We start from the raw sequence: 282,829 nt of genomic DNA, 5'->3' as shown, positions 1-282,829 counted from the left end.
TTCCCATCCTAACTTCCCTCAGGGATGAGCGCAAAATAAACCCTTTCTTCCTCAGCTGACTTCAGTCATAGTCTTTCATCAGAGCAATAGTTACCCTAATTAATACATAAATATAATAAACTACTGGATTATAAAAAACAACAAATACCTGTTAAGCAGACTTTTCTCTTTCATATCCTTGCTTCTCCCCTTTATGCCTGAAAATGGCAGCTTACTAAATCTCTCTTACCACCAGCTGCCCTCCCCAGCTAGAAAAATGGAAAAAGTGACAGACAAAAAAAAAAAAAGTTTAAAAAAAAAAAAAAGAGGAAATCCCTGGGATTTCTCAATCTCAAAAAGCGGTGTCTTATTTCAAAGAACCCCTCATTCAATATGTTTGGTTTAATCTTAAGAAAAGCTGCCCCACCGATGCAAATAACTCCAATTAGACCAGATTAGACCAAATTAAAATGCCTGTGTTTAATAAATGCAGCACTCTCTGGTGGGCTGTGACAGCCAGGCGACGAGAGGAGCCCCCTCAAACCCCGGAGACCACCTGTTCATTTTCCCAGCACACAGTCACAATTTAAAAATAATAATAATAACGGGAAAGTGCCAGATCACAGCAGGCCTGAGCACCCACGCTCAATGATTGAGTACCTAACTTCACTTAGGTTTAAAAGCCTACCAAGGACACTAAGGGGTTAAGGGAAGCTCTGCTTCTAGCCCCCTTCTTCTCAGCAGCTGGCTATGTGACCTTGTACTTGGACAAGGTTCTTCTTTTTCCAGGGCTCCATTCTCTCTATAGGGCACAGGCATCACTGCTGACCCTCAGTGAGGATTAAGTAACTCAGGTTAAAGCACCTACTTAGCCCCAGCAAGCTAATCATGCAGGTTTCCCAGGCCCTTATGAGAATTGGTGCAACTTTTAATTTTGTCTAGGAAATTTAGGGGACTGGAAAGATGGTTCAGTCCATAAAGAGCCTGGTGTGCAAGCGTGAGGACCTGAATTCAGGTACCCAGCACCCATGCTAAAACCTGAGTGTGATAGCATACCTGTAACCCCAGCCATGAGGAGATGGGGACACAGGACCCCCAGAGCTTGCTGACCAGTTGACCTAGCCAATCAGTGGACTTCACGTTCAGTGACAGACTCAGCCTCAAAAAGATAAGGTGGGAGATGGAGAGATGGCTCAGAAGTAAGAGCATTTGTTATTCTTGCCAAGGGTCACTCACACACACACACACACACACGTTTAACTTCCAACACCTGCATAGTAGTTCACATGCATGTACAATTCTAATTCCAAGATGAACAAGATACACAGTCATACATGGAACAAAACATTCATACACATAAAATAAGTATATCTAAAGAAAATAAGGTAGAAGTCTTGTGTGGTAGCACTCAGGAGGCAGAGGCAGATGGATCACTGTGAGTGTGGGTCTACATCGCCAGTTCCAGGCCAGCCAGGGCTAACTAGTGAGATTATATGTTTTGTTTTGTTTTTGAAGTGGAAAAGCAATTGCAGAAGATGAGGACATCTGAAGTCAACTCTGGCCTCCACGCACATGCTTACCCATACACGTATACACACAGACACACACCAAGACACAGAAAGGCAGAAAGGGGTGGGTGGGCTCTGCAGCAGGTGGCACTTCCCTTCACTCTGGAAATGCCAAACAGAGACAAAAGGAGAAGGGAGGCGGGAACGTGCTTGCCTTTCATGGCAGAGGAAGGTCTCGGCAAGAGCAGGCAAGCTTGGAGAACACACGGCATCGGCATTGGATCCCAACTGGGACGGTAAGCTCTGACAGTGGGACCCTGTTCCCCAACAGCAAGGAAGCCAAGAAGTTGTTCCCATCTGCTCCAAGATTCAATATCCTGGGACATCTCCGTCAGCAGGGAACAGCTGGCCAATAACCTCTGGGGGTCAGAGCCACAGCCAGGCACAGCAGGAACCAACCTCGGCCTGGGCTCCAGACGCCTCTGTGCCGTGGACTGATTCATCGTCTGTATGATGGGGTTGAACCAGAACAGGACCCTACTGGCTCAACAACAGTCATTTCCAGGCTGACAGGGAGTGGCACCCATGAACAGGGGCCAATAGAGAGCAGACAGGAGGGAGGAAACCTCTGCAGTTCCCTTTCACACTGACAAAAAACAGAGTGTCCCTCTCTGGAGCTTGCCCTCGGGGGGGGGGGGGGGGGGGGCCCTACTAACCACAATGGAAACCTGTGAGCTCATTTTCCCTTCCCCTTAGAAGGCCAGGGTGGGTTGCTAGGGGAACCCAGCTGAAAGTTACCACAGAGGACTAGGATATAAGATGCAGACACAAGATCAGACAAACCAAACTTTATTCCAGAAAGCATCCTGGGGTAACCACGACTACACTACTGCATAAGGCACATGGCCCCTCCCCCCAGCCACCCTCCCTATACCAAAATCCACCCCTTCTTGGCCTTTGCGCATACTATTGAAGTTGTTCTCTGGGCCCACAAGAGGCCCCAGACTTGTAGTTGGGAGCTGTCTGGGTGGTCTTGGCCTGGCCTGGGTCCTGGTGTCAGAGAGGTATGCCCATGAGACTACTGCCAGTATCCAAATGCTCTGGGCCACGTCAGCTAGTCATTCTGTGGCATTTGAGGAAAGGCAGGTGGCCCAGCAGTCCCATCCATCCTTCTCACGTGTGGCAGACTGAGGGGACACCAAGCTGCTGGAGGCCAAGCTGGAAGGCACATCAAGAAGAGCTAGTGAGCTCTGGAATGCTCCAGGCACATCTGGGTAGATGAGGCACTGGCGGCAAGGCCAAGATGCGTGCCCCTGAGTAAGGTCACCTGCCACAGACCCGGCACCGGGGCTGAGCTCCTCGGGGAACTGGACCTGAGCTTAGTGATCTACAAAAGACAAACAGGTAAAGGATGCAGCTGGGATTGAGACCCATCGTTTCGGGAATGGACAGAGATCAGTCCCAAGTGTCTAGAATCTTGTGCCCAAAATTATAATGTAGGAGAATCGGGAGTCCTCTCGCATCAAGGAAGAAATCAGCCTTCCCCACCATGGCTCTTCCACCACACAGTGTAAAGGAGAGACTTCTTGTTTTAAACCTGCCCCACGGCAGTGGAGACTCCCAAACCTTTTGATGGCCCGGAGTAGACCAGTGTAGCCAAGTAGGCAGGGCTGTGGCAGCTTGACCACAGTGGAGTCTTTGAGGCCTCAGCAACACGAAAACCTGCAACATAAGAACAAAAGTCACTGGCTAGCAAGGTGTCCCAGATGACCCAACAAAGCCCACCTCGGGCACAGACTGCTACTGTCTCTGGTTGGAGTGAAAGTCACCCTCTGTGGAACGTGGCAGTTGAGCTAGCCCAAGACAATGAAGAGCGTCGAAGGTTGTGTTCTGGGATTTCCCAGACAGGAAAAAAAAAACCAGCAAAATCCCCCCCATATTTCTTTTGTTGTTTTGTTTCTTTAGAGGATGGGGTCTTACTATGTACTGGGGATGGCCTGGAAATCATTATGTAGCCCAGGCTGCCCTTAAATTCATAATTCACCCTCCAAAACCTCCAACATGCTAGAATTACATGCCTGTGTGAGCATACCCAACCAAACTCCCATAATCCTAGTGGATACAGACTTTTAAAGATGAAACTGTTCTGGAGAGATACAGTGGTGATGGCTATATAGTTGTGTGACTGTCTTTACTGCCACCAACCTGCCCTTAAAGCTGGTTACAAGGGTAAATTTCAGGTCATGCATATTTTACCAATTTAGGAAAAAATATTTCTTATACTCGGTCATGAACCAAGGGCCTCATACATGCTGTTCATTGTTCTACCATCACGCCACAGCCTTAGCCCCAGAAAAAAAAATATTAACCACATCAAATATGTGTTGAGCCTTACTATTCATAGTATAAAAGAAGCTGGGCTGTCAGCTTCAAAGCCACCCTTGTTTATTCATTATACCAAGGACTTTGGCTTTGGTCTCATGGTACTACACAGAGAACACATGCATGCAAGCAGCATATCCACTCAGTAGGGCTCCAGAAAGTGCAACATAAAACTCGAACTCCACTCCACCCACTGCCCTCATGCCCACAGCAGACAAACCCAACACCTCCACACGGAGCTTGAAATGCAATGGCGAGGGCCGAGTGCGGCTCCCTGATACATGCGCCCTCCACATGACAGGAACACCGGGCTGTCTCTAGCAGGCAGTGCCCTAGCTCCTTGTGCTTGTAACTAGACCTTTGTAGAGTTAGTAAAGCCAATGAATTCTCACAACATCTATGGTCACCACTGTGCTTGTCGACGCCACTCTTCCTACCTGCTTTGAGTAAAACCGCTTTCATTTTTGGAAACGGAGTTGGCACCATGCTTTCTGTTCACAGGCTGATGACACTTCCCAGTTATCCAAAAATGTCTTACCTTAGAGGTGGAACCAGCTGTCCACCCCAGGTCCAGAGAGTTCTCAATGTGGTGGCAGAGCTCACCCCACCAGCTGCTCAGAGTCAGTGCTGGAATCTCTTACGAGAGTGATGGCCATTTTGACCGGGAAACCACCTGGACAACCTTCGCGTCATTCTTCTCCGCGATGTGAAAGAATATTCAACAGTCCTCAGGTCTCTGGCTGGTGAAGGACATTCAGCTCTTTTGTCATTGGGTGGACCCCCAGTTAGAGAAAGTCCCAGTGAAAGAGGAGTTTCCTAATCTTCAGTGGGTCAAATTGTGGCAATCTTGAGGTGGGAATGGCTCAGGCCCAGTCGTAGTAACTTAGCAAACTAAATGACCATGTGTGGGCTGTACCTTCGGGATTTCTGAGACCTCCTGCTGGCATTGTGAATCTTCACGGGAAGACAGCACCATTGACAGACCAATTTGCCTTCTAAGCCTTCTGTTGGAGGTAGTACCTGACTGGCTCCCTAGAGAACACACTGCTTTAGAGGAAAGGGTGTGGTTCTTATCTTAAAATAGCTGTTCCTAAGCGCGGGATCTGGGTCCCCAAAGGGATGGGCATCACCTTAACAATCGTTGTTGGTCATATAGGATCCCTAATACAAACATATTTAAGGGCGGGGTGCAGCAGAAGCTGGTGAGTGACATCTGAGAGACCAGAGAAGTTAGTACTTTTGGCCTGATCTGAATGAACCCCAAGGAAAAATGCGGGGAGACTCGCAATGTTTACTAAGGTACAGCCAGCTGGCTTTCGCTATCCACCACTCCTGTAGCTCGCCCCACCCAAAGACTTCGATGATGCAGGGCTGCGCAGGGAGAGATCCAAACTGTAACTAAAGACGTCGTTCATTCCAGCACCAGCTAAGGCCTGTCCCCAGCTCCGCTTGCAGCTGCCTGACTGTATTCTACAGCACCCTAGGCTGGAAGAGGGGGCAGGGAAGGGATGCTCTTCCGACTGCAGGACAGGAGGGAGGGGGCAGTGGCGCAGCCCAAAGACTGGTTCCAATTTGGGAGCCTCCCCCGGATCTACGCAGCGGCGCCTGTCCACGTCTAGCTCTAGACAAGGAATGGGGAGAGGGACTTCAAGGCTTCGCCTGAGGCAGCCCATCTGAGTGTGTGCGTCAGGGCCTCGGATAGCTGCACTGGTCCCTGGAAGCTGATAGCCGGGTTGAGCTGCAGTGCAGCAGTCAGATTGGAACTGAACGTCGGGGATCCAGGGCGCGGGTAGTGGAAACACAGACAGGGAGAGGGTGCAGGGGCGCACCGGCACGGGGCGGCGGCAGGAAGGGCTCGGGAGGGATCCCCGCACCGATCTGGGCCGCAGTGGGGAGCAGACGGCCTCACACCACCTCCTCCTTGCCCTGGTAGCGACGGCAACAGCCATAGAGCGCCGAGAGCAGGTAGAGGCCAAGGCAGAGGCCGCCGCAGACGGAGGCCGCCAGGAAGGCATGGTAGGCGCAAGGCAACCGGTAGCTCTTGAGGTTGCAGTAGCTGTGGCGCTGCGTCTGGTCGATCATGATGCCCGTCGCGGCCCCATAGAGAGCCGCGGCCAGCAGGTCGTGTGCCACGTTGACCACGAGCCAGCGCGAGCCCAGCACGGGCACCAGCTCCTGCTTGCCCAGCAGAGTGATGAAGTAGAGCCCCAGGGTGAGCAACCAGAAGAGCACGGACACGAAGAGCGCGAAGTGCACGGGGCCCTGGTACTTGCTGGTGGCGATGGTGATCCAGAAGGCGGCTCCCGCCAGCAGCTGCAGCAGACGCAGCACGCCCCACGGGCCGCGCAGGAAGGCCCGCTGCAGGCGCAGGGATCCGCGGGCCGAGCGCGCCTGGGGCGGTGGCTGGCGCGGGGGTGGCGGGAGCATGGTCCCCGGGCGCGGTGGCGGCGGTGGCGGTGCCCCGAGCAGCGGAATGGCTGCGCCTAGCTCGCTGGGGCGGCCCGGCCCCGAGCCCGCTGTCCCCGCTGCTCCCGCTGCGGCCTGCGCGCCTCCCTCCGCTCCGGGTCCTTAGCGCTGCTTCTCCTCGCCACCCTTCTTCCTTCCCTCTCTCCTCCTCTTTCTTCTCGCTCTCTCCAGCCCTCCTACCCGCTCTTTGGCCGTCCCCTCGTCGGTCTCCACCCCTGCTCGCGCCTCTCGGCTTCCTGCCGTCGCCCTTCACCCTGGCTCCCCCCCTTTCTCCTCCGCTCTCATTCCTTCAGCCTCCAGCCAGGACCTAAGGCCCGCACCCCCTAGCCCTTGGCAGGCCTTACCCCCTTCCCCTCCCCGGCTGCCCGCGCTGCTGGGCCAAGTTTGCCACATCTGGAGCCACCCCAGCTCGCCCTGCCTCGCAGGCCTTGGCTAGTCTTCGAGAAGGAAACTGTCTACAAACAGCGTCCTCATAGCCTGTGTCCGAACCCCCTTGATTAACACATCTCATAGGAGATGGAAGACATAAGTCTCTCCCATGGAGGCCTCCTGGCACGCCTGGGTGCCACAAGTGAGCAGGAGGCCTGGACTGACAGCTGCTCCCTCTCTGGGACACCCTCAATACCCTCACTTGCCCACCACAAACTCGTCCTGTCCAAAGCCGAGCTCAGACTGTCAGCTATGAAATTCTCTTGTTCAGAGTAAGGAACCGTCACTTACTGGAGGCCCGGCTGCCTCACCCACAGCTCACAGAACATAGCAATGCCAAGCACTTTCAGCTTTTCCTTCCTAGCCATCTTTGTCTCTTGCTTAGATTAAAAATATGCCACCTAACATGGCCAGGACATGGGCCCAGGTCTAAGAGACAGCATATCCTGTGTGTTTAACTATTCACCCAGATGGCAGAAAGCCCACTGATGCCAAAGTGTATTGACATTACATAGCCCGTGTTCTACATGTATTCTCGTGTAAGCCGCCAACAACACAAGCAATGAGAACAGTCGTTTTCTTCATTTTCCTGAAGTCTAGAGGGGTTCAGACCAGGAAAGCAGTTGAGGGCTTCTTCTCACTCCCCTCTCCCCACAGGTGCCAACCTTAGTGCTGAAACAAGACCTGTTCTTAAGCAGCGCTTTTCCTCACTGAGCACAGGATGGCGCTGTGCCATGTCAATGTGGCATGGATTGTGTAATCTGTCCCCAACCAAGTTCCAATTTCTTGTTTTTTCCACTTCCTTCCCCCACCCTTGCCCAAACTCTGTCTCTTCTTGCAAGTTTCCCACGTGAATTCAGAAGGTCCTTTATTTTCCAAACCTTAGCTGGCGGACAGATAATTATTTACTTGTCTAGGCCTCCATTTGAACCATTCCCCTGCAGTGGTTCTTGAGTCAGCTACGTCAAAAACCATGGTCTAGCCGATCTAATCCATCTTTGCCTGAGCCTGGCATACAGGAGCCCCTTAGTACATATAAATGGAGCTGACTGTCGAGTGGCTATAGGAACAGTACTAGAACTAAGCAAGCCACATTCCTACGGGACAATGCCTGCATCACACCTCCTGCTGATTCTACACTGTAAAGCTCCCCCTTCATATCCTGTTTCTTAACTCAGTGTCCCCTGGCCTGGCAGAGCAGATCCCTTTCCAGCAGCCTGGCTCTACTTTGAAGAAAAAAGGTTTGGCCTGTCGGCCACCCCAGCCTGCATACACTACCAGGAACGCTCCAAATGCAAATGCTTAAACCGTGGTGTGTAGCAACCACACCAACCATATGAGAGCAGAGCCCTGGAGTCGTCAGCCTGCCACTGCTCCGCTACCCCCGTAGCTGCGCATGGAGGAGGGGATGCCTAGCCCGCTGCATCTGATCACCTGTTCAGTGCAGCAGGCAGACAATGAGTGCTTAGTAAATACTGAGTGCCATTTTAGAGGCCAGGAACACAGAATATATGTGGCCCTGGCAACAGAATGTTTACTGTGTTAGGCCCTGTGGCAAGAAGTTGTATTTACTGATCCAGTTGTTGGTTACCAACACTGTGAGATACTTGTTCTTAGCCCTGATCCACTGACAGGGACAGGCGGGCTCAGAAGGTTAAAGCAGCAGACCTTGTCCTAGGAGCTGCTGAACACTCAGGAAGACCCGGGTGAAGCTGACTCCTCCTCTACAATCCAAGCATTTTTACATATTACCCATGTTTTGTTTCCTACTCTTGCAGGGACCCAGAAAAGGGATTCACCCAAAGAAGCAGAGTCTGTGTCATACTGGAATCCAAACCTGCACGTCTAACTCAGCAGCACCTGGAGGGATGCACTCAGTGCATCAGTCTAGCAGCTGGATCAGTCTTGCAGCTGGATCTGGCTGCTGGACTGCAGAGGGCATTTCTGTGAGCAGAGAGCCTATAAGACAATAGGAGGAAGAGAAGAGAATTCTTTCATCTTTTTTAAAATTTATGTATTATGTATACAGTATTCTGTCTGTGTGTATGCCTGCAGGCCAGAAGAGGGCACCAGACCCCATTACAGATGGTTGTGAGGCACCATGTGGTTGCTGGGAATTGAACTCAGGACCTTTAAAAGAGCAGGCAATGCTCTTAACCTCTGAGCCATGTCTCTTTCATCTTCTTAAAATGGCATCTGGAGATGTGTGTGTTAGGGCGCCACCTGGTGGGCATAAACTTTCAACTTCGGGAGTCTCAACTCGGCTCCTTACATGGTAGAGTCCAATAGCTTTGGGACGATATTTTTAGCCTCAGGAATCTTGAGAATATTCCAAGAGGCAGTGGAGCAGACTTTCTGGAGAAGTGCAACCATGCACTAAAGAAAAGCTTTGATTCTGTCCAATTCAATGCATCTAGTCTAAGCACCTGGCAGATGCAAACATGGTTGTGAAAGCAGGAACAAAGAGGACCTGCTCCTATTCTCAAGTGTTGGCACTCTGCTGGTTGCTAGGGGACAGCTGTGAACACAAAAGACAAGGAAAAGGGTCATAAGTAAACTACAGGAGAGACAGGGAGAAGTCGTTGGGGGAAGTCTGGGAATTTTCAGTCACAGGTGTCATGGAGGGTGAGTAGTGTTCATCCCAGAAGGAAGGAAAGACAGACCTTGGGAGTGGCTATCTCCAGGGGCTCTGAGCTTGCTGGATGCCCCACCACACACACACTGGGTATACCTAGAATACAAGACCACGACTGCTCTTTCCCCAGTAATCTCTCACGGTGTGTGTTCAGTCTGCAGCTTCAAGGGATAAGGCAATATGTTTCTCCAAAGTGGAGAGTCTGTAGTTAGGCAAGTCCTGAGTTTGTTCATTTAGGCACTCAAGAGGTCCCCAGGCCCTTTCTGAAGCCAAGCAGTCTGAGGGAGGCAGGGGCTAGGGACAACATTCAGGCTTAGACAGTGCTGAAGATATTTGAATGGCAATCTCAACCTAGCCCCTGCTCACCCCGTGGGATATCAGCTAGTCAGACTAGGAACCACAAGGTCCCCAGAGACTCACTGTTGCCCCTTAGATCATGCCTTAAAAAGAGGCCCGCAGGTGTTAATAGAGTCTCCCCCTGGGTCTCTGATGGGAACATGGAAGGCCCCAGCTGACTGCAGCTGGGAATTGCCTGGCCAAGGGGCTCAGGGAGGAGTGGGAATAGCCCCAGAGGAAGATCTGACACCACAGGGCACCAGGCAGTGCAGACTGCTTTCCACCCTTGCCTGGTTCACCTCCCACAACAGTTCTGTGAGACAGGCACTTTAAAAAACTGCCCTCAGTTCCAAATGGGGAAACTGAAGCATAGGAGGGTTTCACGGATTATCCAATCACCTAGTGTGCTACGGTGCACGAGAAAGAAACCTAACTCGCACATCTGGTCCCCAGATGTAGACTTTCATCACCGTGTGTATCTGGTACTTCAGCGTTAGTCTGGGAGAAGATGAAACTCTTTCCCTGTGTGGTGGGAAAGAGAAAGGTCCAAATGCCTGGAGAAGGGTCAATGGAGCCAGGCAGAACTCTGAGAGGAGGGGTGGGTATACAGGCCACACTTGGGGGGCCTGATTCTGCCTGCTATGTGTTTCTCCTGCTGTGGGACCTCAGGATGGGGATGTCCCTGGATCCCACCTCACCCTTTAATGCAGGAAGATGGACTGGGAGGGCAACACTGAAGTTCAACAGTGCATCCCCTAAAACACGTGCGGACTGACAATTTCATTGTCTCCGTGTGGCAGGAGGACAGGGAGATTCAGAGAGGTTGAGCAAGTCGTAGCAGAACAAGGAACTCAATCTCCATCTATGGACACTAGGAACCACTACAGCCACCATCAGTCTCCAGATCCACTTTAACCAGAAATTTCCCAGGAAGGCCAGCCCCACAGGAAACGTCACAAGACACACACACTCTGAACACTCAGCAAAAACCAAATGTGGCCTCCTTTCTATGACCAGTTGGCTCTCCAGCCTCAGGTCACCACTGGACTCTCTAAAAAAGGTGGAAAAGTGCCAGGCGGTGGTGGTACACACCTTTAACCCAGCACTCCGGGGGCAGAGGCAGGCAGATCTCTATGAGTTTGAAGCCAGCCTGGTCTACAAAGCAAGTTCCAGGACTGACTCCATAGTTACTTGGAAACCCTGTCTAAAGACACCACCCTGGCTCTACTCTGTCCCCAAGAAACCTTCCTAGCCTACTCAAGTGGAATAAAACTGCTGCCATGCCCCAAAGACATCAAAGTCATGCAAGCTACCAGAGAGACATAGCCTGACTCACGCAGCTGACTGGGTCATGGATCAAGTAAGGCTAAGGATTTTGGGAGTTGAGTCCTCCACCCTTACCTGCCTCAGCCCTTGCTGATATCGAGCTCCTGATGTGGGAGGCTCTATAAGACTCCATGCTGACTTCTCCTGCCCCATTTCTGACCTACGGTGGTGCCCCTCAGACTCATTTTCCTGTGATTTGGGTTAGTAGCTGCTCCCATTGGAACTCATGCTCAGGTAGCCAAGGAACATGTGACACAAGTATGTAGGGAGCAGAAATTCCAGAAAATCAGAGGAAGCTGGAGTAGAGAGAGGAACCTTGTGCCAGGCGGGGTTCTCCAGAGAAACACTCAAGATAATGGGGAGAAAGGAGAGAGAGGGGCGGGGAGGAGAGAGAAGAGAGAGTGGGGAGGAGAAAGGACGGGGGGGGGGGGAAGAGAGAGGGAGAGGAGGGAAGGGAGGGAGGGAGAAGGAGATCACAAGAAATCAGCTCACAGGATTCCAGAGGCTGACAAGCATTGACTGGAGGGAGGCCAGAGGCTGACAAGCAGTTGGCTGGCTGGAGGCAGACTGAAAGGGCACCAGCATCCCTTTACTCCAGGAGGATAAGGCTTTTTGTGCTGGTCAGACTTGCGCCTGATTGGGAGGTCCACCCACACTGGGTGGGGAGGGGGATGGGGGTGGGCGGAGCATCTGCTTCAGTCAGCCTACCAGTTCGCATCCTCACCCCACCCGCATCTTCACAGACACATCCTCTGTCTTAGTGCATCTCGTACTGGACCAGAACACTTCGAAGTGGACAGCTGATAAGGAAAAGCTTATCCTGGCTCCTGGTTCTGAAAGCTAGGAAGTCCCTGTTTGAACACCCACATCTGGTGAGGGCGACAGCTGCCTCAACCCATAGTGGAAAACCAGAAAGGTGAATGGATGCATGCAAAGGGCAGTCTTACTTTATAACCTGTTTATAACTCTCACAGGGACGAATTCAGTTCTGTGGGAGACCCCCAACTGAATGAGAATGGCAATATGTCCATTTCATAACCTGGTCACATGGTAGGATCCCACCTCTCAACATAGCCCCCATAGGATAGATGTCCTCATGACAGAGGCTCCTGAGAGCTGCTTCATGTGAGGAGGGCATATGGTGATATTTTGTTTGTGTCTTAACAAATAAAGCTTTGCCTGAAGATCAGAGTGCAGAGCTAAGCCACTAGAGGCCAGGCAGTGGTGGCACACATCTTTAATCCCAGGACTCGGGAGGCAAAAGGATGTCTGTGAGTTCAAGGTCACCCTGGACAACACTAAATTGATCAGTCTCAAAGAGAAAGAGAGCCAGGGGGTGGCTCACACCTTTAATCCCAGGACCAGGGAGGTGGAGACAGGAGTGATATGGCTGGGCAGAGAGAGGGGTATAAGGTGGGAGGAGACAAGAGCCCAGATGCAATCTGAGACAGCAGCCTGAAGCAGTCAGTCTGAAGACGCAGTCAGTCTGAGGACAGGATCGCCACTTTGGTCTGAGCATGCCTAGAGGTAAAAAGTCTCTCTAGTGTCTGGCTGCTCTGCTTTTCTGATCCTTCGGCTTTCACCTCCTAATAGCTGACCCAGGGTTTTTATTATTAAGAACCATTAGAATTCATACTACAAGACACAGCAAGATTTGGTGCCATCTATGAAGCAGGAAACAAGTCCTCCCAGATGAGAAACTGGCTGACACCATGTTACTTAGATGCTACCGTCTGTGATGTCTTATTGTAACAACCCAGGTAGACCAAGCCACTCAGCATGTATAAGACACCACACATATACAACAGAAAACCCTCTGAACTGCTACAGCCTGGTGCCAGCTGTGGGTCCCAGGCTATAATGGGCACCTGGGGCTTCCCTCTTTGAATGCCTATCCATGCTTTACCTAACCTTGACTAGAACCTTGGCTTCCTGGAATTCTTCCTTTGCTGGCATAGCCCAGGGCTTCATTTCTGGGAGGACTCACTCATCCCGTCTCCTTTGAGCTGCTGTAGTTTCTGATCAACACTCCCTATGCGGCCTGGCAGTACTGCTGGGCACCTCAGGGTATGCCCTGGTTTTGAAAAATAATTCTGTTTGCTTGAATGTGACAGACAGACAGGAATGTGGCTCCCTATGACATTAGTCTCCAAAAACTCATGCTTTTGTGGCACCTCTTCTCTTGGAGTAGGGATGGGACCTATAATTGGCAACGGTAAGTGGCACACATGGTGACAGTTTGTCCTGCAGGACTCTGGCTTGTGAGTAGACACGCTCTAGGGACACTCCTTATCAACAGTTTGGGGAAGCTGGGGTGGCCAGGAATCATGGAACTTTCCAGAAGCCTCCAGTAGCTGGGAGTAGCCATCAGCTGGCAAGAAATCAGTTAGGGCTTAGTCTGTCCCACAGTTACAGGAAGTGGAATCAGCCAACACCTCAAATGGGATTGGAAGAGCCGGCATTGTCAAGTCTGCAGTCTCCAAGAAACAATGCCACCTCCCCACCAGGGACAGATGTGTCAGTTCCTGAGCAACGACCTCCTGGCCCAAAGAAACAGAACCATAACTTTGCTTCCCCCCCCAGTTATTATTATTGTGCATGTACATCGGGCGTGGGCACATGTACCACAGCGTGCAGCAGTCAGAGGACAACTGTATGACTGGGCTGTCTCTCCTCCTTTAGACAGATAGGTACCAGGGGCCAAATTCAGGTTGTACAGCAAACCTTTTACCCACTGAACCACTTCACCAGTGGCCTAGAGTTTGTTTTTTGAAATTGCCACATAGTATAGATGCCTATATTATGTGATACAATTACACTTCTTTGTTTGTTTGTTTGTTTGTTTGTTTTTGAGACAGGGTTTCCACATAGCCCTGGCTGTTTTAGAACTCACTGTGTACACCAGGCTGGCATCCAACACACAGAGATCTGCCTAACTCCACCTCCCAAATGCTTGAATTAAAGGCATGTGCTACCACAGCCCAGATAATTACACATTTTTATTTACTTATTTAATGGGTATGGGTGTTTTGCCTGCATGTATGTCTGTGCAGAATGTGCATGCAGTGCCTGCAGAATCCAGAAGAGGGCATCAGATTCCCTGGAACTGAAATTACAGATAGTTGTGAGCTGTGATATAGGTACTAGGAATCAAACCAGGGTCCCACGGAAGAACAACCAGTGCTCCTAGCCACTAAATATCTCTTCAGGCCCATAACTGCACATTTTAAAAAAGGCAGCCAGAGCTAATCTAGGTAAAACCTAACTCCAAATTGTCTTATGTCTAGAGTCCATGGCTGCATATGCAAGAGACTGCTGGCCTCTCTGACAGTTACAAAAGGAACTGAGACCTACCTATGGTCGCCTCATGTTCCTACATCCCCAGTACTTAGCAGATGGAGACAGGAGGAACGAGAGTTCAAGGTCATTCTAGATAACATATCAAGTTATAGGATAGCCTGGGCTACATGAGACTTCCTCAAAACCACACGCGCGCGCACGCGCGCGCGCACACACACACACACACACACACACACACACACACACGGTAACTGAGAAAACAGCAAGCCTGTTTTTGTGTGTGTACACATTTAGATGTGTATGAAAGCCATAGATTGACTCTGGGTATCTTCCTCTATCTCTCTACCTTATATTTAAAATCATGCTTGTGGTGATTTGAATAACGACCCCCACAGGTTCATATATTTGAATGCTTGGTCACCAGAAAGTGGTACTATTTGAAAAGTAGGAGGGGTGGCCTTTTGGAGTAGGTGTGATCTTGTTGGAGGAAGTGTGTCACTGAGGGTGGGCTTTGAGGTATCTTTCTCTCCTCCTGTTGCCTACAGATCCAGGTGTGGAACTCCCAGCTACCTCTCCAGCAACATGTCTGCCTGCATGCCACCATGCTCCCCCTTCATGGTATTGAACTAAAACTCTGAAATTGTAAGCAAGCACAATTAAATGTTTTCCTTTATAAGAGTTGTTGTGTTCATGGTGTCTCTTCACAGCAGTAGAACAGTGACTAAGACAGGATCTTTTAAAAATCATGTATTTATATGCATGTATATTTGTGGGTCTGTGCACACGTGCATGTTTGCAAGTTTGAACCTATGTGTGCATACAGAGGCCATCAGGTATTCTGTGGTACTCTCAACTGTTTTGAGGCAGGCAGGGTCTTTCCCTGAACTGCCCTGGAACTCACTCACTATGTAGACCAGGCTAGTTTTTAACTTACGGATATCCTCCTGCCTCAGCTCCTGCTGGGGTTGAAGGCACGTGCCACCGTGCCTGGCAGGGTTCTGGGATCTGAACTCTGGTCATCATGATTTTGTAGTGAGTATTCTTTGTTTTGTTTTGTTTTGTTTTGTTTTTTGTTTTTGTTTTTCGAGACAGAGTTTCTCTGTGGCTTTGGAGCCTGTCCTGGAACTAGCTCTTGTAGACCAGGCTGGCCTCGAACTCACAGAGATCCGTCTGCCTCTGCCTCTGCCTCCCGAGTGCTGGGATTAAAGGCGTGCGCCACCACCGCCCGGCTGTAGTGAGTATTCTTAACCACGAGCCCTTCTCTCAACTTTGTTATTATTATTATTATTATTATTATTATTATTATTATTATTATTATACTTTTTTGACAGCAAGTAGGTCTATGTATCCATGCAAGCTTGGCACCCTCAGAGATCAGAAGAGGGTGTTAGATCCCTGTGGAGATGGAGTTAAAGATGGTTGTGAGCCATATGTGGGTGCTAAGAATTGAACCCAGGTCCTCTTGAAGAGAATCTAGTACTCTTAACCACTCAGCAAATCTCTCTAGCCCTCACTTATTGTTGAGACAAGGTCTCTCACTGAACCTGGAGCTCACCGGTTTGACTAGCCCGGCTGGCTGTTCAGCAACCCCAGGGATCCTCCTTCCTCTGCCTCTCAGCACCGAGACTGCAGGTGCACACTACCACGTTTTGCTGTTTTCACATGAACTCTGAAGATTCAAACTCAGGTCCTTATGCCTATGTGGAAGCCAGTTTCCTTGTCCCTAAAGTGAAAATGAAACCATAATGTATCAAATTTATGCATGTTGTCTTATATCATATAGAATAAAATCATCACTTTTCATTAGAGTATTAAGTATTGCTAAGGGAAGTCTCCTTGAGGCAGTGTGAGTGATAAAGAGTCTCAAGCATTTGAACATTTGGTCACCAGTTAGTGGGGTGTTTTGGTAGGTGAAGGAGATGTGTCCTTGTAGGAAGAAGTGTGTTACTGGAGACCGACTTTGAGAGAGGTCTTTACTTCTTGCCTTTGGCAAGAAGTTCTCAGCTCCAGCCCACCAGGCCTGCTGCCTGCTGCCACCAATATGGACTATTTTTCCCTCTAGAACCATAAGCCCAAACAAACCCTTGCTTCTGTAAGTTGCCTTGGTCATGGTGTTTCAACAGAAAATGACTAACACACCCATGATGGTGGGAAAGGCCCCCTCTGAGTCTGTGGATGACAGTCCTAGCCGGAAACACGGCGGGCAAGGAAGGCATTCTCAGATCTGGAGCTGGGATGACTTCACTGTCTATGTGGCTAGACTTGGAACCACCTCCCAGGTACATGTTGTTATTTTAGGGTGTGCTACTTTTGTTTATGCTCTGGAACATTTGTTTAATGATGCAAAGATGTGTTTGATTAAATAAAATTCACCTGTGGTCAGGAGGTTGCGTCAGCAGCTAGCTAACAGGAAGTGGCAGGGAGGAGCCAGGTGGAGAAGGGATTTTAAGGAGGAGCTAAGAGAAGCACAGGGGCGGGGCTTCTGGAGAGAAGCGGAAAGGAGAGGAGGTGAGCTACTTGCTGTTCAACCTCTCTGAGGAGCAGAATTCCACCTCAAACCTTGCATCTTGAGTTCTTTAGAGGAACAGAGATTTAGTTAAGTTCCCTTCGTCGCTTTGAAAGAGTCGGTGCCTGAGGAAACAGAATTCCTTCAGGCTGCAGCCGGGGATTGAAAGGCAGCAACAGTTTAAAAAAAAGGACGACAGGTACACCTACACCACGTCTGCAAGGGTGTTTCCAGAGAAGGTATGCTGAAGAAGGAAGATCTTCCTGAATGTAGGGAAGACCACCCCATGGGCTGTGTCCCACACTGAATAGAAAAGGGAATGAGAGTTAAGCACTGTCCTATAGTCAAGGTTACTCTTGCTGTGCTAAATCACCATGACCAAAGCAACCTGGGGAGGAAAGCTTATTTAACTTACCCTTCCCAACACTGTTCACCGTGGAGGAAGCCAGGACAGGAACTCAGAGCAGGAACCTGCAGGCAGGAACTGACGCAGAGATCACACAGGGCTGCTACTTACTGACGTGCTCCCTATGGCTTGCTCAGTCTTCTTTCTTATAGAACCTAGTTCTTTAATAACCCAGTTCTCCCTGGGCAGTGGTGGTGCATGCCTTTAATCCAGCATTCTGGAAGTAGAGACAAGTGGATCTTTGTGAGTTCGAGGCCAACCTGGTCTACAGAGTGAGTTCCAGGACAGGCTCCAAAGCTACAAAGAAACCCTGTCTCAAAAAAACAAAACAAAACAAAACAAAACAGAACACAGTTCTTATAGAACCACCAGCTCAGGGATGACCCCACCTACAATGGACTAGGCCCTCCCCCATCGATTACTAATTTTAAATAAATGCTCTACAGACTTGGATATAGCTCGATCTTATAGAGGCATTTTTTTAATTGAGGTTCCCTCCTCTCTGATGACTTTAGCTTATGTCAAGACAACATAAAACCACCCAGCACAAGCCCCTATAGTCATCTCTGTTTCCCAATTGCTGATGCAATGGGACCATCTGCCTTATGCTCCTCCCACTGTCTTTCCTGCCATGGTGGGCTGTATCCTCAAGCTGGTAGGCGAAATAAGCCCTTACTCCTAGTTTAAGCTGCTTTTTGCTAATATGTGGTCATCGATACAAATCTACCCTTTCATGATCCAACAGTTACAACAAATTTGCCCTATGTGGCCTGCTGGTCCCATTGGAGAATGGTGATTTGGGGGAGTACAGTAGAGGTATTTAGTCCGCTTTGGTGGGAGGAGTCCATACAGCCTCATCTCTGGCACCACAGTTCATGACTTCAGAGCTGGAGAAAGGCTGTCTGTCATGCTGCCTGTTCTTCTGTCCTCCGTCATGAATGGATGCTGATGGCCTCAACCATCCATCATGCTGATGGCCTTGACAGTGCACCAACCATCACAGCTGCCTATCTGATGACAATATTACATGGAGGTGATCTGATTACCAGGAAGCCACAAGTGCTTTTGATACATTAGTAAACTTGCATGATTTGAAGGGTGGGAGATGAATTCCACCAGCATTCAGGGACTGGATGCTTCTGAGGGGACTTCAGTGCCCCACACCACGTCACACATCGGGCTTTCTTTGGTGAAAGACTTTTACACTTCACATCACCTATCTCAACGAAAGAGGCACAGTGATTGGCAAGTTTGCTCTTTAATGTTAAAAACAATATTTACCATATTAAAGCATGCTTCTCCAAGCCATTTGTGGAGTCTCCACTAAGGCTGCTGGTTTTGAATTTGGACCAGAGAGAAGGCTCTCTAAGAAGTTCAGGCTGTAGAAAGAACGAGCCTCTTTCTCTCACACTAGACCTCATGGGTTCCCAGATCCATCACCCCCAGTATCTGTGGTAAACAGGAATGGCTTGCCTGCCAGCCACTCTCCCTCTTGTTCCTGTTGGCGATGCATTTGTTGAGATATCAGATGGCAATGTGCGCAGAGGTAAACATGGGGATGGATGGGTTTGGGATCATCATGGCAATCTGCATCTCTATTGGGACTGATTTAAGACTAAATATATGATCCAGTTTCAGCTGAGGAAATGTGAGGGTAAATTTGATGGATAGAGTTGAGGAAAAATGGTCCTCATTATTTAAAATCAATGCATGAATTCTATCAAGGGGACAAGAAGACAAGATGTAAACTAAGATGAAAGATTTGCAGAAGACATACAGGACAGCTGAAATAAAGAACTCTCAAAATCCAACGATGAAAAATAAATGCTCTGTTTAAAAAGAGCAAAAAGGCTGAAACTAAACCAAGAAGATTTGGGATGGAAAAAAAAAAGCCTATAAAAAGATGTTCAACATAATGTGTAATTAGGAAATTGTGAATTAAAACAATGCAATGTCACGAGTACCTATTAAAGTGAGCAAGATCCACAACTGGATACAGCGGGGCATTGGGGAGGCAGAGGCAGGAGGATGGCAGCCAGTGTGAGGTCAACAGATCTACAAAGCAAGACCCTATCAAAATGGAAATGATAATAATAGTAATAAATCCAAAACAATGGCAACACCAAATGCTGACAAGAATGCGATGCAGCAGAGGCTCATGGGATGCAAAATGGAGCAGCCTCTTTGAAAGGCAGTCTGACAGTGTCTCACAAAACTCAGCATCACCTTATTATAGTAATTGTGTTCAAATGAGTTCAAACCTGCCCAGCGGTGCATAAAGACATTTGATTCATTATTTCCTGAACTTGCAAGCAACCAAGATGTCCTTCAGTGAGTAAAGGGACAGGTGAGCTGTGGTATACCACACTGGAATGTTATTCAGTGCTGAGACAAAACAGGCTACCATGCCACAGGATATAGGAAGGAATAAATACATAGAAGCAGAAGAAGCCAAACTGGAAGGTAAAGGCTGGGGCTGAAGAGATGGCTCAGCAGCAGTTAAGAGCACTGGCTGTTCTTCCAGAGGTCCCGAGTTCAATTCTCAGCAACCACATGGTGGCTCACAAGCATCTGTAATGAGATCTGGTGCTCTATTCTGGCATGCAGGCATATGTGGAGACAGAATACTGTATACATAAATACATTTTTAAAAAAAAGAAAAAGAAAGGTAAAGGCTATATTCTGGACTGGGGTGTAGCTCAGTGGTATTCTCAAGTACAAGGCTCTATGTACAATCTCAAGTGTGGAAATAAAGTAAGGAACCCCGGAAGCTATGTTTTGTATGATTCTATGTATATGATGCTCTAGAAAAGAAAAATGATGGACAGTTGCCGGAGCGTAAGAAGGGATGAGCAGGCACAACAGAGGATGTTGGGAGAATTAAACTACTCTGTATGGAGTTACCATGATGGATACAGGTCCTTAGACAGGTGCCAAAGCCCACTAGAGCAAACTCTGAAGTAGGTCACCCCCTTTGGATATCAGTGTAGCCTTGGTGATGACAGGAAACGCACCCTACCAATACGGGGCTGAGGGTGGGGGAGGTGATACAGGCATGAGTTGTGAATTAGGAATTCACTAGATTCTGAGCTTAATTTGATTGTGAACTCAATATCAAACTGAGTATGGTGACACACGCCTTTAATCCCAGCACTCGGAAAGCGAATCTGTGAGTTTTAGACCAGCCTTGTCTACAGAGTGAGTTCCAGGACAGCCAGGGCTATGTTTAAAAAAAAAAAAACCCGCCGGGTGGTGGTGGCGCACACCTTTAATCCCAGCACTCGGGAGGCAGAGGCAGGCGGATCTCTGAGTTCGAGGCCAGCCTGGTCTACAAGAGCTAGTTCCAGGACAGGCTCTAGAAACTACAGGGAAACCCTGTCTCGAAAAAACAAAACAAAACAAAAAAATCCAGAGGTAGTACATGAAAAAATGTGTAGGCCAGGCCTGGTAGCATACACCTGTAATTCCAATGCTGGGGAGGTTGAGGCAGGGGAATCTCAAGTTCCAGACAGCTACATAAAAGTATCTTGTCTTGGGGCTGGAGAGATGGCTCAGAGGTTAAGAGCATTGACTACTCTTCCAGAGGTCCTGAGTTCAAATCCCAGCAACCACATGGTGGCTCACAACCATCTGTAATGAGATCTGGTGCCCTCTTCTGGTCTGCAGGCATACACGGAGGCGGAATACTGTGTATATAATAAATAAATCTTTAAAAAAAAAGTATCTTGTCTTAAAATAATAATAATAATAATAATAATAATAATAATAATAATAATAATAATAATAATGAAAACAGTACAACAAAGAAATCAAAATCATGCTGCTTAGGAAGAAATGGAGTCCTGATTGAATCTTTCCCATAAAACTTCTTGGGTTTACGGGAGTCAATATTGCCAGTGTGCAGAGATGGTACAGCAGGACGATGAGCCAAATCCACTGAACCATTGACCAGGCCATTCCTGAAGCCTCCCTGCCTCTGGACCTCTGGCAGTGAGAGAGAACAAGTTTCTATTTGCTTATATCATTCGCTGGTTATTAGTTATTCCCCTAGTTGTGACACAATATCTGGCAAAAGCAACTTAAAGGAGAAAGGGTTTATTCTGGCTCCCAGTCTGATGGCCAAGTCCAGCACCGCAGGGAGTCCTGGTGATCAGAGCCTGAGGCAGGCGGCCATAGGTCTGCAGGCAGGAAGCAGAGAGCAACGAATTCTGGTACTCAGGCCACTTCCTCCTGTTTATGCTGTTCAAGACCCCCAGCCATATTTAGGGTGGGTCTTTCTTTTTTTAATTAATTTATTTATTATGTATACAGTGTCTGTCTGCATGTATGCCTGCCTGCCAGAAGAGGGCAGCAGATCTCATAGATGGTTGTGAGCCACCATGTGGTTGCTGGAAATTGAACTCAGGACCTCTGGAAGAGCAGCCAGTGCTCTTAACCTCTGAGCCATTTCTCCAGCCCCAAGGGTGGGTCTTTTAACCTCAATTAATGCACTGTTGCAGAATATTAGTTTAACATGTGTTACATTTGTTTATGCTGTGGAACATTTGTTTAATGAAGCAAAGATGTGCTGAATTCTTTTATGTTACATTTGTTTAACTCTGTAAAGCTGTGTTACTTTGCCTGTCTAAAACACCTGATTGGTCTAACACAGAGCTGAATGGACCAGTCAGTGGTGGAGCACGCCTTTAATCCCAGCACTCGGGAGGCAAAGGCAGGTGGATTTATGTGAGTTTGAGGCCAGCCTGGTCTACAGAGAGAGTTCCAGTTCCAAAGCTACACAAAGAAACCCTGTCTCAAAAAAAATTAGCTGAACAGTCAATAGCTAGGCAGGAAAGAATAAATACGAGAAATCTTGGCTCATGAGCAAAAGAGGGGCACAAGAAAAGGAAAAGGAGAGGAGGACACCAGGGGCTAGCCACCCATCCACCCATCCACCCATCCACCCAGCCACCCAGTCACCCAGCCGCCCAGCCACCCAGCCACTCAGTCACCCAGCCACCCAGCTACCCAGTCACCCAGCCACTCAGCCAGCCACAGAGTAAGAAAGAAAGATATATAGAATAAAGAAAGGTAAAAACCTAGAGGCAAAACATAGTTAAAGAGAAATGGGATAATTTAAATTAGAAAAACTGGCAAGAAACAAGCCAAGCCCGGGCATTTTATAAGTAAGAATAAGTCTCCATGTATTTGGGAGCTGGGTGGTGAGCCCCCCAAAAATAAAAAAACAAAACAACAAAACAAAAACCAATCTACTATCACTCTAGAAACTTATCTTCTGGACTCTGTCAAGCTGACCATCCTATAGCCACACACCTGGCATGTCATTTCCCTGTACTCGCCTGTCCCTGTCCACCACTTTCTACTCTGCACCTGCCCTCTGGGCCGAGGTGACAACCTGCTTCAACCACACCAGAAGCTCCTTTCCCTCTCTGGCTTCCAATTGGACTTAACTGATAAGGTTTGCCTACAAGAAACAGAGAGAAGTAAGTCCTGAAATGTTTCCTACCAGAGTCTGTCTTACTAGATATTCTCTTTCTTTCTCCCTCCCTCTCTCTCTTTTCCTCTCTTCCTTCCCCTTCCTCTTTCTCTTCCTTCCTTCACCATCTAAACGGCAGAAACTGAGTCCTTACCACTTGTTTTAAACACTTATTTTATTATTTTTAAATTGTGTGTGTCTTAGTTAGGGTTTCTATTGCTGTGAAGAGTCACCATGACCACAGCAGCTCTTACAAAGGAAAACATTTCATTAGAGCAGACTTAACAGTTTCAGAGGTTTAGTCCATTATCATGGTGGGAAGCATGGCGGCACACAGGCAGACATGGCGCAGGAGAGGTGGCTGAGAGGTCTACATCTGGATCTGTAGGCAGCAGGAAGAGACAGTGAACCACCTGGCCTGACTTGAGCTTCTGAAACCTCAAAGCCCATCCCTAGTGACACACTTCCTCCAACAAGGCCACGCCCACTCCAACAAGGCCACACCTCCTAATAATGTCGCTCCCTATGAGCCTGTGGGGCCATTTTCATCCAAATCACCGCAGTGTGTATGTGTACATGTGTGTCTGGATATGTGGCACACATGAATAGCATGTATAAGGCCCTAGGTTTGAGCCCAGGATAACACTAACATACAGACACACACAGACATGCAGAAACACACGTCTATACATGTTTATCCATTTTTGTTTTCATACCTTTTCTCTCTCAAAATAAGAGTATCTTTATTGTATTGAAATCCCAGGACTTACTTGAACAGAGACCTTGCATGTACAAGGTAAGCAAGCACCTACCACTCATCTGTACCCCATTTATTTTTCAAATATTTTCAGTCTAGGGACTAGGGATTTATTTCTAGGCTCAGTTCCCAGTACCATATAAGCTAGTGCTGCAAGCAAATCAGAAGTTCAGGGACACCCAGAATGGTGGCGCACCTCTGTAAACCCAGCACTGGGAAGGCAGAGGCAGGCGGATCTCTGTGAGTTCGAGACCAGCCTGGTCTACAGAGCAAGTTCCAGGACAGCCAAGGCTGTTACACAGGGAAACCCTGTTTTTCAAAAAACAACAAAAACCAAAACAAAACAATAACAACAAAAACTGAACAACAACCAGAAACGTCAGTCTGTGGCTGTTTGACGCTCTCAGCCTGTAGTGCTTCCTTTCATTGGTACAGTCACACCCATAATAAATTTCTTATCAAACATGTTATTACTTTGCAGCACTGGGGACCAAACCCCTCATGTCTTTCCTGCTAAGTCACACTTTACAACCAAGCTGTATCTCCAGCCTCAATCGTTCCCATTTTAAAGACAAGAAAACTGAGGGACAGAAAGGTCCAATCACTGGTCTAGGGAGAATAAGTAGAAACCCTTTCCTAGACTTTCCTCAGCACCAAGTTGAAGCAATTGGAGCAGGAAACAAAAGGGCAAATATGTGCCCGTACTCTCTTATGCAAATACCCCTCCCAGGTCCTGAACTGACTGGAAAAAGTAGATGAAAGCCCCGCAACCAAAAATAATAAAAAGTAGAGTTGCCCAATATGTCTGAATGCTACCATCAGCCCTAATGAAGCCACTGAGGACAGCCTGGCTGGGAACTGAAGGCTGCTGGAAAATGAGAGTCTGGTACACAATAAATCAAAGTCATAAGAACAAACAAAGGGGAGGAGGTGAAAATTTGTAATAATAATAATAAAAATTTAAAAAACAAAAAACAAACAAAGGTCCATCTTTTACTTTAAATTTTCATAGTTTGTTCCTCTCCAATTGTTGGCATCTGTTTTGATGTTATCCCTAAAAAGATGCTATCTATTTTAATTGCTGAGTTTTTTTTTTTCATACTCTACTAAGTTTGCGACCCAAAGTTCTTCATTTATCTCAATTTTTATTATATTCTATTGATTATTTATGCACTGTGCATGTGTGTGTATGTCTCCATGCTAATGTCTAGGATGTGTGTGGAGGTCAGAGGACAACATGCAGGAGTCAGTTTTCTCCTGTCATGTTGGTTCTGGGGGTCAAACTCGGGTTCTCAAGCTTGCTGGCAAGTGTCTGAACCATCTCTCCAGCCCCATTCCTACCACCTTGATCTGGGCCCTGGATGAAACCAAGTCTTTGGCTGAATGACACGAGGGGCACTCCTCAGTGACAACCTCCTCTAAACAGGGACCCATAAAGCTATGGTATGGTGAACTACATATGTAATCCAGCGCCTAGAAGGCTGAAGCCAGAGAACCTGGAATTTGAGGCCTGGCTGAGCCACAGAGACCCTGGCTCAAAACAAAGAAACAAGGTCCTTTTTTGTTGTAGTTACCATTTCCTGCACCGTTCTGGTGAGGTTTCTCATGGCCCACATGACTAGGGAGTGCCCTGTCTTCTCCTCAGAAATACTGAATCATAAAACTGTGGCACTGGAAATGGTTCCATTGTGTCGTGAGCACCCGTCCATGCCTGCGAAACTGTTTGGAGACAGCCGGTGTCCTCCACCCAGCCTTAGCCACACCCGACCCACAAGTCACAAGTTCCTGATTCCTGCCGTGTGTACCCATCTGAGCTGGTGGCAAGAGAATTGCCAGGTCCTTTAACCATGGATGTGCTAAGAGTCTGACTCTCGTGGAGCTTAGAGTGGGTGAGAGGAGTCTGTGTCTGAAGGACGGCTTCTGGTTTAAAAGCCTGCAGTCCCCTCCTCAGTCACAGTTGGATGAGACTTTACAGCAACAGCAACAGTTAGAGTGGAATGAACACTGCCCGCTAATTGCTCTTGCGTGATCTTGCTCTTGAATCTCTCTCTCTATTATCTCTATCTCTATCTCTCTTTATCTCCCCAGGACTTCAAGAAAAGCGGAGAAAACACCCTTAAGAACATGCTTTTGTTGCTTTCATGCAGAGGGACAACAAAGATCTATATAGACTGGGATGTGGAGGGATAGAAACCAAATTCCCCTTCGCCTTGCAAAAAGGATCCCACAATCCCAGCCAGGACAACATTTTTTCAAGGTTGTTTTGTTTGTTTTTAGGGTATGGGTGTTTTGTTTGAGTTTATGTGCACCAGGTGTGTGCTTGGTACCCTCAGGGTCAGAGAAAGGCACCAGATCCTCCTGCAGATGGTTGTGAGCTGCCACGCAGATGCTGGGACTTGAACCCAGGCCTTCAGCAAAAGTGGCCAGAGCTCTTAACCACTGAGTCATCTCTCCAGCCTCCTTTATCTCCTCCCCACCTGGAACTTTGACAGAAGAGAAACTTAACTTAGAATGTCAGCTTTGAAGTGAGAAATGTCAGGAAACCTTGCTGCCACCATTTGCTGCCCCAGCATCCTTCCTGACCTTTCTGGATAAGAGCATAAACAACCCTCCAATGAAGGAAACAAGCATTTCTCCAGAGTAACAGACAGACAAATAAGAGTTGGGCACAAAGGAGCTCAGTAGTAGAGCACTTGCCTAGCAGGCCGAGGACCAGATGTCCAGGGCTGAAGAGGGAGAGAAAGAGCCCCATGGGTCCCCTGAAACTATTTCTGCCCTTCCAACCCAACTTGCAAGATGCAACTGGTGAGACCTTCTAAAAATGCAAATTTAAGACCAGGAGGAAATGAGCTAACACTTGTAGAGTACTGACTGCGTTACTGGCACTCTATAAAACCCGCAGAATGTCAGTTCATCAGTACAAATCACGTTATTTCCCAGCTCACAGACGCTCGAGGGGCAAATGCAGGCTTCATTGCCGGCCCATGCCTTCTGCTTTCCACCATGGCTACCTTGCTACTTATTTATTTATTTTGTTTTTTTTCGAGGCAAGGTGTCTCTGTGTAGCCTTGGAACTCATTCTGTAGATCAAGCTGGCCTCGAACTCACAGTGATCCTCCTGGCTCTGCCTCCGGAGTGCTGGGGTTAAAGGTGTGCGCGACCAACCGGCCTTGCTATTTATAGCGAATCTCCAGGCCTCACTTCATTTCTTTGGAGAAAAGTTCTATCGTGACCGCAGGAACCTTCCTTCCCTCTACCTTTATTCTTCCCAGATCCATTCTTCCTCGTTCTAAAAACTTCAGCGCCTTCCTTTCAACACTTGTGTTTCTTCTCGTGGTTTCCAGGACCTCCTTAACATGCCTCTTTACTCTCTTCCAGCTTCACGTGATCATGATGGCAGCCACAGACTAAGTGGTGTTCAGTGTTAGCCTTCATTGCTAGGCTGTTAACTACTCCAAGGCAATGGTAGTAGTTCTGTTACTGCCTAACAAGGAAACCGAACTGGGAAGGGTCGCGGTGGAAGACGTCAAAGAGAAAGGAACTTTTAAGTACTTCTTCCTTTAGGTAACAGGCCCAAACTTGCTCAGTTGCTACAAGATTTGAAGATCATTCTGAACGCAGGACCAGGTGGCTTCTGGGAGGAGAGGTGAATTTTAGGCGTAGCAGGTTATGAATAACTTAACAGAACAACGCGCCACGTGCGCAGGACACAGCCCAGAAAAAAGTGTGGAGGGGGGGACCATTTGTCACGTGCTCCCTGCAGGGCCTGAAGCCTCCGCCGCACCCCATGGCAGGAATGCGACCCCGCCCCGCCTGCGTGCGTGCGGGCAAAACCAAGCCAGCCCTAGGACTGACGTCAATCAAGGGGGAGCCTCCAGGCGTGGGGAGGGCTGAGGTTTGGAGGGGAAGGGAGGGCCCGAAGGACCCGCCCCTCACCGATACTCTGCCATTGATTGGACTCAAAGAATCTCCGCACTCGATTTGGAGGCGGGCAGGGAGAGGGGAGGAGCTAGACACGCCCTTCCCCCTCCGCAGGGGCTGATTGGCCCACGGAGTCTCTGAGTTCGGTTTGGGAAGGTTGGCTCAGCTGCTCGCTGCAGGGCTGTGGCCGAGGATTGGCTGTTGAGGAGCTCAGAGCACTTTCTCCGGGGAACTGTGGCTGCGATCCAGGTGGCTCCGGCCAGGCTCCGGGCTGCGATCTGCCAGCCTCGGGCAGCCAAGGCAACCAGGTAGGTAGGCCACGGTCCGGCTCAGCTCTGCGCGGGAGCGCACGGGAGGACGGCCGTAGCTAGGAACTCGCCAGGTCGCAAACCCTAGATCCATTTAAGGGCCTCTTGTTCTGCTAGCGGCCACATCTGAGCCCAGGGGCCGTCTGGGCTGGGGATGGCACCCTGTACCTTCTACCAAGATACCTTTTCCCAAGCTCTTGACCAGCTTTTTGGCCCTTGCGATCACCTTCAGGGCAGCCGCGTCTGCCCCTTCGAAAAGCCAGAGAGGTTGGAGTGGGCGTCTTAGCTGCCGGATCCCTATTTGGGGTCTGCTGGAACTGGCTATAGGTTGACATTGATCTAACTCCCCATGGAGCTCGCTCTAACTCCAGCTCTGAGGCTGGCATGGGAATTCTGTCTGTGGCTCGGTGGCGACCTCCAAAACCCTCAGATGGCAGGCTCTCAGAGGTTTCCGAACCTTCTGTCCCTGTTTCTTTTGAACATCTTCTCAGCCATTTGGCAAGAATGAAAATAACACTGGTTGAGATCGTAGGCACTCGGTGTCAGACCGCCTAGTTAATAGCCTAAGATTACCTACCAGCCTAGGGTGTTGAGCAGGTTACTACTTCCAGCTTTTTCATCTGGAAAATGAGTTTAACAATAGTGCCCACTAACAAGGGACCTTAGGATGCCACCTCACATGAGGACCAAAAAGTCCCCTAAAAGTGCTGCTCTGTGCTTGACACAGCAAGAGGCTTTCTTCTGTGAAGTCAGTCATAAAACCATGGTTCTAAAGGGGCACAAATGACCTTGTCTCTCTTTGAAGCCCGGCTGGGTGGTTTGCAAGCCAGCAGTGATGGCCGTGGTTCTACATAGTTGTTAATAGATTTCCCTTGGCATCGGTTTTCATTCAACCAATATGCAGTGTAGAGAATGCGTAGTATGCCAGGATGGACGTTCTCATATTTCATCTCTGTACCCAGTAAGGATTATTTTTCCCCTCACCGTTTTGATTGATGAACAAAATGAAGTAAAGGAAAAATGACACTTGTCCAAGGTCTCTGTGATCAGGGCACTGCCAGGAATTTAGGGGCTTGAATTCTTTCCAGTTCCTCGATCTGCTAGTTTATTTTTCAGGTCATGCCTGAAAATGGGTCTAGAATAAGGGCCTGGTTTTCTTCTTCGCTTCTGGGGCATAGATTTGGAAAGCCAGCAGTGTATGGAACACAGGGCCATTTGAATGTGGTTTTCCACTTGAGGAACAATAGATTTTGGCTGTTGTCCAGAGGTATGTCTGTACAGAGTAGCAGGCCAGGCCCACAGTGTTAACTTGAGCTATAGCCTCTAGTTGTTTTAAAGCGAGTATTGCCATAACCAAGGTTATTCAAAGGTGGCAACCTGACAGGGAGAACTGCCACCCCACCTAAGTGTGCTCTGTCTCCAGGGTTACCTATGCCAGCCTGAGAGGTGACAGGATGGAGAAATTATAGAATAGCAGTGGAACTAATGTCACACGCTACAGAGAATGCCCCCACTGCACAGCATCTGTGCTGCCAGTGCACTGGCCAGGTGAGGCATGAGGCATGCCTTAAATCTTTAAGAGCCGTACAGTTCTCCCTTTAACGTCTGACTCAAAACAAGTTGAACTTTGTCATCGTCAACGTTCAGTATTTACTTTGGGGGGTTCATTCTCAGCCTACTGTGTCCAGCTGAACGTTTTGTAATTAGTCCTCACTCATCAGCTCGCAGATTCACGCTTCTTCCACGGCAGCTCTAGAATGAACTCTTTTAATAGCCCCATGCTTTCGTTTCCCAGTTTTAAAAAGTACCATTGTTCAAGTATACACTTGAGCTTCCTGGAGGTTTTGTCCCGGAAATTCGGGGAGGAATTACTGAACACAGTGAATGAGACAGGAAGTGTCTTATGATGGTATCGTGACCCCACTTTATCAGTTTTCCCCAGCTTCACTCTGCTGTCTGAATTCCAGGGTGAGGCTCCCAGAGTGAAGGGCCTCAAAATCTGGAGGTGCCAAGGCTTCCCAAGGTTCATCGGGGGTGACTGAGGCCGGACCCGGGGCTGTCCAATAGTTTCACTGGAGGCTGACCAGTTAAAGCCCGGTGTCCTGTAGGTGGGTGCTGGAACTAAAGTGGCCGTTTCCTCCTGCTGGCAGCTGCTACTTGGTGATGGGACTGCCAATCTGAAAGAGGGACATCACCCCTTCTCCTACCACCCCAGGCCAGCCTAAGAGTCTTGGCCACTTGGCAGTGTTCTCCGACTTCTGCCGGATTCTGACCCTTCCACCCACTGTAGTAAAACAGTATCTGGCCTTCAGGGAGGCTGGGGGTGGGGAAAAGAGTAACTAGAGTCGAAGTTTTCTGGGACCTAATTAGTGAGACTTGTCCACACAAGCAGTCCCCGGCCAACAAGGAGCAGGCAGTGTCATCTCCCATCCCTGACAAGACATCACTGACAAGAGCAGGCCACCAGCCACAACCTGCCCCCACACGGCAGGGAATCGGCCAGAGGTGATGGGGATTCCTGAGGCCTGTCAACCAGTGAGGGACAGAACCCTGATCCTCTGAGTCACATGCCACACTGCACTGGGCTCGGCTGCAGTCCGAGTTCTTTAATGGAACCTGGAGGTCTTCTTCTGAAGAGCACCACTGGTTCAAGGCTGAGGATGCTGTCATCGACCCTGACACTAGTAACTTGTGGGATAAGGGATGTCCTTCACTCCTCGTGGATGAGTTGTTTGCCATGGACAACAGGAGGCTCAGGGGTTTAAACTATGGGGCCCAGCCCTTGCTTTTCCTGCAGTGGGATAGTGATGACAGGACCCGCCTTCTAGAGTTATTTTGAGAATTGATGATGCTGTGCGCATCGTTCAGTACACAGTAAGCACCCATGCTTGCCCTTTCCCGTTAGCCTCAAAGTGTGCCTTGGTCACTTAGCTTCTGTTCTCGCTGCACAGATCCACCAGTTCCTGGAGTTCATTACTACACGGGTTTGAACTGGGTTCTGTAAGAGTGTCTGAGATACAGGCTTTCTTACTCCTGTTTTCCAGTTAAAATATAGCTTTTGTGATTCTATCTGGATGTCTTCTGTGGATTTACCTTAGGTATTAAGTCTTGAAAAGGAAGTGGGCTAGGATAGAAACTGGGACAGTGCAGCGTGGAAACAACTGGAATAATGTGTTGAGGTGGAGGCCACAGCAAGGGAGGGGCAGTAGTCCTGAAGGTCGAGTGGTGACTCAGACTCTTCCAGAGAACAAAAGAACAGCAGGTAAGGGTGAGGGCTGCTGCTGGAGCAGGTAGAGAGCAAACTGGAAATGCTTGTCTTTATTGTCACTTCTTAAAAAACAAAAACAAAAACCTGCCATCGTGTAGTCCAGGCTGTTCTCAGACTCGAGATACAGCTGAGGATGACTCTCCAGCTTTTCCTTTTTAAGATTTATTTTTATTTCATGTGTACAAGTGCATGTATATCCATAAACATGCCTGGTGCCTACAGAGGCTAGAATTTCCCTGGAACTGGACTTACAGATGGTTCTGAGCAGCCATGTGGGTACCAACAACTGAACGTGGTCCTCTCCAAGAGCAGCCAGTGCTCTTAACTGCTGAGCTGTCTCTCCAGGCCTGACTTTGAACTTTTGATCCTTCTGCCTCCATCTCCCAGATGCTGGGATTACAGACATGCACTGCCATTCCTAGTTTATGTGGTGCTGGGCTCAAACCCAGTGTCTCATGCATGCTATACAAGCACTCTACCAAGTAAATGAGCTACATTCTCAGCCCCTATTCCACTCTTCCTATTTTATGGCAAATGTGTACCTATCTTTCTGTGACTGTGTTTGAATTTTCCCCTATCCAGTTTATGCCCAGCTGCTGGTTGACGTCTCTGTAGGTGGCTACAGGAGTGCTTACATCTCCACCTTTTATCCTCAGAGCACCCACGATGGGGACCCCAGCCTCAGTGGTGAGCGAGCCACCCTTGTGGCAGGTTTCAACTGAGGCCCGGGGCCGCAAGCAGGCCTCTGCTAACATCTTCCAGGATGCTGAGCTGGTGCAGATCCAGGGCTTGTTCCAGCGCAGTGGGGACCAGCTGGCTGAAGAACGGGCCCAGATCATCTGGGAATGTGCAGGGGATCACCGCGTTGCTGAGGCCCTGAGGAGACTGCGCAGGAAAAGGCCCCCAAGGCAGAACCACTGCAGCCGCCTGAGGTAGGGGCCTGGGACTGAAGGACCCAGGGAAGAGGTGGAAGGGATGCCCTCACTGTAAGGTGCCTACTGTCTGTGTTTATACTGCTATTGCCCCTAAGACTATCATTATTGTTGGAGTCACATGGCCCTGTGATCCCCATGAGAAGGAGAAAGCCCAGTCAAAGCAGAACTACCAAATTCTGAGACTCTTGGCCAGCAGAAGGGAGTATTTCTGGAAGGGGAAAAATTACCAGTAGTAGAATGGGTAACGTTCAAAGGCAGGCCTGGTTAAAGCCTGCAGGGGACTACAGAGAGGTCTCAGATAGTACTGAGGAGATCCTAAGGGGAACAAGCAGTAAAGACTTTCTCTGCCCATGTCACTGACAGCCCAAGAGTAGTGGGCCCTGGGGACCTAGGTAAACAACCTGGCCTTAAGCCCATCACAAGTTTCCCTCTAGGATCCTCCCCTCATTATAAACAGCAGAGACTGAGCAGGTTCTCAGGCCTGAGATGGCAAGTTAGTGTTCACTGCTTGCCTTAACTAATGTCATTTATTCCTGCCTTATGCCATGAATCAAGAAGGCAGAGGAGGTAAGGGGAGCTTTGGTGAGTGCCCGTTCCCCGATCCAGCCTACCCTCTTAACATACAGAGTTGGAGCCTGGCGGTGGTGGCACACGCCTTTAATCCCAGCACTCGGGACGCAGAGGCAGGCGGATCTCTGAGTTCGAGACCAGCCTGGTCTACAAGAGCTAGTTCCATGACAGGCACCAAAACTACAGAGAAACCCTGTCTTGAAAAACTAAAAAAAACAAAAAACAAAACAAAACACCATTCAGAGTTGGAAAGCTGCACCTAGTCATACAGTTCTTGGTGTAGTCTCTTTTTATCCTGAGTAGTGTTTTATAGTGATAAAACATCTCCATGTTGACGTTGGCTTATCACACTTGTTCCCAACAGAGCAACAGAGCCTGGTTCTATAGCGGCCGACCCACCGGACAGTGCCACTGGCACAGCATCAAGTGAGCAGTTTGGGAACTCCCGGAGGACAAGTGCCAGAGTCCACCGAAACTGGAATAAGCCAGGTCCCACAGGTTACCTCCACCAGATCAGACACTGACCCAGTGAAGGGGTGGGGACGGCCTCCCCAGATACTGCAGGAACTTTTGCCAAAGGGCTTATGGAGTTGCAAGGTCTGAGCAGGACCCTGTCTAGGTGATGAAAGCAGTAATAAGAATGTCGTCCTCGGTTCAGACCAGAACCAGCATCCACTGGACTCTGCGCCATGTGGAACCTCTCTTCTCAGTGAGGTCACAACAAAGCTGCTCATGCCTCAGACCTAACAGTACAGCTGGGCTGCATGGCACCCCCTGGGATAAAAGTGCGCTCAGATGCAGCACTCACCATTTCTGCCACTAACTGCCAGTTACTGTCACCATGCAGCAGCCAGCCGTCTCACACCCTTGTGCCATAGGCCAGTGCAAAGGGAAAACTTGTTTATGTAGAAAATAAAAACATTTACTTCAAGAATTCTGTGAGTCTGTTACAGAAGGGGAGAATTCCAAAATAGACTTGAGCCAGGCAGGATATCCCCAGGAGCTAAATCTGGGCTGGATGCTTGTATTGTACTTTCTCAACCCTTAGCCCCAGAGATCCCAGTACTACAACCTAATCTTCCAGAGGTGGGAAGTTATAAGGAAAAATGGGGTCTCTGCACTTGGGCACTGGGTCCTTGGTTGTTGGGAGCATCATCTCTCAGAAGGCACCATCAAGGGCCAACCATACTCAGGTTGGATGGCACAGGACCAATCAATCATCTTACACACCAGCACTATGGCCTGCTAACCTAGAGGTGAAGGGCTTTTCCTAGTCTAAACTATGTGCTCATCAGCCTTCCCCCTCCCCGCCAACCCATACCCTCAGGGACCCTATATGGCAAGACTGCCCTCTGCTGGCCAAGCAGAAAAGCCAACCTCTCAAAATTCACCTCTACACTAGTGGCTCTCAACCATCCTAGAGCTGCGACCCTTTAAATAGTTCATGTTGTGGTGACCCCAACCATAAAATTCTTTTCGTTACTACTGTAATTGCTACTTCCATGAATCTGATGGTCTTGGGAGACTCCTGTGAATGGGTCATTTGCGCGCGCGTGCGCGCGCGCGCACACACACACACACACACACACGTCCACACACACACACACACACACACACACACACGTCGCAACCCATGGGTTGAAAACCACTATTGTACACCTAATCCTAGAATCTGACTTTAAGGAAGAGGCCAGAGCAAATATAGAGTCCCTACCAGAGAAAATCTGTAACAAGTGTGCTTACCAAAGACAAGCATGTGTCCCATCAACAAACAGACTCAGGCCAGGTTTTGGAATGTCTAAGGAAAGTACTTGGTTTTCAGGAGTCGAGTCTTTGTAACTTTATAGAAACACATCTCTTTGCCCTTAAAATTGCATTTACCTTGTTTTCCTTTCCCCAAAGAAAATAGGACAAAGAGATCAGAACTGGATTTGTTATTCATACATTTGCATTGATTTAAATACAATACATACAATTCTACATACAGTGCATTAGAAGAACAGGGCAGCAGCTCTCACCAACCAGCTTCCACTCCTAGACATGGGGGACAGGCCTAAGGCTGGCAGAGGGACGGCTGTTCTGGAAGTGCCCGACACTCTGGGCTCTTGGCACTCCCAAAGTCCGCGTTCAAGGCAACCTGAGTACAGGCTTCAAGCGAGAGAGGCAGGGAAGGACGCCTGCACCCTTGCCCATCAGGCCTGGCACTGGCTTCCTCTTACATTGGACCCATTTTCCTCCTGATGGCAGAGCTGATCTGGAGTAAGACAGTGCAAAAGAGCCTGGTGGAACACCAGGTTCTCTCCAGGCACCTCAGGCTCTCCCCAGCACACAAGTGTGGAGTCTCGCCAACAGTCTGGTGCAAAGATGTCTATGAAGAATGTCACATACCTGGACCCCTGCAGGCTCCTGTGATCAGAAGGCAAGAATTCTCCCAAACATAGGTCTGAGGGTAAAGTCCAAGTGGGCTGGATGGGATTGTCAGGATGGGGCAAACAAAGGTGCCTTTGTCCACAGAGCATGCATATCCAGTGCTCAGAGATTCCTGTTGGCTGAGTGGAAGTCGATAGTAAGCTGGCTCCTAGATTGGACTGAACAGGGAGCAGCCTGTTCCAGCTGATGGGAGAGCTGTGTGACTCTGATCTGCCGCCTGGATGGTAGGAGCCAGGCAGGCCGATGAGACACACAGCTGTGGTCCTCATTCCCTTTCTTTGGTTTTTTCAAGCCTTCAAGACAATTTCTTTCCAAGGCTGACTGACCAATTGTAGAGTGTGAGAACCCTCAGGGAACACAGCACGGGGCGTGAACACGGCTGCCTCTCAGCCACAGGTGGCCCTCTTTTTTACTCTCTCCTGAAGCCAGTTCTTTGCTTTGGTGTAGAAAGGGTTCAAACACCTGGCAAGGGAGAAGACACATGGAAGCAGGAGATGCACGTTGAGCTGGGCAGGCACTGGGGGACTGTTTGAAGGCCTCTCTTCAGGAAGCTGAGGAGAAAGCAACCCAGGACACGAAGGCGGGGAGCCGTGGGGCACTGCCAATTAGGAGGCAGGGCACAGGTCCCGTTGCTTTCCAGGCAGCAGTAGTAACAGGAAGAACAAGGACACTGTCCTGCCACTCATGAACTGACTGACAACCTCTATGGAGAGCCTCCTCAGGACCCAAACTGAACTCATTAAAAGTTGGGAAAAATAGTGAAAACAGAAACCAAGTAGAAACAGATGAAGACTGAGGAAGGACCTAGGAGTGAGGCTGTGCCAGGCTCCCCATGGAACACCCCTAGCACCCAGCATGCACTTAGGCTAAATCAATCACCTCCACGTGCTACACATCTGCTCTTAACAACAACTGCCGGGGCTAGCCTTCTCTTCAGCTGAGCGCTAGGCAAGCAGCAACAGGCAGAGAACAGGAAGATTATGTGCAGAGCCTCAACAGGTACAGGGTAAAAGCCTCACTGCCACAAGAAGCCAGTACCACAGTGTGGCAAGGGGGAGGATTGATATGGCAAAAACAGAAAGGGAAGGTGTGGCTTTGACACAGCTCAGTTCATGGGAGTGAACAACTGCTTGGTAGCAGAGCCTGTCTAAGCAAATTTAGGTCTAGATTAGGGGCTTCTGACGTGAGATTATCTAATCTGGGTTTTCCTATAAGCATTTAAGTTTGTTTCTGTTGTGTCTTTCTGATGCAGAATATAAGAGGGAACTGGGATGTAGAGGGGCTGTCAGGGAGATGGGACCTTCCCAACCTGCCATCAGATGCTGGGAGTTGGTCCTCCTCAGCCACCTGGACTCCTTGCCTGGATGCCAGCTCCCCAACACTGAAGGGTCCAGGATTACTCTTGTCCCTGACTGTGCTTCTCCCTGAGGGAGGCGGCAAGCAGAGAGGAAGGACCCTGAAAGGCTCCGCCGTGCACCAGCTTCTCTCCAGGCCTGCTCCCAGCCTGTCACCTGCAGGATTTCTTCTGCCCGCTTCTAGGGCTACCACCAGGAAAAGAAGGGCTTCCGACTCTGAAAGCTCTGTGTGTAGGATTCGCTTGCAGACCGCTGATGAGAACGGGCCGTCTCAACAATCACAGGTGGCATCTGGACCAGGTGCAGGGGACTCTTATTGTCTTTTAGGGCCTGGGTCAAATTTAGGATCTGTATTGAAAAAAGCAAAATGGGTGAGAGAAAGGCCTAGTATTCTAAGCCTGCCTCTGCAGAGAGCACCCTCTTTCAAGTCAAAATAAATACCAATGGAAAGCCATGGAAGTAGGCTATCACAAAAGTAGGACACAGGGCTGGAGCGATAGCTCGGCGGCTAAGAGTATCTTGCAGAGGACCCGAGTTCAGTTCTTAGCACCCTTTGTCACGTGGATCATGATGCCCTGTAACTCCAACCCTCTTCTGGACTATGAAGGCACCACACACTCACAGGTACAGATACAGATACATAATTTTAAATGAAAATTTAAAAATTTGGGGGCTAGAGAGATGGCTCATAGTTAAAAGGCACTAGCTGCTCTTCCATAGGACCTGGGTTCAACTCCCAGCACCCACATGGTAGCTCATAACCATCTGTTATCTCAGTTCCAGGGGATCTGACACCTGCTTCTCAGTCTTTAAGGGCTCCAGTCACACAAGCGGGGTGCAGATATACATACAAGCAAAACACCCATACAATAAAATTAAAATAATTCTAAAAAAATAAGAGAAAATAGGTTTATGAGTGGGCAGTGGATATAACCTCACTAGCAAATTTTTAAAACACTGTGTTTGCCCATAGTTCCAACTTCAGAAGGGAAGGTTGAAAAGCTGCTTGAGGGCCAGAAATCTGAGACCTAACTGAGCAAAGACCCTGCCTTAAAACAAATAAGCAAAGGAAAGAATAAAACCCAAGTGAAAACAATACCTCTTTGCCCTGTAAGGCAAAATAGAAAATATAATCCGAGAGGGCAAGAGTTCAAAGAAACAGGCTGCAAGGTTGTGGGGCTGGAGTGTGGTGCACATGAGTAAGCTGAAAATAAAGCCTCCTTTGACCCTGCAACCCCCTCCCCAACTTTAAATCTGTGGTGCTGGACACCAAACCCAGAACTTCATACACACCAGGCTAAGTCTTTCCTACCTCAGCCTTGAAAAGGTTGAGTGTCAACATGCCTGGCCCTGTCATTTTGAAGGGTAGGTCACTGGCTGAGTGTGTGTGACTCAGCAAACTAATGACCGAGTCAGGAGGCCAGACAGTCCTACCCTATCATTATTTATCCACAGCCCCATCAACTGATCCAAAAAGTTTCAAAACAAGTGACACCGGGTCGGATTACTTCTCTAGGTTCCTTGCAAGTTTCTTCTCCTTTGTCCTTTGTCAGACCACACTGTAGTCTGCCCCTGGGTATGCAGTCAAACTGCAATGCCTATGTTTGAACCAATGCTTCCTTTGCCTGCTGCTTTTTTTCTGACAACAAGTTTTTTTAATTATTTATTTTTATTTTCTATGAATTGGTGTTTTACCTATATGTTTGTCTGTGTGAGGGTGCCAGATGCCCTGGAACTGGAGTAACAGAGCCATGAGATGCCATGTGGGTGCTGGGAACTGAACCTGGGTCCACTGGAAGGGCAGTCAGTGCTCTCAACCACCAACCCTCTTTCTACCCCCCCACCTCTGCTAACAGTTTTTTTTTTAAGATTTATTTATTTATTATGTACACAGTGTTCAGCCTCCATGTATGCCTGCAGGCCAGAAGAGGGCACCAGATATCATTACAGATGGTTGTGAGCCACCATGTGGTTGCTGGGAATTGAACTCAGGACCTCCAGAAGAGCAGTCAGTGCTCTTAACCTCTGAGCCATCTCTCCAGCCCCCTGCTAACAGTTTTAAAATGCAAAGGCTGTTCTAAAAACATTAAGAACACAAGGTAGAAAGATAAATTTTCACCTGCCATTCTCCTCTACCTTTTGCTATCCTACTAGATGATAACCAGACGGGGTGTAATGGGAAGGAAGGCTGTACAGTGTTGGCAAGGGACTGAGATGAGGAAGGGCTGGAGAAGATGGTATGATATGGATGAGGTGCCACCTATATTATCCTAAGAAGCAAGCCAGTTCCATTATGTTGAGGCCTATAATAACAGAGTCTACAATGTAGCTTTCAGGTTTCCAAAAGTTACACCAGTCTAGCTATTGGTATTCAAATAGATTAATAAAATGGCAACTCTTAAAACTTCTTGACTACTCATGTGAGCAGATGAGCCAGCCCTGAAGGCATGAGAGCTGAACATTCCCCCTCCCCATACACAAGCCCCCTACAGCAATAAGGAGAGAGGGCCTGTACCTCTCACCTGGGCCAAACAGCAGTGTGAGTGTGGGTGGCCCAGATCTGAGGACCTGAGAGCAGGAGAACTGGCTCCACTCCTTGCTGCAGGCTGCACTGAGTGAGCTAGATGCTGGAGGGCTCACCCAGGTAGTGACAATGAGGGAGAGTTGGCAGGCTAACCAACCCAGCTACTGTCCAGGCCCAGAACCAAGGCTATGAGTTAGCCCACTCCAACACCTACCTCATCTATGAACTGTTGGAGCATGTGAAGGGTACGAACCTACAGATCCAAAACTGCAGAATCGCCATGACACACTGAACAACAGAATATCCAAGAGGAGCCCTAGTGAAAGCCCATTATCAGTGGCATAGCAGAAGTCAGAGACATTGAGACAGACCAATGACTCATGGCAAGGAACACTTGCAAGTAAAGATGAATGGTGAAGAGTCCAAGAATAAGAATATAGAAATGTAGATTCCAGAAATAAGAATGTATAAAGTTGTAAGCCTAGGAGAATGAGAGCAGGTTATCAGCAGCTTTCTCAGCAGCTTAAGGATTAACTATTAACAGTGGCTTATTTTACTTTACAACCCATAGCTCTGTCTGAAAGGCTAAAGCAGCCCTCTCTCTGCAAATTCAGAGTTCCTCTGCAAACTGAGGGTCAGCTTTTAGATACCCCACCCACCTACCCCTGCCACTCATGACTGGCAATTGATATGAGCTGAATTAACTTTTAAATGATTGTATGCACCTGACTTTTTGGTTGTGCATTTTCCCATACCCTTCCCTGCTACACAAATCTGGCACTATGAGGGGAATATAGAGCTTTGGTAAGCACCATCAGAAAGTGCCAAAAGAAGACAATGGGCTAAATACAAACAATAGTTTAACTTTAAAAAAAAAAAACAAAACAAAAAAACGGTTAATGGAAATTGTAAGAAAGGCAATTTGTATCTGAGTTTTACTTTGAGATTGTAAAAAATTCTTTTGTTCATGCCTAATACTTGCTTCTTGTTATAAAAAGGGGAATTCAAGAAACAGCTTATTGCCACAGCGTTACAAGTCTATCTCTGGCTGTAGTCTCAGCTAGCTGATAAGCTTTTTGTGCCCACATGGAGGCTTATTTTTTAATTTTTTTCCAGGAATAAAGTTTGCTTCTGGTTTAATAGATTTTGGTGGTCTGTCCCCAATCTTTGCATGACCCCTGTGAACCCAACAAATGGACTACAGGGTAAACTGTTTCTTACTCAATGGTCCACACTACAATTTCTATAGGATTTTTCTATTTCTCATTTTGTTGTTTGTTTTTGGTTTTTCTTTCAAATTTTGTTTTGGGGAGGTTGCAACAAGGGCAGAGGGTGAATGCAAGGGGACAGGAAGACAAGTGGGATCAGAATGCATGACGTGAAATCCACAAAGAATCAATAGAAGTTTAAAAAGTCTTGATTATCCCATTTCCAAGGAAAATGTGCTCAGCAAACTCAAAGATGCTTCCTTTGGGAGTCTTAGCTAAACAGCATGAAGAAGTAAATATATACCTATGGTGGGAAGACTGCTATATGCTTGAAAACTAAAATTAGTAAGACAGTTAGACCAAAAGCCTGCAATCCTAGCACGTGGGAAATGGAGGCAGGAGGGTCAATTGTTCATGGTCACTGTTGCCTACATGGTAACTTTAGGACCAGTCTGGGCTATACAACAACCTATCTCAAAGAAGAAAAAGATTCAGAAGCTGACTTTTCTATTTACATAATTAGTTATTATGTGTTGAGTACTTTTACGCATCAGGCATTACTCAAACTATTTCAAATAATGTGTCTAATTTTATATATATAAACCTCATGAAGCAAGTACGTGACACAAAGAAAAATGAAGGGAAGAAGAGGTTTGGGTCTCATAGGTAGTAAATGGGAGCGCCAGGCTTCACTGCTGAGCTCTCTTTAAGCCCTACTTATGACAAATCTCCCAGTTTTGTTTCTGAGATAGGATCTGACTCAAATTCACAGGGATCCTCCTGAGTGCTGGAATTAAGGATGTGCACCACCATGCTCAGGCCTACAGAGTTTTGACAATGCTGAGTTTCTGTAGTTCCCTCTGAAGGTGAAGTAGACGGGAGAATAATACAGCTTGTAACTCAAAGAACAAACTTATAACCATAGCAAGTACCAGCATGTTCACCATGTGCCGAGCAGTGTTTCTTCTTAATGCTTACCATGAATTCTCTCATGCACAAGTCCACAACAGAGGAAGGTACAGTTACTACCCTATTTTATAAACAAGGAAATTCAGATCCTGCTTGCATCACAGAACCTGTAACTGGTGGGGTGACCTGGCTCAGAGTCCAGTTCTCAGCCACTGAGGCTGCATTACATTTATCAATAATGCGCCCAACAACTAGTATAGGGCTAAACCTTCAGCAAGTGTGTCAGCAAACAGTGGTTGGTACCAACACTATGGAAGAGGGAGGGGATGGCAGAGACTACCTTTTCTCTCCTGTAGTTTAGGGCAGAGCCACAAATATTTGATGTCCCAGGCTTACCTGGCCCCTCATGACAGCGATCTGCTTATGGAACTGGCCCCTGTCGAAACCAGGATCTTTCTGTAGGAGAAAGGCAGAGGAGGATGATGGAACCCATGTGAATGCCTCTTAGGAACCCACTTTTCCTCCCACTTAAGTTTCTAACAGTAGTTTATTAAGTACACTGCAAGGAACCAGTGAGTTAGGAAGTAACTAGAATATTTCCTGCCACTTAGAACCCTGAACTGCCCTCCCCACCACCCCCGCCACCCCGTTCAGTGACACACCACACAGAATCTAGGTGGTACTGGGGATGGAACCCAGGGCTTTCTGTATGCTAAGTAAGCGCTCTACAAACAGAGTTACATCATCCTAGCAATGCGGCTACCAGGTCTTTCAATCCTTCCAAACCAGCTCCAGCTGGTTCATAGTAACCCTGCTCTTGTGGCTAACTCAAGTTAGACCAGTGTGAAACAATAGCCTTCACTGCTTGTTCTGCTTGTTCAGAACTAATTATAAACACCACAAGGGGCTGACCTTGAAGAGTTCATAAAGGTCCTCCTCCAAGTCCTTGACGAAGTTAGGGTCTGAAATCTTTGGAAGAATCAAATCTTTTATCTCCTGAGAGAATGGGACCTTCGCCTGGGGCAACCAGGCCCAGTAAAAAGGATCTGAAAAGAGAACAGACTCAAAGCAAAGCAGGTGCCGGAATGTCTGCCCTGGGTCTGTCAAAGAGAAAACTATTCTTCCCTGATACAGAACAGAAAACCAACAAAATCCCTCTCCAAGTGCTGCTGACCCTAAGACTGTACAATTAGTAAACACAGGACTCAAAAGTCACACCCAGAGCAGCCTAATCCCAGAGCTCTTTTCCAGGTGACACGTGACTTCCCACAAACAGGTCTATCTAGATGCAGCTACTTGCTGGACTTTCAGATGACCCTGAAAACAAAGGCTGGTGCTACAAAGAGGGCTGGTGACTCCATACTGGCATTTCTTTTCCTTTTCACAGATTTTCAATTAGAATGGGGTATGGAGTATAACCAAGGAAGACAGGACACTGACAGCAATTTATCTGCAGAGACCCAAATGAAATAACTTATGAAAAGATGAGTTTAAAATTGCAAAATGGCCAGGCAGTGGTGGTGCACACCTTTAGTCCCAGCACTAGGGAGGCAGAAGCAGGTGGACCTCTGTGAGTTTGAGGCAATCCAGAACTGTTACACAGGGAAACCCTGTCTCCAAAAACACCACCACCACTACCAACAACAAAAAGAATGCAAAGCAGAAATGAGAAAACTCATTTATACTGACTTATTTATTATTTACTTTGCAGGAATTGGGATGGAATCCAAGGGTTTTGCACATGCCGCACACCCAGCCCATATTCTTCTACTCTCTCATTACCCATATACCTTCACTGGAAATAAATAGCAAAAAATTCTAATAGTTTATACGATGGAACAGTTACCATATGTTACTGGCCATGTGTAAAAAGGGCTGAGGCTACAGTATTTCATTAATTCTTAGGCCAGTCCTACTACAGCAATGAACCAGAGCACAGTCCATTGCTCTTAAACTTACATGCCCTCCAGGAGTCAGGATGCTTCAGCGGGAAAGCTAGCCCATTGTCTATGGCAGCCACCTTGATAACAGGCTCCTTCACCACCACCCAATCTGTGTCCTGCAGAACAAAGAGAGATTTGCTCAGGCCCTTTAAAATAGCAGCAGAAGACAGGCAGTGGTGGCACACGTCTTTAATAATCCCAGGACTCTGGAGGCAGAAGCAAGAGGATCTCTGTGAATTCAAAGTTAGCTTGGTCTACACAGTTCCAGGACAGCCAGGGCTATACAAAGAAACCCTGCCTCAAAAAAAGAAAAAAAAAATCAAATAAATAAAACAGCTCATCTCAGCCCCTCCTTCAGCTTACTTAGATCTAACCTCTACCAGTTTTCATACTGTTTTCGGACGTGGCATCTGCTTAATTTACAGTCTGCTCAAGGTTCTCAGGAGTTTCTCCCTCTTAGCCTTCCCGACTTCTGGAGGCAGAGGTCTCCTGAGTGCTGGTGTCACGGGTGTGCACCGTATACACTGCTAGAGCCCTCCCTGACTCATCATGGGCCATGCACATTTATTTACCCAGAACTTGTCTTTCAAAAAACAAAGAGAGTTGTAAATCATTCTGAGGTAAACCAGTGAGAAACTGGATAACAGAAGGAAAGAAAAATCTGTACCAGCCAGCCAAGGTCCTTTAAATGTGGACCTTAGTTCAGCTATGACTTCACTGGTAATGATGATAAATACCCATTTTCCAGAGAAAACAGAATCAAGATGACAGGTGGCTAGCTTCTACACAAGGTAGTCATGCCTCAGTGATACATAAAAATGAAAAGGTCAGAATGGGTGATAGTGATGCACGCCTTTAATTCCAGCATTCAGGAGGTAGAAGCCGGCAGATCTCTAGAGTTCGAGGCCAGCCTGGTCTACAGAGCAAGTTCGAAAACAGCCAGGGCTACAGGGAAAAACTCTGCCTCAAATAAATAAACAAACAACAAAAAGAAAACAAAAGGAGAGGAACGGAGTAGAGGCTGAGCAGACTCGCAGGCTGCACCAGGGACACTGTCTACTAGTGCTGTCACAGAGGCAGGAGCTGCTGCTCCAGGACCCTGTGTCACAATTTCCTGGTACTGAGGCTGAAGAGACAGCGCAGGAGTTAAGTGCACTGGCTGCTTTCCTAGAGGACATAGGTCTGATTCCCAGTACCCACTTGTGACACAGAGCCATCTGTAGATCAGATGTACTTTTCTGGCCTCTGTAAGCACCAGGCACAGATTAGATACACGGTCATACATGCAGACAAAACACTCATACACATAAAATGAATCTTAAAAGGGGAAAAAAAACTTAAAGGAAAAAAGGCACTGACACAGTTTTTTCTAGACTTATGTATCCCATGGCTAAAAAGGGTAGGGACCACTGGGCTAGACAATAGACAGACTCGTTTAATGCAGTATTTTTCAGACCTTTACTATGCTCCCGTGCAGTGTGAGGCTCCAAGAATAGAGTATACAGTGTTCTCCAGTTACTCCTCTTCCTGATACCATTCCAATTAATATCACTTAGCAGGATGCTCAGTGTACTTAAAACACACACTAAAGAAACTACACCAAGTATTAACTTAAACCTATGTTTCTCTGACTCTTGTTAATTTTTGTGACCTAAATTTCTATTTTGTGTTTCTATTGTTTAATAATTACTCCTCCCCACCCTCCTCTTTGAGATACAGACCAACCTCTTACCCGACTGCTAGAACTATCCATTGGATAGTCATATTTAATCAGCCAGTTGTCGTTGCCTCGGTCTGTAAACAGAAACATAAAATAAGTATGAATAATGTATCTAATTTGAGAAATGATAGATTTGATTAAGCATTTGGGATACTTGGTTCACCTCCAACTAAGATCAACTACAAGGTGGATAAAATATTTAAAAATTCCTGGAAGGCATTAGTGATTTTAACAAGATTAAAAAATTTGAGCCGGGTGGTGGTGGCGCACGCCTTTTATCCCAGCACTCAGAAGGCAGAGGCAGACGGATCTCTGTGAGTTCGAGACCGGCCTGGTCTACAAGAGCTCGTTCCAGGACAGACTCCAAAGCCACAGAGAAACTCTGTCTCAAAAAACCAAAAAAAAAAAAAAAAAAATTAAAAAATTTGAGTCAAAATCCCAGTACTCAGGAGGCTAAGGCAGGAGGATCTTAAATTCAAGACCAGTCTATCTTATTTACCACAAGACTGCCTTAGAAGGAAGGAAGAAAAGGAAGGAAGGAGGGAAAAAAGAATCTAAGAGCTGGGACAAGGAGAAAGAGACACAGGGAGGACCCAATCCTTGTGGCTTTTTTCTCCTACTGTAGCTGCCTATTTGGGAAGAGGTGGCTAGAAGGCTGGGAAGGGGGACAGTGTGCTCACTCTTAAGAGAGAAAACTTGCAGCCCATCTTGGAAGCAAGCCAGCTCCAACATCTGAGGCTCAAGTGACCCTAGGCTGCTACTGATTTAGGCGCTGGCCCTGAATAACTGTTATACCCCAGACAGATTTTACATCATCACCCAAAACTATAGTTTCTGATAGAAAGTATCTGGCAACCAGACTAACCAAGTACACAGAGAAATAAAAAACGACACAATAAAAACAGAAATGAGAACACTAGAACAACACAGAGCCACCAAACAAGGGTGTTATCTTATATAGACTTTTTAATGTCCAAGTAAAATATTTAATATCTTCAAGAAGATAAAAGGAACAGCCAGGAGTGGTAACACATGCCTACAACACCAGCTCTTAGGAGGTGGAGGCCAGAAGATTAGGAGTTCAAGGTCAGCCTGGGCTAAGTAAGACTCTGTCTCAAAAACACCAGGGGGAAAAATAAAATTAAAGGCAAGACTAAAATATCAGCAGTAAACAAGCAAAATTTGAAAAAGAACCAAGTAGCAATTCAAGAACTGAGAAATCACAATCCTGGGAAATAGAACACAGGCCACGTGGGCTGGTGGAGCACATCTTTAGTCCCAGCACTTGGGTGATCTCTTCTAGTCCCAGCCTTGTCTACATAGCAAGTTCCAGGACAGTGGGGCTAGAAGGTGAGATCTTGTCTCAAAACGTCAACAACAATAGAAAAAAAAAAAAAAGAGGAAGACGAGGAGGGTCACTCAGGAGGCTGAGGCAGAGGCAGAAAGATCACTGGTTCACATCAACCGTAATTCTGGGGTATGCTATGAAAAGGTCACCCACTTATACACACACCCAAATAAACAACAAAAAAATTGGTCAAGATGAAAATAACTGAGTCTGATTAAGCCAGTTTCTTGGGGCCAGACAGGGTTTCTCTGCATAGCACTGGCTGTCCTGGAATTCGCTCTGTAGACCATACTCGCCTTGAACTCTCACAGAGACCTGCCTGCCTCTGCCTTCTGTGTGCTGAGATTAAAGGTGTGTGCCACCAGCTCACAGCGGTAAATGTATTTTTAAAAAATGGACACAATTACAGCCCGGCAGTGGGGGCGCACGCCTTTAACCCCAGCACTAGGGAGGCAGAGGCAGGTGGATCTCTGTGAGTTCAAGGCCAGCCTGGTTTACAAAAGCCAGTTCCAGGACAGGCACCAAAGCTACAGAGAAACATCGTTTCGAAAACAACAACAACAAAATGGACACAATTATGAATAAAACATCCTTGCAGGTGAGCAAAGTATCCTTGTAGCTGGGTAAAGTGTCACAAGCCTAAAATCTTGATATTAATGAGGCTTGAGGCAGGAAGATTGAACATTCATGGTCAGGATGTCTCAAAAAAAAAAGAGAGAAAGAAATGAATGGGGGAGGAAGGTAGAAAAGGAGGCAAAGAAGAAGTGGAGAAGTGGAGAATGAGGAACCAATAATATTGGATAATTTTGCAATCTGAGGAAAAGTTAATGGTTTTACAAAGTTTCATATCTACCTAGTATTTTCCCCCTTTAGCAATTCTGAAACTTTCTGTGTTGTCTAAGATTAAACAAATAAGTAAATTTATTGTAATTTTTCTCAATTTATTGTACTATAAGTAGTTGTAATAGGAGCCTGGTCTGTCTGTATCAGGAAGGGAATTATAAATCAAACAGAAAGAAGGCTAAAATAAGCTTGTGTCTGAATATAAACTCATATTCTTGTAGCTGTAAATATACTTTCTCTTCCAGTAAGAGAACATTGGAGAAATGGCAGATTCCAGCTTGAGACTAGAAGATCTTGTGCCAGAAATTAAGGAAGCGCTTATAACAGATATAAAAATACAGGAACACTGGCCAAATTAGGGACAATTTGAGCACCAAAATAAATATGGACAGGGGGCTGGAGAGATGGCTCAGTGGTTAAGAGCATTGCCTGCTCTTCCAAAGGTCCTGAGTTCAATTCCCGGCAACCACATGGTGGCTCACAACCATCTGTAATGACATCTGGTGCCCTCTTCTGGCCTGCAAACATACACACAGACAGAATATTGTATACATATTAAAAAAATAAATATGGACAGAAAGTGAGTATATAAATAAAAATTATGTGGCTAGGTAGTGTCACCTTTAGTCCCAGCCCTCTGTGAGTTTGGGGTCAGCCTGGTGTACACAGTGCTAGGACAGCCATAGCTACATAAGGAGATTATCTCAACACACAAAAGGGTGTGTTCCAAGACTCCCAGCCTGAAGCCAGGCTGCCAAACTGGGGAGACTGTCTTCCTCTCTTCCTCTCCCCCTCACATACACACTTTCACTTAATGGAAATACCTCACAGCTTTCTTCAGGCTGTCCCAATTGTTAGTGTTGTATTTAGGAACTACTCTTCAGCAAAATGAATGATTCTTATGGCAACAGCTGAGGGACTAGCTAAGATCACTAAAACTGACAGACAGGTCATTCTGCAGTGCAGATATACTGGACAAAGGGATGAGTCACATCCTGGGTGAGACAGCAAGAAACTTGAAGCTACTCAGAGTGGAATTTTTTTAGTTATATAAAACTTATGCATTATTTATTCCTGGACCTTCCCATTTAATATTTTCACATCAGTTAACCACGGATAACAGAAATAACAGAAAGCAAACTATGAATAAAAAAAAACTATAAAATAAAGTTAGTAACCAAGCAACAGCAAATAGAAAACTGGAAAGCTGGGCACAGGAGCTCATCATACATGCATTTCAGAAATGCAGAAATAGTGTAATGAGTTCTAGACTAGCCTGAGCTACACAGTAAGTTCCAGAACAGCCTGGGCTACAAGGTCTTTCCACACACACAAACGCCTGCCCTTGTCTTTCCAACCCCCACTCTCCACATGGCAAAAAAAAGAAAATAGAAAATTTGCAAAATTGCATAACCAATGAATGAAAGAAGAAATCACAATGGCAACTAAGAAAAGCTTAAGAGACAATGGAAACAAATATACACATTACCAAAATGTTCAGGGAAGATTGGAGAGATGGCTCAACAATTAAGAGCACTGTCTGCTTTTCCAGAAGTCCTGAGTTCAATTCCCAGAACCCACATGGTGGCTCACAACCATCTGTAATGAGATCTGGTGCCCTCTTGAGGGAAAGACCTGGTCAGTTATCCTCATCAACTTAGACCATGAAAACCAATATGGACAAGTTCAACAGAACCGCCATATACAGACTGTTCATGCATGCTTCAGCATTGCCAGGGCATAAGTTCCATTCATTTTCATTTCAAAATGTACAGGACATAACAGCAGTGTTTAGTGATAGATAGATTTATAGCTATAAATGTTTACACTGCAAAATGAGAAAACTTACAAATCAACAGCTTCACCTTATATCTTGCAGAAGTAGAAAGAAGAACAAAGTGAACCAAAAGCCACTAGACAGAAGGGTGTAACACTGAAGCAGAAGCACATTGAACAGAGGATCAACAAAAAACAGAGAAAGAATGACACCAAACGCTACTCTTTAAGACCGTCAGTTACCCGTGGTGGCACAGCCTTTAGGCACAGCACTCGGGTGTCAGATGCAGAGGATCTTGGTGAGATTGAGGCCGGCCACATAGAGACTTATAGGACAGCAGAGTCACATGGTAAAACCCTGTCTCAAAAACCCAAAACACACAGCAAACATCAACAAAAGGGACAAACCATTAGCTAGATGAAATAAGACAAAAAAAAGACTCAAAAATGAAAGCACAAATATTATCAACAATTCTATAAAAAAAAGAATTTAATACTAAAAACAATTTTATGACCTAGATGATATGGAAAAAGTCCTAGACACACAAAACCTATCATGATTAAACCACAAAGAATCAGAAAATCTCCTAAGGAGATTGATTAGTAATCAAAAATTCCCTGCTACATATTGATTTGGTTAGGTCTAATGAATTCAAGTTGACCAGTATATTTAAGAGAAAAAAATTCCAGGTGTCAAGGCCCATCTAATCCCACCACTTGAAAACAGAGGCAGGTGGATCTTTGTGAGTTCAAGACCAGCCTATTCTATACAGAGAGTCTGAGGACAGCCAAGGATTCATAGAAAAACCTTGTTAAAAATCCACAAAAGAAAAGCAATGATCCAAGAATCTTTTTCGAAAGGTCATAAAAAGATAATACTGCCTTATTCAATCTCTAAGAATGACTAGGAATCAAGAGTGAATGTACTTTTCAGTGTTTTGGAAAGGCTAGGTAACTACCTCTAATAACCTGTAGTCTCTATATCCAGACAAAATTTAACCCAAAAAACTGGTCTGCCAGATCCTCTTTAAAAAGGCATACCCATTTGAACACAAAAAAATCACCATTCTCACAAGGTTCCTACAGATTCTGGTTCTGACAGACCTCCAAGGCCCCCTTAATCCTCAGGAGTCTGGTGCAAAGCATGGGAGCACCCCTGACTGCTCACCAGTGTTGCGAATGATGTAGTCCAGCACCACCAACCGCTCAAACTGCAACAGTAGTTGTCGGTTGGTGTTCTCAGGGAGAGGCTCTGCTTCAAAACGTCGCAGCCAATAGTCTGCATCTTTGTAGCCTTCAACAAAGAGTTGGAATGACCCGACCTGCAACCCAATGGAAGGAACAAAATCATTTCTGTAGAGGACAAATTAAAGACCCCAGGAGAAAGCCAGAGACCCACAAAGGCCCTGTGGCGTTCACATCAAAGAAAAGGAATGTTTCTATAAGTATCATGCCTTAAATTCCTTGTAAGTACAGGAGAAAGGGAGTGGGAGAGATTCATCCACCCAAGTTGAAGAAGCCTATCCAAATGGTCTAGACTCGAGAAGAGTAAAATGAGGACTGTTAGGTTTACATTCCCTGGAGAGCTATTTCCAACCCTGAGATCTCTGACAGAAGTGAGAAAGACAAGAGCCTCAGGGCAGGTCATTTACATGCCCAATTCAAGCCTGTATATACCTGCTTCTCCCTCTTAAGAGATTATGCCACCACAGACCATCAACTTTGTTAAGTCACACAGGGACAATCTATACCTTTGGTGGTAGCCCGATGCGGTTAAACCTCTGCCCAACTTTTGGCACTTTTTCTAGTGCAAGCCGCTTGCCCCTGGACTTTACTCTGTCAATGGCACTGTAGTTGAAGGTTTCGCTGGCCAGGTATACTACCTACAATGAAAAAAGAAAAGTTATTTAGGTTAGAGTTAAGTTTAAGAAAGAAGACCACCATGGCAGAGAACAGCTAGACGATCAGTAATACAGTTCCTCTTCATGGAAGAGAAAGCATTACTCAGTTATGGTTCAGGGTAGTCAACATGGCTAATTTTGAATAATAGAATGTTGATAAAATGATGTACATATATCACTTCGGAGTCAAACCTCCAGAACCTCCCATAGTTCTTTCAGTTCGCATTTCCTTAATCTGTGAAGCTGTAAATGAAGGGCTCTGAGATGGCAGAGCCACACCATGTAACAATCTCATAATCGTCGTGATATGAATGACTTAGGCATGGGAATACATGTCTGCTGTGATCTCAGCATTTAAGAGGCAAAGGCAGGAAGTTCCACACGAGGTTGAAGCAAGACTAGTCTACATGGTCAGTTCCGGCCAGAATGAGCTAGAGTGAGATCTGGTCTCAAATGGGGAAGGGGAGGAAAGGAAATGAAAGGGAAAAGAGAATGTGAAGGCGGGAGAGGAAGGGAAAGAAGGGGAGGGAGAAAAAGAGGAGAGGGGAAAAAAAAGCAACAAAGGAAAAAAAAAAGGGCTGGTGAGACAGCCCAGTGGGTAAGGGTTCTTGCCGCCAAGGCTCACAACCTGAGTTTAGTCCGCAGACTATATAACTGTAGAGAAAGCATCAACTTCCACAAGCTGTCCCGATTTCCATGCGTGAGTCTTGGCATATGTGCTCCCTACTATATATTTAACAAATAAACAGAAATAAAAGGGAGGAGTGTTTTCTTAAAGCTGTTTTTCTGCCAGACAGTGGTGCACACAATTTTAATCCCAGCACTTGGGAGGCAGAAGCAGGCGGATCTCTGTGAGTTCGAGGCCAGCCTGGTCTATAGAGGAGTTCCAGGACAGATATGGTTATTAAACAGAGAAACCCTGTCTAGAAAAAAAAAAAACAAAAAACAAAAAACAACAACAAAAAACTGCTATTTTTCCAGTTTCCACTTGGAAACCCGCTTGCTTAAGCTGCAAAGCATCTTTCCCTGCTATCAGGTTTATCTGCAACTGCTCTTCCCAGCACAGCACTCTTCCCGGTATGAGTAATGACACTCTCACTACTTGTTCCTCACAGGAACAAGGAGCAAAACAGCCGGTGAACGAGAACCACAACTTTACTATTTGAAGCACCTTCACAATGTAAGTTCTGTTTTCATAGTGACAGATACTCTAATCAACTGGGTAGAATCCTGTCACGAGAATAGGGCAGGCAGCAAAAGGAAGAGATTCCTCTTATATTCTCTAGCAGCTGAATTTAAACTTGAAAAGTTGTCTCGTCTCAGCCTCCTGGAAGAGAAGTGTTGACACTGACTTAGGAGATCTTCAGAACTCACTAACGTTCTCTAGTGAGGGAACTGTGGGGATTGAAACAGTTACAAAAACACTGCAAGACCCCTTATCAAACAAACTTATCTTTGTCACAGACAGACACCATTACAGAAAACTGTAACTGATCAAAATGCCAACATGTGAAACATAGTCTCAACTAATACACCTAGATACATTGCAAGCTTACACCCAAGGCTCACAGGTCATTGTGGACAAGGGAGTGGAAGGACTGAAAGAACCAGAAGAATAGGGAGCTTGCTGTTAGATTGTCTTCTAGAAATGTCAGAAGCTACAGCCGTGAAGTCTCACCAACATGGCTGCCTAAACATGAGCTGAACAAGACCACCACAGACAGTCATGCTAACATGGAAGGGGGGGAAAGCAAATGAGGCCTCCACCATGGACAAAGAGCTACCGGCAACTAGGAAATACTGAAAGCAATAGAAAATAGCCTTTCCCAGGGAAGAGCACAACAATTGGTTATCCAATACTAAATGGATAGCCCTGAAAACATATATTAAAATAACATACATACAGACTGAACATGTTTTATATACTTAGAAACACACACACATATACACACAAATAATTAAAGACAAAAAGATCATGAATTTGAAAAAGAACAGAGGGTGGATAGGAAAGAGAAAAATTATTACATAATTCTCAAAAAACTAAAAATATTTTAAAAACACAATATGCATAGAATATTTACATTATGCTAGGCATTAGGTTATGTGTTTTATATAGATTACCTTGTTTAATCTTGATAATCACTCTACTAAATAATAACTATGCCTAACTCTAGTTTTACAGGGAGGACACTGAAAATACATTAAGGGATTCACTGCTTTGCCCATGGCTCACACAAATAAAACGCTACAGAGGCCAGTGCCTTGATCTCAGCACTCAGGAAGCTGAGGTGGGAAGATAAAAGTTTAAGGCCAGCCTGGGCTACATAACAAGATTATCTCCAATAAGAGAAAAAGTTACTGAGTAGAATTCAAACTCAAGCCTCCAACCCTTAGGCACTGCACTCTTGAAGCACCATAGAGCAAACCAGGAAACAGTTGTGGCTCTGTGCTATTTGCCTAGCAAAGAGAAGAAATTATAGAACACTGAGCAGGGAATATGTAAAAGGTTCCAGAGTCTAGGATGGTCCTGATCTAAGAGGCTTTCAGGTGAGGGACCAGATTCTGAAGCAATAATGATCACACAAGATGTTCTTAAACTAGTATCAGTAAATTCATATGAAATCATATGTATCATATGTATTTCAGTCATATGAAATCAAGTATGTATCAAGCACTGTTTCAAAGAGGAAAGAGTTGGGAAAGGTCTCAACTAACACACCATGAGAATTTGTCTAGAACTGGTTCTTTCCTTCTCCTTCCTCCTCTCCCCTCTTACCCTCCCTATTCCTTCCTTCCCTGTGGTGTTGTGAACTGAACCCTAGGCCTTGCATATGCTGAGTTAAGTGTTCTAGCACTGAGCTAACACACCCAGTCCAGGACCTCTATTCTGATATACTCAGATGAGCCCCAGGATTCCACAGCATGAAGGTGAGGGAGGGAAATTCCATGGTAGTACTCTGCAGGGAATTGAGACAGACATTCCACTCTAATCCTATGCCCAACCAAATTCTCTTTACCAAACCGTGCATAAGGCAGACATAGTGGAACACTCTACAGACTCGGGTACTTGGGAGGTGGATCACAAGAGGATACTGTGTTTAGAACTCATTTGGACAACATGACAAGACCTTGCCCCTTAAAAAGAAAGAGGGACTGCAGACATGGCTCGGTGGTTAAAAGCATTTGCTGCTCTTACAGGAGTAGAGTTCAGTTCCTAGCACCCGTATGAGGAGGAGACTCAGAACCACCTGTAATTCCAGTTCCAGAGAATCTAATGCCTTCTGGCCTTTGTTGGCACCTGCACATAAGAGCACAATACACACATACTGATATACACACAGAGAATTTTCTTACTAAAAAAAAAAAAAAAAAAAGTGAGAGAAGGAAGGAAAGAAAAAACTGAGAAACTGTATACCTAAATCTTGTTCCAGAAGTCTTTGTGAATGAGCAGTAAAAGTACCTAGGTTTATAGCCAGCTTGTGATTGCCTGGATACAAAGACCAAGAAAGCCCATAAATATATATAAGGCACCTGTGAGATTTCTAAGACTGTATATAATATGTGTATGTGTCCTTCAAGAAGATCAAATTGTAAGCCCATTCCTCCCACCCACTCCCAAAAGACTGAGTATTCCAGATTTAAACAAAACCTCCCTAGACCCACTGTTCCATTAATAGAGATCAGGGCTCAGCACACCTTTAGCAAAGCACTAAAGATCTCAGAAACGGGTCACTGACCTTTGTACGGGGTACAATGTTGAGTTCCAGTTTTTGGTCCACCAAGCTAGCCCCTGCCTCTGAGAGATAACCCTGGTTGAGGACAAGGCAGTCACGGCCAAAGCAGCATGGACAACACAACTTCTGTAGCCACTTGGTCCATTTAGGATTAAGTTGCCCGTATGGCTCTTCATTCTTGGGTTTGAAGACAGCAACGATCTTCTACATAGCCAAAAGAAAAAGAAGACAGAGAAGGTGAGTTGGAAGCCTGGAGTACCTTAGTAGTAGATCCCATACTTAGCATTTACGAGGCCTTTGACTCAGTGGAGATAGGCTGCTAGAAAGAGCTATGGCCAAAAACAGCAGACACCCCATTCTTCTTGCTCACTCCTTTGTTTTCCCCATCTCTAACCTCTAATGCAACTGTGCTTCAGGTAAACTGGGTTTGTATGTTCCTAGGAGCAAAACCCAGAAACCAACTTGGAAATACATTTTTTTCCTTTTTTTTTCTTTTTTTGTGACAGGGTTTCTCTGTGCAACAGTCCTGGCTATACTGGAACTTACTTTGTACACCAGGCTGGCCTCAAATTCACAGAGATCAGCTTGCTACCTCTGCCTCCCGAGTACTGGGATTAAAGACGCACACCACCACCTGGCTTGCTAACACATCTTGATAGGCAACAATCCTATGCTAATACAGCATGGCTTTGTCCTCTCTACAAGGATATAACTCACTATATATCAATGGCCCCAAATTAATCCTTTCCCCCAAAATAAAACATTAATTCATAATTATGTATTTTTTGTAAGAACCTCTCCCATTTATCCCATTAACATTTTTCTTTATTATAGTATGTCACAAACTTAGTACCATCGAACTCCAACTTCCAGGATGTGTGTATGTGTATATACTGTCATTGCTATCAATTACATAAAGACTCAGAGATGGAGAGATGGCTCAGCTGTTAAGAAGAGTGCTTGCTTTGCAACTATGAGGATCAAAACTTAGGTCCTGGCAACCAAGTAGCAAGTTGAGCATCCCTGCAAATGCCTCTAACATCAGTTCCAAAATGGGTGGAAGCAGGATATTGCTTGCTGGACTTGCTGGCTTTCAGTCTAGCAAAAAATAAACAAATAAATAAATAAATGGACATGAAGCATTACAGAATGCGGTTAAGAAAATTGTTAGCAGGGACTCATTTCCTCTATCATACTTACGTTAACAAAACTGAAAAAAATTTTAAGAAACACAATCTAATGACAAGGCAACCAAAGAGGAAACAAAAAATATAGCAGGAAAAAGAATGTAGTTATAATTGGGGTTCTCAAATTCTGATAGGCAAAGGTTTAAGAGAAAAGAACCCACAATTCATTTTCTCTATCCTAAAGTAATTGAATCTGTTTTTTTTTTTCCTGTAGAGTCAGGTTCTTACTGTGTATCCCTGGCTGGCTTGGAACTCAGCTGTACAGACCTTCTGACCTCCTCTACCTCTCGAGTGCTGGGATTAAAGGTGTGCTCCACCATATCTAGACTCTGAATGTCTTCTTTCACAGAACCTTAGGCCCTCTGGACTTATTTATCTTATTCCTTCCAGAGCCCAAACTGGTGACTCTAGAAGAAAGCAGATATGCTAACCAAGGGAGTCGTCTCATTACTCTTCCTTCTTTCCTTAACTCACAGCCAATCCAGTTTGTCTGGGTCATAAACTCCTCAGTTAGAGAAGGTGACAGCAGACAACACGTACCCATCTCCTCCATCAGTTGAGTTCCAGTGAACTTACTCATCCCATCTCTAACAAGAACCAGTTAAGTCTTGAAGTCAGACCTTAAAAAATCTCCTTGCAAGGATTTGAAAAGGCAAGAAACCCAGAACTCTCTTTTTCTTCCAAAAAAAAAAAAAATAAGTTTATTCTTAAAGTCAAACTCATTTATTGGTAAAAGTAAAAATACAAGGCATATTATAAGTATTTGTAATTACTTTTTATTTAAAGGCACAGTCTCACTTATTAACTTATTATATAGACCAGACTAGTTGAACTCACAGGAATCTGTCTGCCTCTGTCTCCCCAGCGATGAAACCACACCCCAGCACGGAACTACTTTCTTATCCAGAGTGGCATGCCAGTCTCTGTGCTCATCCTGAACAGTCTCTGGAAAGCAGAGCAGCAGCCACAGGCTCTCAGCTGTGAGCAGGGCTGCCAAGACAGCTGAAACAACTCACCAGTGTAGCTTGCAGCGTGCAGCCTCCAGTGAGAGGGGGTGGAGATATTCCAGATACCGGGGAGGGCTGAGAAGTACCGGGAATAAATTAAATTCTTCCACTTAAAGAAAGCAGAACTTGAAGGCCAAGCTGCAGACCAGTGTCACTTATGTACTGACCTGTCAGGCTCCTCAATCTCCTCCCACTATGAGGCGAGCATGAACTGGCTCTTCAAAAGAATAAAAAGTGTGGCTACCTCATTTACACAGGGGCTTCACCAGAGAACACTGTCTGGATTAAACAATTGAGGGAACAAAACAGGAGGAAGAATGGAAAGCTGGAAGGACATTCAGAGAGAGAGAGAGAGAGAGAGAGAGAGAGAGAGAGACTAGGACTAGGACTAGGACTAGGACTAGGACTAAGAATAGACCTCAGTGCAATTCAGTTCTGCTAGAATTTGATCAGGACCTAGTTTGTGTATGCATGTGGTAATTTCCTCAACAGACACAAAGCAGCCTCTGCCCTAATTTCCAAAGACACGATGACTGCATATAGTGAACTATGTCACTGACAAATCAAGAATACTCTCGCCGGGCGGTGGTGGCGCACGCCTTTAATCCCAGCATTCGGGAGGCAGAGAGGCAGGAGGATCTCTGAGTTTGAGGCCAGCCTGGTCTACAAGAGCTAGTTCCAAGACAGGCTCTAGAAACTACAGGGAACCCTGTCTCGAAAAACCAAACCAAAAAAAAAAAACAAACAAACAAAACAAAAAAAAACCTCTCAAAAGCACTCAAAGTTAAATGCCAGTATTTAGCTAAGAAAGAAAACGACTGGCTTTCCTCATCCTTTTCTCTCCCTAGATAGTCAATCCCTCTGTTACACCCAGAATGTATCAGTTTGGTGCTGATTTTAAAAGCATTTTTTTAAGGGCCACTTACTAATCTCCCTGTTTAATGAAGAATAATGCACAGAAACCTGAAATAGTAGTAGTCTGTGAATAAAAACAGAACTGCACCAAGAACTGTGGTACGTTGGGTGCCAAGCAAGAATAATAAAAACCCAGAGACAGAATTGGGGTTCAACCTGAAAACCAGAAAAGCAGAGCAGCCAAGCAACTAGGGAAGTATTACCTCTACCAAGGCTGAGTGACTACAGACTAAGCAGTAAGAGCCTCTCCCCTTCCCATTTTATATTCCCTCTAGCCCTGGGATTAAAGACACATGACTTCCTAGAACTGGAATTAAAGGTGTAGGCCACCACTACCTGGATTTGTTTCTGTATTGATCTTGTGGAACCCAGGGTGGCCTTGAACTCACAGAGATCCATCTGCCTCTGTCTCCCAAATCCTGGGATTAAAGGTATATGTCACCACTGCCTGACCTCTAGTGGCTTTAGTTTTGCTTTTGGTCTTCAGGTAAGATTTATTTATCAAAATGCAAATAATATACCACTACAAAGAACCAAAAGACTTCTTACTAGTTGGTGTCGGAACTCAAAAATCAATTCCTGGAACCTAAGTTTCAGGTGGCTAACTAAGCAGCAGTGACAAGCGTAAGGATGTGATCACTGAAAAGGCAAAGTGTCACATATTTGCAGCCCCAACTACCTACCAGAAAGACTGAAGATCACTGGAGCCCTGAGGTACAAGGCCAGTCTGGGAAACAATGCTGAGGACACCCCCCATAAACAAAACAATCCAGGTGTGGTGGTGCTACATAATAACCAAAGTTTTATAAAAATAACCATTTTCAAAAGTTTTTGCAAAACTATGTAATATCTGAATTGATATACCACTCAATTCATACTTTCCTTGGTTTTCAGGGTTTCAGTATCTCACATCATGTGATCACATCTCAGCTCTACACACAAAGGGAAATGAGACTAAGAGCAGATAAACAAAGCCTAAAGTTATTATGAACATACTCATCCCTGAGCCCTCAAAAGAAAATTTCAGTGAGCCCTGGGCCATACGCTAAGAATGACTGTGCACTGCAAACTATTTTACTCATAACTTGGGCATGCGATAGATCCTTGTACCAGATGGCAGATAAAGCTTAAAACTCATGACCTACATCCATATGGGAAAGAGAGCATTTATTGTATTATTTAAGTGTTTTGCTCCTTAAGATTTGGTGATGGTTATCGATATGGTTCTTAACCAAGTGGAAGGATGGGAGGATTCTTTCGGATGGATGTCAGCAGAGAACTTGAGGAAACCGGTCCTATCCTACTTCACTGGTTCTGGGAACTGGATTCAGGCCATCAGCTTCGCTGTCAGCACCTTCTACTGAGCCCTCTGACTGTCTCAATTTCACACACATAACATTTTCTCATGAAAATAACATCTTTTGCTGTTTTTCAAATATTCATATGTTGAATGTGTTTCTTCTGCACATACAAATAAGAAAGCCTTTGTAAAAATGCTATTTTTAGAGGCATATGCACGCATACACTAAGTAAACAGACTTAAAAAAATAACACAGGCAGGGTATGGAGGTGTACACTTTCAATCCCAGCATTCAGGAGGCAGGGGTGGTCAATCACTGTTGAGTTCCAGCCCAACCAGGCCTATACAGTAAGACCCTGCCTTAAAAAAAATAGATTAAAAACAAGATGGAGTGATGATGAAGACCTTTAATCCCTGCAAGGCAGAGACAGATGGATCTCTGAGCTTGGGTCAAAAAATTCCAGGTCTGGCAGGGCTACACAGTGGGATCCTGTCTCCAAAAATCAATCAATCAAAGAAATGAAATGCATATGTATGTATAAAAGTATATATAATTTACACACTTTTTTTAAAGTTGAAAATCACTGATATGATATAATGTTCCTAGAATATGTGGATGGATATCCCTGCAGACACTGCAATTGGTAATTTTATGCAAAGACTAAAGAGCATTAGTTAATGAATTGCTATTCTCAGTGGTTATGAGAATATCATATCAAAATTATACTACTTCTGCCTTACACAACACCATGTATCCAAGAAAGCCTACTACAGAGGTCAATGGGCATAAAACTGTGAAAGAGGAGGACAAAACGAAGCCAGTCCTGAAGGAACAACCTGTAACCCTAGGAACTCAGGAGGTGCAGGCAGGAGAATCAAGAATACAAAGTCATTCTCGGCTAAATAGACTGAGGTTAGCCTGGGCTACCTGAGACCATTTAAAAAGAGAAACAAAAACAAAAGAGTAAAATGGAGAAAACTCTTGACAATGTACCTGCTAAGTACTAGGAACTACCTGGGGCTTTCATGTGTGATGTCTCATTTCACCCCATCCCCTGGGGACAGAGTCTTACTTTACTATGTAGCCCTGGCTGGCCTGAAAGACATTCTATAAATCAGGCTGATCTAAGATTCACAGAGCTCTGCCTGCCTCTGCCTCCTAAGGGTTGGGATTATAGGCCTGCACCACCATGCCTGGCTCACTAATCTTCTTTAACTAATTAGCCCATAGAGGAGCAATGCTAAAGATTTCCTCTGCAGCTGAGGGACCATGAGAGCTGAAGCACCAAGGATATAAAGTGAGGAGGGGTAATGTGAGCACACAGCACCATGACAACTTCTAATCTAGCATTTTCCATTTTACTGTTCCAGGTCCTAACTTGATCATCCCGTGACAGAAACGACCATAAACTGGGAAGTGGAATCAAGGCTGTCATAGTGAAGAATCTCTCAGAACAAGCAGGAGTACTTGCTGCTCTTCTGGAATGCCTGAGCACAATTTCCAGCACCCACATCAGGTGGCTCCCACCTGCCTGCAGCCCTGGTTCCAGGGCAACCAACACCCACTTCTGATCTCCCTGGGAACCCACACAAGTGGCATACTAACATGCAGACACACTCATATATAAAATAAATTAAAATAGGCTGGGCATGGTGCTGTACACCTTTAATTCTAGCCATAACGAGGCTGGGTCAACATAGTGAGTTCCAAGTCAGCCAGGGCTACATCGTGAGATCTTGTCTCAAAAACAAACAACAAAAAATTAATTTTAAAATATTAAAAAAGGTATTTCAGATTGTTCCAAAAGTAGTTATTGCACACACTACTGGTCCTCTCTTTCCCCTTCTGCCTAATATAAGACATCTAATTTATCTTGTAGGAAAGATAAAGACTACAACTCCCAGAAACTAACTACTACAACTATGCCCTGGACAATAGGATGTACGTAGAGAAATCTGGTGCAGCTTCTAGGAAGGGCCCAAAAGGGTGGAGACACATTCTTTCTCTCCCTTCTTCCAATGGCTGACAAACAAGTAAACCTGAGTAGCCATTTTAGAAGATGCAGTGTAGGCCACATGCTAAGTACTGCTGCTGCTGAAGTGAAGAGCCATGCTGGTTCTGAGAAGCCTAGAGACTTCCTTTACATTTAAGATAGATAAATACACCTTTTTTGTCATTACTATTTTAAAATATCTATCACACATAGGCAAGTCCAATACTAACCAACAGCAAAGCTAAAAAGAGAAACCATAAATTCAGATGCCTGACTTCCAGGAGTCAGACCTCGGGAGCCAAGAAGCCTGCCTTACTAGGGAAGGGACCTTGTGCAAATCAGTGTCACCTGTGGAGATAAGACAGTACCAACTCTAAAGTGGTTATGGGGAATGAGTGTTAGCATTTATAAAGCACTTAAAAACAGTACTGGCATAAGGTAAGCACTATTTAAGCATTAATTAAATAAATAAATGCCTTTGGTACTGATTCTAAGGTGAAAATACCAACAACAGTGGGTCTGTGGGCCAGTCTATCCTCCCCCACAAGCATTTAGGAAGTGGCCTCCTATCCTAAACCACATTTTCAATGGGAGCAGAGCAATCATACTGATAATTTCTGGGGGACATCTATGTGTAGATTTTTACCTCTAACAGAGAATAGTGGCCAGGAAATTAAGAGACTGGGCTCCTGAACACCACTAAAATCAACACAACAGGAGCAAAAGCCCCGGCCTACAGTCTGGCCTCTGTATGTACTGAGGTGACCGAAGTGACAGATCCCAACTATCAAAGCACTAGATCATTTCCCAGCTGGTCTGACATACTACTACTACTTCTTTTTTTTAATGGTTTTTCAAGACAGGGTTTCTCTGTGTAAGAGTCCTGGCTGTCCTGGAACTCACTCTAAAAACCAGGCTAGCAGAACTCAGAGATCCATCTGCTTCTGCCTCCCAAGTGCTAGGATTAAATGTGTGTGCCACCACCACCCAGCACTGACATAAGTCTAAATGAGAAAAAAAAATCTTACTATGGCTATGGAAAGATCTAGCAACATGCTAACCATTACGCCCCCTGCCTCCAAACACAACTACTACCTTAGAAGCGCATTCTGTGTCGTACTGTCCGTCCCCCTCAAAAAAAGGAAAACCTTGCTGACTTGTTTTGTTGTGCTGGGAGCTGAATCATGGACCTGCATATTCTCAAGGCTTTCTCCAGTCCAGTTTATACAAACACAGTGGACAGAATTGCTCTCACAGTTTGGTAATCTCAGGGACTACTCTGGGTGAATGTATCAGTCACTGCACTCTGTCAAGAGCTGCAATTACAGCCCTTCCTGGCCACTTAGACACACAACAGCATGCTACCCATCTAAAGAGACCACGTGGGGGCTAGAAAGATGGATCAAAAGCTAAGAGCACTGACTGCTCTTCTAGAGGACCCAGGGTTCAATCCTCAGCACCCACAGACAGCTGACAACCATCTACAACTCCAGTTCTAGAGGATCCAATGCCCTCTTCTGGCCTGTCCCAACATCAGGCATGCACATGGTACACAGACACATAAATGCAGGCAAAGTACTAATACACATAAAGTTCTAAATTTTAAAAGAAAAATTTAAAAATTCACACACAAAAAAATACAAGGGACCAGCTTCACAGTGGTACACATGCTTTTAATCCCAGCACTTGGGAGACAGAGGCAGGCAGAACTCTGAGCTCAGGTCCAGCCTGGTCTACAGAGTAAGTTCCAGAACAGCCAAAGCTACACAGAGAAACCTATCTTGGGGGGAGGGGTGTGCAAGGGAATTTTGAGGTAATTTTAACACCCATTATTTTAATACATACAATAGTACATTTTAAAAATAAACCATTTTGGCACATTTGAAAATGTCAACAGGTAAGACCAGACATTTCTTGACCTACTAGTCCTCTAATAGCTCTGGTCTGATCTGTGTCCAAATTTCTAAATTCTTATTAGGTTCTCAAAAGGATAAAGTCACTTCTCAACTGCCCTGGTCATCTCATGCCCCCATGTTATCCTATTTCCATACCCTCAGTACACAAGCAGGGGACACAATTAAGGTCAGCAAAACTCTGCCTTAGCTAAGCAAACTGCTGATGGGTTTGGAAGAAATTAAAGGACAGGAGACAGCTCCGCGTTCTAAACCGAGGAACCATAAGCAACGATGCGAACCTTTTCCCAGAAGTGAGCAATAACCAGGACAGATGGCACTGATGAGTCCACCCACGCTGTCACCAATGACAGTTAATAAGAAACTTGGGATCCCGACACAGACAACCCCACAACATAGAGGCTGAAATTAAATCCTCAGAGCCCGTGATGGGTCAACTGATCCACAGAACAGGGAAGCACTGCTTTGGGCCAAAGTAAGAAAAATGAATAAAATGTGAACGAGAATAAGCCTAAGGCCCCGAATCTGGAGGCAATGGCCGGATGCTTGTCCCAGCAATTTGAATCTAAGGGACCGAATGGAAAGTAGGATCGGTCAGCACTTCTCTGCCCGGTATCTATCTGGTCAGTTTCCTCTTTTCACTTTCCGCTCACGCTTCCCCATCAAAAAGGTTCTGATTGATTTCTTCATCCTGAGGTTTCCCGTATCTAGTCCCCAGAAGCATCCCCCATACGGCCGGAGAGTGCTGACGCTGAAGTTTCTCTTCGGCACCCTTTCGATTTCCCTTCTCCCCGGTCCCGGGGCGCCGTCCCCGCCACGCCCGCGCCCCCACGCTCACCCCCTGAGAGTCCTTGACGAAGTAGCTTCCGCTGGAGCCCTGGTAGATGCGCTCGGGATAGATGCTGCACTCGATGGCCACCTCGGCCTGCCGCACCACCACCTCGAACTCGGGGTCCTCCGGGAAGTCGTTCCGCTCGCGGTGCGTCTGAACAGCGTGCGCCGCCGCGGCCGCCTGAGCAGCCAGGGCCTGGGCCTGCGCCGCCACCGTGTGGTTCTGGCCCTGCGCCGCCGCGCCCCGGGCCCGGTCCAGCAGAGGCTGCCGCTCCCGGTCGTGGCCGGGCGAGCACGGCGGAGACGGGCCGGAGCCGGCCGCTGCCACGCGGACCGCGCCCCCGGGTACCTGCGGAAAGTGAGCTCCCGAGCCCGACGGGAAAGTGTACTCTGGAGGTTGGGCCCGCTCGGGGGACACTAGCGGGCTCGTCTCGTCCATCCCTCAGGCCGCCGGCTCGGGGACCCGGCGCGCTCCACACCAGCGAGCTCGCGGCCGCGACCAATCCGCGGCACTCCCCACCTCCCACCTGGCCAACCAGGGCGCGGTGCCGCCGTAGCCCCGCCCCCAGCCTGCCCTGTTTACTTGGCGACGCGTAGGCACGGCCCCTCGCGCTCAAACAGGGGCCAATCAGAACCTGCGCCTACGCAATCACGACCTCCACAGCTTTTGCGTCACCTTCTTTGAAGACTGCGCATGTTCCACGAGACAAACTCGGGTCAGGCACGCCTTCCACCCTTAGCCCCGCCCCAGCTTCCAATTGGGAGCCAGGTTTTCGGACGCTTTCCTAATAGCTCCTGTCTTAGTCACTTGTTAATTGGGTGCCAACGACGAACTGGCTGAAATTGCAAAATGCCATTTTTGTGTCAGTAAGCACAAAGAATTGAGAAGACAATGATGAAGGTGCCCCACTCACCCCATGCTATCTCAATAATTTAAAAATCCCAACCCTCTTGCAATTTACAAAGCGTCTGAGCCAATGATTCAATGCTTTATCTGATCATTGAGGAAAGTCCCTGAAACTAAAAAGCTCATGACTTTATTCACATCAATGTCTAGACACAGTTGGTGCTCGTTTTCATTAGTAAAAGGAAGAAAATAATTCCTCTGTCCTCACTCTGGATAAACACCGCCGGGAGACAGACACAGATAATTAGTTTATAGGCTTGAAAATAGGCTGGCGAGTGAGCTAAAACTGTATCCAGAGCCTGTACTAACAGCCAGCTCCTAAAGAAGAAACTGGATCACTGACGGGAGAAGAAGAGGAAAGAAACACCGTACACATAAGGCATTGTCAAAGAGGAAGAAGGCTAAAGCTTAATTAGGACAGCTTGCTTGGCTGAGGGGGGAAGCAACAGAGGACATATGAAGGATAGATACCAAGAGCCTTGGAGGAAAGAGCTTGGGAGGAGGGCAGGGGTGTGTGGTGGCACAAACGCCACATCAAACCCCTCTGTTGTAGAAAATTATTTTAAGGTGTGTTACTTTTGTTTATGCTGCATTTGTTTAACCCTGTGAAGCTGTGATTCTTTGCCTATCTAAAACACATGATGGTCTAATAAAAAGCTGAATGGCCGATAGTGAGGCAGGAGCAAGGGAAGGTGGGGCTGGCAGGTAGAGAGTATAAATGGAAGGAGAGACGAGGAAAAAAGAGGAGCAAAGGAACAGCAAGAGAACAGGAGAGAAGAATGCTAGGGGCCAGCCACCCAGCCAGCAAGCCACGGAGTAAGAAGGAAAGTAAGATACACAGAAGTAAGAAAGATAAAAATCCCAGAGGGAAAAGGTAAACAGTTAATTTAAGAAAAAAGCTGGCTAGAAACAAGCAAAGCTAAGGCCACACACTCATAACTAAAAATAAGCCTCCGTGTGTTATTTATTTGAGAGCTAGATAGTGGGCCCTCCAAAAAGCCAAAAGAGTAAAACATCTCACACAACAGTCCACATCAAATCCACTCCAAACCCAGACACTGAGTGGAGAATGGATGCTGCAGGGATGGATCAACAGTTAAGAGCACTTGCCGCTCTTGAAGAGGAATGGAATTCAGCTCCCAGCATTCACATCAGGTGGCTCACAACCACCTATACCTCCAGCTCCAGGGATCTGACGCGTGCACACACACACACACACATGATAATAATAGTAATAATTAATTTAATAAAGTTAAAGTGTAGAATTACTACATAGAAACATGGGCTTGGATATCAGGGACATTTGAGCTTAAACTCTGTTCTCTATACGATTAGAAATTTTTAAGAAGGTAATTTTTAAAACTCCTCATCTATAGAATGGGAATAATCGCCCTTACCTCACTTGATTTAAGAAAAGACTCTGTAAGTGACATGTCTAACGCTGTACTCAGGACCTAAATAGCCCTCCACAGATGTTCCCCTTTCCTTGCTGCTGGGATTATTGTTAGCATTATTTTTGTTTTTCTTCTCAGAGCCACCAGCAGGTAGAACAAAGAGTTTTCACAGGAAATGACCAACCACATAATCCCCAATATTTTATAATCATGCGGTAATATTTTGTTTATTTAATTTTGTGTGTATGTATGTATGTATGTCATGTGTGTGCATGTGTGGAGGTCAGAGGACAGTAACTAGTTCTCACCTTCTATTATGTGAGTTCCAGGGATCAAACTCAGGTTGTCAGGCTTGGTGGCAAGTCTCTACCTGCTGAATCATCTCACCTTGCACCCATAATCCTACTTTCTTGAGTCAAATTATTGCTCCAACTCACCAGAAGTACTGAATTGAAAGAACTATTGTTTGGTTGTATGTATGGGAATATCTTGAACTTATTTTTTCCAAATGAATCCTTCTAGGCCTGAGAGAATAGCTCAGTATTAGATTGTTCGATTACTATATAGAAGACCCCATGTCCAACCCCCAGCACACACACACACAAAAGAACCAGACTGAGCAAAGATCTACATAGAGTTCCATTGGCCCTTCAGTCATAACCAGTGCAGTGCTATCTGCTTCCTGTGTCCTCAGAACCATGGAAATGATGTGTGGTACCCTCCATCTCACTGAGCCTGTGGACTGAAAATTATGGGCAAGAAAAGTTCTCTGTGGTATTCTGAGTTTTCCCTATAGAAGTCTTCTCAGGCTTTATTTCTTATCTCCCTCTTAGATCTTGATTAACCTTTTACTTAAGCATGTCAGAGCCTGTCCTAATACATGTGGAGAGCTAGCACTTCCCCAGTGGTAAGTATGTACTGGGTATTGTTTTAGATGTTTTACATGGATGAACTCATTTAACTACCATTATAACTCCTATGATGTTAGAGGCTGCGTACTAAGGAGACAAAGGTTTGCTTGTACCTAACAAGCCATCTTGCTGATCAAAGAAACTACATTGTTGTAAGCTTCTTGTAATTTACAGGCCCTTCCAGGATTTGGCCTCATACTATGTATGATTTTATCTAATTTCTTCATGTTTTCAAACATGAATCCTAACAAGTTCCCTTTCCTTACACTCCTTTTCTCAATGATTGCAGTTTAATCTACAATTGATGCGCAGGTTAGCTTATATTACCAAGTGAGTTAGTGTCATATTAAATTTATTGATCTAACCTCAGTTTACAGGCTAGAGAACTTAATAAGTGACTCAAAAACATATACTATTAATAAGAGATAGAATTTTATTGCAGAATCCAAATCTTTTGAACACAGAACCCAAATCTTTTTTTAAAATATTCTTTTTAAAAACTATTTATTTTTATGTGCATTTGTGTTTTGCCCGCATGTATGTCTGTATGAGGGTTTAGGATCTCTTAGAACTGGAGTTACAGTTGTGAGCTGTCATGTGGGTGGTGGGAACCCAGGACCTCTGAAAGAGCATCCAGTGCTTTTAATCACTGAGCCATCTCCCCAGTCCAGACTCCAAGTCTTTTAAAAATATCTTCCAACAACCGTCCCTTTTTCACTGTGTTCTCATACGAGTCCTGGCATTATTATTGTCATCATTATCATTTTTCTAACCTGTGGATGAAGAAATTCCAATCCAAAAAGCAATCTGAAGCAATTTGCTTTGTCTTGTAATATGTAATTAGTCCCACTACAGAAGCTTTCCCAAGTTTGGCAGAACTTGACACCATGCTGCACGCACACAGTTCAGTAAACAAACATGACTTCACGGATATTTGGGAGCAGTAGCTGGGAAGACTTGCTCCAATAATGGCAATATATTTAAATACAAAGGATACAGGACGTAAGTCCTTGTGCATGCAAAAGTGCAGCGCCTTGCTAATTACAAAGCTGAGCTTCTGAAGCTGGATGTAGGTTCTCTCTTTATACTTAGCGGTGGAGCTGTTTATGAATATAAAGATCAGAACCTCTTGAGCTGGTGGCCACTTTGGACACACATTCGACCTTATTTGGGATTAAAGCTTCTGCCTGGAAGTCTCTGGAGAGATGAAACTTGGGTCCTCCTTTTCTCTTGGTCTTATCGTGACGGGACAGAAGACTCAGCCCCACCCCTCTTTCAGATTTTTGGCCCAGGCTCCCAAAACACTCGGCCCCTCACAAAGATGGCACGGAAGAAGACTGGACCAATGGGGAATGGCGTTGCTCGCGGTTGCCTTGGTAACAGCCAATGAACAGCGGGAATTGTGCCCAGTGCGGCCGTCAGGGATGGCGGCGTCCAGTGGGACCGAGACGAGTGGTAGTGGCGGAGGGAAAGGTGCCAGTGGCCAGCCGAGAGGAGCAAAGATCCTGACCGTTGGAGCCCCGCGTCGCATCGGATTGTGACGGCGTCCCCAAGAGGCCAAGCTCAGGTTGGCTCGCGGGGCGGGTGGGAGGAGGACGCAGGAGTGTGGGCCACAAAGTGGGGACTGAGGCTTTAAGCATGTGACCCGGGCTGGGGGAGCGCGCCTCTGTCTGGGCTGTACTGACCAGAAGGCTGCGCGTGGGGTCCCAAACCTGGGTTTGGGGTTTCAATCCCGTGATCGTAGCCCCGGAGAACACAGGGCACAGGTTATGGAGAGGGGTGTGCCGGGCTGTTTCTGGAGGGAATGCCCCAGACCTGTGAGAGCTGAAGAGCCTGTGGGGTGGTAGCCGACCCCAAAAAGTATGGAGCCAGACTGAAATGGAAAAAAACGAAAATGCAGCGGGAGACTGGGTTGCCTGGTGAAGGTCTAGGGCTTTGTTTGATCTGGGGCGCGTCTGTGCCACAGGTAGGAAAACGATCCACATACAGAGGCCTGGGGAATGGGTTGTTTCAGTTACTTGCTGGATGTTATCTCTGCAATCCAGCTTGCTGGATGTTATCTCTGCAATCCAGCATCCACGAATCCACGAACTGCTTAGGGACCAAACAGAGTAACTTTGCTGTATTAGAGCCCGACCCAGGCATCCTCCTTTCCCTTGACACAGAATAGTGTTCTGACACTATTAGTCCCGAGAGCCCATCACTCCCCATCATCTTTTTAAAAACCAAAAATGGTACCAGTATACTCTTCTCACCTTCTTGACTCTAACTATCCCACATTTTTTCTGCGTAAGACCTGTTTACATTAACAATGTCATTGCTTACTTCCCAGGTTGAAGGGAAATTAGAATTATAAATTTAAAAATCTAATTATTTCTTTTTCATTTAAATCAGTATTCCTAATTTCCTTATCTTTGCTCGTTACAGCTTCCTTTCGTCTTAAGGCTCTAAAAACCCATGGTTGCTTTCTTTATAATAACTAAAAGAATTGCTGTTAGTTTGTTTTAAAACTTTTTTTTAGACAGGGTTTCTCTGTGTAGCTTTGGAGCCTGTCCTGCCTGACACGAGCTCTGTAGACCAGGCTGGCCTTAAAACTCAGAGATTCACCTGCCTCTGTCTCTCTGAGTGCTGGGACTAGAGGCATGTGCCACCATTGCCCAGCTGTTTTAAAACTTAGCGGGGCAGTGGTGGCGCATACCTTTAATCCCAGCACTTGGGAGGCAGAGGCATGTAGATCTCTGTGAGTTCGAGGCTAGCCTGGTCTACAAGAGCTAATTCCATGACAGGCTCTAAAACTACAGTGAACTGCCTTGAAAAACAAAAAACAAACAAACAAACTTCTTAATTTAAGCTGGATGTGACAGAGCCTGCCAGCACTCAGGAGGCAGAGGCTGGTGGCTATCTCTTGAGTTCAAGGCCAGCCTGGTCTACCTAATGAGTTCCAGGTCAGCCTTGACTACATTGAGAGACCTGCTTTCAAAAAACAAACAAGCAAACAAAACATAAATGTTCTTTAGTAAGCTTGTTTTTTTAAAAAAAAAAAAAAAGAGAGAGAGAGAGAGAGAGAAAAGAATGAGAGGCTGGAGAGATGATTCAGCAGGGAAGAGTGTTTACAGCTCTTGCAGAGAGCCAGGATTCAGTCCCCAGCATCCTCATGGTGGCTCACAGCCACCCTGCTGTTCCAGGGGTTATAAAGCCCTCTTTTGGCCTCCATGGGCTCTTGCATAGTACACATACAGTCATGCAGGTTCACACATAGACACGTATTTAAAGCATTTTGACAAAAAGCAGCTTCTCGTCACCGTCTTAGAGTTCTGTCTGGAAATGTCTGGGGAAGAAAAAAAATAATATAGCAAAGGCTATCCTCTTTTTTTTTTTTTTTTTTTTTTTTTTTTGCAGAGAAATAGGATAGTGGATTCCAGAGACAGAATTGTAATTTTAGGTTATGTTTGGCCTGCTCTTTTGCAGCTCGTCTGTCGTGAGTGCAGAAAGGGTGTGTGTAGGAATGTGAACCGTCTTGGTTTGTGACTGGATTCCCTGTGCATATCTACGCTTAGGGCATCTACTCCTTTCCACAGAGTATGACAAGTAATGTAAACACTGATCTGTGTCCCTTATTTTTTTTTTTTTGTTTTTTTTGTTTTTTTTTTTGTTTTTCGAGACAGGGTTTCTCTGTGGCTTTGGAGCCTGTCCTGGAACTAGTTCTTGTAGACCAGGCTGGTCTCGAACTCACAGAGATCCGCCTGCCTCTGCCTCCCGAGTGCTGGGATTAAAGGCGTGCGCCACCGCCGCCCGGCTTCTGTGTCCCTTATTAAAGTGTCGGGCTTTTCCATCTTCATTGAGTACTGGATACACTTTATTAAACTAGATTTGTCTCAATAACTATGGATAATCATGGTTACTGGTGACATTCCCTCTTGGCCTTGTGGCTGTCCAGCTGACTTTTAACTATCATGGATAGTTACAAAACTCCCAAGTTAAAATTTAAACACTGTCCCAGGGAGTTACAGTAACAACTATTTAGACACATGTAGCCATTTCTAGCCAAATGTATTCAGCTGAAGTCTGAGACCCATGAATTCTACACATGTTCCTTTTAATGAGCACTTCTGATGTGCTTCTTGAGACTGGACATGGTTTTGACGAACAACTTGTGAACTTATGGAAATGGACCAAACATACTCTTGCAAAACAGCACAGGATGGACAGAGGCGTCTGGCAGATGGTGTGCAGTTTGCTACCACTCAACAACAAATTAAACCCACACTTGGCAGTTTAAAACTACCCGGTGCTACTCCCAGATCCTGTGGGCCAGGGATCTGGGCCTGACATCATGGAGATGGCTTCTCTTTATTCCATAGTTTCTCAGATGAGATGGGATTCAGCGTCTGGGAGCTGGAATCATTTGACATCTGCTTCACCGATGCCTGGTGCCTGCCTGAGCTGAGCTGACTGAAAACTGAGGATGCCAACCGGGGCAGCAGCACATGACCTATAACTGGCTTGGCCTCCTCATTGCTTGGAAACCTCCAGATGGCATATATATGTTTTTAAATAACATTTTTATCATGTATTTTCTTATTTATTTCTGTGTATGCGTACATGCCATGGTATGCATATGGAAGTCAGAGGACAACTTGCTGGAGTCAATTCTCTCCTCCCGCCATGTGGGTTCAGGGATCAAGCTCAGGACATGGGTCTAGCAATGAGCAGAAGGAATATTTGTGATAAATATCATGTCCATGATGCTGTATTTAAAGCAGTCCCAGTCTGGTCAAATTTAGGGAGACGTTGCAAACGTCTTTAGAAAATGAAAATGCAGTCTGTAACTCCAGTTCCAAGGGACATAAAGCCCTCTTTTGGCCTCCATGGGCTCCTGTGTGCATGTAGTATACATACACTCATGCTGGTTCATACACATATACATAAATTTAAAGCGCTTTTACAAAGTGCTTTACCACATTTGTCAATAAAGATAAATTTCAAAATAAATAAATAAGCCGGGCGTTGGTGGCGCACGCCTTTAATCCCAGCAATGGGGGGGGCAGAGGCAGGTGGATCTCTGTGAGTTCGAGGCCAGCCTGGTCTACAAGAGCTAGTTCCAGGACAGGCTCCCAAGCTACAGAGAAACCCTGTCTTGAAAAACTGAAATTAATTAATTAATTAATTAATTTCAGGAGCTAGACAGATGGCTTAGCAGTTAAGAACACTGGTTGCTCTTCCAGAGGTCTGGAGTTCAATTTCCACCAACCACGTGGTGACTCACAACCACCATCCATAATGGGATCTAAGGTCTCTTCTGTCCTGCAGGCAAATAGATAGATAGATAGATAGATAGATAGATAGATAGATAGATAGATAGATAGATAAATAGATAGATAGAATCTTTTAAAAATAAAATCTCAAATTTTATCACCTTCCTTAAAATATTTAAGATATTGTCCCAAGAGCTAGCAGCATTACAAAAAAGAGAGATTTGCAATTTAAGATCATGGCTAGTACTTTGTCCATAGATAATCCTTGTTGTGTGAAAAAGCTCCTTGGAGCCGGGCGGTGGTGGCACACACCTTTAATCCCAGCACTCGGGAGGCAGAGGCAGGCGGCTCTCTGTGAGTTCGAGACCAGCCTGGGCTTCAAGAGTGAGTTCCAGGACAGGCTCCAAAGCTACAGAGAAACCCTGTCTCGAAAAACCAAAAAAAAAAAAAAAAAAAGAAAGAAAGAAAGAAAGAAAGAGCTCTTTGGACTCTTTTTTTGGGGGGGGGGTACCACCCAGCTCCTAAATAAATCACACACATAGGCGTATTTTTAGTTATGAATAGCTGGCCTTAGCTTGGCTTGTTTCCTGCCAGTTTTTCTTAAATTATCCACACTACCTTTTTTCTCTATTTCTGTATGTCTTTCTCCATGGCTTGCTGGGTAGCTGGGTGGCTGACCCCTGATGTCCTCCTCTCCTTGTCCTCTTCTCCTTCCCTTGCTCCCAGATTTCTCCTTTTATTTATACTCTCTGCCTGCTAGTCCCTCCTATCCTTGTTACTGCCTCGCTATTAGCCATTCAGCTCCTTATTAGGAGCATCAGGTGTTTTAGACAAGCAAAGAATCACAGCTTCACAGTTAATCAAAAGCGGCATAAACAAGAAGCACACCTGAGCTGGGCAGTGGTGGTGCATCCCTTTAATCCCAGTACTCAGGAGGCAGAGGCGGGTGGATCTCTGTGAGTTCAAGGCCAACCTGGTCTACAAGAGCTAGGTCCATGATGGGCTCCAAAGCTACAGAGAAATCTGTCTCGAAAAACAAAAACAAACAAACAAAAAACACCTGAAAATAAATATTATCCAACAAATCCTCAAATGTCCCCCCCCGCCCTTTCTGGACCCTGTGGAACAAGGTGAGAGGTTACTCTGGAAGTTCCATGTAGCTTTTAGGAAAAGTAAAGTAAGTAGGCACAAAAGTATTGTCCCTCTGCAGCCCTGTGCACCCATCCTTAACCCTCACTGCAGTAAGTCACCAAAGCTCCAGTGATGAAGGGTTGATTAACTACCGCTAAACACCTAAAGACAATGCCCTTATCTTAAGATCTTCTAGGTCTAGTGACAGATTTTATCATTACAGTACAGCTATAAAATCTAGTCAGATACAGTTCTTCAGCCAAGCTTGGTAGTACATGTCCTATACCCAGTATTCAGGGGGCAGAGGCAGAGGCAGAGGATCTCTCTGAATGCAAAGCCAGCCTGGTCTACATAGCAAATTCCAGGCTATCCAAGACTTCATTAAGAGACCCTGTCTCAGAATACCAAATACCCTCTCTTTCCCTCTTTTTCTCACATACACACACACACACACACACACACACACAGCTCCTCAGATTCAGGTGGGTGTGATTTGAAGAGTTATGTTACAATTTGAGGTTTTTGTTTTGTTTGCAACAAGTTCCCATACCTTGCTCTGGCTAGCCTGCTCCCCTAGAAAGCTGGGATGGAAGACGTGACACTTGCCCAGCATGTTTACAGTCAGTGCCATCCTTTGACTGTGACTGCCATTAACTCATTTAGTTCTAGAAAGAGCTACTGATGACCTACAGCTATCAGAATACCTTAGCTCTCCTGTAAAGAGTTTTCTCTTGACATTCTTATGGAACACCTCTTCCTCTCATTAATGTTGTATTTGCTGAGACGCTGCTCTGACCTCTACCCAAGCCTGCTCTGATACTGGACTGAAGATAAGAGTTTCAGTTTCTGTGCGACTTGAAAGGACACTGGTCACTGGCACCAGACCCACAAGCATTTAAGGGTCCTCTCCAGTTCTGTACACTAGATCCAGTCCCTGTGTTCCGAAGAAGAAATGCACTTGTCCTGCTGGCATCAGGCAGGCGCCTGTGAGCGAGACTGTGCGTTCACTGTTCCCATGGAGACCTTGCAGTCGTAGTGTTCAGTGTCTCCCTGTGGTGCAGTCAGAGTCCACAGGCTTTCAGGTGCAAACTCACGATGTACTTACTAAAAGTGGGGGTTCCCGAGCACTAGTCCCAGCGCTATTGGTGTGTCTTCCTTTCTATGATATAGTCACCCTAACATGCTTTCTGCTCTCATCGTATTACATGCCCGCCATCATCCATTCATATGAATATGTCAGTTTTTACTGGGTGATAACACACACTTCTAAAACACAGTGACCTGAAACAGCTATTATTTCTTTGCCCAGTGAAACTGTGAGTCATTGCCATGGGGCCAGGCTCCTAAGGTAGCCATCTCGGTCCTGCTGAGTTCACATTTCTGTGGTCGGCCAGGACAGTGGCTCCACATGGCCTGCCCTCATCTAGACTGTGCGCTAGAAGCAGAGTAGTCTTCTTACAGCACAAGGGCAAGGCTGGGGCTTCTCAAGCCTCTGCATTTATAGGTCTGAGTTACTGTCTTTCGTAACACTCCATTAACCAAGTAATGCACACAGCTAGCCCAGACTAAGGCAAGTCTGTCTCCTGGTAGAGGACATTCATCCCTTCCGGCAGGCTCCTCCTGGCAGGCTCCTCTGCCTGCACTCTGCTGCTCCTACCCCTCCTGTGGTCACAGTAATCCTTGTTTCACAAGTCTGTCCCCACCCCCGCTGCCAGACTATAGTTTCCAGGGAGCACTGTGAACTGGTCTGACCAAAAAGCTCAGCATAAAAAAGGAAGTCAGCGTATGATGGAGGGCGTGTGCTTGTTCCTACTTAGCCAGCAACAACATTTTTATTAAATGTCTTTTAGATTTTTGTGTGTGTGTATAAATATTTGCCTGCGGGTACATATATGCACCGTGTGCTTGCCTGGTACCTACGGAAGTCCAAAGGTGGTTTTGAATCCCCTGGAAATGAAATTTGGATGGTTGTAAAATAGCACGTGAGGCTGGGAATGAAACCTGGGTCCACTGCAAGAGCAACAAGTGCTCTTAGCTACTGGGCCATCTCCCCAGCACCAGAACTTTTTAACCATTCTGTGCTTTTGTTTCTTCATATGTATTATAAAGGAGTTTGTGTTACATCTTTGAGGTTCTTTAAAAACTCAAGATAAGGGCTGGAGAGATGGCTCAGAGGTTAAGAGCATTGCCTGCTCTTCCAAAGGTCCTGAGTTCAATTCCCAGCAACCACATGGTGGCTCACAACCATCTGTAATGGGGTCTGGTGCCCTCTTCTGGCCTGTAGGCATACACACAGACAGAATATTGTATGCATAATGAATAAATAATATTTTTTAAAAAAAAAAAACCTCAAGATAACCAGGCAGTGGTGGCGCTCACCTTTAATTCCAGCACTCAGGAGACAGAGGCAGGTGGATCTCTCTGAGTTTAAGGCCAGCCTGGTCTACAGAGAGAGTTCCAGGACAGTCAGGGCTAAACAGAGAAACCCTATATTGAGGAACAAACAAACAAAAACAAACCTTAAGGTGTCTGTATCTATTGCTCCCTAAATAAGCTGTCTTTTCTAGTCAGACCAGCTCCTTGTTATCTCTGTTTGTTGCTTTTTTCTTTCTTTACTATTTATTTTTGTTTTATCCTTTTTCCTATTTGATGTAGGATTCTCCTCTGTATGCTGTGAATACCATTGGTTATAAAGAAACTGTCTTAGGCCTGTGATAGGGAAGAGTAGAGCTAGACGGGGGAAACTAAACTGAATGCTGGAAGAAAGGAGGTGAGTTAGGGTGAAGCCATGGAGCCGCCGGAGACACACACACTGGAACCTTGCCAGCAGGCCACAAGCCTCATGGTAAAATATAAAATAATGGAAATGGGTTAAATTAAGGTGTAAAGCTAGCCAATAAGAAGTTAGAGCTAATAGGTCAAGCCGTGATTTAATTTAGTTTCTGTGTGGTTATTTCAGGAGTCTGGGTGGCCAGGAAATGAACAAGCAGCCTCCTACTACACCTATGTATTTATTTTGAGATGTTTCATGTAGCTAAGGATGGCTTTGAACACATGATCTCTGCCTCTGCTTCCCAAGCGCTGGGATTACAGCCATGGCTCTGGTGAGGGCTGCTCACCCCTGTACTCGCTGATATGCGCCATCTGAGTTGACAGAATTACATTGTCTCTGGGATAGTTTGGTGTTTCACCAACCATGCTATAACTTCACTGAGGAGAGAGACTCTTTTATACATCTAAGCTCGTGGTAGACATCAAGGAAACATTTGCAGACTGAGCTTCTATTTCCATCCCAGGTCATAGGAAGCAGGAGCTGGCTGAAAACTTAGAGAAGCAGGGTGAGGTGGCGGTGGGTGTCGGGGAGGGCATTTCGTTAAGTACACCTGAGGTAGGATGCCCTCCACAGAGCTCAGCCTCAGGCCCTCCGCCCTGGGTGACACCGGCTTCTCTGTTTCTTACAGGTGTCATCCTTTCCTCCCGCCAGCAACCACCATGACGCTGACGAAAGGTTCCTTTACGTACTCCAGTGGGGAGGAATACCGTGGCGAGTGGAAGGAGGGTGAGCAGGGCCCTGGGGCAGCCTTCTTCACGGATCTTCATCCCTCGCTGCAGGATGCAGCTCCACATCGTACCTGCCCTTTATTTCAGGGCTTAATGAAGGAATGGGAAATGAGTTCCGTCTTCCCACTTCTGGATCGATAGTGCTTTTAACGCAGTCTGTTGTCTTATGTGGGGAGAGCAAATTAATTCATTTGGGTGCAAATTAGAGTTTAGGATTCACTGCAATGACTTCTTTGCCATGAGTCTTCAGAAGTTAAGGAAGATCTGGAAATGAGAGAAGACACTCAAGAGCAAGTGACACTCCTTGCTTTGAGTTTCCTCGGGCAGCTTTTTACACTTGGAAGTGATCCATTCTTAGGGAGAGCAAAATTCTTTGGAGCTGTGAACTATGCTAGAAACTATACCAGAAGCAGTTTAATGGTTCAATTTGGAAATTCAGCCTGGACACTTTAGAGCTCACAGGTTCAGTTCTAGCAAGCCAAGAAACTGCCCAAGGAGATGGGCTTTTCACACTCATAGAGGCCAAGAGCAGTTTACACTGAGGTCAGGCCTATGCCCAAGGAGACCCGGCTTTCCACACTCACAGAGGCGAAGGGCAGTTTTTTGTGAGAAAGGCTATGGAAGGTATAGGTTGCTAAGCCAATGAGAAGGGACCCTGAAGCTTCTCCATTCCAACCTGGTCCCTGTCCTTTTCTTTGCTCAGGCCGGAGACATGGTTTTGGTCAACTGATGTTTGCAGATGGTGGCACCTACCTGGGTCACTTTGAGAATGGGCTCTTTAATGGCTTTGGGGTACTGACCTTCTCAGATGGCTCAAGGTAAGTATTAGCTCATTCCTTTCTCAGTTCTCTGTGAACTAGCGAGACTGATAAAAATGTGGAGCACTGGAGATCGTCTGTTCAGCCTTGAGCTTGCACAGGTAGGCCCTAAAGAAAACAGGCAAGGGGTGGGCAGTTTCCTTATTGATGACTTTGATTTTTTATTTAATTTTTACTTATTTGTAGAGGGTGCACCACACCACATGTGAAGGTCAGAGGAGTCTGTTTGCTGCTTCCACCATGTGGGCCCCCAGGATTTAACTCAGGTCATCGGGCTTGGAGACAGGTTTATTTTGCCTTCTAAGCCATCTTGCCAGCCCTTATTATTTTATTCTTAGGGGTTTTTTTTTTGTTTTTGTTTTTGTTTTTTTTGTTTTTTTTTTTTTTGTTTTGTTTTTTTGGTTTTTCGAGACAGGGTTTCTCTGCAGCTTTAGAGCCTGTCCTGGAGCTAGCTCTTGTAGACCTGGCTGGTCTTGAACTCACAGAGATCCACCTTCCTCTGCCTCCTGAGTGCTGGGATTAAAGGCGTGCGCCACCACCACCCACTTAGATTCTTTCCCTGGAGTTAAGTCTGTCTATCTGTGCCTTCTGAGCCCTCTCTGCTGCTGCGGAATGGTGTAAGTGGCACCGGCAGAGTTCTGGGATGGGCGGAGTGAGCTTTGCTCTGCGCCTTGACTCACGCACACCCGCAACTGCTTGCCTCCATTACGCTGAATGGCTAACCCACCCACTAAAGGCTAACTACCATCTTGGTGTCTCTGCAGGTATGAGGGGGAGTTTGCCCAGGGCAAGTTTAATGGCGTCGGAGTTTTCATTCGCTATGACAACATGACCTTTGAGGGGGAATTTAAAAATGGCAGAGTAGATGGTTTTGGTAAGTTTCACCTCAGTAGGATGGTAATTTAATGTACATGGGTAGAGGCACTCCTCCTTAATCTTAATTCCTCTGTGACTCTCCAGCAATCTGTCGTGCCCGCATCTGTCACTTCCTCTCCTTCAGCCTCTGCATATGGAGCTGACCTGAAACGTTAATGCCGTCTCGTTCTCTCTGTCCTCAAAGGCTTGCTGACTTTCCCTGACGGCTCCCACGGAATACCCCGCAACGAAGGTCTGTTCGAGAACAACACGCTGCTGCGGCGTGAGAAGTGTTCTGCCGTGGTTCAGCGGGCGCAGAGTGCCTCCAAGTCAGCCAGGAACCTCACGGCCTGATGGAGCTTTGGGCACAGCTGGGAACACCCCTTGTGCGTGTGTGGCAGTGGCGAGGCGAACAAATGAACCCGCCATGAGATGGGATTGACTGTGGTGGCTGTGGTGCCACAGCCCGTGAGGTGCTCTGTTGCCTGCCAATCAGGAGTTCAGTCGCAGGAAAGCACAGAGGATTTGGGCTCCAAGACCCTGCAGCAGTTCTGCCTTTCCCTGACCTGTGCTCAAGAATAGGGCTGCCTCTCTTCCTTGCTGTTACTCCGTTTCTAGCACCTTGGTACCCATTGCTGTGGCCTTCTGTGTGCTCAGACCACACAGAATCTCTTCATTCTACCTACCCTTACAGCAGATGATCCTGGCTCCAACTTAGGGCCAGTCCTGTGTGCCACCATGGAGAAATCAGGAAAAAGACAGGGGTAACTAAGACCACAGCAGTTCCGTGAAGCCCAGAACAGAGCTTGCCTGTGTGTTACCCCTCATTCACTGCACTGGAGGCCTGGCTCCAGGCTGGTCTCTGTGTCTTCTATTCCCCTTCAACGTAAGAGCGTGGCTTTCTTCTCCCTCAACTTTACAGTTAACTGTCTTCCCTACCTGACTTACAACAGATAGCCCAGTCCCCACCTGTGCCTCTCTCTCCCTTAGATGTCAGACAGGATCCCCTCATAGAATAGCCAAATAAGAAACCAGTGTAAGAATAGCTATGACCTGCATTCATTATCAATACAGGGCAAGGGGCAGACTATCCAGGCCTCCTATGAATGGCCTGAATCCCAGGAAAGGCTTGCACTGAGAGTTCCTTCCCAGCACATCAGTGGATCAGACTCTCAGCCCCTTGGGTGTCAGAAGTCCTGGATCCATCTTAGTGTGAACTGACTGGCATTGGTGACTCCGTTTCACTCATGACTCTTCAAGCAAGAGTCTTGTGCCTCGGGCCTGGGACAGAGCTTCCTGCCAAAACCATCCCAAGGTCCCCAGTTAGTGTAGGTCCCAGCCCTAGCCCAGCTCCCATCCTCAATCTCCCTCAGCAGCGGACTGTGGTGGGAACCACAGCTGTGTGCCTATATATTCCCTGAACCGTACTGTAGAACAGTGTGTATAGGAATAAACCAGCCACCACAACTGCCTGCACTTTGTGTTCATGACTTTCTGTACTTGGGGCCTCATGGGTTTGCTGTTTGTGGGAACTAAACAGAGAGGTGCTTGGCGCTAACACTGAACACTTTGCTGCATGACATCACCTGTTTCTCAGAACCCCTGTGGTGAGCTGGCAAGAGGCCAGCCATAGTGTTTGCATGCAAGCAGGAGGACCTGAGTTCAATCCTCAGCACCCGTGTGAACACGTGGGCGTGGTCACGCATGCCTCTACTCCCAGGGCTAGGGATTCAAAGAAAGGATCTCTGGGGCTGACTGACCAGCCAGCCTAGCCTACTTAGCAGGCCCAAGTACCAAAATGGACAGCTTCTGAGGAACACAGGAGGTTGACCTATGGCAACACACACACACTTCTATGGCGTAGAAAACACAAGTTTTTTAAACCAGGGTCAAGTTGTCCAGGCTAGTAAATGGCAGGGCTGGGTGGGTTTCTCAGTCCTGCTCCTTCTGGTCTCACCTCCCTTTCACTGGATTGAGCATCAGTATATACAAGCCTCAAAACCAGTTATTGCCAGGCCTGCTGGGTGACCTCAAACAAGTCAACTGCTACCCACATTTCCCTTTTCTGCACCCAGTAGTAAAACACTCCTATCATGCTTACTCGTTTATTCACAGTTCTTACCTCAGTCTCCCCCACAGCTCTGGGAGAAAGGTGTTTTACAGCTGAGATTCGGGGAAATCGGGCTACCTCAAGGCCCCACAGACACCAATGGGTCCCAGAACTTAAACTCGGGCTGTTGAAGCTCAGAGTCTGAGCTCTCAGCTTTCTAGGCTGCCTGTCTCAGGCCTAGATATTCCCCATCAGCCCTAAGCCTATCCTGTAAGCCCCACTGCTCTGGAAAGTGACTGTAAAAGAAGCCCAGGAAGCCGGGTGGTGGTGGCGCACGCCTTTAATCCTAGCACTCGGGAGGCAGAGGCAGACGGATCTCTTTGAGTTCGAGGCCAGCCTGGTCTACAAGAGCTAGTTCCAGGACAGGCTCCAAAGCCACAGAGAAACTCTGTCTCAAAAAAACAAAAACAAAAAACAAAAAAAAAAAAAAAAAGAAGAGCCGGGCGGTGGTGGCGCACGCCTTTAATCCCAGCACTTGGGAGGCAGAGGCAGGCGGATCTCTGTGAGTTCGAGGCCAGCCTGGTCTACAAGAGCTAGTTCCAGGACAGGCTCTAAAGCTACAGAGAAACCCTGTCTCGAAAAACCAAAAAAAAAAAAAAAAAAAAAAAAAAAAAAAAGAAGCCCAGGAGCCAGCTTGTGAAACTGTGAGGACCTGGTTTTGAGTCCCCAGCACTCACATAAGAAGCCAGCTGCGGTGGTTCATGCCTGTAACCCCTGTGCTGGAGAATAAAAGCACACAGACCCCAGATACTTGCTGCCAGCTAGTCTGACCAAAATGGCAAAATCCAGGTTCAGTGACAGACCGTGTCTAAAAAAGTGGAGAGCGACAGAGGCCTCCCTGTCGGGGTCACCACATTGCTTGCATGAGTGATTGCACGTATGCACACACACACACACACACACACACACACAATTAAGCTTTCCTAGGCTACCGCTCTAATAGTGGGCTGTTTGCTTGGAATTACCAAGGCTTCTCTCAGTGGTGAGAAAAGGCTGAAGCTTCAGGCTCCACTGCCTTTAGGAAGGTCCTTGGCATCTGGCCAGGAAGTCTGCATAGGTGTCAAGTGTCACTTGTTATATTTTATTATAGTAACAGAGTGATCTGTTTCGATAATGAAAGTAGAGTGCCTTCAGACAAGAGCACGGTCCTATCTCAGTCCAAGTCCCTAAGATTCATACCTAGGCTGGTCAGAAGTCTTCTAGAGTGTAGGCCAGGTGTCTATCCACCAGGTGTCATTATTTCCTAATGACAAGGCACTGGGCTGTCTTGGTCACTCAATGGTGGGGATTAAATCTAGAGACCAGACTAGTCAACTGCTAAGACATGTGAGTTTCGAAAGGGCATTGTGGCTGGAAAGCCTCTTGGAGGCCTTTCAAAACCAAGGGGCACATTCTGATCAGGGTTTCTATGCAGCTGCTTCCTCTAGAAGAAGTCAGAATGTGAATAGTTAGGGCCAAACCTGACTTTCCAGCCATGCCAGGCACAATTAAGATTTCTAACTTCAGGCAGTGGTGGCACATGCCTTTAATCCCCACACTCAGGAGGGAGAGAGAGGCGATGTTCGTGAGTTCGAGGCCAGCGTAGTCTACAGAGTGAGTTTCAGGACAGCCAGGGCTGTTACACAGAGAAACTCTGTGTGTGTGGAGGGGCGGGGGCGGGATTTCTAACTTCGAGTCAGAAGTAACGTTCCCTTCACTAACCAGTTTCTTTGGTTTCCAACTGCACTCCCTGTTAAGTTTCATCCACCGTGGGGCAAAAGAAAGTACCCACAGAAGAGACAAGAAATTGTCCCTGGTAGAGGGTCCCTAGAGACTCTGTGTAAACGGTGTATGTGAGAAGCCACAGGCTGTGAAAAGAGGAACTGAATACTGCCATGAGCTTATGGGAAAGGAGCCCTTTGGTGGTAGAGCAGCAATGACCCCCATAGGCTCATATAGTTAAATGTTTAGAAAACAGCCCTGTTTGAAAGAATTAGGAGGTGTGTCACTGGAGGTGGGCTTTGAGGGTTTCAAAAGTCCTAGCTGTAATGATCTGTCCTGTTCCTTTAAGAGACAAGCCACACTCCCCCAACTCTACCCCACAAGCCCCCATTCACTAAGGCAAGCTGATTTCAGCTTCTAGCCTTTGTACCTTCCTTTTCCATCTCTCCTCTAAAGAGGCAGCTTCTGGGGGATGGAGAGATGGCTCGGCGGTTAAGAGCATTGCCTGCTCTTCCAAAGGTCCTGAGTTCAATTCCCGGCAACCACATGGTGGCTCACAACCATCTGTAATGAGGTCTGGTGCCCTCTTCTGGCCTGCAGAAGAATATTGTATACATAATAAAAAATAAATAAAAAAAAGAGGCAGCTTCTGTCTCTCCCCACTTCTCCCTTTCCCTCTCTCTGTGTCTCTCTCTCACTCACTCTCTGCTCTTCTCCTCCTTCCCTTTCCCTTCCATAACCCACTAAATAAATACCCAACCTCACTCTGCATGGTGTGCCTATCCATCTGTCTCTTGTCTGCCATGTGACTCCCTGCCCAGGACCAGTTGCCTTGACCCGCAACATGGTCTCATGGCATGCCTTTCTGTCTGTCTCTCCTCGTGAGACTGGCTACCCCATCGAGGTCTCTCACCCACCATGCGGCTCCCTGCCTGGGACTTGTGGCCCACTGCAGCCACTTGGGAAACTGTGCCATTCCTGGCTGGGACTGGCTGCTCTCAGGACCTGTTGCTCACTGGCGCTGCTTGGGGACCTGTAGCATTTCTACCACTGCAGCCACTCAGGGATCCACAGCATTTTTACTTAATCCATTACAGTACCAGGCCCAGTGGCTTTCTCTTCCTGGCCCGTGAATCCAGATATAGAATTCTCAGCTCCTTCTCCAGCACCATGTAACTGAAACTGCAAGCCCCAATTAAATGCTTTTTCTTAAGAGTTGCTGTGGTCATAGGGTCTCTTCACAGCAATAGAAGTCTAAGACAAGTTGGTTCCAGGAGAGGGGTATTGCTGTGGCAGGCCTGCCCACACTTCTTGTTGGCAGAGTGTGGACTTTGGATTAGGAAAGTAGTTGAACACTTGAAGTGGGAATGGGCCATCCTGATAGGAACATGGAAGACAGTGGTGCTGGGAGCAATGTAGACTATGACCTCAAGAGGTTTCAGAGGAGAATAATGTTAGTAAGTGGCCTAGAAACTGTTATTGTGATACTTTGTTGAAAAATGTGGCTGCTTTTGGTCCTTGCCTAAAAAAGTCTGCCTAAGGCTAAATTGAAGAGTTTTCCATTAATGACATTGGCAAAGGAGATTTCAAGACAGCCTAGTATTGACTGTGTCATGTGGTTATTAGTGGCCAGTCTTTTTTTGATTTGTTTGTTTTTCTTTTTCTTCCTTTTTTTTTTGGTTTTTCAAGACACGGTTTTTCTGCAGCTTTGGAGCTTGTCCTGGAGCTAGCTCTTGTAGACCAGGCTGGTCTCGAACTCACAGAGATCCGCCTGCCTCTGCCTCCCGAGTGCTGGGATTAAAGGTTTGCACTACCACTGCTCAGCTAGTGCCCAGTCTTATGCAGTTCTAAAAAAGGGCAAGATGAGCAAGGGAAAATATAAAAAGTACACGTTGAGATTAAAAGTGCATCAGGAAGTGTAATGGAGTTCAGTCCAGGGCTCAAGGAGATAAAAAGTTTAAAGAAAATCCTGATGTTCATTGGAATAAAGGGAGTAGTGACCTCAGGGCAAGACCCCACCCTGCTAAATTTCTAACTCATGAAACAATTAAGGAAAGCTGTGCAGTGAATTCAGGAAACCATCAAAAACCAGAAAGCTAATGAAAATGTATTTGAACAAGGGGGTCAGGCTCTAGCCCCATCAAGCAGTAAAACTTGACAGCTTTAGTCACATGGTTCTGATTTTAGAGTCAAGGATACAAGAAAGTGTTGTGGAATTTCCCTCCACACCTAAGGAAAGCCACTGGGGCCAGATACGTGTCAAGGGTGTCTCTGAATGGAGACCTAGAGAGGCCATTGTGAAGGTGAAGCTTGGATTGCCTTGGAGACTCCAAGATGCTGGAGATACCAGAGTCAGGGGATACCTACCGAGGAAAACTGCTAACAGGGAATGGAACCAGCCCAAGAGAGAGAAGCGTGTTACTGTCAAGAAAGTTGAATGGATGGGGCTGGAGAGATGGCTCAGAGGTTAAGAGCACTGGCTGCTCTTCTAGAGGTCCTGAGTTCAATTCCCAGCAACCACATGGTGGCTCACAACCATCTGTAATGGGGTCTGGTGCCCTCTTCTGGCCTGCAGCCATACATGGAAGGAATGCTGTATACATAATAAATAAATAAATAAGAAAAAAAAAAAAAAAAAAAAAGAAAGTTGAATGGAGTTGGAGATCTGAAGCGTGCTTTGACACCAGACCTGGAGATGCAGTCTGGAGTCTGTCCAGTTGGTTTGGATTTGCTTTGGCCCAGTATTTTCTCACTATGCTCCCCTTCCACCCTTCTGGAATGGTAGTGAATATTCCGTGTCTTTATATGTGATCTGCTTTTTGATTTTGCAGTGGGTTATGGTTAAAAGATTGCATGAATTTCAGAAAAGACTTGAACTTTGGACTTTTAATTAGTCATGAGACTGGGATAGATTACGGGAATTTTGAAGTTAGACTAAATGCATTTGCATTATAATATGGCTATAAGCCCATGGGGGCCAGGGAGTGGAATGTGGTGATTTGAATAAGAATGCCCCCCATACATGTAAATGTTTAGGGAATGGCACCATCAGAAAGGACTAGAAGGTGTGGCCTTATTGGAGGAAGTGTGTCACTGGAGGTGGGCTTTGAGGTTTTCAAAAGCCCAAGCAAGACCTAGTGACTTCCTCTTCCTATTGCCTGCAGATCCAGATGTAGAACTCTCAGCTGCTTCTCCAGCACCGTGTCTGCCTGCATGCTGCCCTGCTTCCCATCACAATAATGGACTAAACCTCTGAAAGCGGTAATCCAGCCCAATTAAATGCTTTCCTTTATAAGCATCACAGGGTTACAGTGTCTCTTCACAGCAATAGAACACTGACTAATACATGTCCTAATTCCTAATGTCCTGTTCCTCTTCAGGCTATGGGAACAGACGTCCCTGACAGCTCAGGCCAGGCGTCTCCTGCTTGTCATCAGAGCCAGCCATTGTTGCTGAAATCCAAGCGCAGCGCCTCCTCCTCAGTGGGACTCAGCTCCTGCAAGGGGGCACGGCAGGGGCCTCCATAGTAGCCAAACCAGTCCATGGTTTTCTTCAGCCCTGGAATTCCGAAGCGCCGAGTCACCTGAGAAGAAGCACTTGTTAGAAGAGACTGCGGAGCCCCCACACCTCTGACACACCTAACTGGAAAAGTTGGGGTTCCCAACCTCCCGTAAGGAACTCCAATCTGTGGCGCAGGTTGCACTGAGAATCCAGATTTAGACACCAGAAGAAGTAGGTCAGTTATGGAGAGTCTCAGCCTGAATAAGAAGGTTCCCTTTAGGGCTTAGGAGAAAAACTACTTCAGCAAAGAGGGGCATCTAGCCCTCATGCTGGGATAGAAGCTGGCGTCGAAGGCAGCAAGGCTGGGCCCCTGCAGCACAGCAGACCTGGTGAGCAAGGAAAGAGATGGCTTTGTGAAAGCCGCAGGCAGAGCCCAGATCCTGAGTCCCCAGCATCAGGGTCCCCCACCCACCCACAGCTCCTCCCAGGCCCTATTTAAATGCTTTCACAGAGGCTGGGCGGTGGTGACACAGGCCTTTAATCCTAGCACTCGGGAGGCAGAGGCAGGTGGGATCTCTGTGAGTTCGAGGCCAGCCTGGTCTACAAGAGCTAGTTCCAGGACAGGTTCCAAAGTAACACACTGAGAAACCTTGTCTCAAAAAAACAAAACAAAACAAAAAACCAAAAAACAAAAAAAATGCTTTCACAGGAAAAGGATATATCACTAGCCACAGGAGGTTTGTTGTATAACTGCACTATTTATTACCTGAGCAAATTTTCTTCCCTAGGAAAATGAAGGGGCTGAGCAACACTACCTCTAAAGGCTTGTGTATCACCGTGGGCACCTATAGCCACATCACAGATCAAGATCATACAAGAAATTTTACAGAATAAATGAAGAACCCAGTTTCTTCCCTTTTTGTTAAAGCGACTGATCAGAAATATTGGAATGCATCTTTGATGATCTAAAAACTTACTTAATAAAGCTCCATGGGGGGGGGGGAATCTTTAGAGGTACGAGTTTCGTGAAGGTTAGAAGCAATGAGGCATTCATTGGAAATTATGGGGTGGATGTTGGATGACTGGCTTACAACTATCCGCCACTAGAGGGCAGCCGTCACCAGCAAACTGATGTTTTCCCCATGTCTTAATGGAAAAAACATGTCTTAACAGCCTGACTTTTAAAACTCGCAAGCTTTGTAGTTGGCCAAATTCTCCAGATGATGGAACCATGTTCCTACCATGGATTTCTGAAGATAGCCAGTGTGCCTTTTCAACCCTGGAGAAAGGGCTAGCTCTTTGGACAACAAAGACCTCAGAAAGTCCTAAATATAGCCTGGGGCAAGATGCTGGGTGGGAAGGCAGAAGGACAGGCCTTGGACAGAACAGGGCAATAATGTGAAAGTGACATCAGGCTGCTGTTGGAGCGTCTGAGCCTACAGCTCAGGCAGCAGTGAAAGGTGTTCCAGGCATTCCTGAGTGTGTGCCCGGGGCTGGCACAAGAAGGGACAGGATGGGGTGAGATGACCTCAGAGAGATTTGATGGCAGCTGAGCAGCCCATCTTCCCAGGGGGGCAGCCAATACCACTTCCTCTGTAAGGTAAGATGACACCTAACCATAGACACGACTCAGATATCAGATGACAAAACACCATTAAAATCACAGCAGTCCCCAAGACCGCTGGAGGCGCTACCTCCCCCTGTCCTGGCATCTGCAGGTGTGGGACCCTTCTCTTGTGTGGGTAGACGGAAATGAGAAATGCAGGCCTCCACCCCAGGGGAATGGCCAGAGTGTTGGGGGCAGCCCCGGCCCTGCTTAACTAGAAGGCTTCATTTCTGCAAGTCCTCAGAACCTACTGACAGAGTGACTCCGAGGGGAGCTCCGCATCCAGGAAGAAGCTACCTTTCCTCAGCTGTCCTTTCTTCTAAAACTGAGACAAGCCAAGCAGGGCAGGAGACCTAGAACACACCTGCCGCCTGCTACAAAGCATCCGCCACTGTGGGGCTGGGATACAGATAGCTTGGACAGCAAAAGCAGAAGGGAAGATGGGCCTAGTGGCATAGGCCCATCGTAGCAGCTACTCAGGGGGCCGAGGCAGGAGGACCATAACTTCATGGCCTGCCTGGGTTGTAGAGAAATTTCAGTGGCAGCCTGGGCAATGTTTTATTTGTTGATTTGATTTTGTTCCTAGAAACAGATTTAAGGGGAAAAAAAGCCTTAATGAATTTGTTCCCATTAAAGCCAGGAAAGTAAAATGATAATAAATTAAGTATATATAAGATATTCAAACCTAAAGCAAGTAATGTTCTCAGTTTTACATACCCACTTCACTAATATTGTTTTCAACGACTTGAATGCTCAGGGTGGGAAGGGTCACAACTTGGGAAATTACTTAAAACTTTCACATTTGAGAAGATAGAGACAGTTGTGCTCTTTCTTCCCATAACTACTGATGAACACTTTGGACATTACAGAAAACAGGTAGTGAATCTGTGCTGTGTGGGATATGTGTCTTTAATCTCAGCACTTGGGAGGCAGAGGCAAGTGGAAAAGTTGTAAGCCAGTCTGGTCTATACAGCAAATTCCAGGCCAGTCAGAGCTACACAGTGAGGAACGGTCTCAGAAAACAGATAAGAAAACTCCAAAAGACAGATTGAAGAGGGAGGATCAAGCAGGGACCTAAAGCACCAAAGATCAACACAATGGTGAGTCCCCTAGTTCAGACTCGGAACTGAATCAACCATAAAATACCAGGGGCCACAAACAATAAAATTTCCAACAGGAGCTGAGGAGATGGTTCAGTGGGAAAAGCACTGGCCAGGCAAGCCCAATGAACTGAGTTTTGATCCCCAGAACCCACATAAAGGTAGAAGAGAGCCAACTCCACAAAGCTGCCTTCTGACTTTCACATGTGCTGCGGGGCATCCATGTGCAATCCCCAATAATAACAAAAAGTTTTAAAATAAAAGTTCCAACAAGGAGGGCTGGAGAGATGGTTCAGCAGTTAAGAGCACTGGCTTCCAGAGGACCTGAGTTCAATTTCCAGCACCCACTTGGAGGCTCACAACCATCTATGACTGTAGCCCAACAAACTCATTAAATAACCATGACCACATGGTTTCAACTGGAGAATTCCACAAAATATTTGAAGAAGATTTAGCATCAATTCTATACCATCTCTATCAAGAAAAAGAAAAACACCTTCTAGTAAATTTGATGACGTTAAACCAGATTCAGTGGGGAATGAAGAACAGTGGGAAAGGAGGAAGAGGAGAAGGGGGGAGGAGAGAGAGAGAGAGAAAGGAAGGAGAAAAAATAGACCTTATGAATAAATATTCCTTATGAATATAAACATAAAAATTCTTATCAAAATATCATTAAATGAAATTTCAGCAACATACCAAAATAAGCACATACTATGATTAAGTGAGGTTTGTTCCAGGGATGCACATCTGTGTCAATATTTGAAAAGTGATGAGCCTGGCACAAGCCTTTAATCCCAGCACTCAGGAAGTAGATGCAGGCAGATCTCTATGAGTTTGAGGCCAGCCTGGTCTGCATAGTAAGTTCCAAACAAACAAACAAAACAACAACAAAAAAAAGTGATTTGAGAGCTGAAGAGATGGATCAGCAGTCAAGAGCATGTGCTATTCTTGCAGAGGGCCCAAGTTCGGTTCCTGGCACCCACCTGGGTAGCACACAACCATTTGTAACTTCAGTTGGCCTCTATGACCACCAGACATGCATATGGTGTACATACATACATGTAGGCAAAATCCTACACACATAAAATAAAAAATAAATATTTTTAACTGATAATAAAGTCCACCATGTTAATAGGCTAAATAACAGGGACATGATCATATGAGTCAATATGAAAAACATTTGACAAAATTCAGCACTTCTTGATGATTTGTGAAAGTTCATAGAAAAGGGACTGGAGAGTTGGCTTAGAGGTTAAGAGCACTGACTACTCTTCCAGAGGATCCGGGTTCCATTCCCAGCAAATACATGGTGGCTCACAACTGTCTGTAACTCCAGTTCCAGAGTATCTGACACATTTACACCAAAGCACATATAAAATAAAAATTGTTTAAAAAATTCATAGAAAACCAGAAATAGAGAGTAGTATCCTCAATTGATAAAAAGCATCTACAACCACCCATAAGAAGCGTTATACTTGTGGTGAAAGACTGAATGCTTTCTCTTTAAGATCAGGAACCAGGAATTTTATTCAGCCTAGTACAGGAAGTCCTAGTCAATGCAGAGATGTAAGAAAGCAAATGAAAAGAAATAGAAATGGACACAATGAAGCCCCGCTGGTGTAGACGATATGATGGTCTATGGAGAGAATCCCAAGGCATCTACAAGCAACACACCCCTCCTAGAACTACTGAATGGGTTCAGTAAAGATACAGGATATAAGAGAAAAATTTAAAAATCAGTTGTCAGGCTGGGCGGTGGTGGTGCACACCTTTAATCCCAGCACTCAGGAGGCAGAGGCAGACGACTCTCTATGAGTTCGAGGCCAGCCTAGGGTAGAGAGTGAATTCCAGAACAGCTCCAAAGCTACACAGAGAGAAATCCACCCGGCAGACAGTGAAGTTAAAATACTATTTTCACTTGCCCAGAAAAGCGTGAAGTAGCTGTATGTTGTGATGCATGCCTTTACCCCAGCATTTGGGAGGCAAAAATAGGCAGATCCTGTGTGTTCTAGACCAACCAGTGCTATGTAGTGCTATTCATACATATCCAGAGATAGAACTATGGACAGAACTTCCTTGAAGAAAACTACAAAATACTGAATAAACAAAGAAGATCCAAATAAGTAGAGAATGTGCCATGTTTAGTGACTGAACAATGGCCGGGAAATGGTGGCACACGCCTTTAATCCCAGCACTTGGGAGGCAGAGACAGGCGGATCTCCGTGAGTTCAAGACCAGCCTGGTCTACATTGTGAGTTCCAGGATAGGCTCCAAAGCTACACAGAAAAATCCTATCTCAAAAAAAAAAAAAAAAAAAAAAGAAAAGAAAAGAAAAGAAAGGAAGGAAAGAAGGAAGGAAGGAAAGAAAGAAAGAAAGAAACAAAGAAACAAAGAAAGAAACAAAGAAAGAAACAAAGAAAGAAACAAAGAAACGAAGAAACGAAGAAAGGAAGAAAGAGAGAAAGGTGACATAGGGAAGATGTTGTCATCCCAGACTGGTCTACAGATTAACAATTCCTAGTAAGATTTTTTTTTGTAACTATAGACAAGATTATTCTAAAATTAATATAGAAAGACAAAGGAATCAATTACCTCAAGCAATTTTAAGGAAGCTAAAAAGAACCAAACAGGAGGAAGCAGCCTTTTACAAGACTTACTTAAACCCTTACGCTGCAACTAACAATCCAGACTGTGGCACAGTGGAGGTGTAGACGCACACATCAATGGAGAGGCTAGAGAGCTCAGAAATAGACTCTCACAAACCTGCCCCACTGACTTTTGACAAAGGCAGAAAGACAGCTCAACAGAGGAAAGAAAGCTTTCTCAACAAATGGTTTTGGATATCCATAGGGGGAAAAAAAAAGGAACCTTGACCAAAGTCTCAGACTTTAAACAAAAATTAACTCAAAATGGGTCACAAACTTTTACAATGTAATTATTAAACTTTCAGGAAACAAAGTAGGAGAATATATATAGCAACTACTGCTGAACAAAGACTTCTTAAACTTGACATTAATAGTATGATTCAAGAAAGAACATATTGACAAATTTGACTTCAACAAAATCTTAATTTTTCCCCCAAAATTTAAAATTTGATTGACCAAAAACATGTAAAGAATATGAAAAAGAGAAGCTACAGACTATGGGAAAATCTTTAAAAGCACACATCTAACAAGGGACTAGTTCTTCTAAACTTAACATATAAGAAAGACATTCACTTAGAAAATGGACAAGATGCCAGGTGGTGGTGGCGCACAACTTTAATCCTAGCACTTGGAAGGCAGAGGCAGGAGGCTCTCTGTGAGCTTGAAACCAGTCTGGTCTACAAAGTGAGTTCTAGGACAGCTAGAGAAACACAGAGAAACTGAGTATCAAAAAAAAAACCAAAACAAACAAACAAAAAAACAGAGAGAGAGAGAGAGAGAGAGAGAGAGAGAGAGAGAGAGAGAGAGGAGAGAGAAAGAAGGGAAGAGAAGAGAAGAGAAGAGAAGAGAAGAGAAGAGAAGAGAAGAGAAGAGAAGAGAAGAGAAGAGAAGGGAAGGGAAGAGAAAAGAAGAGAAGGGAAGAAAAGGAGAAAGAAAACAAACACCCAGTCAGGACTGCAGGCAGATAGCAAGGCACATAGTGTCTGGCTTGTGTGAGGGTGAGGCTTGGGCACAGTTTCCAGCACCAGAAGAAGAAAGAAAATGGACACAGGACATAAGGACATAATTCTCAGATATTTGAGAGTCAAGGCTGTGATAAGCATATGCATCAAAAGATGCTCAGTGTCCTAAACACATTACTTTCCAGCTCTCCAAAGGGTTGAAATAAGACAGCACGCATGCTGAGGATGCAGAGGTACAAACACATTTACATTAGTGCAGATGCAAAACCAGGACAGTCCCCGCTACTCAGGAGGCTGAGGCAGGAGGATTTCAAGAGCGCAAATCCAGCCTTGGCAACACAGTGAGACTCTCTTTCAAAATAAATAAAATAAGGATATACATTTCCTTTAGTTTTCTCCAGATTTCAAATTAGCTTTGATTTTGACCAACATCCCTTGCTAAGTTCTCCTTGACCTGCCCCCAAAAGAACTGGAACACAAAGTCTGACCTGCAGGGCACATTGTTCTGACAAGTCTCCTGGAAACTCAAAATAGCTCCAGTTCTCTGCGGCCATGGTCTCTCTGGTTGTCGCTATCTGTACCCCGTGAGGTTGCTGTAAAGCCACAGCTCACTGTCCCAGGGTCACTGACGCTGCCATCACTCAGGACATTCGTTACCATGCATGTTCAAAGGGTTGGACATTTAACTACCCCACATGGAATTCCAACGAACCCTGAAGCTTGAGAACCTACGGGGCTCATTCTCTGCAATCGGGGTTTCCTGGAGAGTCGGTAGCGGTTCCCACACTGGGACATTCTCTATATGGACAGTTTGAAAGGGAAGGATTGAGCAGGGACCCCATGCCAGTCCAGGGTGGCAGCTCACCGCCGTGTTGGGCTCGATGAGACGGTGCTGCAGCGTCTGGGCAGCTTCCCACTGTCCCGTGAGGCAGAGTCTCTCCAGCTGGCATACCTGGGCCCCTAAGACATTGGCCAGACCACAAATGCCCCCAACAGCTCCTGCCCGAAGGAGACAAAACATTCATCAGAGCCACTTACTACAGAGAAACCCAAACCCTGAGCCCCGAACCTTTTCATAACTGGGAACACGGGATGAAGATTTATATAGTCTTTGGGCCATGCCACAGTCATGGTGTGTTCAGTTATGGACTTTCAGAAAAGGCTGACTGTATGTTCAAAACAAGAAGTCTGCATGCCAGTTGCTGCTCAGAGCCAGTGGTGGAGCAGGGAACACGGCCTTCAGGGCAGCCCCTTCACCTACCATGTTACCAGATCTTGACAACTTAGGGGCTGGGGAAACAGGAACTGAGTTCTGAAATCTTATTCCTTCAGTTAACTATGCCACTATTGGTCGGGAGTGGGAAAGTGGCCTGGATTTGGGGCCAGGAGTCTGGGTATTTCCTCCCCTTGGCTTCAGGATGTGAAATTCAGCCTTTGAGTGTGATTCTAAGATGAGGTAGCAGTGACCCTAAGCATAGTGGTTCAAGACTGGAAGAAAGATACCAACTATGGGGCCAGAGAGATGGCTCAGTGGGTAAGCCCGATGACCCAAGTTCAGTCCCTAGGACTTACATGGCAGGAGAGAACAACTTCCCAAAATTGTCCTTTGACCCCACAAAGGTGCCATTACATACGTGTACCCTACACACACATATGCATACAAAATAAATAAGATATAATTTAAAAATTTAATGAGAACAGATTTATTTAAAAACAAGAGATACTCATAGCCAGGCACGGTGGTACATGCTTTTAATCTCAGCCGCACTTAGGGAGCAGGGGCAGGTAGATCTCTGTGAGTTCAAAGGCCAGCCTGGACTACAAGAACTTATAGGATAATTAGGGCTGCACAGAAAGACCTTGTCTCAGAAAGAAAAAAACAACTCAAAAGCTTACATATTATGTGCTGACTGGGCACTGGCTGATGGGCTGGCCCTCTGACCTTCACAGACCATTGAGCTGTTTAGGGTAAAATGCAGGCCCAGTGAGGACTGGTGTCTTGACTTGGGTTACTGTGTGAAGCCACACCTCAGTTGCCCCTACCTCCAGAGCCTGTGCCTTCTCCACTGTGTCTCAGGAAAGAGCTACAAGGGCCCTTTCCCCAACTTGCACTTTAGAGACTATAGGTTGGTAAAGGGATGTGCTAGGACCCTGACCAAAGCGGAAGTCTGCAGAGCCCAGAGATAACGGAGACCGCTGCTGTCTCCCACAGAGTTGAGAAATTTATCTCAGCTCACTGATGCTTGTTCCTCTGCCCCACCCACCAGGGCTCAATCCCGCCTGAACCCAAAGACCCTCCTCCCAAAGCAAACAAGAGCAGCTGCTCTAAGTGCCATTGCTAGGATGCCGGACCGCAAAGAGAATCTGAGCAGACAGCAGGAGATCCCATCCCAACCACCCAGGCCTGACAGTTCATTCTGTCCCATGGTCAGAGGCAGCAGAAAGCGGACTCCTGGCCTAGAGCAGCGGCCCGAGACCTCTGCTCCCAGAGAATGATTTACAGGGTGAGATTAGACGAGCTAATTTTGTCATCTAAGATGGAATTTGGGACTTAACCAACTGCAGGCATCTCTACAGGCCAGCACCGTACTCATACACCCTCCCCCACCCATAAGGGTCAAGCCCAAGCGCCCAGAATTGAGACAGCTGCTCCCTGCAGACCCAGGCCTGCCCGTCTCCCAACCCAGTCTCTCTTAGTAGTCCCGAGCATCTGGGTGCATTTTGGTTGGTCAGAACAGTTTGAACAGCAGGAGGCTTACCCACAGCATAGCTGGCCAGGAGGAAGCCAACCGACCCAGCCAACACCTGGAAATCCTGCTTGCTGGTTTTGTGAACTATCAGCCCAATCCTGGTCACCTATTACAGTAAACACAGTGTGAAAGCTGAGTCCAGGGTGACCAGCCTGGACAGCCTGGGCATGTGCTGTCAAAACACAGCCCAGTACCCAGAGAGATACCCAGAAGTCCAGGCCATGCCTCGGAGAGCCCACCCAACAAGCATGGGACTGACATGGGTCTCTCAGCACTACTCTGAGGAGGCGGTCCCAGTCTGGGAGCTGCTGTCACTCACATCGCCGCCACTGTCCTTTATGCCAATGATATTCGGGTGCTGAGACAACGTAACCACGGCGTCCACAGGCAGGTCTAGCCCTGTGTTGGCTGGGACACTGTACAGCACCACAGGGATCGGAGAAAGATCTGCGACCTGTGGGGCACAGAGAAAAGGAGGAGGCGGCAACTGCCTGGATCTGAGGAGCTGAGGCTTACCCTCCCAGGTCCTGGACGGTGTCACTGCAGAGCTGTGTGACAGGTCTGCCTCCTGAAGGGTTGCAATGACAGGAAGTCTCTGAGAACTCTCCGTACAGCAGGCACAGCCCGAAGCTATGTATGCAGATCTCATGTAACCCCGAAGAAGCCCACAAGGCAGATGCCTTATTCACCCTGTTTTATTTTCTTAAGATCTATTTTTATTATTTTTAATCAGGTGTTTATGTGTGGGTATATGCACATGAGTACTGGTGCCCTTAGAGGCCAGTGGCTTCCGATCCCCTGGAACTGGAGCTGCAAGCCACCCAGATGGGCGCCGGGAACTGAGCTTAGTCCATCTGTAAGAGCATTGTGAGCTCTTAACCACAGAGCTACCTCTCCAGCCCCTATTCTTCCTGTTTTAAAGGAAAGGAAACTGATACCAAGAGGTTAGGGAAGTGGTCTAATGTCACACAGTTGGTACCTGATGGCTTATACTGGGTCCTAGAGTGACTATTAACGTGACGTAGGCTCTCCGTGCCACTCCTAGCTTCTCCTTAGGCATAGCCTCCATCTCCGCCAACCTCCGCTTGGTCCCAGGCCTCTAACCCACGCCCACCCCTGCCACCTACCTTGGTGTAGTGGTGAATGAGGGCGGCGCTGCTCATGCGGCCACGATAGTAACAAGGAGTCACCACCATGACCGCATCAGCGCCGACCTGAGCCATGCTGACGGTCATCTCTACCGTGGCTTGAGTGGCTGCAGAGGGGAGAGGGGAGAAGGCAAACGAAATAGGCCTCGGTGCACCCCGGCAGGGACAAAAGCACAGACAGAACCCAACCCCAGGGCCCAGGAGCGTGGATCCCCCACAGCCCAGCAATCCCAGGCCTCGGTGCGCCCCAGCAGGGGCAAAACAACAGACAGAACCCAACCCCAGGGCCCAGGAGCCCAGATCCCTCACAGCCCAGCAACCCCAGGTTCCCAGGCATCGTGTTCTCACACTCGCAGCCAGAGCCGGCTATCAGGAGCTTGTCCTTGGGTATGGCCTGGCGCGCTCGGCTCACCACCTCCAGGCGCTCGCTGCTGGTCAGGAATGGAAACTCTCCAGTAGAGCCCTGGATCACGAAGCCTACAACAGAGCCCCATGACTGCAACCCACCCATTCCTACTCTCTCGGGAGCATTGCAGTCCCCAGGGTTACTTTCCCACCAAGGCTTTCTGCCCACCCTTCCCATCCCTGTCCTGACATCAACAGAGGGTTCTCATCAGATGCACAGCAGTGCACCCACTGTTTTGCTTTGAGTGAGATACTTTAACTGTATCAGAAAGAATGGCCTATAACATAGACTGCACCCATGTTCCCTACGTCCACGACCACCCTTCCCATTATCTCCCACTTGGGCTTTCTGCCCCAGCTCAGGTGTTTACTGCTCTCTTTCATATCTTTATACACGTGCAACAGATATAAGGACCCAGAAATAAGATGAATTATACTTCAGAGAAATGGAGCCAGGCTTACATAACCTGCAGTTTGCTGTTTTTGTTTAGCGTTGTTTTGAGTTTGTCTGCAGCGGAATACAAAGCTCTGATTCGTTTGCCCTATTTCTATACAATGTTCAATTGTCCTCGAGGACACTTAGACTTCTTTTCTACTGCTGCAAATGATGCTGAAACAAACATTTACTGGGAAAATCTTTGTTTATGTCTAGGGATTCCTTCTATGTTCCCATAGTTAGGTCCGACAGTCATGTCTGTGTATAGTTTCCTGGGTGCCAGGCTTCCCATTGGTCAGCACACACGCCAGAGCAGGAAAGCTAACTGACTGTTCACCCATGCCAACTCTGGCTACCCTCAGAACTAACATTTGCCATTTTCTGTGTCAAAGATGGTGTCTCACTGCATTTTTTTCTTTTTTCGTCACCTTGCTGTTTTGTTTGAGACAGGGTCTCACTACGTAGCTTTGGCTGACGGAACTCATAAAGATCCATCTGCCTCTGGAATGCTGGTATTAAAGGCGTGTACTACCATGCCTGGCTCACCCTCCTATTTTATCAATCATTTGTTTGAGAGGTTTCTAACCCATATCAGTTAACCGTACCAATATTTTTACTTCTTTGAAAGCCAAGCAGAACTGACACTCTCAGCAGAACCTTGGGGAATGAGTATTAGCAGAGACATTCTTCCTGCGTTTTCCCATTTACTCTCTTTTCCTTCTCTTCTCCGTGCCTGTGCTGGTTAACTTCAATTGTCAATTTGATGAGCTCTAGACTCCACCAGGAGCCAAGCCTCCAGGCATATCTCTGGGGGATTATTTTGATTAGGTCACCTGAAGGGGGCTGCCCAGCCCACTGTGGGCAGAGCCATTCACTAGGTTGGGATTCTGGACGGTATAAAGAGGATAAAATGGACCGAGTGCAGTCGTTGCTTTCTGCTTTTTGACTGTGGATGCAATGTGACCAGCTGCCTCAACTCCTGCTTCTGTAAGGCCCACCCCTCCGGGATGGACTGGAACCTCAAATACTGAGTAAAACCCTTCCTCTCTTAAGCTGCTCTTGTCAGTGTTCAGTTTCAAACCCTGGGACAAATTGTGGAGGTGTTTATTTAACATATCAAAGTGGACCTGGCTGCCAGGTTCTCCCAGCATTCCTCAGTCCCTAGCTGTTATGGAGGATAACTGGCATACCCCACCTTTTACCCCCACCCCAACTCTCCAGCCCAGGGGCTAGCTGCTTTTCCTGCTCTTCCCTATGGAATCCAGCCACTCTGGTTACCTGCCCCTTTCACCTTTGCCTAGGCTGCTGCATCTGGTTCCATCTTCTCCCCTTTCCCTCCCATCCTCCCTCTGCTCCTGTGGCTCAGGATGATCCTGCCTCTGGCTATGCTCTCCCTTTTACCTACAATAAACTTTCTCCTCCATACCTAGGAGCAGTCATGGCCTTTCCTTTCTATTTCTTTTTTTCCCCCCCATTCAGTCAGGGTATTTTATCAGTGTCAGGAAAGGCAATAATGACACTGTCCTTCCATTAAAACAAAACAAAACAAAAACACCACCAACAAAAATAAACCCACATCTTTAATTCCAACATTTGGGAGGTGGAGAGTAGAGAATCAAGAGTTCAAGGCCAGCCTGTAGGATTTGGGAGACCCTGTCTCAAACAATAAAAATCACAAGTTAGTCAGATGGTGGTGGCACACGCCTTTAATCCTAGCATTCGTGAGGCAGAGACAGGTGGATTTCTGCATTCAAGGCCAGCCTGGTCTACAGAGTGAGTTCCAGGAGAGAGAGAGAACAAGAATCATAAGTAGTGTACAAACACAGCACACAACACACTAGGATTAGAAATGAATAGCCAAGTGGGAGAAGAAAAAGGCAAAAAAGCTGGGAGCAGTATTAGCATACAAAATCCGTGCCCTACAGCTGTGTGTAACAAACCATCAATTTAATGGGGAGCTTCCCAGTAGAGACTGCTAAGGAAATGTGGTCCCTAACATACACAGAATCTGAAAGGCAAGAGCAAAGCAGCTGCCCTGGAGAAACACAGAGTTTCCTGGCACTGAGACCAAGAGAAAGTGTTCCTGTGAGTCACTCTTCAGGGGACACAGTGTGATGCCGACTCAACTTCATACCATGTTTTCCACGTTGTTCACAGAAGCGATAGGCTCCGCTGGCAGGAGGGCTGCTCGGAACCTTCTCGCGGGACACTGACTTTCCCTTTGTGATACCCCAAGGAATGTGTTGGAACAGATGGGGTTTGGCTTCAGCGTGATTGTGTCCTAAGGTCGGGTCCTCGGACTGGGGAAGAGTGCAACCTCTTGTTGTTCTGCTTCTTGGGAGTGTCCGACCTCTTTGAAGAAGCTGCTTGCCCTGGTGAAGTCTCCCATTTAACCAACACTGGACCAACCCTTAACCATTTCAAAGCCAAGATCATGCCACTTCTATTTAGTTGCCAAAGTTATCCGCTACCTCGAGTCGTGTCAGGCATGTGCTGTGGTCCCTAACCCAGCCACAGCCCTTCATCTCGTACTCAATCACAGCAGCCCCTGGGCTCCACAGGTGACGCTTAAAGCAGAAAAGCAGGGTCTGATGGCACCAGAGGCAGCAGAAGGCCCTCTGTTCCAGTCTCCTGTGGCCGACAGAGCCTCTCACACTTACTCCTTACCTCCCCAGCCCCCACCCTGCCTCCAGAATCAGGCACTAGGCCTGTACCTGACTCCCAAGCATGCATGATGGGAAGTCGTCATACCTGCAAGTCTCCACTTTCTTTTCTATGACATAAGTAAAAGTCATTCCAGCCCTGTCTTGCAGAGTTGCTTTAATGGCTCAGCTAGGAAAATGTCCCAGAAAGCACTTTGATATCTAGGATCTGGTGCTGCAAACAACCCCCTCCTTACCCTGGCTGCATGTCCAATTGATCTCAGTGTCCAGGGCAGTTCATGACTGCCTGTGACCCCCACCTCTGGGGAATCCAGGGCCCTTTTGTAGTCTACTCACACACACACACACACACACACACACACACACACACACACACACACACGACAGACACAAATTACACAGTGTATAAATTTTTTTAAAAAAAAGATAAAAAGAATGCTGGAGAGATGGCTCAGCGGTTAAGAACATTAGATGTTCTTCCAATAGGACCCGGGTTCAATTCCCAGCACCCACATGGCAGCTCACAACTGTCTGTAACTCCAGTTCCAGGGGATCTGATACCTCCACACCAATGTACATAAAGTTAGATTTAAAAAAGAAAAGAAAAGAAAATTGCTTAACCAAAGTTAAGCTTTCATAACCGAAAAGTGGAGATGCTGTTACTTTTCTCAAAAAGTGAAGTTAAAATGAGATGCTCTTCTTTGTAAAGAACTTAACTGGAGCCTAGTGCTGTGTGGGTGTGAGCTTCAATCCTCCTGGAGTTGGAAGTAAGTTCTCTTTAAAGCCCGAGTGTGGCTGGGCCAGATGGGAGAACCTCTCAACTCCCGATCCCAACTTCACGGAAGTCCCTCTCACTGTGGAAGCTGCTCAGGTGGGCGAGGCCTGAGAAGGCCTGGGCTACAGAGGCGGCCTGGTGATTTACTGTGGCCTAAAGCAAGCAATGTGTCTCACAGAAGGGTATCCCTGGTGACTGTTATGGCCCCTTGATGCCTCATCATCGCTTCCTCCTCCCAAGTGTATCCTGGGACCCTCTGTGGGTCTCTGGCCACTGAGCCTTTCTCCTCTGAGCTCCCGTTCCCTGTTCCTTTTTTTTTTTTTTTTTTTTTTTTTTTTAAATCATGTTCCCTGTGTGTGCTCACATGCAAAAGGTGCTTGGAGTCCTTCAGTCACTCCAAGGGATCAGGCAAGCTTTCTCGCCCTGACGTCATCTTCCAGATGACGTCTGGAGCAGATGGGTTCCAGAGTCCTCCTTCGTTCTGAGTTCCGCAGTGTTTTCTGGCTTTCCCTTAGCCTTCCCCCATCTGTTAATGTTCTTCATCAATCCAGACTGGGGCGTGTCTTGGACACCACTTGCTTGGTTGTGCAAGGCCCTAGTTGGATTCCCAAGCACCACAAAAACAAATGTTGGGGTTCTTCCCCACCCACAACCACTGCCATTCTCCTGCCTCTGTGCAGAAGCTTATGGAATGCCTTTCTGCTTCTAAGCCAGCCAAGACCTCTCACAATCCTAGAGTAAGTGTCTCAAATCCCTGTCCCTCAGGGCCCTGTAGCCCATAGCATCTTGCTGTCCTACTATGTGCTCTTCTTGCTTGACCTGGAATCACCCAGTCAGGAAGAACAGCCTTGGAATGGCGACCAACAAAGACTCACTGAGATGAGTGTTGACAATCTGCTGTATAAAATAACCATCCTGAACGTGCAGGCCTGAGGCAGACCTTTTAAAAAAAAAAAAATTAAAAAAATTAAAAAAAAAAAACATGATCTAATTTATAACCTCCCTCTGGGACGAAATGCCTGACCAAATGCTTAAGCAATTCCCCAAAGAACTTTAATGGAGGGGGCTGGAGAGATGGCTCAGCGGTTAAGAGCACTGGCTGTTCTTCCAGGGGTCCTGAGTTCAATTCCCAGCAACCACGTGGTGGCTCACAACCATCTGTAATGAGAACTGGTGCCCTCTTCTGGCCTACAGGCAGTATACTGCATAAAAAAATTAATTAAAAAAAAAAGAACTTGAATGGAATGCGGTCTGGATCTGGGAAGCCAGCCACCTCCCAGCTCAGGCCAGACTCTGGTGGCTGTTTAGTTGCTCTTTGTGTCAGTCTCAACAGTCATCCGGTGGCCTTTTCTTCCCCCTAATAAAATGTCCACACCAAAATCTATATTTAAGTGGCCTGCCTCTGGGCCATTTTGCCTACAACAGGACAGTAATAAAACTTTGGCATATGCTCATGGACTGTCTGCAAGTGTTTCAGCTTTGAATTTTGGAGATGAAAATGGGATATGAGGAATGCCGATAACATCTTCCTTATAAACACAAGAAACAGAACCGAGGATGAACACAGGTGCTAGTCGAACATAATTTTGCCAACTTGAAATATTTTCTAATTTTTTTTTTTTTTGACACAAGATCTCTTGTTATCTAGGCTGGCCTCAAATTGTAGCTGAGGATGACCTTGAACTCTTGACCTTCTTGCCTCTCCATTTCTGACTTGTTGAAATTACATTTGTACACCACTGTGCCTGGCTGAAACTTTTAAAAATGTATTCCAAAATTGTGAGCTAATTGGAAAATTTATGTAAGTCTTTAAGTACATGGTTTCAGATGCCCCAGGTCTACACTCCTTTGTCTTTTCTGGGCTGAGAAACAAACCCATGGCCTTGAACACGGCAGCCAGGGGCTCTGTCACTGAGCTGTGTCTCAAGTTCTGTGCTTGTATTTTTAGTCTTTTCAGATGCCAAATCCCACCACGCTTTTGCTTTTTGTGAAAGTTTTTAGCCTCCAATACTTTGCTCTGTGATTGACCCTACTTATTTTCAATTAAATTGTCAATTTTAATTTAATTTAATTCAATTCAATTAAAATTTAGTTTTGTCTGTTGAGTGGCTATGTTTGTGCAGGTACGTGCGTGCGTGCGTGCGTGCGTGCGTGCGTGCGTGTGTGTGTGTGTGTGTGTGTGTGTGTGTGTATGCATGGGGCTGGGCTTTTATGTGGCAACCAGGCGACAATCTCAATTGTTTCTGTTCTTTCCCTAGCCTGCAGTGCACTAGGTGAGCTAGGCTGACTGACCAGAAGTACCAGGGATCCACCTCTCTCTGCCTCCTCATTACAATTTTTTTTTTTTGTCTCTGTTTTGTTTTGCTTTTGTTTTTTATTTTTGGAGACAGGGTTTTTCTGTGTAGCCCTGGTTGTCCTGGAACTTGCTCTACAGACCAGGCTGGCCTCGAACTCAAAGGGATCCGCCTGCCTCTGCCTCCCAAGAGCTGGGATTAAAGGCATGTGTAACCACCAACCGGTACAAAATTTTAGAAAATATTTAAAATATGCCAATATAGGACATTCCTCAGATGGAACTCCTCCCGTCGGAAGGAATTGTTTTGTTTCCCTTCAGTTTATATTTATTCTGCTCAAAACTGTGAAGATAAAAATTCATATGCACTTGGGCAGCGAGATGGTCCAGTGGTTCCAAAACCCCTGCCATCTTGATAGTGCAAACCCGAAGACCTGAGTCAAATTCCTGGATCCACGTAAAGGTGGGAAGAAGGAAATGACCCCATAAGACTGCCCTCTCTTCTCGACATGTACATATCATGTAGCAATACAGCAAATTTAAAAAATTTAAATTTCATTCATACAAATTTCCACTAGCAATGTCCAGAAAATAAAAATACTAACTAACTGACCACATTTTTTTTTTTTTTTGGTTTTTCGAGACAGGGTTTCCCTGTAGTTTCTTTTTTTTAAAAAAAAAATTATTTATTTAACTTTATTTTATGTGCATTGGTATAAAGGTATCATATCCCCTGGAACTGGAGTTACAGACAGTTATGAGCTGCCATGTGGGTGCTGGGAATTGAACCCAGGTCTTCTGGAAGAACTGCCATGCTCTTAACCCACTGAGCCATCTCTCCAGCCCCTCCCTGTAGTTTCTAAAGACTGTCCTGGAACAGGACCAGGCTGGCCTCGAACTCAGAGATCCGCCTGCCTCTGCCTCCTGAGTGCTGGGATTAAAGGCGTGCGCCACCACTGCCTGGCCCAACTGACCACATTTAAGGTGTTTATGACCTTAGCTATCCTCAGTGACTTGCCCCAAAGATCTAAGGCCCACAAGGTAAAAACTTAAAAGCCTCAAATCTATGCCAAAGATTTACTTGGAGTCAGACAGTGACTTCTTGACCTGTCTAAAGATTCACAGAAGTGGCTGCTTGATTTGGGGGTAGAGGGTCCTAGGAGGAGGACTCAGAGAGAATGCCAGGCGTGTAGGAGGCTGGAAGAAAGGTAGACTGTGGGCAGGGGTTTCAGGATAAGCAGAGAGGTAGAGCCTTGTGAGGGGAAGAGGACAGGAGGCAGGAGGCAGCTGTAGTCTCTACACTGGAGCGGATGCAGCAGTCACAAGACTCAAGCAATGGTAACATGGCCCAGATGTGTCATATACAGCTCTAAGCTGTGGACACAGGATCCCCATGGACCCAAGAGGATGGGGCCCAAAGTCCCTCCCGTATGACTTACGACTTACTCTTTGCTGAAAGCCTGCTCCTGGTCCCCTCTTGCCCAGCCTGTGCTCCACCCTGGTCCCTCGGCAGCAGTAGGCAGATGGGTGTGAGACCTCCGGCAGGGGAAACTGCCATGGTCTTAAGGCTGGTGCAGTGAGAAGGCCCCCAGCCAAGGCCCACCTACAGAACTGCTGGGGACACACCCTCTCCTCCAACCTTGCCCAGAACTCAGCTGGCCACAGAGTCTCTGGACACAGAATGAGGGCACGCAGGGCTTTATTGGCTCCATTCAGGCATGTGGAGTCAGTGTGGGGCTTGTGGTGGCTGCTCCTGTAATCTGCCTCATGTCTTTTCTCATGGGTCTTCAGGGTCCTCGGGCTGTTGAAGCTGCATCCCTTCCTCCCTTACTCATGGGGGCCAGAAGTAGGGATTTGGGTGGCAGCCTCTCACCCTGGACCAAGTAGGTTTCCCCATAGAAGAGAAAACAGGCCTGTATATGTGAGCCGGCCCTGCTGGGGGAGGGGGCACATGGTTAAGTGGCTTCAAGAGCCATAGATTTGGTGGCTGCGGTTGGGCAGACTATGGCTCTGATGACTTGCGTGACCTGGTTGACCCTGGTGGCTTGAGTGACCCTGGTGACCCTGGTGGTTTGAGTGGCCCAGATGACTCTGGTGGCTCTGGTGGCTTGAGTAACTTGGATGACCCTGGTGGCTCAAGTGATCTGGGTGATGACCCTGGTGGCTGGAGTAAGCAGGATGACTCTGATTACTCTGGTGGTCTGAATGCCTATGCTGGCTCTGGTGCCCATGGTGACTCTGGCTGTAGACGGTGTGCGTTTGGTTGGAACCAGCTACGGAGGTTTCCCGCTGAGTGAGGAAATTCCCTTTCAGCTTTATCTCCACCTCCTCCAGAGCCTTCAGCTCTTCTGGGCTGATGTCCCTGGATTCCACGTGGCCTATATGCTGGTAGGTCGTGGCGCGCTGCAGCATGGAATTAGCCAGGTGATGCCCCTTGGCATCGATCTCCTTGGCACAAGCAGCCACAGCGGCCCATGTTTCGTCCTCCATTGACGAGGGCTTTCTTGATTCCCTCTGGGTCTCTTTGGTCACTGAGGTCCCAGACACCTTCTGTTTGCTGGCAAAGGAATCTCGGTGCAGAGCCATGCTCCCTCCTCCGTGTTTGGAGGTGAGGGTCTCCATGTGGAAGGTGGTGCTGGCTTCCCCGTGCCTATTTTCATACGAGGGGCCATTGTTGCTGCCATAGCGGTGGGTGGGCAACCTCTCTTCGGAGAGGCGGCTAAAGTGAGACTTGATCCAGCTGTCATTTGATCGGCAGGATTCGGAAGACTTGTCTCGAGCACACTCTGTCTCCCTTTTCCTCCTCTGAGCCCACAGCATGAGGCCTCCACCTCCTAGCAAGAGGGCAGTCCCCAGCACCACCTTGCATGATGGTTGCTGGAGGAACTCTAAGAAGTCCTCCAGGGCCCTAGGCCTCACGCAGAGCGCGCTGGGAGTGGCGGAGCCCAGATGGTATGGTTCATGCTTGAATGGGCCAGAGCCCTGCGGGTGTCTGGCAGGCAGGCCCCTGCCTCACCCTCCTTAGTATTCCCTCTGACACCTCAGCAATGAACCCCATTGTGAGGAAGGCAGCCGGGGGATGGGGTGAGGTGAGGCCACCTTAGCACTCAGACATAGTCTGGCCAGCCTCATGTAAGGTTTGGGTTTTGTCCCCTGCCCTCAGTGGGAAAAGCATCATTTAGCTATGAGATGCTTCTGCCTTCTGCTGGCTGTGCAGTCTTCTGCTCTGTCCTGCTTACTTTCTTTGGTTTCCCTCGTCATTCCTTATCTAGTGGCCCCCAGAGTGCAGAGGACAGTGAATCAGTTTGGCCATGACAAACTGGGACCCCCTTAGCTGAACTGGCATCCATTCCTGGTCAATAACTCCCCAGGAAAACCATCCCTGTTGTCAACACAACATATACCGTTTCTTACAGCCCTAGCTCCATTACAGTGAAGAGTCCAGAAACTAAAAGGCCCAGGAAGGAGCTCATTCTGGAACAATATGAGGTCACAATTGAGAGCAGACAAAGCAGTGGGCTGAGAAGGCAGAGTAGATAGGACAAACGTCAGGCCCCAAGGCCTGGGGTCATTCCACAGTAAGCTACATCTTTCCTGAGTGATAGCCTGAAGATCCAAACTGTTTGCTTGTTTGTTTGCTTGTTTGTTTGCTTGTTTGTTTGTTTTTTGAAACAGCCTTGTAACAGCCTTGGCTGTCCTGGAGCTCACTTTGTAAAGTAGGCTGGCCTCAAACTCAAGAGATCCACCTGCTTCTGCCTCCCAAGTGCTGGGATTAAAGGTGTGCACCACTATGCCCAGCTAAGATTCAATTTTTTTTTTCGATTTTTCGAGACAGGGTTTCTCTGTGGCTTTGGAGCCTGTCCTGGAACTAGCTCTTGTAGACTAGGCTGGCCTCGAACTCACAGAGATCCACCTGCCTCTGCCTCCCGAGTGCTGGGATTAAAGGCGTGCGCCACCACCGCCCGGCTAAGATTCAAATTTTTTGACCCTGGTAAATAAGCATCATGAAATTTTGAGCAGGTGGCCTGGCTAGTCAGGCTTGCCACAGATCCCTGTACAATCCTGAGTTATTCCAGTGTATTTGGGGCTAGAAACAGGTCTAGGCTACCTCAAAGCATGCAGCACCCTCAGAAAGGCCCAAATGGTCCTTGTAAAAAGTTGTGCTATTTGGGACTGGAGCAATGGCTCAGTGGTTAAGAGTACTGGTTGCTCTTTCAGAGGTCTTGAATTCAATTCCCAGCACCTACATGGTGGCTCACAGCCATCTATAATGGGATCTGTCACCCTCTTCTGGCATGCAGGCATACATGTAGATAGGGCACTCATATACAGAAAATAAATGTTAAAATAAAAAAGCTGTGATATTTGAGGGGCTGGAGAGATAGGTCAAGAGCACTTGCTACTCTTTAGAGGGCCTGAGTTCAGTCAAGCTCAGCACTTGTCAAGCTCGGTCTCTGTAATGCCAGCTCCGATGGATCTGACATCTCTGTCCTCCTCTGGTACCTGTACTCAATATGCCCATGTCCATGTGCTGTGGGACAATGGTCCTGTACCTTGTAAAGTTTTGTCACTTGTACTGTTTTAATAAAATGCTGATTGGCCAGTAGCCAGGCAGGAAGTAGAGGTGGGGGACCAGAACAGAATTCTGGGAAAAGGAAAGGTTCAGTCTGCAGTTGTCATCCAGACACAGGAAGATGAGACTGACTCGCTGATAAAAGGTGCCAAGCCACGTGGCTGACACAGACAAGAATTATGGGTTAATGTAGGATGTAAGAGTTAATAAGAAGCCTGAGCTAATGGGCCAACCAGTTTATAATTAATGTAGGTCTCTGTGTGTTTCTTTGAGACTGAATGGCCGTGGGACCGGGCAGGACTGAAATCACTGTCAACATTCATGTGCAGGCACACATACCTATATAACGTTACGAAGTAAATCTTTTTTGAAAAGTTGATACCAGGCATAGTGGCACACACCTTTAATCCCAGCATTCAGAAGGTAAAGGTAGGCATATCTCTGCAGATTCAAGACCAGCCTGGTCTGCAAAGTAAGTTCCAGGACAGCCAGGACTATGTAGAAAGAGTCTGTCTCAACCTCTCATCCCCCTCAAAAAATTATTTGAAATATTTTCTTTAATCAAGTAATAATTTTTATAAATACAATTTTTTTTTCAGAAGAAACTATAGTCCACATTACAAGTGGTAGGAATAAGATACAGCTGAAAGCTTTACGGGACCTCAGCTCTCCAGCCTTGTTGAACTATCCTGGGAATTTCTACTACTCATTGGAAATAACAACTCAAAGTTCACCTGTGAGGCTGTTTACAGGTGTGAGTTCAGGGTCACTGGCCCTTCTGAACAACCCCTCCCTCTAGGCTTTGACCTTCCAAAAGTTTTTTTTTTAATTAAAAAATTTAAATTAGTCTGGCTGGGCAGTGGTGGCACAAGCCTTTAATCCCTGCACTTAGAAGGCAGAGGCAGGTGGATCTCTGTGAGTTTGAGGCCAGCCTGGTCTACAGAGTGAGTTCCAGGACAGCTAGAGCTATACAGAGAAACCCTGTTCTGAAAAAAATAATTACATTAACGTATAATTAGATTACTTCCCTCGTTCCTTTCCTATGTCTCCCTGATTCTTTTTTTTTTTTTTTTTTTTTTTTTTTTTTTGGTTTTTCGAGACAGGGTTTCTCTGCAGCTTTTTTAGAGCCTGGCCTGGAACTAGCTCTTGTAGACCAGGCTGGCCTCAAACTCACAGAGATCCGCCTGCCTCTGCCTCCCGAGTGCTGGGATTAAAGGCGTGCGCCACCACCGCCACCACCGCCCGGCTTGTCTCCCTGATTCTTTCTCAAATTGATGGCCTCTTTTTCTTTATTGTTACATATATATACATAAATATAATAAATACAACCTGCTGACTCCACGTTACATAATTTCTGGGCTTACCACTTTACTGGATAACTAATTAGGGGTTCATCCCTGAGTGAAGCTAATTCTCCTTCTCTCAGCAGTCAGTAGTTGGCTGTTGTTCTCTGTCTAGGGATGGAACTTCCTCTTCTAAGTTAGCATGTCTATCGATATTGTCGTTGTTCAGGTCTTATTTAAGCACACCAAATTTGGTTATAACTTTTATTTTACTTAATAAAAATTTGAAGCTTAAGATTACAGAACCCTTACTCAAGGCCCATTTTTATAACCATGAAACACTGTGCACAACACTCAAACCTGAATTTTGCACAAGACAGCAAACCAGAGGAGCAAATCCTGTGCTTGCTGGTACTAACACTGCTTCTGATTTTCTTAGCCTCAAAGAGCTGCTTCTATGCATGATTGACAAGCTTTTGCAGTTTGTAATGTGTTGGGGGAGGGGATGTCATCTTCTAGAATTGCTTTCGGCTTTCATGGGGGTGGTATTCTTTCTATGGGATCCTGTGGAAGTGGAGTGGTGGTTGAGTTTCAAGATTACTGTCTGGTATGGTTGCAGATGGTTTCTGAGTGTTCGGTATGATGTGGGATTTCTGACGTGGGATTCCCCTCTGTATGCTGTGATTACCATTAATGAATAAAAAAACTACCTTGGCCTGTTGATAGGGCAGAACTTAGGTAGGCGGGAAAAACTAAATGACATGCTGAAAGAAAAGAGGCAGAGGCAGAGAGAAGCCATGTAGCCCCGGCCAGAGACAGACACCAGACGGATTTTTACCCAGTAAGCCACAGCCACGTGGTGATACACAAATTAATAGAAATGGGTTAAGATGTAAGAATTAGCTAATAAGAAGCTAGAGCTAATGGGCCAAGCAGTGATTTAATTAATACAGGTTCTGTGTGATTATTTCGGGGTTAAGCGGCCAGAAACCAACAAGCGGCCTCCTCCAACAGTAATTAATTTATCTACCAAAGATATCCCTTATCTACAAATTAAGAGCCACTTTCTCTTTCCAAAATAGCTAATGGTGGTTGGTTTGTTTTGCTGACCACCAAAGGCAGCCACTGCATATCGTCTAATTCTTCCTTATCATTTCTATTTTGTACTTCAATGGAACTATTTTGGTTCAGAACTGACATGTACTTTCTATACTGCAAACAGAAGCTAAAGGTTTGGCATACTCTTTTCATCATTTATTGTGCGTTTTTGTTTGTTTGGTTGTTGGTTTTTTGAGACAGGGTTTCTCTGTGAGACAGGGTTTCTCTGTGTAGCCTTGGCTGTCCTGGAACTCATTCTGTAGGCCAGGCTGGCCTTGAACTGATAGAGATCTGTCTGCTTCTACCTCCCAAATACTATGATTATAGGCATGTGCCACCACTGCTTGTCTATTGTGGGTTTTTATATGATATTTGATAACATTAACTAATTTGTCTTAAAAAATAAAAATTTTACAATTTTGGGAAGGTACATGTCTCTTGGAATGCATGTGGAGGTCAGGAGATGACTTGCAGAAGTTGGTTCTCTTCTTCCACCTTACATAGGTTCTGGAGACTGAATTTAAGTCATCAGGCTTGGCAGCAAGAACCTTTACCCAATGTTTAGTAATCTCGCCAGTCCCTTAACTTTTAGTTTAAAAGAATACTGTTCATTTAAATAATCAGCACAGATCAGAAATACTTAAAAAATAAAGATAAAAACAAACCAGCTGGGCAGTGGTGGTGCACATCTTTAATTCCAGCACTTGGGAGGCAGAGGCAGGCGAATCTCTTTGAGTTCGAGGCCAGCCTGGCTTACAGAGTGAGTTCCAGGACAGCCAGGGCTACCCAGAAAAACTCTGTCTCAAAAAAACAAAACAAAACAAAACAAAAACAAAACAAAAAATCAGAAAACCCCACAGCTTCAGGCACGCCTTCTAGAATACACTGTGCTCGGTCACGGAAGCACCAAGGGCAGGTTCCTTCTCTTTAGAGGACTTGCTGCCCACACTCATGCAAAGTACTACGTGACAGCTGTCTCCATCTGTCCCTGAGCACTGGACTGCATGGGCTATTCCAGAAGGCAAAAGAAGGCATGCTGGAGCCGTGACGGGACCTCCTGACTCTATGCCAGCTGCATGGTTGACTATGTTGGGAGAATTAGGTTGAGCTGCCTCAGAGCCTGAGGGCTTAGTTCCTGATCTCTAAAGCCCTCAACTTCATGGTATGAGGTGAATAGAGAACTCAAATACCATCAGGAACCCATAAACCAAATCCCCCCAAAATTGTCTAGGGTACCCCATGCTGGTTGCAGCACTTAGGGAGGCAAAAGGGAAAATCCAAAGACAATTCTGGAGGTCTCTGTGAATTCCTGGATGGCAGAAACACAATGTATACAAAAGCCAGTCCTCCGGTCCCTGCCCTTGAGTGTCTTGGTCCTTCAGCTGAAGCAGAATGTTCTCTCTGAAGCTAAGGTCTGTCATGCTTTGCTTTAAGGGAATCAAGTCTCAGCCCAACTCCAGGCCACCATAAGCAAGCTCCAGAAACACTGGCCCTGTTCAGTGTGTGCACCCATAGGCCATTTGTCCCTTGACTAACACTCATCATCATCTGAGTATTGAGCTGGGGCGGGGGACTCACTGTCACAAAGCAGCTCTGCCACAAAGTCACTTGCACTTTTAATAATCATCATTCCAGGAATCAATACCTTCAAAAATGTACAGCACTCTAGATTTTATACCATGCTTTCACTCCTATTCTTCCAGATTCTTCTTCTGGCTACCCCACGACCTGGGCATTATCACTCCTATGTGTCATATGGAGAAGCAGGCAAAGAGTATCCCATAGGAAAGGCCATTGGCAAAGCTGTGATTGGAAACCAGAGGCCACTATCCTAGCTGCTAGCCTGTGCCTCCTCAGGCAGAGCCACACCAAACAGCATTTGTTGGAATAGTCTTAGAGGGGATCCAGCAACTTAGGAGGTGTTAGAATAAGTGGACAGAATGGAGTACGTAATCAACCGGATCAAATCTCAGCTGCTATGTGTTAGCTGTGTGGCTTTGGACAGTGATCACATCTCTCGGACCCGTGTGTAAAACAAGAGGTGAACCAGAGGGGCCAGCACACTGAGTAGTTCTGCCAGGCAGGCTTGGGAGGAAGGGAGGCAGATACTGGCCGCTCTGCCATGTGAGGGGGCCAATGGCCTTCCCATCAGCAGAGGGCCTGGTAGACAAGGACGTCCTCATTCACTGACCCACGTGATCCCCACAAAAACCCTGGGAGAAAAGACGGTGCCTCAGCCCTCCACAGCTGGGGAAACAAAGGCAGGTGAGGCTCTGTCCATGGTGCCAGACCTGTGTGCTGTCGTCCCGTCCCCATGTCACACCCCCCCCCCCCCCACTCCCGCTTCTGCCATTCTGGCTTCCCATTCTGCCCTCTTACCTCGGAAGGGGAAGGTGCCTAGTTTATTCAGGTTCTCTTCCAGTTTCCCATAGTCTACCTCTGCGGTGGCGGTGAAGGGGGTGGTCACAGGTGGGTAGATGCCGGCAATGTCTACCTTCTTCCCCTTCATATTCCTAGACAAGCCCCTGCTCAACCCCTGCCTCATAGAGGCCCAGATTTGGCGGCCTAGCATTTCTGCAGGAGGCCTGAGGGCCAGCTGTCTACAGCCACAGGGGAACTGAGTTTGGACTACTTTTTCCCACTGTTAATGATCAACAGACCCAGTTAAAAATTCGTGGCCCCAACCCACAACTTGTGGACATGGGGGGGAGTGTAGCCTGGGGGCGGGCCCAGAGTCTTGACGCTGGTCTTCTTGCCTGCTGGGAAGAAGAAGCTGGAGAAGTGCCACAGCTCTGGCCTGAAAGACAGCTGGCTCCTGGGGTTTACACTAAAAAGTGTCTTGGACGGAGCTTGGGCCCTCTTCCCAGAGCCCCAAAGCCAAGAGCCAGTATCCCTACCCCAACACACACAACACCGTCCAGGCTGGTCTGAGTCTGACGGAACTGATTGGCTGAGCTGGCCTGGCCCCGCCCACTGCAGCGGGGTTGAACCGCGGTTCAAGATGCAGCAGTGGAAAAACCACGCCTCCTGTCTACCAGGCTCCAACCAAGGCCGCCGAGCGTTAACCCTCTCTGCAGGACACACACCTCCAAGGAACAGTCTTGGGGACTGAGGGGCAGAGAATGAGTATACCAGAGGGGAACTATATCACAATCCTGGCCCTAGGGATGAGGGATGAAAAGCAGAATGATGCAGACAAAGCAAGACCACTAGGGAGACTTCCTAGCTCAGGAGTCAAGGGACTCCACATTCCCTAGTTTCCAAATTCACACCCACTTTCCGTTCCTGCGTGTTTGGAGCGCAAAGGGACGCAAAGACCACAAATACCAAAGACAGCATTTTATTGTGTTGAGTCTGTAGGTGTTCCTACCAGGCTGGTTGCAAACAGCTCATAATGGGGGACTATTGCCCAGCTTTTACTGGGCTGGTACTGGCTGGGGGGTCTCACGCCCACTCCCAGGCCTCTCCAGCCCGTTCTGTTCTGATTCTGGCTCAGGATGCTCCAGGGCATGCCGAGTGTCTGCTTGCCATAGCTGGACGAGGTCTGTAGGAGTCTTTCCTGCCTGGAGAGAATAGGAGGAGATTATTCAGGCTTCAGAAATTGCTCTCAGCTACAACAGTGGTTCTCAACTGGAGGCAAATGGCCAGAGGTAAAGACATCTTGCATTTTACAACTAGAAGTTGTGGGTGCTACTGATATTGAGTGGGCAGAGGTCTGGGATGCTGCACAACCATCTTAAAATGCACAGGAAAGTCCCTTCATTATGAATTGTCCAGCACCAAAGCCTGCAGTGCTGAGTGGAGACCAATCACGCCCTCTCCACGTGCTCCTGCCTTCCTCAGTGTCTCTTAGCCTTTTTTGTGCCAAACGAATCTTTCTATGCCCCTCTTTAGCGATTGTTCTGTGGACCAAAAGATGGGCTTGGATCAGAGGACATCTATTCTCCAAAATCCTGAGGCCCACCCCTAACCAACATGATGTGCTAGAATGGTCACAACACCAACCAAGGACTTTGATTCTCTTCCAGCTGGACCTCCATAATTGGGCCTGGACACTGGGCTTCCCTCTGTCCTATAGGGGGACTTTGGGGAAGTTCTCTCACCTCCCCCCCCCCATTGTTTTTCTGAACTTGTGGTCTGAACCTTGACATGGAAAGAGGGATCTGGGAAGGTAGGTGGTTAGGGTGGCATGGCCAAGAGCCAATGGCATGTGTACCTAGGCTGTGACTGCCCCTAGGCTGTGGCTGCCCCAGTGCCTCTGCAGACCATCCAGTATGCATTTGCAGCTTGAAGCACTCACCCTTCCAGCCAGCCAGAGAAACCAACTCACCAGGTTCTTAGCCATCATGTCGGCCCCATGTAGGAGCAGCAGTTTGATGATTCTGTAGCGGTTGAGTCTCACGGCATCATGTAGGGCACTGTCCCCTTCCTAGAGTCAGGGTCACACATGGCAGTGGGTGAGTAGGGTTATAGGAGCTGGGCCTTGCTCAGAGGCTGTAGCCCTAGGGTCCTGTGGGGAAGGACTTCTCGCCCACGGCAGCCACGGGAGCTGCCCTGACACCCACGGTGGCTGAGCAGGGGAGGAGGCAAGCACTCACCCTGTCTTTGGCATTGATATCCAAGCCCAGAGAAAGAAAGTGTTCCACAATCTCCACGTGTCCAGTGCGAACAGCTACGTGCAGGGGAGTGCTCAGGAGCTGTGTGGGGAGGAAGCAGGACTCTTGGCAGTGGGCCTGGAATATGCTGTACTGGGGTGGGGGAGCTATCTTATCTCTAGCCTAATCCTACTCCCAAGTCTAAGTGTCAAGGCCTGAGCCATGGACAGGAGACACTGGTACAACACGCCATTATCCTTCCCAATGAGCTAAATAGACAGCTTTAAGTGCTGTGTACTCTGGGTAGCCTATCATGGTTCCCCTCTTGCCTAGCAGGGAGCTACTACTGTCCAATCCTCTATTCTCTCTCTCTCTCTCTCTCTCTCTCTCTCTCTCTCTCTCTCTCTCTCTCTCTCTCTCTCTTTAAAAATAAGACAGGGTCCCACTATGTAGTCCAGGTGGCTGCAAACTCTCAGTTCCCCTGCCTATGCCTCCTGAGTGCTGGGATTGCAAAGGGACACTACTATGCCTAGGTTCTTCTTTAATTATTTGGCGAGTTTATTCATTGAGATGCTGAGGATTGAGCCCATGGTCCTGCACACGCTAAGCAAGGATGCCACTACTGAGTGACCCTCCCAGTCCGTTCCTTTAAAAGTTTTTTTTTTTAATGAGACAAATTATCACTGCATAGACCAGGCTATCCTTGAACTTAGAAATCCTCCTGCCTCTGCTTCCTGAGTACTGGAATTAAAAGTGTGTGCTACCAAGCCCAGCTTCTTTTTAATAGTTATATCAGATGCCATTAATTGAGGAACAACTGTGATAGAGATGTCAAAGCTTCCTATGTTAAAAAGTAAATTATTTACAAACATTCCCTTCCTAACCTATGTAAGAACTCCACAAGTTTTACAACTGAAGAAGAGTGTCTGAAAGGTCAAGATTGCATGTAAAGGAATAGGTGGATAGAAGGATGACAGGTTAATAAGTAAATGAATAATAATAAACTGATGGATGGGCGGGTGAATGATGAAGGATGGCATGGATGTACAAATCCTGCATCCTCCCGGTGGACCACGCCTCCACAAGAGCGGGTCTTTTGTCTTTCTTGCCTCTCAGCACTTGCTCCCAAGCTCCTTGAAGGGCCTGAAGCTTCTCCGCAGTCACGCTAGAAACCAGGCTAGCCCACTGCTTACCTATCACGTGAGCTTGCTTGCCATTTGCTGTCTCCCCCTTTCCGCCCCCGCCCCCGCAGCATCCCAACGTGTACTTCACTGAGCGCCACAGCTTCACCTTGTCTCTCACATTGGTGTTGGCTCCTCGGCTTTGCAGGAGCCTCACCACCTCCAGGTGGCCCCCACGGCAGGCCCAGTGCATGGCTGTGCAGTCCAGCTGGAAGGGATGGATGGAACTTAATAGCAGAGCTGCTGGGAAGAAAGTTTTCTGGGGAAAGGATTGAAGCCAAGAAGGCAGAGGATGAGAGAAAGAGAGAGAGAGAGAGAGAGAGAGAGAGAGAGAGAGAGAGAGAGAGAGAGAGAGAGAGAGGTACAAGGAGTAGGACAGACAACCCAGGGCCGAACTAGTCCAAGTGAGAGTCACAGAGGCAACCCAGGGGGGAGAGGGGGCTTGCCCAATGTCACAGAACACACAAAGGTAGGGCCTGCCCCTACTGGCAGCCTTCTGGCCCAGATTGGACAGGAAGTAGAATTCTACTGATACTAGATCCACCTCTTACCTCCCACCCAGTACCTGCCCTCTCACCCGATCCTGGAAGTCCACAGTGGCCCCATTCTCCAGAAGTTTCTCCAGTATCTCCATGTGACCCTCCAGGGAGGCTCGATGTAGTGCTGTCCGACGGAACTGCCGCCAGAGAGACCGTCAGGCCGTGAGTCCTAGGCCTGAGCCTACATCCCACCAAACTGAGGCCTAGGCCTTGCCCAAACTTGGTGCCCATGTGTTCTGTATTCAGTCAGATCTTACTCAGATTGGCCTTGGAGTCCCGCCCTGTACTCCAGTCATTCTTCCCCATGCAGCCAGCCATGCCTCTGTATAGCTGGTGCAGCTGGCTCCCCTGCTGGGCATGGGCATGGCTATTCTGTGCTCACACGCTAGGATGTTCAGTGGTGACTTGCAGCTCATGTGCCCGGAGTTCACTGAGACCTCTATGCCAAGTTGCTTCCAGGTGATGCCTGAGTATAAGGGAGCCTTGGCAAGCTCAACTCTTTCCCCTAGTGCTAGGCAGGACCAAGAGGCACAAGTCACACCTGGTTACTGATTCAAGGAAGAAACAAACTTCCCTCCCTTAAGGCTACTTTCTGCTTTGGAGTCAGGAAACCCTTGAGCCATTATGCAAGTCTTTCTATATGCTAATGATCTGGTTATGGGCAGTCTTTCCTGGCCTTCCTTTTGTTTTTTCTTTTTTTTTTCTCATTTTTTTATTAAAAATTTCCATCTCCTCCCCTCCTCCTCCCCCTTCCCTCCCCTCCGTTCCACCCATACCCCCACTCCGCCCTCTTGTTTTTTCTTATTTTGTACTCTTAGCTTGTGGGAGCTTATTTTGTACTCTTAGCAAATGGGAGAAAAAGATTAAGACCCTGGAGGTAAAAGAACAGAAAAGATGTAGACTACTAGAACACAGAGTGGGCCCAAGGGTGGATGGCCACTGGTAGGCTTAGTCCCATGAATGAGAGCAAGGAACATCTTAAGTACCAAGAGGCAATTTCGGAGGAAAAAGCATGACAGTTGACAGAAAAGTTTAAGAAATAGACAGTGGCCATAGTCACACAACACTGTGATAGAATTAATGCCATTCTAAATCAGCATGCTTAAAGCAACATATTTCATGTTATATATTTCCATAGGAGAATATTCAAAATAGTGGCTGGGCTATGACTCAGTGGTAGAGCACTTGCCTAGCACACACAATGTCCCGGCACTGCAAATAACAATATTAATAAACAATTGTAAGCCAGGTTTGGTGGTGCATGGCTTTAATCCCAGAACAGAGGCACAGGCAGGCAGATCTCTGTGAGTTCAAGGACAGCCTGGTAAGGTCTAGGAGAGCCAGAGCTACACAGTGAGACCTTGTCTCAAAATAAATAAATATAAGGGCTGGAGACTTGGCTCAGTGGTTAAGAGCACTGACTGCTCTTCCAGAGGTCCTGAGTTCAATTCCCAGCAACCACATGGTGGCTCACAGCCATCTATAATGAGACCTGGCGCCCCCTTCTGGCATGTGGGCACACATGGAAGGAATGCTGTACACATAACAAGTAAATAAATATTTAAAAATATATATATGTATAATTGTAAAAAGAAGCAGGAGCATATGCCATGAGAAAGAAAGTATCCTATTTCTGCCTGTGTTTTATAATCTTTCCATCCACTAAACACTTGTTGGTTCATTTGACCACAACATATTGGGAAGGCAGTAGGCCATGTTCACTATAGCAGAATCTGAGTGTTGGAGAGGCGACAGCCCAGCCACAGGTCCCACAGCTAAGGAGTGGAGACAGAGGATTTTGGCCCAAATTTTCTGGGCTCTCTTAATTGGATTCCGTTCCTTCATTTCCCATGCAGAAGCATGTGATGTTTGGTATGGAGTCGGTCTGAGCTGGGGAACAGTCTAACGAGGATTCAGTGAAATTGTGGACTGAGGAAGGAAGCATCCACCCTAAGAGCATCCGTGCGTGTTCTCAAACAAGCCCACAGATGGAGCTGACCCGGTTACCGCAGTGGTCCTGAAGGGAGGCAGGTGCAGGGAGGGGGGGAGCGTCACCTCATCACAGGTGTCTGCTGAACCTCCATCAGCCAGGTATTTGTCAATGACTTTCACTTTCCCTTCCACTGCAGCCTTCAGGAACGTCTCCTCGTCCACAGGGCCGGTCTGCGGGAAGAGCATCCACTCATAGAGAATAGTATGGGGACTCTCAGGCTCCCCCTGCCCACATTCGTCCATCCCAGGACCCTTACAATCTCTTCTGGCTCTGGAGGTGGCTCCTGAGCAGCAGCCAGTGCATCTCGCTTCTTCTGCTTGCGTTTTTTCCTCAGTTCTATGAGGTTCTGGATCCCACCCACGTCAATGATCTCACGCCGCAGGTCCAGGGATGTCTTGCGTACACGCTCTTGGCCCTGCACGGGATGGCTCATCACCTCCACACTGGGGCACAGAGTGTGGGGGAAGTTGGATAATACAGGAGCTGAGCTGTCAGCTGATTGAGGCAGGTAGGTGGTTGAGCTGTCCTGTCGTTCGTTCCCCCACTTACCTTAACCTTTTGTAAAGCAGGGCTCTGCACCCCAAGGCGCTTTTCATCCTCTAGAACCAGCATGTCCATGGACAACTTCCCAGGGGTGGCTCTTCGAAGTTTCTGGGAAGCCATTGAAAGAAAGCTACCTAAGATTATTTGGTGACAGCTATATTGGTGTGGTTTTCAGCCAAATGGAAGATTATGAGAATTTTTTGTCAGGGTGTGTTAGTTCACACCTACAATCTCAGCACTCAGGAAACTGAACAGGAGGATTACTGCACTAGAGGGCCAATCTAGTCCACATAGTGAATTTCAGACCAACTGGAGCTACATAGTGAGACCGTTTCAAAACCCAAAACAACAAAACCACCACAAAAAAAGAAATTCTAGCGTACTTAAGTCTTTTGTATAAAATGATGTCAGATTTCTTTACAACCTACACACTTTTTTTTCTTTTCGAGACAGGGTTTCTCTGGGTAGCCCTGACTATCCAGGAACTCATTCTATAGACCAGGCTGTGAGATCTGCCTGCCTCTGCCTCCTAAGTGTTGAGATTAAAGGCATGCACCACCACCAGCCAGCGTTTATACTTTTAATCTCAATATTATGTATACTGACTATATAATCTGAATGTTGCATAGCTGTTTTTATTGTTTAGGGGATAAAGACAAGGGGAAAATCTGTTCATGTTTATTACAAACACAGAATTTGCCGGGCAGTGGTGGTACACGCCTTTAATCCCAGTACTCAGGAGGCAGAGGCCAGCAGATCTTTGTGAGTTTGAGGCCAGCCTGGTCTACAGAGTTAGTTCCAGGACAACTATGGGCTAGGGCTGTTACACAGAGGAAACCTTGTCTTGAAAAAACAAACAAACAAAATACAGAATTAAAATTTTTCCTAAGAACTAGAGAGATGGCTCAGGTGTTAAGAGCACTGGCTGCTCTTCCAGAGGACCAGGGTTTGTTTCCCAGCACCCACATGACAGCTAAACAGCCATCTGTAATCCCAGTTCTAGGGAATCCAATTCCCTCTTCTGTCCTCTACAGGTACCAGACATGTAATGTGTGTGGTGCAAGACATACATGGAGAAAAATAATCACACACATGAAGTTGAAATGTAACAAAGTTCCCACATGTGACTGTTTGAGTCCAGAGAAATAGAACTCAAGGATACAGGAGTTTAATCAGAAAAATTTCCTTTTAGTGAGGTAACTGTGATCAGAGATGGCAGGTTTTGTCCCCTTACCTCCTTCCCGGTATTGAACCTAGGCCTTGCACAGGCTAGGGAAGAGCTCTACCACCCAGCTCCAGCCTCATCATCTCTTCCCTCTTGCAACAGCCCTTTGGCAACATGAAAGCCTGCCGGTCTATGGCCGACACTGCATTTTCTCAGCAATGCTCAGCCCTGGGAAATGTGGAGCTCGGAGGAACAGCAGCGCCTAGCTTTCATGGTCTTGTGGTCAGGGTCTGATGAGCCTCCTCTCTCCACCTGAAGCTCTGGTTTCCCCAGACCGCTTCTCCACTCTTAGTGACCTTCTGGCATCCATTCCCAGGGGCTCCCAAGCAGCTCAGGTAGTTGTGAACCTAGGAATATGTGCCCAGGATGAGGGTAACAAGGCAGGAGGTCAACTGGGGAGAACTTGCCCTCCATGCGGCCCAGGCACCTTGTTAATTCCCCCATGGAGTCCTGGTGCGAACCTCTCTGAGAGTTCGAGGTTTTATTTCAGATTCCTCCCAATTAATATTTTTGTAGTACCAAGTATGAAACTTAGGGCTTCACATGCCAGCTGAGCTACAGCCCCTTCTCTCTTCAGTGTTTGGAAGGAATCCTGGACTGCCTTTCTTGCCAGGATTATGGCTATACAATCTTCCAGATTTATATGATTCTATGATTTGAGGTCTCCCTGTGCAGGTGCCACCCAAAACAATGCACCTTCTGCCAGGAAAAAAAAATTTGACCTCGGGCTAAAACTGTTGCTTGTGGGACCCTGGCTTGATGTCTGAGGAAGCATCCAGAGGGAGGACTTAATCACCTGCTATCTCCAGCCTTCACTGTGACAGGACAGGTAGTGCCTGCTCACCTAGGACTTGTTAAATGAGCGGACAATAAATGAAAGAATGGAATGAATGAATGAATAATGGCATGAAGACCATGGAACTCTGGTGTCCAGTAGTTCTGGGTAAGGATGACCTTACCTGGTAAGTTACATCCCGAGGCCTCTGTGCCTCCAGCTCCTACCAACATAAGGGGCCACAGACTGCTGGAGGCTCCCAGTAAGGCAGGAGGGATTATTTATGGAGTCCATTTCTTATTTGGACTCCCTTTGGATTTGTGTTCATGGGCTGCCAGAGTCTGCACTCAATGTTTGTGACTCACAATGACACTCCCGGCTGACTCCCCAGTCCACACTTCAGATTAGAGAATCTTGCGAAGCGCTCAGCCAAGAGTCTTGCTGTGGCTGCTCACCTAGTGCTTGTGATTTTAACGGACGCCCAACGCTGGCATGCAGAGGAGCTGGGTGAGAAGGCTGGCTCTGTGGGCACCTGTGTCCTTGCAGCCCTGTGGCTGTATTTGTTGGGGGAATGGATGGGAGAGGACTGTTCTGTGTCCCCTGTAGGAGTTCCTTCCAGTGTATCGTGGCAGCACTCCAGAAGTGACACAGCACGATGACTCTCCTGCCTGGCAGCAACAGCCATGCATGCCTGCTGGGGTGGCGGGGGTGGGGGTGAGATTCCTGGAGATCCAGGGATGCCCAGGTGCTGTCCACACTCCTCTTTGATAAATCTGACTCATCTCTTCTCTTAAATGACCACTGCCTCTAAGCCGAGTTCCTGTAGCTGCCCCCTGTACCCACCCGTTGCAAAAATAAATTCTTTTTGCAACATCAGAACTGTCTGTCTCTGATACAAGTCAGAGGACACAACTCTCCCTCACTCTGTGACACTCCCCACAGCCCACAGAACACACTCCTCTTATCTGGCCATCTCTAGTTTGTCCTTTGCTTCCTTTCCAACCTAAGCACTTCACACACTCTCACGACCACCATACCTTCGCCATGCAGACTGCAGCTCCTGTTTTTTTCTTTAGCCTGAAATACTCTCACCACATCCTGACTGCACTTAGCGCTCCTAAAGGCCCAGCTCACTTCCCATCCTCCTCAGAGTGGTAGGAGAGGGCTTGAATGACACCCATCCTGCTCATTACAATGGTCCACTTTCTATTTGGCCACATCTGCCCTCTGCCTTACTTGACTATGTAAATAAGAAGTGTTAGCTGGACCGTGGGGGCGCACGCCTTTAATCCCAGCACTCAGGAGCCAGAGGCAGGTGGATCTCTGTAAATTCAAGGGCAGCCTGGTCTGCATAGTGAAATTCTAGGACAGGCTCTAAAGCTACACAAAGAAACCCTATCTTGAAAAACAAAAACAACAAAACAAAGCAAACTCCAAGCAAATAAGAAGTGTTGGTTAAAATTAATGCCCACCTTCCCCCATGCAAGAACTCTAGGTTCTTTTGGGGTGTGGCGAGGATAAACTCACAGTGTAGCCCATTATGGGTGTGTACTGTTTAGAATAGAATTTAGAGCAGGACAAGTCAGTACTCTAGCCCTGCTTACTTATCCTAGAAAAACTGCACCGGTGCCTTAGGTCTCTACAAGCACCACCCACAGTCCTGGGTAAGTACCAGCTGGTCTTCCCCTTCTCCCTTCCCTACTCTTATCAGCTTATTCTCCTGTAGCAACTAAACCGTGGAGATGATCCTCCAGGGGGCACCTGGGGTGTGTGTGCCTTAGGACCTTCCTGGCTTTCCCTGTACAGTCCAGTTTATTTCCTGAAGCCCAGGTGAATTGGGCAGGGTCTTGGGAAGGTCTGCCACCTCCAAGCCCCACCTCTCCCCACCCACAACCCCGTCAGGAACATCCTGGTGTGGAAATGGGCCTGGGGGACCCCAGGAAATACCTGTTTAGCATGTTGTGTGTACGCACATAGCAGTCAGTCTTTCCCTTCCCACGGTAAGACAGGTGGACTCCCTAACCTGGAGTCCCCCTCCCTTCACTGGGGCTTCATTCACCTTGGCTCTCACCTCAGTTTCTTCCTCCTGGGCAAGCCGCTGCTCGATGAGCTCTGTGGCCCTCTGCACAGCCTCAGGACCCTCCATGGTGCCCTCCACATCTGCCTCAGCAAGCCACAGGACATAGGGTCTTTATAGGCCAGAGCACCCACCCCACCCACTGGGCGCCTTTGTCATGAGCTCACAGGCTCAATTCTCCACCTGCCTCCCCCACCTGTCACCTTCACCTCGGACAGCCCCAGGGTGCATGGGAAACCACTGCCCAGGCCAGGGAAGTTACCCCTCCCCTAACCTATGGCCTACTGGAGCCAGAAGGCACAGCGCCCCAAGAGGACAGCTGCAGGAAGGGGTCCAGCGTGTCCTCGGTACTGGGAACTGCTAAGTCTGCACAAAGGGCCAACATGCTGCCACTGGCCTGCGTGGCAGTGCCACCTGCTGGATACCAAGAAATCCTATCCAGGTAGTGCCAGATAGGGGGCCTGAAAAATCGAATATGAGCCTCAACAGACCTGTGTTTCTAGGGACTTTGGGGACCTTCTCGAGGCAGGAGTCAGAGCAGCTGTTACCCTCTGGTGGCAGCACACCCTACTGAAGCATGGCTCTGCTGAATGGCATGTCATTAGCCATAACCAGACCCTGTCCATCTGTTTGCCTCCTCTTCCCAGAGCCCTCAGCAGAACTTACAATGTTACTTTAAGGGAAGAGTCTCGGGAAGCCAGCGTGAAGAGCCAAGGCCAGCTGAGGAGACTAGGCAATGCCAGGTTGCCTTGGGCGAAGCTGGCCACACTCTCTGAGAACAAAGAGTACATGGAGGAAAGGCAGACCTCCACTCACTGAGCTCCACACCTGGGACTTGCAGCCTGGAGTCCTGGGTTTAACCTGCCAGTGGCCTCCAGTGCCCCAGCTTTGCACTTCTACAACCACAAGTGATGCCCCCGGGGACACCTTAGCTGAGATTCCCTTCTGGTGATGTGCACAGTTCCCCAGAGGAAAGAGAGGAATTGACCCCGCTGGTCTCTGGCTCACACACTTCTGGAAGCTTTGCTCTGACACAGCATGGGCACTACATCACCGATCTCCAAGCTGGCACAGAGCTCATGCTGCCTTCTGTGGTGCTCCTTTCCTCTTTCACATGTGCCTCCCATTTAACTGTCCCAGCAACTGCTGCAGGAGGCAGGGCAGGCGGTGCCACCTCCACTTTAGAGAAAAGTAAAATGTATTTGGAGGTAAAGTGACTTTTTCCAGGACCCACAGGAACACAGACAGGTTGGATGAGATTACGGCCCACAAGAGTGAGTAGCTCAGGTTGGATGCTCTACTGTGCCCTTCGGTTCCCAAACCAGCAGGAGCTCTGGGCTCCACCATGCTGTGGACTGCAAGTCAAGGGTGAGGCAAGAGAGGAGAAAAAGGCTTTATTGATAAAATACAGATGTGTCTGTACACAGGGCCCTACTGGGGCCAGGACCAGGCTACAGACTCCACCCTGCCTGGGTTACAGTTGGGGATGGCAGACCCCTGCCATAAAGCCTGGCTACCTGGCCACCTGCTTCATCTCTGCTGATTGTGCTGGGTTCAGGGAGAGGCAGAGAGGCCCGCCTCAAGCTCTCCAAGCCCTGGGGCTCACTGGTGATTTCCTCCCCTCCAGGGGACTGGCACTATGCCCAGGGCAGAGTCATGGGAAGAGATAAGGGAGGTGGGGGAGAGACAGCAATTGCTTCCAACCCTGAGCAGAAAACTGGAGTGAGCACAGTGGTGGCACCAGATGACAGATCTGGGTTCCAAGGTCTCAGGCTGGCCCCCATGGCTCCAACCTATGGTGGAGAATGCCAGGTGCCTTTTCTCTGACAAGGTTGGCAAGGCCTGTGTGTGGCAGGCAGCACTGCTCCCTGGGTGCGGAGCACTGGTGGACCCAGTGCCCTGGAAGGCAAGTCCCTTCATAGCTCACTAAGAGCCATACCGCAGGGTGGCAGGAGGTGCCCCTGAAGAAGACAACAGCACTGGAAGGCAGCAACAGGCGGGGAACCTTGTGCTCCAGGCCTAAGCCCCACAGCCTGCAGGGGACCTCCATGGCCTCTCTTCCCAGGAGTCAGCCGCCTGTCAGTCCTGGGGTGGTGGGGGCTGGTTGATGATGACCTGAATGACAAAGTCTTTTTGAATTTTGGTTTCCTGGAGCCGTGTACGGTCTGTAAGTAGCTTCCCGGAGAAGAACCATCTCTGCCAGGATGGCTCGATGCCCTCCTGGCTGTGCAGCTGCCTTTTGAGCTGCCCCACTGTGTCGGGCAGGCTGGCGTTGAGCCTCACGTCCTTGCCTGTGGAGAGGCGCACTTTCAGTGGGAATTCACGGCGCACACTAGGGGTGGGCTCTGGGGGCTCCAGGCTCTCCTCCTCTGTGTGCTCCAACAGCAGGTTCACAGGTGGTGATAGGCAATAGACGGGCAGTTGGTAGCGGTTGCCCAGCTCATCGTAGCATTCACAAAGGGTTCCTGTGGGAAAGGCAGGGCAATCAGTGTAGTGTCGAGACCTGCTGTCATGCACTGAATACGGTGTCCCCCAAATTCCTATGATGACGCATATTTGAAAGTAATAGTTACATGAGTAAGTGATAAAGTTGGGATAATCTGATGGAATAAGTTTCCTTACAAGGAAAGGCCCCAGAGAACTCTCCCCATCCCTTCTCTCTGCCTGTCTGCCTGTCTACCATGTGAGAACAGCAAAGAGGTGAGAACCCTCACCAGAACCAAACGGCTGTCACTTTTTCCTTGGATTTTCCAACCTCTAGAATTGTGGGAAACAGATTTCTAGTGTTTAAGGAACCTGTGTGTGGCATGCTGTTTACAGCTGCCTAAGCAGATTAACTCGCCCTGCAGCTACCTCACAGTCCCCAGCCTCATCCCAGAGTCAGGACTCTCTAGGACATCCTTATGGGCAGAAGAACACAGGGCTGGCTCCATCAGCCATGGCATGTTACTTTTCACTTGTTTATTTAACATTTTTTTTTGTTGTTGTTTTTTTGAGACAGGGTTTCTCTGAAGCTTTTTTAGAGCCTGTCCTGGAACTAGCTCTTGTAGACCAGGCTGGCCTCGAACTCACAGAGATCCTCCTGCCTCTGCCTCCCGAGTGCTGGGATTAAAGGCGTGCGCCACCACCGCCCGGCCTTTATTTAACATTTTTGTTGAGTACACATGCTAGGTGCTGGGCTGAGCCCCATTTTCCTTACTGGTATAATGTAATACAAGCGAGAATGCATTTACTGAGTACTGAGCATCCCCTAAGTGCTGGTACTGGACTAGGTGATATTATGTACATCCTGATCAATCCTTTGTGGTTGCAAGGGTCAGGTTTTAACATGAGACATGCCCTGCTCAGGGTCACGCAGCTAGGAGAGGTCACAAGCTGAGAAAGAACAGTCAGGACCTAGGTCTGGGACTAGAGCTCTGCTACTGCTTTACTTTCACTGCCTAACGAGGGCGCTCTGAGACCCTAAGTACCTCCAGCAAGTTTTTAGCTTGTAGTTTTTAATATTTTATTTTTATTTAATTTGCATTAATGACTTCCTATATGTATGTCTGTGTGAGAGTGTCAGATCTTGGAGTCACAGACAGCTGTTAGCTTCCATGTAGGTGCTGGGAATTGAACCTGAGTCCTCTGGAAGAGCAGTCAGTGCCCTTAACTGCTGAGTCATCTCTCCAGCCCAACTTGTAGGTTTTATTGGTGTTTTTCTGTCTTCTCATTAGGCAAAGGGGGATCCTGTCCCTCCCTCCTACTCCCCTCCCCCTTCCCTCTCTCCTTCCTTCCCTGACAGACTCATATAACACAGACTGGCCTTCAACTTGAACTTCAGATCCTCCTGTGTCTACCTCTCACTGGCATGTGCTACCATGCCTGGCTTTGTGTCTTGAGCTTCTCTGTTCATGCCAGAAAGAGTTGTTTAAATGAATAAGATATATATGTGTGTGTATACGTATACATACATACATACATACATATATTTCCCCATCCCCACCAATTTAAACAGAAACTACTGACATGTGGTGACTTTTCTCCACCTCTGTGCTATGAACCCTGATATCCCCAGCCCCTGCAAGGATACAGAGTCTGTGACCTGCCTGCTTACCATGAGGCAAGGTGATGCTGGCTCCATCCAGGATGGCCTGAGCCAGCTCATGGTCATTAGCTTCAGCAGCATAGGCGGCAGCCTTGAGGGCATCCCAGATCTCTTTGCGGCCCTCAAAGGCAGGAGCTGTGTCCCAGAACTCATCTCGCTTGCTCCGCAGCTGCCCATCAGTCATGGGGTAGTCACTCTTCCACTTGAGTCGCTCCTTCTTCAAGGGCTCATTTCGACCTGGAAAGACAGACGCAGAGGCTCAGCATCTCTGAAGCCACTTAAGCTGTAATTTGCCCTCTCACAGCCCCTGGCCTATCAGGCACTTTATTGCACTGCTTCCTACATATTTAGGGCACTGGGTCACTTTCTTAATATCAAGTATGAGTCTGGAAATCCAAGTTAGGGATACAAAATAAAATTTTCAGCCAAGTATGTTCTTGTCTCTTTTCCTTATTTTTATTATATATGTTTGTACCATGTGCATGGTTGGTGCCCAAGGAAACCAGCAGAGAATGTTAAATCTCCTGGAACTGAAGTTATGGATGGCTGTGAGCTGCCATATGGGAACCTGAACTGAACCTGGGTCCTCTGGTAGAACAGCAAGTACCACTGAGCCACCCTAGCTCCCGAGCCAAGCATGTTCTGTACAAATGTACTGTATCTCATCTTACAATGTACCTCTAAATCCATCATAAATTGAAAATATTCCAAGACAAAATGCGCAAAGAGTCTATAATCTGCAGACCATTACAGCTTAGCAACACAGTCCAGACTGAGTGCTTCCACAGTGGTGGGGACAGCTGCTACCCAGGATGGGGAGGTGTGGACTGGCCATTGCTAGCAAAGGAAAAGATCAAGACAAAAAGTCCAGGTGTGGTTTCTCCTGATTGTCTACATCTTCTAAAATCAAAAGATCTTGGGCTGACGAGAGGGCTAGGTGAGTAAAGGCACTTGCTGCTAAGGTCCTGACCTGAGTTTGTGCCCTGGGCCCCATGTGGTGGAAAGAAAGAACCAACTCCTACAAATTGTCCTATGGCCGGGCGGTGTGGCGCACGCCTTTAATCCTAGCACTCGGGAGGCAGAGGCAGGCAGATCTTCTTGAGTTTGAGGCCAGCCTGGTCTACAAGAGCTAGTTTCAGGACAGGCTTCAAAGCTACAGAGAAACCCTGTCTCGAAAAACCAAACCGAACCAAACAAAACAAAACCAAAAAAAAAAAAAAAAAAAAAAAAACAAAAAAAAAAAAAAAAAAAAAAAAACCCAACAACAACAACATTGTCCTCTGATTTCCATGTAGGTGTGGATATTGGCACTCAAGCACATGTATGTGCACACATGCGCACGCGCGCACACACACACACGTCAGAAGAAGGTAACTGGATTTACAAGTGGTTGTGAGCCACCACAAGAGTACTGGGAAAAAAAAAAAAAAAAAAAAAGAGTACTGGGAACTGAACCAGGATCCCCTGCAAGAGCACCAGCAATTGTTTTTTTTTTTTTTTTTTTTTTGGTTTTTCGAGACAGGGTTTCCCTGTAGTTTCTAGAGCCTGTCCTGGAGCTAGCTCTTGTAGACCAGGCTGGCCTCGAACTCAGAGATCCGCCTGCCTCTGCCTCCTGAGTGCTGGGATTAAAGGCGTGCGCCACCACCGCCCGGCTTTTTTAAGTTTTTTGAGACAGAGTTTCTCTGTGTAGCTCTGGCTCTGGCTATCCTGGAATTTACTTTGTAGACCAGGTTGACCTTGAACTCACAGAGATCCGCCTGCCTCTGCTTCCTGAGTGCTGGGATTAAAGCCCTGTGCCGCCACTGCTTGGCAACAATGTAATATTTTAAGAAAGGGAGGAAGAAAAAGAAAAACAATAAAAAGATCTTAAGTTAGAGACTATCTGCACAACCTTTGCTGTTGTTAAAGGTTGACAAGATGTCTCATGGCTGACCTGGAATTTATAATCTTCCTGCTTCAGCTTTCTGAATTCTAGGATTATGAGCATGTACCACCACCTCTAGCTTGTTATTGGACATTTTTATCTTGCTCTTTGATTATAAAGAAGTATATGGGGGCTGGAGAGATGGCTCAGAAGTAAAGAGCACTGACTGCTCTTCCAGAGGACCTGGGCTCAATTCCCAGCACCCACATGGCAGCTCACAACTGTCTGTAATTCCAGTTCCAAGGAACCTAACACCTATGGCAAAACACCAATGTACATAAAACAAAAAAGCATATATTTAGCATAACAGAAATCTGGAAATTATATATGTGTGTGTGTGTGTGTGTGTGTGTGTGTAAAAATAACAAACTAAGACAGCAAGACCAGGCAGATTAATAAGGGAAGCATACTGTATGCTGGTGGCTATGTCCCATGGCAGCCAGGATGCCCTTTGTGGCTGAACATCCTTGAAGCAGCGATTAGGCTTTTCCCACTAGATCAGAAACTATGGTGCTAGTGGACTTTCCCAGCTGACACACTTGTGCACTAATGACAGGTCTGTAGCCTCAAAGTAGCTCAGCTTCATTATAAAACAATTGAATTGTGATTATGAACCCTCTTTTAAGGTCTTTTTTTTCCCCCCAAGACAGGGTTTCTCTGTAGCTTTGGAGCCTGTCCTGGAACTAGCTCTTGTTGACCAGGTTGGCCTCGAACTCTCAGAGACCTGCCTACCTCTACCTCCTGAGTGTTGGGATTAAAGAAAGGTGTGTACCACCACTGCCTAGCTCCCTCTTTTAAGCTTTTAAAGAGGATCATGGGGGGCTGGAGAGATGGCTCAGTGGTTAAGAGCAGTCACTGCTCTTCCAGAGGTCCTGAGTTCAATTCCCAGCAACCAAATTGTGGATCACAACCATCTGTAATGAGATCTGGTACCCTCTTCTGGCATGCGGGCATACATGGAGGCAGCATGTTGTATACAAAAAATAAAGAGGATGATGGGAAGAATTACCTTACTAGAAGATTCAGCCCCCATGACTTGGGAGGGAAAAAACAGTCATCGTATACCTATGAGTATGCTACCGATCTTATAAATAGCCAAAATAACACCTTTAAAGTCCACAAAACAGAACTCAATAGGTTGCCTCTGGCCCCCTTTGCCTTCTGCTATAAAGAATCTTTAAATCAGGAGAAATGCAGTAACGCCAACCATTTACAGCCAAGTAAGCCAGAACACAGGTGAGTTCTTGGGACTGAAGCAAGATCCTTTCTTAAAAAATAGCTTTCTGCATGCTAGGCAAGCACCTTGCCACACCACAGAGCTAAACCTCAAAACAACCCAACAGATGGGAAAACCAAAAGTTTGTCATTTGTCAAAAACCAAACAGATGACTTTCTGATGCCAAGCCCAGCCTCTTACCACTGCACTATACTGCCATTGGGAGAAAATTACTTAGAATTCTGTAGTGATATGTTGTTTGTAATCTAACAAATAAAGCTTGTTTGAAGATTAGAGTGCAGAGCTAGCCACAAGTTAGCCATAGAGGCCAGGCAGTGGTGGCAACACCTTTAGTCCCAGCACTTGGGAGACAGAGGCCGGTGGATCTCTGTGAGTTCAAGGCCACCCTGGGCTACTTAAGATCAATCCAGTCTAAAAAAGAATTAGAGCAAGGTGGTGGTGGCTCAAACCTTTAATCCCAGTACTTGGGAGTTATATGCCTTTAGTCCCAGCACTAGGAAGGTGGAGATAGGAAGGGATATGACTGGGTGGAGAGAGGAATGTAAGGCAGGAGACAGGAGCTCAGATGCAGTCTGAGGATTCAGTTGGGATCATGCGGTCTGAGGATTTGGTAGAGGTAAAAGGTCTTTTTATTTCTAGTGGCTGGCTGCACTGCTTCTCTGATCTCTCAGTTTCATCCACTAATATCTGACTCTGGGTTTTTATTATTAAGAACAATTAAATTTTGTGCTGCAAAATTCCACCATTCTCCAGGGGCTGGAGAGATGACTGAGCAGTTAAGAGCACTGACTGTCTTCCAGAGGACCCAGGTTCAACTCCAGCACCCACATGGCAGCTCATAACTGTCTCTGACTCCAGTTCCAGAGGCACCCTCACACAGACATCCAGGCAAAACACCAATGCACATAAAATAAAAATAAAGTTTAAAAAAAACTTAAAAAAAATCCACCATTCAAAAGGAATGACGGGCTGCAGCAGTGGTGATATATGCCTTTAATCCCAGTATTAGAGAGGCAGAGCTCTGAGTTTAAAGACAGCCTGGTCTGCAGAATGAGTTCCAGGACACCCAGGCTACATTTTGAAAACCCAAACCCACACAGACACACACACACATCAAAGCAAAACAAACAAAACCAAAAAGGAGTGACTGTTAACAAGCCAGGCAGGGTTGTACTCACCCTTAATTCCAATATTTGGAAGTTAGGGGTAGGGGCAGGAGGATCAGGGCTCAAAGTCATTCTTGCCTACACAGCAAGTTCAAGGCCAGATTGAGCTATTTATTTTGGCCTCAAAACCAACCAACCAAACAAAACAGTCTATTTATTCATCTCCTGAATAAAGGAGTATAAACCTATGTATTCTGCACTAGGATCATGCTCTTAGATGCATTTCTTTACACTCCTTCTCCCAGAAAGGACTGAAGATATTTTCACACCATTATACAATTTCAACTTTCCTTCTATTTCATTTTATATTACTGTCATCTTTCCACATGATTAAAAATTATGAATAATTTGAGGCTGGAAAGCTGACTCAGCAGTAAAGAGTGAGGGAGCAGGCAAAAGCACCTTGTCCTAAGTAAGTACTGCCATTTGACTTTAGACTCCATTTTACCCATAGAGTGAAACACTGTTCAGGTTCTCAAGCCCTATGAGAGCTGGGAACTTTCCAATGGCTGGTCAACCTCCTCCTTAGACAACAGAAATAGTCTGTTATGCCCCCTAGTTTTCTAACTCGTTATGGCTGTTCCTAACAACAGAAAAAAACAAATGAATCTGGCTGTACTGAAAAGCTTACATTCTGTATTAGTTGACAGTGATGGAACACACAGGGAAAACCCCTAATCTTTGAATCTTGATTGGTGGAAAATTGTACCTGTGACTTGGCAACAGGTGTCTGTGGTTTTTATGTTCATAAACCCCGCTTCTGCCCCTGCTTGGGGATGCCAGGAGCAACAAGGCTCCGAGTCTTTGTCCTGCAGCCCTGATCGGTCAGTGACCTGCTTATATGTTAAGGACCCATAAGTGTTGTCTCTCTCCTTCCCTGTGGTGCACACGGACCAGGTGTAGCAAAAGAAAACCTGGCTGCACTTCCAGAGGACCCTGTTTGGATCCCAGCTCCCACATGCAGCCACACAACTGTCTGTAACTCCAGATCTAGGAATCCTAATGCCCTTTTCTGGCCTCCACAGGCAGTGTACACACTTACATGTAGGCAAACACTCATACACATAAAATTATGTCCTATAACTCTACCAAATAGTTACAATGACTCTTTTCTTTTTGTAGTGCTAGAATTGAGCCTAGGGCCTCATATAATAGCCTACCAATCCCTACAGCATCTGAAGCAAATCATTTGTGTTAAGTTTCATTTTTATTGTTAACTGGTTCCAAATAACATCCAAGACAATTCCAGACCATGGTCAAGACTTAGGGCAGAGGCTTCTGTTTCTAAGGTATCTAGAAGCTCAGACATCTCAAAGTTGAGAGCTGAGAATTCACAGGAGCTCAGGTAAGCACTAAAGTTCACCTTGACTACACAACAAGTTTAAGGCCATCCTCACCTACATAGCAAGTTCAAGGTTGTGCTCTCAATAGGGTCATGCTAGTAGCCGCGGCCAAGGCTTCACTGGTTTGCTCCCATTGGCAGGGGCAGGAGTGGAGCTATTCCGGGCAAGAGCATGCTACTCACTGACCACCACTGATGCTTCTTATTTCTGTACACTCTCCCATCCCAGTCTTGCAGCCTTAGGCAGTAGGTACCAGGATGTGATTTCATAGGTGACAGGGCAGATGCAGAGAGATTAAACAGCCTGCCTGAGGCTACAGTGAGAGGTTTTACTAAATCCTGTGGCTTGCACTCCAAAACACACAGTTCCTTGTGTGAGAAGAAAACCGAGACCAACGTTTAGTGGAAAGTGTTCCTGAGAAATAAATCCTCTTTGGAGGAAAACAGCTTCAAACCAGGCCTTGAAAATACCCAATAGAAGCTGGATGGTGGTGGTGCACGCCTTTAATCCCAGCACTTGGGAGGCAGAGGCAGGTGGATCTCTGTGAGTTCGAGGCCAGCCTGGTCTACACGAGCTAGTTCCAGGACAGGCTCTAAAACTACAGCAACACCCCATCTCGAAAAACAAAAACAAAACAAAACAAAACAAAAATACCCAACAGAGGCCAGTGTAGTGGTGCACACCTTTAATCCCAGCACTTGGGAGAAAGAGGCAGGTAGATCTCTGAGTTCAAGGCTAGCTTGGTCCACAGAGTGATTTCCAAGACAGTTGGAGCTTACACAGTAAGACCCTGAGGTAGGAGAGCAGCAGAGCCAGAGTGGTGGCCCATGCCTACAACCCCAGTACTCAAAAGATGGAGGAAGATCACAAGTTTGAGGTCAGCAAGTGTCACACAGTGAGTTTCCTGCCAAACTAGGTTACCCAGTGAAATCTCTTCTCAACTAACTAAATAAATAAATAAACAAACAGACAAAAACAAAATAAAAGTCACAAGATACAATAAATAAAGCAGTATGAGAGCCAGCGGGCAGCAAAAGAATCAGGCTTACCAGTACTTCGACTGGGATTTACAGCAGGTTATCAAATAGCAAAGAAATAAGAGTCTTCAGGGTTCCCTTGGGGGAGTGGGGGTATGGGTGGAAGGGAGGGGAGGGGGAGGAGGAGAGGAGGAGATGGAAATTTTTAATAAAAAAATGAGGAAAAAAATTATTTGCAACCAAAAAAAAAAAAAAAGAAAAGAAATAAGAGTCTTTAAGACATGAGCCAAGGAAAGGGGATTATAAAAATCTCACAGAATTTAAAAGAGCCATCTAGACTTCTGGAGGTTAAGAAAGTCAACGGATATTTTACATCAGAACTGTGGAACGTAACAACAGGAAGAAGGCAAACATTAAGGAAATTATCCGGAGTTAGGGAATGGCTCAGTGGATAAAGGTCTTTCCATGCAAACATGAGGACCTGAGTTTAGATTCCCAGCTCCCATGTAAACGTTGGATCTAGAGTCAGCCAGTGTAGCCCAGTGAGCTCCATGTCACTGAGATCCTGTTTTAAAGAAAGACAGAGGGTGCTAGGGGATGGCATCCAGCACTGGCCTCTACACACATGTGCTCTGCACACGTGCACCACACAGGCACATGTCATCTAGATGTCTATTCCCCTAACCTGACCTAGCCATGTAGTTCAAGTCTAGTTTAGTTGTTTTTTAAGCTTGAGGACAGTTTTATTAGTTGTTTTTTTTTTGTTTTGTTTTGTTTTGTTTTTCGAGACAGGGTTTCTCTGCAGCTTTAGAGCCTGTCCTGGAACTAGCTCTTGTAGACCAGGCTGGTCTCGAACTCACAGAGATCTGCCTGCCTCTGCCTCCTGAGTGCTGGGATTAAAGGCGTGCGCCACCACCGCCCGGCTGAGGACAGTTTTATTAGTGATGAAAAGGGAATTACCCTAGATCAGGAAAGTTAGAACTCTCAGCAGCTGCCTGGAGAAAGGGGCTGGAGCGGGGAGGAAAACAGCATGCTGTCTGAGTTACTAGCATGGAGGCCCCCCACATGGAAGCAGGCAGCAACTTGGCAGGGATGGGGGCTTCAGAGAAAAAGTAAGGCGTCCAAAGTATCCGAAAAAGCATACTTAAGTTCTTGCCAGGATCTGAAAGAAAATGGAAAAGTGGTGATTTTCTGAGAACTTCACGGTGTCTCGGCTCATAAGGACTGCTATGAAGTTTCTTTTTAAAAAGATTTATATTTAATTATGTGTCTATGTGTATGTCTTTGTGTGTATATGTGAGTGTAGGATGTCGAATCCTCTGGAGCTGAAGTTTCAGCCAGCTGTGAGCTACCAGATGTGGGTACTGGGAACCCAATTCAAATCCTCTGAAAAAGCAATTATGTGCTTTTAGCCACATAACTATTTCTCCAGGCCTCCAATAAAGAGTTGTTGTTTTTCAAGACAGGGTTTCTCCGTGTAACCCCAGTTGCCTGGGAATTCACTCTGTAGACCAGGTTGGCCTCAAATTCAGAGATCGGCCTGCCTCTGCCTTAGAGTGCTGTGATTAAAGGTGTTTGCCACTACCCCTGGCTCTCAATAAAGTTCTTTTTTTGTTGTTGTTTTCTGTTTGTTTTTCGAGACAGGGTTTCCCTGTAGCTTTGGAGCCCATCTTGGAACTAGCTCTTGTAGACCAGGCTGGTCTCGAACTCACAAAGATCCGCCTGCCTCTGCCTCCTGAGTGCTGGGATTAAAGGCGTGCGCCACCACTGTCCAGCTTCAATAAAGTTCTTAACTGGGAATTTTCTCCAAGGAAATAGAAGGTTAATTTTTTTTTCTAGAAGGGCTGGAAAAATGGCCCTGAGGGTAGGGTGCTCGCTCTACAAGCATTAAGACTTGAGTTCAGGTATCCCGTACCATGTAAAAAGACAGTTGTTTGGTACAGCACAGCACAGAGACAGGAGAATCACTGGGGCTTGCTGGCCACAGCTTAGCTCTTCAAATCAATGAGAGGCCCTGTCCTAAGGGAGAAGATGGGGGCTGACAGCAGAACACCCCACCCTCTTCTTTGTTGGCCTCTGAGAATGGGCATGCACAAATATCACACATATAAATTTCCACACACATATAACAAGAAAGGGGAGGAAAGGAGGAGGGAATATTGTGTAGAAGAACAAAGCTGCTTTTGACAAGAACACAGTAGGATAGCCTGCACTGCCGTTATTGAGGTCTAGTGTAATTCTACAGTCATCACAACAAGACAGACAAATAGGCCAAAAGAATAGAAACGAGAGCCCAGAAATGGACCCAGGTGCACATACCACCTTGCCACAGCAAAAAACAAAATTGCTATGCCGGGCGGTGGTGGCGCACGCCTTTAATCCCAGCACTCAGGAGGCAGAGGCAGGTGGATCTCTGTGAGTTCGAGGCCAGCCTGGTCTACAAGAGCTAGTTCCAGGACAGGCTCCAAAGCTACAGAGAAACCCTGTCTTGAAAAACAAACAACAACAACAAAAAAAAAACAAAAACAAAAAAACAAAAAAAACCAACCAACATTGCTGATGGAGGACAGGGGTAGAAGGCGGCCTATTTGGTAATCATGTTGGGGTTATAGGTTTTCCATATAGAAAAACAAAACAATTCCTACACCCTCCACCAACCACAAAAATCAAAACAAGATCAATGGAAAGAAAGGAAGTACCAAAGAAACATTTTAGAAACATATTTTTGTGATGAACTTTGTTTTGAAGATGTTTTGCCCTGAGCAAGGAAGTAGCTCCCCTGTGATTCCTGTGCCCTTTGCTCCTGATCCTTTGGGTCTTGGTGGTGATTACTCCGGATCAGAGCAGTGATCCATCAGGAGACAAGACTAGTAGCGGGACACCCTCAGGGGCCCCGAAGCATGTGCTTCTGCCCTCTGTCCAGTGCTCTTTAGCTTCTTGAGCCTTTTTGTGGTTTTCGTTTGTTGCTGTATGTCATTTCTTTCTGGATTGTCTGCTGCTGCTTCTAGCCTGGGCAGGGGTTCAGGTTTAGTGCATGGGACTAACTTGATGAGGACTGAGAAAAATGATACAATTGAGTGTTAGCATTGTCTTTCGTCCTTTCTTTCCTTTTCTAAAACACAGGGTCTTGCGGGCCATGGTGGTGCACGCCTTTAATTCCAGCACTCTGGAGGCAGAGGAAGGCGGACCTCTGTAAGTTTGAGGCCAGCCTGGTAGACAGAGCAAGTTCCAGGATAGTCAGGGATACCCAGAGAAACCCTGTCTCAAAAAAAAAAAAAAAAAAAAAAAAAAAAAAAAAAAAAAAAAGGACAGGGTTTCAGGCAGCCTAGGGTGGTCTTGAATTTGCAGTGTAGAGGAGAATCCAGCCCCGAACTCCTAACCCTAACCCTCTGTCCTAACCTCCCATGTTAGAATTACAGGAATGTGCCTCCATGCGCTGCTAAGCACAGTTTTCCTACAAAAGACATAGGCAAGCTCTGAGACATTTTCATCATTCCCTGGCTATGCCTGATACTGAGGTTACTGAGTTGTGACCCTAAGGAAATCTGAACGGTAACTATGCACACATGCCTCTCTCCTGGGTATTCTATGTAATGGACTGATCTTCTCAATAACACCCCTGTGGTGATTTGCTGTTCAGCCGTGATGATCTAAGTTCAAATCTGTAGAACCCATATAACTGCAGGGCATGACAGTACAGTGTCTGTAATCTGAGTGTTTCTATATCACCTTGGAAGTTGTCTTTGTTCACGGCCTCTTTGGGATGCCACTTTGCTCATAAACCTTTTAAAGCAACCTCTGGGTTATCTCTCCTCTACCCAGACAGCAGCTAACTTTCTTAAGAGTCATTTACACTTCTCATCCATGGACTGACACTACATATGAGCCTCTCCAAACATCCACATTACCCACAGTGACCTGGAACATAAGGCCTTACAAGTTTCCCTCACTCATGGAGGGAGGCAGAAGCAAAGGATAGGCAGAGTTAGTTAACTCCAGAGAAGCAGGACCCCAACACAGTGTTGTTTTCCTTTGCAGCACTAGAGGGCAGTGGCAGCATCTCTGGGTCCTCTTGGTGCCTTCATCAGTGGGTCAAACGCAGCATAAAAATATCAGCACTCTAGGCCCAAATCTGAACTCACAGGACACATGCCTGATATCTGAACCCTCTACATACTGGCGTGTACAACAAGAAAAACCTAAAATCCAAAACAGAAGAGGAAGTTTTTCCATCTAAGCACATAAGTTAACTGATGATGACTGTGTTTGGTTTTGTTGTTTTGTTTTTCAAGACAGGGTTTCTCTGTATAGCCTAGTTGTTCTGGAACTCTCTCTGTAGATCAGGCTGGCCTCATCTGCCTCTGCCTCTGAATGCTGGGGTTAAAGGCATGTGTCTCCATGGCTGGCTTCGATGATGGCTTTTAAATTTTATTTTCAATATATTTTACAAGAAGTTGAATCAAACAAAACAAACAACAACAACGACAAAAACGGGCTGGGGTAAATGACTTAGTGAGTAAAGAGCACTTGTTACATGAATGTGAGAACCTAAGTCCCCAGAACCCATGTAAAAGCAGGGCAAGGTAGTGTAGGTCTGTAATCCATGTGCTTCGTCTACAGTGAGATGAGAAGCCCCGCTCCCCCCTCCCCACCAGGCCAGTTAGCCTGGTTTACCCAGCAGCAGTCAACAGAGATTGGTTCAAAGTGGAAGGTGAGGGCCATAGCCTGATCCTACGACTTCTACTAGAATGCTTTGGCATGTGTGCATGCCTTTGCTAATGTACACATTCTCACGCACGTGCACACACATGCACACACACACTGAGATCAAACTGGACAGCTGCCTATAACAGTAACTCAGGAGACTGAGGCTGAAGGACTGCCAGGAGTTTGAGGTCAGCCTGTTCTATAGCAAACGCAAGGCTAGCTAGGGCTACAGTATGAGACCCTGTCCTCAGAAGAAAAGAAAAATAAGTTTAAAAAAATGGAACTGACAATGTAGCTCAGCTGGCAGAGTGCTTGCCCAGCATGCACAAAGCCACAGCTTAGCCCTCACTATCACATACAATGGGCACGGGCCTGGAGTCCCAAGATTCATAAAGTGGAGGCAGGAGGATCAGGCGTTGAAGGCCGTGCTTGGCTACAGAGTGAATTTGAGGCCAGCCAGGGCTACATGAGACTTTGTCTAGAAAAGATATGAAAACTCATATGCCATATAACTTGTTATAAATCTTATTAAGCCCATTTATTTGATATGATATCAAAATAAACTTTAAAGCCCAACTCTTTGGCTTGACTTTTGGCTTCCTAGGAATTTACCCTAAGGAAAGAGCAGTGACATGCAGCTGTTAACCTGCATGGTCTTAGCAGGGACAGCTGGGGCAACTGAAACTCAAGTGACCAGGAAAAGAGGCCATCAGGGGCAGCAACTCTGTAGCAAGGAGGAAAGGATCTAGAACAGCAAGAGCTCTGTGCCCCAGCTTTGGCTTCTAGAAAATATGCATAATTATATAAATATTCAAAAGACCAGACAAACTTATACTTAGAATGTGAACAGTGGCTGTAACTGAATGGCAGTTATCAGTGATTTTTTTTGCTTATATTCCAAGTTTTCTACAATGAGAATTAATTGCTTCTGTAATAAGATTACCAGGAAAGTTGTTAATAAGCACAGAGGACACATGGTGTTTTGAGGAGCTGCCAGAGAAAAGCTGGAAGAACTCAGGAAGCCAGTGAGTGGGGCTGAGGATGGTGATGAGCCAGGAAATAGAGAGCCAGAGCTCTAGGGTTTCAGCCCTGGCAGCACTAGCAGTCTTGTTTAGGGCCAGGGCAGGCTCTGCTGGGTTCAACAGCAAAAGCATTCAGTGGCAACTACTTAGGACTCCACTTCTGCATAAGCTCCCGTAAAAGATGGGGTGAAGGAAATTCTCCCTGCTCTGGATGTAGCCCACAAAAGATTTTAAACATATCAATTTAGTAGTTAAGGCAGATCCCTATAGTAGGAGATGGGAGAGGAAGATCTGCAAGATCCTGGGTGTCTATGGTGGAAGTGGGCAGGCAATAGCAAAAGACACTTGTGACTAGGCAGGAAGTATGTGTGTGACTGGAATGACCACATAGAATGACTGCAAAGCCCCTGCACTGGAGTTTCCTGGGGTGTCAGTACAGCCTCAGGCTGACAAAACTCAGATTGTTGAGCTAGTAGAAACACTTGCTGCACAAGTCTGATGACTCGAGTCTGATCCTTGACACCATTGTGTGTGTGTCTGTGTTCTTGCAGAGGACAGGCCTGGAGGTATAGCTCCGTAGCAGAGCGCTTACCCAGCTAGCATGTACAAGGCCCTGGGCTCGTTCCCTAGGCATGGGAAATAAAAACAACCCTATTTGTTTTTTGTTTGTTTGTTTTTATTGATTTTTATTGAGCTCTACATTTTTCTCTGCTCCCCTCCCCTTCAAACCTCTCCCATGGTCCCTTATGCTCCCAATTTACTCAGAGATCTTGTCTTTTTCTACTTCCCATGTAGATTAGATCCATGTATGTCTCTCTTAGGGTCCTCATTGTTGTCTAGGTTCTCTGGGATTGTTAGTTGTAGGATGGTTTTCTTTGCTTTATGTTTAAAAACCACTTTTATGAGTGAGTACATATGATAATTCTCTTTCTGGGTCTTGATTACCTCAATATGATAAAACACCCTATTTGTACCTAGGTGTGGGGTACACACTGTAATCCTAGGACTTGGGAGGGAGACAGAATGAGCTGGAGTTCAAGGTTCTGCTGGATATGGAATTCAAAGCGAGCTTAGGCTATATCAACCCCTGCCTCAAACCCCCCCCCCCCAAATAAAATCCTACTTGTAAACATAGAACAAGAGCAGAAATGCTGTGATAACACACAGGTTAACATAAATTAGATCAACACATAGTTTCTGAAATGGTTGCCAAGCTGACTTGGAGAGGGAAGAAGGAGAGAGCAAGAGGGCACAGTGTCTGGGTTGGGGGAGGATAATGAAGGTGGCTGCTGCAGTTTGGCCTGGATAATGAGCAGTGTCTGGCACTACCACCCAAGGGAGGACAGTGAGAGGAAAGAGGGAAAAAGAACACTACAACTTGTCTAGTGGTGATGGTAGTGGTGGTTGTGTGCGTGTGTATATATTCACTCTCTACACCTGACTCTACAAGAGGGCTTAAGTCAAAATGACTACACAGAATAAGAGTTCTCAGAAACATAGGAAAGCAGGCACAGACTTCCTGGCTTTACCCTCAGTAGCCCAGTGCCTTGAGGGTGTCAAGCACAACGCAAGGTTCTCAGAAACATCTGCCGAACTGAGAATGAACTGACAGAGCAGGGACACAGGGACACAGGGACACACACACACTCACACACAGACCCAGACCCAGACACACCCAGACACACAGATACACACACACACTGAGTTTTGCTGTTTTAGCCAGGCTGCCCTACAAGTCATATCTTTCTGCTTCAGCTTCTTGAGTGCTGGGATAACAGGCATGTGCCATCACACCTGCCTTCGCTTTGCTTCTTGACTTCAGACCCCAGGAGATTCTTCCTGTAGTTCAGGGACTAGAGTGAATGAACTCCTGAGATGTGATACTGAGCTGGAGACCAACAAAAGGGAGCAGAGACTTCCCAAGGCAATCCTCCCAAGACATGAGCTGGCCCTATTTATGCCTGCAGAAATCCCTCAGCTATTTCCATGCTCAGTTACCAAGCTCCACCCTAGGCCTGGTTCCAGGGATGGGGCCAAAAGTGTCCGACCCTGAAGTACTGATTATGGACAAGCCTGGGCTTGTGCTTGCTGAAAAGAGATGACGCTCCACACAGAAGGAAAGTTACTTGGTCCCAGCCGTTCTAGCTGCAAGAGCCATTAGCCTAGGACAAATTCTTGAATCTCCCCTCACTCTTCGCACTGTCTCCAATAGTTTACAGCTGAATGCCAAAGTCTGCAGGGGATAAGAGGTCAGAAAGAACCACTGGCCCAGAAAGGATCAGCCCAGCCTAAGAGGGTGTAGCCAGGAGAAGAGCCCAGGTAATCCCCCCAGGAAACATAGTATTTATAGCCAGACATAGCCTGAGATGACCTTCAGAGCTTGGGTAACCTTCAGTAGAAGAGAAGAGACAGGACTGTGTTGGCCCAGCTCTGCTCATCTGGGACTCTGAGCAGGCCTGTGGGTCTTGCCTCTCCATTCCCTAGGGTCCACCTACAGGGTTTAGCAGGGGGGGTGAGGGTGGAGATGGTTGCTAAGTAACAAGCCAGACATCCCAAACTGTATCTCCTCCAGATACAGAAGTCTCAAGTGGTCCTGTGCAAGGCAGAAGGACCAAGGCAGGAAGACTCTGTGTCTGCTCCAGGATGGCACCATGCCTAGAGTACTGCACTTCTCTGCCACTATCTTTTTCAGTGGCCTGAAGCCAAGAGCCCCTGCAGTGCATCTTCCTGATCCCAGGGCAGTTCAGCACCTGGTACAAATGAAGTGGACAGACAGAATGGGAAAGGCAGAATCAGTGGGAAGAAAGCCCTGCAAATGGGGAAGAGAGGACTGTTTGGGAGGAAGAAGACAGGGAGGGGAGCAGAGGAGAATCTGAGGGGGCCAAAGACCCCTCAGAGTGCTCCGTGAGGTGACTGCAGGACAAGGCACTGGATGCCAGGAACCAAGCCCAGTGAGGACAGGAACCTCTGCGGTGAAAGGAGCTCCAAGTGTGGCCAAGAGAAACAGCTTTACCCAGAAGTCTTAGGGGCAGCTATGGAAAAGGACAAGGGGGCTCACAAGAGCACAGACAACAGTCTGTGCTTTCACTGCTCTGATGCAACGTACACATTCACAAGAGGGCCACCTGAGTATACTGGGAAAGAGGTCGTTCTCTGCCCTCTGGCCTGAGCCCCAGCCTGGCCCTGGGAAGTCAAACAGGAGCAGGTAGGACCCAGAGCGGGCAGTAACCAACCAGTCAGGGCCTATGTGAGCTCAAGTAGCAACAGAACCCCCACACTCCAGGAGGGTGGTTTAACATGCCATATGGCCAACAGCTCCTTAGCTAAGGCCAGTCTGGAGGGAAGAGGACACAAATGCAGTTAAACAACAGGTGTTGAGAAAGTTCCCACATTTAAGCCACGTGAACTTTTAGAATTCCAGCTGCTCTTTCCTTGTAGTGACTCCTTTCTAGTCTTCACCGTGTACTGATGTTTGTTTCCAAGTGTAACTAGGGTCCTGACCCCAACATGACTTTTCTGGCCACAGATAACTGAGAAAGGAGACACCTTTCTCTGCTGTCTGTTACTCCTCAAGGCCTTCAGAGATGGGTGGTGGGGGCTCTCTCTGGCTAGTGAGCACCTGTGTGAACCAGCAGATGGCCTCACCATCCTGTGCCTCAGTGTTCCCATATGTAGAAAGACCATTTCATGGGGGGGGGGGTTGCAGTAAAGGCTAAATGTGATCACTCTGCCTAGTGCTTAAAGTCTGATAATCAAGCCAATACCGTACTTGACCACAATGCAGTCAGAGGTCAGCATCTTCTTCATGAAGTTGCTGTGATATTGAAAAACTTGAAAACTCTTGCTCTTTACTTCTGAGTGCGGGAAAACACAGGGGTTAAACGAGGTTAAGTTTAACAGGGACAAAGAACGAGCTTGGTTGGATGCTGCGCTCCTGAGCAGGCTTCAAGCACAGGGTCAGCATTGTCCCTAGGGGATAAGAGGAAGATGGCAGCTAATAAATAAGTCAGGAACTCCTTGGGGGTTGCTAGAAAGGTCTCCTGTATCTGGCCAGCTCCCTTTGCTACCTTGGGACTGTAGGGAGGAAAAGAGGAAAGAGGGGGAGGGAAGAGCTCTCTCCACTGTTTCTGCACAGGTAGCCCAGATGTCTAAGCTGCCATCAAAGGGAAAAACCCATTGAGTATCAGCCACGACACTGTGCTACTATGGGCTCCATATTACCTGGTGTCAGACATGCCATTCTGTTAAGACACAGCACTGAAGGTAGGGCAGGGTCTTGAAGCTGGGAGCGATAACATCATATAGCCTTAGCACTTCTTTTTTTTTAAAGACTGCTTTATTTTTTATGATTTTTTATCTTTATTTTATGTGCATTTGTGTGAAGGTGTCGGATCCCCTGGGACTGGATTTTCCCAGTGGGTGCTGCCATGTGGGTGCTGGGAATTGAACCCGGGTCCTCTGGAAGAGCAGTCAGTGCTCTTAACCGCCATTTCTCCAGCCCCTCTTAGCTGATGAGGAAACAGACTAAGAGGTAAGGAGTCTTGCCCTGGATCCCATATCTGTTTCCCAAGTGTGTGTGGCATAAATTTCTTCTGTTAAACTATTCCACCAACAGAGCAGGCTAAGTTCTAACTAGCATATGAAAATATCTGGAGCTGAACACTGGGATTATGGTGGCAAAGGCAGCAAGAAAACAGAAAATGAACAAGGTAACAGGAGCTAGCAGTTCAGCCCAGTTTTCTGGATCCTAGATCCCAGCCCACATTCAGGACTGGGTGCCCAGGTCCTTTGCAGGCTTGAAGAAACGCAGACTAGATAGATTCCAACTAAGCACAGCTGGCCCGGGGCTCAGCAGTGGAAACCAGTCCCCATCTCATACAACAACCCTGCTTGGGAAAATCGCAACACCATGAGGAAACCTACCTCCATTGCGGATAAATCTCACGGCAGAAAGCAAACACTAATTCTAGTTACTCCCCACTGGACTACACGGCAGAAATGGAACAGAGATACACAGACCTGAGGATTCAGACACTCCCCCACTGAAATCATCTTGATAAGCCCCCTGTAAGCTGAAAACAACATAAAACAAAATGCATTTAATACACCTAACTTACCAAACAGCACAGCTTAGCCTGGCCTACTGTCTTAGTTCATTTTCTGTTATTCTGACAGAAGAACAGAGTGGGTGGTTTAGGAAGAAAGAAGTCTATTTTGGCTCACAGTTCTGAAAGTCCAAAACCATGGTACTAGCAACGGTCTCTGACAGTCAAGCTACGTCAATACTATGTGTTAGCACAATGTAGTTAAGGTTATCTTCTTCATGAAGTCACTGTTGTTTTCAAAAACTTGAATACTGTTCTCTTTACCACAGGAGGTAAAATGCAAGAGGTCATGTGCTGCAACCGGCACAGCAGAAAAACCAAAGAACAAGTGGATATGCACTCAGGAAAGGAAAGGGGGCCAAACGTCGAAGAAAACATCAAGCCACTTATAAGACAGATTCCTAAAAGCCCACCTACCTCTCAAAACCATTAAACTGGGACCACGCTCTGCCTGAGTTCTATCAGACACAGATAACACCCACACCAGAGCACCTGTAGTACATGCTTGAACTTTTTATATTAGCCTAAGTTGAGCAAAGTCATCTGCCCATCATGATGAAGTGTTGAGTAGCTCATGTTATTCACTGGGTACCACACAGAAGCCAAACAACAGAACAGTTGCAGAAGATGCTTTTGTGCTTCACTGAAAAGTGAAGTGGTAAGTTAGACCACTGGGTTTTGGGGCCAAGATAGAAATGAGCTTGAACATGAGATCCATTACTGCCAGGTTGTGGCGGCACATGCCTTTAATCCTAGCACTCAGGAGGCAGAGGCAGGTGAATCTCTGTGAGCTCAAGGCCAGCTTGGTCTACAGTGATAGTGCCAGGATAGCCAGAACTGTTACACAGAGAAACCCTACCTCGAAAAACCAAAAAGGGAGATCTATTACTTACAACCTAAGAAGCTTCTTTGGTAGGGCACTGACTGGATGGTCATCTTCTCACTTTATTATTATTGGTTTTTCAAGACACCGTTTCTCTGTGTAACAGCCTTGGTTGTCCTGGAACTCACTTTGTGCATCAGGCTGGCCTCGAGTTCTCAGAGATCTGCCTGCGTCTGCCCCCTGAGTACTGGGATTAAAGGCGTGCTCCACCACTACCCAGCTATTTTCTCACCTCTTGAAGGAGGCTGGAAGACTGCATGAAGCTAGATTTATAAATGTGTACATACAAACCTAAATTCCACAAGTGATTGCCTTAACACTCAGACTCACAGGTTCTTGCTTCCTTAATGCATACATACACACAAACATGGCACATATTTTCTCTAGTAGAAGCATTGATTACTGTTACTGTGGTTGTTTGTTTCTGTAATTTAATTTTTTTTCTGAGTCAGGGTTTCTCTGTGTAACAGTCCTGACTGTCCTGGAACTTAACTCTGTAGACCAGACTGGCCTAGAACTCAGAGATCTGCCTGCCTCTGTCTCCTGGGTGCTGGGATTAACAGTGTGTGTCACCACCACCAGGCCTTCGTAATTTTTTTTAAAAAGAAGATTTATTTTTATTTGTGTGTGGGGGTGTGGATCCATGGAGGTCCCCTGGAGCTGGAGTTATAGGTGGTTGTGGGCCACCCAAAGTAGGTACAAAATACCAAACTTGGGTACTCTAGAAGAGCATCAAGTACTCCTAACTGTTGAGCCATCTCTCAGTTTGTCATTAGTACTATTAGTTGAATCTGCCACCCCATGCTCTTGCTCCATCTCATTAGTGGGCTCCCTGACCTTCTCTGTTTTCCACATTGACAATCCCTACTTCCTGCTACTGCTTCTCCCATCCAAATTGAATAAGATAAATGCATTGACATAACTTACCCAGACTTAACTGGAAGAAACGAAATGCCAGAGGAGAACAATAACCAGGATAAAGCCTGGTAGCTGGAAAAAATTTCCCAACCAGGAAAAGCCCTTAAGCATTGGTTTAGTTAGCTTAGTTGAGAGAACTGAACAGCCCAGGTGAGGCATAGCACTAAGATCACTGGTTCCTGTATACATTAGATCTCTGCCCCACAACGAACATCACACCAAGTATATTTAGAACTCCTGGGGTCAAGCTGGGCACACATCTGTAATCACAACAATTGAGTAGTGGAGGCAGGAAAATCAGGAGTTCAGGATCATACTTGGCTAAACAATGAGTTCAAGATCAGCCTAAACTACATGAAACTATCTCAAAACAAACAAACAAGCAAGCAAACAAGCCCTACCTATTATGATCAGCGCCAGAATGATTAAGGCTTTCCCTGGTGTGGCTCCAGTTTCTCCCAAGCCCTCCGTTAATTTAATCCACATTTTGTACAGAGGTCAGTAAGGAGTTCTGTGCTATTATCTTTCTGGCTGGCATTCTCAGTGGAGTGAACTTGGAGTCAGAAGTTAAAGTCCTTTCCATCATGACACTTGTATGTTCCTCCAGGCACATCTGCCAAACCTGAATGTCACTCTCTTATTTACCTAGAATTCCCGAGAGCTGTTCAAAGTATGCACAGTGATGCTCAACGCTCCTGAGATCTGGAACCCCATCTTTTCAAGGACCATCACCATTTCCTCAAGTCACAGCTTGCGGCACACAACATTTAGTCTGCAGATTGACAAGAGAACTCACTGAGCACATTTATGCTCTGAAGCCAAGTTTGGGCCTTGCAAGCAGCTGTGCCTGACTCATCCCTTCCCTTTCCTCCTCTACAGCCTGACTCACCAGCCCTGGCAGACCCCGTCCCCCCTGCTTTCCTTCCTTAGTATTTAGGGGTCCAGACCTCTGGCCCTCATCCATCATGATCCAGGATTGAGGCTCTTTTCCTGACAGGCCTGAAGCCCCAACATCAGCTCTGGGTTACACTTGGATATTCCCCACGCTGTGTTGTTCTAGCAAATACTTGACTGCCAACTACTGGAGGACAAACTCTTTAGAACTGATACCGCAGGGTCTACCAGAAAAATGCATGTGTACATGCGTGTGTGCATGTGCACACATACACACACCCTTGAGGGGACAGATCTGACTTAATTGCTCTTGGAGTCTGCTCCTCGCTCCCAGCACCACAGGGTTCAGAAGCTCTCCAGATGGTTCCAATACACAACCATGCCAAGAAGCGCTGATCAGGAACTTGCCAACTGGCCAAGCTGGCTGCTTTCTCTGTGTTTAATCAGGCTCTGTGAGGGCCTGGCAAGGGGTACTCTGGGAGAACCCTGTGCCTGCTTGAGGCTGACCATCTGCACAGTCAGACTGGCTAAAAAGCAGTAGGGACAGCTCAGGGAAGACCCTGTGCTTGGGGGAACCTACATGAATGTCCAGAGGGCAGTCACCTCTTCGCAGACAGAACAAACCAAACCTCAGCCCAGGTGTGTGGCTCCCTGCACTCTTTACTACAAGGCTGGCAGGCCGTCTTATCTCTCCCTCCACCTGAGTCCACTCGGGTTCTGCCCAGTGTGGCCAGAGCTCAGATCCCTTCTCCTGTAAGGACCAACACAAAGGACTCTTCCTCTAGGACCAAGTTGTGGTTGTATGCAAAGAAAGCAGCCAGCTCTGAGACAAGGGGAAAGAGTAGGAGAGCAAAGAGACGGATCTGTTTCCTAAGAAAACCCCACTCCTCCCCAGCTGCTCCAGAAGGAAGAAGAGGAAAACCTGACTCACCAGTGTCTGTGTGACTCACAGGCAGGCAAGTCACTTGCCAGAACTGGGTGGGCAGTCCACAGGGGGCTCCGGACTGGAACTGTGCACAAATACTGTTAAATCCTTTTAACCCTTGGCTGTCCTACGACACACCAGGTCACTAGCTGGTAGGCCTGGGTGGCTGATCTGACAAGAGCACCTAGCTCTGCGAGGGCCCCTAAGAGCTACAGCCCCAGGTGCTGGTTCAGGAAGTTACTAGCTGGGCTGGGAAGGTGGAAAAACTAAAGGGTTTGGAACATCAAGAGGCAGCTTTGAAATCAGAGGCTCTGAGTCTACCTCTTGATGCCACCTTCACAGGTGTGACCCAGGACAGTCAAACCTCTGGACCTCAAGCTCCACATCTGTAAACCTGTGGCGATAAGACAGTGTGGTGATACAGTCCTATAATTCAAGCACTTGTGAGGGCGGGGCAGGGGAGTTTGAGTTTAAGGCCAGCCTGGGCTACATAGCAAGACTGCATGTCAGAACAGCAGCAGCAACAGCAACAAAGCAGTGAGAAACAACAAAAGCCGGGGCCTCAGCAAGCAGAGCTCCTTTTCCATTCACAGAAGGACAACCAGACCCAGATTTCTGGATGAGACCATAGCCCCAACTCTAGCAGCACCGTGTCCCCCCCATCTTCAGATGAGTGGTGGTAGCTCCTCAGTGGGCACAAAGGTCAAAGGTGCTGGCTGTGCACAGTAGTTGCAGAAACGCCTGAGGACCTGGCCAGGTATCCTAAGATATTTATTTTGGCAATGCCTAATGAGATGGTCTTGGAAAACAGGAAGTCAACAGTGGTATACGTCCCCCAGGAGAGCCCTGACACCAGAATGGAATGGACAGCCAGGACCTGCAGTATTCCCACACAAAGCACATCCCAGGCTTTCATCCCCTTTCCCTGCAGAATGGGCTGAAGGAGTGGGCAGGTGAGGTTTGGGATCAGCAACAGTCAGACTGAGCTTTTGTTTCCTTCCTTTTTAAAAACAGCATTTTTGTTTTATTTTTTGAGACAGGGTTTCTCTGTGTAGTCCTGGCTGTCCTGGAACTCACTTTGTAGACCAGTATGGCTTCTAACTCATGGAGAACCACCTGCCTCTGCCTCCCAAGTGCTGGGATTAAAGGTGTACGCCACCACTGTCTGTTAAAGCAGCAAACTCTTATCCCCACCCTACCCCCAAGAAAGTAGTAGATGACTTTCAAAGAACCTGTTCTCTGTGGCAGACAAACTGGAGTGATTTGGGGGAAGCAGGGTGGAGTGAACATACCATTCCTCCTGATATCTCCTTGAAGACCGCAGGCTCCAGAAGACACACGGGCCTCAGCTCCCACTGAAAAAACTACCCTGGGCTTCTCAATGGGAGCCACTGGTGGAGCAGGAAGGCTTTCACCTAGGTATCATTTAACTCAGCTCCATGTGAATTGGAACATCTTAGAGAGCAGGAGATTGCCTGGCAGGTCAGGGGCAGAGCTGCTCAGCATCCTTGGCCGGGCCCCTCTGCACTCCAGTCCATAGAACTGCTTCTAGTTTTCCACGCAGCTCCAATCTATTCACCGGAAAGCCTGTGAGGACTCCGGGCCCTCCAAGACACAGCCCCTGCCCAAGCCACACAGACAGGGATGAACACGTGCACACACACACACACACACACACACACACACACACACACACAAACACAAAACAGAGGAGAGAGAGAGAGAGAGAGATATTCTGTGCTCCCCCAAAAAACCAAGGAGTCTCCCTAGTCCTTGTACTCTGTGGCTCCACCCCCACTCCCAGAATCATTTAAAACGGATTGCTTTATAGTCATTCATGAAATGTTCTGGTGAGGCCAGGCACAGCAGACGCCCAGATGAGAGTTAAGTCTCTGACCAGACAAGCTCATCTCCTTGTCTCAGCTGAGACTGAATCATACAAATGATGTACAATGTTTTTGGTTTTGTAATACAGTATGCTCACACTTGTGATGAAAATATCTGAATAATTTAGGAAATCCTTGGAATGTGTGCTCTGGCACATTTTTCAAAATATACAAACATACAATAAATAAATATGTAAATTAAAAACTGAAACAGACAATCAAGCACTAGAGTGCTTGCACTAGAGTGGAAGCATGAAGCCAGTCTGCAGAAACATACATCCTGACCCACTGCCTCCTTCACATCTGCGAAAGCAGGGGCTGGAACCTCAGGTCTGTCTCTAACCTTATGGCTAAGGTCTCTAAACCAGACCCTGTGTGACAAAGACTGGCAGGGAGGGCCTGGGTGGTTGCAAGCCTCATCCTTGTGCTTGCATTTCAAACTCCTCATTTCACCCTCCCTACAACATAGTGCACTGCCTTGCTTTGGCCTCTGCTGCTGCTAGAAGAGCAAGCTCTGGGCCTCAGTTTCCCTGAGAGGTAATGATAGTAATAGAGAGGGGAAGCATCTGATGAAAGATCAACCTAGGAGCACCTCAGGAGCCTGAGGGTGGGCAGTGCTTGCTCTGCAGCTGTCCTGTCCCTGGTGCTGACGGGGTTAGCCTTGAGCTCCACGTGGGGCCACATTGTAGTTCATAGGCCCCTCCTACCCCACCCCCAAGGTAACCCAATTCTCTGTGCTCAAATGACCACTGGGGGCGGAGCCGGAAGCCTGAAAGCAGGAGAAGTGGGGTGATTACTGGCTGCTAAGGTGTGCAGGCCCAGAAAAAGTGTCAGGGCCCAGATTCATTTCAATATCTGATTCCTGAGCATCTCTGGGTTGAAGGGCCTGAGGAAGAGAGGCTGATTTTTTAATTAAGAATATCCAAGACTTAGGGACTGCTTCCCCAGAGAGGTCTTCCCTTCCAACCTGACAAAGCGGGCTCCTGAATCCTGCTCTTCTCCTAATTCAGCTACTGCTAAACTCACCACCTTGATCCCATCTCCCCTACCAGACTAGTGGAAGGCAGCACTGCTGGGGCAGGGCCTGGGTCTCTCCTTCATAACTGTCTAGGTCCAGGATAAATTTTTGGTATACCTTGGGTGGGTAGATGATGGAGAATGAATGGATGGATGGACGGATGACTAGACCATCAGACAAGAAGTGGGTGGCATAAAGAAGACTCAGAGGCTGTGAAAAAACAAAGGAGGGAATGGGGTATGTCTGGAAAGACTTCCTGGAGGACAGAACCTGTGAGCTTGACTTTCAAAACTCCTACTTACACTGTTCTTCCTGGATAAATAAGGACTTCACTTCATAAAGATTTGAACTCATGCCTGTATGGCAATCAGGGTAATTTTCTTTTCTTTTCAAAAATATTTATTTATTTATTTATTACTTTTTTTTTTTTTTTTTTTTTTTTTTTTTGAGACAGAGTTTCCCTGTAGTTTCTAGAGCCTGTCCTGGATCTCTTGTAGACCAGGCTGGTCTCGAACTCAGAGATCCGCCTGCCTCTGCCTCCCGAGTGCTGGGATTAAAGGCGTGCGCCACCACCGCCCGGCTAGTTAGTTATTACGTATACAATATTCTGTCTGCATGCATGCCTGAAGAGGGCACCAGATCTCACTACAGATGGTTGTGAGCCACCATGTGGTTGCTGGGAATTGAACTCAGGACCTTTCGAAGAGCAGGCAATGCTCTTAACCGCTGAGCCATCTCTCCAGCCCCAGGGTAATTTTCAAACTCAACTCTAGTGATGGCACTCACTGGGTTGCCCTGGTTTTTTGTTTCCAATTTTTGTGCCCCTCCTGACAAGCTCTAGTCTTAATTGGCTATGCCACCATGGAGGACTAAGGGAAACTCCCAACTTTGTCAAGACAAACCTCTTATTACCTCCCTTCTAGGTCTCAAAAGTAGATATCTCCAACTCCATTCAGATAACGCAGTATGATGTTGGCTGTTTTGTGATAGGGTCTTACTGTGTAGCCCAGACTGGCCAGGGATACTCGATGTAGCCTAGGCTGGTCTAGAACTTGTGATCCTCCTGTCTTAGCCTCCTGAGGGCTAGGATTACAGGTATGTGTTACTATATCTACTTTACAGGTTAACTTTTTTTTCCATTCAATTATTTACACTTCCTTCCCTCCTCCCAATCCCCCACACCCCCTCCTCCCTCTCCCACCCTGCTTGAGAGAGGGCAGGGAACCCTGCCCTGTGGGAAGTCCAAGCCCGCCCCCCCCCCCCCACTACATCCAAGGCCTAGGGAGCTGTGCATTCATATAGACTAGGGTCCCAAAAAGCCAGAACATGCTGTAAAAACAAGTCCCAGTGCCTTTATCAATGGCTTCTCAGACAGCCCCCATTGTCAGCCACAATCAGAGTCCGGTTTGATCACATGCTCATTCAGACCCGGTCCAGCTGGATTTGGTGAGCTCCCATTAGAACAGGCACACTGCCTCAGTTGGTGAACCAACCCCTCGCAGTCCTGACTTCTTTGCTCGTCTTCTCCCTCCTTCTGCCTTTCAACTGGACCTTGAGAGCTCAGTCTATTCCTCTGATGAGGGTCTCTGTCTCTATCTCTATCTCCATCCGTCACTGGATGAAGATTCTATGGTGATATCTGAGATAATCATCAGTGTGATAGTGGGGCAAGGACCATTCAGGTACCACAGGTTAACTTCTTAATGATGGAAACGCTAAAACTTGGAAGCAGCATATGCCATAATGAACTGATAGGATGTTAATCCAGAAGGATGAACGTACCTGACTTGGTAATATCTCAAGGCCAGAGATGAGGCAGGAGCAGAATAGGTTCGAGAGACAAGGGGAGAGAGAAAAAGAAAGAAATCTCAGAAGCTCATAGTCTCTGGTGAGCTGTCCCTGATTGTAGCAAGCTTTGTTGTCAGTTGCTGGTTCACAAATAATGACACGGAGACATATTATGAATGCTTGGTCTTAGCTTAGTCTTGTCCCACTAGCTCTTATAACTTAAAGTAACCCATTTATATCAATCTACATTTTATCTTGTGGCTTTTTACCTTTCTCTCTTTTTGTATGCCCTACTCCCTCCATGTCTCATTGGTGTCTGACGTGCATCTAGATTCCTCTCCTACTTCCTTTCTCTCTGCCTGGAAGTCCCACCCATACCTCCTGCCTAGCTATTGGCCATTCAGCTCTTTATTAAAACTAATCACAGTAATATATGTTCACACAGTGTGAACATATATTCTGCAACACCTGATACTTGAAGGTGAGTCACCCTTAAAGTAGGAATAGGCAAACCTTTGCCAACCAAGGTATTAAAGCACTGACATGGAGCAACATGGCAGAGAAATGGGCAGTGACTGAGTATGACACCATCTCTACTTGGCAGAAGTCAGAGCTGGAGTAACTGTCAGGGGTCAATTAATGGTCCTGTCAGGGTTCTATACTTCCCAAGAAAACTGGCAACGCTAAGTGTTGCTATTTGTGAAGAAGAAAACCTGGATAAATACACACCAACCTTTCCAGCTGAGGAAGCATGTTTGTGCACAGGTGGGCTTTTAAAAAAGCAATGTGCCTGGTTGAGTATGTTTCTTTAATAATCATCTAAATGTAATTTGGTAGAGAATCTGGAGATGTATGAGGCAGTAGAAAACCTCTGTCATGACAAGACTGAGACAGCCCCTGGGTGTGCCTTTGGCTGCCTTTTACTCTTTAAGGAAAGATTTACTGATCATCTTGGATCAACTAAAACTTCCATTTAAGCTGCTTTCTATGTGTTGGGCCTCAAAAAAGAGACACATACCTGTAGGCCAACACAGCAAGACTGTCTCAAAAGCTGACATTAAGTAAAAACCAAAATCGGGGTTTGGGACAGGACTGGGTTTCTCCACTGTAGGAGCACCTGGCATGTATGGGGCTCAATGAGTTAAGAGAATGAACCATGGGGTGGATCACACAGGTGTGGTGAGAGCTCAGTTCTCCTGGGAAAAGGTGATGAGGAGAGGGGGAAAGGGAACAACAGAGAGGACCTGCCAAACAAGGGCAGAGAACTCCTAAACTCTGGTGGAATGGTTTTGGTCTCAGAAGAATGTAGGCTGACAAGTGGGTGGCCAGACAAGTCACAGTTGCTCCTGCCTCAAGGTTTCGTGGAACAGTAGGATGTAGAGCCTGACTGGCCTGGGGCTATTGGTCACAGCCCACATCACCTGTGCTGCTTCAGACTAGTCTGACAAGGGTTTAAGATCTGTGTCAAGCAAGAGCTGAGTCAGTTTTGGGATGGAGTGGGGTTATGCAAGGGCAGGGCAGACAGGTCAGGCCTCATTCTCTCCGAAGTGCTCCACTAGTCCCACACTGGCCAGAACAGCCTCATCATGCCCCTCCCCTATGGGGGTGGCTTAGAAGATAGGCAGCCTCCTTCTTTACCAAACCCAGGAGAAAATGAGGCCCTCAGGAGAAAGCCAAGCCCACAGAAGAAGGTGCCTCTGCAGGCAGGTTGCAGCTGGTACCTATGCATTAGGAGACCACCTGTCCCAAACCTCCTCTCTGTCATAGATGCCAGCCAGGCTCTGGAGTGAGGTGGAAAAAGGAGGAGGAGCCGACAGCACCAGGCAGCAGGAGCTATCCATTTTCAGTATAACCACAAAACGAACAGAGAGCCCTGTAGGCACAACTCAGGGCTGGTGGGAAAGGCATCCTCTTGGTTTCAGCTCAGATAGAGGTCAAGCACTGCTAAGGCTGGCAGCTCTGACCAAGGATGCTATTTGCTTGCAAGAGAGCATTTCGTCGCCTTGGTGACCCAGGGAAGCACAAGACAGGAGACAGTCATAGCAGAGCCCTCTGTGCTACACTGGGCAAGGAGATAAATACCAAGCACCCCTCCCTCAGTGAACTCTGACCATGGGCCAGGAACCACATGCTCCTATGCAGATCTCAAAGATGTACAAGGCTCAGGAGGGCCTGAGATACCTCCAGAAGCAAGGAAATGGACAGCTCAAGGAGGCAGGAGCAAAGATGGACAGACTTTCAAAGAGAGAACATATTAAGGGAAAGATACTGAAGAGACTTTGAGAGGAGGAGGGTGGCATTAGACAACAAACAAGCCAGCACATCCCATGGGAGACAGCCTCACCTGCTAGCTGCTCCAAAGCAAAGCTGAGAACACTCTGGTTTGGAGCCTCCCTCCAGTTGGTTGCTTTTCCCAACCAGTCAGTCCATACAATCTGTCTCACCTTTCTAAGTGTCCCACTTGCCTTCAAGCTGTCTGCTAAGACAGCCAACTACCTCGACCCTAGTGTCACAAGTCTCTGCTGTCTGGGTCCACTTCCAGGCCTAGGCACTACCCCTACTGTACTCCAAGTCAGCCTCACGGAAGATTTTTCACTGGTGAATTCTTTAGTTTTTTTTCTTTATTTTTATGTGTATGGATGTTTTGCTTGCATGTGTGTCTGTGCACTATGTGTGTGCCTGGTGCCTGTGGACGTCAAACTGGAGCTACAGATGGTTGTAAGCCACCATATGGATGTTGGGAATCAAACCTGGATCCTCTTAACCACTAAGCCATCTCTCCAGCACCATCACTGGCAAATTATTTTTTTGTTTGTTTTTCGAGACAGGGTTTCCCTGTAGTTTCTAGAGCCTGTCCTGGAGCTAGCTCTTGTAGACCAGGCTGGCCTCGAACTCAAGAGATCCGCCTGCCTCTGCCTCCCGAGTGCTGGGATTAAAGGCTTGCGCCACCACCGCCCGGCCACTCGCAAATTTTTAAACAAAATCCCATCATACCAGAGTCTGTCACATTACGTGTGTCCCTTCTTCTTGAGGACCCTCAAGCCCCAGGCAGCCTGCTCTGGATCTAAGAGCTAACTAGTTCTACACTTCCCAGACCACAGGCACTTACTTGGTTTATCAGAGGATGGGTTATAGACCCAATGCCCAGGATCAGCCCTGGAGCTGGCAGGAGCTGCAGAACGGAAACAGATCCCACAATCTGCAATGCCAGGTACAATTAGGAACCCTCCCCCAAACACCTTCCTAACTTTTTTAATGTTTAAAAGATGACATATGCTACACACGGAGAAATTACATAATAGAAACATAAAAAGAAAAAAATGTAAGTCACCCATATCCTATCCCCTAAAAATAGCAATAACACACTGAGGTATTTTCTTTCTCTTCTCAATTCACACACATACTGCTGGGATCATATGGTGTGCACACCTGAAGCTTGTAGCATTATAACAGCCTTACTCTGATGCCAGCTTCTGGCTCAGTTAGTCTTAACCCCTTGCTGCTCGCCAGAGTAACCTGTGGCAGCTCAGTACCAGTTCAGATGCCTGGCTGGCTCTGCCTGGTAGTGACTCAGAAAGTAAATAAAATCTATTATAAATAAAAAAAATCCTGCTGTTTTTATTTCACATAGATTTGTCCAGCAAACTATTTGGTGCTTACCATGCTATGTGTTGAGTACTAGAATGCAATTCTCCAAGTGAAGCCTTACAGCATCATGCCTCCATTCATTCACTCATTTAAAAAAAACCGCAACTGAAGCACTGACTTTGCATTAGGCCCCAGACCAGGGAGCAAGGTCAGAGAAAACACTTTCAAGGTCAGAGCTAGTCAGGGAGACTCAAAAAGACAGTGAGAGATCAAGTTACAAGTGCAGAGAATATACAGTCTCTAGGGCAGGCAGCAAGGACTCTTGGACCAGTGACACTGTTTTAGACATTGGCCCCAAAAGATGGACTTCTGAGGAGAGGAAGCAGAGGAGGAAATGGTCCGATGGCTCAGTCTGAGCCCCATGTAGAGGACATGGGGTTCTGAGCTGCTGTGATGGACAAGGAGTGAAAAGGCCTGGCCTAGGATTGTCTTAAGGCCTCTTCAGTGGGCAGAATCTGAGTGGTGATGGGGATGAAGGGACAGAAGTGAGGAGCTGCTTGAATTACCCTTTAAGTAACTCAGTTTCTAAAATCAGGGCTGGGGATATAACCAAGGGCAGGCACACACTAAGCTCTACCCACTGCATGTTTCTCGTTTTTTATACTGAGATGAAAGTCTTCATACATAAAGCTCTGAACACATTTCAACATGGTTCCCTGTGACAAAATCCTCACTGGGGAATTGAGGTCAAAGAGCAGGGATATTTTTAGGGTTCTTGGTCCCTTTGCCAAACTGCTTTCCAGAAAGACTCTGACTTACCATTTCTACCAGTAGTGTCCAGGAGAGCAATAGTGCTCAGGCCCACAAGAGACTGGGGTCAGTTCCTGCTCCCTCACTATGTAAAGGAAGCACCTTTACATGGCTCTGAATGAAGGGACCATTCTCAGAAACAGGCTACACTCTCTACCAGCAGGGCTGGGGCCAAGGCTTTGCAGGTAGGCTGGGCCAAAAAAAAGGCATGCTTCTTGCTCTAACCCATCTTCCTTAGGAATAGTGATATGTCACTCCCTTGCTCAAAAACATTCCAAGGTTCTCTGACGCCTGTGAGGTAAAAGCCAGAGATTGGAGATACAGCTTATGGTTAAAGAGTGCAATCCTTCTTCCTGAAGACCCTAGTTGGGTTTCCAGCATCCACTTCAGGCAGATCAAAGTGTCTAACTTCAGCTCCAGGGGATCCAATGCCCTCTTCTAATCATCACAGGTAAACACACACAAACACACCCACACACCCACTCACAGACAAAGACATATTTTTTTAAATCCTAAAAAAAATAGATGAAAGTTGAACTCATTATGGAGATCAAACTTTCCAAAAACATGTACTTCAACACAGTTCATTCACACATTATTATTTTCTTTTTTTGAGACAGTCTCTTTTCATAGTCCTGCAGCTCACTACGTAGACCAGGCTGACCTACAACTCAGAGATCTGCCTGCCTCTAACTCCCAAGTGTTGGGAATAAAGGTGTAGGCCACCACCATCTGACCATACACACACACACACACACACTTAGTCTTTATGCTCACCATAAGAGGGCATCAGATCCCATTACAGATGGTTGTGAGCCACCATGTGGTTGCTGGGAATTGAACTCAGGACCTTTGGAAGAGCAGGCAGTGCTCATAACAACTGAGCCATCTCTCCAGCCCCACTCATTCATTTTTTTTTTTTTTGTTTTTCAAGACAGGGTTTCTCTGCAGCTTTTTTAGAGCCTGTCCTGGAACTAGCTCTTGTAGACCAGGCTGGCCTCGAACTCACAGAGATCCGCCTGCCTCTGCCTCCCGAGTGCTGGGATTAAAGGAGTGCGCCACCACCGCCCGGCTCCACTCATTCATTTTTAACAAGTATTTCAGTACCTACTATTTGTTCACAGGTAGCATACGATCTACACTAAAGTTACACCAAAAATAAAGCAGAAAAACAGAGTAATAAGAGGGACTTCATTTTAGAAACAGTGACATGGGAAGTGTAGAGGCCAAGATGCAGGGAAGAATGAGCCATCTGGACATCTGGGACATAGTCTTCTCTCATTCCCTTCTTCTGTGCTCAGACCACACCCAGCACCAATCTCCATGCACTCCCAGACCACCAGAGGCCTCTGTGTCTCCCTCCTCAAGACCCCTCCTCTAGCTGTTGACCCTGAATGCCTCTATACCCAGCTCAGATGTCATGCTATGAAGCCCTCCTGCTCCTGGCTCCTTGGGTATGGCCTGCTTCCAGCACTTTATGTCCTCTTTGTGGTCCACAAACCCACACACTTGTGGTCTATACATTGTGTCTGCATTTCCCAGCATACAAAAGAGTCTCTAGAATAGGCTGCTTCCACACAGGGCCTCTCCAGATGACACAGCAAGTTTCTAAATGGCAGAAGTTACTTTAGTCAGTTTCTGGTTCACTAAATTTTGTGGCACAGTCTGCCACACAGATGTTCACCAAGAGATGGTATGTGCAAGTTTGCTGAAGAGAATGTGCATGCATTACTAGATCCTGAGGTGAGCACTGAGGAGGTCCCTTCTCCTAGTATATTCATATCAGGAACATTACATTATAGAAACAGGTATCCCCTCTACTGAGCACACTATGTCTTTGGCCCCTGTGACACAGCATGGGGCTAAGGAACACAACAGCCTTCGGAGACCCAACTGAAGACTGAAGAAATGAAGTCACCACTTCATAACTTCTTAGTGGACCAGAGAAATGGCTTGGTGGCTAAGAGCACTTGCTGCTCTTCCAGGGGATCAAATTCAGTCCCTAGCACCCACACCAGGTGGCTCACAACCACCTTTGACCACAACCTTGAGAATCCAATGCCCTCTTCTGACCTACACACACACACACACACACACACACACACACACACACACACACACACACAAATAAATAAATCTTTAAACAAATAAACTTTTCTTAGTGTCTAGCTAGTTGGGGGAGCAGTGAGCCTTGACTCACAGCCAGCCCACTAAGATTTAGGATGGTCAGAAGAAGAGGTAAGATGAAGGAGGTAGATAAGCCATGGCAAAGACTCCTGAGGAACTCAAAGAGGCAAGGGCAGAGGTGGGAAGGGCAGCATCAGAGCCCTGAAGGGTTTAAAGGCTTGACTCATGGTGGCAAGAAGGATATGGTAGCTTAGAGCTAAAATGAACCCCAATGATCCCTGTGTTCAAGGCTTGATCAGCCTGTGGCACTCCTGGAATTTAGTAGAATCTTTAAGAGGTGGAGCCTAACTGGAGGAAATATTCACACCCTGGCCCTTCTTGTTTTTGTTTCCTGGCTGCCATCAGCAGGTCTCCTCTGCCATGGGCTTTTGCCATAAGGTACTATGCTGCCACAGGCTCAAAGTGACAGAGCCAAAGGAGTATGAACTGAAACCTCTGAAGCTATGAGTCAAATCAAACCTTTCCTCATTTTAAGGAAATTATCTCTGGTACTCTGTTACAGTAATAGAAAGTTAACTATCACAAAGGATTGAGAAAAAAAGCTATCAGACACACAATAGTTAAGTATTTTTTGACTTTCCTGACTTTTGGTCTTCCTCACACCATGGTTGTCTCAGAGAAGGATCAAGAGGGGAGACAACCTCCTTCCACTAAGGACTCTGGAAAGTGTGTTTTTGTGTACTCCAGGAGACAATTTTGGGTATACTACCCCTATTACTACCTGTTTTCATTCCACTTCTGGATACTCTGAATCCTAAATCCTGGCATCCACTGAGCCACCCCCATTAGAGATACCAAGCCATGCCCTTCCAAAGCTCCATGTACCTAACCATTTGACTCATTAAGCCCTGATTGACAGCTCCAGGCGCCACAGACCAAGGGGAGTCAAGCAGAACACAATCCACATTCGGATCCCACCCTTTTGCTGACTCTGTGACCTCGAGCAAGCTTTAGTACTTGGTTCGTGAGACAGAGAGAGCCATGGCACCTCTCAGTGTTAGAGAAAACAGAATGTGCCTGTGCCTGTGCCTGCATGGCACTCCATAAACGCTCATTTCCTTTTACTGCTCCTGTGTCGTCATCTTGCCACCATCCATGAAATTCCCACCGTTGGACTTGTCCTTGAGGGTTAAGGCTGTTGGCAAGATGTCATTGCTTACAGAAGACAATAGTGTCTGGGAGGACAGCAGGCTCAATAAAGTGTGTCTGACTGAGTCTAACATTCCCAGCACGAACAGGATGCTCTAAAAGGGTAGGTGGCCAGGAGGAAAATAGTACATAGAATATGTGTCAAAGAGGCTAAATATCCAGATCTCTGGACCACCAGATGGGCAGACAAGAGGATGCTACTAAGGCAGCTAGAAGGGCCTATTAGTTCAGGGATGCCTCACCAGAAGGAAAAAGGAGGAGGCAGACAAGAAACAGGACAAGAGGAGAAAAATCTCTCCAGGAGACCCATGGGAAAACAGAGTCCTTGGCTTTAGGGCTGATCACCAGCACTGAAGAATAAAGAATAAAGAATAGACCCTGGGAGTTGCCAGAGTGCCCAGTCTCCACAGTCAGGTCTCTATCACATTCTGGAACCCTCCAGGTTCTCCTCCCACCTTTAATGCCCCTGTTCCTGGCAGCACATGGCTTCTACATGCCCACCCCCACTCACCTTCTGGTACATTTGAAAGAAGAAGGGAGCTAAAAGCTCTACCTTCACCCTTCAGAAAGAGCTCTCCAGGTCTTACAGTAAAAATACTGAAAGGAGGCACGATGTGTCTGGCCTGGAAAAAGACAAGATCAAGCATTTTGAGGGTGTCCACAAAATTGGGGTGACTTAAGCAAGTCATTTGATTCCTACTACACTCTAAGACAGATTACCAGTGCCTGCCCCATCCAACCCTAGAATCCTAGGACCAACAAGCAAAATGGACCTGTCATACTGAACCAGCACATAAAACACATAAGGCAGGCACACCCAGGTTCATGTAAATTCACTGAATGACAGGGATTGTCCTCACAGGGACACAGCCCTGAGCAATAAGGTGGCATCAAAACACAGTCTGTAGAGCAGGGCTTCTCAACCTTCCTAATGCTGCGACCCTTTAATACAGTCCTACATACTGTGGTGACCCAAAACAAAGTTATTTTTATTGCTACTTCACAACTGTATTTTTGCTACTGTTATGAACTGTAATGCAAATATCTGATATTCAGGATTTCTGATATGGTGACCCCTGTGAAAAGGTAGTTTGATTCTCAAAAGGGTCACAACCCACAGGATAAAAAACAATGCTATAGGGGGACAGGTAAAAATAAGCAAGGACAGTTAAGAGCTAGCCTTGCTCAAGGGAAGTCTGGCTGGCCTCGCCAGGCCATTAAGTGGAGCAACTGCATGTTGGATAGGCACTGTGACCTGTAGGGGTTTTCCCACTCTGGTGTCCTGCTCCAGAGCCCTGGCGCTAAAAAGGCAGACTCGTCTGCATCTAGCAGGGTCAATTCTCATCACTGCCGGATAATGCTCCTCCTGCAACCTCTGAGGTTTACAGAACACTCCTACCCATCTGGTACTTTGAAAAGGCACTCTGGAATCACACCATACCTTTCTGTACCCCAAAACCAATGATGTACCCACAAAAAGTCAATGAGGCCAAGAAAAGGTTAAAGGATAACCAGCTCTTGAAGCCCCACAAATTCCAGGACTAGCTGATTAGCAACAGCAGCACAGAGTAGGTGTGTCCTGCTCCCAGGCCCATCTCAGTGCCAGCTTCCATGCCAAGGCCAGACACCTGGCCAGGTGGTTGTATAATCCCCTACAGAGGGGAGCAGGAACACAATGATGTCTAGCTCCTGTTGGAGGGAACCTAAACTAATCCTCAAAGACAAAAGGAAATAAGAAATTCAGAATAAGCCACTACAATGAAGTCTGAAGCTCGCTGTTCATGCCATGTCTGGAGCTTACTGCTCATGCCTTATACTGTTCAGAAAGAGCCTCTGCCAGGCCATCACACCAAGGCTTGTCTTTTGCAGAATCAGGTCCTGCTGGAGCTGGAGAAGTCCTATATACCATGTGGTACATGCTCTATCTGCTGCAAGCACCACCCTCCCCTGCCCCCGCCAACCTGAGCTCTCCAGGGGGAGCAGGGCCCTCAGGGGCAGTGTGTTCCTAGTTTAGACTGCTTTCTTAAGTTCTCTCTTATGGGGAACAGAAAACTTAACTTCCAGGAAGTTCTATCCATGAGTGGTAACTACAAAATCACACAACAAACCTCCAGGCACAACGACCTGTGTAGAGTTCAGATCTCACAGTAACTGTGGGCCACGGAGTTAGACAGAGCCACTTAAAACCAAGGGCAAAACATTTTACCTAAGCCCCAATTACCTCTCTTAGTTAAGAGAGACAATAATCCACCTTATGGGTTACCATGAGAGTTCCGTGGGAGGGTGGACACAGTGCTCCATGCACTCACTCTGTGCCAGGTAAGAAATGGTAAGAGAGCCATGATGATGGCTTAGGGGGATTTTAAAAAGCCTTTTGATCACCCTAAGCATTTGTGTTCTCTTGCTAAGCAGTCCCCAGTTCCTGATGGCATAATTTCAAGTTCCTCAAACATCCCCTAGATGCTCTGTCACTAGGCAGGCTAATGTATAAATTGCCAGGTCTTGGGAAAGAAGCCAAAAACCTGTGTTAGAATTTGTCCACATCTCTCTGTAAAGTGCCAGAGGGGACCTCTTCAATCTCAGTAGTGCTAAGCACCTTCAATGAGCCAGGTGTCATGCCAAACCCTACAGGGTCACTGTTGAACTAAACAAAAACTTTCCTAGCTCCTCCATAAACCAATGCTATGGTGAACCAATGGTTCCTCCTCATGTAGGCTCTTAAACTTTCACTTGTATTTGAGTCCATTACCTCTTCCTATGGAGTGTATGTTTCAGATGAGAAGATAGGGAAAAAGTAAAAAGGGCCATGTTAGTTTTATGTCAACTTGACACAAGCTAAAGTCATCTGAGAGGAGGGAACCTCATTAAGAAAATGCCCCCCAAAAAGAATATGCCTCCATAAGAGCGGACTGTAGGCATGCATGCAGACATTTTTTTTTTTAATTGGTGATTGATGGGGGAGGGCCCAGCCCATTGTGGATGGTGCCATCCCTGGGCTAGTGGTCACTGGTTCCAAAATAAAGCAGCCTGAGCAAGACACAGGGAGCAAGCTGGTAAGTAGCACCCCTCTACGGCTTCTGCACCAGCTCTTGCCTCCAGGTTCTGTTTGAGTTCCTGTCCTAGCTTCCTTCAGTGATAAACTATGATGTGGAAATGTAAGCCAAATTAACCCTTTCCTCCCCAACTTGCTTTTTGGTCATGGTGTTTCACTGCAGCAATAGGAAACTAAGACAGGTCATGATATTCCAGATTAAATAACAAGGGTATTAAAACTCAGGATAGACACATGTCCTGGGGGAGGGGAATTCCCAGGCGCTGGAACTCTGAATTTGGCCTGTCTCCTGCAGCATAAAAGTCTCTCCCTTACTGCCTTAGTGGCCCTTCTCCACAGGATACTGTGGAAGAGACAGTTGCCATGGGGAAGCCAGGAGACAGTCATCAACTGCATACCAAGGAAGCTAACCTCCAGGCGCTTGCTGATCAGCACAGGGGCACTGGGAAGTACTTTGGACACAGCTTTCCTCCAGCTCCCTAAAAAAGTACTCTCACTAGGAGGACAAACCTGACAAAGCCACGGCTTCTTCCTTAGTAGAAGTCAAGATTGTTGCTATCCAAAAGCCCTGTTCAGGTAGTTCCCTGCTCAGAGCCTCCTTTGGTTGTGTAAATCGCACAAGAACTGGACTGGCCAGCAGGGGCAGAAATAAAACACGTGCTCTACTGCCAGTCACGGCTCTGGCAGAGATGCCCCAGCCCTGAGGAGGGTTTTTTTTTTTTCCTTTTTAATCATTCAAAGGTAGTTTTCAACAGGGATGGGGCCACATGAAATAAACATGGCTCCATCAGTATCAACCTTCATGAGTCTGCTTAGCTGTGTCCCTGCTTCAGGGAAGTCTTTTTCACCCCCCATTCTCATTTCTCTGATACCATTAATTCTGTCCCCGTATCTCCTACTTTCACACAATAGTGTTTGTTAATTTTAATTATGTTAATATCATGTGTTTTCCACTATTTGGAGGGTCCTCTGAGAGGAGGATCCTATCTATTTTGTTCAACTGCAAGCCCAGGATCAAGTAAAGGCCCAGCATGTACAAATTTAATGAACATTTGAGTTGTGGCTGTTCAGTCTTTGACTTAGTGTGCTTCTGTTTACCACTGGTACAAAGGTACACCCACAGAACTGTTTTGTTTCTTACTTCCAATACAATAGTCAACAGATGTTACAATTATTCAATACTTCCTTAAAAAGTAGGCTTTGTTAAATAATTCCACTCAATTATAGATTAATGTTAAGTATTCTGAGTATACTTATGCAAGACTACCCCAAGTTATGAGGCCCAACAGATATATAATAAATACTAATAGATTAATGTATAACTAATATATACATCTGAGATGGAGATCTCACTATGTTTTCCAGGATGGTTTAGAACCTTTGGTCTCAAGGAATCCCCCAGAATTAGAGGCCTTCTGAGAAGCTGGGACTATACAAATACCCCCCAAACCTGGCTCAGCTAAGAGTTTCTGATTTAGTCAGGCAGTAGTGTCTCATGCCTATAATCCCAGCACTTGTGAGGCAGAGGCAGGTGGATTTCTATGAGTTCAAGGTGAGCCTGGTCTACAGAGCAAGTCCTAGGACAGTTAGAGCTACACAAAGAAACCCTGTCTTGAAAAAAAAAGTAAGTTTTCAACTTAATATTTTTAACTCCTGGGTGGGTTTGTTTAATTTTTAAATCAGGATACAACCCCAGTGGGAGTTAGGACAATCTGTATCTGCTTCAGATAGAAGCAGATGATCCCTTTACCACACATACAGCAAAGAGCCACAAAGCCACAAATGAGCCACCTGGGCCCTAGGACATTTGATCCAATGAAGACAAGACAGACTGGGTAGATAAGAACAGTGTCTACTGTGGTCAAGTGCCTGAGTAGAGCTATGTGCTAGGCAGTAGGACTACTTCACTTAACCTCACAGTGACACTATGAGCTCAGTGTCAATCACCATCATTCAAGACATGAAAGAACTGAGGTATTAAGAGTTAAGGAATATGGGGCTGGAGAGATGGCTCAGAGGTTAAGAGCACTGGCTGCTCTTCCAGAGGTCCTAAGTTCAATTCCCAGCAACTACATGGTGGCTCACAACCATCTGTACTGAGATCTGGTGCTCTCCTCTGGCATGCGGGCATACATGGAGGCAGAATGTTGTATACATAATAAATAAATCTTTTAAAAAAAAGAGTTAAGGAATACAAGTTGGGCATAATAGCACCCAACTATAATCTTAACACAATCTCAGAATTTGGGAGGCTGATGCAAGAGGATAATTCAAGGCCAGTCTGGGTTATACAGTTTTCCAGCTCACCCTGGGCTACAGAGTATAAGACCTTGTCTGAGACAATAACACATAAACTAAGCAATGCAATCATTAAGCAGCACACTTTGGATTTAAACTGTGCTTTAACCTGATCTAAATCTGTGTTCCTAGCCACCAAGCTTCAAGGCCTTCCTTTGTAGCCTGATCATGGTTAGTAAACCAGTGTTTATTGCATATGTTTAAGCTTAGGACCTTCTCTTGAGCCCCCTAAAATGGGTACCATTCCCAAAGACCTTCACCACATCCTTCAAAGCTGAAGGAGAGATGAAAGGTGAAGTTTCAAAGCACACTTCTCTTTTTAATAAATATGCAGACTTAAATACACACACACACACACACACACACACACACACACACACACACACCGATACCTAGCCATGTTTCACTTGAGAAAGGCTGTATAAGGCAAGATTTTGTCAAACTCTACTTTCAATAGTTCTGTTTTTAAAACAATATATTTTCAAAACCTAAAATGTGTTTATAATATTGAATATACTTTTCTTTTTTGTTTTGTTTTTTTGGAGACAGGGTTTCTGTCTAGTTTTAGAGCCTGTCCTGGAACTAGCTCTTTTAGACCAGGTTGGCCTTGAACTCACAAGAGATCCACTTACCTCTGCCTCCTGAGTGAGGTGATTAAAGGTGTGCACCACCATTGCCTGGCGAATATGCTTTTCAAATGTCACACCTGCCACAGTCCTCAGAGATTACAATCCATTTTTTGCTTCCCATTGACAGTTGCCACTCACAGACAATGACAGACAAAAAGGGCCTACCTCCAAGAGCAGAAGTGGTCCATGTCAGTCAGAATGTGCATCAGAGGACACACTGTGGACATAGCAGAACAGGGAGGCACCAGAGTTTCAGTGGGAAAACTGCTACAGAGAAGTCAAGGGATTTGACAGCTGTCTCTCCTTTGGAAACCCCTCTGCCAAGATCACATCAAATAAAGGTCTAGGGCAGTGCCTCTCAACCTGTGGGTCGCATCCCCTTGGGGGTTGAACAACCCTTTCATCAGGGTCCCCTCTAAAACCATCCTGCATATCAAATATTTACACAATTCCTAACAGTAGCAAAATTAGTTATCAAGGAAAAACACTGGTGGTCCCTACAATGTGAGGAACTGTATTAAAGGGTCACAGCATTAGGAAGGTTGATAGGAAGGTTGAAAACCACTGGTCTAGGGCTTCAGGAACGCATTTTCCTTACTGTGAAATGGGCCACTGGTGTGTAAGAATCCACAGTAAAGAGAAATACTCAAACCATTCTCACCCACATGTTCTCTGTGTTGCCCAGGGTATAAAGAACACAACATTCAGCTCTGAGAATGACAATGTGGGGTTTCCTCAACTGTGCTAGCAACAATTTGTGACAGCCAACTGGGAAACAGGAGAAGCTGGGGTTTAAATGGGCTTTGGAACATCTGCTTTGCACTCTCTTAACTCTCCTTCTGCAGTGGGTGGCAAGGACACCACCAAGGCCAGGACAATGACCATGGGAGTCAGACCAAAACAGGTTCTAGTCTGATTCAACTTATTGATGGTGCTGGTGAAATTATATAACATCTCTGAACCTTAATCTCCCTCATCTATAAGAGGATAAATATACAATTTAGTTCAGTGGCTTCCATGAAGATAAAATAATACATGTAAAATCCTACATGGATACAGAAAGTACTGGGGTTAGCTTTATTATGTCTCTGCTAAGGTTGTTTCCCAGTAGGAATTTGGGCAGCTGGAAGGGCAGCCAACAGGCACTTGGCAACCCTTTGCTTTTCATTCCCTATTTATTGTCACAAATGACAACTCTGGTTGAGGACAAGAACAGCTGGGCAGGTCAGGGGAACACAGAGCAGCTGCGTTTTCGGAAAAGAAATACGCCAAGGGGCCTAGTTTGGGAACAGGCTAGCATGGGAATTCAAAGTCTGGCCTGTGGTGGGGGAGAGCAGGCAGCTCCCACAGAGGCTGGGGGGCGGGAATGAACAGAAAAATCTAAAGAAGCTATAGAGTGAGAAAGACACACACCAAAGGCAGTGAGGACACCAGAGGGTAGGCTTGCTGGTTAAAGAAAGCTGTGGAAGATCCAGAGGAAGAGCAGGTCACTGAGAGCAGAGGGGCCCCATGCTACAGGAGGGCAGCTGGGGAGAAGTATCAGACTGTTTGGAGAGGGTAGGGCACGATGGTAAAGAACACCACAGCCTCTCCTCTGCCTGCCCTGGCCCTTTCCTGAAGCCTGTTCTACCTCCCTAGACTCAATGAGCCCTGGACTTTAGCTAGTATTCTGGTCACTACCACCACTCACTGTCTCCACCTGGGTCCTCTGCCTAGGCCAGTGGCAAAACCAGCTATAGCATTTCACCATTCCCCCTTTCCCGGTATCTTGGGAACATGAGTTTCTTAATGGCGAGCAGGTCACAGGCTAACATGAATGATGAACAGAGGAGTGGCCATAACCATCAAGAGGCTCTCGCATTTCACACCAGGGCATCAGTTTGCCTACCCACAGGTCCTTCTTTACTGCCTTTCTCTCTTGGAAGATGGGCTCAGCCATCTCCCTCCTGACCCAGTCCTGCCCTGACTACACACATAGTGAACAGTCATGGGAGACCAACAGAAGTCATCTGGAGCCAGGTGGTAGTGGTGCACACCTTCAATCCCAGCAGGGAGGCAGAGGCAAGTGGATCTCTGTGAGTTCAAAGTCAGCCTGGTCTACAAACTAAGTCCCAGGACAGCTAATGTTAAATAGCGAAATGTTGTCTGGGGAAAAAAAAATAAGTCATCTGAAATGAAGACCTAAAAGGTCACTCAGATAGGGCTTCACACCACGCCCAAGTAACACACAGAAGTATGTCATCTGAACAGGAGTATGGGGCAGCTTGGGTGGAGCCAATATCAAGTCACATCTTAGACCCACTGGGTCTCCTTGATCCTGCAGGGGTCACTGTGTAGCAGCATCACATCAAAGTCCATGCTAAAAAGATGCCAACACCTATAAAGCTTGCCATGTACAAGCATTGTCACACACATGACCTTTGACTCTCCCCCAACTCTGTGAGGGGCTGGGCAGATGATGTTCCTATTTTGAAGAGGAAGCTGGGGCTACTTGGCCAAGGTCACACTTCCTAAGAAGTAGAGCAAGATCTATTCTCCAGCAGTCTCCCCCTTCACCCCAGAACTTCCTTTTCTGCTTCGAATACATTAACTTCTCCCCAGTCTAAGCTAGAAACCACAAACTTTTAGCAGTGCTCCTACTCCCTTGAGGAAACAATCATGGCTCTTGGGATGTAGCTCAGGGTAGAACACTTGCTTAGTGCACATGCAAGGTCCTAGGTTCCAGCTCCAGCACTCCATGCACGTGCGCGCGCGCGCACGCACACGCGCGCGCGCACACACACACACACACACACATACAATCCTGTTTGTACCAAAGTCCCCTACCATCTGTTTCCACACCTCTAGCTCTCCCACTATAGCAGCTGACCTGTCATCAGGTCCTGCAGACTTTCTCAATGAGCTTCTTATACAACCCTTGCACTTTTAGTCCCAACCCATCCCTCTCTGCCTGGAGCACCCTGTTCTTCTAGGTGGTCTCCATCTTTTCTTATCCCTTCCTTTTTATCCCACTCCAGAAGTGTCCTCCCAGGTCCCTGGCAACCAGCTGGCCACAGTTCACCAGATCTGTCCCTAAGTTCTGCAGTCAAGGTATCCTTCAGGCCTTAACTGTCAATGCCCCTCTTCGAAAAACATACCTGCTAGTCCCTCCCTGTACCCTTGCTCTAACTTAGTTTAGTTCTCCTTCCTAGCCCTTCTTTCTGTGCCTTCATGCAAGCTTCTACACTCTAGCATGCACAGCCTTTTGACTGGAGAAGACATGAGGACATGTATGTGTTCCTTAATGACCTGCCCAAGACCCTGTAGAGATCCAGTGGCTGATTACACTGGTATCCCATGGATGTTGGTTCTGGTATGCTAGACCATGGAACAAGTTGATGAGTAAGAAGGCTGGGACTACCAAGGGGAAAGTCCCAAAGACAGAGCTACCTCCAGGCTTGTTCTGGGGACCAGTAGCCTTAGGGCACTCCCTTCCCTGAGCTGACCTGGTTGGTTCCTGCTGCCCTGCTCAGGGAGCCCCACTCTTTGATCCAACAACCCTTGCTGGGAGAACCTTCTAGGCAGCAAGCAAGCGCTGCCAAGGGAACTGTTCACAGCCTCCTTGTGTGGCTATGGCATGTTCCTCACACACATGGTTTCCTTCCCAGGACCAGAATTCCTCATGAAGGTCTACAGGAGCACAGAGCTTCAGAGCTGTGCAGCTCCCAGTTCACGTTTTCTGGAACTGTCCCCAGTCTGCACAATGTTTGGAATGGCCGATGCCAGACTTGCTCTGTCTTACGTGACTGCATCTCCTGACTGGAGTTAAGAAGACCAAGGGTGGATACCTGAGCTGAGCAGGATCAGCCCTGACCCTCTAGGAATGCAGATTCTGAAGCTGAGAGACCTCAGTTTATCTGAGCATGACTGGAACTGTGCAGGAACACACAGGACCTGTGAGCCCTGAACAGAGCAGCCAGAGAGCAGAGAAAGATGCTGACAAAGAGCTGAGCAAAAGAGGTGACTTTCCCCAGGCACCAATCCTGCTTGTGGGTCCTTCTTGCCAAATTAAACTAGATTCAGTTGTTTTGCATTACTTGAGATCTGGGGGGTCCTAATATAGCTGGGGTCTCCCTTTTAAGCTTTTCCAAGAATACAAAGCAGGTGTTCCACAAATGCTTGTTGAATGAAGGAAAACTGGACCCAGATTTGGGCTTTCCTATTTCTGCCAAAGGCACCACTGTAGTCCACAAATACGCTACATAAAGTGAGGAACTCAGGCAGCCCCAGGCTGCTCAAATTAAATGCACTTTCCCTGTATTGCATCCTCATTTTCATCTCTTCTTTGGAACAAAGCAGCACTAAAAGGAAAGGCAGGCAGGAGCAGATCAGAAATAACAAGTCTTCAAAGTTCAGGCCAGCAGGGTAAACTGAAGCGGCAAACTGTGCTGTCCTCCGACTGTCCCCACTACAAAAAAACTGCCCTGCTGGGCGGTGGTAACACACACTTTTAATCCTAGCACTCAGGAGGCAGAGGCAGAACACTCTGAATTTGAGGCCAGTCTGGTAGACAGAGCGAGTTCCAGAACAGCCAGGGCTACACAGAGAAACCTTGTCTTGAAAAACCAAAACCAAACAGACCCCAAAACACTGCCCTGAGATTTCTGTCTTCTACCACAACCCTCATCTGTCCAAGATAACCAACAGTCTCTAACAGGTCCTAAAGCTAAGAACAATTATTTCAGGGACTACACACAAGTTCTAAGGCTGGAAGACACCTCAGAGGAGCATTTTGTCTAGTTTTCAAAATGTGCACTTTGTAGGACCTGAAGACCTAAGTGTAATCTCTGGGGCCCATTCTCCCTGACTTTCGTCAAAGCAGTGTTCATTTGCTTGTATTTATTGAGCCTCTTGTGACTCCATCTGCAACGGTTTCAGTAGTTAAAAACATTTTATGAATCCTGGTCTAGACCAACTCCACCATTCAGATGAGGATTGAGAGACTAATGCCTTATGTGGAGGACACACCCTGGGCTGTTCCTAGCATGCCCCACCCCCACAAGACAGTTCAGTCTGAGGTGATCCTGCCAGCATCAGTGGAAGGGTGATGCTAAATGGCCTGACAATGCAGGGCTGTCCTGATGCTGGTCCTCCGCTATATATAGTTTCTCCCCTGAAATGACCTCACACAGTAGAAAGGTCTGTGGTGTAGCCAAACTGGCTCTGTGTCCGTGAGTTAGAGGAGGGCTTCTGGAGAGAGTAGATGGCAAATGAGGAAGAGTCCTAAGGAAGGAGAGAACAGGAGGTGGCAGCAAGTGTTTCAGATAACTGGTGAAATTCCTGTCCTTGACTCCTGGGGGATCAGAGGTGTCAACTCGACACTCTTATGAGGCGGTGAGTGATGAAATGAGCCCCAAACCGTTTTAAAAGATTTGCCTATTTTATATGTATGAATGTTTTGCTCACACATGCATGCCTAGTGTCCTCGGAGGTCAGAAGAAGACACTGAAACTGGAGTTATGGATGGCTGTGAGCTGCAGGTGGGTACTGGAAATCTGCAAGATTCCAGGTCCTCGGCAAGAACAAGTGCTGTCAATCATTGAGGCATACCTGCAGTCCCAAGTTCCAAACCTTAAGTGGTAAAACCAACATGCATGACAGGCTCCAATCTTGCCTGCTCACAATGCCAGGTGCTTTTTCCCAAGTCACTTCATGTATATGCTTCCCTTGTACAAAACCCAACAGGGGATCCCATTTATCCAAACACCCTGACCACTATGCAAGATTTTGGTGCAGAAGCTAGATAAACATCAAAGGAGAATGTAGACTCTCCAGGTCTGGGGAATACAAAGATTTTTTTTCTTTGTGCTTCTAGCATTATAATTTACATTTTTATGTGAATGTACTTTGCTTTTACAATAAAGAAAACTTTATTGCTACCACTTGCACCCTCTTTTAAAGTAATCACCTTTCTACTAACTATGCCCATTTATGCCTGCTCTCTGCTCTATTCTAACCCTACCAACTCCTGCCTCCCAAGGAGCAACTTAGTTCCTTCCCATAATACCTCAAGTCTACAGGGACCTCTCCACTTCAACTCATACTTAAATGTCTACACATTGCCTTTGTCTCAACTTGTCTATATTGTGCCATTCAAGGCTTGACCATGCAGTTAGCTATGTTTGAAATGATACCCTGTCTTTGCCTTTGCTTCATCCTCGAGGCAGTCCATAGCCACTACAGATGATATAATGGACAAGTATGTCATGTAAACCTGTTTGCGTAGCAGGACGAACGATAACAGAGAACACAGGAAAACAGGGTTAGTATTCCTCTCAGGTACCAGAACACCCAATACATACCACATATGCACTGACCAATGGCTTGACCCAGAACCTCAAGTTATTCTCACTGAATCCCCCATAATAACAATCTCTTTCCCTTTTATGGATATTATTTGGATAAGCCCATCAACCTCACAGGTTTGGGAAACCAATCACTTCCATAACTGAGCTCCCCCTCCCCCGCATCTACCTATACCCAGCCTGGCATAGTATGGTGAGTAGAAACATGAACAATGGGGCCTAAGGCTGCAGCGGCTTCTCGGAAGCAGCCTCTGGGCCATGGTCCTCATGCCAAAGGAAAGGTGCTGTCAACTACACGGCCTTCAGAGAAGACGTGTCAAGGACTTGACGGATGGTCAAGGACTGGCCACCAGCCCTGCCTCTTCCACCAGGTACCTTCAACAGTAGGACAAAGCTAAGCTCAGCTTCAGCAGAAAGGGTCAGTTTCAGGTTACAGGCATTCTCCAGAGAATGTGGCTGTTTTTTTGCCTATTGACTTCAATAGGCTAGTCAGTCCATTCTGTCCTTAGAGAGAGACCCCAAATAATGTAGTGAATAACAGAAAAATTTTAAAGGATTCTGGTAGACCATGTAAAAACTCACAGGCACAAGCCAGGCGGTGGTGGCACACACCTTTAATCCCAGCATTCTGGAAGCAGAGGTAGGCAGATATCTATGAATTTGAGACCAGACTGGTCTACAGAGCAAGTTCCAGGACATGCTCCAGAGAAACCCTATCTTGAAAAACAAACAAAAATTCACAGGAACAGTAAGTTTCAAGCCAAATGATGTCTCCACTCTCCTCCTCAGCACCCGGACCTTGTCCAGGCCATGCCAGGATTATCACAGTGAGCCAGACTCAGGTGAGCTCTGGGTTCTGTGGACCAGGCATGAGAGTTCAGAAGACAAAGTAAACAGGAGCTGGCCTAGGGCATAAAATGGCTGTGCAGAGCACTGTGGGCTTCCTCGGGCACTGCCTCCTGGGTCCCTTTGACATCTTGGCACTGTGAGCTACAGATGTGCCTGGGGGGGTAGGTGTGGGTAGGAGAAAATTGATTTTGAAAAACAAGTCACAGAAACGTGGTATTATTGAGCCTGTGAGCTCCTGGAGGAACTGGGGCTAGCCCTCTGTGCTGTGCGCCCTCACTTCTGGCAAGGCAGTTTTCAGAGAAGCGGTTAGCAGAGTGGCTAGGTACAGCTCTCTCACAGCGGCTCTCCCCCTAAAGTGTCGTCCTTCCAGCTGAGGCTGTAACTCACTAGTAGAGTGCTTGCCTAACGTGCACAGAGCTGTGCACGTTAATCCCAGTCCTCCAAAGGCTTGCCTTCCTCATCTGTTAGGACTTCACTAAAGTAGAAGTCACGGGCCCAAAACTGCAAGACCAATGTGAAAACTGAAGACTGTTAATGTTAAACACTTGGGAAGGGACTTGCCATAAATAGAGTAGATAATCAATTGCACTCACTTCAATGACAAAGATTCCTGCAGGTTGGGGGCAGGGCTTGGGAGATAAAACTGTGTATGAGTCTATTTCAAGAGAATAGGTGCTTCTGCTAGGAAAAACAAAACATCAATGTTGCATGTAATATCCCATATTACATAGTTAAGTATGGCCTGCCCCAGATGCTGGGGTGGTTGCAGTGGGAAGATGGACTTACGAACATTGTTATAAATGTACTTTCTGGAACATTCAGGAGGTACAGCACAGGGGCACAGGGACTGGCAGAAGTAGGGTGTAGTGTTAGTCACAAGTGGCAATGACGTCAGCAAACCAGCTATACCTGTTTAGAGACCAGTGAGCCCTTTGCTGAAATGGAAGGTAGGCAGGGAGGGCAGGGAAGAAACCCAGAGCATCAGAAAGAATGGTCTAGAGTACAAATTCTTCTACTTCTTACTATGTGAACCCCCTTCCATTTCTCACACAGTAGTTAATATCACAAAGTCTCTCCCCTAAAATGAAGAGACACTTGCCTGATTGGGGTCACGGGGAGGGGGAGCACATCTTCAAGATGCTCATATAAGACAGGTGTGAATGCTTATTACATGTAAACCAACGAGATTTGCGCCTATGTCCAGGTGCTGCTTATCAGGTGTGCAAAGTGGCTCTGGTGGCAAAGGACATCATCAACATCTGAAAGGTCAGAGGGGTGACTGACGCTGACCTGCAGTAGACAAGTAGGGAAGGCAACTCCAAAGAGTCTCAGAGTGAAGTTCAGCCAAACTGGAGGGAGGCCCCAGCAAACTGAGTGCGCTCCCCAGCTCTGACCTACTGAGCAAGAAATGTCTACGCCTGTTTGGAGATGCCTAGAACAGCCACTGGCTGCTGCCGAAATCATCAGCAATTGGCCAGCCGGGAGCTCTGCCAATGATTTGCTACTAATGAGAATTGAAGTTCTCAAGTTTTTGTGAATGATTCACATTTTAAAAAATGAAGCTGAATTCAAGGCTATCTTTATAATAACATCACTGTCTGGCAACTTGCTTACAATTTGCCTTCCTGAATAAATGGGATTAAAAAGAATCGTAGCTAGCCCAGGGAATAGCTGAGGAATCAGATCTTGCATTTGAGCATCAGTCGGTTATCTTAACTGGAGGAGGGGTAGATGGAGACAGTTGCCAAGTACAGAAGTAACAGTTGTAAATAACTAACATTATTGTATATTTAATTGTGCCCTGGGCACAATTCTTTACCCAGAGTAGCTCATTTAATCCTCATTACAACCCCTTGAAGTAGGTACTGCTTCTCCATTTTACAGATGAACAAACTGAGAGCCAAAAAAAACCTCAAATTAACTTGCCTAAGATTACATAGCTAATGAGCTAGAGGATCTGAGAAAATACAAGGAGAAACCAAATGAATAAAATATTTACCATAATTACCATAGTTTCCTGTCCACAAAAGAAAACTATCTTATAATCTTCCTTTAAAAGAACTCTAGTATTTGTAAATCAAAGAAAACTCATGGCCAGTCCTATTATACACCGTTTGCAGGAAGGAGTCAGAGGGTGACCACCAGCAGATTTCCCAGGTTGGAGGAAGAGCTACCCTCTGTTTCTCTCCACACCGGGGAAGAAAGACTGTCTTCAAAGGAACCAGTGCTTTGCCTTGGTTCTCTTCAGTAAAAACCTACATTCTCTACAATGGACGTGGGCACTTAGCTGATCCTCCCACTCATTATCACACTCAACACTGGGTACTCTAAATAGCTACCCTGGTCACCACTTTACTGATGCAGAACCTGAAGCTTGTCCTGGGGTTTTCACACAGTAAGAAAGCAGTGGAGGGGTTGGAGAGATGGCTCAGCAGTTAAGAGTACTTCCAAAGGTTCCAGGTTCAATCCCCAACACCCACATGACAGCTCACAGTCTATATATAACTTCAATTCCAGGGGATCCTACACCTTCTTCTGGCCTCCCTGAACACCAGTACACAGACATGCATGCAGGCAAAACACCCATACACACACACACACACACACACACACACACCAAAAAAAAAAAAAAAAAGAAAAAGAAAAAAAAGAGAAAAAAAGTGAGCTATGGAGCAATTGCCTCCCGCCCCTGCCCCAGGCTTTCATTATTTGCTAGTCAAAAACCTGGGGCAGCTTAGGACCCTCCAAGTCTCAGTGCCTGGAAGGAGAAAAGTGATTTCTGCCCAGCCTCCCTATCAGGAAGGCTGTGGGGATCAAACAGTACACAGTGGTTGAGAAAGCACTTTGAAAACTACAAAATGCTGAGCAAAGCAAGGGATCATTCATCTTACTAATCACAAAGAGTGATGCCTGGTTCTGCAAGCACTTTGCTAATGCGACTCCCCCTTGCTTCTTTTCCCTTGGGAGTAGGAGAATAATTCAAAGGCTGCAAAGCGTGGGCAACTCCTTTCTTCAAGTCCCTGGCACCTGGGAGTTGAAAAGTGGGGGTTCACTCTGGGAGAAGGCAGGGGAAGTAAGAGCATTTGCATTAACTGGTGTTTTCTCTTTAGGATCAGGATCTTGGCTGGGACTCCATCGCCTCCAGCACTGAGCCCTCAACAACAGTCCCTGCCGGCACATCTATCAAGTACCTACTATGTGCCAAGAGGATGATGGCTAGGCTTTTCTGCCTATGAACGTATGGTCTGGGGCCAGGAAACTAGACAAGGTAGAATGAGCAACGGGGTGGGGGGGGCACTCTCCATCATGGAGTTGGGCAGATCTCACAGCTGTCAGCTTGGCTGCTTCCCATGGGCTTGGTAGGGCTGCAGCAAAACATGCTCTGTGGACAAGGAATTAAGAGTTCAGGGCCTTGCCAGGTGGCGGTGCACACCTTTAATCCCAGCACTGAGGAGAGAGAGGCAGGATGATCTCTGAGTTTGAGGACAGACTAGTCTAAAGAGCGAGTACCAGGACAGTCAAGGGCACACAGAGAATTGCTGTCTTGAAAAACAAACAAAAAGAGTTCAAGGCCCCAGGCTGGGTTTTGGTTCTACCTCTTCTCAGTACTGTGACCACCACCAACTACTTTGCCTTCCTGGCCATCAATATCCACAGAAAAAGCTGTTCTCATAGGTAAAATAAAAGACAAAATGAGATAAGGCCTGTGAAGGGCCCTAGCAAGGCACTAGGAGATATGTGTGGTGGTGCACCTCTTTAATTCTAGCACTCAGGAGGCAGAGGCAAGCAGTTCTCAGAGTTCAAGGCTAGCCTGGTCTACAGAGGGAGTTCTAGACAGCCAGGGCCACACAGAGAAACCCTGTCTCAAAAAACCACCACCAACAACAACAATAAAAAAAAAGCTGTTTTTGTTTCTGTTTTGTTTTGTTGAGATAGGATCTCAATATGTAGCCCCAACTGGTCATGTAGACTAGGATGGTTTCATATTCATGAGTCATCCTCTTGCCTCTCCCTTGCTAGAGATAGGGCCCCATGATAGGTAACAGATAAGCTAGAGGCTGGAAGATTGCAAGTTCCAGTCCAGCCTGGGCTACCTAATGAGTCTGAGGCTACTTTGAGCTACATGGTAAAAATTTAAAAATAACGTTAAAACCAGAAACAACAAAAGTGGTTCTCTTTCTCCTATTCAATGACAACAAACAGTGGTGCCCAGGAGCCTGCGTCTGACATCTCAGCTCATCAGGGTTTCACTGCAGTGGTGCAACGAGCTGCGTGGCCTTAAACAGCAAGGCTGTCTCTCAGGGACTGTTTCTTTACCTGTTTAAATGACGATAATAGCAACTTTTGGTTATGGGGATTCACCTGGATCCTGTACCTGATGCTCCTGGAACCTGGTGTGCTCCAGATGACCTCCCACTAGCTGTAATTCTAAGATCTCAAAACAACAAACTTACAGCCTATGGGCTTACTTGTCAGACATATGCTGCTTGCTGACTCTCAGGCACCTAGGCTTAGGCTCTGGAAAAAATACACTATTCATGCTAAGTTCCTAGAACAAGGTTCTCAGAAGAAACAGAAACAAATGAGGAGCCATTCCACTGCTGTAGGCCCCACAGAGATACAGTACTGCAGGGGATCCAGCCCCTTTCCTGATGGGTTATCCTGAGGGCAATAAAAACAGGGTAGAGGATGGTGCAAGTGTGATGAACACAGAGCTCAGTCTCCCGCTTGAACACTCTGAAAGCATGAGGGATACTATTCTTGCGGGGAGAGGGGCATGAATGCCAAGTAGTCAGAGCCCTGAGATACACCCTACCTTCCTTCCCCCATGGGAACCACAAGTCTACCCCTCTTGTCTGCAACAGGAGTAGAAGACAAGTGGCTCTCTAGGCCTGAGTAAGATGATGCTTTAGGAGCCAGATGAATTATCAGAGCACAGAAATATATCTATCCCAACTGTTGGCCATGGAGTTAGAAACCCAGAAGCAAGCCAGATTCTGACTGACCAGGAGAGATGCTGGCCTACACCCAAGCCCATGTACTGTATCCTCTGGAATACCCCTCAGACTTCAAGTTTGGATCTACCGCTCCTTCTCTAAACCTAAGCTCTGTTGTTTGTTTCCTGGTGACACTGAGGGGCTATTTGAGCCCACCAGAAATGTCCATTACATGATAAACCATTAGTTTGGGTATTTTAAAGATACAGAAGCAAAATAGCAAGACAATGAGGTATTATTTCTCTTTTTGAAAAGACACTTTGATCCTGCTACGATATGGATGAATATTGAAAATATGTTACTCAGTCAAGAAGCCACATTCCTGTAATCCCAAAACTCAGAAGGCAGAGGCAAGGCACTGAACAAATATGTGTATCAGAGCCAGCTTGGGCTAAATAGCAAGTTTCAGTCAAGTCTGAGCTCAGAGTGAGACCCTAAAAACCAAGACAGGGTACAGCACTTGCCTTGCCTGTGTAAGGCCAGGATGTCATCCTTAGTACCATTAAAAACTAAAGTACATTTTATGTTTTGTGTATGGTTAGCCATGGGGCTTTGTTTCGTTGAGGCAGGGTCTCAGTATAGTCCAGGCTGGCTTCAGACTTGCTATGTAGCCTAAATTGGCCCTGAACTCCTGATTCATGTGTCTCCACTTCCTGAGTGGCCCATCTTAACTATGTCGCTTGTTTTTGTTTTATTGGAAAGGCAGGGAAAGGGGCCACTAATTTCCAGGAAGAAGGCCAAGCAAGGTTCACAGATGGCAACAGCTTGGCAGTGGAGCCACTCGGGTAGGACCTTCAGGCCTAGAGCCTGTGAGGCCTTCCCATTATTAGAGGCTCAGTAACTAACCAGGCAGGGTGGCTCACAGTTCCCTTCTGCCCTATCACTTTCCTCCCCACCCAGAACTCTTGTCTTTCTGGCATAAAGCTTCTGAGGCCTGTTGTGGTTGCAAGGTATGAGTTCAACAACCCAAAGTCACAAACCGTTTTTGATGCTGCATCTATCGTACTCAAGGAGAATCTCAATCATTTCAGTGATTCCCATCCAAAAATAGGCTTGAACTAATCTTCTATAGTTTTGCCTCTTAAGAAGATTAAGCTTCAGTGGTCTAAAAGGGGGAAAGTCACTGGGTATGTCTGTCTTTGAATAAGAACCTTCGAAGTTCACATCGTCTCTTGTTCATCCAGGGTGCCACTCCAGTCTTACAACCTCTCTCAGAGGTCAAAGAGAGACAGTCTCTCCATTACACTAACAGGGAAACTGAGGCTTAAAGAGATCAAGAGGCTTACCCAAAGCCACACAAACAACTAAAATGGAGAAAAGAACCAAAGCTTCATTTCCCAGCAATGCCAGATGAAAGACTGGACTGAGACCATGCAACCATGAACAGAATTTAAAATTATCTCTCTAACTTTGTCCTCCTAACTTCTGTGGCAGTAAACTAGAAGCACTGTCATATATGTACATACATATGCGTGTACAACTCAGATACACATCTATTCAGAAAGAGGATCAGTCAAGCATGAAACAAGTGACCTGCCCTACAAAACCAATCACGGGCACAGCAGAGACTGAATGCTCCTCCTTCTTGAATACATTTGACCTTGACTGCTCCGTGCTTCTTGACCTCAACACAATCAATATCTGACAGAGCCCAGGCAATTTTGATACAAGTTGCACCATATTTCTGTGAACTAGGCAGGAAGCAGATACACCTTTGTTCTCCTTTTTAATAGCTGGACAAGAAAAAAGAGGTTAAAGAAACCTCGACTTCTTTTCAGCTCTAAAATTCTATGATTCTAAAAATGCTCTAACAAATCAATGGTGAAGAGGCCTGGAATCCACATCACTTGACTTCCTGCCTCTCATTCTACTGGCCACCACCTCTTCCCTGCCCTGTGAGTTAAGGACTTGGAACACCAGGTGAGCCTACACACATCAAACAAGAGCTCCTGGCTGGTTAGGAGCCTCACAGTGGCTTTGCTCTAAGAAGCGCTCCTTCAGCACTTCTATTTCCCAGCATGAGGTGCCCACTGCAATAATACCCCCGGGTACCAGAAGGCTCATCCATTCCTAGGTAAGAGGCATGCTGGTCCTAGGCCACTCTGAGGTGCTCAAGTCCCTTCCTCAGGATACCTGCTTTACACAGGCATGCTCAATTAGATCATCTACAGAGCCCACTAACTCTGTTACATACAAATTCCATACAGAAATATTAAGTGCCTACCATGTTAGGCACTGCTCTTGGCACTATGCAGAGTAAGGAGACCCAGTCTATATTAGGTGATGGTATGGATTATGGAGGAAAATAGGACAGGGAAGGGAAACAGATAATGCTGAGAGCAAGGGGAAGGGAACTGATGTTCAAAAAGGATGATCTGGGAGGGTTAAGGAGAAGATGGGACCATTTCAGATTTCAAGGGTCTGGGCAGGGAAATGAAGAGAAAGTAAATGGTGCCTTGTAGGACCACCACAAGACGATGAATGAACCGGGGAGTCACAGGAAGGGCTGAGTAAGGGAGTAACAAAATCTGACTTCCATCTCATAGCATCACTGGCCGCTGTGATAGAGGAAGAAGCAGGAAGGTCAATTGAGAGGCTGATGATGGCTTGCTTAGCTGGGTGAAAGTGGTTCAGTAAGGAGAGTCGGGTTCAGAATACACTGAGGGCAAAGCCAACAGGATTTATTCAGTAAATGGATATAGAGCTTGAGACAGAAACTTGAGAGTTTTGGGGATGTAAACAATGAATGAAGTCACCAATAACTGAGACAAGAACAACGTGTGGGGGCAGTAACAGAGCAGTAGGGACTCAGTCTGGTTTGGATGTGTGAAAGTGAGAAACCTTTTGGATGTAAAGGTGTAGAACAAACAGAAAAATCTTCAAGGCTGGAGTTGGAAAGGATGGATTGATATTATAAACATGAGAGCCACTAGCATATATAATACATAACTATAGGCAAGAAAGCATACAGGACTTACAAAAGTAATCATATGTAATTTTCTTATGTGATTATTATCTGTACCCCCAAGACTGTAAGCTCTGTGTGGTCAAGGATCATGCCTGTCCATAGCCAGCAAGGTACCTGGCACTTAGTAAATATTTACTGAGCAAATGGAGAAGCTGTTCAATTCCTTTAAGACGAGCCACAGCCCCCACAAGAAGCAGGCTCCTTGCAACCACAGAGCTAAACCCAGCCAGGCTGAAACAGGGCCCAGGGCTTTAACCTGTGAGCTTGAAAGTCCAGGTACATCACAGGGTCAGACATTTGGGTTTCAGCCCTACCACATTCTCACAGGGTGGGGCCACACAACAGACTTGCCTGTTCTGCCACCTCAACTTCTCTCTGCCATGGCTAGGGACCCAGTTGCTTCACCCAGTTCCTGGGCAGGATACTGATCGACCTAAGCTACTGTGTGGGAAGTACTCTCCATAGGAACATATCCTCAAAAAGTCTTGGAAGCATCCAGGATAGCCAACACTTAGAGAAAGGGAACCTGAGCCTACTCCGGATACATTCAGAGCAACAATTAAAAAATAGTTTTGTTTTGTTTTTTGGTTGTTTCGAGACAGTGTTTTTCTGTGTAGCTCTAGCTGTGCTTTAGACCGGATGGCCTCAAACTCACAGAGATCTGCCTTCTTCTGCTTCCTGAGTGTTGGGATTGAGGCATATGCTACCACACCTGGTAAAAAAAATACTTCTGAAAGTGGCTACACAGTAAGAAAAATTAATGACTCATCTCAAAAGATATATTTAAAAATACGTTAGTTTCTTTGATAACTGTAGTTATTACCCAAGGAAAATTTAAAATGTCACTAAACAAAAAAGAGTACTATAAAGGCATGATATTCCTTTCCCCAGTTATTAGCATTCACATGAGTTCCAAATGGGAACTGAAATAAATGTGGCTAGAGTAAATAATACTTGTTTGGGGGCCAGAGAGATGGCCATCCCAACTCAGAGAACCTGAGTTCAGTGCCAGCACCCACAATGGATGGTTTACAACCACTAGTATCTCTAGCTCTAGGAGCTCCAACAGTCTTCTGGCCTCTGTGGGTACCCATAGACACAAACACAACACACATAAATAAAATAAAAATAAATCTTAAAAATAGTATTTATTTCTATTTTTAAAAGAACAAATGACAACCAGGCCAGCAAGATGGCTCAGTGGGTGAAGGGTCTTGCTACCATTACTTGAGCACCCGTGTTTGACTGCAGTTTGAAAACTACAAGATAGGAGGAGAAAACTGACTCCAGCAAAATGTCCTCTGACCAAGATTCCTTGACCACAGGCACTGAGTCCGTTTCACTTGTCAGATGACTGAGAAGACAGAGCTAAAGACAAAAGGTAGCACTGTGAGGTGCTTTTCATTCCAATAACTCCAGTTTGGAACAATCACCTTTATGAAGATGATAAAACAGCAACAATGACCTTGAATAACTCTGTCCCCTTCTGACATTATTAGAAATGTGGCTCAGAGAGAGGCTTGTTGACATGCCTAGGATCAGAGGCCTAGGACTAGACAGACTTCAGGCACTTTCAATTTTTTTGTTTTGTTTTTTGAGACAGGGTCTCACTATGTAATCCTGGCTTGGACTAAAACTAAAAATGTAGACCAGGCTAGCCTCAAACTCACAGATTCTCTTGCCTCTGCATCCAGAGTGTGTGCCACCATGCCCCACCTCTCTCATGTGTGCACATGTGCTCTGTCCAGGACATGAGTATGAAGTCAGAGAATCACGTTCAGGATGTGATCCTCTGCCCTCATGTGGGTCTCAAGGATTAAACTTGAGTGGCCAGGCTTGCCAAGTGCCTTTACCTGCTGAGCCATTTTATTGGCCCCTCAGTTCAATGTTTCTGTTCAGGGTTTCTTCCCATTCATAAAAAAGGAAGGCAAAGTTATGGTTCAGTTATGGGGAAGGGTCAAGTACACCCCACACCCAGTGATGGAGATTCAGTGGAGGGTCCTTCACATTCTAGGCCAGGATTTTACCTCTGAAACACCCACCCTCTCTCTGTTCTAGTCATTAGTCCTACACCATGAAACTCTGTCCCTGTGAAAAGGTAAGCTGCAGATGTTACAGCATGCCAAGTACATGCTGTGAAGTTAAGAGGGATTCCTTCCCTTGTACCAAATCTGCCATCCTCCAAAGTAGTCCTTGCTTTGGACTTTATGAATAAAACTATTCATAGTAGGGTCCAAGAATTAAAAGAACCATTCACTAGCAGGTTAAAAAAAAAGTGGAGATATACTTCAGCAAAATGTTTGCATAAAAGATTAAAGAGGCAGAATGAAGTCAGGTTAGCTTTCTACAGTAACAGATACCAAGTACTTCCTCCGTAGTCTGTGCTAAGAGCTGTGTGTACACATTGTTGTATGCAGTGAGTGAAAGAAGCAGACCAACACACAAGGAAAAGACAGAATCCAGGTCTCCAGGCTTACAGTGTTGGCTGCTGATAGAGGACTGTGAACTTCAAAGACATGACTAATAATACAGAACAGATAATTGTTAAGTAAGTGGCACAGGTGATGTGTCTGCAGGAGTTCTCAGCAGTTCTGTTGGGGATGGGAGCACTGCAAGGCAGGGTGTTTCTATGGATATGGCTATGAGAAAGTACGTGACACAGATGTATGAAAATGTTAAAAATCAAACCCATTACTTTGTACACGAATTAAATTTTTTAAAAAAGATAGGATGTACACTCCTATATTCCCAGCACTCTGGACCCTGGAGAAGTCAAGGTGAGCCTAGACTACATGGCTACATTAGCTACATAGGGAATTCCAGGCCAGTCTGCTTATGCTACAGTGTAGCAAGGCCCCGTCTTGACAGAAAAGAAATGAAGACAAAGAGGATGGATGAATGAATACAGGAGTCAAGGCGTACTCTGAAGAAAGACCCTCATAATGGAGAAATGATATATGTAAACATTGCTGGTCTTACTGTCAGGGAAGAGGAAGCAATCCAGTTCTAAAAGGACCAGGCCAGACTTGTACATTCTTGAAAGTTAAAGGTCTTGTAGAGGTAGAAAGTACAGAAATTGTTTTGTTGTCCATTGTTGTTTGCTTGTTTTTTGGAGACAGGGTTTCTCTGTGTAGACCCAGCTATCCTGGAACTCACTCTGTAGACCATGCTGGTCTCAAACTCACAGAGATCCACCTGCCTCTGCCTCCTGAGTGCTGGGATTAAAGGCATGAACCACCACTGTCCAGCCAGAACATTTTTTGAATACAAAAACTAGGGTCTAAGCCGGGCGGTGGTGGCGCACACCTTTAATCCCAGCACTCGGGAGGCAGAGGCAGGCGGATCTCTGAGTTCGAGGCCAGCCTGGTCTACAAGAGCTAGTTCCAGGACAGGCTCCAAAGCCACAGAGAAATCCTGTCTCGAAAATTCAAAAAAAAAAAAAAAAAAAAAAGAAGTATTTGCTGACTGAATGAATGAACAAGTCCTTGATCAGAAGAATGGCCAGAGCTGCTTCCAAGAGAATTTTAGTGAGTTTTATCCTGTCCTCCTATGAAAACGTTTCTGTCCCCACAAGTCATCCTGCCTGCACACAGACTTCCTTCCCTGTTTCCCCCGTGGTTCTTCCCATCCTCCTTCCCAGGTTCCACAAGCAAAACAACACACACCTTCAGTGTCAAAGCAGACAGGAAACTCCAACTCGAGTTTCCACTTCATTAACAACTGTGCCTGTGGCTCCTCTTACATAAAGGGATATGTGGTAACAAAGAGGAAGAAGAGACTGGATTCCAGCCTCGGTTGTTCTACTAACTAGCTGTGTGACTTAGGAGAAGCTGGCTGACCAACCTCTCTGGATCTGCGTGTTACACAGAAGGGAGGTAGATCTGTAAATTCAGATCAGGGTTGAAGGTCCCTCTGTGCTTCACAGTTTATCATTTGCATAATAAGTTCCTTGCAACACCCTCAGAGAAGGGGATACAAGACCCAGGCAAATGACCCTCAGACGCAGCGCCAGGACAGGAGGGATGTACCAAGAAAGTGAAGACAGCGCTGCTAGCGCTTAGCACACCGCCAGAGAGCAGATCCCTTTCTCATGGCTGAGAGGGATCCCATTCCCAGGGCTGAGAAAGCTTGACGACGCTCACCCCGCACCCCACCTTTCCTAGACTCCCAGACGGCCAGGAAGCTCTAAAAAGCCCTGCGGAGGGGTGGGGAGGATTAAAGATTTCTACCCCATGGTCCTGCACTGCTTTCGCGAGTCGGAATTCGCAGACACGATCTGCAGCCCGATGACACAGTGACTCTCTGGAAGGAGCGACTGTGTTCGCCTCGCACGCTCCGACTTCTGGGGACGCAGGCTGCCCACGCCGCGCCCCGGCCGGCCGCCGGCCGACCCCGACAGGGGCTACCAGACCAGCAGTGCACTCGTCCGGCCCCCTCCGCCGGCCTCGTCGCGGTCTGGAAACATTTCCTGCCCCTGCCCCCACCCCCAGTTTCCCGGTGAGAGCGAGTTGGCCTCGCAGCCGGGTCAGCGCTCGCAGTTACCCCAACTCGCGTCTCAGCCAACCTTCGTCGGGGAGGTCCCCGTCTGGCTCCGAAAAACCAAGAGGGAACCTAGGTGCCGAGAGCCAAGCCAGGTCATTAGGAACCCCAGGGTTCGGGCAAGACAGGGGCCAACTGGCGACGCGCCGGGACCCCGCTGCCTTTCGTTACCTGCTCGCTTGCGGGGGTGTCCCGGAGCAGCCGGCCTCTCCCGGCGCTGTCTCCCCACGCAGTTGCCCATGCTGGCTTCTCAGCCGGTCCCCATGCACCGGAGACGGAGGACGGCCCGCTACTCCACGCTGCTGCCCCGAACCGCGGCGTCCCCGGGTCAACGGCTCCCGCAGCCCGACATCGGGAGCTCCTGGAATCTCCACTGGGGCGCGCGCTGCCCGACGCCGGCTTCGCCACAAACTTTGCGGGCCAGGGGAGAGGGAGGTGGCCAGGCCAGGGGGGCCCGCGACAGTGCCCGGCCAGAGACCAGCCGGCTGGAGGGGCGGAGGGAGGGGGCGGACACCGCCGCAGCTACTCCGGACTCGTTCGCGGCTCCCAGCTGGGGCCGGCCCCCCGGAGCCTGTCAGTCACCTACCTAACCCCGCCCCGGCCCAGCCCCGTTCCCTTCCTCCCGCTCGGGATGCCGGTGCCTCTGCCGCCGGCTGTCCCAGGTGCGCATGTGACCTGACGGCACCGCCCCTCGGGCCGGGCCTGGTTTTCTCATTGGCTTCCCCCTGGGTGCGTACCGCCCCTCGGCCCCACCCAGCCAGGTGCCCGCCCTGCCGTCTGTCTCCCGGGGAGAGCGGCCGGGAATTGTGCGCCCTCAACCGCCCCGGCTGCGTGCCCAGCAGACGCTTCCCTTCCTCGTGCCGCGCCCCGGCCCAGGCCCCGCCCTCTGGGGGAGGGGCCGTTAGTCCCTCAAGGAACCGCCAGGCTCAGAACCGGCAAGCACGTGACCTGGGAGCGGCCCGCCCTCCCCCAGGCTTGCTCCCAACTATTGGCTGTGGAGGCGCGTGCGCGGAGCGGCTCGTCTCGTGGCAACACCTACTTCCCTCCCACAGTCTCTGGCTCGCGTCATGGCTGCTGCCACCGCGCTGGAGGAGGCGGCGGCGCCCGTGGGCGCTCTGTGTGGCCTCGTGCAAGACTTCGTCATGGGCCAGCAGGAGGGGCCCGCTGACCAGGTGGCTGCAGGTATGGCAAGCCACGCCGCGAGGCTTCTGCAAGGGCCGGGCCGGAGGGAGCGGCCTCTGCCCGTGCGCGCGGCGGGAAGGGAGTGAAGGGAGAGGTAATTGTGATTGGTCCTCTGGTTGCTCGGTCCGCAGCGCGAGCGCCACTGCTGAACAAGTTGGAGAGTCGCTTGCGTTTTCCTTAAAGCTTGCTTTGCATTCCGTATCTCGCTGTAGTCCATAGAACATCATTACATTTCTCCAACGACGACCTCCCCACCCCAGGCCCAGTGAGAGCCGGAGACTCGCGTAGGGCGCAGTCTAGCCCGGAAGTGGAGCTGGGACTTGGACTCGCGTGTTCAGGTCCAAATCAACTGCTCGCACCGCGGGATCGCGTGTTTGGAGGGTTAACGCGAGGAGGTGCGGGTCCGAAGGGTTACGCCCCAGTCTCTTGCCATCCTGGAAGTAATGCGCCACAGCTCTCTTGGGGGGGTTGTAATTAGAGGGAGGAGGAGAGGAGCCAGTCTGGGTCTGAGGCGGTGGGCGTGTAGATGAGTGATGTTCTATTAAGGCTTCACTCAGTGTCTTAGTGGGGGTTTTGATAAATTCGCTTCCGTGACTTTTTATAATAACTAATTTGTTATCTTCCCAGAGTTCCAGTTTTAGGAATCTAAGAGTTCTGAGTTTATTTAGGATTTGAGCAAATAAAATCTCAGGAGGCCTCCTTGGAATTCTTTCCGAATGTTGAATGTTAGGATGCCTTCAGAGTCAGATTTAAGAAATAGAATACAAATAGATGTGGGTTTTCTTAGATTATTGTTTGGACGTTTTGTGTGTTTGGGAGAAGGAGAAGTTTGTTCTGCAAATTGAGCAGATTAATTTTATAATATATGAGAAATGAACTTAGCTAGAAAAATATGATGGTCCTTAGCAGTGTTTCCCTTTTCGTTCTGCCATTCTGTTATTACTGAGCACGTATTTTTCACCCAGCATGAAAAGAATTGGGAACAAAAATACAAATGCAGTTCTTTCTGTGGACCCAAAGAGATTCTGATAACAGCGAAAGAGACAACTGTGTGGTGAGAAGGAAATGTATGGTGGTTGGTAAGCATTTAGGGGCAAAAATGTCTGCTACTGGCTGTGCTTGGTGCTTCCTATTGTTAGTTCCAGGATTTGGCAGGAGGATGGCAAGTTTGTTAGTGATTTCTAGGCCAGCCTTGGCTACCATGTGAAACCCTATCTCAAAAAACCAAAACAAAAGCCTGCTAATGCTTAAGCTTATTGTTGACAGTTGTGAAGTCTTCCCAGAGTATGATGTACTTTCTCCAGCCTAAGTTAATCTGTGTTCATACCAAACACATTAGCCTTCAAAGCAGCAGCTCATTTATAAGTTACAAATGCAGGAGTAACTGCCAACTTTGTTTTGCACCTGGTGGTTTCTGGTGGAAATAGTTGTCAGATCTCAAGAACAGGCAAGTACTAGAGAGGAAATGACTTGACAGCCCAGGAATAAGACCTCTGAAATAAGCAAAGATAGCCAGTACTTGGTCCCAGCCTTTATTCTTACCGTTGACCTCTTGGACCCTTAGTTCCGGGCACCAACCTCCGTTCCCTGATTCCTGAGTGTTTTCCTTCTAATCCAAATTAAACCTCATATTCAAGACCCAGTTCAAATGCTGTTCCCCCATATTATCCTGGCCAGACAACATGTCACTTCAGACTCTAATAGACTTCTCACCCACTCCATGCACTCACTAGCAGATTTGTTTCATAGGTATGTCTGTATACATAACCACATCTGACCCTCCTGTTTTTACCCAGTCTCATGGAACAAAAGTAGACACACTATAAAACTATTTAGGGGACAGTGAGGTGGCTCAGTGAGTAAAGGTTGCTTGGTACCTTGAGTTCAATTCTCTGGATACATGGTGTAAAGAGAACAGATTCTCAAAGTTGTCCACATGCGCACATACACAAGATGTAAAGAGAAAAGATGCTAGAAGAATCTTTGGAATTTGGGGCCCAATTAACTGTAAGACTCAAAAGGAAATGAAAAGACTACCCTAGATGAACCCAGAGTTTTGAGCCTGGGGGCCAGGAAATAGAAGTAACTATTCAAAAACAGGCAGGGAAGGGAGCTGATTTTAAATGGAGTGGTTTTTGGACATTTTTAGACAATGGATAAACTTCCCCCCATCATTAGGGTTTCCCTTCACTTCTGTCTTAGTTATATTGTATTTTGCTATATTTTTTCATTGCCAGAAGAAACCACTATTCTGAAGTAAAATTATTGTTAAAGGAATAAAGAGTAATTATAGAGAAATTACTGTGGCATCATCAAAAAGGTGTTTGGTTTTTTTTTTTAATTTTGAGATAGGACCTCATGTAAGTAGGCTGGCCTCTAACTGCTTGTGTAACTAAGGTTGAACTTGCAGCTCTGATCCCGAGTGCTGGCATTACAGGCATGCACTGTGCAGTGCTGGAAATTAACCCTAGAGCCTCCTTCGTCTGGCAACTTGCCCAACTGAGCTACATCCTCATCCCCAGAAATGACCTTTTTGAGACCCTGATTGGAACCTGTTCCTGAGGGATTTCCCTCCATTCTGCTCCTGTACTTCCACCCGTACCACCTCAGCCCTGGTTCTCAGTGCCTTTGGCTGCCACTCCAGATTAAGAGACTTCATCTCCATTAGACAGAGATCTGATTGTGCCTTCTAGGTCAGTGACCACACAAATACTGCTTTTATTCCTTCCGTGTTCCCCATGAACTTGCCTGACTGAGAAAAGCATGGGAAGTTAGGAAGTGTTAGCAAATGTATTGCTAGATAGCAAAATTCTGGACACATTGGAATAACTTAGGCCTCCTACAAAGGGAAAGGGACTTACATTTTTCCTTTGTCTCAGGAAAACTACCCTTGGGAAAGATAACTACTATAATTTTATTATTGCTTCTCTTACCCCAGGAATACAAAGGCGTAATTTATATTATTTCTTGGCTATATTTACTTAGGAAAACTTACAGTGACTTAAAATTTATAGCCCAGGCCCACAAGGTGGTTCACAGTTGTAATCCCATCTTTCAGGAGACTTTACCAGGAAGGTTGCCAAGACTTAGAGAGGCCAGCCTGGGACAGATAAACTTACTAACCCATTTCCACAACCCAGAACATGTATTCCTTCTGTAAACCTTGTTTATATACTGTGGCGACATCAGATTGCAGACACTTTATTTAAAAGGTCTTTTTGCCCCAATAGTCAGGGTTTTCTTAAGAATTCGGTCTAGCTGGGTATGGAGGCACACTTCTTTAAGCTTAGAGCTTAGGAGGCAGAGGCAGGCAGATTTCTGTGAGTTCAGGGACCAGCTTGGTCTACATAGTGAATTCCAAGCCGGCCAGGACAACACGGTAAGACCCTGTCTGCATTTTTGTCTTAAGCCCAAACGCAGCACCTGCTTTATAACACATAGCAATGTTGAAGGAAAACAAACAACTTTCTGAGATGTGTGTAAGGAATAGCAAAGAGGAGGGAATGATTCTGTTTGGGGCATCTAAAGAAGGCTTCACAAGTTTTGACACTCACGCTGTATCTCAAAGGATGAGTGTAAAGTAAGGTAGGGCTGGAAAGGAGCATTCCAAACTGAAGGGCAAGGCCTTCCCATTTCATGTGACTGAGAAGAATCCTGATGAAGGGAGTAGATAGAGGGCTGGGGAGCTAAACTGTAAAGGACTTCAAGGCAGTAAAGAGACAGTGAGTTTGATAAACAAACAGTTGTCTATTTCAGGAAGAAAAAAGCTTTTTAAAAAATCTTTCTCTGATTTTAAAATATGGAATGCATGATGAATTTTCATGTCGCCCTTGCATAGAATAATCTCTGTCGTTCCAATTTTAGCATATGTATTGCCAAAGTGAGCCCCAATTTTTTTTTTAACTAGGGTAAAATACACCACTTTAACTGTTCAGCTACTTTTGCCTATTCACGGTGTTCAATGCCTCAATGGGTAAAGTTGTTACTTGTAGTCAAGCCAGACTGAACGCAATCCAAGAACCCAAGTGGTAGAAAATGAGCATGAAGCCCTGAAAATTGTTCTCTGAGCGCCACATGTGTCCCCAACACAAAAGAAATAAAAATGTAATAAACTTTTTTCTAAGAATTCCAGGAACATTTTCCACTGTACCCAATATGGCTTGGTTCTGGAAACCTGACTGGGACAATGAAGAAAGGACAGACACACAGGCATGCTCTGGGGTACCGAATACCCCTTTATTATTTATAGCTGGTGAAAGAGGGGATAGCTAGTTTCTGTGGGAGGTCTCTGTAGGGGAGCAGTCTCAGGCTGTAAACAAGCTTCAGTCGTGCTTATTGTACACTGTGTCAACATTGCACATAGACTGGAGGAAAGCTGCCAGTTCCCATGGGTCTGAGGGACTGGTCTTTGTTCAGTAGCATGCTTTAGCTCAGGGCAGCCTCAGCTCCCAGCAGTTTTTATCACACAAAAGTAGAGAGCAAAAAAGTAGTTATTATTTAGAAGGCACGGAAAGGAGGCTTCGTAATTGAAAAGAGACATATCTGAGGTAGACTTATTAGAACTGGAATAAGATCCTAAGATACTGTGCAAGCATTCTCAGAATATTGACTCAAGCATTTGCCGGCTTAGTAGCCATTTTCTTTACTTATATTTAATGTGCTGTGACAGCTTTATTGTATCTCTGTTTTTGAAATGCTTTCATTCAAAATCTGGACCCTGTGAAACTAAATCACAGGTCTCCACTAGGAGTGTTCACCCACTGTATTCCTCACCTGGTACATGAGGAATCCCATGAACATGGATGCATCGCTGTAGTAATCAGCCAGCTTCATGTTGATGCATTCTGAATGCTGAAGAAGTCGTTTTTAGTCATAAACTCTGAGGGAACCTCTCAGGGTAGGACTTGGCTGGTAGGTAGGTGTTTGTCCTGTGAGACTGATTTGTTGTCCCTGCCCCCATTGTACAGCTTGCTCATTTATTTTCTGTGGCTTTTTCTCAGGCGCTTGGGCAGCAGCTGGGCCTTCCACATCCTGGCACAAGTAGAGCTAAGAGTGCTTGATGGCTAAATTGGTGCCGGTCACGAGTTATAAATCTTGACTAGAGTCCCCTTTCCTCAGTCTGATTGGAGTTTTTACGGGTACCAGACTGAGCTTCTGCCCAACCTGGCTCACAGTTGTTGCTATGAGACCAGCAGACGTAGGGAAACTGGAGGTTTAGGACAGTGTTCTGAAGTCTTTTCCACTTTTTCCTTATGTTGATAGAGGTTAAGGTTCTGCATTTAGAGATGTCTGGGTCTGGAACCTTGACAGACTTTGGAAATAATTCCCCAGTTGCTGTACATTCATTAAATAAAACTCCTTCATTTATCTTAACCCACTCCTTCCAAGATAACCTGTCACTCTTTGCATTCCCCATAATGTGGAAAAAATGTAGAAGCCGCTTCTGTAACATCGGTTACTCATGCTGTTAATATCACTAAGCTGTATACTTACAGATAGAGCACTGAGGGTGTGAATGGATGTTCAGGGAGAAGACCTCTTCCAACCCACAGTGGTCTGCAGGCCCTGACAGATGATCTTTGCTAATACTGTGTGAGATGATCTCAGCTGCATTGGGAGGGGAAAGATCTGACCTAAATGATTTTAGAGAACAAGTTTGTCTAAAAACTGTATAGCCAAAGATAAAACTATTTTTTAAAATGCTGTACTGTGTTTATAAACTTTTTCCTCAAGGAGGTTGACAGTCCTAAGATAGTTTATGGAACTGGAGAGATGGCTCATTTGTCAGTGCACTTGGCTTGCTAACATGAAGACCTGAGTCCAGATGCCTTGAACCCACATAAAAGGCATGGTGGCATACACTTGTAATCTCAGCGATGGTATGGTCAGAAGTCGATTCCTGTAGCTGGTAGCTAGCCTACAATATGAAGTTCCAGATCAATGAAAGGCCCTATCTCAAAGAAAAAGGTATAGCTGGGTGGTGGTGGTGCACATCTTTAATCCTAGCATTTGGGAGGCAGAGGCAGGGGTATCTGTTTGAGACCAGTCTGGTCTACAGAGCGAGTTACAGGACAGCCAGAGCTACACAGAGAAACCCTGTGTAGGAAAGGGTGAAGAGTGCCTGAGGAACCACTACTGAGATTGTCCTCGGACCCCTACCTGAATTCACACACCCTCACACATGTATACACACACAAATATGAGCATACATAGGCACATGTATAAAAAAAATAATTTATAACCAAGGAGTAGCTATAAAATAACAGCTGGTTCCCCACTGTCAGAGATTACAAATTGAAAGCTACAATGAATACTGGATTAGATTTACAGACTTTGTGTGTGTGGATTTTTGAGACAGGGTTTCTCGGTGTAGCTATGTTCTGGAACTTGCTCTGTAGATGAAACTGGCCTCAAAATCAAGAGATCTGCCTGCCTCTGCCTCTCCTGAGTGCTGGGATTAAAGGTATGCGTTACTACACCTGGCTCTACCTTTTTTTTCCCACTTTTTTAAATGTATACAATATTCTGTCTGTATGCCTGCGGGCCAGAAGAGGGCACCAGATGTCATTACAGATGGTTGTGAGCCACCATATGGTTGCCGGGAATTGAACTCAGGACCTTTGGAAGAGCAGGCAATGCTCTTAACCGCTGAGCCATCTCTCCAGCCCCCCTGTACCTTTTTTCTTTAAATGTATAGATGTGAACCATTTTAATGTCTGGTGCCTACAGAGATCAAATTTGGGCATCAGATCCCATGAGACTGAAGTTAGAGCTGCAAGCCAGCATGTGGATTCTGGGAATAAAACCCGGGTCTTCAGCAGTGAGCCATCTCTCCAGCCCAAGACTTTTCAATATGATTTTGTTTAGTTTGACATACATAAGTACAGAAATAGTGATAGATGTTTGAGTAACATGGATAGTTGTACATACTATGTACTATGTACATACTATGTTTGACTGTTTCCCAGGTCTTTGAACTGAGAGTCTAGAAGCAGTGTCATTCTGATAGCACATCCACATCCAGATCATGGTATCTAGCTATTTATTTGAGATAGGGTTTCACTATGCAGTTCTGGCCGTCCTAGAGCTTCCTATGTAGATCATGCTGAAAACTCAGTAGGGAGTGGGTGTAGTGGTATTTGGAGAGGCAGGTGGGTCTATGTGAATTGATACTAACCTGGTCTGCATAATGAATTCTAGGACAGCCAGAGTTACATAGTGAGACACTGTCTCAGAAAATTAAAAATAAAAATAAAATAAAAAATTTGCTGGGTGGTAATGATGCATGCCTTTAATTCCAGCACTTGGGAGGTAGGCAGATCTGAGTTCAAAGCCAGCCTGAGTTCCAGGACAGCCAAAGCTACACAGAAAAACCCTGTCATGGGGGTGGGGAGAACTAAACGGGGGTCCACGAGATGACTTATCAGGTTAAGGTACTTGCCAAACTCATAGACCTGAATTTCATTCCCAGAACCCATACAGTAGAAAGAAAGAGCTGTCTCCCACAGGCTGTTCTCTGCTATGCTATAATACAAGTACACTTTTCACGCATGCACACACAGATAAAAAGCTCAGTGACCAGAGATGGAGCAACAGGAACAATAAAACAGACTTACTTACTCGATATTACTAAATTGAATATATTTATTGTATTATAACTCCTAGCATAAATATGTACTGTTCAATATTGATACAGTAATTAGATTCTCTATAGAAGAAATTAATTTAGGTAGATATCCAGAAGGTAGAACTAATCTCCCTCTCTCTGAGTAGGGAATGACCTTCCAAGGACAGAGTACCTGAAAGGAAAAGCAGTCCTGCATAGTGCAGAGACCCAGATCTGCCTGGTCCTAGTGACTAAAGTTCAGTGGCTCCAGTGAGAGCACTGCAGGGTAATTTGTATCCCTGAGAGAGTACAAGGGAAAAAGTACTTGTGTTTGATAGTCTTCTGACAACTAGTACACACCGTCCACACATGAGCGCATCAAACTCAGATTGAAGTACATTCTATCAAACTATCAAGGTTGTGAAAATCAAGGAAAACTGAGAAACTTACGGAGGAGACTCAGGGCTCTTGATGATAATTATAAAGTGTATTTAATTGGATCTTTTCACCATGACATTAGTGGAAAGACTGGTGAGACCTGAATAATGTCTAGAATTTAGGTAGCGTATGCCAATATTACTCTCTTACTTTTAACAAATATAAATATTTTAATAATTTACTATGTACCTATCATGATAAAGTTGGAAACTGGGTGAAGGTTATACAGAAATTCTGCGATGTCTTTGGAATTTTCTGTTAATTCAAATTATCCCAAGGTCAGGTATGGTGGTGCATGTCTTTAATCCTAGTGCTCAGGAAGCAAAGGCTGGTGAATCTCTGTGAAATCCACCAGCCTGAGCTACATAGTAAAACTTTTGTCTCCAAATAATAATAACAATAATAATAGTAACTTTAAAAAGCATTCTGAGCACATACTGTAAACATGGATTGTATACTGCTGTTCTGCATTGAGATCTTGTCCATTATCAGTGTGCATAGAGCTACTTTAGACTTGTTTTCATATTTGGGCTATTGTGAATAAGCTGCAGGGAATGTGGGCATATGAACTCTTTTCAGAAATTATTTTGCTTTGGTATAAACCAGGAGTGTTACAGATGGGTCGTAGGCTAGTTTTGTTCTGTTGTTGTTTTACTTTATGAGGAACCTCCATACTGTCAATTCCATAGCAACTCTATCAGTTTACAGTCTCACCAAGGATGTTTGTACACAGATTCACACCTCTCTCTGTCCTTATTGGACCTTGTTGCTTGTCTGTTTTGTAAGTACCATCTTGACAGTTACAAGGCCAGAACCCCCAGGGGCTTTAAAAGTTCTATGAGTCAGGTCTTTTAAATGTACAGTTCAGCTAAATTTGTAGCTAGGTATTTTCTCTCGTTCTTTTTTGATCTTCCCTCCTTTACATGTGCTATCCCCTGCTTTATTCAGTGTTAAGGATTGAGCGCAGGACATAGTGCATGCTGGACAATCACTCTACCAACTGAGCTACACTTTCAGTCCTGATTTTTTTTAACCCTTTATGCCATTTGTCCCCATTCATCCTTTATGCTGTTTTATAGGCTATATATGTGTATATACACAAAGGTTTTTTTCATTTGATAATACTAATTTATACATAGCTTATTTTTAATTGCGTATACAGACATTTCAATTACAGAAGATAATGCTTATTTTTCATTTTTTAAATATTCAACTCTACATATCTGAAATATGGCAGTGTCTTTCTTATCTAGGAGGACATCTTGTCCAGCAGTATATGGTCTCCTAGTGTAAACAGGAAACATTCAACCACTGAGTACTGTTTCATGTTTTCATATTTCTTTTATTTCTTCTAGATGTGAAATCCGGTGGCTATACAGTGTTACAAGTGGTAGAAGCCCTTGGGTAAGAACCTCTGTTCTAGAATATTTCTGTTCTAGAATATTTCTCCAGTCTTCTCTGGATACTTTCAGAGTTATTGTTTCCCTGGAACCTGATTTTCTTCTTGTAGTTAAAAGCCCCCTATCCATAGCAGCACTTCAATATAATTGTAAGCCACAACAGGTTCTGACTCAGCCTGCAGGTTTGGGTAAAGTGGGTGTCGAAGGTCTTCCACTGGCCTAATTGGAACTAGACTTCTCTTGTGCTTCCTTAGATCCAGCTAATCCCCTTAGCAGCCTAGTTGCCCCAGATGTCTCAGACATACTATAGGCCCAGTCTCCCTGTCTGGAGAGTACTCAGGACATGGACTGTGCTAGATCCCCACTAGTGGAAGATACTTGGAAACAACTAAAAGAGCAGTGTTGTGGGGACCAGAGAGATGGCTCAGTAGTTAAGAGCACTGGCTGCTCTTCCAGAGGACCTGGGTTCAATTCCCAGCACTACACGGCAGGTCACAACTGTCTTTAACCCAATTCCAGGGGGCCCAACACCCATGGCAAAACACCAATGCACATAAAATAAATATTCATAACCTAGGGTTCTAAGAATCAGATAAAATACATACAAGTCTAGGGCTTGCTTTCCTCAAACCTCATACATGGCAGACCACTTAGGTTGACAAGTCTTACTAGTATGTTATTGTCATAGTCAGCCTTGTCTTCTGAAAATTGAAGGAAAAATTTAAAACTGGCATGTCTTACACAACAGATCATTTGGCTTTTCTGTTTACCTTCTTGTAGTCGTAAGGGTTTTTGTCTTTGTTTTTTTCTTGGTTTCTCTGTATAACCCTGACTGACCTGTAACTCACTCTCTGGACAAGACTGGCCTCAAACTCAGAGATCTGATTGCCTCTGCCTCTGGAGCGCTGAGATTAAAGGCTTGCGCCACCACCACCAGACAATGTTTTGTTTGTTTGCTTGCTAGTTTGTTTGTTTTTGTTAATAGTTTTATTGAAAGTATAACTGACACAGGGTTGAAGAAATGGCTTAGGGGTTAAAAACACTATGTCTGCTCTTCCAGAGGATCAGGCTTCATTCGCAGTACCCATTATGGCTGCTCACAACTATCTGTAACTCGTGTCTCGGGATCTGACACCCTCTTCTGGCCTCCATGGGAACCAAGCATGCACATGGTACATAGACATACATGCAGGCAAAACATCCATACACATAAAAATAGATAAATTGTGTGTGTGTGTGTGTTTGTAAAACTGACATACCACAAAGTTCACCCTTTTTTTTGGAGGGGCTTTCAAGATGGGGTTTCTCTATATGGCCCTGTCTGTCCTGGGACTCACTCGGTAGACCAGTTTGGCCTCAAACTTGAGATCCGCCTACCTCTGCCTCCCAAATGCTGGAATTAAATATGTACACCATTACTGCCTGGCCAAAGTTCACCATTTTAAAGTTTGGAATTCTGTGCCTATTAGTACATCATGGATCTGTGCATTCTTGCACATGATCACCATTTGAACATCTTTATTACTCCAGAATGAAACTGCTGCTCCTCGGCACTCATTCTCTTGTCCCTCTTCCTCCCTTAGTTGTTCAGCATTGTTTTCCTCTTAGCAAGGCTTTACAAATAGCCCAGTGTAATGGCTCACATCTGTAATCCCAGCACTTTGGGAGTCTAAGGCAAGAGGATGGCAACAAGTTAAGTCTTGTCTCTAAAAGCAAAACAAAAAAGGAGGCTATAGAAGTATCTTAATTAGTAAAGTGAGTTCTGTCCCAGCATCCGTTTAAAAGGCCAGGTGTGGTGACACATTCTTAATCCTGATGCTGGATAGGTGGAGACAGGCAGATCTAGCAGCCAGCCTAATCAAACAGCTCCAGGCCAACCATTGAGAAACCCTATTTCAATAAACATAAGATGGACAACTCCTGAGGAATGGATCCTTAAGGTTGACTTCTGGCTTCTGTGTACATACGTACATACACATGTGCATTTGTGTTCACATACATGTGTATCTGCACACACAAAAACTTCTTATTTTAGTTTGCAAAAATCTGCCTGTCTTCAGTAGAAGCTGCAGCTGCCAGACATCTCTGAAGCCCTGTGGGTACTGTTCATACCTCAGGGGAGAGAGAAGAAGCATAATGCTCATTGAGTGCCAAGTAAGTGATTCCAAGACAGAAATTTCTGTTGACTGTGATGTCACACATGCCTTTGGTACTGCCAGGCTAATCTAGGGATAGGTTTGGGGGCTTCAGTCTTTAATTAATTAATTAATATTTTTTTGAGGCAGGGTTTTCTCTGTATAGCCCTTGCTGTCCTGAAACTCACACTGTAGGCCAGGTTGACCTCAAACTCAGAGATGTGCCTGACTCCCAAATGCTAGAATTAAAGGTGTGTGCACCACCCAGTTGGAGTGTCAGTGTTCACTGGACACTAATGTTATTAGCTCAAGAGTACCTTCCATGGGTTGTTTTTAAACACTTTTAGGAGGGTGTGACTCTATTGCTAAGGGAGTAAGTGGGACTAACTGCAGAATATTTCCTTTATAATTTGAGCTCGTCAATCACAGATGCTTTCTGTCTTTTTCTGTTTCCCAGGTCATCTCTGGAGAATCCAGAACCCCGAACTCGGGCACGAGGAATCCAGCTTTTGTCACAGGTGCTGCTCCAGTGTCACTCCTTGCTCCTGGAGAAGGAAGGTACTTATATTGCTAGTAGGAACGTCTTCCTGAAGCACATGGCCTACATGACATGCACAGGAAAAGGGGGCTTAATGTATCTATGAACAACTAATTCAGTGTCTTCCTTACTTACTGGTATGTATGGCAGAGATGGTTAAAATTAAATTACAAGATACATCAATTTCAAATATAGTCTTTGATCATTTGTTCATTGTATCTCAGTGTCCACATCCTGTAAGCATATAATACTTACTGCCTGGTCCTTTACAAAAAGGTTTGTAAAGAAAAGGTTTGCAGATCCTGTACTAAACCCCCAACTCTTAAAGAAACAGAAGGCAGAGGGCTTTTTGACGACTCATTGGGTAAATTACTGTGCAAGCCTGACAACCAGAGTGATCCCAGTAACTTACAGTATAACACGAAACTGCTTTCAGTCCCCAGTACCAAAGAAAAAGAGAAAAGGTTCCATACGGTGAATCTGGGGCTGATGAGATGGCTCACAGGTAAAAGCACTTTAGGAAAAACCCTGGAGGCCTGAGTTTTATCCCACATGCAGGTGGAAGGAGAGAACTGACTTCTGGAGGTTTTCTACATGCTGCACACCACACCGGCCTAGTCACTGTTCTGTTGTGTGAAGAGACACTGTGACCAGAGCAGCTCTTGTAAAAGAAAGCATTTAACTGGGGCTTGCTTACATTTTCAGAGGTTAAGTCCATTGTCATCATGGTGGGAGCATGTGAGCATGTGGGCAGACATGGTGCTGGTGAAGTAGCTGAGCGTTCTGCATCCAGATCCACAGGCAGCAAGAAAAGAAAGACATTGGTCCTGGCTTGGGCTTTTGAAACACTTCCAGTGAGACACTTCCTCCAATAAGGACACACTTCTTAATTCCTCTCAAATAGTGCTGCTCACTAAGCATTCAAATATAGGAACCTATGGGTGCCGTTTTTATTTAAACCTCTACATGCCCATAAAATAATGAAGTTAAAAAGGAAGCAGTTCTGAGGGTTTCACTGTGAACTTCTATGAGAATGAATACAAGAGGCTTTCCTGTCTCTAACTCACAAAGGTGTCATCAATTGGGAGCCATTTCTTGATTCAGGAGGACATTTGTAGGGAAAGCCAAAATGGAATGGCATTAGGAGGCAGATAAACAGAGCTGGTGGGCCTTCCTCACACCTGCTAAGCTGAAGGCTGGATCTGGTTTGTGCAGTGGTACATCTGATCCTGTTCTATGAGAACCGGCTGAAGGACCATCATCTTGTGATCCCATCTGTCCTCCAGGGCCTGAGGGCACTGGTGAGTATTTCTCATTACATAACTGTGCTTGTGGGAGCCCTCGTACAGTTCTCTCCTGGCCTTTTGGGGATGAACCTTCACATGCCGAAGGATAAAGGCCCAAATACAGGAGTAAAAGCCAGTTCTACAGTTCTTACTCTGAAGAGTAAGTCACCCTGTGAGACAGTGGCACCCTTGAGATGTTCCACTTTACCTTGTATATAAACTTCACCTATAATCTACACATAAAAACAAAACAAAAAACTCTTTGGGGAACTGGAATTTGGCTGGTTTGAAAGGAGCTGTGAAGAAATGCTCAGCTAGAGAAAGTTTCTCACTATGAGTGCTTCCTCCTACAAGGATGGCAAGTTACCTAACAAAAAGCATTGTAGAGCTTTGTCTTAGAGACAGTGTTCTCATATCTTCCTTTCTCTCCCAGAGCATGTCTATGGCCCTGCCTCCTGGGCTGGCTGTCTCTGTACTTAAAGCCATCTTCCAGGAGATACATGTACAGGTGAGTGATAATAGCTGCAAGTTTACGTTGTTGCTAGTCTTTGTCTTGTAGTTGTTGATATATTTAGAACTAGGTGATAACACATTGTCTAAACTGAGGTCATATACAGGTATCTCTTTATAGTGGCTAAGGAGAGGAAGGCATGGCATTATATATGACCTGTCTTGCTAAGAATCTAAGATATACATGAAACAAGTTTGGGTTACTGGCATCACTTGTGGTTATGCTGGTAGGTCAGTAGCCAGACTTTTCTCTATGGTTCCTCTTAACTCAATCTTGTTTTGGTTTAGAAAGAACTATCCACTAGAGATTGTGAAGGCCAAAATGGTTGTATTGTTTGAAGTATTCTTTGTTTTCTTTCTTCACTTAATTTCTTTTCTTCTCCACTCTTAAGTCCCTGCTACAAGTGGATCGCCATACAGTATTCAGTATCATCACTAACTTCATGCGATCACGGGAAGAAGGTAAGAGGCAGGACTATGTACGGAGTATGAAAACCAGGCGGTTGCTATCTGTCTCACATCAGAAGGGTGTATTGTGGTCTAGAAGATGTGTAGAAAGGCCAGGACTCTGAGGAGTGATAAAGGCTTGGGTGAGGTCAGTCTTCTCCCAGTGTAGGAAGAATACACATGCATGCACACACAGACTTGCACATATACATATCTTCACTGAGCACTTGGAAGAGAAAAACAAAAAGGGCTGCTCTGCTAGGCCAAAAAGGACAACAAGAGGAGAATACAGGCTTTCTATCCCATGGCACAGCAGTGACCTTGTTCTTTCTTTCCCAGAGCTGAAGGGCCTAGGAGCTGACTTCACATTTGGCTTCATCCAGGTGATGGATGGAGAAAAGGATCCTCGTAATCTTTTGGTGGCTTTCCGCATTGTCCATGACCTCATCTCCAAGGACTACAGTCTGGGTATGTTTTTGTAGTGGTGTCTAGCTGGTTGAAGCTGGTCAGTCAGAATGAACTTAAGTCAACTTTATTCTTCCTTTGTTGCCACAGGACCTTTTGTGGAAGAGTTATTTGAAGTGACATCTTGTTATTTCCCTATTGATTTTACCCCTGTAAGTACCACCTTCATTCTCATGATGTATAGAGACAATTGAGTTCTAGACAATTGAGCAAAACAGTTTACATTTTATTGGGGGGGGGGAGGGCTCGTTTCTGCGCAGTGTTGGTGCCTATGTATGGAGGCCAGAGTGATGTTGAGTGTCTTCCTTTATCCTTATCTACTTGCTCCAGACCCTGCTGTCTACAGGGTCTGCCACTGAACCTGGAACTGACCATTTTGGCTGGACCGGCCACCTGTCTCTACAGCACAACTCACCTTCCTCCAGTATTGGGGTTACAGAACTATCCACCATTGGTACTAGAGATCTGTAGCTCCTACTGACACTTGCTCCACTGAGCTATTCCTCCAGGCTGATAGACATTTTAAAGTCCTCATAGATTCCTATTTTAGTAAGTTTGGAAATGGAGAAACATCCAACACCAAAGGGGCGGTTGAATTCAGCAGGTACTTGAGGGGAGGACTCCTTAAATTCCCTAACAAAGCATTCAGTGCTGAGCAGGATTGTTAGCTGTGGTCCTTGCCCTTGAAGATTGCAACATTGAGGTAACACTATAAGATTAGATGTCAAGTGAGTGTTGCTGTAGTCAGTCTGAAAGATGAGTTTATTGTAAGCTACAGTTGGTAGGAACTGACCTAGCAGATAAGTCTTTTGGTTGGTTTCCAAGGGATGTATAGAATATGAATCTGTAGTTATAGGGTGCATCTCAGGTGATACAAGCAAATTAACAGAAAAAAACAAAAACCCAGCACAGTTGCACACAGCTTGTACAAGAAGTGTTTGCCCTTGTGGTCCTTCTCACTCTACTTTTTATTTCTTTTCTATTGCGAGATACATGGGGTCTATTGTTGTATGGGTGGGATACATGGAGATGTGTACTGCAAGCATTAGTAATGTGGAAGAAATGAAAGCTACTCAGTATGCCAAATGATGCATGAGGATTGACTCTGATGTTAAAAAGCCTTAGCTGTATTTACTTGACATCAGTCACCAGCTTATTCTCAGTTGGCATCCTGTTAAACCACCATCCTCAAATTGTTTCAGATGCAATAACTTTCTTTACAACGCAGAAGAAAGTTATACCTTTGAAATGTTGACTCTGGTTCAACTACTGTTTGTGAGGGTGTGTGCGTGTTTGCATGCATGTGTGTGTGTGTTTGAAAAGATAATACCTCAGCAGGTAAATGTGCTGGCTGCACAAACCTGAGTACCCTGAGTATTCCTGGTATTGTTTTGAGATAGGGTCTTGCTATGTGTGACCATGACCTTGAACTTGCAACAAGGCTTAGTCCCTAAGTGTTGTAATTACTGGCAATACCATATTTCCTGACACTCTCTATGTAACTCTTAGGAGTTTTTTTTAAGGTTTTGTTGTTATTGTTATTTTGCTATTATTTTATTGATTTCTCTTTGTTTTATAGCATTCTGTTTTTAGTTCATGGTAGATAGATCTGTCTTTGTTAGGGTTTCTATTGCTGTGAAAAGACACCATGACCATGGCGAAGGAAAACTTTTAATTGAAGTGGCTTGTTCACAGTTAAAAGATTTGGCCCATTATCATCATGGCAGGGAGCATGGCAGCATGAAGGCAGACATGGTGCTGGAGAAGGAGCTGCTACATGTTGATATGCATAGTGACGCACTTCCTCCAACAAGAGCACACCTACTATGACAAAGCCACACCTAGTAGTGCTCTACCTTTATGGGGCCATTTTCTTTCAAACTACCACATGCCACTCACTGGGCCCCAAAGGCTTGTAGCCATATCATAATTCAAAATTGCGTTCAGTCCAACTTTAAAAGTTCCCATTGTCTTAACAATTCTAGACCCATTAAAAAATCTAAAATTCAAAGTCTTTTCTGAGATTCATGCAGTCTCTTAACCATAATCCTCTATAAAATCAAAAAGCCAGTCACATACTTTCAACATATAATGGCATAGGATATACGTAACCATTCCAAAACGTAGGGAAGAGAGCATAGTGAGAAAATACTGGACCAAAACAAGACCAAAAACCAGCTGGACAAACTCCAAATTCTGCATCTCCATGTCTGATGTCAAAACACTTCAGATCTCCAACCTCGGTTCAGTTTTGTTGACTGCTGCACACTTCTTTATCATGGGCTGGTTCCATTCTCAGCTTCAGCAGCTTTTCTCAACAGGTGTCCCATAGCTCTGGCATCTCCAACATCTTGGGGGTCTACAAGGCAATTCCAGCTTCAGCTTCACAGTTTCAGATGGTGGCCTCTCTAGGTCTCCATCCAGGGACACCCTTTCCAACATGCCTGGCCTCAGCAGCTTTTCTTAGGTGTGGAGGCAAATTCTATAATCCCTTCTATCCTTGACTGTAAAGCCAGAACCATGTGGCTGGGCTGCCAAGTTCTGCTTCCTGGGCTGGAACATGGCCACCTTCTTACATCTTCACCAGCTTCCTGTTTTTGATTGTTGCCCTTACTGCTTAAACTTAGCTGTCCTTGAATTTGCTCTTTAGACCAGGCTGGTCTTAAACTCAGAGATGTGCCAGCCTCTGCCTCCTGAGTTCTGGGATTAAAGGCGTGCACCACCACACCCAGCTCTAAAAGTTTTTCTTTAGTTCCTTTTCTTTTTTTGTTTTTAAATATTTATTTATTTATTATGTATACAATGTTCTGTCTGCATGTATGCCTAAAAGCCAGAAGAGGGCACCAGACCTCATTATAGATGAGTGTGAGCTCCCATGTGGTTGCTGGGAATTGAACTCGGGACCTTTGGAAGAGCAGGCAATGCTCTTAACCACTGAGCCATCTCTCCAGCCCCCCTTTAGTTCCTTTTCACTAGTTGGAAATTTAGCTGGGTGGGCTCTTGCCCTGAGGGCTGTTATGAGATTTCCTCTGTCAAGGGAATTAATCCAAAACTCTTCACTTTAGCCCAAGACAGACTTTTCAGAAAAGGACAAAAAGCAGCCACATTCTTCACCAAAATAAGACAAGACTGGTCCATAGGCCACATAATAATATTCTTCTCCTTTGAAATCTCTTGAGTCAGCACCCCATCATTCAAATCGCTCTGCACTTCCATACTCCATACTCCTACTAGTATGGTCAATTAAGCAGTGCTTAACGTTATCCTGCTTTCCTAACCCAATTCCCAAAGTCTATACTTCTTCAAACAAAAGCATGGTCTAAACTCTCACAGCAGTATCCCAGTTCCTGGTCCTAACTTTTCTCTTAGGGTTTTATTGCTGTGAAGAAACACCAAGCATTTAATTGTAGTGGCTTGCTTACAGCTCAGAGGTTCAGTCCATCATCATGGTGGTGTGCAGGCAGACATGGTGCTGGAGAAGGAGCTGCTACATGTTGATATGCAGACATTAGGAAGTAGACTGTCTTACTGGGAGTAGCTTGAGTATAGGAGACATCAAAGCCCATCTTTGTCAGCAAGACCACACATACTCCAAGAAAGCCACACCTAATAGTGTCACTCCATTTGGGGGCCATTTTCTTTCAAACTACTGCAGTATCTCTCAAAAATAATAATGTCACTTTAAAAAAAATTGAAAGTTTTTTTTTTTAATTTATGGTGTGTGTCTGAGTAAGTCTATACCTTATTTGTGCAGGTTCCCCACAAATGCCAGAAGAGGATATCGGGTTCCCTGGAGGCACAATTATAGGTACTTTTGAGCAGCCTGACGTGGGTGCTAAGAACCAAATTCAGGCTCTTTGTGAGAGCATCATTTGCTCTTACACATTGAGCCATCTCCCCAGCCCTTAAATCTTTTTTATTACGTTTATTTGTGTGAATACTCATACTGAAACACTGTTTTTGGAAGATGTGAACAAGTGTCTGTTCACCCCAGGTAGGGAACAGGCAATAAACCAGAGTATAGATACCACAAAATCTTAATTTGTTGGAGCAATTAATTTTATTGGGGTTATAACAGAAATATGCTTGAAGAGTTTCTTATAGGAACAGAAATGACTCAAGGTAGCTGTATCACCAAAGACAACTCAAAAAAAAAAAAAATTGGTGCACACTGCACCCCCTGCGGGTAGTTCAGCAAGCTGAAAATGTGTCCTTTTCATTGGGATGAACTTCTTCTAGGAAGCTTGGCTTGTCTTTGTTTCTTCTGCTTGGCTCCTCTGAGACTGTCTCAGAACAATTTTTACTGCTTATATATACTTGGGAATGGAGGGTTCTAGTGGATCTGGTCAATTTCAGGGACTTGTTGAAGCTATTTTAGTTGTTTGTTTCATGTCTCAACTAGCTTGCTTGGAGGATGGAGTGTTTCATCTCTCTGTAAACATTCTGTCTTAAAATACCCTGTTTTGGATTGGGATATGGCTCAGCCATTACAAGCACTGGCTGCCCTTCCAGAGGTTCAATTCCCAACACCCACATGATAGCTCACTGCTGTTTGTAATTCCAGTTTCAGAGGATCCAACACCTTCACAGAGATACATGCAGGTCAAATACCAAATGAACATAAAATAATTTTTTTTTAAAAAAATCCTGTTTTACACTCCCATTTCATACATACATGCAGGTCAAATACCAAATGCACATAAAATTTTTTAAAAATCATATTTTCATACCAATTTATATTCTGTGTCTTAAATTTCTCAAAATTGGAAGGTTTTGACCTATTAGGAAATAGCTTCACAATACATGCCATGGTACATGGTGGTAGGTCAGGGGACAACTTGCAGTTCTAACCTTCCATAATATGATCAGCCTTAGTGGCAGCTTTACCCACTGAGCCATCTCTTTGGCCTGTGTTACTGGGGAAAAATTTTTTTTAAAGATTTATTTATTATGTATACAGTATTCTCAGTACTCTACCTGAAGGCCAGAAGAGGGCACCAGATCTCATTACAGATGTTGTGAGCCACCATGTGGGTGCTGGGAATTGACCTTTGGAAGAGCAGGCAGTGCTCTTAACCACTGAGCCATCTCTCCAGCCCTGGAAAAAAAATTTGAGAGAGTCTGTATAATGATAACTGGTACATGTATGCCACAGGGTATAGGTAGATATCAGAGGACAACTTTGTGGAGTTGTCTCTCTTTCCACTTTTACATCAGTTCCCAGGATTGAACTCTGATCTCTAGTCTGTAGTTGACTTTTTGTTTTGTTTTGTTTTGTTTTAACTCTTTGGCTCTTTGTTCTTGCTCTTTTGGGGACCCACCACCCAGCTCCCAAATAAATCACACCCAGAGGCTTATAAATGCCCAGCCTTATCTTGGCTTATTTCTAGCCAGCTTTCCTTAACTTAAATTATTTCGTTCACCTTATGCCTCTGGGCTTTTTCCTTTTCTTCTGTATATCTTACTTTCATTCTTACTCAGTGGCTGTCTGTGTGACTAGGTGACTAATCCCAAAGGGCGACCTTTCCTTGTTCTCTTGCTCCTCCATCCTCTCAGATTTCTCCTCCCATTTCTTCTCTCTGCCTGCCAGCTTTACCTATCCTTCCTTCCAAGCTAATGGCCGGTCAGCTCATTATTAGACCAATCAGGAGCTTTAGACAGGCAAAGTAATACAGCTTCACAGAGTTAAACAAATGCAGCACATCTTTGTCATTAAACAAATGTTCCATAGCATAAACAAATGTAACACATCTTAAATAATATTCCTTGACACTAATCTTAGGCAGCAAGGGCCTTTAGTTGCTGAGCCATCACCACCCTCATTAAATCTCTTTTCTCTGTGTGTATGCACTCATATTTATATATATTTTCCTTGTTTTCTCCTAGTTTTTTGAGGGGAAGCCCTGAGTACATGTGATGGGAGTTCTGTATGAGCTTCATTTCCTCCTTTCTTTCTTTCCTTCCTTTCTTTCTCTTTTTCTTTCTTCCTTTATTTTTGTTGTTTATTGTAGGTTTTTTTGTTTTGTTTTTTGTTTTGGTTTTGTTTTTTTTGAGACAGGGTTTCTCTGTATAACAGTCCTAGATGTCCTGGATCTTGCTTTGTAGTCCAGGCTGTCCCGAACTCCCAGAGATCCACTTGCCTCTGCCTTTTGAGTGCTAAGATTAAAGGTGTGCCCCCCCCACCACCACCCTACTTAGCCCCATTTTAGAGTAACTTACATGGATAGCCTGGGAAATTCCCAAAATAATCTTATTTGGCTAATTATCTAGAAAAAGACCTTATGTCTGCCTAGCAGAAGAGAGCTGAGAATATCAATACTGGTACCGTATTACTTTGACCTCTGGGTGCAGCACTGAGGTCCTCTACTGCACCTATTCAGTCAAGAAAATTAAACCTCAGGGATCTGCTATTATTAAGGAAAAATAAGAAGCTATGTAGGACCTCAGATTGTTGCTTTTCTATCCCATTCCCAATTCCACTGTCCCTTACAATTGCCCATTCCACGCCTTTCAGGGACTGTGCAATGGGGGAATTAGTTATTCAGATACCCCCGGGGCTACCTAGAGTCCTTTCATCTTAGATGTGGGAGTCATTTTCTTACCATCTGCCTTGTATCTAGAATTATTTTGTGTATCTCGTAACTGGTTATCTTCAACATTCTGCTTTATGACTTTCAAAAATAAGAAACCCTTTACTGTATTTTTGGTACAGTTTCCAGAGGAGTAAAGAAAAAATCTAAAAATTTGGTTTTTTGTTTGTTTAATTGGTTGATTTTTTGAGACAAGGTTTCTCAGTAGCTATGGAGCCAGTCTTGGAACTTGCTGTGCAGACCAGACTGTTCTCAAACTCACAGAGATCCTCCCATCTCTTCCTCCTGAGCACTGGGATTAAAGGTGTGTGCCACCACTCCTGCCTAAAAATATTTTTAATGTAGCAGACAATGTATGTATCTTGTCATGGGTTCAATTCCAGGACTGAATACAAGTTTGGTGACACACACCTATGACCCTGACCCTTAAGAGGTAGATGCAAGACAATCAGAAGATCAAGGCCGGCATTGGCTACATACAGTGTTTCAAGTTAGCCTATGTGAAATCTTACGGAAAAAGATGTTTAATACTGTAAAAAATAAATGACTTGCTGTGTGTCACCACCCAATCCACGACTTAAATCCCTACACTTGAGAGGCAGAAGCAGACGTATCTGAGTTAAGGCCAGCATTGTCTACATAGTTCCAGGACAGCCAGGGCTAAATAGAAAGACCCTGTCCCAAGAAACAAAAATAAAGTAATACCTAAAAGACAAAAATATGTAAGAGTGAGCATGTCTTCTTGCTGGGACCGCATGATGTATGATTGTGCTAGATTGGGTCTAAGTGTCACCTGTTCTGCAGGCTTGCTAGGTTCAGATTAAGGGCTAAAGTGTTCCGTGGTTCCTTTCCATTTTCAGCCACCTAATGATCCCTATGGCATCCAGAGAGAAGATCTCATCCTGAGTCTCCGTGCTGTGCTGGCTTCTACACCACGTTTTGCTGAGGTGAGTCTGGTCTAGGTGAAGGTAGTCTCTGCCCAGAGAGGGCTCTAAAGGGAGAGCAGCAGGGGGTTTGGACAAAGGGCTCAGCAGTTAAGAGCACTGGCTGCTCTTCCAGAGGACCTGTGTTTGATTCCCAGCACCCACATGGTAGCTCATAATCATTTATCACTCTATTTCCAGATGATCCATTACCTACATGGTACCAGGCCTCCATGGTACCAGGCATGCATGTGGTACACAGGCATGCATGCAGGCACACACTCATACATACAAAATAATAGAAACAAGGGTTTTTTTTTTTTTTTTAAGTAAAAACATGGGGAGAAAGAAAACTCTTACATTTTAGCATATGCCAAACATTTTCAGACTTTCAGTATCAAAACTTCACCATCTTATCTCCCAAAATACTAATCTCTTTTGTAGACATTGTACTTGATGTCTGTCAACTTTGCTCTTGTGCCTGTTTCTCAGGTACTACAGCATGGCAGGAAAGTTAGCTTACACTTGTAACTCCTGGCCTGCGTCTTACTTCTTGATGTGGCAACTGTCTCTTAGGACTGATGACAATATGGACATGGTTGTTGGTCCTGATGGCTAAGACGCTATCTCAGGCTTAAGTTTTTCCTTCTTTCTTACAGTTCTTGCTGCCTCTGCTGATTGAGAAAGTAGATTCTGAGATTTTAAGTGCCAAGCTAGATTCTCTGCAAACTCTGGTGAGTAGGATCCAGTTATCCTTACAAAAGTTAGTGGTACTAAAAATACAGTTTCTTGGACAGCTGGAGGCCAATTAGTTCATGTACTTCATGGGCCCATATTTGGGCTTCTTTGGTTGGTCTAAGCCTGGTACCATTCATATTGTCTTACTCTGTATAACCAACAACTGGTCAGTGTTCATCTTTTTGTTGGCTTTGTTTGTTTGTTTTGTTTTTGTTTTTTGGATTTTTGAGAAAGGGTCTCTTAGCCTAGTCTGGTCCTGATCTTTTTACCTCCACCTCCCAAGTACTGAGATTAGTTGTGTGTTGCCACTCCAGACTTTGTTTTTTGTTTTGTTTTGTTTTGTTTTGTTGGTTTTTCGAGACAGGGTTTCCCTGGAGTTTCTAGAGCCTGTCCTGGAATTCTTGTAGACCAGGCTGGCCTCGAACGCAGAGATCCGCCTGCCTCTGCCTCCCGAGTGCTGGGATTAAAGGCGTGCGCCACTACCGCCCGGCTTCCAGACTTTGTTTTAGGGGAAGGTGTGTTGGAAATTAAACCCAGAACTTCATATATCCTAAGTAAACACTCTTCCATGGGCTATGTCAGCCTTATGCTCTTAAGAGTCAGAGTAAGATCTTTTCTGTGCCCTGGGTATGACTGTTAGAATGCCTTGAAGGTTTTCCTGCTAGAGTTCACCATGTATCCCAGAGCATCTTGAGTGTGAGCTTCCTGATGCCTGCCATTCTCTTGGCAGAATGCTTGCTGTGCTGTATATGGACAAAAGGAACTAAAGGACTTCCTCCCGAGCCTTTGGGCTTCTATCCGCAGAGAGGTGAGTGTTAGTTAGGTAATCTCACTGCTGTTAACTGACAGGTGTCAGGCATGAGGGGAAGTAATATCCCTTCTCTGTCCTCTTCCCTATCTCCCCAGGGTCAAGGTGCTGTGTTTGTTATTTCAGTGAACAAGCAAGGGGATAGATAGACTTCAGTTGAATGGCAACGGAGACAGTTCCCTTCTTATGAGGGCTGCCTGCTTGGTGATCGTACATGACCCCCATTTGTACACACCTCCTTCTTGACTTCTCATTGCAAGGAACATAAGTTATGGTGTTTCTGGCACCATCTGAATGTAAAGGTAGAGAAAAAGATGTAAAATAAGACTTACGATCACCTCTGTTCAGAGTTGGTAACCTGTTTCTACAAACTGTAATATGTCATTCCTAGTGAGACAAAGAAAGACTTGCTGAATATATAACCAAGAAAGAAGATACTAGGTTGGGAGTTTTAGCTATCATTGCTGTGCCCCAAACTTTCTCAAACATATATTTCTGACCCCAATGGAAAAAAAATTAAAAAGGCAGTGGATGTGTGGGACCTCATCTGGTACAAGCTTACCTTAGTAGCCATGGGATCCCTCCCTGACAGGTGTTCCAGACGGCAAGTGAGCGCGTAGAAGCAGAGGGCCTGGCAGCCCTCCACTCCCTGACTGCGTGTTTGTCTTGCTCTGTGCTGAGGGCTGATGCTGAGGACCTTCTTGACTCCTTCCTCAGCACCATTCTACAGGGTAATGGGAACTTGGAACCAGCAAAGGGAGTGAGCACCTTAGAGCTAGCATTCCTTTAGGGCCAGTGGCCCTTTATGGGTCACCCCCACATGTTCAGTGATTAGGGGACTGCAGCCCTACATTGTATCGAAGACAATTAGATGGTAACTGGTAGCAAACAGTTCCAAGTGTCAGTGAGCAGTCTCTGTGGATAATGGGGAATCAGGCAATATTTGACCTACTCCCCAGGTCTGTGATTGCTGCCTCTCTAGACTGCAGGCATCATCTATGTGAACCAGATATGAAACTGGTGTGGCCTAGTGCCAAGCTGTTGCAGGCTGCTGCAGGTGCGTCTGCCCGGGCCTGTGAGCACATCACCCGCAACGTGCTTCCCTTGCTCCTGGAACAGTTCCACAAGCACAGTCAGGTAAGGGGACAGGTGGGAACTGATGCTGTGGTCCCTTTCTTAGAGATTGAAGCTCTAGTGTGGGCCCAGATAGATCTGGGTTTGCTCCTGTTTGCTTCTTGTTCCTTATTTCCTCTCACAGTCTCAGTCTTAAATAGAAGGTTAATTCCTAGAGGATCAGGACTGAAGTCCTTGAAAATATTCTTTGACCCCAGTACTCCTTGAAACATTACAGAGCAACCAGCGACGGACAATCCTTGAAATGCTCCTGGGTTTCTTAAAGCTACAGCAGAAATGGAACTATGAAGAGAAAGGTGAGGTCACTTTGTAGTTGAGTTACCCTGGGCAGTTGTTGAGCCCTATTGCCCAGGAATATTGCAGCAGTGTGCTACAGAGTAGTCAAGAGGAGTGGACCCGTTCAGAGATTGCAGTACAAGACTATACTGAATGAACTGTCATTTTCCAGTGTGTGTCCTACAAGTCCAGTGGTTTGAGTTCTTAAAATCTGCCACATGTTGTCTGTAGCACTACAGACAGGGATAGGCCATAAGCTCTCTGACCTGGCCTCTATTTTTCCTAGATGAAAGGCCTCTGACTAGCTTCAAGGACCAGCTGTGCTCATTGGTATTCATGGCTCTAACAGACCCCAGCACCCAGCTTCAGCTTGTTGGCATCCGGACACTCACAGTTTTAGGTTCTCAGCCAGGTATGTCTTGAATGAAAAAAGATAAAGGGAGTGTATTGATCCCTTCTTGTGTTGTCTTAAGTGAAGAGCAGTGGTTTCCTCATTATCATTGCAGCACTAGATGATGTGAATTTCTGGTAAGATTTCTCCAAAGGGTTGTAGCTGCAAGGAAGGAAAGCTGAAGCTTTTGTTCTTTCTAAATACAGATCTTCTATCTTCTGGGGACTTGGAGCTGGCAATAGGTCACCTGTACCGACTGAGCTTCCTGGAGGAAGATTTCCAGAGTTGGTGAGAATCTAAAGCAGTGAGGAAAAGCAATGTTTTTCTTGCCTTTTTATCAGCAGCAGCTGCTGCAGCGAGAACCAGAGTTCTATGCTATGTTATTATTGTTGCTGAGTGCTTGGAAAGATATAGGACTACTCTCTCTTCTTGGTCATTAGAAGACCTATCCAGCCAGGCAGTGGTGGCACACACCTTTAATTCCAGCACTTGGAAGACAGAGGCAGGCAGGTCTATGTAAGTTTGTGCTCAACCTGGTCTACATAGTGAGTTCCAGGACAGCTAGGGCTACACAGAGAAACCCTATCTTGAAAATAACAAAACAAAACTATACACACACACACACACACACACACACACAAAAGAAGACTTATCCAATTATGTTTTGTAGGACTTGGGTCTTGCTTTTCAGCAAGGTAGCCATGAGAGCCCATTCTCTGAATCTTCCTGCTGGCGGGCCTTGGGAAAAGAATTATGGGCCAAGGCTCAGCTAATACTCTAATACTCTTCTTTGTCTCCAGTCGGGTGGCAGCACTGGAGGCATCTGGAACCCTTACCACACTCTATCCTGGAGCCTTCAGCAGCCACCTGCTACCCAAGCTTGCTAAGGAGCTACATAAAGGTATATGTGCTAATCCGTAGCCCAACCCTTGCCAGCGGGGCTTTCTGAAGGCCTTCACACCATCACACAGTGAAAACTTATCTCACCAATTGCTTTAGGTGAGTCAGATGTGGCTAGAGAAGATGGTCTCATGAAAAGTTCCCGGCATTTCTACTGTCTGCAAGCTTTGTCAGCCATTTCAACACATCCCAGCATTGTCAGGGAGACACTACCTCTGCTGCTGCAGCATCTCTGTCAAGCAAACAAAGGTAGCTACCAGTTAGTTACCAACAAGGGGCAGGGCAAAATGGAACCTTGGGCTAGGGACTGTAAAGTTGTAATTGTAGTTGTTGTCCATAGCAGTGGCATGGTAAGCTCTTTAAAAATCAATACCTAGTAACTGTAATAATATTAGAATAGTAATACAGTATGTGGATTATATATTTATGATTGTACAGGATGATATTTCGATACAAATACACCAGAAGAAAGTGATGTATCTATGAACTTAGATATCTGCCCATTTTGTGTCTCAGAAGTGTTCAGAATCATGTCTACTAGGTACTTTGCAATATTCAAAAAACTGTTGTCATCCATAGTTCCCCTGTTGAGCATTAGGGGCCATGTCTCCTGGGCCTGGGGAGATGGTTTGGTCAGTAAAGTGCTTGTCTCACAAGCACAAAAACCTAAGGTTCTGTCCTGAGCACCTACAAAAGAAGCCAGGCACACTTGCCTTAATCTCAGCTCTGTGGAGTCAGAGACAGGAGGATCCTCACTCAAAAATAAAGTGGGCTGTGATCACAGAAGACACCTACAACTATCCATGTGCACACACCCACCAAAAGCTCTTCCGATCCAGTGTGGCATCCAATATGTCCTCTATCTGTTCTCCCTTTCATTTTCTTTCTAGGCTCTGGCACCCAATATTTGAAACGTGAAATATTTTTCTTTCTTGTGGACATGATAAACTTAAATGAAATGAAAGAAAGAAAAAGCTCAGTCTAACCCAGTCAATTTCATTATCCTTAAACAATGAATGAACTACTCTTCTTGAATTACACATGTACATGTTCTTTGACTCAGGAATTCTTTTTTTAGAGATCCTGTTATTTTATCTGTATGTACGAAAGTTGTACCGTGAGCTGGGGATATAGCTTAGTTGGTAGAGCACTTACCTAGTGTGTATGAAATACTAGGTGGCATCCACAGCCCTGCATCAAATTAGGCATTATCTTACCTGCCTGTAAACCAACACTAGGAGGTCGAGGCAGATGATCAGAAATGCAAGATTGTCCTTGGATGACCCTTCCAGAGGACCTTGGTTCAATTCCCAGCATTCACGTGGCAGCTCACTCCACTCATAAGGATCCCTGATGTCCTCTTCCGGCTTCTGTGGGCACTAAGCATGCATGTGCTATATAGACAGACGTACAGGCAAAACACCTATAGGCAGTTTTTAAAGAAAATACCTGGAAGTGCTTGAGAGAAAACCCTATAAAGAATATGACTTTTCTCTCCACACAGGGAATATGAATACAGAACCCAGTGAAATTACTGCTATCTGTCAAAGTCTCCAGCAAGTGGCAGAAAAATGCCAGCAGGACCCTGAGAGCTACTGGTATTTCCACGAGACAGCTGTACCCTACCTGTTTGGTTTGGCTGTCCAGGCTTCCATGCCAGGTAATTTTCTGTGCTTCATATTTTAGGAAGTTGGCTTTCTACTTTCATTAGACAGCACCAGCACCTCATGGGTATTGGCACTGCCTGTTGTACTGTCGAGTACAAATCCCACTTAAGGCAAAGATGACCAGGGACAGTAACCAGAATCCGGTGGTGATGGCAGCAATAAAAGGGATGCACATTTTAAGTGCTGTACTCTAGTGGATTAGGATTGAACTCTGAAGTCTAGTGGGCCTGGTTGGGTTTTATGTTTAGCTCGCTAACTTTTTAAGATACCTTATCGTTCTCGTGTGTGTGTGTGTGTGTGTAACATGTGTTTATGTATAACGTGTATGTGTCTAACATATGTACGTATATATGTATATGTTATACATAGAACCACATATATTACACGATCACGGCGTCGTTGGTAAGGATTAAAAGCATTGTATGACAACAGTGCTCATTGTATGATAGTTGCTATAAATAAGACCCCATAAAGATAAGCATATATCTTGAAAATTTTTAGAAGACTGACGTTTCTACTTAGTGTCAGGACTGCCCCTATTAGCCGGCCTCATTTTCTACTGTTGACTAGTGTAAGCCCAGTGCACACTTGTCTTGTGCCCCTAGTTTAGACCAGTACCACTTCTGCCTCACTGCAAGATTTTAAACCATAACATTTCTGCAGGATATATTGACTTATTGACTTTACCAGGTGTGGTGGAGTACTCCTATAATCCCAATGGAAAGTAGAAACAGGAGGATTAGGAGTTCAGGGATAGCCTGGGTTACATGAGACCCTTTTCCCAAAAAGCATGGTGGTCCATGCCTTTAATTCCAGCACTCAAGAGGCAAAGTCAAGTGGATCTCTGTGAGTAAGTTTGAAGCTAGCCTGGTCTACATAGCAAGTTCCAGGCTAGCTAATGCTACATATGATACCCAGTCTCCAAAGGTGGTGGGGAACCCTGAAATATTAGAGGCTAGATAGCTCAGTAGTTAAAAGTGCTTGCTGCTCTTCCTGAGCATAGTTCCCAAACTTAGGTGGCTCATAACTACCTGTCACTCTAGCTCCAGGGGATCCCATACTCTCTTCTGGACTCTGAGGACATCTGCATTCATGTACATCCCCCCCCCAAGCACATGCACACACAATACATATACACATAATTTAATTAAAAATAATTTTTTAAAAAGAATATTACTCTAGAGTTAGCCTGTTATGAGGCGGACAAGAACTACTTTGAATTCCTTCCTCCTTCTTGCTAGTCTCACTGTTTAGCTCGGGCTTGACCATAAGCCCATAGTCTTCCTGCTTCAGGCTTGTAAAGGCTGATGTTATAGGCAGTCTTGACCCAAATTTGGATTTTGTTTGTTTGTTTTTTCTTTGAGAGACAGGGTGTAGTCCTGGCTGTTGTGAAACTTGCTCTGTAGACCAGGCTGGCCTCAAACTCACAGAGATCCGCCTGTTTAAAGGCCTTTAAAGGAAATATGCTGCCACCTCCAGGCCAGATTTGGGTTTCTGAACCAGTAGTGGCTTTATGGTTCTATAGATTGTCATGCATATGTGTTTTGGTTTTGCAGAGAAGGAATCCTCAGTTCTGAGAAGAGTACTGTTGGAGGATGAGGTCTTGGCTGCCTTGGCATCTGTCATTGTAACTGCTACTACCCACCTGAGCCCTGAGTGAGTATAACATGAGTTACCTGAACCTCAGGGATGGAGAAAACATTCTTGGGCAGGAGTCACAGGTGGTGCTTTCTCAGTTGTCCTTGTTCCTGTATGTAAGTATGGAGGCAGTTGTTTTATAAGTTTAATGACCAAAGAAAAGGAAGGACCTTTTAAAAACACCACAGCCTATTGGGTGAGCCTTTGGATTAGTGGTTTTTGTTAGTAATTTATGTTGCTAGGGAATTTTTTAGGTTTATTTTTGCTTCATGTGTGTTAGGGTCTTGCCTGCATATGTATGTGTGCACAATGTGTATGTGTTGCCTGATGAAGTCAGGTGTCTGATCCTTTGAAATTTAGTTGCAACTGTTAGCCTCTATGTGGGTTCTGGTAATCAAACTCGAGTCTTCTGCAAGGACAAGTGCTCTTATCCACAGAACCATCTTTCCAGTCCCGGGATCAATGGGTTTTGTTTGTTTTTGTTTTTGGAGGTCACCAGTGAACTGTTTTTAAAATATGCATTGAACTCCTCATAAAACTGTAGGCAAAAGGAGGATAGGGTTTGATTGTGCAAGTAATTGTGCCAAATTAACATGTTGAATATGTGGATAACCATGGCACCTGCACACAGATGTGCACATACTCTGGCTTCTTAATGATACCGGTACTCTGTCTCCAGACTAGCTGCCCAGAGTGTCATGTGCATCGTGCCCCTCTTCTTAGATGGCAACACCTCCTTTCTACCTGAGAATAGCTTCCCAAGCCGATTCCAGCCATTCCAGGTAATAATCTAATAGCTCTGATGGTCTGAATCTTGGAGTTTATATTCTTTAGACTCAACTTTAGGACTATTCTGGGATAGGCAAAGGGACATACATACATGCCTACTACCAGTAAGACAGGCTCATCAGAGCTCTTCTTCCTTCACAGAGTGGCTCCTCTGCACAGAGGCGACTGGTTGCACTGCTTACAGCTTTTGTCTGCTCCCTGCCACGAAATGTAAGTGGGCACATTTAAGACTCTGGAACTCAGATGTCCTTGGGCTGAGCTTGGCCACAGGCTAAGCTTTCTTGCTTCCCCCATTTAAAGAAGTTCTTTTCCATGCTGATCTCTGATGTCACTTTCTATTGAGTATTTCTTGGAGTTCAAGTGTCTTCTGGGTCCATTACATGGCCAGGTTTTCTATAGGTGGAAATCCCTCAGCTGAACCGACTTATGCGGGAGCTTCTGGAACAGAGCTGCTGCCACAGCTGCTCCTTTTCTTCCACTGCCGCCGCCAAGTGCTTCGCAGGACTCCTCAACAAGCACCCTCCAGGTACTGGGCTGGGTCTGGGATAGAAACCTTTCTTTGTCACCTAGTGATGAAATCTACACGTTTAGTTTTTGTTCTCATTAAAGGAACTCATAATGACTTCACTTACTGTCTTCAGTCTTGTCAGAGACTAGAGTTTGGCAGAGCATTTCAGGGTTCAAAATGAGAATAGGAGGAGCACGTTCAACTCACTTCTGCCATCTTATTCCATCATGGTGCTATCAAGAATAATTTTTTAAAAATAGATTTGTTTGCGAAACAGAAGAGATGGCTCAGTGATTAGGAGTATGTACTAGATTCCTGGATCAGTTCTCAGCAGCCATGTCAGAAATCTTACAACAGCCTCTAAGTCTAGCTCCAGAAGAAAATGACACCCTCTTCTGGACTCCAGGACTACCTGCACTCAGACATATATAGCTGTACACAGACACATGCATACCTATACTTAAAGACAATAGTAAAAATATTTTTAGAAGGTGCTTGTCTGTCTGTCTGTCTGTATGTATGTATGTATGTATGTATGAATGAATGAGTGAAGGGCATTGGATCCCCTGGAACTGAAGTTACATGTGGTTGTGAACTACTTTGTGTGTCTTTGGAGACATATGCTGGTCTTCTCCAAGAGCAACTAGTACTCTCAACTGCTGAGCCTTCTTTCCTAGCCTCCATGGTGTAAGTCTTTATTGGAGTAGACAACTCTCTCCTCAGGCACCAGCACCTTGCTATTGAGAGTACTGCACCAGACTCTGCTACTGGCATTCTGTCATTTTAATTGTCTTTTTCTAATAGCTTCTTCTCAAGTACTGTGCATATAAATGATTTACATCCTTTGTCATTAAAGGAAGAAAATACATTGTCATTATAACATGTACCTTTCTTCTTAGGGCAGCAATTGGATGAATTCCTCCAGCTTGCTATGGACACAGTGGAGACTGGCCTGGTCTCTGGATCTTCTCGTAATCAGGCTTTTGCTCTCCTGCTCTGGGTGAGGAGGTAGCATAGATGCTGGTTAGATAGACAAAATATTCATGTTTGTCCCTCTTCTACTGTTGTGTTAAAATACCATGACTGAGATACCTTATTAAAAAAAGTATTTAATTGGGTTTACAACTGGTCTCGGGGTCAGAGGCATGACAGCTGGAACAGCTGTGGGCTCACATCTTGATCCAAAATCAGGAGGCAGAGGAAGACACTGTGGTTTGAGGCTTGAAATCTCTGACGTACTTCTCCAGCAAAGCCACACCTAATCTCTGAACAGCCACCAACTGGGGACCAAGTATCCAAATGGCTAAGACTTATGGGAGACATCTCATTCAAACTACAAAAGCCCCTGAGCCACCATTTGTAACAAGTGTGCCTTGGAGTTCTGGAGTTTGAATGACAGACCCTGACTTCTCTCTTCTCTGCTTAACAGGTAACCAAGGCTTTAGTCCTCAGATACCATCCTCTCAGCACCTGCCTTACCACCCGAGTAAGTCTTTCCTGATAAATAACTGGGATCTAAACAAGAACCTCCTTTTGATCCCATTTCCCTCTTACTAGTATTTTTGTTGGGCATGGTACCACATGCCTTTTACCCAAGGCACTTAGGCAGAGGCAGGCAGATCTCTGAGTATGAGGCCAGCCTGGTCTGCCTAGAGAGTTCCAACCAGGGCAAACAGAGCTACCTGTCTCAAAAGAAAAAATATATTATGTATATATTTTGCTTGTGTGTACACATACTTGCCTGCTGCCCAAGGAGAGCAGAGGACATAGCCAGATACCCTGGAAATAGGGTATAAATGTTTGTAAGACACCTTGTGGGTGCTGGGAAGTGAAACCAAGTTCTCTAAATGAACAGTAAGTGATATTTCAACCACTGTCCACCTATCCAGCCCCTTGTTTATTATTCTAAGAAGGCTTTCATCCTTTTTGGTATTTGAGAGAGTTTTCTTTCTGGCATACCTCAAAGGCTTTTTTATTTATGTATTTATTTTGGTCCCACCAGCTCATGGGCCTCCTCAGTGATCCAGAACTAGGCCCTGCAGCAGCCGATGGCTTCTCTCTACTCATGTCTGACTGCACTGATGTGTTGACTCGTGCCGGCCATGCTGATGTTCGGATTATGTTCCGCCAGCGGTTCTTCACAGACAATGTGCCTGCTTTGGTCCAAGGCTTCCATGCTGCTCCCCAAGGTGTCTGAAAGCTGAACCCCAAATCCATGGACATCTCCTTGGCCAGTCTCTACAGTAATTTAAGACCCAGATGCTTTATCCTCAGAGTGATCTGTACCTACAAAGCCACACTTCCATCCCTTTTCCTTGATGAGTACATCGGAGCTATTGTGAGCTCAAGAATCTTAGAGAAAGAGAAAACGAACATGTTCATGTAGAAGCCAAAAGTCAGCATCAGCTATCTTTTATTACATTTTTTTAACTGCATACTACACAATATGCCTGTGGAGGTCTTTCCTTCCACCACGTAGATCCCAAGGTTTGAACTCAAAATTGTCAGGCTTGACAGCAGGTGCCATTACCTTGCTGGTCTGATTGCTCTTCCATTGTTTACATGTTTGTTATGTGTATGTGTTCAGGGATCAAAAACAACTTGTAAAACTTATACCAAATGGGTTCCAGGGATTGAGCTCAAGTCATACAGGCAAGAGCCTTTACCTAAGAAGCTATCTTGCCAGCTGTTGTACTTTAATTTTTGAGAGAGGATCTCTCAGTCAGCCTAGATTGGCTAGCCAGCAAGCCCCAGGTGCTGTATCCACTTCCCCCAAGGCTGGCATGACATGTGCGTACTTCCCTGCCACACTTAACCTATTTACATAAAGTTCAGTGGGACTTGAACTCACAAAAAGCACTTTATACCCAAGCTATCTTCCCTAGCCTCAACTCCTTCTTTAAATAGGTCTTAGGCTGTAGATCAGTCTGGCCTTGACTCCCCCTGCCCCGGCCTGCTGAGCGCTGTAACTATTGCCTTCAGCTATCACACTCCCTACTCATTATAGGCTGATACTCTCAAACTGAATGTCTAACCCCAGTTTTTTTCCTAAGCATCATCTTTTTCTTTTTCCCTCAGATGTGAAGCCAAACTATCTAAAGGGTCTGTCTCATGTACTCAACAGGCTGCCCAAGCCTGTGCTTTTACCAGAGCTGCCCACAGTGAGTTCTACAATCACCCCTCAGAAAGGGAGAGGGCAGATAAAGATCCAAGACCATAATGTGCATCCCATTTCCATTGGTTCTTAGCTCCTTTCCTTGCTGCTGGAGGCACTGTCCTGCCCTGATTCCGTGGTCCAGCTTTCTACTCTCAGCTGTCTACAGCCCCTTCTAGTGGAAGCACCCCAGATCATGAGTCTTCATGTTGATACCCTGGTCACCAAATTCCTGACCCTCATCTCCAGTCCTTCAATGGTGCGTTGAGCCCCAGCACATCCTTTAGTACCTTTCTCCTTTTGTCTGTTCTGACCTCATTTGTGTTCCAGGCTGTCCGGATTGCTGCTCTGCAGTGTATGCATGCCCTCACTCGCCTGCCCACTCCTGTGGTAAGTCTCAGGAGTCAGAAATGCTTGTTTAATGCTGTTGTCCAAGCTGGCCTGACTTGCTATGATCATCCTACTTCAGTGTTGGGGTTATAAGTGTGGACTGCCATACCTGGTTGAGTACTTACTTGCTTTCAAGTGAGATTAGCCACTCAATTCTGTGAGAGAAGATAGAACTACATACATCATACACATAAACATACACTCTCCTACACATCTTGAACTCAGAATGGATCCAGTAAATCCTGACCACCTCTTAACACTGGTAATGCTGCCTCTTCCCATCAATTTAGAATCATTAAAGGATTAGACACATGGGATATATTTAATGTGTGAGGCTGGCATTCAAACTTTCAGATTAAAGGGGAGACAGAGCTTGAGAGATGGCCCATTACTTAAGAGCACTGGCTATTCTAGAGTACCCAGGTTTGATTCCCAGCACCCACATTGCAGCTCACAACCATTTGTAACAATCCTAGGAAATGCACCCATATATTATAAACATATTAAAAAATGTGGGTCACATTTCACTTCCATCAGGATGTGAGTTATAGTTGTCAGAGAAGCAGAATTTCCTATTTCTCATTCCAGCAAGAGTTAAGATGATGTCCTCTCTGACTTCACAGCTACTGCCATACAAATCCCAGGTGATCCGGGCCTTAGCCAAGCCTTTGGATGACAAGAAGAGACTTGTGCGCAAGGAAGCAGTGTCTGCGAGGGGAGAATGGTAAGCTGTAGACTGAAGGAAGTGGTGGGACCAAGGAAAACCTCAAGGTAATGTTGCAACATTATTTGTGCCTACAGGTTTCTGCTGGGGAGCCCAGGTAGCTGAACCCTTGGTCCTGGCCTAGCCCCTTCTGACAATCTAACCTGCAGGGACTAACTATTGAGCCATCCTCCAAGGCAAGAAAGACCACTGACCTGTCTTCCCCATGGATGCAGTACAGATGCTGGGTCCCTCGTGTATGCTGTGCAAGACAAGACACTTGAGTTGCGATTTCTAGTGGATTGTTGAAGAAACTGAATGGGCCTTGTATTTGAGGAAAAGATGTTGGATCTTGGGGTTCCCCTATATCAGGAAAAGGGAGCTGTCCTGCTGAAGGGTGAATGCAATTGAGTGTGACCTTGGGGGCCAGGGATGGTGTTAAGTGTTCATTTGCCAGAGAATAAAGATTTTTTTTTTTTTTTTTTTTTTTTAAGTAATGGGTGGGTTGACATGTATTCCCTTTATCCTACATATACTGTAATAGGACGTAGAGTTCTGGAGAGCCTCTAGCCCTTCAAAATAAGGAGACACCAAACTTAGCAGGCCTTCTTTATCAAGACCTCCCTGACACCAAGGCAAACACAGAAGCTATTCATCTTTACAAATCAAATGCCTTTATTTTTGCTCCTTCTGTAGCACATGAGAAATGGCAGTGACCTTGGCAATAGGCTTATTGTCTTTGTCCCATTCGGAAGCCAGAATTTCAACATACCTGACAATCTTTTCCCAAAGTGAAAGATGGTAGCTAGCCCCAGTGCTGTGACCTAGAGGACATCAAAGTCAGCATCGGATAAGGTAGCTAGTTGCCTGACCCCTGGTCTGGGGCTAAAACTTGTTTGCCTGAGTAAGGGACATCAGTCGTAGGATTTTTCCACTTTTGATAAACCAAAAAAAAAAAAAAAAAAAAAAAAAACAGGGTTTCTCTGTATATCGTTGGCTGTCCTGGAACTTGCTCTGTAGACCAGGCTGGCCTGGAACTCAGAAATCCACCTGCCTCTGCCTCCCGGGTGCTAGGATTAAAGTCATGCACTGCTGCCACCCAACTGTATCTTGTTTTGAGATGGCCAGAAGATTGCTCTTGAGTTGTCTCTAAGTAGTACTCTAAGGCAGGCCTAGTGGCTCTTTATGGTCATGGATTCCAAGAAAAGCTGCCCTTGGAAGTTCTTGAAAGAGACATAACAAGCATCGAACAACGTTCAAGTTGTGGCTCACACAGCCATCACAGAGGCTGAGTGAGCAGTCACCCAGGGAGGAGGATCCCAGGTCATTCCATTCCCATGGGGTAGGTGACTAGAAGGTAACAGCACCCGGGTCAGCCAGTGCCTGTAAGAAATGACCAAGAAAACATGCCTTTAGTTCTAAATTCTTGGTTGGATGTCCAAGCAAACATCAAACATGATGATGAGATTTTTAATTTTGTCTGAGAACTGTATCCTCTGGGGCTCTAAAGCCATCTTGAACATGCTCTCTCCTGTGACTTCCAAGTGCTAGGATTACAGATGCGCACAATTGTGCCTGGCCTAACAATTTGCAGTGTGAAAAACGGTTTTCTCTTGTGTCTTGTACTGAATAGAGCCAGCCTTGTATTGCTGTTGGATCCCTGCAACATGTAGGTCGGTCACCTCAGTCTCTCACACTGTCAAACAAGTAAAAGATAGCTGGCGCCTACTACATCCTACCTATGTGCCCTTCCCTAAGAACGGTGTTCTCAGTACTCTTCTCTAGTTGAATAGTGGCTCTTAAACCACAGTTCTAGGGCTGAAGAGATGGCTCAGCAGTTAAGAGTACTTGTTCCTACAGAGGACCCAGGTTTGATTCTTAACAGCCACACAGCGGCTTATAACCGTCTACAATTTCAGTCCCAGGGGATGTAGCCACTGTCCTCTCCTCACCCTCACAGGCACCATGCATGTACATAATATGCATATAGCAAATGTTTCCTTAAATTTATAGTTTTAGCCTGGGGCCCCAGTGGTTCAAATAAAATGGTAGCTATTCCTATTCCTGAGAATGAAACCTAATTATAAATTCCTCAGTTGCACTAGCAACATTCTCTGCTTCTGTGGACAGACCATCTTCCCTGTCTTTACCTTCACCCCAGTTACAGTCTGCTTCTGGGTATGGGCCATCCTCCCCATCACAGAGCTGTTACGCAGCACTGCTGTCTTTACTTTACCTTCCTGTGTCCACACCTAGGAACACCTTCCAGTTGTCCAAGCAGCCATAGTTGTAAGGATTCCTAAATACCTAGAGACAAGAAAAAATACATTTCTACAAACCTCATCTGCTTAATCTTATCTTGGAGATAAGGTTAAAGCTCCAGTAATCTTGTCTAGTCAGCCCTGATCATGGGCTGTTTATTAGATGAGGATCCAGTTACCCACCTGCTCACCCAGATCCCCTCTTCCCCACTCACTCTGCCCTTGGCCTGTAACCGACGTCTCTCCTTCTTGTTGATATGCCTTTCGATGCTAGTCTCACCCCGACTGATGAGAACAGCATGCCATATGGTTAGGGCACCCAGGGCCAGTGCCACAGAACTAAGAAAGGCAAAATGGGTAGAAATTAGAAGCTAGAAACCAGTGGGAAATCAAGCTTGTGATTATGACTAGCTCATAGCCTCTGCCTCACTTCCCTTATCTCGTATATGGCCTAGGTGGACATGCATTCTACCTCTTAAAGATCTATTGTGGCTGAAAAGATGGCTCAGCAGTTAAAGGCACTCAGAGGTCCTGAATCCAATTCCTAGCAACCACAGGGTGGCTCACAACCATCTGTAAAGAGATCTGGTGCCCTCTTCCGGCCTACAGGCATATGTGCAAGCAGAACAATGTGTACATAATAAATTAATTAATTCACTTATTTGTAGACCAGTTTGGCCTCGAACTCACAGAGATCCGCCTGTCTCTGCCTCCTGAGTAGTGCTGGGATTAAAGGCATGCGCCACCAATACCTAGCATAAATTAATAAATCTTTGAAAAAGATTAAAATGAGTTTTTAAAAATGTATACAGAAAGGAAGATGGGAAAATAAGTACACTGAGAAAAATGTAGATTTCCTTAAAATGTCCATACTTAGAAAATGGTGGAGGGAGCTGGAGAAATGGCTGAGCAGGTAAGAGTACGGACTGCTCTTCCAGAGGACCCTCAAACTCACAGAGAGCCACCTACCTCTGCCTTCTGAGTACTGGGATTAAAGGCGTGCGCCGCCGCCATCACCACCCGGCACAATGCACATTTTAAAAAAAGAAGAAAATAGAGGGCCAGACGTGGTGTACGTACGCCTTTAATTCCAGTACTCGGGAGGCAGATACAGGCAGATCTAAATGAGTCTTGAGGCCAGCCAGTCCCAGAACAGCCAGGACTACATAGAGAAACCCTGTTACGATTAAAAAAAAAAAAAAAAAAAAAAGAGGGTCATATGCATAAGAGGTTGGAATGGGGGTTGGCAGAAATTCATATTTCTACTCTGCAACTCCTAACTGCACATCATGACAAATCCCTTTACTTCTCTGAGTTTTCAATTTCCCTTCTCAGTAAATAGAGTTACTTGTTTTGTGGTTAGGAATCAATAAAAACAATAGCTTAACTTACCTTGGTACATAACAAGAATGATTATATTAATAACCTGCAATGCCACAGAACTCTTTGACAGCCTCAGTTAGACTAGGACAATGGCAGGTTACTTAGAGATGAGTCCTTCCTGTATGTGGGTGTCTACAAAGGTTTTCTTATGTTTCCCTCCCTTAAAACTATCAAAACTGAGTTAAATACCTGCACAGGAACCAGAGGTAGACAAGACTCTTGTGAGTTATTCTTTCTCGAAAGGAGAAGGTAGGAGGTGGAGTCTGGTGGTAAGTCTATAAAAAGAAAACAGCAAAGCCTGGCTCCCTTGCTCTGTCAGTCTTCAGCAACTGTCACCAGAGCCCCAAGCACCTACAGGCAGGAATTAATAAAACTAGGCAGATAAAAATGGGGATTAAAGCCACAGAGGAAATCAGACCAGCAGCCAGATGGGTGGACCAAGCCCAGTGGCACCATCACACAAACAGACAGTGGGTAGAGCAGGTCTGGACAAGATAGCAAAGCACAAAAGGGGCTGAGTTGTAGGTTGACAGCAGTAACGGGACTCCAGGGGAAGCCACTCTTATCTAGCCAACCACATTCCCTTCACTCTGTGGCTACATCCACTAGAGATCTATACCTCGCATGGACTAACGGGGGGGGGGGGGGGGGGTAAAAGCAACAGGAGTGCTATATACAAGTCAGATGTTCACAGATTCACAGAATAAGGGGTCCTAATAGGAATAAGGAAGGGGAAATGATCCTGAAGCTACTCGCCCAGCATGGTATCTGTCCCCTGGAACCCCATTACACAGACTAACAGACCCCTTGCTGCTCAGGCTATCAGGAAGGCAGAGTCTAGGCTAAGCTCAGCCCAAAGAAGTGATGATGTGATATATTACTTAAAACTTCCATACCAGAGACCTCCAGCTTGCCCCCAGGCTACTTAGTTTACTATGACAGCTTCCTTAGAAACTTCTGGCCTGGTCTGGCAACCATCCTGCAGGCCCTTTCACATAAATAACACTTAAACCCCCAGGCCCGAGCAGCAGGAGGCAGTGGTGTGGAGACTGCCCACCTGGTTGGCAATTGGCTGTAGTTTGTTCTTGTCAAGCTGTTTCATTTTCTAAGGGGACGGAAAACAGTGCTGGTTATACTCTTGGGCCACTAAGACAACCCAATCATTGGGAAAAGGTTTCTGTTCTATTCTATTGAGTTCTCTTCCATGGGCTCACCTCAATGGCAGCGTAAGCCTCTCGGAAAAGGTCCCAACTTCCATAGCTACAGTAGACACAACCCAGAGTCATGAAAAAACAGAAAGAGAAGAAGTAGCGATGGTTATAGTGGCCCACACAATTGTTTAGCCAAGCTGGTGGAGGAATGATTAAGGACAAGATCAAATATATAATTTGGGGGTGTCCAAGCCCCTACAGCTCATCCTTAGTTCAAGGCATCACCCAAGCAAAGGCAAGAATAGAGGACAGTTTCCCAAGGTTAAGGTAAAAATTGTCCAAGCTTTTCAGAGCTTTCAGATTCCAAGATTCTTAACTACCTGCAAATATTCAACCTAACTCAGGCTAGCCAGACATCTGCATGGAAAGACAAAAGGGGACCAACAATTGTATCTGGCGCCTCCAGCCACAGAGGCCCAAACACCTTTTGATTCTCCACAAAAGACCTTCCAGGAGAGCTGGAGAGATAGCTCAGCAGTTAAGGGCACTGACTGCTCTTCCAGAAGACCTGGATTCAATTCCCAGCACCCACATGGCAGCTCACGTCTGTAACTTCAAGATCTGACACCTTCACACAGACATATATGTAGGCAAAACACCAGTGCACATAAAATATTTTAAAAAAAGACCTTCCAGAAAATTCCTTTCTCCTACAAGATCATTCTAGAAGCCTGTAAACATTCTGCTCCCCCACCCCAAAAGATGGTATGCCCTCAACAATGTCTCTTCTAACTTCTCATGAGTCAGTATTTTCTGGAGATTGATGTTAATTAGAAAGCCTTTAGCTTGTGCCTATAAACCCTGTGCAGTGACTGCTCTGAGGGTAAAACCGGCGGTCCTGGCTGGGTCTTGGGCTGAAGAGAGCAAAAGGATACGGCAGTGATGATCCATCTTCAGCACACACCTGTGAGGGAGGGACACAGGCTGTGTTACGGTGGCCAAGGATCTTGAGATGTCAGTGACAAGGCTTTCCTACTAGGACCAGATCCTGCTGAGGTGGAAGGGCACAGACTCTGATGACAGCCGGGCCTTCCTTCAAACCCAGTTCTGTTGTTTATTGGCTAGGTGACAAGGAAACATCTCGTCACCTAGTTTGTACACACAGCAATAATACCTCCCTCACAGGATCAATCATACTGAAGACTAGGTGTCAACAGATGGGAAGCACAGTGATAGGTACTCTGACACACAATTAACTAATTCCAGAGCCAGGTTTGGCCCTAGGGTTCTAGCAAGAGGAACTCAAATAAGGTTTACAGCAAAGTCAAGACCCACCTATTACAGATGCTGCAGTGGTGTGTTCGGGCTGGTTTGGGGTAAATGCACTTCTTACAGATGGAGACGGTAGCAATGTCATTCCTGCCCTGTGCAAATCGAAAAGAACATCTTAACCACTACAGCACAAAAAAATTTCTGTCTCAAAAGATTCCAAGTCACTCTCCCTCCCATTAATGGAACTGGCTACCATAGTGTGCAACTCTGCTCCTTCCCATGTCCCTGTGGGGTCCCACCTGGGGTGGGTATCCAGGAGGAGTGGTGATGGCCTGGTAGTAATGGAAGACGATGAGGATCAGATTCCAGTGGCTATAGAAGAAATGCCAGCAGAGTCGTGGTACTGAGTAGGTTCGAAGGATGAGGGGCAGGACACACAGATAAGCAATGGCCACAATGGACCCAGTCAGCACGATCACCAGCACCACAAACACCTGCCAACACCAGTGAGGTCAAGAAGACAACATGAGAGAGCTATACCCATCAAGACTCAGGAATTTCCCTGGGCATGGAAGGTTGGGTTCCAAAGCTTAGTGTGAGCCCATCAGAAACATACCCTCTTCCCCCAAAACATCCTCTTCCCTGAGCTTCCTGGGCATCATCACTTACCACTCCAAACCAGCGGATTACATTGTCCACCAGCCAGTAGATAGGCTCAAAGGCAGCGTCAACAGCAGTGTCACTGCCTCCAAAGGAGTTGTAGAGCAGGGAGCGCAGGCAAACCTTTCCATAACGCCAGCGCTGTACCAGGCCCCGGAGCAGAGGTGGGCAGCGACGCCTGTAACCCAGGAGCAGAAGGAGACGCAGGCAGAGGCGGGCTGGGCCCAAGAGCAGACTCCGTTGGCCCCGCATGGCTCCTAGGAGAAAATACTAATAAAAGGATCCAGCCTGATCCTTGTCCTATCCTACCCCATCAATGAGAAGGCCCAAAGCATCAATTTAGAGGACTTCTCAAAACTAAGGCCAAATTAGGCTATTAGGTTAGTCATTAGCTGTGGAAAGACAAAAAGGCCACTTTTCTACAGGCTTTCCAACCATATTACAGGAGGTAGGAACTGAAGGTTCTCAGCCTATAAAAGTAGTGTTTACATTATACTACCTGATCATGCAGCAAATCCCGGGTAGTTTACACCTGAAGGGCCGCAGTACAGGGCCAAGTCAAAGGAGTCCTGTGTGTGTACAGCACATGTGTGGAGGCCAGAAGAGGGCATCGGGCATTTTTTCCCTAGTCACTCTCCACGTACTTTTTTTTTTTTTTTAAATGAATGCTTGTCTGCATGTATGTACGTGTATCATGTATGTACCCGGTGCCCAGAGGTCAGAAGAGAGTGTCAGATCCCCTGGTGCCAAAGTTACAAATGATGGTAAATTGCCATGGAAGTGCTGAGTCTTCTGCAAGAATAGCTAGTGTTTGACTGGGCATGGTGACATGTGCCCCTACTCCCAGCACTCAGGAAGCAGGTGATCTAAGTTCAAAGCTAACCTGGTCTACAGGGCAAGCTCCAGGACAGCCAGGTCTACACTGAAAAACCCTGTCTTGAAAAACCAAAATAATAACAGTAGTAACAATGACGAACAGCAAGTATTCTTAACTGCTGAGCCAACCCTTCAACTACCCACTGCACCAACCCCTGTCACATATGTGCACCTCTTATTTCTTTTTTGAGACAGGGTATTTCACTAAACCTGAAACTCACCAATTCAGCTACTCAAGCTCCAGGATTAGACACAGACACACTGGTCTTTTTACATGAGTTCTGTGGGATCAAACTTAGGTCATCATGCTTGAGGAGCAAATACTTTAACAGCTAAGCTCAGAGTTTTTGTTTTGTTTTGTTTTGAAGATACCTGTCTAGAAAGACCAGGGAGTAAAGCTTAACCAACATAAACAAAGCAGCCACTGTATCTTACCAAAGCAATGGGGGGGGAGGGGGGGTTGTCCCAGGATCTCCTGCTTACTCTGTAATGCCCAAGATCCTGAATCTAGAATTTTCCTGGTCCTATCCCAGTGTTCCTACTCCCATCTGGGCTGGGATTATAGGCCAACCAGAGGACATGATTCCTCATTCCCTGTTAGGGCAGTCAGCCACCGCTTCCACGACATAAGATACTTTGTCTCCAATTCCACTCCCAGCCCCAACCCCAGGGTTATAGCAGCCAAGGTAACTTCAGATATTCAGAGCACAAGACAAGTGGTAGGAGGGACCTGCTCCCTTGGGAGCTTTTCCAGGTCTTCTCTGAGTAAGCACCATTTTTGTGACTGATGCTCACAGCCCCAAGCTTCCCAAGCACTTCATCCTGGCTCTCAGCACTCTCCATGGTTCCTCTTAATGTGCCTGCATCTCTGCACTCTTCCCAAGCAATGAATACAACTCTGGACACAGAGACTCCAACAAACTTTCCATGATAGTCTCATTAGCTGTATAAAAATAATGTTTTAACATTGGACAGGGAATACTGCCTTGTCTTTAGCAACCCCACTGACTTATTTAACAGGCAGCTCACAACCCAGCAGAAACTGGACCTGGTCACTCTGCTGTAGAGATGGGTTTCACTTCAGTAACTGGAGTAATGCACCCTGGTTCATCCCTGCAAAAGGCTTTTCAAATAGCTAATTAGCTCCTTTCACAAGCTTGGAAACCCAAAGGTGAAAAGAAATCGTCCAAAAAAAGCCTAAAAAGAAAACTGAAGCTTAGTGGAGAGAGACCTATAGACACTGCACCAGGGTTAAAAAACTAGCCTTTCCATCACTTCCTAAGAAGCAGAAAGAATTAACAGAAAACGTATAAAAGAAAAACTGAGGTTGGCGGTAGTGGAGCATACCTTTAATTCCAGCAATCAGGAGGCAGAGGCCAGCCTGCTCTACAAAGCCAAGTTTCAGAATAGCCAGGGCCACACAGAGAAACCCTGTCTCATAAAAAAACAATAACAAGCCAGGCAGTGGTGGTGCATGCCTTTAATCCCAGCACTCGGGAGGCAGAGGCAGGTGGATCTCTGTGAGTTCGAGGCCAGCCTGGTCTACAGAGGAAGTTCCAAAAAAGGCTCCAAAGCTACAGAGAAACCCTATCTCAAAAATTTAAAAAAAAAAAAAAAAGAAAGAAAAGAAAAGAAAAAGAAAACTTAGAATATCATACTCACACCGTCTCTGAGTTGAACTGCTATTACTTAGAATCATGATCTGGAAAATCATGAATTTTGTAGCAGGCCACAACTAAGTATCGGCGTGGAATGTAGCTACCTGTCCCACAGCAGTGTACCACCCCACATTCTCTTTTTAGGAGTGCTGGAATGCTTTTTATAGCGATAGTGTGCAAAACTCAGGTAATTACCTAATTTGTAATAAATGAAAATTATATGTCACCTCAGAGCTATTATGGCTAGTCTTTTTCAAAAAAAAATCCTGAAAAAGCTGAGCGTGGTGGTGCATACCTTCAATTCCAGCACTCAGAAGACAACTCAGGTTGGTCTCTGTGAGTTCAAAGCCAGCCTAGTCTACATAATGAGTTCCAGGACAGTCAGAGCTACGTACTGAGGCCCTGTCAAAAAAATACAAATTCTTAAAACTGAGCATGATGGTGTAAGTACACCTGGAGGCATGAGAACCAAAAGTCAAAATCACCCTTGGCTCCACAGCCAGTTAGAGGCCAGCATGAGAGACATGAGACTATGTCTGAATCAATCAATCAATCAATCAATCAATCAATCAATCAATCAATCGATGATCAATCAATCAATCAATCAGGGCTGGAGAGGTAGCTCATAGGTTAAGAGCAGTGGCTGCTCTTCCAGAGGTTCTGAGTTCCCTTCCCAGCAACCACTGGTAGAGTACAACTATCTATAATGAGATCTGGTGCCCTCTTCTGGTGTGTAGGAATACATGCAGGCAGAACACTGTATACATAATAAAGAAATAAATCTTTAAAATTTTTCTTTTAAAAATCAGATTGTTGGTCACCTCCTACATTCTTTTTTTTCTTTTTTTTCTTTTCTTTTCTTTTTTTTTTTGGTTTTTCGAGACAGGGTTTCTCTGCAGCTTTTTTAGAGCCTGTCCTGGACCTAGCTCTTGTAGACCAGGCTGGCCTCGAACTCACAGAGATCCGCCTGCCTCTGCCTCCCGAGTGCTGGGATTAAAGGCATGCGCCACCACCGCCCGGCTCACCTCCTACATTCTTGATTCTGAATGAAATGCCTACTTCAAAGGCTCGATTGACCAATTCTCTTCTATGTATACCCTATTTAAGATTCAATTCTTTTCCTAAGTAGTCCAGCAACCTCCTTCTCTAAACCTTAATTTTTTGGCTGTTGTTTATCTTTTTCAAGACAGGGTTTCTCTATGTAACACCCATAGCTGTCCTGGAACTTGCTTTATAAACCAGGCAGACCTGGAACTTACAGAGATCCACCTGTCTCTGTCTCCCGCATGCTGGGATTAAAGGCATGCAGCACCATACCTGGCCCAAACTTTAATTTTTTTATACATACAAATGCATGTTCGCACACACATACAAAATGTGGCCAACGTTTAAATCAGATGCTTATGAACATCTTGGAATAATACCTGGCCCCAACAAGCATTCAGTGAATACCTGTGGTTGAGTGAACAGCCTGGAGAGGCGCAAAGTTGGTCAGCTCTACAGAAGCCAGCAAGGACACTCTTGCCGAGGCAATAACATCAAAGTATTTGTTGCTCTCATTCTTTCTGATTAGCAAAGAAATAGAACCATTATTAGAATCGTAGCACCAAAGAACAATAACATTTTATAGGGCAAATCAAACCAGAAACCAAACATGTAAAATTGAAAGCTTGCAGATGCTGATCAAATTTGAGTGAACAAAATTTGAAGCCAGGCCCCTCTCCTCACTTTACCTAGTGGGCCATGGGGACAATGACGATGCTAGGAAATGTATAGTCCATAGGTCAAAAGTGAAGCAGAGGTTTTACCTCAGGAAATAGAGAAAAGGCATATATTTTAAACCTAAGTGTGACAAGAGGACGTGGATGCCCTCAGGGGCAAGCGCAGTTCCTTCAAACCATTAGCAGTGTCCCCCTCAGTAGTACCCACCGGCCACAGTGGCCATCTGCCACCAGATTAGAGACTAGCAAAAAACAACAGCCCTCCCCTACATCACCATCTGTGTCCCAAAGAAGCCGGATTGGCAGAGAGGGAAGGGGAGAACGGAATAAATTCCAATACCAGCAGATGAAACCGCGATCAAAGTCACGGTAAATTTCATCTGCACAATAAAATGCTTCTCCCCTGACCTCTGCCACCTCAAGCTGATGTAAAACATCAATAAAGCACAATATTCTATTTATGGAGGTTTCTTTCCCGGCAAACAAGCTAAAACAAAAAGAAAGGCAAAAGAAGCGGTAATGTTAAGGTCGAGCTCCTCATTCACAGTTGAGGGGCTCAGCCTCTAAAGTATCTGCCCGCAAGAGAAGAATCTGTGGGTTTACAAAACCAGAAAAAGGTCGTCTCCAAGAGCAGCGGAGTCCAACTATGATGGGATCAAGTCAAAAAATAGGCTTCTTGGGCTGTCTTTGAGACTTTGGACAAGTTAAACCTTGTCTCTGGATCTGAGTCTCCAAACCCGTGAAATGGACAACTTGGAGGAGGGGCAGACTAGGGTTGAGGTGCGCTCAGACTCAGGAGGGCACAGCCACGCAGGACCGGGCATGGAGAGAACAGGAACTTGAACTTAAAGGCCTGGACACCTGACACTCGGGTGGGAGGCAAGCGCTGCGTCCTCATCCTTACCTGCCCCTGCCAGCTTCTCAATCAGCCAAATTCAGTCCAGTCGCCCTGCCCGCCGCTCAGTGCCTTCGGCTCCAGCTCGGGATCCAAACCGGGCCAATCTCAGGCTGACCCACCATTGCCCAAAGCCCACAGTGGCAGCCAGCGGACCGGGTCCCGCCGCCCGCCCATCATTACCCAGCTGCGCAGGCGCGAGTCCCGGAGCCCGCAAAGACGCGCCCAGAGATCTGTCCCGGGGCAGCCTGGGAAATGGAGTCCGGCCTCGCTCTCGCCTCGGCGAGGTCAAAAGTACCAATTGCTGTACGTGTTACTGCAGAGCCGCTCCTCTAGCTGACCAATGAACACTTGGGTTCGTTTTCATCCGGGTTTTGGACAGGAACAAGCATGGCACCACCTGTGAGGTACTGCATCCCCGGTAAGTGAGCGGTCTCCGCAAGCAGTCCCATGCTGCGTGACAACCAGCCTCTGGATGCCCGTGGCTGATGCGGCATTTCTCCTGCAGGCGAACGTCTGTGTAACTTGGAGGAAGGCAGCCCCGGGAGCGGCACATACACCCGGCACGGCTACATCTTTTCGTCGCTGGCGGGCTGCCTGACGAAGACCAGCGAGAATGGCGCGGTAAATGAAGCGGTTACCCAGCGCGCGTTCCCCCATCAGGCTGCCATTGAGTTCTGGTCCTTGTGCACAGGAACTGCGGATGCGGGTTTGGGTGACAGCGGGATGCTTTGGTCTCCCGATTTCTCCCAGCTATGATCCCAACGTTGTGCCAAAGCACAGCCTCTGCACACTGGTTATGTTATGTGGCTTGGTTGTGACTGGAAGGGAGGAGGAAGGGGATACGCAAATTGAGAGTAGCCCAGCCGGCAGAGAGCTTTCTGGTCGCTTCCTGGTCCTGCCTCTTCCTTACACTTGAAATGACTCTACTGTCCCCACCTCCGTGACATCAGTGTAATGCTGGCGATTTTCAGTGTGTCCTAATGCTCTAAGCTTTCCCCTGCCTCGAAGCCTATGCACGTGCGGCCTCTCTGGAACATAACTCAGCACCGTAACTCTAACCTCTTTTAAATGACCTCGATAGTTAGTCTTTTTGTCTGTTTGGTTTTTTTCCAGAGAAGCCCGTCTGGACCCACTAATTGGAAAAAAAAAATGGGGCTTTGGTGGGAGTAGGATTGTTATACGCAAGACTCTTCCTTCAGGGCACTTATTTAAATGTTACTCTTGCTTACATTTACCTCGCTAAGATTCTTGCCTGTCTTAGACTTCTAAGTGTAACCATGCATGGTGGTACACGACTGTATTCCCAGCTACAAACAGGTGCAGATAAAGAAGTGGTTGACAAATGTAAGGCAATAAAAAAATTAAGAATTAAAACCTTAGGCTGGACTTAGCAGTACAATGCTTTCATAGCATGTCAAGCTTGGAACCAGAGATCCAAACTCCAGCTCTGCTTAAAAGAATCAAAACTCTTTAGGGTCTGGCTAAACCCAAACTTTAAGCTTTGGGTTTTTGCTTATTTGTAAAAACAGGTTCCAGTCAATTGGTTTTGGAAATAAACTTAGTGCCTGTTTATTCACTACATAGATTTCTCTTGCTAACTTTCACGTGTCCTGCACAGTGCTGCCTTGTCTACTGGGCATATAGTCCCAAGCCAAATACACTTAGCTTTGCTGCTGAAGAGGCACAGACACAAACCATAAACAAATGTACAAATGTGTGTTGCTTGGGAATTGGATGTCTTCAGAAGAATTGCACGGTACAGTGAGACCATGTAGCAGCTTTATGGCCATGACTCTTGGTAGTGAAATGATGAAGCATCTGAAGGATAAGTAGAGGTGGAGGAGTGGAAAACACACGGTTCTGACCGGGCAGCACGCAGGAGGCAGGACCTCTGTGAGTTCAAGGCTCACCTGGTCACAGAGCAAGTTTTAGGACAGGCTCCAAAGCTATACAGAGAATCCTTTTCTCAAAAAACAAACAAACAAATAAAAGCAGACTTAAGTTTGGAGGAGTCAAGATAGCCATAATTATAAGCAATATGATTATATATCAAGAAACCACAAGAGCATCTTCAAAAATTTAGTACTGATCAGAGATGTTCCTATTAAATTGGCAGCCTAATTCTAATGGTCTCTTTAACTCTCTTTCCTTTTTTTTTAATTTTCTAAAATTACTAATATCCTCTGCTATGGACTACAAATATATCTATCGTCTACCTTGTGGCCGCACTGTTCTAAGACAGTTCTGCATTTTTCTCAAACCCCCATTAGCTTTACCCAACATCGACTTGTACTCTCTTTATAGCTCCCGGTGGTGTCTGTGATGAGAGAAACCGAGTCCCAGCTACTTCCAGATGTAGGAGCTGTTGTCACCTGTAAGGTGAGCTGATCCTAATCCTTGCGCTTAGGCCAAAATTCTACACCTGCTGTGTTCTGCTACTTAATACAGTAGTCACTAGCTATATGGGGCTATTTAAGTTTGTAAGTGTTAAAAGTTGATTTTCAGGGATGGGCATGGTGGCTCACGGTTTTAAGAGGCAGAGGCCAGCCTGGTCTACAGATGGAGTTCCAGGACAGGACAGCCAGAGCTACAAACAGAAACCCTCTTTCAAAATTAAAAAAAGAAAAGAAAAGAAAGAAAGAGAAAAATTCATTTTCAGCCAGGCATGGTAATTCATATCTATATCTCAGTATTTGGGAAATTAGACAGGAGTGTAGAGTAACCTTTGTTATACTCCACAGTAGTTCAAGACCAGAGTGGGTTGCAGAGTAAGACCCTGCACCCCAGCCCCCAGCAACACTAGCTGCATTTTAAGTATTCAGTAGCAAACTGTGGTTAGTGACTGCCATATTTGTTGGCACATGAATTATGGGGTGTGTGGGGAAGTGATGGAACCCGGGGCCTTAAATATGTTAGGCTCTTCCCTAAAGGACATTCTCAATTCTGGGAGTTTCTTTCTTTTCATTGTATGTGTATAGGTATTTTGTCTGTCGTGTGCATGCCTGGTGCTGCAGAAGCGAGAAGGGGGTGCTGCGTCCCCCTGGACTAGAGGGACAGATGATTGTGAGCTGTCATGTGGGTGTTAGGAATTGAATCCAGGTCCTCTAGAAGAGCAGCCAGTGCTCTTTAACTGCTCAGCTACCTGTCCAGACCCAGGAAATGACATTTCTGTCATCACAGAAAGTTTTACTGGCAGGGCAGTAAAACTCTAATGTTGCATGAGAAGCTGAGGCTTTCAAAGCAAAGCTGGCTACATGATAATTCTCTGTCCCAAAGAAGGGGTGGAGGGAAGACAGACAGAGTGGCACTCAAGAGGCAGAGGCAGGCATATCTTCGTGAGTTCAGGTCCAGCCTGGTCTACATAATGAGTGCCAGAAGAGCCAGGGCTACATAGTAAGACCCTGTCTTTAAAACAAAAAGGGAGGATGGGGGGAGAGTTGGTCGGTCAGTGAGATGACTTACCAGGCAAATCACTTCACATGCAAGCCTGCTGACCATGTAAATGTGGATCCAGGCAAAACCAATTCCACCAAATTGTCTGTCCAGTTTTGATAAACTTACCACATACTGGAATCACCTGGAAAGAAGGAATCTCAATTGAGGAATCGCCTCCATCAGCTTGGCCTATCTGGAGGACATTTTCTTGATTGCTGTTTAATATGGGAGAGCACAGACCGTGTGGGCAATGACACCACTAGGTGGGTAATCTGGGTTGGATAAGAAAACAGACTGGGAAAGCCATGGAGAGTCAGTAAGCAGCATTCCTCCTGGCCTTTGGTTCAGTTCCTGCCTCGAGTTTCTGCCTTAGCTTTCCCTGGTGACGGTCTAACCGGAAGCCAGTGCCTTACTCCCCAGATTGCTTTTGGTCTTGGTGTATTTATCACAGTAACAGAGCAGATGGGAACAGACATGCACACATACGCTGTAGGACGTGAGCTTGCACTCATTTCTCCCAGCACACATGTAATAATGATGATGGTGATGAGGATGATGAAGAATTTCTAAAAAGTGAGAAAGACTCGCTTTATTTATTTGTGTAAAGAAAGTTTCACTGGACTCTGTTGGTCTGTAGATTTCCAGGATCAGGACAGAGAAATTCACACATCTGGTGTTTTGCCTGGATTATAGCTTACTTGGCATACATGAGGTGCAGGGTTCTCAACCCTTGGGTGCTGTATACATTGGGCATGGTGTACACCTGTAATTACAGTGCTCAGGAGGTAGAGGTAGGGGGATCAAAAGTTCAGCCTTATCTTCTCCTACATAGTGAGTTAGAAACCAGCCTAACCGCTACCCTCTCAAAGAATTCATAGTTCTTCCACAGAGCTGTTTCTGCTCATGTCTGGGAATAGGGTGTCCTTTTTTCTTTTTCCTTGAGAGAATGTGTCATTCTATTATTTTGATACCCATGGAGTTAGCCCAGGGCTGACCTCAGACTTGGTGAGGCAATCCTCCTGTCTCCACCTCCAAAATGCTGGGATCATAGATATTTATACCACCTGGCCTGGAGTTATAAAATGCTGGGCTAAGAATTTAGGTCTCTGTGTAGACTAGCTAAGTAGTCTACCAAATGAGCTCCGTCCTCAGCGCCAGCATGTTTGTCAGAAGGAGCAAGTTAATGCTACATGTGCCAGTGCCTATAGTGTTCGGTATATTCCCTACTCAATTCCATCTTCTACCAATTTTATTTATAATTTATTTATAACTGTCTGTGTTCTCTTTCCCTCCCCTTGCCCAGATCGTATGGATCCCGAGTGCCTCGGGCTTGAAGTGTGACAGAGGATGACTATTTATTGGTCCTCTTGTCTTCATCTCCTGAGTGCTGGGACCACAGGTGTAATCACCTCACACAGCATCATCCTTCTCTCTTTATAAACTGTTAGGGAGGAAATTGTGTTATCCTGAGAATACCACAAAAGCACAATGATCTCAATGTGAGGTTTTAGCTAAAATGTAGATTTAAAAGTGCCGTCCACAGACTTGTTTCTTAGTAAGGATGTTAAATGTCTAGATTTGTTACCATACACTGTATATTATAGAAGGACTTAGTAGGCCTTGTGTTGTTATTGTTGTCTTACTAAATTTTGAGCCGATGGTGGTGGTTCACACCTTTAATCCCATCACTCAGGAGGCAGAGGCAAGCAAATCTCTGAGTTCAAGGCCAGCCTGGTCTACAGAGCGAGTTCTAGGACAGCCAGAGCTACACAGACAAACTCGGCCTCATTTTACCCCCTCCCCTGCTAAAAAATGTTCTCTTGGTAAGTCATTGAGGCTGCTATGTAGACCAAGCTGGTTTCAAGCTGTTGTAGCTAGGATTGTATTCTAGACATTCACCATCACACCACACCTAATTTAGGCTTGGATACTTTTTAAAATCAATACTATATATTCTCATTTGATTCCCACATCTCTCTTAGACAGAGATAAATAGGTGCTAACTCACCTTAAATTGGCTGGATAGATGGCTCTCAGGTTGTGAGCACTTGCTGCTTCTCCAGACATCTACTTTGAGCCGCTCACAGTTCCCTATGACTTCAACTTCTGGGGAGTGGGTGTAAGACCTCTGACCTCCATGGGCATCTGCTCTCAGGTGCACGTACCCACAAACACACATGCATATAATTTTTTTTTCTCATGGTTTATTTTTTATATATTTAAAAATTTCCATCTCCTTCCCTCCTCCTCCCCCTTCCCTCCCCTCCCCTCCACCCATACCTCCCCTCCCTCCCTCTCCAGGCCAAGGAGCCATCAGAGTTCCCCACTCTATGCTAAGACCAAGGTCCTCCCAACTCCCCCCAGGTCCAGGAAGGTGATCGACCAAGCTGAGAAGGCTCCCACAGAGCCCGTCCATGCAGAAGAATCAGAGCCCAGAGCCATTGTCCTTTGCTTCTCAGTCAGCCCCCGCTGTTGGCCACATTCAGAGAGACGGGTTTGGTCGCATGATCCATCAGTCCCATTCCAACTGGAGTTGGTGATCTCCCATTAGTTCTGTCCCGCCGTCTCCATGAGTGAACGCACCCCTCTCGTTCCTGACTTTCTCCCTCATGTTCTCGCTCCTTCTGCTCCTCATCAGGACCTTGGGAGCTCAGTCCAGTGCTCCAATGTGGGGCTCAGTCACCTTCCCCATCCGTCGCCAGCTGGAGGTTCCCTCACGGTCCTGACTTTCTTTCTCATGTTCTCTCTCCTTCTGCTCCTCATCAGGACCTTGGGAGCTCAGTCCGGTGCTCCAATGTGGGGCTCTGTCATTTTCTTCATCTATCGTCAGGTGGAGGTTCTTCTTATTATCTTCTCAAGGATCCCAAATTTATAGGCTCGATGTCCTTTAATTATGGCTAGAAACCGATTATGAGTGAGTACATCCCATGTTCATCTTTTTGGGTCTGGGTTACCTCACTCAGAATAGTGTTTTCTATTTCCATCCATTTGCCTGCAAAATTCAAGATGTCATTGTTTTTTACCGCTGAGTAGTATTCTAGCATGTATATATTCCACAGTTTCTTCATCCATTCTTCCACTGAAGGGCATCTAGGTTGTTTCCAGGATCTGGCTATTACAAATAATGCTGCTATGAACATAGATGAGCATATGCTTTTGTTGTATGATTGGGCATCTCTTGGGTAGATTCCCAATAGTGGAATTGCTGGGTCCTGGGGTAGGTTGATCCCGAATTTCCTGAGAAACCGCCACACTGCTTTCCAAAGTGGTTGCACAAGTTTGCATTCCCACCAGCAATGGATGAGTGTACCCCTTACCCCACAACCTCTCCAGCAAAGGTTATTATTGGTGTTTTGGATTTTAGCCAATCTGACAGGTGTAAGATGATATCTCAAAGTTGTTTTGATTTGCATTTCCCTGATAGCTAGGGAGGTCGAGCATGACCTTAAGTGTCTTTTGGCCATTTGAACTTCTTCTGTTGAGAATTCTCTGTTCAGTTCATCGCCCCATTTTTTAATTGGGTTAATTGGCATTTTACCGTCTAGTCTCTTGAGTTCCTTATATATTTTAGAGATCAGACCTTTGTCAGTTGCAGGGTTGGTGAAGATCTTTTCCCAGTCAGTAGGCTGCCTTTGTGTCTTAGTGACAATGTCCTTTGCTTTACAGAAGCTGCTCAACTTCAGGAGGTCCCATTTATTCAATGTTGCCCTTAAAGTCTGTGCAGCTGGGGTTATGCGTAGGAAACGGTTCCCTGTGCCCATTTGTTGTAGAGTACTTCCCACTTTCTCCTCTATCAAGCTCAATGTGTTCAAATTAATATTGAGGTCTTTAATCCATTTGGACTTGAGTTTTGTGCATGGTGATAGATATGGATCTACTTTCATTCTTCTACAGGTTGACATCCAGTTATGCCAGCACCATTTGTTGAAGATGCCCTCTTTCTTCCATTGTGTACTTTTGGCTCCTTTATCAAAAATCAGGTGTTCATAGGTTTGTGGTTTAAGATCCGGGTCTTCTATACGATTCCATTGGTCAACTTCTCTGTTTTTATGCCAATACCAAGCTGTTTTCAATACTGCAGCTTTGTAATAGAGTTTGAAGTCAGGGATGGTAATGCCTCCAGAAGAACCTTTATTGTATAAGATTTTTTTGGCTATCCTGGGTTTCTTGTTTTTCCATATAAAGTTGATTATTGTCCTCTCAATCTCTGTGAAGAATTTTAATGGGACCTTGATTGGGATTGCATTGAATCTATAGATTGCTTTTGGTAGAATTGCCATTTTTACTATGTTGATCCTCCCAATCCACGAGCAGGGGAGATCCTTCCATTTTCTGGTATCCTCTTCAATTTCTTTCTTCAAAGACTTAAAGTTCTTGTCAAATAGATCCTTCACTTCCTTGGTTAGAGATACTCCCAGATATCTTATGCTATTTGTGGCTATTGTGAAAGGTGATACTTCTCTGATTTCCCTCTCTGCTTCCTTGTCCTTTGTGTATAGGAGGGCGACTGATTTTTTGGAGTTGATCTTGTAACCTGCCACGTTACTGAAGGAGTTTATCAGCTGTAGGAGTTCTTTGGTGGAGTTTTTGGGGTCGCTTATGTATACTATCATATCATCTGCAAATAATGAAAGTTTAACTTCTTCCTTTCCAAATTGAATCCCCTTGATTCCCTTATGTTGTCTTATTGCTATTGCTAGAACTTCAAGCACTATATTGAAGAGATAAGGAGAGAGTGGACAGCCTTGTCGTGTTCCTGAATTTAGTGGGATAGCCTTGAGTTTCTCTCCGTTTAATTTGATGTTAGCTGTCGGCTTGCTGTAAATGGCTTTTATTATATTTAGGAATGACCCTTGTATCCCTAATCTCTCCAAAACCTTTATCATAAAAGGGTGCTGAATTTTGTCAAATGCTTTTTCAGCATCTAATGAGATGACCATATCGGTTTTTTCCTTCAGTTTATTTATATGATGGATTACATTGATAGATTTTCGTATGTTGAACCAGCCCTGCATCTCTGGGATGAAGCCTACTTGATCGTAATGGATAATTTTTCTAATGTGTTCTTGGATTCGGTTTGCCAGTATTTTATTGAGAATTTTTGCGTCAATGTTCATGAGTGAGATTGGACTGTAATTCTCTTTCTTGGTTGAGTCTTTGTGTGGTTTAGGTATCAGGGTAAGTGTGGCTTCATAGAAGGAATTTGGCAGTGACTCTTGTGATTCTATATTATGAAATACCTTAAGGAGTATAGGTATTAGGTCTTCTTGGAAGTTCTGGTAGAATTCCGCATTGAAACCATCTGGTCCTGGGCTCTTTTTGGTAGGGAGGTTTCTGATAACAGTTTCTAATTCTTCGCGACTAACAGGACGATTTAGAGCATTTACCTGGTCCTGGTTTAACTTTGGTATATGGTATTTATCTAAAGAACTGTCCATTTCTTTTACATTTTCCAATTTTGTGGCATACAGGCTTTTGTAGTAAGATCTAATGATTCTCTGAATTTCCTCTGTGTCTGTGGTTATGTCCCCCTTTTCATTTCTGATCTTATTAATATGCGTGTTCTCCCTCTGCCGTTTGATTAGTTTGGCTAAGGGTTTGTCAATCTTGTTGATTTTCTCCAAGAACCAGCTTCTTGTTTCATTGATTCTTTGGATTGTTTTCTGTGTTTCTATTTTGTTGATTTCTGCCCTCAGTTTGATTATTTCCAGTCTTCTGCTCCTCCTAGGTGAGTCTGCTTCTTTTTTTTCCAGAGCTTTCAGGTGTGCTGTTAAGTCACCAATGAGTGCTTTCTCCGTTTTCTTTAAGTGGGCACTTAGTGCTATGAACTTTCCTCTTAGCACTGCTTTCATTGTGTCCCATAGGTTTGAGTATGTTGTGTCTTTGTTTTCATTAAATTCAAGAAAGACTTTAATTTCTTTCTTTATTTCTTCCTTGACCCAGGTGTGGGTCAGTAGTTGACTGTTCAGTTTCCATGAGTTTGTGGGCTTTCTGGGGGTAGCATTGTTGTTGAATTCTAATTTTAATCCATGGTGATCCGATAAGACACAGGTGGTTACTAATATTTTTTTGTAACTGTGGAAGTTTGCTTTGTTACCAAGTATATGGTCAATTTTCGAAAAGGTTCCATGAGCCGCAGAGAAGAAGGTATATTCTTTCCTATTTGGGTGGAATGTTCTATAGATGTCTGTTAAGTCCATTTGGTTCATTACCTCCATTAAGTCTGTCAATTCTCTGTTAGGTTTCTGTCTGATTGACCTGTCCATTGGTGAGAGAGGAGTGTTGAAGTCTCCAACTATTAGTGTGTGTGGTTTGATGGCTGCCTTGAGTTCTAGAAGTGTTTCTTTTACATAAGTGGGAGCTTTTATATTAGGGGCATAGATATTCAGGATTGAGACTTCATTCTGATGGATTTTTCCTGTTATGAGTATAAAGTGTCCCTTTCCATCTCTTCTGATTGATTTTAGTTTGAATTCAACTTCGTTGGAAATTAGTATGGCCACACCCGCTTGTTTCTTAGGGCCATTTGCTTGATAAACCTTTTCCCAACCCTTTACTCTGAGTAGGTGTCTGTCTTTGTGGTTGAGGTGTGTTTCTTGTAAACAGCAAAATGTTGGATTCTGTTTTCGTATCCAGTCTCTTAGCCTGTGCCTTTTTATAGGTGAATTGATTCCATTGATATTAAGTGATATTAATGACCAGTGGTTGTTAACTTCAGTCATTTTTAGTAGTAGAGTTTGTGTGTTTCCCTTCTTCTAGTTGTGCTGGTGAAGGGTCGCTAGATGCCTGAGTTATTGTGGGCGTTGTTGGACTCCTTGGTTTGTGATTTTCCTTCTATTACTTTCTGCAAGGCTGGATTTGTGGCTGCGTATTGTTTAAATCTGTTTTTGTCCTGGAATATCTTGTTTTCTCCATCAATGGTGAATGCAGGCTTTGCTGGGTATAGTAGTCTAGGCTTGCATCCATGTTCCCTTAGTGTCTGTAGCACATCTATCCAAGCTCTTCTGGCTTTCATGGTTTCCATTGAGAAATCAGGTGTAATTCTGATAGGTTTCCCTTTATATGTTACTTGACCTTTTTCCTTTGCAGCTCTTAATATCTGTTCTTTATTCTGTATGTTTTGTGTTTTGATTATTATATGGCGTGGGGATGTTTTCTTTTGATCCAGTCTATTTGGTGTTCTGTAGGCTTCTTGTACCTTCATAGGAACATCCTTCTTTAGGTTGGGGAAGTTTTCTTCTATAATTTTGTTGAATATGTTTTCTGGGCCTTTGAGTTGTAATTCTTCTCCTTCTTCTACCCCAATTATTCTTAGGTTTGGTCTTTTCATGGTGTCCCAGATTTCCTGAATGTTTTGTGTTAAGAATTTGTTAGATTTGTTTAGTTCTTTAATCTGTGAGTTTATTTCCTCTATAGTATCTTCAGAGTCCGAGATTCTTTCTTCCATCTCTTGTATTCGGTTGGAAATACTTGTCTCTGAAGTTTCTGTTCGTTTACTCAGAGTTTCCATTTCCAGTCGTCCCTCAGATTGTGTTTTCTTCAATACCTCCATTTCATTTATCAGGTCTTGTACTGTTTCCCTTACCTGTTTGATTGCTTTTTCTTGTTTTTCTTGTTTTTCTTGGGTATCTATGAGAGATTTATTTATTTCGTCTACCTTTCTGTTTGTCATCTCCATTTCTTTATGGCAGTTTTTTACCTCCTGTTTAAGGTCCTCTATTATTTTCATAAAGTACTGTTTAAGGTCGGTTTCTTCTATATCTTCTGGGGTAGGGTGTTCAATTCTTGTTGTTTCGGGATGTCTGGATTGTGGTGATGTCATGTTGCCTTTCATGTTGTTGGAGGAGCTCCTGCTTTGGCGCCTGCCCATCTCTTCCTTCAAAAGGAGCCCGGAGGCGCTTGGTGTCCTAGACCAATCTTTGCTGTGACTGAAACTGGTTGGATCTCCCCAGTGCCAGAGGTGGACCTATTCCTTGCGTCACAAACTGAAGAAGCCCGCACTCCCTTGCAGGAATCCTCAGACCAGCCTGGAGGCCAGAGTCTGACTCCTCTGGGTGGATGGCCTTAGAACAGGAGCAGGACACCAGTTCAGATGGAACTGAACTGGTGGAATACCACACAGCGAACCTGGCAGCACAATCTGAAGGAGCCCGCACCCCTCCGCAGGAATCCTCAGACCTGCCTGGAGGCCAGAGTCTGACCCCTTTGGGTGGATGGCCTTAGGGCAGGAGCAGGACACCTGAGAACACTAGGGAAAGCTTGGGAGACACAGGGACGGGAGAAACAGACACCAGCCTGCAGAGGGAAGTGGGGGTAGGGGGTCTGTGCTCTCTTCCAGGGCAGGTTGCCCCAGGGTCCGCATTCACTCACCAGTTCAGATGGAATGTCAGTGGACAGGATCAGGGATTCCAGGCAGCCCAGGGTCGCAGCCCAGACAAAAGGCGCATATAATTTTTTGAAATGAAATAAAGGGCTGGAGAGGTGGCTTGGTGGCTAAGAGCACTGGTTGCTCTTGCAGAGGACCTGGGTTTATTTCCCGGCACATGGTAATTCACAACCATCTATAACTCCAGTTCCAGGAGATCCAGTCCCCACTTTCTGACCTCTGGACACCAGGCACACGTGGTGCACAGATATACATGCAGGCAAAACACTCATTACATAAGATAAATTGAAAACAAAAGCCTTTTATGTATTGAGTATGGTTACTTAAACTAAACCTAGTAATTCGTGTTTCCTGTTCTAATTCTTGGAGTGACCGGTGGCTGATTCTCTGATGCTGAACCTTTCTCTGTTCCCTAGGTCTCTAGCATCAACTCACGTTTTGCCAAAGTACACATCTTGTATGTGGGGTCCACACCACTAAAAAATGCTTTTCGAGGAACTATCCGGTAAGATGTATTCTTGTGTTTACATTTGCCTCAGCACCAGAAGTGAGGCGAGGGTGGTGGGGAGACTGGAATTTGTGGAGCAATTACAGTTCTTTTTCCTGCCCACGTGAGTCTCTCCTTGGGCTTTGCTTTTTGCGCCGCAGTATATCCAGAGAAAAAGTTATTTGAGCTATAAGAAATGAAAACTGTTAATCATAAAAGAGGATTTTTAAATAAAGCAAAAAAGGGAGCTAGTGATATATCTCAGTTGATGGAGAAGCCCTAACTCTCGTCAAGAATAATATAATTTGGCCAGGTGGTAATATATGTCTTTAATCCCAGCACTTGAGAGGCAGAGGCAGGCAAATCTCTGTGAGTTCAAGACCAGCCAGATCTATAGAGTTAGTTCCAGGGCAGGTTCCAAAGCTACACAGAGAAACCCTTCTTGACAAACAAATAAAAAGAATGACATAATTCAGATGTGGTGGCACTTGCATGTAATCACACCACCCAGAGATCAAGGCAGGAGGGTGAGAAGTTCAATTGCTGGCTATATAGCAAGTCCAAGGCTAGCCTGGGCTGCATGAGGTCCTGTCTCAAAAAGGACTAAGGAAAGCTGTGGACTAGCAGTGTCAGGATAAGCCAAACCAAACAACACTGAAGCTCCTTGGAAAGTGCCTTCGTGTTCTTTTTTCTTACTATTTTGTTTGGCGTCCACGTGCTAACCCACATACCAGAACAGCGCACATGTAAAGGTCGGGACAACTTTGTGGAATCGGCTCTCTTCACCTTGATGTGGGTTCCAGAATCTTAGCTTTCATCAGGCTTGAACAGCAGGCATATTTAGCCCCTGAGCCATCTTGCCCACCCCCTCCCCCTCCCCCCAAGACAGGTTTCTCAGTAGTTTTGGAGTCTGTCCTGGCACTCACTTTGTAGACCAGGCTGGCCGTGAACTCACAGAGATCCCAGAGTGCTGACTCCCTGAGTGCTGGGATTAAAGTGTGCACCACTAATGCCCAGCCTTCATTTTAATTTTCAATTTTTAAAAAAAATATTTATTTATTTATTATGTATACATTATTCTGTCTGTGTATATGCCTACAGGCCAGAAGAGGGCACCAGAACCATTACAGATGGTTGTGAGCCACCATGTGGTTGCTGGGAATTGAACTCAGGACCTTTGGAAGAACAGGCAATGCTCTTAACCTCTGAGCCATCTCTCCAGCCCTAATTTTCAATTTTTTATTTTAATATTTATTTCTGGCTGGTTTTGAACTCAGAAATAAAATAAGTATTTATTTATTTATTATGTATACAACATTCTGTCTGTGTGTATGCCTGCAGGCCTGAAGAGAGCACCAGACCCCAATATAGATGGTTGTGAGCCACCATGTGGTTGCTGGGAATTGAACTCAGGACCTTTGGAAGAGCAGGCAATGCTCTTAACCTCTGAGCCATCTCTCCAGCCCTGAACTCAGAAATTTATCTGCCTCTACTTCCCATGTGCTAGGATTAAGATATGCACTACAATATAATTCTTATTCTTTAATATTGATTGAAACCAAAGGTTGTAAGAAAAATTTTGTGGAGAAGCTGGAGAGATAGCTTAGCAGTCAAGAGTACTTGTTGAGAGCAGGGCATCCAGCCTCAGCTCTGGTTCAGGTCCTGAGGTGGGGAAGGTGTGTTGGGCAAGAAAGATTCTGACCACCAGGTAAATTGTACTCAAGCAGCCCCAAATAGCTTTTTGTTTTGTTTATTTGTTTGTTTGTTTGTTTGTTTGTTTTTCGAGACAGTTTCTCTGTGTGACAGTCCTGGCTGTCCTGGAACTCACTTTTGTAGGCCACACTGGCCTCAGACTCACAAGAGATCTGACTGCCTCTGCCTCCCGAGTGCTGGGATTAAAGGTGTGCTCCATCGCCACCCAGCCCTATATTTGACTTTAAGAAATACATGTTTTGGGGATTGGAGAGATGGCTCAGAGGTTTAAGAGTACTGGCTTCAATTCCCAGCACCCACATGGTGGCTCACAGCCATCTATAACAATATCTGGTGCCCCCTTCTGGTATGTAGGGATGCAGGCAGAACACTGTATATGTAATAAATAAATCTGTTAAATAAATACGTATTTTAAGGAATGCGTCATGATCATTATGAAAGTCCCTATTATTTCCCTTTATGCTTCCCCAAATACACCTTACCCAAATAACCTTATTCTAGACATAAGCATTTTTGCAGGCTTAGCTAAATATCAAGCCAGGCACATCCTTCTCCGGCAGCACTTACGTCAGCTGGCAGCTACTGCGGTTACAAAGTTAAAATAATAGACGTGGGCACAATGCTTTAAGAACAACAGTATTCAAACCCAAACGGTTCTTTCATGTCTGCAAGATACGCTTTTATACGGTTCATTTTTCTGAAAGACGGTCCCATGTCTCGACCTGTAAACGGCAGACTTGATCCGGCACACTTCCCGCCTCACTACACCATAGCTCTTCCACCAGGGGAAGAGCCTGTGTATGGTAAAAATGGATCTGTCCATCCGTACTTTACATCGCATTTCCCCCATTGATTCTGTGTGTTTGGTGTCCAAGGCTCTTACTCTCAACAGTTGGCACTGTGTGTATCCCTGAGACTTTTTCCCTTTCTGCGCATGCACACCCTCCTCTCCTTTCCCGAACTGTGAGACATTGATAATGTTATGAGTGTTGTTTTTTCATATGTCTCGATTGAGTCAGAAACGTTCCCAGCAGTAGGAGTTGTAGTTAGTAGTTCCAGATAAGAGATTTGAGAAGCATTAGCTTCCTACTGAAGCTTAGGGGAAAATGTTTAAGAAAGAATTTCCAGGGGAAATTGCAGCTATGGCACATGTGACTGACAAAGGAAAACTGAAAGCCGCCCAAAGCGTGATGAGAGAGAATAGAGCCTCAAGCTGCACAAATTTGCAGATTCCAACCCTGTCTCATGGACTGTCAATCCTTGCCAATTGAGAGTCCATTTTCCACAGGCACCTTGTCTGGAGGAAACCTGTTGGCCAGGTATATGCTGATCCGAGACTAGACTGCAGGCTCACCAACCTCCCAGCACTCAGGAGGCAGAGGCAGGCAGTTCTCTGGGTTTGAGCCAGCCTAGTCTACAAAGCAAGTTCCAGGGCTGTTAGAGAAACCTTGCCTCCAAAAACCAAAAAAAAGAGTAATTTTTGATCTTTGAATAACCCTCTTGGTACTCCAGTTCTGGGGACCAAACAGGCATGCTAAAAAAGAAAAGGTTTGTGGGTAAAATGGTGGATTGTTGTGTGGACTTCATTGAAAAGAAACGATAGGATAGGTGAATTTGTTTATTTATTTTAGACAAACATCCTGTAGTCGGTCTGTCCTTAAATTCTATACGTAGCCATAAATGACCTTGAATTTCTGATATGCTTTTCCATTGTCAAAAGTTATCAATACTATTGTTCTGTATTTTCCAAGAAAAGGTAAGTGTTTTATTATTCATGTTAAAGATAGCTGGGGACCCAGTATGACCTAGTTTTTTTTTTATTATTTCCTAGGACTCAATGGGAAATTCTTTCCCAAGATAACTAATTTTCTTTCTTTTTCTCTTTTTTCTTTTATTCTTTTTACATAGCAAGGAAGATATCCGAGCAACTGAAAAAGACAAGGTTGAAGATTGGTGGTTTGGGTGTTTGTTTTTGTGGGTTTTTTTCTGATTTTGTTATTGTTTTCCTATGATTCTAAGAATTTGCTTTAGCTAGGCTGTGGTGGCTCATCCCTTTAATCCCAACACTTGGGAGGTAGAGGCAGGCAGAGCTCTGTGAGTTCAAGGCCAGCCTGGTCTACAAAGTGAGTTTCAGGACAGCCAGGGCTATTATATAGAGAAACACTGTCTCAAAAAATCAAACAAAAAAAAAAAGAATTTTGCTTTGAAAAATATTATCCTCAAGACTAGATTAATGACGGATATTTAAGAGCACTTGCTGTTTGTCCACAGGAACCAAGTTCTGTCCCCAGCCCTCACACGCTCATGAACCCCTGTAATTCCAGCTTTAGGGGATCAGATACCTGTTCTGGCCTCCACAGGCGCCTCCATGCATGTGGTGCACATACATACATTTATGATGAATAAATCTAAATGATGGATGGGTGGCTCGATAATAGCCAGGAGTGGTAGTGTATGCTCACCTTTCACTCCAGCACTCAGGAGGCAGAGACAGGCAGACCTCTTGAGTTTGAGGCCAACCTAGACTACATAATTAGTTCCAGCTAGGCTGGGACTATAAAGTGAGACCTTGTCTAACAAACAAACACGAAAGGAATTATTATCCCAGGGGATTTCAGAAATCCATAGGAATGTAGAGTGTAAGGACTTAACAGCATTTCTTGCTATAACATGAAATTCAAATCACTGTCCCTTCTTCCTGTACAAGATTTACTCATTCAAGCTGGGTGGTGGTGGCGCACGCCTTTAATCCCAGCACTCGGAAGGCAGAGGCAGGCGGATCTCTGAGTTCGAGGCCAGCCTGGTCTACAAGAGCCACTTCCAGGACAGGCTCTAGAAACTACAGGGAAACCCTGTCTTGAAGAAAAAAAAAAAAAAAAAAAAAAAAAAAAAAAAAAAAAGATTTTCTCATTCAGTTGACCAAAATGGTTAAGCTGTTATCGCTAAAATTATTAGCCAACCATGACGGCACATGTCTTTAAATTTTCACTGCAGAGGAGGCAGAGGTACCCCTGTGTATTTAAGGCTGGCCTGATCTATAGAGCAGGTTAACTAGGGCTATATAGGAAGACCCTCTCCAAAAAAAAATAGTAAATGATTAAAAGGTACTAATTAGGCTAGGGAGATGGTCAGTGCCTGCTGGATGAGCATAAGGAAGGACCTATGTTTAGATCCCTGGCCACCATGTAGAAAGTGAGTGTTTAACCCAACTGCTAGCGTGGAGGATATGGAACAGGAGGCTCCCTCGAGTTGAGATTCATTCAGTAAGAGACCCTGGCTGAAAAAATAAATTGGAACCAGGCTTAGTAGTGCACACCATTAATCCCAGCCAGGCATGTCTCTATAGTTCAAGATTAGCTTTGTCTACATAGAAAGTTAGGAAAGCCAGTGCTATAGAGAGACCATGTCAAAAAATAGAATAAGGTAGGGAGCCACCAAGGAAGACACCAGGTATGACCTCTGACCGCACCTCAACACAAATACACATCTTCATGCATGAGTATATATGCTCCACACATACAAACTTTATTATTGTGAGATAGGATCTTGCCCAGACTGCCTTTGAAGCTGGGTGTTTGTTCATTGCTCTCAGTCTTGACAGACGATATACTACCTTTGTATGAGTCAGATTCCTAATCAAGTTATTAAATTCAAATTCTTTATTTATGTGATAATACTAAAATAAGAAACATTTGAATTGACATAATGATGACACCTCTCCCCTGGGATTAGAAATGGGTCTGGCTCTACTTGGTGGTAGTATTTTATTAGACATAATTCACTTATTCCTGTTTGGTTTTTTGCAGGTTGAAATTTACAAGAGTTTCCGCCCAGGTGACATAGTTTTGGCCAAAGTTGTATCCTTTATTATATCACATTTCTGGTTTTTTGTCAAAAGAAGAAACGGAATCAAGCTCGATGGCACTTAATGTAATCCTAGTACTTAGGAGATGAAGGCAGGAGGATCAGGAGTTCAAGTTTTGTTTTTTTTTTTTTTTTTTTTTTTTTTTTTTTTTTTTTTTTTTTTTTTTAAGGTATTAAAAGAGGGAAGGTAGGGGAAGTGGCAGAAGGTAACAGCACATAAAGCCTCTCATTTTCCTTCACTGGCACTGTATGACTAGATCTCCCTAGGTGACGCACAGTCCAATTACCTGCTGACCACTGCTGAAAATGAGTTAGGGGTAGTGGTAGCCCACAGTGAATCGGGTAAGTCGTTCTTGCTCCCAAGCCTGTTTCCCTGGGCACCATGGTTATCTAGGAAGCAATAGGGATACACATACTTCCATTTGATATGGAAAACTATTTAATCAATTATAAGTATCACATACCATGATAGGTCCCATAGAATTGTAACACCCAGTGCTAAAGATTAGCTCAGTAGGAGAGCATTTCCTTAGTATTCATGCGGCCCTGGGTCCAGTCCCCAGTCCCCAGCCTCACCCCACTCCCACTCCCACCCCCAAGAAATCACAAGATGTCACCTCGTGGTGTAGCTGACTTAGTATGTGTGCGTGCACACTGATGTTTGCCCACTGTTTAGGTCTTAGTTCTCAGAGCATGTCCTCGTTGTTGAACAACACATAGCTTGGTTTAGTAAGATTATAGTGATTATATGTCAGAATAGGTAAGTGCCCCCTTATATCATGGAAAAAATGAGGCTTCTTTTTCCTTTAATACTAGGGCTGAAACCCATGCTCTTTCATATGCTAAGTAAGCATTCTACAGCATAGCCATGTCCTCGTGTCTAGCTGAAAAGAAAAGAGCCTCAGCAGAATCTCTGGAGTCCCACCTCCACCTTCAGCTTTTATCTTTCCTTGTAGGTGTCCGGATGGTTCCCATCAGCTGGTGTGAGATGCAGTGCCCCAAGACCCACACTAAAGAATTCCGGAAAGTGGCCAGGGTACAGCCTGAGTTCTTACAAACCTAAGCACACTTCCCCTCAAAGACAGAGCCACCTGTTTCCAAGAGTACCAGTATGAAAAGAACATCAGTATGCCACCGTCTTTATTAAGGATTCTACAGTTACCTAGCAACCACCTCTTGAAAAATCTGCCAGAAATAAGTTTTTGTTGTAATGAGCACCCAAGGCCTATGCAGCTGAGACAGGAAGATTTTTAGTTCCCAAGTGTGAGTATAGCCTAGGCTATATAGTAAGACTCTTTCAACCAAAATATAAAACACTATTCTTGGGAAACAGTGATTTTTATTCTCTTGGCTGGTGTTACATTCAGCAAACAAAACCATGTAATACTGGAAATAGCTTATGCCTTCTTTATAAATATGTATATATGTATTTTTGCTATGACTGGGAAAAAATGCTTTTTACTTGTTAGTGGTATAGTTTCTTTGGGGGGGTCGTATTGAGACAGGGTTTCTCTGTGAAACAGTCTTGACTATCCTGGAACTAGCTCTGTAGACCAGGCTGGCCTCGAACTCACAGATACTCTCCTGCCTCTGCCTCCCAAGCATGCACCACCACTGCCCTGCCTGGTTTAATTTCCTCATGTATGTGTGTGTGTTATGAGACCAAGCCCAGCTTTTCATGTGGATGCTTGGGATTTTAACTCAGGTGCTCATGGTTGGAAAACAGTTGCCCTTACTGTTAAGCCATCTCTACAGCCCCTGCTGTCACTATTTAAAAGGTGAACATGGCAGTGAACTTTCTCATTGCTTTGTTTTGTGTGTGTGTTTATGTGCACCACATGTGCCTCTGGAGGCCAGAAGAGTGCATTGGATCCCCTGGAACTGGATGTGAGCCCCCAAAATACTCCTAATTACTGAGCCATCTCTCCAGTTGCCAGTCTGTTTTGATTTTTTTTTTAATGATCTGGCTTTATTTTACTCTAGGTAGGGGGGCACAAAGCAATCGTCTTTAATAAAGTTGAAATTTAGCTTCACTCAGAACATTTTAATAATGCACATTTTAAAAGAAGTATTCACCTTACAAATTGTTCTGCAATCCAAATATACAACAGCTTGGAGAACAACATTTGGAAAGCAAAAGCCAATGTAAAAAAATAGATGAAAACAACTACAAGAGTACAGTTTGATATGGCTCAGATTTTACAGCTTTCTCACTGCTTCGTCTTCGTCAGAAATCTGTTCCTTCAGCTGTCTCCATTGCTCCATGTTTAAGTCCCGAACACTGACGTATCTCATCTTCCCAATCTGAAACATGTTATCTCTGCTGCTGCTACTCTGCTTGGAAGATGCCAACGCTCTAGAAGTCTCACCAGGCTTTTGCTTCTTCACGGGCTTTTCTGGAACCACTTGCTTTTTCCTCTTTAACGGTTTTTCAACCTCATCAGAATCACTGCCTGAAGAGCTTGAAGAAACAAGTTCCTTTTATTTAGGCATTGCTCCGCTCCTGCCATCCAACAGCCTCTACCTCGCTCCCTCGCTCGCTCCGGACTCTCTATTTTGATTTTTGAGGCAAGGTCTAACTACTTTATGTTGACCAAGCTGGCCTCAGACTCAGAGATTTACCTGCCTCTTCCTCCTGAGTACTGGGATTGAAGACATACACCACCACACCCAGCTTCCAATCTCAGTGTGTGTGTGTGTGTGTGTGTCCCAAGTGCTTCATCCTAGGTGCCAGCCACTGGGTCATGCATGCACTTTATCTAAACCCCTCAATAACATGGATAGTGAGAACTCTTGGCCATGTGTGGTGATTAATTGCATGTAGCAGTTCTGAAAATGTTTGGTGAGCATAGTGTTGCTGTGACAGGCGTCCCAGGAACTGTTAATTCTGCCCCTGGGATGGTCAGGGGAGGATCAGGCGAGACCAAGGCAGTTGTGAAGACATTAGGTGAGGGTGAAGGTGCTCCATGCAGACAACACCCTAGCAAGTGCAGAACTGAAATCAAAGCCAAAGTTTTGGGAGGAGGGAATACTAGCTATGAATTAAGCATGAGGAAACTGCACAGGGATGGCTCTTGCTGACATGCCCAGGACCCTGTGAACTCAATGTGGACTTTGTCAGTGGTGGAGGTGAGCTCCTGGTCTTGTGACCTCCATAGTTGTTAACTTACTATGTTATTAGTATGTTTAGTTTATCTTTTTAAAGAAATATTTAGAATGTGTGTGTGCTGTGTGTTTAAGTGTAGGGACGTGTGTGGAGGTCAGAGGGCAGCTTTGGGGCATCAGTTCTGTCTTACCTAACCTTGGTTTTTGTTTTTGGTCAGATGGCCTTTACCTTTTTTGTCTAACTGCATTATATGTGCACAAGTGTGTGCCATAGCGCATATGACACACATATACATATGTGTATAGGGGTCAAAGGCCAACCTGGTAGAGTCAGTTCTCTGCTTCTGCTTTTCTGTGGCTTCCGGAGGGCAAACTCTAACACCTAACTGCTGAGCTGTTTCACGAGCCCCCACTTTGTTTGGGGTTGGGAGGTCCGTCTTTCTAGCTTCTGCTACATGTATGCTCTAGGCTAGCTAGCCCACGAGCTTCCAGTTCAGTCCATCCCCACTGCATCTCGCTGGAGGACTGCTGGCGTTAGGATGCGTGCTCGGGTTCTAGGGATCAAACCCAAGTCAGGCTTGTGTGGAAGTCCTTTTACTCGCTGAGCATCTCTCCAGTCCATTTCTGTTTCCTTCATTCCTAGCTGTCCTAGAACTCGCTTTGTAGATCAGAGTGACCTCGAACTCACAGAGATCCTCTGCCTCCTGACTGCTGGGATTAAAGGTATGCGCTGCCACCACTGGGCCATTTAAAAAATAATAATAAAGGGCTGGAGAGATGGCTCAGTGGTTAAGAACACTAGCTGCCCTTCCAGCAGACCCTGGTTCAATTCCCAGCACCCTCATGGCAGCTCACAGCTGTCTGTAACTCCAGTTCCAAGGAACCCACCACTCATGGCAGAACACCAATGAACATAAAATAAAAATAAATGAAAAAAAAGTTCATTTTATATATGTGCATGTAGTGGTCAATCAGTTCTCTGCTTCTACCTGTGTCTCAGTCATCAAACTTGGGTTGTCAGTTTTGGCCTTAAGCGCCTTTGCCTGCTGAGCCATCTGACCCACCCATTTTTGTTTGCTTATGTGAAATTTTTATTATGCCCAATGTGGCACACTTGGAATTCTAACATTCAGGAGACCTAGGCAAGAAAAACATAGGTTAAGGCCAATCTAGGCTACAACAGTAAAATCTCAAAAGTAATATTTGTAGTGAATTAACGATAAGGCCTGTCTTATGGTTTCTATTGCTGTGACAAAACATCATGACCAAAAACAGGTAGGAGAGGAAAGAGTTGATTCGGCTCTCACTTCTGTATCACTGGTCATCATTGAAGTAAATCAAGACAGGAACTCAGGGCAGGATCCTGGAGGCAGGAGCTGATGCAGCAGTCATGGAGGGAGGGATGCTGCTTACTGGCTTGCTCATCATGGACTGTCCAGCCTGCTTTCTTAGACAGCCCAGGACCACCAGCCGAGGGATGGCCCTGCAATGTGCCGGGCCCTCCTCCATCAATCACTAATTAAGAAAATGCTTACATCTAGGTGTAGATGGAGCAGCAGGGCTGCGTCCCGCCACCCGGCTAGCTTTATACCCGAAATAATTACATGGAAACTACTCTTTTAAACACTGCCTGGCCCATTAGTTTCAGCCTCTTATTGGTTAATTCTCATATCTTGCTTTAACCCATACTTAGTAATCTGTGTAGCACCACGAGGTGGTCGCTTACCAGGAGAGATCTTAACCTGCGTCCATCTCAGAGAGAAGCATGGCAACTTCCTATGGCAACTGCCTGAAGCGTCTGCCTCACTGCCTTCTACCCAGCATTCTGTTCTGTTTACTCCGCCTACCTAATTTTCTGTCCTATTAAAGGGCCGAGGCAGTTTCTTTATTAACCAATGAAATTAACACATAGACACTCCTCCATCGTCTAGGTCTTATGGAGACATTTCCAGTTGAGGTTTCCTCCTCTCAGTGTCGAGTTAGCATGAAACTAGCCAGGACAGGACCACATGTGGGTTGTGTTTGCCCTGCTGGGGACCAAACTCGGCCCTCACACATTTGGAGTCCTAGGATCCAAGCCCAGAATTGAAAACAGAAAGCTCTTTTGTACCTTTGATCTAGTTTCCCACATTGGTGACACTTGAAGAATTTTAATATATTGGGCTGGAGGCTCAGAGGTAAATATAGAAGAAAAAGATAAAATAAGGTCAAGTGTGGTGCTACAAAGCTTTAATCTCAGTACTCAGGAGCCAGGGGCAGGAAGGCGTGGAGTTGGAAGACAGCCTGGTCTACATCATGAGCCTGGAATGAAGCAAGTGAGGCAGGATCAGCGCTTAAGAGCACTTGCTGCTCTTGTAGAGGACCCCTGTTCAGTTCCCAGCACCCATCCAAAGCCCTCTTCTGACTGTGGTGGGCACCAGGCATGTATATGGTACACATATGTACATGTATTTGCCATACACGTAAAATATTAAAAAGGAATTCTAGGTCAGTCTGGGCTATTTAGGACTTTGTCTCAAAAAAAAAAAAAAAAAAAAAAAAAAAGCAGTTTAAGGTTATCCTCAGCTAAAGTAAACTCAGTGCCAGACAGGATGACAGGAGAACCTGTCTCAAAGCCGTACAATTGGGTGTTGACACTGAGAGCCGTGAAGTTTTCACCTCTCGGTGTTTAATTAGAATCTCAAGGTTATTTTGAAGGGAAACTTGCTCTGAGCATGCTAATATGGTGTTTGTATTTGTTAAGTATCTGATGCATCATATCTATAATATCGGGGAAAAGCTTACATAGTCTTTATGCTTGCCCAATTACTTTGTAGAACTGATTCCCTGAAGTACAATGTTGGTTCAGAATGTGCAGTGCTTTTGCTGCCTGGGAGGCCAAGGCAAGGATTTCTTGAACTTAAAACACAGTAAGGTCCTGTCTCAAAAAAAAAAAAAAAAAAAAAAGACAATAAAAGAGGGAGGGAGATGGAAGGAGGGGAGGAAGTAGAAATTTTGAATGGTATTATTTATAAAGCAATAAAAATTTTAAAAAAGACAATAAAACCCCACAACTTCAATTTTGATTAAATTTTTAGCTAATGCCACCAAGAAATGTGCTAGGAGTGAAATTTCTTAGCATCAGTTTTACATTTTCCTTTATTTCTGAACTTCAGTGACCCTGGGCTATAGCACTGGCTCATCATCTTACAGATGTGTAAAACAAGGTTTAGGATGATCAGTTTAGGCCGGGCGGTGGTGGCACACGCCTTTACTCCCAGCACTTGGGACGAAGAGGCAGGTAGATCTGAGTTTGAGGTCAGCTTGGTCTACAGAGTGAGTTCTGGTACAGCCAATGCTACACAGAGAAACCCAAAGGAAAGGCAGGCCTAGGGATGTAGCTAATGGCTTGTCCTGTGGGGTTCTATCTTCAGCACCAAGTGTGGATACAAAGCAGAACAGAAGAGCCTGCTGTGTGTTAGTTTCAGTTCCCAACTCTGCAAGGAAAGACAGACTAGAAAGCCCTTATGTTCACCTGACCAGTGTGTAGCGTGAATTCTAATTGGTATTAATAATACAAACTCAGAGGCTGGCTGGTGGTGGCACACGCCTTTCATATCAGCACTCGGGAGGCAGAGGCGGGTGGATCTCTGTGAGTTTGAGGCCAGTCTGGTGTACAAGAGCTAGTTCCAGGACTGCTAGGACTGTTACACAGAGAAACCCTGTCTCAAAAAACCAAAATAATAGTAATACAAGTTCAGGGGCTGGAGAGATAGCTCAGCAGTTAAGAGCACTGACTGCTCTTCCAGACGTCCTGAGTTCAATTCCCAGCAACCACACGGTGGCTCACAACCATCTTTAATGAGGTCTGGTGCCCTCTTCTGGCCTGCAGAGGTGCATTGCAGCCAACCACTAGAGATTTTTTACCTCTACCAATGCTCAGACCAAAGGGGCGATCTTATCCTCAGACTGCATGTCTCCACCAAACCTGACTGCAGTGAGTTTGTCTCTTCATGCCTTACATTCCTCCCTCCACCCAGCCATACCATTCCTGACTCCACCTCTCTAGTGCTGGGATTAAAGGCACGGGACTCCCAAATACTAGGTTTAAGAAAGGTGAGCCAACACCACCTGGCCTCTAGTGACTTAACCCTATACTTGAAGCTTTATTTGCTAAAACATCGCTACAGTGTGATTTACCTCCAGCTTCATCTACTGCCTTTGAGACAGGCTCTTATGGGCCTGCCTCCCTAGTGCTGGGATTAACATACTTCTTCCAAAGCCACATGATGTGGGAATCCCCTCTGTATGCTGTGAATGCCATTGGTTAATTTAAAAAGCTGCTTTGGGCCTATCGCAGAGCAGAATAGGGCAAGGTGGGAATTCCTAGCATGCTCAGGCATGTAGCCACTGCAAGAGACTGGCTGAACAGAACCTTACCAGTAGGCCAGAACTACGTGGCGATACAGATTGATAGAAATGGGTTAAGATGTAAGAGCTAGCTAGGAACACGCTAGAGTCATTGGCCAAGCAGTATTGCAAGTTATAGTTTCAGTGTGATTATTTTGGGTCTGGGCAGCCAGGAACAGACAAGCAGCCTCCAATAACCACATGTAACGCTTCATAAACAATTCCACAATTGTATGGACTCAGTATTCAAACATGAGCGTGTGGCCATTTTCATTCAAAGCACATTTTTGCTTATGTATGCTTTTTGTAAACATGCATATGGCATACCACACATAAAAAGATTATGGGACAGCTTTGTGGAGTTCTTGCCTGCCTTCCATCTTTACATGGGTTTGAAGTATTGAACTCTGGCCATCAGGCTTAAGTGGCAAGTGCTTCTTCACCTGCTAAGCCATCTTACTAGCCCCTGTAATGTTTTTTCTTCTGTGTATGAATGTTTTGCCTGTGTATATACCATATGGATGCTGGAAATTGAACCCGGATCCTGTGCAGGGGCCACAAGTGCTCTTAACCACTGAGCCGTCTCTCCAGTTGTTCATTCTTTTTAAGATTTTTATTTATTATGTATACAGGGTTCTTTCTGCATGTATCCTACAGTACAGAAGCCACCAGATCTTATTACAGATGGTTGTGAGCCACCATGTGGTTGCTGGGAATTGAACCCAGGACCTCTGGAAGAGCAGCTAGTGTGCTTTATCTCTGATCCATCTCTCCAGCCACCCAGTCGTTCATTCTTGAACCTTGCAGGTGGCTCTGTTGTGCTCTATACCATATTGGAGATCCAAGTGTTACTGGTTTTCTTCCCAATTTAAAAGGTTGGAGTTTGTTACAACTCATAGTACTTTAAGGCTGGGTAAACAGTATTTTTATGTGTGGGGGTGTTTCCTTGGGTATGTTTGTGCACTGTATCCAAAAGCCAGGAGTGCTGGATCCTCTCTAAGAGTAGCCAGTGCTTTTACCCACTAAGTCAAATCCTCCATCTGTCTTAATGCGAACTTCAAACTGCATGCTGAGGCTTCCCCAGATGATAACACATCAGACAGCAAACTATTGCACATCACTCCTTTATTATACTGATCTGGAAAAGATTTAGTATGCCCAAAACAAGTTCTGAACCCACATGGTAGGGTCAAGCAGCTGGAACATGATTCAGACAGCGAAGACAAAACCCTGGACATGATCAAGGGGCACTTCACCTCCACAAGATAAGGAGAGGGATCCTACCACACAGTAAGAGACGCTCCTGTCCCTTGAGGACAAGGAGTTTATCCCACTTGATATGAGGAATGGCTTATTTTCTGGTGACCACATAGACTATTTCAATCACCACTAGAAACTTCACAGGGGCTTATGTGCTGATAAATATATATGTACTTTTGTTTTTGTAAAAGTAAATGTAACACATAGACTTGACAGGATTGATCCCAACCTTCTGGGGCCAGCAGCTCCTTTAGGGTCAGAGAGGAAGATAGTTCATCTTTTAAATGAAAGCTCCTTTCACCTTCCACTGGAATGACTACAGCCCCCAGTTACCTAACTGTGGAAGAGTGCTGGAGGGGCTTCAAGGACAAAACTTGGCTGCAGCTTTTCACTGGTCAGGCCACAGCATGGTTCCTCCCTGTCCTCCTAAAGCAGACCCTTGTAAACAAAGGACTAAGAAAACTAATTACTACCTCTCAACTCTCCTGGGAAGAGGAGCCGTCCCTGGATGTGGACCAAGAACCTGCACCCTAGAGGTGTTACTCTGACTAGATTCTATGAAGGGAGTTGGTGCAGGGGATAAAATACTAAAACAAAATGGGAGCCACGGGTCCCCATCTGCAGCTACAACCTAAACTTAAGATCCTAAACATGGAGTCAGTGACAGGTGCTGGGAAGAGCGCAGGAGGCAGAGGCAGGCAGGGAGGAGGGTCTTGGGGTAGAAGCCTGTCTGCTTGCCTTCACTTCTTGGCCTTGCCCTGCGCGGCCACAGCTTCCATGGCTTTCCGCACGGTCTCTTCATCTCCCAGGAACTGCATAGGTTTAACCGGCTTCAAGTTCTTGTCCAATTCATAGACAATGGGAATGCCAGTTGGCAGGTTCAGCTCCATGATGGCCTCTTCTGAGAGACCTAAAAGAGCCACCATCCATGTTCAGCCACAAACAAGAGTCCACACACAAACCCCTTCAGGTTACTCTTCATCTGCCAGCGGAAAAGCACTTACATGGGAAAAAACGTCTTTTCTGATCTAGTGTATTAGTGGACCCGTTTCCCCCAAGGAATGGCCCCCAGTTACAACTTCTCAAACCTCTAAAGATTAGGAAAAAGAATGAGGAGCCGGGTGGTGGTGCACACCTTTAACCCCAGCACTCGAGAGGCAGAGGCAGGAGGATCTCTGTGATTTCAAGGCCATCCTCGTCTACAGAGCAAGTTAAAGGGCAGGCTCCAAAGCTACAGAAAAACCCTGTCTCAAAAGCAAACAAAAAATAATGAGAAGGCACACAAAGATCCTAAGGCAGGCCACCAACAAACTGCAGAAGGGCTCACTACAGGTTTCTCTACCAAGGTAGGGTATAGAGACCAACACAGACAGGGTAGGACTGTGTGCTTCTCAGTCCATCCACCTGCCAAAAATTAGTCTGGGCAGCTAGGTCCCCAGAGAGGAACAATTGAGATTTATACTGAGCCAGGCTGTGACTGCGGTGTGAACTGGCACTCCTAGAGCAGGGGGGCATCTCCAGTTTTAGTGCATACTCAGCACATGGCAGTTCTGAATTGAGTCTCTCCCTGTGTGTAGAGCAGAGTGACAAAGGCCCACTGTCACTGTTCTATTGACTTGGAATTCAGGCTGGCCTAGAACTCAGAGTGACTGTCCTGCTTCAGCCTCCCTGGTACTGGGATTGGACTGCCACATCCAGCTGGCAGACCATATTTTGAGAAAGATTTTCCTTATGTACTGTCTGTCAGAGCTTTCCCAGTCTCCTTGCTACAAAGTCAGTCTGAATGACTGGTGACAGATGAGCTTAGGAAATAAGGTGGACCACCTACTTATTGTCCTATAAGAAAATGCACATACCCTCCAGATGCTTGACGATCCCCCGAAGGCTGTTGCCATGGGCCGCAATCAGGACTCTCTTCCCCTCTTTGATCTGGGGGACAATCTCTTCATTCCAGAAGGGCAGTGCTCTGGCAATAGTGTCCTTCAGGCTCTCACAGGACGGTAGCTGGTCCTCGGTAAGGTCTGCGTACCTGCGATCCTAAGCCACAAAGACTTATTTCCAGACTACCCACCCGTTATTCCAGGAAGCATCCACACAGAACTTTCATGTCTATCTATTCTACCTCTCAGCTCTTGAGGGAGTAAGTACTAGTGAAGATTTCAAAAATCCAGAATATAGCTAAGAACTTGAGAAAGAGGATCCAGTCACCATCCTGCACCCACATTCCCAATCTGAAACATGAGTAACTTAGAAGGGGAGGTTTAACAAAACAATTATGCTTCCCAATTCACTTTAGTTTGCAGTTTAGTTTTGCATATAAAGATGTGAAAAAGAAAGCCGGGCGGTGGTGGCGCACGCCTTTAATCCCAGCACTCGGGAGGCAGAGGCAGGCGGATCTCTGTGAGTTCGAGACCAGCCTGGTCTACAAGAGCTAGTTCCAGGACAGGCTCCAAAGCCACAGAGAAACCCTGTCTCGAAAAACCAGAAAAAAAAGAAAAAAGAAAAAAAAAGATGTGAAAAAGAGGCACTCCTCAGATACGTTACCACCTTCCAACTAAATCTGTAACAAGTGAGGGTCATTACTTAGCAAAAGGAACATGATGTTAATTATCTTATAAATTATAAGATTAATGATATTAGGTAGACCCGCAAAAGAGGCCCCGGGGCTGGAAAGATGGCTCAGCTCAGGACACTTGTTGCTCTTCTGGGACTCTGGTCTGGTTCTCAGCACTCATAGAGGGCTCACAGTCATCTCTCGCACCAGTTCGAAGAACCCATGTCATCTTCTGACCTCCAAAGGCACCAGACACACATGGAGTGCATATAAAAACACGCAGCAAAACACCCATCCACATAAATTTGGAAAATAAAAATGAGTGAAGCCCATGCTCTAACCCCTCCTGATGCTGAGTGACCACAGCTGGATTTGACCGTACCTTACTGATGTTGCTGTAGAAGGGATGGTCAGGCTCCATTGGCGGCGGTGGCACATCGTAAGATCGCCTCCAGATCTTTACCTGTGCCTCCCCATGCTTAGCAGCAGTTTCTGCTTTATTGAGACCAGTCAGACCCCCATAATGTCGCTCATTGAGGCGCCAGGTCCTGACCACGGGCAGCCACATCTGATCAATGGCATCCAGGACTGTCCAGAGGGTCCGGATAGCTCTCTTCTGCACGGAGGTGAAGCAGATGTCGAATTCATAGCCAGCATCTAGAAATTAAGAAGGGCTAGATGAGCAAGGTATGGTGGTACGCACCTTTAACCCCAGTTCTAGGGAGGCAGGACAGGCGGGTCTCCATTAATCCCTAACTATCTAGTTATCCAACTAGCCTGAGGACTGCGCAGCTCATTTAATACCTAAATGTTACACCTAAACATATTTTGAATGTTTCAACTGAGAGAAAAAAGGAACATGGTCATCCAAGTTCAATCCCCAGAACCCCATGGGGTTAAAAGGGTGCTGGCCACAAGTTGCCCTGACCTCCACACATTGCACCCTTGGCATGTGCATGTACCAGCACGCACACAATATATATGAATGGGTTTACAAAAAATTTTAAAGGAGTCAGTCGCTGGTGGCACACACCTTTAATCCAACACTCAGGAGGCAGAGGGAGTTTGAAGCCAGCCTGGTCTACAGAAGGCGTTCCAGGACAGCCAGGGCAACAAACAGAAGCCCTGTCTCAAAAAAAAAAAAAAAAAAAAAAAAAAAGAAAAGAAAAAAAAAAAAAAGAAAAACCCAAGAAAATAGAAATAAGCATAAATATTGAACTCTTCCTAATTCCTAGCTAACCTTTCTAGAGGGCTCATCATTGGTCCTACACCAAACTATGATTTGGTCTGCATTGGAATCCTACAAGGTTACAATCCTCTCAACTCATTTTTACCAGATTGGGAAAATTTTTTAAAAGATAGGTGGCACATGGAGCCAGGGTGATCTTGAATTCAAGGCTACCTTGGCTTGTCTTTAAAATTGTGATTAAGAAGCTGTCCCTTTCCTTATGCCAAGAAACACTCCTGTTTTCTCTAGCATACAAGGTTCTCTTCAAAACCAACCACCAACTTTCCTGGGCATTGCTTCATATTGAGATTAGCAACAGTAACAAACAAAATGTGAGGTAAATTTTCCTGCTAGGCAGTCAACTGACAATGAGGCCACTGAGACCAACTATTGGGGGGAAGGGAAGCTTAATCACCAGAAAAACCACCGTCCCCCAAAAGAGAAAGGCATACCTCACCCCTTAGCCTCTGGACGAGGCCCTGCAAACTACCATTACATGCTTCACCACCTCCTTAACCAGAAGAGGAAGGTCTCCCCAACAAAAGGCTGAGTCACTGAGATACCCACAGAACAAGCCTCAGCTCCCACGAAAAGCTAAGGGCTGTTTTACTACAATTATTTCCTGTGAGGAGGGCCTCACTTTGGATACAAATAGCCCCTAAGGCGGTGGTCCCCCTAAGACTCTGACAAGGGTGTCATAGGCTAAGCAACAGACACACACCTCCTTTAGCCTACCATTTAAACCAAAGGATAGCCAGGGGCACAATGGTCATAATGTGGACACTGTTCTTCCCAAGGATCCCTTCCTTCCTCAGCTACAGCTGCAAGGAAAGTCTCACTAGCTTCCTTCTGAAACCAGATTCAAGACTGTATCAATCCGTCGCTGTGGAAACTGTATACATCTTAAGTCTTTTTTGTTACTGTATTACCCACAGTCGTCTTCATTCTGGTTTTGCTTTCATTCTTTAATCACGTGGGATACCTTTGTGAAACACTAAAATTTTACATTGGTTTTTCTCCCCCCCACCACACGTTTCTCTGTGTAGCCTTGATTGTCCTCAAAGTCACAAAGATCCACCTTCCTTAAAAGTGTGCGCCACCACCACCTGGCTTTTCGCTTTGCGCCGGCCTTGCTGTGGTCGAAATTAATCCATGCTCTAGATCCTCCCTTCTCAGCTCCCTTGGTGCTGGAAAAATTACCGGACTGTAGCACCGTGTGCAGTCTCATCCTATCTCCTGCAAGTTAATGCTACCAACATTTAAGACCGAGATGGGGTCTATTATTTTCCTGTGAGTACAAGGTCAAGGGCTACTCATCTTACCCAGGGAAGGGACAGTTAACTGTCCGGAGCTAGGCATCAGCCAACTACCACAGACCTATACGTGCCACAGAGCTAAGGAAAATGGCTTCCTTTACCAGCACTTCTCTTCCCTAGCCTCCCCTACATAATGTGCGTGTCCAGCAGGCCATCCATCTCAAAGCAGTCTAACTTCCTTGCATCGGGATTTGGTGCCCAAAGCCATCCTTCTTTTGCAAACAACCAGGACCCAAATACCGAGATCCCTTCAGCTAAGCATCTAAAAGGGCTGCTGTTATGTCCAAGTTAGAAAGATGCAGGGCAGGATCTGCCCAACCACCAACGGCAGCACCTCTTCGCTCCAGGGATTCTCCTGGTAGCAGGCAACAGGATTTGCTTCCTTATTAGCATTCCGAAAAATCACAGAGGAGAGTAGGTGGTGCGGGGCGCCAAGCCTGGATGGGCAAAGGCAATCTTTATCTCCTGGACGCTGCCACCCTTTGCCCAGCCTCCGTCCTTGGCTACCAGCCCGCCAGTTCCTCACTTACTTGTTACTCCACCCAGAAATGGGGCAAGGACACTGGATTAGAGCTAAGTAGTTATGACCTTGGCCGAGGCTTTCCAGCCACTTTTCTGAACTATTAACAGGGGGGCAGAGATAAAAAGGAAGGAAATAAAATCTGCCTGCTTTGTAGCCTGTCGAGAACGTCAACTGAAATCGCCCACTCACATCTCTGGATTCGCTTGGGTCACAGTATTTGTGGTACGCTGCTCTCAAAAGCACGCGGGTTTCTAGGTGTCTATGAGGCCATCAGGCATTTCCCCCCCCCCACCTAACTCCCAGGACGAGCCTGTGGCCTGCTGCTTTGCCTTGATTTGCAGGATCCCCTTAGGTAAACTTGATGTCACAGGACATCCTCCGCCAGCCACCCCAGACCCCTGTGGTACCCTACAGGGTCCTGGCTGCCACAGGTGGGGTTGCTCAGACTCGAAAGATAGATAATCGCCTAGCGGCATCTGCGCCCTCTTTTTGGTACAACCCCTCACACTCCAACGAGGTGACCTTGACAAGCGGGCTTCCCACCCTGCGTTCACCTCCTTAGATGCAAACTCAGCTAGGGAGGCCGCCCGAGGTGCACGCCTCGAGGGGCGCGGGGGCTAGGATGGGCCGGCGTGGGCCCCCGCACGCCACACCGCATCCGGCTCGTACCTCGCAACGCCTGTCCGCCGCGCTTCGCCTCCTCGTGGCCCGCCGGGCTCAGGTCGGCGTCGTACCAGCCGCTGAAACGGTTCTCCAGGTTCCAGGCGCTCTCGCCGTGCCGGATGAGGACCAGCTTGTAGGCGGCCATGGCGATAGGCAAGGGGGATGCAGCAGAGACTGAGGCTCGCTGAGATTCCGCTCACAGCCCGCCCCACACTCGCGCCTGCGCACTTGCGTACGCCCGCCCCTCTCCCGCGCACTTTCTTCCCCGAAATCTTTCCACTCGCTCTACGGACCTCCGCCCGCCAGGTATGCGCATGCGCCCCAAGCAAGTTCTGCGGCCCGCCAAGGTGGGGGCAAGGAGTGCGCCGGGGCGGTAATGCGCATGCGTCGTATACAGCGGTACCCGCGTGCGTCCCGGCGGTCACGGAGCGCACGTAAGCCGGGAGGGTGGATCCGGGCGGCGCGCTGACTGCCCAGGGTGCCAGTCCAGCACTGCGGTGCTTCCTGCCGAGGCGTGATCGCTTATCCCTAAAACAGCTCTTTGCCCCAGCGAGATCACAGTCCTTTCCCTACGCAGTCGACTATTGACTCTTCTTTTTAGTTGTACTTCGGACACGTCGCAAACCCCTCTCAACCTCGTTTGTAAAAAGTGGTACCTGTCTTCCAGAAAGTGCTCTATAAACATTAACATGGGTTGTTGCTATTTCTCTTCAGTAGAACTCTTTTTTCAACACAGAGTGTCTCTGTGTAGCCCGGGCTGTCTTGGAACAAGCTCTTTAGACCAAGTCAGGTTAGCCTAGAACTCAGAGATCCGCCTACCTCAACCTCCCAAGTGTTGGGCACACCATCGCACTCAAGTCAGAATACGTTTTTTAAAAAAAGATTGGGTTTTTTTTTTAAGATTTTATTAATTTATTATGTATACAATATTCCTTCCATGTACACCTGCACACCAGAAGGGGGCACCAGATCTCATTACAGATGGCTGTGAGCCACCATGTGGTTGCTGGGAATTGAACTCAGGACCTTTGGAAGAGCAGGCAGAGCTCTTAACCACTGAGCCATCTTGCCAGCCCTTTTCTTTTTTTAATATTTATTTTTATTTCATGTGCATTGATATTTTGCCTGCAGGTGTGTCCATATGAGGGTGCCAGATTCCCTAGTATGGGAATTACATACAGTTGTGAACCACCATGTGGGTGCTGGGAATTGAAATCAGGTCCTGTGCAAGAGCAGCCAGTGCTCTTAACTGCTGATCCATCTCTCCAGCACCAAGCCTCGAATTTACAGAGATCTACTTGCCACTCCCTCCCAAGAGCTGGGATTAAAGGTATGTGCCACTCTTCCAAAACCAGCTTTGGCTACAAGAAGACTCTACCTTGTCTCTTCCCCCCAAAAAATTGTAGATGGGAAACCAGAACCCAAACACAAACTGTTTAGGGGTCTCCCCTGCTCTCTTAAGTAGCACCCACCACATCTCCTCTGCCACTGGAGAAGATGGAATTCCTTTTTGGAGCAGATCTTCACACAGGAGTTCATAGAACCCAATGCTTCCCAGCAAGGACTGCTCTCTAAGGGCAGTGTGGGCACAGCCTCAACAGAGAGCTTACCCACAAGTCTCTGAGGAAGTTCTCCCTCTTGTCATCCTTGCAGACTGATGGGAGCCAGACCAGTGCAAGATTCTCTCAGAGGGCCCTATGAAAGAAAGAACAAAGCTCGTTGGCTCTGTGGCCTTGTCCGAGAGCAGACATGGCAAGGCCCAGTCTGGGGCTGCAGTCTGGGCCTCCACAGTCTTGGTTCCTGGGAACCCTGTTTTCTCCCCTGAAGTACTGTGGTCCCAGGTATTGGTGTTTTGTCTTCATTTATGTCCGTGTCAGGATGTCAGACCAGTTACAGACAGTTGTGAGCTGCCACGTGGGTTCTGAGCTCCCTGAGACCTCTGGAAGAACAGGCAGTGACCCATCTCTCCACTGACCCATCTCTCCAGCCCCCAGGTCTCCATTCTTAATGTTGCTTTTCACACTTGACCTTTTGTTCTCTTGCTTTGTCCCTAATCTATGCCCCCTTACTGACTCCTACAAAATTCTCCTCCTGCCTCATAAAATTCAAGATTTCTGTGCTCTTATCTAATTAGGGTCTTCTATTCTGCAGAAGGTTCCCTTGGAGCCTGAATTCAAATTATGCCTCTGGTTTGGCTTGCCCTGGGTCTTATGGTGTGCCACTCCCCTTCTTCAGTTTTCCCACCTGGGACAATAATTCACACATACACTTGCCTGGAACACTGTTGGGGGAAATACGTCAACTCGGGTATATTATTGACAGTGTAGTGTGACCAAGAAGACAAAAGAAAATTAATGAGGACACCTGGGAGCACCCTGCAAGCTTGCCACCCAGCAGGATGCCTAGTAAGGTAAGCCTGTCTAGCAGGGTGAAAACTAAGCAAACAACTAGAATACTGCGCTCTCTCTCTCTCTCTCTCTCTCTCTCTGTGGTATTTTCTTTTGCTGTTTCTTATTTTTATACATTATTTTGGAGACATGGTCTTGCTGTATAAACATGCTGGATTCAAACTCCCAATCCCCCTGCCTCAGCCTCCTGAGTACGGATATAGGAGTATACAAGGACTCCTCCAGTAGAGGCAGCTAGAATTCTTTGGAGAGTAGGCCAAAGGCCTCTGTGCCACCAACCCTGGGAAAGCTCTCAGAAACCTGCCTATTCGGCCTCTGGATGAAGCCGCCTTCTCCTGTGATTCTGGTTCCTTTAAGCTTTGATTAGAGCATTGCATCATCTGTATCTGGGATTGTCAGAGAGTCTTTTTGTTTATTTTTTGTTATCATTTTGGGTTTTATGGTTGTTTTTTTTGTTTTTGTTTTTTTTTTGTTTTGTTTTGTTTTGTTTTTGTTTTTCGAGACAGGGTTTCTCTGCAGCTTTTTTTAGAGCCTGTCCTGGAACTAGCTCTTGTAGACCAGGCTGGCCTCGAACTCACAGAGATCCGCCTGCCTCTGCCTCCCGAGTGCTGGGATTAAAGGCGTGCGCCACCACCGCCCGGCTGGTTGTTTTGTTTTGAAATGGAGTCTCTCTATAGAGAACTTGCTATGTAGACTATCCTGGCCTTGAACTCAGAGCTCTACCTGCTTCTGCTTCCTGAGTGAAAGGACTGAAAGTGCGCCCCACCAAACTCACATGTAGTGGTTTGAATAATAATGGCCCCATAGGTTCATATATTTCAATGCTTAGACATCAGAAAGCAGGACTACTGTAGATGGAGACTTCTGTCCCACCTAGGCCCACAGCTGTTCAGCCCCAAATAAGCACACAGAGGCTTACATTAATTATAAACTGTTTGGCCTATTGCTCAATTTTATTACTAACTAGCTCTTACAATTTAAATTAACCCATAATTCTTGTCTATGTTTAGCCATGTGTTTTGGTACCTTTTCTCATAAGGCATTCTCATCTTGCTTCCTCTGTCTGGCTTGTGACTATGTCTCTGCCTTTCCTCTTCCTAAAATTCTCCTACTCTGGTTGCCCCGCTTATACTTCCTGCCTACCAACTGGCCAATCAGCATTTTATTAAACCAATATGAGTGACAAATCTTTTTTTTAAACAATGTTTTTTAAAGACTTATTTATTTATTACATATAAAATGTTAGAAGAGGTCATGGGATCTCATTACAGATGGTTGCGAGCCAACACGTGGTTGCTGGGAATTGAACTCAGGACCTTTGGAAGAGCAGTCAATGCTCTTAACTGCTGAGCTATTTCTCCAGCCCTGAGTGACAAATCTTTACAGTGTACAAGAGCATGTCCCACAGTAGACTACATTATTTGAGAAGGATTAGAAGAATTAGGAGATGTGGCCTTGTTGGAGGAAGTGTGTCACTGGGGATGGTCTTTGAGGTCTCAAAAGCCCATGCCAGCCAGGCAGTGGTGATGCATGCCTTCAATCCCAGCACTTAGGACAGAGGCAGGTTGATTCTCTGAGTTCAAGGCCAGTCTTGTCTACAGAGCAAGTTCCAGAACAGCCAGGGCTACACAGAGAAACTCTGTCTTATGAAGAAAAAGAAAAAAAAAAAGCTTTATTTAATAAGAGCTCCCATGGTCATAGTGTCTCTTCACAGTAATAGAGCAATGACTAAGACACCACCTAAAAAAATAAAAAAAGCAGGAGATGATCAAGATGCCAGATTCATCAGTAATAAGTCAGAGGTGTCCTGTGGAGAGACATCTGTTGTTAGGTCTTGCTGTTTCAGGTGTCAGTCAGGTGCCCAGAAAGATCTGGAAAAGAGGTGGAGAAAGAGGAGGCTAGGGGCCTTTCTTGGCGTGGTGAGCAGGCTTTTAAAGGTTGTGCAGCCAGAATGCAGAGTCCCTAGGCAGAGATGGTAACGCATCAGCGTGCATTACAGCATCTCGGATCTGAGAAACTTAAACCTATCAAATCAGGGAGGCTGCTGCTGCTGCTGCTGCTGCTGCTGCTTCTCCTCCTTCGACTTCTTTTTGTTGTTGTTTTGATTGTTTCTTTGTTTGGTTTTTCAAGACAGGGTTTCTCTGTGTAGCCCTGGTTGTCCTGGAACTCATTCTGTAGACCAGGCTGGCCTGGAACTCACAGAGCTCCGCCTGCCTCTGCCTCCCAAGTGCTGGGAATAAGGCATGTGCCACCACCAACCGACCTTTACTTTTATTTTTTCACGTGCATGAATGTTTTGCCTGTGTGTATATGTACATGCCATAAGCATGTCTGGTACTCTCTGAGTCCAGAAGAGGGCATTAGATACCCTGGAACTGGAGTTATAGAGGTTATAAGGTACCATGTGGGTTCTGGGAACTGAACCTGGGTCTTCAACAAGAGCAGCAAGTGCTCTTAATCACTGGCTTCCAAATCAGGAAAATTTCGTCTTTTTTAAGATTTATTTATTTATTTATTATGTATACAGTGTTCTGTCTGCATGTATGCCTGCATGCCAGAAGAGGGCACCAGACTTCATTACAGATGGTTGTGAGCCTCCACGTGTTGCTGGGACTTGAACTCAGGACCTCTTGGAAGAACAGCCTGTGCTTTTAATCTCTGAGCCATTTCTCCAGCCCCAGGAAGATTTCTTAAAGTCTAGAGAAAAGCAAAAATAAATCCATGTCTTTTCTCTTTGGTGCTATTTTTTTTAATCTTATCTATAATGAACACAAGACACAAAACATGTCATGGCTGACTCTTCTGCCCTCTAAAGCCTGAGCCAGAAGCAGAGAAATATTGAGTTTGAAGCACAAGGCAGATAGATAGTCACTGGTCACAACTTGGGTATGATATGACCTTCTGTCCCTTCCTCCAAACATCCAAGGGGTCATTTGCACAGATCTGGAAGAGCATTGCCCCCTTTCCACCCTGGAGGCAGCATCAGGTGGGGGCATACCGGTTCCTGCTCTTGTGTGGCTGGAAAGTGTCCTCCCAAATGTACTCTGCCCCCCCCCCCCATGTGCTAATCCACAGATGGGTTTAAAATGTGAATAGAAAAGGAAAAAATAAAAGAGAAAAGAACCAAAGAGAGAGGGGTGAAAAGTTTAAAGAAATTTAAAAAAAAAATGAATCTACTATAGAAGAGAAGAACTATGGAAGATGGAATTTAACTGGAACAAGTGAGTCACTGTGCTGTGCCCTGGAAAGAAGTACCCTGTCCCAAGGCCCTTTCTTCACACTTTCTCTGCTTCCTCACTGTAAGGTAAGCTCTTGTTGCCATGATTTGCTGTGTCAGCTGTGGATTGATATCACCTAACCAGAACACTCTCCACCCCGCCCCCAGCCAAGTCATTCTCAGGCAAACCTGACTAATACGGTTCCCCTTCGGGGGATAACCGTGAAGGATCATGCTCGTGCCCTTTGCCCTCATCCCAAAGTCTGGACTCCAGTCAGACTTGAAATTCTGAACTCTATGGACCAAAGCTCCTCTTTTAGAGCCGTGTTTGATTCCTTCAGCTCAGGGCAACTTCCTGGGACCCTAAGAGCTTTCAAACAATGAGCCTCAGACATAGATAGGAGCCTTGGCCCTGTTAGTAGCTGCCGTCCTGCGGTACAGAGGAGCGTCTCTCAGTTTATTTTCCCACCGAGTACTGCCTTATCAAGTACTGAACATTCGGTGAGGGCCTGATTTAGAAGTGGGGCGAAGCAAGTTATCTGACTCGTGCAAGAAGGAGTGGCTGCCGTTCAGCCCCCAGGACTCCTGTAAAGACGCCACATGTCTTTGCCTGCAGAGCCATCTCTTACGTTCATCACCAAATGTTCAGCTTTGCGCTGGCTGGGAAGAAAACGTCTGCCGCAGAGTGGGAGGGAGGGAATGAGTGGGGCTGGTGCTCAACGTCTCTGAGCTCCTAAGAGAAGGAGTCGTGCTTCCTTGTGAGATGAAGCTCACGTTCTGGTCCATGAAACGTGGCATCGCCATGACCAAAGCTGAGCCCGTACTGCAAGAAGTGTGAGAAAGAACAGTTCCTGAAGACTCCCCTGACCTCAGGCCCCAGCTTTAGCCAGACACGGCAGTGCATGCCTTTAATCCCAGCATTCAAGGAGGCAGAGGCAGGCAGGTCTGTGAACTGTGAGTTTGAGGTCAGGCCGATCTACATTGTGAGTTCCAGGCCATCCAAAACTTCATAGAGTGACCTTGTCTTAAAAATACCAAATCAAGGGCTGGAGAGATGGCTCAGAGGTTAAGAGCACTAATTGCCCTTCCAGAGGTCCTGAGTTCAATTCCCAGCAACCACATGGTGGCTCACAACTATCTGTAACGAGATCTGATACCTTCTTCTGACCTGCAGAACACTGTATACATAATAAATAAATCTTTTAAAAAAAATACCAAATCAAGTTACATTGTCTGTCCAATGCAGACAAATCTGGTTGCTTATGGCTGGGAGGGTTGTAGGTATAAATAAGTACAGGTGTTTTTAGTGGTAAAAATATCTTCAAATGGAACTGAGGTCGTGTGGCAATATCTTGTGGAGATTCCAAAATTCTGAAAGTCAAATATGATGGCAGAGGCCTCTAATTCCAGTACTTGTGAACCAGAGGCAAGAGGGTATGTTAGTCCCACAGATTTAAGGACAAAGACCCCCTCATGCAAATCATAGTCAGATTAATGAAAAAGATCATTTTTGATTTGTGTGTGTGTATGTGCATATGTGTATGTGCATGGGTTGTTTCTCTCTAAGATGGGGCTCAAGAGATCATCATTGGACATGGGGAAGATAAGGGGTTTATAGCTCAGGAATGGGGAGTTTCTAAATGGGGGGGTCGGGCAGGCAAATAGGCAGGGTTACAGAAGCAGAACGTAAGTATAACGAGTTGGTCAGGGGCCTGGATTTCTCACTTGGAGAAGTGAGTTTGCAAGCTCCAACCCCTCAAAGAGCTCCTGGGTGGCAGCCCTCCAGAATCCTCTCCCAACCGCTTTCCTGCAGCTTGCTGGGGAATTGGAGAGTTTGGCTGCTTGTTTCTGCTGTGAAAAAACATCCCACTTTCCTCAGAGACCTATATGAAGGAACCCCGCTGCCACCTCGTGGCCTGATTTTTCTTCAGTGACATTTCCACCCTACCACTTCCATACTGCTGTCTGTCCATGGCAAATGACTCTTCTTTGCATGTTTGTGTTTCATTTTGCTTGTTTGTTTTATTTTTGAGGCAGTGGCTCTCTAGTCCTAGCTTCCTCGAGCTCTCTATGTAGACCAGGCTAGCCTCAAACTCACAGAGATCCACCTGTCTCTGCCTCCCAAGAGCTGGGATTAAAGGTGTTCATCGCCAAACCTGGCATTAATAGTTCTTCTGCTAAATGCCTTAGCTTCCAACAGTTCATCTCGGTGTCTTCCTTGAAACCCACATCGAGACCTTTCAGCTGGGAGGTCTGATCTTCACACCCCACATCTACAAGATGAGAGACGAGGAGCTGGCCTCCTAGGTCCCATTTCTGATTGGATAGGTTGCTCCCCTGATCTCTCTGTTGGGAAACTCTCTAGGTCCAGGATGTAAGATGGACGTCCAGGATGGACCTCCTAGTTATAGCCTGGGCTCAACTTAGACAGCCCAGAAAAGCCCCTAGCAAAAATCCTATGTTAAAATAAGGCAACTCCTGGAAGGGGAAGTGTTAGGAAATAGAAGTCAATTGAACAGGGGGAGAAAGGACTCTTGGCACTGGAGAGATGGGTCAGTGTTAAAGAGCTTGTACAGCTCTTGAAGAGGTTGGTACCCATCACACATGTTGGGCAACTCAGAACTACCTGCAACAGTTCCAGGGCATCTGCACGCATGTGCACTTAACCACTGGTAAATGCAAGCATATGCTAAATTGAAACTAAAACAAGTCTTTAGAAAAGTGCTTATCAGGGGGCTGGAGAGATGGCTCAGAGGTTAAGAGCATTGCCTGCTCTTCCAAAGGTCCTGAGTTCAATTCCCAGCAACCACATGGTGGCTCATAACCATCTGTAATGGGGTCTGGTGCCCTCTTCTGGCCTGCAGGCGTACACACAGGAAGAATATTGTACACATAATAAATAAATAAATATTAAAAAAAAGAAAGAAAAAAAAAAAGAAAAGTGCTTATCAGGCCTGCTGTGGTGGCCTATGCCTTTTATTCCAACCCTCCGGAGGCAGGGGAAGATGGATCTGTTTGCCTTTGAGGCCTGCTAGCCCCGCCTATCTTTGCTATTGGCTGTTTTGCTCATTGTTAGGACCATCAGGCAGTTTAGACAGGCAAAGAATCACCGCTTCACAGAGTTAAACAAATGCAGAATAAACCAAAGTCACACCCCTTACACTAATAGTCCTCAACCGTGCACATGCAAACCTTTTCATCCCAGCACTAGGGAGACAGAGGCAGGTGGATCTCTGAATCTGAGGAGTGAGTTCCAGGACAATCAGGGCTACACTGAGAAACCCTGTCTCTAAACACAACCAAGAGAAAGAGGAGAAAAAAAAAGTTTTTATCACTGGGAAAGACTGTTATGTTGCCATGACAAAAAAAAAAAAATTACCTTTACAGGTTTTAAACTACGTAATCAAAGACAACTCATCTCTGAGTAGTTGGACTAGGGCAGTTTGTGTCTGTGGCTTCTCTATTAGCAACGGCTAACTAACAACAGTTGACTAACAGTTGACTAAACAGTGGCTTAACTCTTCCCTCGGGAGGCCATAGCCAGCCTCACACTTCCTCATCTGCTGAACCTCTCAGTTCCTTGCTCCACTCAATGCCACTGAACTTGAGAGCCATGGCTCTGCCTTCCACAAGCAACTTTTACTTCAATACGGCTCCTGGCCTTCTGGAAGGACTGTGTGTAAAGTAACGCTAACCTCACATGCACTGACTCACTGTGGCACAGAACAGCAAACGGATTTCCAGACACGGGAACTTTGAAATTTAGTCACCTGTCCCATGTCACACAACAGGATGAGGCTTAAAATCCAGGCTTCCTAGTACTCAGTAACAACTGTGCCCGCCTAGGTTGTCCTGAGGAGCTGCTTAGGGCAAGAAAGGCTTTCTCCATCCCCAGAGCTAGAGCCCTAAATTAAACATCCAGCCCACAGGCTTCCTCTTTGTTTGGGACAAGAAGCTAACCTTCAATTTCCCTTTCCTACTGTTTGGTGTCCTAACAGATTACAAAACCACTGACCTATGGAGGACCTTCCAGCTCCTTCCGGCTTTAGCTGTCTGGGTGTGGCGCTCTGTTCCCCATCGGAGTCTCACAGGTGGTTTTTATAGAGGCACCTACAAAACGAGCTTCTAATTAGGAGTTGTTTCTCTCAGCTTCAGCCCAGTAGTTAGGTCTTGTGCCCTTGGGGAGTCACTGAACCCTTTGAGACCATGTTTTTCATTTGCGAAGTGAGGAGGGTGGGTGTGCTCTCCTTCGCTTAAATTATAAATAGGTATTCTGGAACTCAAGGCACTATGCCTGTCCACCACGTCCCCGGTGGTGTGCCCAGCACCTTCCTGCCTGTTCCTGTGTAGGTTTTTGTGAAATCTATGAGTTGACGTCTCTTATTTTATCATCCCCATCTTACAGATCCGAAAACCTGAGGCTCCGAGAGTGTATTTATTACTCATTTTATAAGTTCTATTCCTCTAGAAAACCCTGACAAATATATTTAACAAATGCTCATAAACCTTTATTATAAATATATATGATAGGGGGCTGGAGATATGGCTCAGCGGTTAAAAGCACTGACCTTCCAGAAGTCCTGAGTTCAATTCCCAGCAACCACATGGTGGCTCACTACCATCTATAATGAGATCTGGTGCCCTCTTCTGGGGTGCAGGTACGCATGCAGGCAGAACACTATACATAATAAATAAAACTCTTATAAATAAATAAATAAGATACTGTTTCAAAAAACCAAAATAAAATAAAATAAAATTGTTACAGCTTAAGTTTTGCTGTAGACCCTCCAACCAACCTGATCTAATTCCTCAACGCCATATCGGGTGACCATCGGCTCTGTAAGCTGGGGTGCTTACACAGGCTGCCTGCAGAAGGTGTGGCCAAGATTAAAGATGGATCTTCCCACCTCAAAGATCCAGATTAGAACTGGATCTTCCCACTTCAAATAATTTAATTAAGAAAAAAAAATCCCTCACCAGGCGGTGGTGGCACAAGCCTTTAATCCCAGCACTTGGGAGGCAGAGGCAGGCGGATCTCTGTGAGTTTGAGGCCAGCCTGGTCTACAAGAGCTAGTTCCAGGATAGGCACCAAAGCTACAGAGGAAACCTTTTTTCAAAACAAACAAACAAAAAAAGAAAAAGAAAAAATCCCTCACAGGTGTGCGCGGCCATTGGGTTTTAGTTAATTCCACATGTAGTCAATTTGACAGCTAAGAATGGCTGTCACGGAGAATAAGGTGACTTGCTCAAGGCCACACAGCATGTGGTCACAATTCAAATGGTTTAAATTCAGTTAAACTATGGGTAGCTCCTCATAATTTATATGTTGTGAGGGATCCTGGACATGACTAACGCATCTTGATGGGAACCAATTATGAAGTCATGGGTGGGGAAATTGGTACTTCACCAAGGAGGTGAGCCTTGCTGTGCAGAGAGGGAATGTGTTTCTTGTGCACACAGTCTGGAGGTGAGGAGGTTTCTGTTGTTCTAAAAGGCTTGAAAGAGTGGGCATCCCAGTCTCCAGCAGCAAGATCCTAGCCTAGTTAGCTTTGCAGCCTTTATATATCAAGCTGCTGGACATGCTCCCTCTTGTGGCGAGGGTGAGTCTCTACACGCATGCAAAATAACTGAATTTTCTGCGTTTTGCCATAGACACACTGTGATGGCTAATTTTAATTGTCAACCTGACAGGATTTAGAATCACCTAGAAGACAAATCTCTAGTGGTGTGTATGGTGTAGTTAGTGGCATTTCCAAAGATGTTTAAGGAGGTGCAGACCTACCCTGAGTGGACAGCAACATTGGATGGGCTGGGAGGGGTCCCAGACTTGACAGGAAAAGAGCAAGCACCACCACCTTCTCTCTCTGCCAGATCTGCAGCTGCCTAACACCCCTAGCACGCCTTCCCTACTACGTGGACTGGACCCTCAGACTGCGCGTCGTCTTTAAACGGTTTTCGCCAGGCATTTTGTCACAGCAGTGAGAAAACTAAGTTGTAGTTAGTTTTCTGCGTGCTGGCAGTCGCTCCCAGATATCCACTCAGACTTATTAGTAATTATGAATGCTCGACCAGTATCTCAGGCTTATTACTAACTGGCTCTTACAACTTAAATTAACCCATTTCTAGTCATCTTTGTGCTGCCCTAAGGCTCATTTGCTTCATTATAAACTTCCCATGTTGCTTCTTCAATGTCTGCCTCAAACTCTACCCTTCTTCCCATTCTCTCTTCCTGGAAAATCCTGCCTTGCTATTGGCCAATTTTTTTGTTTGCTTGTTTGTTTGTTTGCTTTTGTTTTTGTTTTTAAGACAGGCTTTCTCTGTAGCTTTGGAGCCTGTCCTGAAACTCACTCTGTAGACCAGGCTGGCCTCGAACTCACAGAGATTCACCTGTCTCTGTCTCCAGAGTGCTGGGATTAAAGGCGTGCACCACCACTACCTAGCCTGGCCAATTTTATTAACAATGAGAGCAACAAATTTTCAAAATGTCCAAAAGGATTATTCTACAGCAGTAACTAACACACACATTTTTCACATTGATTCCTAACAATGGCCCAATGGCCTCAGTATTATTTTAAATATAAAAAATATTATATGTGGGGGTGAAGAGATGGCTCAGTGGTTAAGAACTTCTCCCAGAGGACCTGGGTTCAATTCCCAGCACCCACACGGCAGCTTTCATGTTACAATTTAAAAAGCAGTGTGAGCGAGGAAGAACATATTTCTTTCTTTTGAAAGTCTAAAGTCACTTTTCCTTAAACCAGTTAAGCTTTCTTATCTTTACCTAAACAAACCTTAAAGCACCTGATCGTTCCCATCAGCACAGCATCTCCTGGACACCCTCTTTCTATGCAATTTACCAGAACACTGGTGGTCGATTACTGAGGGCAGTCATTGTAGAGTTAGTACCTTTTAAATAAAGGAATCGTAAAAAGTTACATTAAAATCTGTTTTGTGAGAGAATTCTTTCTTGGTTCCCCAACTATGTGGTTTAAGGAATACTGAGGCCAGATTTGGTTTAAAGGAGTGGTCGGGGGGGGGGGGTGATCTTCAAAAGACATCCCAATGGGAGCGAAGTATACAACACAGTTCCCAAGGATAAGGCAGAGGAAGATTGTGTGGACACAATGAATGAGTTAGAAAAAGAAGATCCAAAGCGGGGCTGGAAAGGTGGCTCAGAAGTTAAGAGCACTGGTAGCCCTTCCAGAAGTCCTGAGTTCAATTCCCAGCAACGACATGGTGGCTCACTACCATCTATAATGAGATCTGGTGCCATCTAGTGCCCTCTCCTGGCATGTAGGCAGAACAATGTATACATAATAAGTAAATAAATCTTAATAAAAAAAAAGATTCAAAGGCCTGCAACTTTGAGCATCTCAGGAATTCAGAGAGGTTCAATTTCCAGTAGGCACAGGTCACTAAGTGAGCCGTCAAACACAGAGCAGGGGCCAAGGGTTCTGAGCCCAAGAGAGACGCAGTCATCCGGTACCAGGACTTGGAGAAAAACCAAAAGGCGAGGAGAGGACTGTGCTGGAGAAAGGAAGCCTCGCATCCAGGGGAGTGGTCAGAGGTGGATAGCCCCACCACAGACCCAGCTGTTTTGTTGCAGGTGGAAGAGAGCAGATCAGAAAGCAGTATCTAAGGGGTATTTGGGCCAGATCTGACTGCAGAGGCAGACGAGTTTAGAAGCCCTTAAATCGGGCACTGAGTGCAAAAGTTGGAGATGTAGCCGATGCCGAAGTTCCCCTGAATGAGGCAGATAAGTGAAATCCAACAGTCTGCAATTCTTCGAGAAAGTACAGGCTGCCCCAGCAATTTGTCAAATACAGAGCAGGGGCCAAGGGCTCCAAGCCCAAGAGAGCTGTGGTTGCCTGGTACCAGGGCTTAATGAGGCCAAAAGGCAAAAAAGATGCTAGAGACAAGTACTCATAGGAAATGGCCAGAGGTGGAGAAGCAGGGGCTCACCAATCATGCCAGTGTTAGATGGAGGAGCCCAGTGATCCATTAGTTGAAGAAGCCAGGCTGTCGTGTGTGGACTGGGCTCCAGGATCCTGGTGTGCCTCAACCTGCCAATGGGCAGGAGGAAGCACCAGGAGAGCCTTCCCAGTAAAGAGCCACAGTTGTAATTATTTTAAAACGGCAAGAAGATACACAAGCTCTCATGTTGGAGGTTTACTGGATTAGGAGAGAGAAGGGGCGGAGAGGGGGCAGAGATTGGTTGCTGGGGACAAGAGTGGTGGGAGAGTGAGGGAGGAAGAGGGAGACAGGAGGTGGGCAAAGCCCACCTTTTAAAAGGGAACAAAATGAGCCGGGCGGTGGTGGCGCACGCCTTTAATCCCAGCACTCGGGAGGCAGAGGCAGGCGGATCTCTGTGAGTTCAAGACCAACCTGGTCTACAAGAGCTAGTTCCAGGACAGGCTCCAAAGCCACAGAGAAACCCTGTCTCGAAAAACAAAAACAAACAAACAAAAAAAAAACAAAAAAAAGGGAACAAAATGAATGTGCACAGGAGGTGCTCTTAGTGACCGCAGCTGAGGACATAGCCTGTCAGGACCCCAAGGGCGGGCCAGTGCGGATGCCTGAATACTAGCATTGCAACTGTAACTCCATTTTCAGGGGAACCAACACCCTCACAAGGGCATACATACAGGCTAAATACCAAGGCACAGAACATTAAAAATAATAATTAAAAATATGAGTTGAGCATAGGAGCGTACACCTGTAATTCCAGCACTGAACACACCGAGGCAGGAGGATTGCCAAGGGCCCCAAGAGGGAATGTGCTACATGACAAGGACATGGTTGCCAGCTCCCACCCCCCAAAAAGAGAAACAACAGAAAAGAAAAAAATGGAAGAGAAAAAGCAAAGCAAACAAGACAATGATGGGGCATGGCTTAGTAGTAGACATTTGCAGAGAGGAGAGAGGTTCTGGGTCCAGTTCCTGGCACCATGGGTAGGGGGAAGACTAAAATGGAATCTGAAAAGTAAAGTTGAACCCAATGCTTCTCTGCCCGCCAGTCTCCTAGGCTCTGAGTGCAGTAGCTCCCATGCTCGTCTCCCTTCTTCTTCCCAGGTCACCAGTCCTCTTTTCTCAGCCTGTGACCCAGGATCAAGAGCCATGGGAGGGTGGTGGAGCTGTCTCCAGCGGATGGGAAACAGAGATTCAAAATCTGGGACATCTTCTGTGTTCTCTACAGTGATACATTGTCAATATTAGCTGTCTAGATTTTAAACAGCAGGTGGCATTTAAACTCTGATGTCAATGTACAGATTTCCTATTTTTTAAGATCCATACGGCCAGACTTTGGTGGTGGCACACATCTTTAATGCCAGCACTCAGGAGGCAGGGGGATCTCTGAGTTCATGGCCAGTCTGGTCTACAGAGTGAGTTCCAGGACAATGTTTTGAAAAGCAAACAAAGAAATAAAAAATACATGCAGGTAAGTAGACAAATACACAATCACCACTCAGTGAATACATCCATGTAAACCCTTAACATATTATACTATATTGTGCATACTCTCAGCCCTAACCATATTCCACCACATTCCAACACTCTGGAGCCTGTTTTGTTTTGTTTTGTTTTTTAGACACAGGGTTTCTCTGCACAACAGCTCTGGCTGTTCTGGTACTCACTCTGTAGACCAGGATGGCCTCAAACTCACAGAGATCTGCCTCCCAAGTGCTGGGATTAAAGGTATGCATCACCACCGCCAGCTAGTTTGGAGTCTTTTTTTTAAAGATTTATTTATTTATTTATTATGTATACAGTGTTCTGTCTGTCTGTATGCTTGCTGGCCAGAAGAGGGCACCAGATCTCATTATAGATGGCTGTGAGCCACCATGTGGTTGCTGAGAATTGAACTCAAGACCTCTGGAAGAGCAGAGCAGTCAGTGCTCTTAACCTCTGAGCCATCTCTCCAGCCCCTGGAGTATTTTTTTTAAAAGATTTATTGATTGATTGATTGATTATATATAAAGTATTCTGCTTGCATGCCAGAAGAGAGCACAAGATCTTATTATAGGTGGTTGGGAGTCACCCTGGCTGGGAATTGAACTCAGGACCTCTAGAAGAGCAGCCAGTGCTCTTAACCCCTGAGCCATCTCTTCAGCCCCTGCTCTGAAGTCTTTTTTATATTTATTTATTTATTTATTATGTATACAGTATTATATTCTGTCTGTGTGTATGCCTGCAGGCCAGAAGAGGGCACCAGACCCCATTACAGATGGTTGTGAGCCACCATGTGGTTGCTGGGAATTGAACTCAGGACCTCTGGAAGAGCAGGCAATGCTCTTAACCTCTGAGCCATCTCTCCAGCCCCTCTGAAGTCTTAATGTGGTA

The 282,829-nt window shown here is 46.0% G+C and overlaps 12 protein-coding genes, 1 long non-coding RNA gene and 1 pseudogene across 19 annotated transcripts; 4 read left to right on the top strand and 10 right to left on the bottom strand.

Annotated features, from left to right (window-relative positions):
- Positions 1-2,320: 2,320 nt before the first annotated feature.
- On the bottom strand, positions 2,321-7,196 carry Marveld1 (MARVEL domain containing 1). 2 transcript variants are annotated; one of them, XM_042055059.1, is made up of 3 exons: positions 5,867-6,651; positions 4,408-5,772; positions 2,321-3,209 (listed from the first exon to the last, which is right to left on the bottom strand). In XM_042055059.1, exons 1-2 carry the CDS (start codon positions 6,294-6,296, stop codon positions 5,189-5,191), a joined length of 1,014 nt encoding a protein of 337 aa, XP_041910993.1. In that variant the 5' UTR covers positions 6,297-6,651; the 3' UTR covers positions 2,321-3,209; positions 4,408-5,188. The 2 variants fall into 2 exon arrangements, with proteins under 2 accessions (XP_041910993.1, XP_041910994.1); XM_042055060.1 differs by having other exon boundaries at positions 4,408-7,196.
- Positions 7,197-27,565: 20,369 nt separating this feature from the next.
- Positions 27,566-33,442, top strand: Avpi1 (arginine vasopressin induced 1). The gene is made up of 3 exons (XM_038331765.1): positions 27,566-27,735; positions 31,660-31,935; positions 32,873-33,442. The coding sequence occupies exons 2-3, from the start codon at positions 31,670-31,672 to the stop codon at positions 33,030-33,032; spliced, it is 426 nt and encodes a 141-aa protein (XP_038187693.1). The 5' UTR covers positions 27,566-27,735; positions 31,660-31,669; the 3' UTR covers positions 33,033-33,442.
- Positions 33,443-34,427: 985 nt separating this feature from the next.
- Positions 34,428-63,815, bottom strand: Pi4k2a (phosphatidylinositol 4-kinase type 2 alpha). The gene is made up of 9 exons (XM_038346830.1): positions 63,354-63,815; positions 54,203-54,403; positions 50,316-50,447; positions 49,733-49,886; positions 44,610-44,671; positions 42,894-42,993; positions 41,847-41,980; positions 41,331-41,390; positions 34,428-36,641 (listed from the first exon to the last, which is right to left on the bottom strand). Exons 1-9 carry the CDS (start codon positions 63,783-63,785, stop codon positions 36,480-36,482), a joined length of 1,437 nt encoding a protein of 478 aa, XP_038202758.1. The 5' UTR covers positions 63,786-63,815; the 3' UTR covers positions 34,428-36,479.
- A 4,166-nt stretch (positions 63,816-67,981) lies between these two features.
- On the top strand, positions 67,982-79,650 carry Morn4 (MORN repeat containing 4). The gene is made up of 5 exons (XM_038313327.1): positions 67,982-68,125; positions 76,406-76,503; positions 77,209-77,323; positions 78,088-78,197; positions 78,384-79,650. The coding sequence occupies exons 2-5, from the start codon at positions 76,437-76,439 to the stop codon at positions 78,530-78,532; spliced, it is 441 nt and encodes a 146-aa protein (XP_038169255.1). The 5' UTR covers positions 67,982-68,125; positions 76,406-76,436; the 3' UTR covers positions 78,533-79,650.
- On the bottom strand, positions 75,940-77,663 carry LOC119802336. Its single transcript, XR_005283371.1, has 2 exons — positions 77,306-77,663; positions 75,940-76,769 (listed from the first exon to the last, which is right to left on the bottom strand). It is a non-coding gene; the product is annotated as an uncharacterized LOC119802336 (long non-coding RNA).
- A 5,730-nt stretch (positions 79,651-85,380) lies between the features above and the next one.
- Hoga1 (4-hydroxy-2-oxoglutarate aldolase 1) lies at positions 85,381-112,102 on the bottom strand. Its single transcript, XM_038341132.2, has 7 exons — positions 111,607-112,102; positions 96,050-96,178; positions 95,681-95,808; positions 94,873-95,007; positions 94,563-94,659; positions 92,669-92,802; positions 85,381-85,572 (listed from the first exon to the last, which is right to left on the bottom strand). The coding sequence occupies exons 1-7, from the start codon at positions 111,797-111,799 to the stop codon at positions 85,423-85,425; spliced, it is 966 nt and encodes a 321-aa protein (XP_038197060.1). The 5' UTR covers positions 111,800-112,102; the 3' UTR covers positions 85,381-85,422.
- C1H10orf62 (chromosome 1 C10orf62 homolog) lies at positions 103,755-105,904 on the bottom strand. The gene has a single exon (XM_038341143.1). The coding sequence runs from the start codon at positions 105,091-105,093 to the stop codon at positions 104,239-104,241; it is 855 nt and encodes a 284-aa protein (XP_038197071.1). The 5' UTR covers positions 105,094-105,904; the 3' UTR covers positions 103,755-104,238.
- Positions 112,103-112,643: 541 nt separating the features above from the next.
- On the bottom strand, positions 112,644-122,329 carry Ankrd2 (ankyrin repeat domain 2). The gene is given in 9 exon segments (XM_038310108.1): positions 112,644-112,790; positions 113,558-113,656; positions 113,826-113,924; positions 115,113-115,211; positions 115,581-115,679; positions 117,598-117,705; positions 117,792-117,950; positions 118,085-118,186; positions 122,150-122,329. Coding segments are annotated over 9 exon segments (1,077 nt in total). The 5' UTR covers positions 122,315-122,329.
- Positions 122,330-123,530: 1,201 nt separating this feature from the next.
- On the bottom strand, positions 123,531-186,140 carry Ubtd1 (ubiquitin domain containing 1). The gene is made up of 3 exons (XM_038341787.1): positions 185,617-186,140; positions 126,252-126,479; positions 123,531-124,620 (listed from the first exon to the last, which is right to left on the bottom strand). The coding sequence occupies exons 1-3, from the start codon at positions 185,684-185,686 to the stop codon at positions 124,235-124,237; spliced, it is 684 nt and encodes a 227-aa protein (XP_038197715.1). The 5' UTR covers positions 185,687-186,140; the 3' UTR covers positions 123,531-124,234.
- A 336-nt stretch (positions 186,141-186,476) lies between these two features.
- Mms19 (MMS19 homolog, cytosolic iron-sulfur assembly component) lies at positions 186,477-222,537 on the top strand. 2 transcript variants are annotated; one of them, XM_038320789.1, is made up of 31 exons: positions 186,477-186,627; positions 196,027-196,075; positions 198,664-198,764; positions 199,960-200,045; positions 200,464-200,538; positions 200,933-201,002; positions 201,327-201,455; positions 201,543-201,604; positions 208,903-208,989; positions 209,625-209,699; positions 210,434-210,511; positions 211,104-211,242; positions 211,494-211,648; positions 211,863-211,941; positions 212,208-212,333; positions 212,519-212,600; positions 213,113-213,213; positions 213,312-213,461; positions 214,717-214,872; positions 216,436-216,535; positions 217,197-217,299; positions 217,448-217,516; positions 217,706-217,832; positions 218,714-218,814; positions 219,244-219,300; positions 219,817-220,003; positions 220,893-220,975; positions 221,063-221,227; positions 221,299-221,358; positions 221,982-222,082; positions 222,160-222,537. In XM_038320789.1, exons 1-31 carry the CDS (start codon positions 186,513-186,515, stop codon positions 222,185-222,187), a joined length of 3,096 nt encoding a protein of 1,031 aa, XP_038176717.1. In that variant the 5' UTR covers positions 186,477-186,512; the 3' UTR covers positions 222,188-222,537. The 2 variants fall into 2 exon arrangements, with proteins under 2 accessions (XP_038176717.1, XP_038176726.1); XM_038320798.1 differs by lacking the exons at positions 186,477-186,627; positions 196,027-196,075; positions 198,664-198,764; ... (6 more) ...; positions 209,625-209,699; positions 210,434-210,511 and having other exon boundaries at positions 211,126-211,242; positions 211,471-211,648.
- Positions 222,538-222,712: 175 nt separating this feature from the next.
- Positions 222,713-234,122, bottom strand: Zdhhc16 (zinc finger DHHC-type palmitoyltransferase 16). Of its 5 annotated transcripts, XM_038320809.1 has the most exons (12): positions 233,948-234,122; positions 232,775-232,887; positions 228,798-229,045; positions 228,428-228,622; positions 228,192-228,280; positions 227,792-227,820; positions 226,920-227,053; positions 226,763-226,810; positions 225,895-225,980; positions 224,538-224,661; positions 224,298-224,368; positions 222,713-223,444 (listed from the first exon to the last, which is right to left on the bottom strand). In XM_038320809.1, exons 3-12 carry the CDS (start codon positions 229,038-229,040, stop codon positions 223,330-223,332), a joined length of 1,134 nt encoding a protein of 377 aa, XP_038176737.1. In that variant the 5' UTR covers positions 229,041-229,045; positions 232,775-232,887; positions 233,948-234,122; the 3' UTR covers positions 222,713-223,329. The 5 variants fall into 5 exon arrangements, with proteins under 5 accessions (XP_038176737.1, XP_038176768.1, XP_038176744.1 ...); XM_038320840.1 differs by lacking the exon at positions 226,763-226,810; XM_038320816.1 differs by lacking the exons at positions 232,775-232,887; positions 233,948-234,122 and adding an exon at positions 231,618-231,672.
- A 189-nt stretch (positions 234,123-234,311) lies between these two features.
- Exosc1 (exosome component 1) lies at positions 234,312-253,940 on the top strand. Its single transcript, XM_038313089.1, has 8 exons — positions 234,312-234,359; positions 234,447-234,562; positions 236,246-236,320; positions 246,179-246,267; positions 249,871-249,904; positions 251,769-251,819; positions 252,084-252,168; positions 252,783-253,940. Exons 1-8 carry the CDS (start codon positions 234,329-234,331, stop codon positions 252,887-252,889), a joined length of 588 nt encoding a protein of 195 aa, XP_038169017.1. The 5' UTR covers positions 234,312-234,328; the 3' UTR covers positions 252,890-253,940.
- An 85-nt stretch (positions 253,941-254,025) lies between these two features.
- On the bottom strand, positions 254,026-254,319 carry LOC119802159 (annotated as a pseudogene).
- Positions 254,320-260,951: 6,632 nt separating this feature from the next.
- Positions 260,952-267,113, bottom strand: Pgam1 (phosphoglycerate mutase 1). The gene is made up of 4 exons (XM_038333068.1): positions 266,871-267,113; positions 263,517-263,791; positions 262,437-262,617; positions 260,952-261,490 (listed from the first exon to the last, which is right to left on the bottom strand). Exons 1-4 carry the CDS (start codon positions 267,007-267,009, stop codon positions 261,321-261,323), a joined length of 765 nt encoding a protein of 254 aa, XP_038188996.1. The 5' UTR covers positions 267,010-267,113; the 3' UTR covers positions 260,952-261,320.
- Between the last annotated feature and the right edge of the window lie 15,716 nt (positions 267,114-282,829).

The sequence above is a fragment of the Arvicola amphibius genome, chromosome 1, assembly GCF_903992535.2.
Source record: "Arvicola amphibius chromosome 1, mArvAmp1.2, whole genome shotgun sequence".
Classification (NCBI taxonomy): domain Eukaryota; kingdom Metazoa; phylum Chordata; class Mammalia; order Rodentia; family Cricetidae; genus Arvicola; species Arvicola amphibius.
This window is presented reverse-complemented; position numbering and strand designations above follow the sequence as displayed.

Excerpts from the sequence above, each read along its gene's own strand:
- Marveld1 (XM_042055059.1), bottom strand. The coding sequence starts at position 6,296 with ATGCTCCCGCCACCCCCGCGCCAGCCACCGCCCCAGGCGCGCTCGGCC. Across the intron at positions 5,773-5,866 it reads CCATGCCTTCCTGGCGGCCT|CCGTCTGCTCCCCACTGCGG; the intron begins CCGTCTGCGGCG and ends GGTGGTGTGAGG.
- Avpi1 (XM_038331765.1), top strand. The coding sequence starts at position 31,670 with ATGGGGACCCCAGCCTCAGTGGTGAGCGAGCCACCCTTGTGGCAGGTT. Across the intron at positions 31,936-32,872 it reads AACCACTGCAGCCGCCTGAG|AGCAACAGAGCCTGGTTCTA; the intron begins GTAGGGGCCTGG and ends TGTTCCCAACAG.
- Pi4k2a (XM_038346830.1), bottom strand. The coding sequence starts at position 63,785 with ATGGACGAGACGAGCCCGCTAGTGTCCCCCGAGCGGGCCCAACCTCCA. Across the intron at positions 54,404-63,353 it reads TCGTCAAGGACTCTCAGGGG|AAGATCGTTGCTGTCTTCAA; the intron begins GTGAGCGTGGGG and ends TTGGCTATGTAG. Across the intron at positions 49,887-50,315 it reads GCATCGGGCTACCACCAAAG|GTCGGGTCATTCCAACTCTT; the intron begins GTATAGATTGTC and ends ATTGGGTTGCAG.
- Morn4 (XM_038313327.1), top strand. The coding sequence starts at position 76,437 with ATGACGCTGACGAAAGGTTCCTTTACGTACTCCAGTGGGGAGGAATAC. Across the intron at positions 76,504-77,208 it reads CCGTGGCGAGTGGAAGGAGG|GCCGGAGACATGGTTTTGGT; the intron begins GTGAGCAGGGCC and ends TTCTTTGCTCAG. Across the intron at positions 77,324-78,087 it reads ACCTTCTCAGATGGCTCAAG|GTATGAGGGGGAGTTTGCCC; the intron begins GTAAGTATTAGC and ends GTGTCTCTGCAG.
- C1H10orf62 (XM_038341143.1), bottom strand. The coding sequence starts at position 105,093 with ATGCTGTGGGCTCAGAGGAGGAAAAGGGAGACAGAGTGTGCTCGAGAC.
- Hoga1 (XM_038341132.2), bottom strand. The coding sequence starts at position 111,799 with ATGCTAGGCCGCCAAATCTGGGCCTCTATGAGGCAGGGGTTGAGCAGG. Across the intron at positions 96,179-111,606 it reads AGGCACCTTCCCCTTCCGAG|GCTTCGTGATCCAGGGCTCT; the intron begins GTAAGAGGGCAG and ends GCTCTGTTGTAG. Across the intron at positions 95,008-95,680 it reads TCATTCACCACTACACCAAG|GTCGCAGATCTTTCTCCGAT; the intron begins GTAGGTGGCAGG and ends TGTGCCCCACAG.
- Ubtd1 (XM_038341787.1), bottom strand. The coding sequence starts at position 185,686 with ATGGGCAACTGCGTGGGGAGACAGCGCCGGGAGAGGCCGGCTGCTCCG. Across the intron at positions 126,480-185,616 it reads ACACCCCCGCAAGCGAGCAG|GTCGAAATGAGCCCTTGAAG; the intron begins GTAACGAAAGGC and ends CTGTCTTTCCAG. Across the intron at positions 124,621-126,251 it reads CAGCATCACCTTGCCTCATG|GAACCCTTTGTGAATGCTAC; the intron begins GTAAGCAGGCAG and ends CCTTTCCCACAG.
- Mms19 (XM_038320789.1), top strand. The coding sequence starts at position 186,513 with ATGGCTGCTGCCACCGCGCTGGAGGAGGCGGCGGCGCCCGTGGGCGCT. Across the intron at positions 211,649-211,862 it reads AGTTCCACAAGCACAGTCAG|AGCAACCAGCGACGGACAAT; the intron begins GTAAGGGGACAG and ends GAAACATTACAG. Across the intron at positions 213,214-213,311 it reads TGCTAAGGAGCTACATAAAG|GTGAGTCAGATGTGGCTAGA; the intron begins GTATATGTGCTA and ends CAATTGCTTTAG.
- Zdhhc16 (XM_038320809.1), bottom strand. The coding sequence starts at position 229,040 with ATGCGGGGCCAACGGAGTCTGCTCTTGGGCCCAGCCCGCCTCTGCCTG. Across the intron at positions 228,623-228,797 it reads TAATCCGCTGGTTTGGAGTG|GTGTTTGTGGTGCTGGTGAT; the intron begins GTAAGTGATGAT and ends TGGTGTTGGCAG. Across the intron at positions 227,054-227,791 it reads GAAGATGGATCATCACTGCC|CTTGGCTAAACAATTGTGTG; the intron begins GTATCCTTTTGC and ends TTCCTCCACCAG.
- Exosc1 (XM_038313089.1), top strand. The coding sequence starts at position 234,329 with ATGGCACCACCTGTGAGGTACTGCATCCCCG. Across the intron at positions 234,563-236,245 it reads AGACCAGCGAGAATGGCGCG|CTCCCGGTGGTGTCTGTGAT; the intron begins GTAAATGAAGCG and ends CTCTCTTTATAG. Across the intron at positions 236,321-246,178 it reads GAGCTGTTGTCACCTGTAAG|GTCTCTAGCATCAACTCACG; the intron begins GTGAGCTGATCC and ends TCTGTTCCCTAG.
- Pgam1 (XM_038333068.1), bottom strand. The coding sequence starts at position 267,009 with ATGGCCGCCTACAAGCTGGTCCTCATCCGGCACGGCGAGAGCGCCTGG. Across the intron at positions 263,792-266,870 it reads CGGCGGACAGGCGTTGCGAG|ATGCTGGCTATGAATTCGAC; the intron begins GTACGAGCCGGA and ends CTTAATTTCTAG. Across the intron at positions 261,491-262,436 it reads GATCGTCAAGCATCTGGAGG|GTCTCTCAGAAGAGGCCATC; the intron begins GTATGTGCATTT and ends TGGCTCTTTTAG.